The sequence below is a fragment of the Halichoerus grypus genome, chromosome 6 (assembly GCF_964656455.1).
Source record: "Halichoerus grypus chromosome 6, mHalGry1.hap1.1, whole genome shotgun sequence".
Classification (NCBI taxonomy): Eukaryota; Metazoa; Chordata; class Mammalia; order Carnivora; family Phocidae; genus Halichoerus; species Halichoerus grypus.
Genome location: NC_135717.1, coordinates 54668879 through 54953419, shown reverse-complemented (window position 1 = coordinate 54953419; position 284541 = coordinate 54668879). Strand labels below are relative to the sequence as shown.

At 39.8% G+C, this 284541-nt stretch overlaps 1 protein-coding gene across 1 annotated transcript; it reads left to right on the top strand.

Moving 5' to 3' along the window:
* The first annotated feature begins 72065 nt into the window (after positions 1-72065).
* Positions 72066-251677, top strand: ITGA8 (integrin subunit alpha 8). Its single transcript, XM_036097039.2, has 30 exons — positions 72066-72507; positions 73203-73336; positions 102117-102217; positions 105458-105581; positions 111973-112034; positions 113126-113171; positions 119940-120065; positions 121229-121273; positions 127025-127068; positions 128560-128616; positions 131364-131416; positions 142838-143043; positions 145465-145656; positions 167851-167896; positions 170055-170162; positions 176787-176842; positions 177252-177406; positions 178651-178788; positions 179284-179351; positions 180990-181137; positions 186327-186419; positions 190743-190822; positions 196068-196148; positions 212982-213087; positions 215045-215203; positions 227729-227857; positions 232188-232301; positions 238801-238902; positions 246973-247095; positions 248773-251677. The coding sequence occupies exons 1-30, from the start codon at positions 72302-72304 to the stop codon at positions 248857-248859; spliced, it is 3189 nt and encodes a 1062-aa protein (XP_035952932.1). The 5' UTR covers positions 72066-72301; the 3' UTR covers positions 248860-251677.
* Positions 251678-284541: the final 32864 nt, after the last annotated feature.

Genomic DNA, 284541 nt, shown 5'->3' with positions numbered 1-284541 from the left:
AAGAGGGAAGTGTATAGCAATATAGGCCTATGTCTAAAGAAAACAGCCCTACGTTAGTAGGAGGAAGAAAATAATAAAGATCAGAGCAGAAATAAAAGAACTAAAAAAATAATAGAAAAGATCAATGAAACTAAGAGCAGACTCTTGGAAAAGATTTTAAAAAATAGTGACAAACCTTTAGTCAGAATATTCAAGATAAAAAGAGAAATTCAAGAAAGAATGATCAGTGAAAGAAAAGTTACAACTGCCACCAAAGAAATACAAAAGATTATAAGAGACTATTATGAACAATTTTACTTTCCAACAAACTGGACAACCTAGGAGATGTGGAAAAATTCCTGAAATGTACAAATATGTAAACTTCTAAGACTGAATCAGGAAGAAATAGAAAATCTAAACAGACTGATTACTAGTAACCAAGTTGAATCAGTTAAGAAAAAAAAATCTCCCCACAAACAAAAGTACAGGACCAGATGACTTCAGTGGTGAATTCTACCAAACAGTTACAGACATGTAAGTAACCTATACTTCTCAAACTATTCCAAATAAATACAAGAGGAAGAAATGCTTCTAATCAGTCTATGAGGCCAGCATTACCCTGATACCAAAACCAGACAAAGATATTACAAAAAAGAAAATTACAGACAAATACCTCTGATGAACATAGATGCAAAAGTCCTCAACAAAATATTAGCAAACCAAATTCAAAAACACATTAAGAGGATCATTCACCACAACCAAATGAAATTTATTCCAATGATTTAGTATTTGCAAATCAATCAACAAGATAAACCACATTAAGAAAATGAAGGATAAAAATCATATGATCATCTCAATAGATGCAGAAAAAGCATTTGACAAAATTCAACATCCATTCATGATAGAAACTCTCAACAAAGTAGGAATAGAAGAAACACAATAAAGGCCATTATAACAAACCCATAGCTTACATCATACTCAATGGTGAAAAGCTAAAAGGTTTTACTCTAAGATGAGCAACAAGTAAAGGATGTCCACTCTCTCCACTTTTATTCAACATAGTACTGGAAGTTCTAGCCACAGCAATCAGACAAGAAAAAGAAATAAAAGGCATCAAATTGGTAAGGAAGAAGTAAAACTATTTGCAGATGATATACTATAAATAGAAAACCCTCAAGACTCTACCAAAAAAAAAAACTATTAGAGCTCTTAAAAAGAAAATCACAGGCCCAAAATGTGATGACTTAGGTTAAAGCCCCCAGTCAATAAACTGGAATTTTCTGGTCAGCATCAATGAGGTGACTTGCCACATGGGCTGTCTTCATCCCCAAAGGAAGATGAAATGGTATGCAAAATAAGATCCCTTGAACTTCCTTGTAAGAGAAGGTGATCTTGCCTGAAACAATCCTTCCTTTTATTTTGCTAATTACTTTCTTGGCCCACCCTCTTTCCTATAAAAACCTTCCATTTTGTACAACTCCTCAAAGCCCACCCCCCCCTCCCCATTTACTAGATGGGATGCTGCTTGATTCATGAGTCCTTTCTTAAAGCCAGTTAGATCTTTAAATTTTACTTGATTTTTTTTTTAACAGATTTAATAGCAGCAATGGGATCCTAAGTGAACTCCAATAGCATTTGGAGACAAGAAACACAGGCATGGAACCCAAGAAGCTTTTGAGTTCACTTTTTTGCCATTTCTGACGGCTGTGGGTAAGCTTCTCTCAGTTGTGAGCTCCAGTTTTTTGTTTTGTTGTGTTTTGTTTTTTACATTTGAGCTCCCAAACTAGTTGTATTTCCTTTACAGGGCAGGTCAGCTTGAGAGGGCTGATGGTTATGCCTGGAGCCCAAACGAGCTGGCAATTTTGCACAGAGCCCCACTGAGCTGGCAGAAGGGGTTGCTAGAGCTAAGCCCCTAGCCTTTCAGACCACAATTCCCTAGGTGGAAAATGTCAGTAAGGTTCCATGAAAATTGGTGGTGCACAAAGGGCCTCCTTGTGTCCCAGACACAGTAACATCTCTTGATTACTCCAGATACATTAAGGTGCAAGTTTGTTTGCCTTCTTTAGTGTAGATAAAAGCTATTGCTAACAGGGATCTTGGAGACCAAAAAGCTGCAAAAATTGGTGGGCACAGGTCAAGCATTTAAAGGCTGTTAGGGTGCTCACCACCTTAAGAAGACTCCCATGATAGAAAATTTGGCCACAGCAAGGGTTAGATTGACACTATGTCACCCACCAACCTCAAGAAAACTTCTGTGCAATGAGATACACTGTGAATCACACACAATCTCCAACCCTGAGGCACAGCCCTTCTTCTAGGTATCAGTTCTGAGAAACCCAAAGGCTTAGCTAATGGAATCCTTAAATTCTCAAGAGTCAAGCATACCACTTTCCAGCACACCTGTGTATTTTACATCTCAGAACTAGAGTCCCAAAAATTGCAGATACCTAGCAAAAACAGCAAAATCTTACTAAGCTTGTTTCATCTCCTGAGGAGCTTGGCTTGGTAACCATTAGATGGAGATGGGGGTGGACAAAATAAGGCCAGACAGAAATGTGGGTTAACTCCATTTGCAGCTAGGGTCCTACTAAACTGCTGCCAGCCCTCAGGGGAATTACAACTTAGAAATACAATGATCATTGTGAGGAATGTTCCAGTTAGTAAGATCACTTAAGAAATGCACTTGAAAGCAAGGGTTCTAGTTAAGTGGAATGGGATACCTATTTTAACTGGCATGAAGAAGTATCCTGAAGTTTTCAAATTTCCAAAGTAGTTTCACTGAAATTCATTACAAAAAAAAAGCTAAGGAAAAACAGGAAAAGATACCTAGAACTAAAGATTGTAAGACTGCTATAACTCCTGATGTTCCCCTCTATCATTTGAGTACTCATCCTAGTAATTCTCTGTCTGAACTGCTTTTCCACTCTGAAGTGACTATTATGAAATTACTTTTTAAAATAAAGGTATCCAGAGGGAAAAAAAGTCATTCTAACATAGGTGGATAGAGGTTAGTCTTTAATATCATTTAGATGGCAACCCAATTCTTTGAGGAATTAAAAACTGTCCTTGGAGGGCGGAAAAGATGGCGGATGAGTAGGAGACCCTATTCCAACCAGTCCCTGGAATTGAGCTGGATATCTACCAGACGACTCTGAACACCCACAAAATCAGCCTGAGATGTAAGAAGATAGATCTGGAGCTCTACAAACAGAATATCACAGGCGGTTCTGTGATTCTGTGGGCAGATACCGGAGGATAAACGGTAGCGGGAGGGAGCCTGGCCGTGGGCATCCTACATCTCCGGTGAGCGACAGCCTCCCGCGCTGGGGACGGGGCACAGACTCGCAGACTGCTAGCGGTGGGGAAAGGACTTTAGGGCAAGCCCCTGATGGAAACCAGGAGCGGGGGACCACATGTGCGAACTGGGGGTGATTTTAGAAGCACAAAGGGCAGAGATGTGCCCTGACCTGGTGGCGAGGACTGGGGGCGCTGTGGAGGGGCGCACAACCCAGGACTCTGCAGTTTATAGCAGCACAGACAGAAATGGAGATAGTGTGGCCTGGAGAGCTCACTGAAGAACAGACTGCGATCTCTCTGCTCTGAGGCAGAGGGCTGGAAACGGTCTCTTCTGCTCTGACTCGCGGAAGAGACGCAGAAAGCCACCAGGGAAAGCCACCAGAGAACAAAAGCCCCCAAAAAACAGTTTTCACTGAGCCCATCCCCCACCACAGGGGACAGGGCAAATCTGCCCAAACAGGGTTGCCTGAGTAACACCGTGGCAGGCCCCTCCCCCAGAAGACAGGCTGGGAAAACAAGAGGCCAGCAACCCTAAGGTCCCCAGAAAACAGGTGCATCTTGCTTGGATTGTGGTCAATAATTTGGACTCTCTACATTCCCTCAACCACCCCTCAACAGAATGACTAGGAGGAGGAGCCCCCAAAATAGGAAAGATGCAGAGACTATGACTAATGCCACAGATTTACAAATGGATTCAGATATAACCAAGATGTCGGAGATGGAATTCAGGCTCACAACTGTGAAGACAATAGCTAGAATGGAGAAATCGATTAATGGCAACATAGAGTCTCTAAGGGCAGAAATGAAAGCTGAATTGGCAAAACTTAAAAATGCTATCAGTGAGATCCAATCTAACCAAGATAATCTAACAGCTAGGGTGAGGCAGAAGAACGAATTAGTGATCCCGACGACCAATTAATAGGTAAAAAGGTAAAAGAGGAGGACAGGGAAAAACTCAGAATCCATGAAAAAAGTAAGTGACACCATGAAACGTTCCAATGTCAGAATTATTGGGATCCCTGACGGGGTGGAGAGAGAGAGGACTAGAAGATATATTTGAGCAAATCGTAGCTGAGACCTTCCCTAATCTGGGGAATGAAACAAACATTCGTGTGCTAGAGGCACAGAGAGGACCCCTCCCAAGATCAAGGAAAACAGGCCAATGCCCCGGCATGTAATAGTAAAACTCGCAAATCTTAGAACCATGGAAACCACCTTAAGGGCAGTTAGGGGGAAGAGATTCCTTACGTACAGAGGGAGGAACATCAGAATAACGCCAGACCTACCCACAGAGACCTGGCAAGCCAGAAAGGGCTGGCAAGATATATTCAGGGTACTAAACGAGAAGAACATGCAGCCAAGAATACATTATCTGGCAAGGCTGTCATTTAGGATGGATGGAGAGATGCAGAGCTTCCAAGACCGGCAGAAACTGGAAGAATATGTGCCCACTAAGCTGGCCCTGCAAGAAATATTAAGGGGGGTTCTATAAAAGGAGAAAGACCCCAAGAGTGATATAGAAAAGAAATTTACAGGGACAATCAATAAAAACAAGGTCTTCACAGGCACCATGATGACAATTAATTCATATCTTTCAATAATCACTCTCAACGTGAACGGCCTAAATGCTCCCATAGAACAGCACAGGGTTGCAGATTGGATAAAAAGACAGGACCCATCCATATGCTATCTACAAGAGACTCATTTTGAACCTAAAGATACATCCAGACTGAAAATGAAGGGATGGAGATCCATCTTCCATGCCAACGGACCTCAAAGAAAGCAAGGGTAGCAATTCTTATATCAGACAAATTAGATTTTAAACTAAAGACTGTAGTTAGAGACACAGAAGGACACTATATCATTCTTAAAGGGTCTATCCAACAAGAAGATCTAACAATTGTAAATATCTACACCCCCAACATGGGAGCAGCCATCTAAAGAGTCATATTGATGATAATACATTAATTGTAGGAGACCTCAATACTCCACTCTCAGCAATAGACAGGTCATCTAAGCAGAAAATAAACAAAGAAACAAGAGCTTTGAATGACACACTGGACCAGATGGACCTCATAGATATATACAGAACATTCACCCTAAAACAACAGAATACTCATTCTTCTCGAGCGCACATGGAACTTTCTCCAGAATAGACCACATACTGGGTCACAAATCAGGTCTCAACAGATACCAACAGGTTGAGATTATTCCCTGCTTATTCTCAGACCATAATGCTTTACAACTGGAACTCAATCACAAGAAAAAATTTGGAAGAAATTCAAACACTTGGAAGCTAAAGACCACTCTGCTCAAGAATGTTTGGGTCAACCAGGAAATCAAGGAAGAACTTAAACAATTCATGGAAACCAATGAGAACGAAAACACATCGGTCCAAAACCTATGGGATACTGCAAAGGTGGTCCTAAGGGGGAAATACATAACCATCCAAGCCTCACTCAAAAAAATAGAAAAATCCTGAATTCACCATCTAATTCTACACCTTAAAGAACTAGAGAAAAGGCAACAAACGATGCCTAAGCCACACATTAGAAGAGAAATAATTAAGATTAGAGCAGATTTTAATTAGAATTAAAAACGAGAAACACAGTAGATCAGATCAACGAAACTAGAAGCTGGTTCTTTGAAAGATTTAATAAGATCAATAAACCACTGGCCAGACTTATCCAAAAGAAAAGAGAAAGGACCCAAAGTAATAAAATTATGAATGAAAGGGGAGAGATCACAGCTAACACCAAGGAAATAGAAACAACTATTAGAAATTTTTATCAACAACTATATGCCAATAAGCTGAGCAACCTGGATGAAATGGATGCCTTCCTGGAAACCTATAAACTGCCAAGAGTGAAACAGGAAGAAACTGACAATGTGAATAGGCCAATAACCAGTAACGAGATTGAAGAATTGATCAAAAACCTCCCAAAAAACAAGAGTCCAGGGCCTGATGGATTCCCTGGGGAATTCTACCAAACATTCAAAGAAGAAATAATACCTATTCTCCTGAAACTGTTTCAAAAAACAGAAACAGAAGGAAAGCTTCCAGACTCATTCTATGAGTCCAGCATTACCTTAATACCCAAACTAGCAAAGACCCCATCAAAAAGGAGAATTTCAGACTGATATCCCTGATGAATATGGATTCCAAAATCCTCAAAAAAATCCTAGCTAATAGGATCCAACAATACATTAAAAGGATCATCCACCACGACCAAGTGGGATTTATCCCCGGGATGTAAGGGTGGTTCAACATTGGCAAATCAATCTATGTGATAGAACACATTAATAAGAGGAGGGAGAAGAACCATATGGTCCTCTCAATTGATGCAGAAAAAGCATCTGACAAAATACAACATCCTTTCCTGATTAAAACTCTTCAGAGTATAGGGATAGAGGGAACATTCCTTAAGTTCATAAAATCCATCTATGAAAAACCCACAGCGAATATTATCCTCAATGGGGAAAAGATGAGAGCCTTTCCCGTAAGATCAGGAACACGTCAAGGATGCCCATTCTCGCCACTATTGTTCAACATAGTACTAGAAGTCCTAGCAACAGCAATCAGACAACAAAAAGAAATAAAAGGTATTCAAATTGACAAAGAAGAAGTCAAACTCTCTCTTCTCGCAGATGACACGATACTTTATGTGGAAAACCCAAAAAACTCCACCCCCAAATTACTAGAACTCATACAGCAACTCAGTAATGTGGCAGGATAAAAAATCAATGCACAGAAATCAGTTGCTTTCTTATACACTAACAATGCAACTGTAGAAAGAGAAATTAGAGAAATGATTCCATTTACAATAGCACCAAAAACCGTAAGATACCTCGGAATGAACCTAACCAAAGAGGTAAAGGATCTATACTCTAGGAACTACAGAATGCTCATGAAAGAAATTGAAGAAGACACAAAAAGATGGAAAAACATTCCATGCTCATGGATCAGAAGAATAAATATTGTTAAAATGTCTATGCTACCCAGAGCAATTTATACCTTCAATGCCATCCCAATCAAAATTCTAATGACATTTTTCAAAGTGCTAGAACGAACAATCCTAAAATTTGTATGGAATCAGAAAAGTCCCCAAATTACCAAGCAAATGTTAAAAAACAAAGCTGGGGGCATCATGTTGCCTGATTTCAAGCTATATTACAAAGCTGTGATCACCAAGACAGCATGGTACTGGCACAAAAACAGACATACAGACCAATGGATCAGAATAGAGAGCCCAGATATGGACCCTCAACTCTATGGTCAAATAATTTTTGACAAAGCAGGAAAAAATATGCAATGGAAAAAAGACAGTCTCTTCAATAAATGGTGCTGGGAAAACTGGTCAGCTATATACAGAAGAATGAAACTCGACCATACTCTAACACCATACACAAAGATAAACTCAAAATGGATGAAAGACCTCAGTGTGAGACAGGAATCCATCAAAATCCTAGAGGAGAACATAGGCAGTAACCTATTTGACATCGGCCACAGCAACTTCTTTCAAGATACATCTCCAAAGGCTAGTGAAACAAAAGCAAAAATGAACTTTTGGGATTTCATTAAGATAAAAAGCTTCTGCACAGCAAAGGAAATAGTCAACAAATAAAGAGGCAACCCACAGAATGGGAGAAGATTTTTGCAAATGATGCTACAGATAAAGGGCTGGTATCCGGGATGCCTGGGTGGCTCAGTTGGATAAGTGTCTGCCTTCGGCTCAGGTCATGATCCCAGGGTCCTGGGATCAAGTCCCACATCGGCCTCCTTGCTCAGCGGGAAGCCTGCTTCTCCCTCTGTCTGCCACTCTCTCTCTCTCTCTCTGCCAAATAAATAAAATCTTAAAAAAAAAATGTTGGTTCCAAGATATATAAAGAAATTCTCAAACTCAACACCCAAAAAACAAATAAGTCAAAAAATGGGCAGAAGACATGAACAGACACTTCTCCAAAGAAGACATACAAATGGCTAACAAACACATGAAAATATGTTCATCATTGAGCCATCAGGGAAATTCAAATCAAAACCACATTGAGATACCACCTTACACTAGTTAGAAGGGCAAAAATTGACAAGGCAAGAAACAACAAATGTTGGAGAGGTTGTGGAGAAAGGGGAACCCTCTTACACTGTTGGTGGGAATGCAAGTTGGTACAGCCACTTTGGAAAACAGTGTGGAGGTTCCTCAGAAAATTAAAAATAGAGCTACCCTATGACCCAGCAATTGCACTACTGGGTATTTACCCCAAAGACACAGATGTAGTGAAAAGAAGGGCCGTATGCACCCCAACGTTCATAGCAGCAATGCCCGCAATAGCCAAACTGTGGAAAGAGCTGAGATGCCCTTTAACGGATGAATGGATAAAGAACATGGGGTCCATATATACAATGGAATATTACTCAGCCATCAGAAAGGATGAATACCCAACTTTTCATCACCATGGATGGGACTGGAGGAGATTATGCTAAGTGAAATAAGTCAAGCAGAGAAAGTCAATTATCATATGGTTTCACTTATTTGTGGAACATAAGGAATAGCATGGAGGACTTTAGGAGAAGGAAGGGAAAAATGAAGGGGGGGAAATCGGAGGGAGAGATGAACCATGAGAGACTATGGACTCTGAGAAACAAACTGAGGGTTTTAGAGGGGAGGGGGTGGGGGATGGGTATTAAGGAGGGCACGTACTGCATGGAGCACTGGGTGTTATACAAAAACAATGAATCATGGAACACTACAACAAAAACTAATGATGTATGGTGACTAACATAACATAATAAAATTAAATTAAAAAAAAAAAACTGTCCTTGTTCTATAAATCTAGTCTTTATAAAACCAGAAGTGTGGTTCCTGAAATGATTCAAAGTCCGCCAATCCTTTGTGCCAATTCCAAAAACCTCCCCTATGTATCTCAAAAGGCTTTTAAGTATTGTAAAAATTCTGACCTTAAGGGAATCGAAGTCCTTCCAAGAGGAGAGTGCATTATTCCCCCTGTCTGTTACATGTAAATTTTTTCCAAAGTCTTCCCAAGAACTCTCATCTAGCCCATCTCTTTGATAGACAAACTTCAGCGGGGTAATTCATATACATTTTAAATATGTATACATACATATATTTATAAAATATATATGCCAAAGAGATGACATATAAATCTTAATTGTGTTCTCCAAATATAAGTGGAAAAGCTTAACCTATCTAGACAGGTAACTTTAACGTATTCCATCTACCATAAAAATAAATTTAGATCCAACTTTTATAACAATGGCAATAATTTTAAAACAGAAGCCATAAGATCTCTGGTTCTGCATGTTCGTGTGTGTCTATGCATATGTGTTACAGGTGTGTGGTGTTTTCTACCTCCAGCTGGTATTGTTAAAATTAATTTGTAAGCTCTATTTAATTGACTAAAAAAATTAAGCACCTATGTAATTAAATTCTCAAATATAATGGACAGAACCCAAATGTTTTTCAAGTTCATAAGATCTGGGATAATCTTCAGTAAAATTAAAACTTAATTAAAACAGACATGTTTAGAATTATCAATATTGAATATAATGCAGATAATCATCTTTTATTCTACCTGAATTCACCTGTTAAATTCATGTTATATCTGTTGCAATTTGTCAGCAAAAATTACTTAGAATGGTAGTTGATTTTGTCTAGTTTTTAATGAAGTTTTCATAGGTAATCTAGACATAAATGTTAAGAACAAGTAGATGGAATAAAAATTTTTAATTAAGCTTTTTAAATAGGTTCCCAAATCTTAGTAACTTGAAACCTTGAAGGTTTGCTAAATGATGAGTTAAGTTAAATTCATTGAAAATCTATGGGGCGCCTGGCCTGGCTCAGTCAGAACATGCGACTCTTGATCTCAGGGTTTTAGGTTCAAGCCTCATGCTGGGTGTAGAGGTTACTTAAAAGTAACATCTTAAAAAAAAAAAATTTAAATTCATTGAAAATCTAGATCATTTCCCAGTAAGATAAAATAATGCAACATTAATTACTGTACATAAGTTTATCTACTTTGGCTTCTTACTACAGAGAAACCAGAAGATAACTGGATGTGTTAGTGAGATATTAGAAAACTGAAAAAGGCATATGTTTCTAGAAATTATGAAATATATTCATAAATTTGCAAATTTAAAGAATGCTGGTAAAGCAGTTTAGACTCGTTTACTTCTTAGTTTTCACTAGAAATTAAGGTTTCTGAGCATTAAGAATTCAAAATAATAGATGTAATTAAATATACTAAAAATAATAAGGAAAACATCTTTGTACACCAGGGAAGTAGGATTTGTTTTCAGTAAGAGAAGTTATGAGAAATGGAAATACACTTTGTTGTTGAGGGAAAAGAAAGCAATTTGGTCCTAAAGCGAGTGTGATTATTTAAAGAGGAAAAACATCAGACAAAATCAGAATGTAAAACAGAAAGTTGCAAGTTTGTGGAAAAGGAATCTCTAATGTGTAGTCAAGCTGGCTAAAATTAAAATGAATTTATTTTAAAATGAATTTTAATATCAAAAGTAAGCTGCCGCAGTTGTAGAATTTGGTTTTCTTTCTGTTAAAAGGACAGTATTCTTGGACTTCTGGTCTGCTTTTGGTAACAGACTGTGAAAGTTTATCTTTAAATTATTAAGTTTCATGATTATCTGTGATCCAATTTAGGCAAGTGCTTTAAAAACTTTAATATTTTTTCACAACCTTTCCCAAAATCAAATTCTAAGTGAAATCTTTTTTAACCTGGAATATTCCAAAGGGCTTGTTAAAGTAACTAGGTTTAGTTGATATGTAAATTATAAGGGAAACATTTTCAATAGGTAATACTAAGCCTTCTTTATATCATATTTCTAAGATTGCAGCATGTGTAAAGTCCATTCTCCTCCTGCAAGAAACGGCTCCTCATTGCCAGACTTTTGCCATCCTTTTAGTATGGCAATGGTGTGCTCCTGAGTCAGAAATTAAGATGAGTAAACGATGGCTTTCGCAGTCAGGGCTATGGGAAACCCAAGACAACCACTTCGTTCTTCCTGGCGCCCTGACAAGCCCCATTTTTCAGTTTCTGCATTCCTTCACCTACCATAGTGCATTTAAACTGACTCCAATTATGAATAGACACTGACAGAGACTCCTATAAATTTTTTTAAATATTCTACCAACAACGTCTGACCTGTTAGTTCCGTAATCATAGAAAAACTGGCTTTGTTCCCAGAGGCTTCAGGCCTCTGTCTGGACCCCTTGAACACCGGCACCTGTACTTCATTCAACTGCCACTTAGTATGAGTTATCCATCTGTTCTTGTTACTGTAGGTGTGTTTTCTGGATGGGTTGAAGCTTTTTCTGATTCAAGGCTGATGATAAGAAACTGTTAGAGAATGTTTCCCACTTGCTATACCTTCCTCAAACTACAGTGATGGAGGCACCCAGTTTACAGAGCCCCTATCATATGAGCCTTAAAAACCTTGCAACCTTCTTGGAATTACCATTGTCCCTACCATCCTCAATCCTCAGGCAAGGTCAGGAGGACTAATGGGATCGTCAGACTTAAAAGTAGTAAACTTGCCAAAGCTACCAGACTTCCCTGGCCTAAGGTATTGCTTTTAGCCTTGCTGACTGTTCTCAGTATCCCCTTTGGGAAACAAACTCTTTCCACACAGGATAGTCACTGATAGACCAGTGTCTATTGGTACACAACTTTCTGTTGATCTCTCATTATCGCTCATTATCTCATGCTAATATGACCAGCTCTGGTCAATCCTTAATGTCTTACGCTAAAGCCTATCATCAACAGGTTAAAGAAGCCTTCCTGGATTCCAATTTAAAGGATCCTGTTGGTCACAGTGTGAAGCCTGGTGATTAGGTGTTCTGGAAATGTCATCAGAGGAAAACAGCCCTCGAACCTCATTGGAAAGTACCTTACCAAGTGATCCTGACCACTGACAAGGCTGCAAAATTAGAAGGCACTGAGCCTTGGATGAATATCTCATTGTTGAACAAGTCGTCACCTCACACTGGGTCCTGGATGGACACTCGGGACCTCCAAATCAAACTGATGCAGAAGAGAGGTAGCTGACATTGGGGTAGACTGCTTCTACCCAAGACGACTGATAAAGATTTTCTACTTTAACTGAATATAAAAATATTTCTTCTTCTTTTCCATTACTCTAGCATTGCCCCGGAAAGATAATGCCCTCATTTGTACTTCCCAGGCCATTGGAACAATATTAAGAACAATATTTCAGCCATTGAGAAAATCTAACCCTGCTTCTAACTTTCCACAAGCAAAGATATCTCATTAGTTAACTCCCCTGACTTTGTATAGTCAAGTTAGAAAAGATCTACTAGCAGGCTTTCATGATTCAGGATTCACTCCTTCTGGCAGGTCCTATTTCCCTGGTTAAAGATAAATGTAAATGAGGCTATCATCAGGAACTTCTTAATTCTTGAAATTACTGAAGAATCTGCGGCTAGAGCAATAGCTGCCCAATAAGAAGCCTTAGACTTTCTGGCCAAAAGTTGTATTTGGTAACAGGATAGCTCCTGATTATTTTTTAGCTGAGCAAGGAGGACTTTGTGCTGTGGCTAACATCACCTGCTATATCTGGATTAACACTTCTAGGGAAGCTGAAACTCAGTTACAGAAGATCACTGAGCAAGCCCCTTGGCTTAAAAGGGTGACTCCTTCAATGGGGTCTTTCTTCAGGAGTTTCCTATGTGTTTTGCTTGCATCCTTCAGTTGTGTCTGAGTCACTTTTCCTTTCAGTCCAAATGACTGCACTGACTCTCTGCCTGTTGTAGGCTGTGCTTGATCTCTATGATGTTAGTGGGTCCCAGGCTGGCCACCTCTGAGGGGGCATGACTGCAGAAGGGCATGGGGGCGGGGCGGTTGTGTTAGCAAAATTGGCACTGGTCCTAGGTCAGATCCCCTGAAGTGCTGTGGTAGCCTGAGGTGTAGAGCATGGTAGTGGTGGTAGCCAGGTCTGGGTTCAGCACACATGATCTATGCATAGTGGTGGGGCATGGAGCGTAAGGGATAGGGCATACGGTATCTGTGCAGCTGGTGTCTGGGTGGGGTGCACAGAGTGTAGCAAAATTGGTGCTGAGCCCAGGACCAAGGCCAGCAGGCTCAGAGTGGGTGATTCCTCAGAACTTATGGGTGAGGCACACTGCTAGCAGGTTAGTTAGCAAGTGTCTTTGTAGCACTAACTCCCACAGGTGGCTCTGTTTTTATGCTGGGTTGAGGGAACAAAATGGCACCTGCCAGCTCCTTTGTTGCCAGAGAAATACCCCCAACATGCAGATCTCCCTCCCATTGTGCAAACTGTGCTTCTATGTTGCCTCTCCTCAGGCTGTTGTCTTTTTAAGGGAAAGGACCAGGCTATCATTCACCCTCCAGGCTCACCTAGTCCTGAGTCAACTGACTTTTAAAACTCCAGGATCCAAATCAAAAATTACATGGAAACAAATGAAAACAAACACAATCGTCCAAAACCTTGGGGATGCAGCAAAAGCAGTTTTAAGAGGGAAGTTTACAGCAATACAGGCCTACCTCAAGATGCAAGAAAAAAATCTGCAACAAGCTAACCTTAAAACCAAAGGAATTAAAAAAGAACAACAACAACAAAAAACCCATACCAGCAGAAGGAAGGAAATAATAAAGATTAGAGCAGAAATAAATTATACAGAAACTAAAAAAAAAAAAAAAAATAGAACAGATCAATGAAACCAGGAGCTGGTCCTTTGAAAAGACCAACAAAACTGATAAACTTTTAGCTAGACTCATAAAAAAGAGAGAGAGAGAGAAAGGACTAAAATAAAATCACAAATGAAAGAGGAGAAATTACAACCAACAGCACAGGAATACAAATAATTTTAAGACAGTATTATGAAAAGCTATATGCCAACTAATTAGAAAAATCTAGAAGAAATGGATAAGTTCCTATGAACATATAACCTACCAAAACTAAAGCAGAAAGAAAGAGAAAATTTGAACAGACCAATTACCAGCAAGGAAATTGAGTCAATAATAAGAAACTCCCAACAAACAAAAGTCCAGAACCAGATGGCTTCACAGGAAAATTGGACCAAACATTTAAAGATGAGGTGATACCTATTCTACTCAAACTGTTCCAAAAAATAGAAGAAAAACTTCCAAATACATTCTATGAGGCCAGTATCATCCTGATAGCAAAACCAGATAAAGACACCACAAAAAAAAAAAAAAGAGAGAGAGAGAGAGAATTACAGGCCAGTATCTCTGTTGCACATAGATGGAAAAGTCCTCAATACTAGCAAACAGTACACTAAAAAAATCATTCACCACAATCAAGTGGGATTTATTACTGGGATACAAGCAAGGTTCAATATTCACAAATCAACCAATGTATATATCACACCAATAAGAGAAAGGATAAAAACCATATGATCATTTCAATAGATGCAGAAAAAGCAGTGGACAAAGTGCAACGTCCATTCATGATAAAAGCCCTTAACAAACTAGTTTAGAGGGAATATACCTCAACATAATAAAGCCCATAAGTATGAAAAGCTCACAGTGAACATCATACTTAATGGGGAAACACTGAGCTCTTTCCCCCTAAGGCCAGAAACAAGACAACGATGACCACTCTATCCACTTTTATTCAACATAGTACTGAAAGTCTTAGGCACAGCAATTAGACAATAAGTAGATGATAGCTAGCTAGCTAGCTAGCTAGATAGATAGAAAGAATCCAAATCGGTAAGGAAGAGGTAAAACATTCACTATTTACAGATGATATGATGCTATATAGAAAACTCTAAAGGGGCATCTGCATGGCTCAAATGGTTAAGCATCTGCCTTCGGCTCAGGTCATGATCTCAGGGTCTTGGGATTGAGCCCTGCATCAGGCTGCCTGCTCAGCAGAGAGCCTGCTTCTCCCTCTCCTCTGCCCCTCTCCCTTGCTCATTCTCACACTATCTCAAATAAATAAAATCTTTAAAAAAAAAAAAAAAACCTAAAGACTCCACCAAGAAATTATTGGAACTGATAAATAAATTCAGTAAAGTTGCAAGATACAAAATCAGTGTACAAAAATCCACTGCATTTCTATACACTAATAATGAAGCAGCATAAAGAGAAATTAAGAAAACAAGCCCATTTACAATTACACCAAAAATAATAAGATAACTAAGAATAAACCTAGCCAAAGAGGTGAAAGACCTGTACTCTGAAAAATATAAAACATTGATGAAAATAATGAAGAAGACAGAAAGAAATGGGAAGACATTCCATGCTCATGGATTGCAAGAACAAATACTAAAATGTCTATACTACCCAAAGCAATTTACACATTTAACGCAATCCCTATCAAAATACCAATAGCATTTTTCACAGAACTAGAGCAAAAAAATCCTAAAATTTGTAAGGAACCACAAAAGATCCTGATTAGCCAAAGCAATCTTGAAAAAGAAAGCAAAGCTAGAAGTATCATGATTCCAGACTTCAAGTTATATTACAAAGCTGTAGTAATTAAAACAGTATGGTACTGACACAAAAACAGACACATAGATCAATGGAACAGAATAGAGAGCCCAGAAATAAACCCACGATTTTATGGCCAATTAGTCTTCAACAAAGGAGATAAGAATATCTAATGGGAAAAAGAGTCTCTTCAAAAAAATGGTGTTGACAAAATTGGACAGTAATCTGCAAAAGAATGAAACTGGGCCACTTTCTTACACCATACACAAAAATGAACTCAAAATGGATCACAGACCTAAATGTGAGACCTGAATCCATAAAAATCTTAGAAGAGAGCGCATACAAGCAGTCATTTCTCTGACATTGGCCATAGGAACATAATTTCTAGACAGGTCACCTGAGGCAAGGAAAGCAAAAGCAAAAATAAACTTTTGGGATTAAAAAGTTTCTGCACAGCAAAGGAAACAATGAACAAAACTAAAAGGCAATCTACCGAATGGGAAAAGATACTTGCAAATAACATATCCAATGCAGGGTTACTATCCAAAAAATATAAAGAACTAAACACCCCAAAAACAAATAGTCCAACTTAAAATGTACAAAAAGGGCAGGAGCAAGATGGCAGAGGAGTAGGAGACCTGGATTTCATCTGGTCTCATGAATTCAGCTAGATAGGGATCAAACCATTCTGAACACCTACAAACTCAACAGGAGATCGAAGAAAAGAATAGCAGCAACTCTCTGAACAGAAAAGTGACCACTTTCTGGAAGGTAGGACATGTGGAGAAGTGAATCCGAGGCGATATTCGGGAGGATAGACGGCGGGGGAGGGGGCCTCTGTCGGCCGCTTCTGGCAAGTGACAGAGCCGCAGAGCCCAAAATCGGGACTTTTAGAAGTCTGCTCCACTGAGGGACGTCGCTCCAGTGGCTAAGCAGGGGGTGGAACCCTCGTGGGACAGTGTGATCTCAGGACCCTCGGGGTCACAGGAAGACCGGGGGTGCCTGAGTGCGGCAGAGCTCCCAGGTATCGAAGCGGGGAAGCTGGCTGCAGAGACGGAGCCAAGGAGCGGGCTCTCAGCTCGGGGTTGCCATAGACTGTGATCGGCGGCACAGTCGGGCCACTGCTCCTCCAGCAGGGACCCAACAAGCGGCAGATCCAGGGAGACTCACCTTCCTCCCCCGGGAGGAGCAGCACGGGAGTGCACGGCAGGGATCTGCTGGGTTTGGAGACTCCACACCAAGTCGGGTGCCAGAGATAGAAACGCTCGGTCACGGGCCAGGTGAGCGCGGAGTGTGGCCGGAGACCGGGGAGACAGGAGTGATTGACTGCTTTTCTCTGGGGGCTCACTGAGGAGCAGGGCCCCGAGTTCTCGGCTCCTCCAGGGTGGAAGTTGGGAACCACCATTTTCACTTGCAGCCTCCAAAGCTGTGCAGAAAGCTTGCAGGGAACAAAAGCTCCAGAGAGCAAACCCGAGCAGATTACTTAGCCCGGACTGGCAAGGGCAGGGCAATTCCGCCTCCGGCAAAGACATTTGGGAACCAGGGCAACAGGCCCCTCCCCCAGAAGATCAGCGAGAACAGCCAGCCAAGACCAAGTTTACCCATCAATGAGAATGGCAGAACTCCAGCACTAGGGGAACACTGCACATAGAATTCATGGCTTTTTTCCCATGATTCTTTAGTCTTTCAAAGTTAATTTTTTTTTTTTAATATTTTATTTATTTATTTGACAGAGAGAGACACAGAGAGAGAGGGAACACAAGCAGGGGGAGTAGGAGAGGGAGAAGCAGGCCTCCCGCCGAGCAGGGAGCCCGATGCGGGGCTCGATCCCAGGACCCTGAGATCATGACCTGAGCCGAAGGCAGACGCTTAACGACTGAGCCACCCAGGCGCCCCAAAGTTAATTTTTTAAATTTTATTTTTCTCTTTTTCTATTTTTTAGTTGAATTTTTCTTCTTTCCTTTTTCAACCAACATCTTTTCAATTCTTTTCTAAAAATCTTTTTTAATTTTTCATTTTTATAATATTCTATCTCTTCATTGTATTTAACATTATTTTTTGTATATATGTTTTTCTTTAAAATTTTGGGATACAGTTTCTTCTAACAGACCAAAATATACCCTAAATCTAGTGTATGATGTTGTCCTAGTCTCCCGCATGATCACATTCTCTAATTTTTTTCACTTTTCAACCAACTTATCAATTCCTTTTTTAAAATCTTTTAATTTTCATCTTTACAGTCATATTCCATCCCTTCATCATATTTACTCTTACTTTTGCATATATATAAGTTTTTCTTTCTTTAAAATTATAGGAGGCAATTTCTTCTAACAGACCAAAATACACCCAAAATCTAGTGTGTAGCTCTGTTATATTCACCAGCCTCATCATATTCTTTTTTTTTCCCCCTTTTCTTTTCTCCCCTGTTTCGGGTCTCTTCTGATTTGATTAGTGTATATTTTTCTAGGGTCGTTGTTACCCTTTTAGCATTTTTTTAGCATTTTGTTCTCTCATTCATCTATTCTTCTCTGGACAAAATGACAAGATGGGAAAACTCACCTCAAAAAAAAGAACAACAGGCAGTGCCTACTGCCAGGGACCTAATCAATACAGACATTAGTAAGACATCGGAACTAGAGTTCAGAATGACAATTATAAGATACTAGCTGGGCTTGAAAGAAGCAGAGAAGATACTAGAGAATCCCTTTCTGGAGAAATAAAAGAACTAAAATCTAACCAAGTTGAAATCAAAAGGCTATTAATGAAGTGCATTCAAAAATGGAGGCTCTAACTGCTAGGATAAATAAGGCAGAAGGGAGAATTAGTTATATAGAAGACCAAATGATGGAGAATAAAGAAGCTGAGAAAAAGAGAGATAAACAACTACTGGATCACGAGGGCAGAATTCGAGAGAGAAGTGATACCATAAAGTGAAACATTAGAATAATTGGGATCCCAGAAGAAGAAGAAAGAGAGAGAGGGGCAGAAGGTATATTGGAGCAAATTATAGTGGAGAACGTCCCTAATTTGGGGAAGGAAACAGGCATCAAAATCCAGGAGGCACAGAGAACCCCTCTCAAAATCAATAAAAATAGGTCAACACCCCGACATCTAATAGTAAAACTTACGAGTCTCAGAGACAGGGAAAATCCTGAAAGCAGCTCGGGAGAAGAGATCTGTAACCTACAATTGTAGAAACATTAGATTGGCAGCAGACCTATCCACAGAGACCTGGCAGGCCAGAAAGGACTGGCATGATATATTCAGAGCACTAAATGAGAAAAATATGCAGCCAAGAATACTATATCCAGCTAGACTGTCATTGAAGATAGAAGGAGAGCTAATAAGCTTCCAGGACAAACAAAAACTAAAAGAATTTGCAAACACCAAACCAGCACTACAAGAAATATTGAAAGGGATCCTCTAAGAGAAGAGAGAGCCTAAAAGTAACATAGACCAGAAAGGAACAGAAACAATATACAGTAACAATCACTTTACAGGCAAAACAATGGCACTAAATTCATATCTTTCAATAGTTACCCTGAATGTAAATGGGCTAAATGCCCCAATCAAAAGACACAGGGTATCAGATTGGATAAAAAAACAAGACCCATCAATATGCTGTCTGCAAGAGACTCATTTTAGACCCAAAGACACCCCAGATTGAAAGTGAGGGGGTGGAAAACCATTTACCATGCTAATGGACACCAAAAGAAAGCTGGGGTGGCATTCCTTAGATCAGACAAATTAGATTTTAAACCAAAGACTATAATAAGAGATGAGGAAGGACACTATATCATACTTAAAGGGTCTATCCAACAAGAAGATCTAACAATTGTAAATATCTATGCCCCTAACATGGGAGCAGCCAATTATATAAGCCAGTTAATAACAAAATCAGAGAAACACATCAACAATAATACAATAATAGTAGGGGGCTTTAATACGCCCCTCACTCAAATGGACAGATCATCTAAGCAAAAGATCAACAAGGAAATAAAGACTTTAAATGACACACTGGACCAGATGGACCTCACAGATATATTCAGAACATTACATCCAAAAGTAACAGAATACACATTCTTCTCTACTGCACATGGAACATTCTCCAGAATAGATCACATCTTGGGTCACAAATTAGGTCTCAACTGGTACCAAAAGATTGGGATCATGCCCTGCATATTTTCGGACCACAATGCTTTGAAACTAGAACTCAGTCACAAGAGGAAAGTTGGAAAGAACTCAAATACACGGAGGCTAAAGAGCATCCTACTAAAGAATGAATGGGTCAACCAGGAAATTAAGGAAGAATTAAAAAAATTCATGGAAATAAATGAAAATGAAAACACAACTGTTCAAAATCTTTGGGATGCAGCAAAGGTGGTCCTAAAAGGAAAGTATATAGCAATACAAGCCTTTCTCAAGAAAAAAGAAAGGTCTCGGGAGCCTGGGTGGCTTAGATGGTTAAGCGTCTGCCTTCAGCTCAGGTCATGATCCCAGGGTCCTGGGATCGAGTTCCGCATCGGGCTCCCTGCTCGTTGGGAGCCTGCTTCTCCCTCTGTCTCTCTCTCTCTGTCTCTCATGAATAAATAAATAAAATCTTAAAAAAAAAAAAAAAACTCTCAAATACACAACCTAACCCTACACCTAAAGGAGCTGGAGAAAGAACAGCAAATAAAGCCTAAACCCAGCAGGAGAAGAGATATAATAAAGATCAGAGCAGAAATCAATTAAACAGAAAACAAAAGATCAGTAGAACAGATCAACAAAACTAGGAGTTTGTTCTTTGAAAGAATTAATAAGATTGATAAAGCCCTGGCCAGACTTATCAAAAAGAAAAGAGGATCCAAATAAATAAAATCATGAATGAAAGAGGAGAGATCACAACCAACACCAAAGAAATACAATTATAAGAACATATTATGAGCAACTATATGCCAGCAAATTAGATAATCTGGAAGAAATGGATGCATTCCTAGAGATGTATCAACTACTAAAACTGAACCAGGAAGAAATGGAAAACCTGAACAGACCCATAACCACTAAGGAAATTGAAGCAGTCATCAAAAATCTCCCAACAAACAAGAGCCCAGGGCCAGATGGCTTCCCAGGGGAATTCTACCAAACATTTAAAGAAGAATTAATACCTATTCTTCTGAAGCTGTTTCAAAGAACAGAAATCGAAGGAAAACTTCCAAACTTATTTTATGAGGCCAGCATTACCTTGATCCCCAAACCAGACAAAGACCCCATCAAAAAGGAGAACTACAGACCAATATCCCTGATGAACATAGATGCAAAAATTCTCACCAAAATACTAGCCAATAGGATCCCACGGTACATTAAAAGGATTATTCACCATGACCAAGTGGGATTTATTCCTGGGTTATAAGGTTGGTTCAACATCCACAAATCAATCAATGTGATACAATACATTAATCAAAGAAAGAACAAGAACCATATGATCCTCTCAATGATGCAGAAAAAGCATTTGACAAAGTACAGCATCCTTTCTTGATCAAAATTCTTCAGAGTGTAGGGATACCTACATACCTCAATATCATAAAAGCCATCTATGAAAACCCACAGCGAATATCATTCTCAGTGGGGAAAAACTGAGAGCTTTCCCCCTAAGGTCGGGAATATGGCAGGGATGTCCACTATCACCACTGCTATTCAGCATAGTACTAGAAGTCCTAGCCTCAGCAATCAGACAACAAAAAGAAATAAAAGGCATCCAAATCGGCAAAGAAGTGAAACTCTCACTTTTTGCAGATGATATGATACTGTATGTGGAAAACCCAAAATACTCCATGCCCAAACTGCTAGAATTCATACAGGATCAGTAAAGTGGCAGGATATAAAATCAATGCACAGAAATCAGTTGCATTTCTATACATCAACAAGACAGAAGAAAGAGAAATTAAGGAGTCGATCCCATTTATAATTGCACCCAAAAATTGTAAGATACCTAGGAACAAATCTAACCAAAGAGGCAAAGGATCTGTACTCAGAAAACTATAGAATACTCATGTTAAAAACTGAGGAAACAGGGCACCTGGGTGGCTCAGTTGGTTAAGCGACTGCCTTCGGCTCAGGTCATGGTCCTGGAGTCCCTGGATCGAGTCCCGCATCGGGCTCCCTGCTCAGCAGGGAGTCTGCTTCTCCCTCTGACCCTTCCCCCCTCTCATGCTCTCTGTCTCTCATTCTCTCTCAAATAAATAAATAAAATCTTTAAAAAAAAATAAATAAAAAAATAAAAAAAATTGAGGAAACAAAGAAATGGAAAAATGTTCCATGCTCATGGATTTGAAGAATAAATATTGTGAAAATATCTATGCTACCTAAAGCAATCTACACATTTAATGCAATCCCTATCAAAATACCATCAGCTTTTTTTCAAAGAAATGGAACAAATAATCCTAAAATTTGTATGGAACCAGAAAAGACTCCAAATAGCTAGAGGAATGTTGAAAAAAAAAAAAAAAAGCAAAGCAGGTGGCATCACAATTCCAGACTTCAAGCACTATTACAAAGCTGTAATCATCAAGACATTATGGTCCTGGCACAAAAACAGACACATAGATCAATGGAACAGAATAGAGAGCCCAGAAATGGACCCTCAACTCTATGGTCAACTCATCTTCGACAAAGCAGGAAAGAATGTCCAATGGAAAAAAAGTCTCTTCAACAAATGGTGTTGGGAAAATTGGACAGCCACATGCAGAAGAATGAAACTGGGCCATTTTCTCATACCACACACTAAAATAGACTCAAAATGGTTGAAAGCCCTCAGTGTGAGACAGGAATCCATCAAAATCCTTGAGGAGAATATAGGTAGCAACCTCTTCGACCTCAGCCGCAGCAACTTCTTCCTAGAAACATTGCCAAAGGCAAGGGAAGCAAGGGCAAAAATGAACTATTGGGACTTCATCAAGATAAAAAGCTTTTGCTCAGCAAAGGAAACAGTCAACAAAACCAAAAGACAACGGACAGAATGGGAGAAGATATTTACAAATGACATCTCAGATAAAGGGCTAGTATCCAAAATCTATAAAGAACTTATCAAACTCAACACCAAAGAATAATCCAATCAAGAAATAGGCAGAAGACATGAACAGACACTTTTCCAAAGAAGACATCCAAATGGCCAACAGACACATGAAAAAGTGCTCAACATCGCTCGGCATCAGGGAAATCCAAATCAAAACCATAATGAGATATCACCCCACACCAGTCAGAATGGCTAAAATTAACAAGTCAGGAAACGACAGATGTTGGCGAGGATGCGGAGAAAGGGGAACCCTCCTACACTGTTGGTGGGAATGCAAGCTGGTGCAGCCACTCTGGAAAACAGTATGGAGGTTCCTCAAAAAGTTGAAAATAGAGCTACCCTACGACCCAGCAATTGCACTACTGGGTATTTACCCCAAAGATACAAATGTAGTGATCTGAAGGGGCACATGCACCCCAAAGTTTATAGCAGCAATGTCCACAATAGCCAAACTATGGAAATAGCCTAGATGTCCATCAACAGATGAATGGATAAAGAAGTTGTATACACACACACACACACACACACACACACACACACACACACAAATGGAATATTATGCAGCCATCAAAAAATGAAATTTTGCCATTTGCAATGACGTGGATGCAACTAGAAGGTATGCTAAGTGAAATAATTCAATCAGAGAAAAACAATTATATGTTCTCACTGATACGAGGAATTTGAGAAAAAAGACAGAGGATCTCAGGGGAAGGGAGGGGAAAATGAAACAAGACAAAACCAGAGAGGGAGACCAACCATAAGAGACTCTTAATCTCAGGAAACAAACTGAGGGTTGCTGGAGTGTAGGGGGGTGGGAGGGATGGGGTGCTGGGTGATGGACATTGGGGAGGGTATGTGCTATGGTGAGTGCTGTGAATTGTGTAAGACTGATGAATCACAGACCTGTACCCCTGAAACAAATAATACATTATATGTTAATTTAAAAAAAAAAGTAAAAAATAAATAAAAATAAAAAATCAAATGTACAGAGAGGGGCACCTGGGTGGCTCAGTTGGTTGTGAGTCCAAAACTCTTGATTTCAGCTTGATTTGTGATCTTGGGGTTGTGGGATTGAGCCCCATGTTGGGCCAGCATAGAGTCTGCTTGGGTTTCTCTCTCTCCTCTGTCTGCCTGTCTCCCTGCTTGTGCTCTCTCTCATTCTCCCTGTCTGCAGCCCCCACCACTGACTAAAAAAATAAATCTTAAAAGAATGGAAAGACATGAAAGACATGAATGGACATTTCCACAAAGAAGACATCCAAATGGTCAACAGACATATGAAAAGATGCTCATCATCATTCATCATCAGGGAAATGCAAATCGAAACTACAATGAGATATCACCTCACACCTGTCAGAATGACTAAAATCAAAAACACAAGAAACAACAAATGTTGGTGAGTATATGGAGAAAAAGGAACCCTCATACACTGTTGGTGGTAAAGGAAACTGGTGCAGTCACCAGGGGAAAACTGTATGGAGGTTCCTCAAAAGTTAAAAATAGGACTACTACTTGGTACTAGCAGTAATCGCACTACTTAGTATTTACCAAAAAAAATACAAGAACACAAATTCAAAGGCATACATGTACCTCTATGTTTAATGAAGCATTATTTACAATAGCCAAATTATGGAAGCAGCCCAGGTGTCCATTCATAGATGAATGATAAAGAAGTGGTATATATACACACACACACACAGTGGAGTACTACTCAACCATGAAAGAATGAAATCTTGCCATTTGCAACAACATGGATGGAACAAGAGAGTATAATGCTAAGTGAAATAAGTCAGTCAGAGAAAGGGAAATACCATATGATCTCACTCATATGTGGAGTTTAAGAAACAAAACAAATGAACAAAGGGAAAGATTCAGACTCTTAGAGAACAAACTGATAGTTACCAGAGGGGAAGTAGAAAGGGTAATGGGTTAAATACATGATGGAGATCAAGGAAGGCACTTGTTTTGATGATGTATGGAACCTGTTGAATCACTATATTGTATACCTGAAACTAATGTAACACTGACTGTTAACTAACTGAAATTAAAACAAAAACTTAAAAAAAGAACAAATCAGAGAGTTGGGACAATCAGAAAGGTTTGAGAAACAAATAAAAGCTATAACAGGGTAGAACAATAAAGCTCATCTCCTGCAAGAGAATACTCCATCAAGACTGGGAAAGGTGGCTATTTTATCTACTACATAAAAACCAACATGGAGAATCAGGGAAAATAAAGAAACAAAGGAATATGTTCCACATGAAACAAAAAGAACACCAGAAAAAGATGTTATAAAGAGGTAGGTGATTCACCTAATTAAGGGTTCAAAATAATAGTCATAAATATGCTCATCAAGGTCGGGAGAACAATGCATGAACAAAGTAAGATTTCACCAAGATAGACAATTTAAGAAAGTACCAAACAGAAAACAGAGCTGAAGAATATAGTAACTGAACTAAAAAAATACATGGGTTCAACAACAGAATAAACGAAGCAAAAGAAAGGATTAGCACTACCCTTAAACAGGGCAGTGGAATTCATCTGATCAGAGCAGCAAATTAAAAAACTGATGACACTTTAGGAATTTAGAGGACAGTATCAGGTAAACTAATATTGCATTATAGAGTCCCAGAAGGAGAAGAGACAGACAAGGTAGAACACTTAAAGGAATAATGGCTGAAAACTTTCTTAACCTGGCAAAGGAAACAGATATCCAAATTCAGGTATTTCAGAGAGTTCCAAATAAGAACCCAAAGATACCCACACCGAGTCATATAGGATATAAAAGAGTCATATAGTAATTAAAATGACAAAGATAAGTAGAGATCTTAAAAACATCAAGAAAAAAATAAGTTGTTGCATATAAGGGAACCATGATAAGAATATCAGGTTTTTTTGTCAGCAGAAACTTTCCAGGCCAGAAGAAAGTGGCACAATATATTCAAAGTGATGAAAGGAAAAATCAACAACCAAGAATATCCTACCCAGCGAAATTTTCCTTCAGAATTGAAGCAGAGATAGTTTCCTGTCTAGAAAACTAAATGAGTTCATTCCCACTAGATTGGTCTTACAATAAATGTTAAAGGGAATTCTTTAAGCTGAAACAAAAAAGATGTTAATTAGTAATAGAAAAACATGTTCAAATATAAATTTCATAGACAAAGTTAAATATTTATTTAAATTAATACCTTAATGCAATTGTGGTGGGCTAATCATTCCTAAACCTAGTATGAATAAGACAAAAGGAGTAAAAATAATTAAAAATACAGTAATTTTTTAGTTGATACACAAGATAAAAATGCATAAATTGTGGCATGAAAATCGTAAAACATGAAGATAGAAGAATGCAGTGTTTTAAAATGTGTTCAGACTTAAGTTGTTATCAAATTACTAGACTGGTATAAATATTAGATTTTTATGTAAGCCTCATGTTAACCACAAAGGAAAAACCTATAGTACATACACAAAAGATGCAGAGAAAGGATCTAAGCCTACTCTTAAGGAAAAATCATCAAATCACAAACAGAGCAAGGGAAGAAGGAACAAAGGAATTATAAAACAGCCAGAAACAATGAGCAAAATGGCAATAGTAAGTCTATGCCTATGAATAATAATTACTTAAATGTAAATGAAATGAAGAATCCAATCAAAAGACATAGAGAGGCTAAATGGGATAAAAACAAAACAAAACCCAACTATATGCCATCTACAAGAGACTCATCTCAGCTTTGAGGACACACATAGACTGAAAGGAAAGAATGGAAAGAGATATTCCATGCAAATGAAACCAAAACAAAGCAGAGATATTATACTTTTATCAGACAAAATAGACTTTAAGACAAAGACTGTAGTAAGAGACATAAAGGTCATTATATAAAAAGAGGAATAACCCAACAAGAGTATATAACATTTGTAAATATTTATGCACCAACATATACCTAAATATATTAAGAAAAAATACTAACAAGTATGAAGGGAGAAATATACAGCAATACAATAATAGTAGGGGACTTCAGTGCCCCACCTTCAACAATGGATTATCTATACAGAAAATCAGTAAGAAAACATTGGGCAAAATCTACATGTTAGACTAGATGGACTTACACAACATTTCCACAACATTCCATCCCAAAGGAGCAGAATGCACATTCTTCTGAAGCACAATGGAATATAATTCAGCATTAATCGCATGTTCTATCATAAAACAAATCTTAATAAATTTAAGAGGACTAAAATCATATCAAGCTTCTTTTCTGATCACAATGGTATGAAACTAGAAATCAATTACAAGAAAAACTGGAAAATTTAAAAAATACATGGAGATTAAACAACACGTAGTAAATGGGCCAAAGAAGAAATCAAGGGAGAGTTCAGAAAATATCTTCAGACAAATGAAAATGGAAATACAATATACAAAAACTTATGGGGTGCAGCAAAAGCAGTTGTAGGAGGCAAGTCTATAGCAACTGACACATTAAGAAACACATTCTCAAACGACCTAACTATACCTCAAGAAACTAGAAAAAGAAGAACTAACTAAATCCAAATTTAGAAAAAGAAAAGAACAAAGGTCAGGTGGGAAATAAATGAAATAGAGACTAAAGAGAAAACAGAAAAGATCAGTGAAACTAAGAGCTGGGTTTTCGAAAAGATTTTTTTAAGTGACAATTAGCCAGTCTCACCAAGAAAAAAAGAGAGGACTCAAATGAAATCAGAAATGGAAGTGAAGAAGTTATAGTGGATACCACCAAAATACAAAGGATCACAAGAGACCATTATAAACATTATATGTCAAAACACCTAGAAGAAATGGATAAATGCCTGGAGACATTCAACCTATCAAAATTGAATCATGAATAGAAAATCTGAACAGACTAATTATTAGTAAGGATATTGAACTGATAACTAGAAACTTACCAACAAAGAAAAGTCCATGACCAGATGGCTTCACTGGTGAATTTTACCAAACGTTTAAAGAAGAATTAACACCAATCCATCTCATACTGCTCCAAAATTAGAAGAGGCAGAAACCATTCCAAACTCATTTTATAAGGCCAGTATTACCCTGATACCAAAGCCAGGTTAAGGACACTCCAAAAAAAAAAAAAAAAAAAAAAAACTATAGACCGATATCCCAGATGAACATAGATGCAAAAATGCTCAACAAAATATTAGCAAACTGAATTCAAGAATTTATTATAAGGATCACACACCATGACCAAGTGGGATTTATCCCTGGGATGCAAAGAGGGTTCAACAAATACAAATCAATGTGATACATTAATAAAATTACAGAAAAAAATTCTATCAAAATTCTAATGACATTTTTCACAGAATAGAAACAATCTCAAAATGTATATGGTACCACAGAAGACCCCAAAGAGCCAAAGCAATCATGAGAAATCAGAAAAAAGACAGACATCACATTTTCTGATGTCAAACTATACTACAAAGCTAGTATCAAAACAGTGTGGTATATAAATAGACACACAGACCAATAGAACAGAATAGAGAGCCCAGAATTAAATCCTCACATATGCAGTCAACTAATATTTGATAAGGAAGCCAGGAACATCTGGTAGGGAAAGTTAGTCTTTTCAACAAATGGTCATGGGAAAACTGGATAAACATACACAGAAAAATTAAATTGGACCCTTGTATTACCCCAGCAACAAAAATTAACTCAAGATTGATTAAAGACTTAAACATAACACCTGAAATCATAAAACTCCTAGAAGAAAACATAAGGAAGAAGCTTCTTGACATTAGTCTCAGCAATGATTTTTTGGATATGTCTCCAAAAGCACAAATTAAAAAAAAAAAAAATCGAGGAGTACCTGGGTGGTGGTTCAGTTGCTTGGGTGTCTGCCTTCAGCTCAGGTCATGATCCAGGGGTCCTGGGATCGAGCCCAGTGTCTGACTCCCTGCTCAGCAGGGAGCCTGCTTCTCCCTCTCCCTCTGCCTGCCAATGTACATTCCCTCTCTCTCTCTCTCTCTCTCTCACATTCTCTATCAAATAAATAAGATCTTAAAAAAAAAAAAATCTACACATGGGACTACATTAAACTTAAAAGCTCCTGCACTCAAAAGAAACCATCAACAAATGAAAAGACAACCTACAGAATGGGAGAGAGTATTTGCAAGCCCATCAAATAATGAGTGAATATCCAAAATTTATAAAGAACTCATACAATTCCATTTTTAAAATTTTTTATTTATTTATTATTTATTTGAGAGAGAGAGGCAGAGCACAAGCAGGGGGAGGGGCAGAGAGAGAGGGATAAGCAGGCTCCCCGGTGAGTAGGACTCCTGGATCATGACCTGAACTGAAGGCAGACGCTTAACTGACTGAGCCACCAGGCACCCCTCATACAACGCAATTTTCAAAAAACCCCTAACAATTGGATTTTAAAATGGGCACAGAAAACTGAGTAGGCATTTTTCCAAAGAAGACATCCAAATGGCCAACAGGTGTAAGAAAAGGCATTCAGTAATCACCAGTGAAATGCAAATCAAAACTACATTATCACTTCACACCTGTATGAATGATTATCATCAAGAAGACAAGAGAGAACAAAATAGGCAAGGATGAGGAGAAAATGGAATCCTTGCGTGCTGTTGGTGGGATTGTAAACCACTTCGGCCACTGTGAAGAACAGTATGGAGATTCCTCAAAAACTTAAAAACAGAACTGTCACACAATCCAGAAATCCTACTTCTGGGTGTGTATCCAAAGGAAATGAAAACATGTTATCGAAGGGATGGATGCACTCCCATGTTTGCTGAAACATTATTCACAAGAGCCAAGATATGTAAACAGCCTAAAAGTCCATCATTGGATGAATGGATAAAGAAGGTGTGGTATACGTTTACAATGGAATACTATTCACCCAGGAGAAAAAAGGAAACCTTGCCATATTTGACAACATGGATGGACCTAGAGGGTATTATGGTGAGTGAAAGAAGTCAGACACAGATAAATACTGTATTACCTCATTTACACATGGATAAAAAAAAAAATGAACTCATAGACTCAGAGAACGTATTGGTGGTTGCCAGAGACAGGGGTTGGATTGGGGGGGGGTTGGGGGGGGTGAAATGGACATAGGTGCTCAAAAGGTACAAACTTCCAGTTACAAGATAAATAAGTCCTGAGGATGTAATGTACAGCATGGTGAATATAGTTAACAATACTGTAAAATGTATTTGAACATCGCTAAGAGAGTAGATCTTCAAAGTTCTCATCATAAGAACAAAAGTCTATAACTATGTGTGGTGATGGATGTTAACTAAACTTACTGTGGTTATCATTTTGCAATACAGTATACATATATCAAATTATTAAATTATATACCTTGGACTAATACAATGTTATAGATCAGTTATATCTCAATTGAAAAAAGAAGGCTGATGATAGGAATGTATAAATAATTATCGACGAACTAAGCAAAAGAGATAAAGGCTTATGAAACCAACATATCCCTCTTCTTTCAAAATCAAACACTGCTGAATGAGTAACACAGGATACCACTGATCTTTTAGGCTCACCCCAGTCCATTCCAGGAAGACGGACAATAAAGCAGAAAGAGCACTGGACTTGAGATTATAAAATCGGATTTTAAATCCTGGCTCTATCACATACTTGACTTACTCATTTAGAAAGCATGCAGTGACTAGCTGCTAGGTACCAGGCTGTGTGCTGGCTAGGTCACTAATGTTTGAATTCTAATTCCTCTGCTGTAAAATGGGAATAATTATACCTGTCTCACACAGTTATTACCCAAGTCAAATGAGATAAGTTGTGACTGTTCTTGACTCCCATTTCTACTCAGTCATAGCCAATTGAAAACATTTTCTCTTGTTTAATTCCTCAGCATAAGATTCTTGGTAACAATCAGAAAAAAGAGGCCAACTAGTAAAAAAGGTCACACCGCGGGTCAAGTTCAGCATTAGTTCTGACAGTACGTCAAGTATTACTTTCACAAAATTTTTCGATTATAATTAGAGACACCATTTCTTATGGTGTCTCTGCGTCAGCCACTGGGCTTGTCCTAAGACTTTTCAACAACCCTACTACACTTTTACGAGTGTAGTATTTAAAGTTTAGAGATGAAGTTCCTGTGCATAATCACATGATCAGAACATGGCAGAGCTGAGATACAAGCCTGGTTTTGTCTGTCCCTTGTACCCTGTCCCTGACCACCAGTGGGCCACGGTGGTCCTGAGTCCAGAGAACAATGTCACCCATGCTTTCAAAGATAAGGTGACTTTTGCACAGCTCTGTACAATGAGACACAAAAATGCCTGGTCTCATCTCTGAATATCTGCTCCTAGCATGGATTTGGGCAACTTATTTAAATACTTTTATTTGTATTTTATGTAAGATGAAGTTGAAAATGATATTCATCTTCATTCACAAGAATTTAGTGGTCACTTCTGTACATACTAAATAACATATTAAAGATAAAGCATTCCAGCGCATACTAGATGATCGATGGATGTTTTTTTCTTTTCTGCTCACCTCTTCCTCATGAAGAAGATGGAATGTGAAAATCACAGAACTGCCATGCAGACTGGAAGACACTTGTACTGCATTCCAAATTTACACCAGCCCAGAAGTTGTAAAAAGAACTATCTAACTGGAGAAAAAAAAAAAAATACATCACATGATTTACCGGCATATAAACATAGTATGTATCATATCAGGGTATGTAATTAAAACAATTTTCTAAGTATGAAAAAAGTATTTTGCCATGAAAGTCTTCTGATTTGAGTAGAAGACTCACAGTACAAGTATTTTTTTCACCACGTTCCAAATCAGAATTAATACTAAACATCTCCACTGAAGAACACTAACTCATTCTATCAACACAGCGGTTACATTATGTAATTAACATTTTCCTCCCTGTCAATGCACTTCTTCTCTTGTCCTCACTCACTGGTGTTACATATTAAACCAATTGACTAATTCTAAACAAATATTTTGAGTGAAAGAGCAAATGCAAGCCATTTTTAGCTGTCTTGCAGAATTAAATTAAAACATTTTGTCACATAAATGCACATATAATCGTGTTAAAAATTTAAGAGGGGAAATGTGCCATGTCAAAATCAGTGCTCCAGAAAAACAAAAAAAGGTGTTTTTTTTTCATGTACTAAATTTCCTACAACGTCTTATTTAGTTACTGTCACACTTCTCATCTACTCATTTTTATAATTTCAAGAAAGTTGGTACCACTTTTTCCTATATGGCAGAGTTCCAGAATCCTAATTGAAATACACAACCTTGCAAGAAGTTGGAACCAAAGGCTAACCTAGTGGACGTTTCTGAGGGCATAGTGGACCCCTGACACTGGTCCTTCCATTCACTAGCTATGCATTCCTGAATAAGTTGTTTTGTTTCTATCTTGTTTTCCTCACCTATGAAATGGCTTATTGTGGAATTCTAAACATTTTGCATGCATTTTCTGGCTCAAAGTAAATAGTAGGTGGTGGGAATTACAATGTTTATCATTGATTTTCAGGTTACTCACTTGCCAAATAATGACTCCATACCCTGATCAACCAAAAATACTCCTTTTCTAAAGGAGATGGTGCACAAATCTTCTGGGACTAGACAGAAAAAATAGAACTATTTAAAATACTCAAGCTCTCAAACAATCCAACTTCTTATGGAACAGAGTGACAGTTTTCAGTACATTCCCCAATGTAGGTCTGTGACCTCAGTTACAATGCTAATAATCACAGCAGTAAGTTTTGGGCTTCTAAGAGGTAGCACCAAATCTCATTCCCTTCTGTGGTTCTAATAACACCTTGTTGAACAAACTCGGGATTCAACCGTGGTGTACAATACTCATTTGTAATCCTTTTTAATAATCACCCGCTTGAATTAGGGAAATTTCATGAATTTTTTTTTTAAGATTTCATTTATTTATTTGAGAGAGAGTGCTCACAAGCATGAGCATGGGAGAGGCAGAGAGAGAGAGAGAAAAGGAGAAGCAGACTCTCCACTGAACTGGGAACCCAGTGCAGGGCCTCGATCCCAGGCCCCTGGGCAGATCCTTAACCAACTGAGCCACCCAGGCGCCCCATGAATTGATTTTTCTCTTAAACTGCTGGGGTTATAAGAGTCCCCTTCCTCCAGAGGAGTCCACTGTCCTCAGTACATGTGACACCTGATACAACTACAGTAAAAGATAATTAAGAATAAAGTAGCATATTAAGATTCAACCGACTAGAGGTCTCATACTCCTACAAATGAAGATATTGGGTGGCCCCACTGAATCTTGACTGGTGAAATCTGAAGCGGGATTGGTTAGATTAGGTAAAAACCCCAGGTGATGGCATAAGGAAAAAAAAAAAGCCTGCTTTAGGTATAAAGGATTGTTTCTCTCTCCTCCTGTGGAGCAAAACTTTGAGCAAATAGCAGCTTTGGTTTGGCTGCAGAGGAGTCTTACGTTTGTGGAGCAAAAGCACGTGGGGTTTGGGAGCAGAATCTTGCACCGAGGAGTTGAGGTCTCATGCTTAAATATTTAAGAAGAGGCCGTGGAGAGTGCTGAGATTTCATAAAGACACCTGGGAGGAGGCCAAATGTAAACACCCTGGTGCACCGTTTCTAAGAGGAAATGGTGTTACAGCCAGGACAGGGGTATTTAGGAGTCGGAACCAGACATTCCCAAAGGGCTGAAATCCAAGATGGGGGAACTCTTTTCAAACAGCAGGTAGGAGGGCTATCCAGAAAGGCAGACAGAGGCTACCTGGTAGAGTTCATGTTACATCCCCACTCCACAGGTGAGAAAGCAAAAACTCAGAGGTTGAGGCTCAAGGTCCCCGGTAAGTAGCAGAGCAGGGGCTCAAACACAAATCTTTGAGTAGGTCCTACCTGTCCCTAAGCCAAAGGCAAAGCTGGACTGACAAGCAGGGAGTCTGTGGTCTCCAGGGGCAGGGAGCCAAGCCAATCAGTACCTTTCCTTCTGCAATCAATCCTCAGCCACCTCTAGTACTGGTTCTTCCTAGTTCAGCAATGCTGCACTGGTTCACTAGCTACCATCCTATCACCACTTTCCTCCTTTCTTTGTGTAAGAAAATGAGAGGAAAGGTGTCTGGGATGGTCTGTCCTTGGGGCAGTGCAATATTCAAAGGGCATTTCCTCCTCAAATCATGTTTGAGAGTGGGTACTGGGCTCCCCTCCCTAAGACCAAATGAAAGAGGCATCAGGGGAAACACTTTGTAACAGTGGGTGCCTGCAACATTGAGAGACCTTCTCAGACAGCAGCCTGGGGATATGTTCATATGCTGTTCTGAACAAGACAGAAGAGAACTGGAGAAGCCGTGACCCAGCAGTGGAACGACCTTCATTTTTACTGGGACACCAGTGGTGTGTGGGGAGGGAGGAGGGTAGGGGTAGTTGTGCTTGAACTACGTCCAGGTGGCCCAGCTGGGATAGCAGCCCCCAGGAGTCTAGTATGTCACACATCGGGCAACTGTAGAAGGGAGCCCCTCAGCACACTGTAAAGAACTCCTCCATGCCCCCCCCCCCCACACCCCGGAGAGAGCACCACTGGGAACCCATCCGTGAGAGGATCAATGGCAGGTTAGTGTCACCCAAGAAAGGAGTACAGCCAGCCAAGAGAGGGCAGCAAGACCTTCCAGTTACATCCCTTCCCTCCTTGTCCAGCACACTGGAGCATCATCCCCTGCACTTTGCTCACTCCCTAAAGTAGGCAGAGTCCCAGTAAGGGTGGGGAATGGAGGGAGATGAGCTTCATATGGAGTTTGAAATTCAAGCTTTAGACTAGATTCATTTCATAACTTTAAGTGAGCTGAAAGTTAAGGACTCTTAAAATAATTCTTAATCTCCACCCTGCCCCCTCCCCACAATCAAACCAGCAAAGGAACCTGTCAGGTTTACCTCCAGAATATGTCCATAATCCAGCCACTTCTCACCACCACACTGCTTCTTCTGGGTATAAGCCACCACTCTTTTTTTTGTAGATTATTCTAAAAAGCCTCACCCCACTGGTATCCTGGCTCCCAAAACCTTACCGCTCTACAGCTTATTTTTAACACAGCAGACAGAAGAGTCCTGTTAAAATGCAATTCAGATCATGTCACTCTCCTGTTCAAAACCCTCCAACGGTTGCCTTTCTTGTTCAGAATCAAAGCTTAAGTCCTTACACTGGTCAATATTGCCAGATATGATCTGTACCCACCCACGCCCCATTTCTTATTCCTATAACCACCCTACAAAGACACTCATATGTTCCAGCCACAACTGGCCTCTTGGCCAATTTTCAAATTACCCTGCACACTCCTGCCTCAGGACCTTTGCACTTGCTTCCCCTTTTCTTGAAATTCTCTTCCCCCAGATATCCCAAGCCTCACAGAAATAGCAGCCAACCTACAAAGGCCATATAATGTAATCTTTGTCATTGTTTTTGAAGGTCGTTACCACATAACTAACTCTAAGCTAACTGATACACTAATTTATTTATCTGTATTTTCCCACTAGAATAGAGGCTCAGTAAGGACAAGGATGTTTGCTTGTTTTGTTCACTAGTGTTTAACACACAGTGGGAACTCAGTAAGCATTTGCTCAAGGAATTACTCTAGCCAAGAATTTGTTGAAGGATGGGAAACAACATCTGATAAATTACGGTTGAAGCCAGGGACTGGGGGGTGGGGAACGTTTTGGCACTTTCACTACGCCAGAGTTATCACACAATAATGAACCAGTTATCTGTGTGCTGGGGGTACAGCAAATGCTGCATTAAGGTGTATTATGCCTATTTTTATTTGTATGTCAAGGACATGAAACTGAAATGAGGGTAGAAGGGCCAAAGGTATTTCATCAAGGGAAAATTATGTGTTGGGGCTGGGATGCGGGGATAGTGGGAAATTCCAAATGGCCTTGCTCGTGTGGCTGCGTTGGTGTGGTCTGGCCACTGGCAGTTCCCATGGGCTGGTGTCCAGGGTCCTCTGTTCTTCTCCACATGGACCTCAACACACAGCTGCTTGACCTTCTGCACAACACAGAAGCTGGACTCAAAAGGAGTGGCCCAAGAGGACCACAAGCCTCAAAGTGCTCATGCCAAGCAAGCCTCCACTCATGTTTCATTAGCTGATGTTTCAATGGCCAACAATGGACACATGGCCAAGCTCAGAGACAGTGGCCAAGGTGACTCCATCAGGACAGGAGCATCAGGGAACCTGGGTCATTGGCAGGAGCCAAAGGAATAGCTTCTCACAGCCATCTCAGGGAGTATCTGGACCAAATACAGACTAAACATCCAGCATTTCAAGCTGTTCACCTACTCCAAGGGTAAGCTCATTTGAGAGATCATTTCACACAAACCAACTTTGCAAGAGCCTGATTTATAAATGATAATGTCAATTCGTTAGTTTTTCTTAGGAAATCTGCCTATATTCAAACTCTGTGCCATTCATGTAAGGCCAACAGGTCCTTATGAGGGGTCAACAGGAGACAAAAATTTCTGGCCATGTGGTAAGCAAGCAATCAGTAAAAAGGAGAAAAAATAAAGAATAAAATAAAAATTTTGCCTTGTCAAAAGGTCATTACAGCAAGTTAATAACACCTAGTGCTATCATTTTCCAAGTCAAAGAATATTTTCATCTCAGTCACTGGAACTAGTCATTAGAGTCAAAGCAAGGAGCCCCATGGGCAATGCTAAACAGAGCAACCTTATTTCACTCTTTAAAATTTCTACTTTAAAGACTTAATATTGGCTTGTGCAATTATTATTTCAGAATTAAAATACAACCAGATTACCAAGGACACATCTACTAGTTTAAATTTAAACTGGTGGTTTCTGGATAAAATTCAAGGATACCGGTTTCCACAGCAAAATACATACATCACATCTCACAGTTGATTAGTTACTCTAATAGTTAATCACATTCACTTCTTTATGCTTCTATTTAGCAACAATTGTACGGAGTGATATTTCTGTACTTGCCTCCAAGTACAAACTAAAAGGAATATACCCTATTTGGGCATAACATTTGAAAACAAATTTTTTAGAAACATCAATTTGGCATCACTCTCCAGAATGTTAGAAAAATATAGAAAGACCAAAGATGGAAAAACAGATCAATGATATGGGCCATGACTAAGAAAGAGAAGAAGGAATCTGAAAAATCACAGAAAGATCAATGGGACCTGCTTGGAGGGTTGAATGGGATATGGGGTACAAATAAAAGGGAGGAAATAAAGAGGGCTCCAAATTTTTCCTTTAGAGGATTGAGAAAACACAACTTGAGAAAGAAAGTCACTTAGAACCAGATGGAAGAATAGGATGAGAAATTACTGGAGGGAAGTGCTAAGTTCCAAATACATTTATTCAACAGATATGTTTTGAGCTCCCATGATGTGCCAGACACTGGTCTAAGCTCCAGGTCCCAGTGAGGGATAAGACAAGGATGTTGTCCTCAGGGAACTTACCTTCTGCTCGAGAGAGGCAAGCTGCAAACATGTAGGCAAATAAGATAATTTCCCATAATAATAATTTAGAAATGCCATGAAGGAAATACAAATAGGAAATGGGATAGAGAGTGAATGGGACTGATAGGAGAAGTGGTAAACACATTACCTCAGAAGGTCAGGGAAAGGGGGCGCCTGGGTGGCTCATTCGTTGGGCGTCTGCCTTCGGCTCAGGTCATGATCCCAGGGCCCTGGGATCGAGCCCCGCATCGAGCTCCCTGCTCCGCGGGAAGCCTGCTTCTCCCTTTCCCACTCCCCCTGCTTGTGTTCCCTCTCTCACTGTGTCTCTCTCTGTCAAATAAATGAAATCTTTAAAAAAAAAAAAAAAAAAAGAAGGTCAGGGAAACCTGAGAGCTAGGGGATGAAAGTGATCTAGTGAAGGAAGCATCTGGGAAGGCATCCCGGGCAGAGGGAGAAGCAAATGCAAAGGCCCTGCAGTGGGAAATAGCTTTGCAAGTTTGAGAGTTGGCACTGAGAAAGTAGGAGATGAGTTTGGGAAAGGTAGGCAGAAATGAGATAACACAGGGACTTCAGGCCATGGTGAGAAGTCTGGACTTTACTCTGATATTAATGGGGTGCCACTGGGGAACGTGAAACAAGGTGACAGGATCTGATTTAAAAGATCACTCATTCAATTGTCAAATCAACACGCTGTACACCTTAAACTGACACAATATGTCAATTACATCTGCAGAAAGCTGGGGAACACTCTGGCTGCTCCACAGGGGTAGATCATAAAAGGTACAGAGGTTGGGGAAGAGACCAATTAGGGAGCTACTGCAGGACTCCGGGTAAGAGCGGCAGCGGTAAGAACTGTCCTACTGGTGGTGGATACACTCTGATGGAAGCCCCGCTGATGCATTCATGGGGGGATGTGAAGAAAAGAGATGAACACACAAGACAATCACCTGCAGACCCCAGAGAGAGATAATGTGAGAGACATACGCACAGAATTTGAGGGACAGCAAAAATAGGATTGCGAGATACTCAAGATGAGGGTATTCTCTAGATACCTAAAAATATAGGGCTAGAATTTAGGTGAGAAGTTAGGGTTGGAGGTGTAAATTTAACACTTATTAGCTTGAGTATGATGGCTGACATGTTCATGCACTCTAATAGACTAAGCATAGAGTGGAAATAGCCAGTCACGCCAAAGGGAATATTCTTATTTAGAAACTAACAAGATGAAGGAGAGTCACAGGGCCATTTACACACACAACTGGCCAGAGCAGGGAGAGAGCCAAGTGTACTGAAGCCGTGACTGACAGGCTCCAGGTCTAAGATGATTTTGTCTCTTAGCAATGCCCAAAATAGGGGCTTGTTTGTTGGTTTGTCTAATCTGAGACCCAAGAAAATGTTTCTATAATCTGAGAGGAAGTCTAAAAGGCTTTAGTGATCCAGGAGGATGAGGTCTTGGAAAAGGCTAGGTAATTTTAAAAAAAGAAAGAAAGAAAGAAAAACAACTTTTGGCAAACCTTGATGATGGAATCAATTAAAACAACAATGAGATACTGCTGGACACCTATTAGAAATGGGCAAAATCCAAAATACTGATAATACCAATTGCTGGCTGGGATGTGCAACAACCCAAACTCATTCACTGTTAGTAAGAACACAAAACGGTACAGTCACTTTAGAAGACCGGCGGTTTCTTACAAAACTAAACCAGCTTACCATATGATCTAGCACTCACACTTCTTGGTATTAACACAAAAATGTCAAAAAAAACTGTGCCCCCCCCCAAAACCTGTGCACAGACATTCATAGCAGCTTTATTCATAGTTACCAAAACTTGGAAGAACCAAGATAACCTTCAGTAGATGACTAAATAAGGTTATTGTGGGACATCCAAACAACAGACTATTTTAACAGCACAAAAAAGCAATGAATTGTCAAGCCATGGAAAGACAGGGAGGAAATTAAATGCATACTGCTGAGTGTATGAAGCTAACCTGAACAATGTACATAGTTTGTAATTCCAACTATAGGATATTTTGGAAAAAGCAAAACTGGAAACAGTAAATGATCAGTGGTTGCCGGGGGGTTAGTGGGCAGGGATGAATAGGCAGAGCACAGAGGATTTTTTTAGGGCGGTGAAACTATTCTGTGGGATACTGCAATGGTGGATACATGCTATACATTTGTCAACAAAATGTACAACACCAAGTGTGAACCCTAATGTAAACTATGGACTTTGGGTGATTATGATGTGTCAGTGTAGGTTAATCAACTCTAACACATGTCCCACTCTGGTGGGGGTGTTGAAAATGGGGGAGGCTGTGCATGGTAGGGGAGCACAGGGTATATAGGAAATCTCTGTGCTTTCTGTTCAATTTTTCTGTTAACCTAAAACTGCTCTTTCAGTTTTTTAATTAAAAAAAAACAAAAACAAAAACGGAATCAGAGTGGTATGGCCCAAAGTAAAAGAGAGTAGAAGCCCAGAACCACAGCCAGAGCAATCAGTGAGATAAACATGATTGTTGATTTTTGTTAGGTAAACTCCATTCTTCCCATTGCTCAGGCCAAAAACCATGGTGCTGTCTTCATTCCTTTCCTTCCAGCTCATGAGCAAATACCGTTGGCTGCACCTTCAAAATAGATCCAGAAGGTAATCATGTCTTCGTATCTCCATGACCTTCCTCCTAGATTATTGCAAAAGCCTCCTAATTAGACCTCCCTACCTTGACTCCTCAAAATCTATTTTCAATGCAGGAGCTGAGGGATCCTGTTAAGGTCAGAGCCAAAAGTCAGGTCTCCACTCAAAATCCCCCAGACTTGGGGCACCTGGGTGGCTCAGTTGGTTAAGCTTCTTGACTCATACCTTTGGCTCAGGTCATGATCTCAGGGTCGTGAGACTGAGCGCTCTGTCAGGCTCTGTGCTCGGTGGGGATTCTGCCTGAGATTCTCTCTCTCTCCCTCTTCCTCTGCTCCTCCCCCGGCTCACCTGTGCATGCTCTCTGTCAAATAAATAAATAAATAAATAAATAAATCTATCTATCTATCTATCTATCTTTAAAAAAAAAAAAAATCCCCCAGACTTCCCATCTCACTCAGAGTACACATACTTACTCAGCCTTAAAGTCCCCACATTGTGCAGCCCCCTCCTCCTCTCCCTATCAGTCTCACCTCACCTCCCTGCCCTCTCCTCCCGGAAGTCCATCCACATTGCTTTCCTGTGCTCCAGATGCACTGGGAATGGCCTATGTGCCTCCTGCTCTTTCTGCCCAGAATGTTTTTCCCCAAGACGCCCACATGGCTCACGCTCTCATTTCCTCTAGATCTTTATATAAGATCTTATTGGTGCGGCCCTCCCTGTCTACTCTAAATTATTAACAGCCCCCTACCAGCTTCTGACCAGGCATTTGCTCTCTCCTTTACCTTCTGTTACTTTCCTCCACACCACTTTTTACCATTTGGTATATCTTAACTGATTTATGATTTTTATTGTCAATCTTTCCTCTCTAGAATGTAAGCTTCATGACTTGAAGGATTTTTATTTACTTCTGCTGTGTCTATCCACCTAGTGTCTGGCACACCTCAGGCACTTGAAAAATATTTGTTGGTTGAATTAATAAATAATAGAAGAAATTCCCAACTTTTTAAAAGTGCACATGACAAAGAAATTGAGAAGTCAGGGACTGAGGTTGCTGAAATGTCTCTGTCTTAGTCCGTTTGGGCTGCTATAACTAAGGACCATAGATGAGGGGCTTCTAAACAACAAGAATTTGTCACAGCTGTGGAGGCTGGGAATTCCAAGATCAAGATGCTAGCACATTCGGTGTTTGGTTAGAGCCTGCTTCCTGGCTCACAGACAGCCTTCATTTTGTTCTGTGCTCACCTGGTGGAAGGGGCAAGGCAGCTCTCTGGGGTCTCTCTGATGAGGACACTTAATCCCATTAGGACCTAAACACCTCCCAAAGGCCCCACCTTCCAAATATCATTTCATTGGAGATTAGGTTTCAACATAGGGATCTCAAAGGGATACATTAGTCTATAGCAGTCTCCTAGCAGAGTTTTTCCATATAATTTGAGAACAAATGGCATATTGCAGATTTTTATTGATTACAGAAGATCTGTGCCTCTGATTATTCTCCACTGACCAACCAAACTGATATACATTTTATCTTTCATTTATATTTGACTTTTAAAGCTCATTTGCTCACTGTAATCTTTATGAAATACATGAAGTCCTTAGGATACATGGAGTTGATTATAAACTCCAACAAAGCCTGAATTTAGAAGGTCTTTGTCTCTCAGTTGGCTATTTTTGGATGCCTTTGCTTGAACACTGCAACAATGCAACTAAAAGGAAAAACAAAAAAAAACACTACACACTCTCAAGGGCTAGACCACAAAACAACTGTCTTGTTTATTAAAACCTGATAAACTTTTCAAACTATGTTTATCATTCTTTTACAGACAAAGCAAATTGCAAACAGGCCAAGCATGTTTTTGGTGATACGTCAATTTGTGGCCATTAAGAAATTATAGCAAAAGGAGAAATCACTTGTCTTTTTTCTCAGTGCTTTTACTACTACACTTATCGAGGCAATAGATAAAACCAGCTTAAGGTTTTTAACAGCACCACTCAGCAAGGGAAAACATTTATCACTACAATTAAGTAGTGCCACTGATATTTCCCTTTTTATCTTTAATTACTGTTAATATCATAGTTAAAGAAAAACATAGATTCCTTCATTGAGCCGCTTGAAAATGGGTTCAAAATTCCAGATATTGTGATACCCTTACAATTACAGCTGTTTCTTTTCTACAGTTTTGTTATTGCTGTTCTATCCTCACCATCCCTTCAAACTCCCTTATTTAACCAGGAAATACATGGAACTTAATTAAGAAGGGTGAAGTATCTCAGTACTCTCAACGTGAGAGAATACTAGAAGTTCAGACACTGTTTGTGCTATGTATCAATAAAACAGACATGACGCTAAAAGTTGTCTGTTACTTCTATTAAGAACTTTGCAAGGTAAAACCTCATGTGGGTCTCCATGGTCTGTCTCTATGGGAACTGTTAAACATCAACACATGGTTAGAAACATACAGTATTCCTCCTACTGAACATAACAAACCACAGTTGAGTTGGAAAAATTCCTTCATGGCTAAATTGTTATCTATAGGTCCATGTTTACCCCCTTATTTCCTAAATCAGGGTTGGGACTAATTAACACTTCTTCTGCCCATCTGTCTACATAATAGAACTATAATAATTAATATAGTGTGATACAGACCCAGGAACAGAGAGATGAATGTGGCAAAATAGGAGTTGCAGAAATGAACTCATGATGCACAAGCACACATATGTATATGTGTTTAATATGCAGTATTTCAAATCAAAGGGAGAAAAATGGATTATTAGTATGCCAACATGTATCCATTTGAGGAAAAATATTAGTTAGATCCCTACCTCACACCCAGTAATAAAATATATTCAAATGCATTTGACACTATAAGAGTACTAGTAAGTGTTCCAGTTGAAGATGGAGACACAGGAGCCTTCTGAACTTATCTCCTTCGATGAACACAATATATCTACCACTATATATGAAACAATTCTCTCTGAAAGAAATTCAGAAACTAGTTGAGTAACTCCTACACAGTAGAGAAATCCCACCATAAATCCTACCTCTGGCACAGTAACATACAATTGGGAGGGAACTCACAATTCTCAGCTTCTCTCTTAGGAGTGAAAAGGTTGGACCCAACATCTAGTGCCCCAATTTTTAAGACCTGCACCTGAGAGATGAAACCCCAAAACACCTAGCTCTAAGAGCCAATATTTCTTGGGTCCACAGGACTCACAAGGCTATAGCAAACAAACAGGATCACAAGGACTCACTGTGGCTAACCTCCCAGGGCTCAGCACAAAAGCAGCTGACTAAAATGCCCATCTCCCAGTCTTTCCATGAAAGAGGACTATTTGCTTATCTGATCTTCAGCCTGAGGTTCAGACTCCTAATTTAATACAAATCTAGGCATTGACTACAATCTTCTCCAGAGACTAGGGAGGTCGGTGGACACCATCTTTGTGCTCTCTCTGCCCTACTTCAGTTCAGTCTCCATGAAGGGAGCTTTTGCAGCTGCCATCCACAGGACATAGCACTTGATTGCCTGGCTCTGAAGGTTACTTTCAAAAATCCCAGAGGACTGTAACAAAGAGACTGGCTATTCCTCCAGAGCTCAGTGCAGAGGGAGAAATAGCTGCCTATTCCTATATATTTCCCTTTTAGGAACTGCTTTTGCTGTGTCCCAGAGATTCTGGACCATTGTGTTTCCATTTTCATCTGTCTCCATGTATTTTTTTTATTTCTTCTTTGATTGCTTTTTGACCCATTGGTTGTTCAATATCATGTTGTTTAGCCTCCACATGTTTGTATTTTTTCTAGTTTTTTTTTCTTGTGATTTATTTCTAGCTTCACACTTTTGTGGTTGGAAAAGATGCATGGGATGATTTCCATCAACAGACAAATGGATAAGGAAGAGGTGTGTACATACACACACAATGGAATATTATGCAGCCACAATAAAGGATGAGATCATGCCATTTGTAACAACATGCATGGATCTGAAGGGTATTGTGCTAAATGAAATAAGTCAGACTCAGACAAGTACCAGTGATTTCACTCATATGTGGAATCTAAAAAAACAAATGAATAAGCAAACAGAGAGCAGAATCAGACCTACAAATACAGAAAACAAACGGATGATTGCCAGAAGGGAGGTGGTGTGGGTGGAATTGGCAAAATGGGTGAAAAGGAGTGGGAGATACAGGCTTCCAGTTCTGGAATGAATAAGTCATGGGAATAAAAGGCACAACATAGAAAATATAGTCAATGGTATTGTTATAGCGTTGTATGGTGACAGATGGTACCTACACTTGTGGTGAGCATGGCATAATGTATAAACTTGCCAAATCACTATATTGTACACCTGAAATTAATATAACATTGTGTGTCAACTATACTTGAATGAAAAACAATTTTTAAAAGGATATGCTGCCTACAGCCAGGCTTCTCATCAGCCTGCATCTAGGCGCTTAGACCCTTCCCTTTCAGACACTGAAAAGTCTTTCACCCTCAACTACTGGGAGCCACTAAGAGCAAAGGCAGCTTGGACAACCACAAAGTTCGGAGAAACAACCAAGAGCTAGGGCAGGGCTAAATGATAAGTTTCATCTCCCACAGGAGAACACTCCCTTAAGGCTGGGAGTGGTGACCATTTTATCTAATACACAGAAACCACAATGAGAGTCAAGGAAAATGAAGAAACAGAGGAATATGTTGCAAACAAAAGAAAAAGATAAAACTCAAGAAATAGACCTTAATGAAATGGAGATAAGTGACTTACCTGATAGTTTTATTTTTTTTTAAGATTTTATTTATTTATTTGGCAGAGAGAGACACAGCGAGAGAGGGAACACAAGCAGGGGGAGTGGGAGGGGGAGAAGCAGGCTTTCTGCTGAGCAGGGAGCCCGATGCGGGGATCGATCCCAGGACCCTGGGATCATGACCTGAGCCGAAGGCAGACGCTTAACGACTGAGCCACCCAGGTGCCCCTTACCTGATAAAGAGTTTTAAAATAATGGTCCTAAAGATGCTCAGTGACCTCAGGAAAATAATGCATGAACAGAGTGAGAATGTCAACAAAGAGATATAAGCAAGTACCAAACAAAAATCACAGAGCTGAAGAATATAATAACTGAACTGAAAAACTCAATAATGGGGTTCAACAGCAGAACAGATGATGTGGAAGAAAGGGATCTTTGAACTCATATATGGGACAGTGAAATTCACCCAAATAGAGGAGCTAAAAGAAAAAAGAATGAAAAAAAAGTGTATATTAAGGGATATATAGAACAACATCAAGCAGACCAGTGTTTGCATTATAGGAGTCACAGAATAAGAAGGGGCAAAAAGCTTATTTGAAGAATAAAGGCTGAAAACAACCCTAACCAGGGGAAAGAAACACATCCATAACCAAGAAGCCTGAATGTTCCAGTTAAGATGAATCCAGGGAGACACACACTGAGACACATTAAAATTAAATTGCAGAAGTTAAAGACAAGGAGAGAAAAAAGGAATAAAAGATGCCCATATCAGAAAGGAAGACGTTGCCCCACATCAGGCTCCCTGATCAGTGGGGAGTCTCCTTCTCCCTCTCCCACTGCTGCTCCCCCTGCTTGTGCTCTCTTGCTCATGCTTTCTCTCAAATAAATAAAATCTTTAAAAAAAAAAAAAAAAAGGAAGAAGTAGAACTGTCTGAATTTTCAGATGACATAAATATTAAAAAAAACCTATTAGAATAAATGAATTCAGCAAAATTGCAGGTTACAAAAATCAACTTACAAAGATCTGTTGGGTTTCTATACACTAATAGAGACCCATCGGAAAGAGAAATTTTTAAAAATCCCATTTATAATTGCAAAAAGAATAAAATATCCTAGGAATAAATTTAATGTAGGAGGTAATGACCAGTTACTGTACACTGAAAATAGAAAACACTGATGAAAGACACAAATAAATGCTCACTGAGGGAAGAATAAATATTGTTAAAATGTCTATTCTACCAAAGCAATCTATAGATTCAATGAAATCTCTATCAAATTTCCAAGGACATTTTCACAGAAATAGAACAAATAATCTTAAAATTTATATGGAACCACAAGAGACCCTGAAGAGCCAAAGTGATCTTGACCAAGAAGAACAAAGCAGGAGACATCACACTGTCTGATTTTAAACTATCTTACAAAATTATAGTCATCAAAACATGCTATTGGCATAAAAACATACATAGATCAATGGAACAGAGAGCCTAGAAATAAACCATGTATGTATGATCAGTTTATGACAAAGGAGCCAGAAATATATGGGGGGGGGAGGAAAGGACAGTCTATTCAATAGTGATGGGAAAACTGGACAGCCACATGCTTAAGAATGAAACTGGACCTCCCAAACACAAAAATCAACTTAAAATGGATTAAGGTCATGAACATAAGACCTGAAATCATAAAACTCCTAGAAGAAAACAAAAGGAGTAAACTTATTGACATTGGTCTTGACAGTGTTTTTTTTTTTAATTTTATACCAAAAGCAAAGGAAATAATAAAGGCAAAAATAAACAAGTGGGATTACATCAAACTAAAAACCTTCTGTACAGCAAAAGAAACCAACAAAATGAAAAGCCTAACTATTGAATGGGAGAAAATATTTGCAAATCTTGTATCTGTTAAGGGGTTAATATGCAGAATATATAAAGATTTCATACACTTCAGTAGCCCCCCAAAACAAACAAAACAAACAAACAAAAACAATTTGATTAAACTACGGGCAGAAGATCTGGATAGACATTTTTCCAAAGAAGACATACAGATGGCCAACAGATAAATGAAAACGTGCTCAACATTCTTAATCAGGGAAAAGCAAATAAAAGCACAATGAGGTATTACCTCACAGCTGTTAGAAGGGCTATTATCAAAGAGACAAGAAATAACGAGTGTTGGCGAAGAGGAGGAGAAAAGGAAACCCTCACACATTATTGGTGAGAATGTAAACTGGTGTCGCCACTATCCCAAACAGTATGGAGGTTGCTCAAAACATGAAAAATAGAATTACCATATGATCTAGCTATTTTACTTCTGGTTATTTACCCAAAGGAAATTAAATCACTACCTTAAAAACGTATCTGTGCCCCCATGTTCATTGCAGCATTATATACAATAGCCAAGACATGGGAACAACCTATGTTGATGTTTATCCATCGACAAATGAATGGATAAAGAAAACATGGTGTATATATACACACAAGAGACTGTTATTCAGCTATTAAAAAAAAGAGTGAAAGAGTGAAATCTTGTCATTTGTAACATATGGATGGATCCTGACAGCACTGTGCCAAGTGAAATATGTCAGAGAAAGACAGATATTGTATTACCTCACTTCTATGTGGACTCTTTAAAAAAATTTAAAAATTGAACTCCTAGATACAGAGAACAGAGTGAGTTTGCCAGAGGCGGGGGTTGGCATAATTTATGAAGGTGGTCAAATGGTACAAACTTCCAGTTACAAGATAAGTAAGGCCCGGGGTTGTAATGTACAACATGGAGACTATAGTTAACAATACTGTGTTGCATATTTGAAAGCTGCTAAGAGAGTAGATCTTCAAAGTTCTCATCACAAGAAAAAAATTATAACCATATGATAGGATAGATGCTAATTAAACTTATAACCATTTTGCAGTATATACATATATCAAACCATGTTGTTTACCCTGAACTAATACAACATTTTATATCAATTATATCTTGATAAAACTGGAGAGAATTTTAAAGAGTACTAGTAAAAGTTCTAAGTGACTTTATATGGGCTTGGAATAGAAAAAGACTTTCTAAGCGTGACATAAAGTGGGAAAACGATAGCACGGACACATAAAATTTTATAATTTCTGTATATAAAAACCCATAAGTAAAATTAAAAAGGAAATGACAAACTAGAAAAAAAATACACACATGTGGCTGACAAAGAGTTTACATTGCTACCCTGTCTCAATAAGAAAATGCTCTTAGGATGTAATAGGACACTCACGAATGAAAAAACAGCTAAGCTTTAGTTTCTCTCTTGAAAATTAACAATAATGATAATGCATGTAAAGAGCTTAGTACTGGCCTTGCACTTACAGTTTCTAATACAAGTGGTGTTATTTATTGTACACAAGGGTACCCGCACAAACCAGCTCCACCAGGTTGCCCAAAACTGATCATGGGTAAAACTGAAAGTCCAATATTGCAGGGAACTCTTTAGTTGGCCAATTGGGATGGTTGGTCACCCTACCACACACATACATACATACATAGTGAAGGACCTGAAAGAACGTACACCAAGCTTTTAACAGGGCTTAATTCTGGGAAAGAAGTATTACAGATTCATTTTATTTTCTTTGTTATGCTCAGTTGTATATTCCAACTTTTCCTATAAATAAATGTGTTGGTTTTATGATTTAAAAAAATGTATTCTAATTATTTTCTTTAAAAATTGGATTTAGGGGCATGTGGGTGGCTCAGTTGGTTAAGCATCTATCTGCCTTCGGCTCAGGTCATGATCCCAGGGTCCTGGGATCAAGTCTGACATTGGGCTCCTTGCTCAGTGGGGAGTCTGCTTCTCCTTCTCCCTCTGCCATTCTGCCCCCCACCCCCCGCACCGTTGTGCTCTTTGGCTCTCTCTGTCAAATAAAATCTTTTTTTTTTTTTTAAAGATTTTATTTATTTATTTGAGAGAGAGAGAATGAGAGACAGAGAGCACAAGAGGGAAGAGGGTCAGAGGGAGAAGCAGACCCCCCGCTGAGCAGGGAGCCTGATGTGGGACTTGATCCCGGGACTCCAGGATCACGACCTGAGCCGAAGGCAGTCGCTTAACCAACTGAGCCACCCAGGCGCCCCTGTCAAATAAAATCTTTTTAAAAATAAAAAAATAATTGAATTTAGCCTCTAGAACTCTTAATAGCTGTGGAATGATGTCCTAAATACAGACTGAGTCAAATATTAACAGTTCTTACCATAGGAGAAAAATCTTTTGGCCCCAATACATGATATGGTATCAGTCTGTCAGCACTAAAGGAACGTTCCCTGTACATGGTTTCTGCATTCTAATGTCTTGACAATTAGCATGGAAAAATACAATAAAGTCGTTTAATAAATGGCAAGATATGCAGTTATATTAGTATGCAATGTTTTTAGTGCTGTCAGTAAAAATTAGGGATGCTCCATGTTTCTGTTGCATTTAATACAATGACACTTATGATGTCATCATTTCAAAGACTAGGACTTAGGTGCTGAAATTTTGTCCAATGGCTAGTGGGATTATGTGATTATGTAATGAAATAGATGGCATGCTGACAGAATCTGTGATTTATATTTAAATTGACGGATTTTATTTTAATTTCCTTAAAATTTTGAGTGTTCCTAACTTAAATACATACTTTAAAGTGTCTTTCTTTAGAGGAGAGAGGCAGGGGAAGGGGGGGGAGGTGGGTCCCAGAACTTTGATGAGGAAAAGAAAAAATCTTTTCATTATTCTTTTAGTACCCAGGGAGCTGTAAATTCACGGAAGACAGATGTGGCAGAGAAGGACAAGCCATGGGGCTGCCTCTTCCTGTGACCAGGAAAAGCTTCACAATCCACACAAAGGTTCATCAGTACCAGTGGGATTGTCTCGCATTTCCTTATTTAGTGCCAGCAAGCTGTTAATGGCTTGACTCAAGTCTTTCCAGTTACCGTATTTCTGAATACTTCCACATGAGATTTAGAACGTCTGAGTTGTTAAGAGAAAAAAAATTTTTTTGGAATACTGGAAGCACACAAGACAGCCTCTGATTCCTTAACTCTACTTCCTAGAGCTAAAATCAAAACATACATACACACACACACACACACACACACAGCTCCTGGCCAGGACCTCATGTAAACAGAGATGTAATCCTGTAACTCAGCCCTATTCACAAACCCAGGCTCTGATTTAAATGGCTCATCTACATTACTAGAGCAGATTTAGCCGTCATTCCAGATGCATTCAAAACCCTGTCTTTTGAATCTAGCACAATTTCCAGCCTTTTACACTTAACTGCCTCAGCCCCCTCTACAGAGAATTATCTGTGCTTATCACGGTTGGCCTTAATTACAGAGCGCCCATCAAGTATCTGGGATTACATTACTGATATATACACTCCTCTCTGGCTTTGCCCAAGACAAAGGGTCTCTTTTCAGCAATTACAACTAATCAAAAACAAATTGAGCTTTGGGCTTTACCGCTCTCAAAAACAAAACAAAAACAAAACCAAACCGCACCAGAAAATACTCCTATAGCGCTAAAAATGCATCTCCCAAGCTGTCCCTCTTTCTCACTCCCTCACCCAACCCCCAGTCCCCTCCACATGCAAACTGAAAAAGAAAGTAACCCAGTAGATTTTTTTGAAGAATTCATGAAAAACCTACTTTCTGGCTGCTATCATAATTTGTAGAGAAGTTATAGGAGATATACATGGAATATCCCCCTAGAGAAGACACAGCCTTTTTTTTTTTTTTTTTAAGATTTATTTAGTTTAGAGAGAGATTGAGAGAGCAAGTGAGATGGAGGTAGGCAGAGGGAGAATGAGAATCCTTAAGCAGACACTCTGCTGAGCACAGAGCCTGATGCAGGGCTTGATCCCAGGACCCTGAGATCATGACCTGAGCTGAAACCAAGAGTCAGACACTCAACCAACTGAGCCACCCAGGTGCCCCAGCCCTGTTTTCCTAGGACTGCAGCAGAAAGTCACACAAGTCCTTGAACATACACATGCTGTCAGCAATCAGAATTCTGTGAACCAGCGGTAGAATGTCTGATGAAAAATAAGCAGGCGTGGGGAACATCAGCCTGTAAAATCTGTCCCCGATGTGAAGTCCTGGGGCTCAGGCCAGCTCCAGGACCCAAGACTGAAGGACATGTGAGCCACTGAGTGGCTTGTTCAAAAGGGGCACCTCACTAACTCACACAGAGCCCGCGCCAGATTCTCCAATTTCCCAGGTGCTGGCGGCATTATCAATGTTCTTTTGGGCCTTGTGGTACCTAACCTTTCCTCCCTCACTCCTTCCATTCCATTACCCGGTCCCAAGAGTTATCCCTTTCTCCTCATGATGTAGCCATAGGCCTCCCCACCTCCTGTACTGAGCTAGCTCCTCACCAACCTGCCCCTGCCTCCTATTTTATGTCCCATCTAGAAACAAAAATCTAAGTTCCTCAGTACGTTTTTGTGATGCTTCCCTAGACCATAGAATCTATTCACTGACCCCAAGTTACACGTATTGTTATGATCAAATAAACCAATGATGGATTATAGGGGAACTTTACCGCATACTCTTTGCCCCATCATCAAACCACCTTCACCCCCAATTATGAACAGTGGCACCCACCCTCTCTCATCCCTTATTAACCACGGCTCCCACAGGCCACTGAGGCCAAAGTGAGCAGATGGAACAATGGCTCTGAGTGGTTTGATTTTGAGCTACAGGGAGCGCCATGGCAGCACAGGGGAAGTCCATGTTCAACCCAGACTCTAAGCAGAGAGGGGTTGCTCCCACCAAAGCTGCTTAAAATGACTGCACAGAGTAAGTTGGCTGGACAATGGGATCCTCCTCTCCTAAAGAGAAGAAAACCTGTAAAGAGAATCCAAACACGGCTTGGTCCAGGCAGAGAGAAAAGACAGAGATACAGCATCAACCCAAAGAGGCTGGCCAGCATTTGCAGAACACGTTGGGAGAAGCAAAATCTTCCCTAAAAATCAGTTCAGAAAACTCCATCACTCGGAGACTACTGGGAGCAGGGACAGGAGCAAAGACGAGTTATTTTCTGTGCTTAGTTACAGGGACTTTAAAGAAAAAAAAAAAAAGGAAGAAAGAAAAAAAGAGGTCACAGCTGGTGCAGAACAAAGGCCTGGAGAAAGCAGATTCCAGACATGAGTCTCTAGCCCACCCTGGTTAACACTAGGTTGATGATTGAGGAAGCACTGAAGACTGTTACCACAACACACTGAACATCTTTGTTGCTTTGGGGGAGAGCTCTGGACAAATCTATAGTTTGTTGCTTAGAGCTCTCATTTCAGAATATGTGTTCAGCCATTCTCCAAAAATTCTTTTGTTGAATTTGCACCGCCCCCCTTCTAGAAGGACTGGGTAGACCCTTCCTATCTTTCACTGACTCTTTCTAGATGTCACTGATCATTTAACTAGAAAACCCTTTGAGCTCATTCCATTTAATTCTATCTTTGTATATGGAGATAGTGCTAGTTATGTATATTTTCATATTTCTTAGTACTTATACGTGTATTGATATTTATTTGTCCTCCATTCCAAGTAAAAGATTATACCAGATACTATGAAGACACAGAGTAGATACAGCACGTTATTCTTGCCTTCAAAGGACTAATAACCTAGGAACATGAAATAAATAAGTCAAGAGTTAAATAATGACAAAGTAATTAAGAAATAGCTCAGTACTTGTGGTAACTTATAGGGCAATCGGAGGGAGAAACCCCATGGGGACTTGGTATTCTTCTACAGTTTCTTTCCTACATGCCAGGAAGTAGTATTGATTTTTCTTCCTGAGTCTTGCTGCATGTTTTGGGTCTAGCCCCTTCATCTACCCAAAGAATGGGAATTTGGTTGCTGGGCCTGAGTTACGATGATCCATCCCAGGAACCTAGAAAGGGTACTGGGGAAAAGGTCGCTTGACCACTAGAGACCCAAGAACCAGCACATTTGAGAGGAATTTATTACATCCAATTGGGAATTCAATCCCAAGAGGCTAGGGTTGGAGAAAGAAGAGATGGAAAGAAAACACAGGTGTGAGGGTGGCCATTGGGTAGAAGGCAAGAAGCCAGCTGAAGTGAAAAGATTTACACCAGGGGGAGGGCACAGAGTCTTAGAACACCCCCCCACCCCCAAAGAAATGGTTGCAGCTTTTATTAAAAGCAATTGCCCCCTTGCATTTTAGTGGGATGAATCATAAAAGGGGCTCACTGAACTTAGACACCACCCCCTACCTGCTATGACTCTTTCCTACCAGGAAGGGAGGGGTGGAACTACCCAGGGCAAACCCTAATGTTCCCTAGAACATTGCTGAGGTGGGAGAGGGGTTCCCTCAAGTACCTCTTTGAACCAGACACTTCCTAGTGGCTGATTTTAATGCCACTGGCTGCCCAGAACCTCTTCTAATACACTCTTTGTGGTCCAAGGTAAAGAAGGGAATCTTGAGTTTTGATGATCAGGATGAGCATGAATAGAAGGTATGGGGCAAGATGACCTTGAAGAGAGCTTCTCTAGTTACCTTGGAGAGTCGGAAGTCAGGGTCTTTCAGCAGCTGGCGTGGGCAGAATGTACATTGTGTTTGGAGGCAAGCCCAGACTCACAAATCTCCCTGACTCCCTCCCCCCCGAGGCACAGCATTAGCTATGGAACTCCTTATATGTGTATAAGGATAGCTTCCTTAATATTGACCAGCTGTTAGGTTAACAGCAGTGCCAAGGATGGCAGGGGACCAGCGGGAGTGGAACAATGATTGATACAAAAGGGAGTGTTCTGGCCAGTGGCTATGTGAGTCATTACAACTGAATTCTGTTAGGAATATGTAGCGCATGTGTCTTTTTTAGTAAGAGGTTCTCCTCTGGAGTTAATATAGAGTATCAATTGATATGATCCATATGCCTGATCATCTGCATACAGTGGGCAAATGGAACCAGACTTGGAATATCTAGAACAGTCAGCTGTTTGGTCTGACAACAGAATCACCTAGGATATTAAGACTATACATCACTTGGCCTCCTCCTAGATCTACTGAATCCTAATATTCAGAGGTAGAACTTTGGCACAAAGTTTAAACCCAGTACTTTTTAAAACCCCACAAGAAGCATAGCCAAGGTAGTGAATTACTGTTCTAGAACAATGCTCTACAGAATTGGGATACAAAATGAGGACAAAATTCTCAAACTGTGGAAGTATGATGTGGCCAGATAATCTATGAGGATATATGGGACCAGGTCATCTATCGATGCTTAGCTAACCTGTGAACGTGTTTAAAATTAGAAACTGATAATTTTTAAATGTTTTAAACTACATAATAAATCAGATAACCTTCTTCTGGTCAGCTTAGTCTAGCTAGATACAACTCTTATTCCTAAGCAGTCCATTTAATAAGTTGAAAAAGTTGCACCGATAGGATTTGAGTCACTGTTCTTCTGACCACACTGGAGTCAACAGATCAGTGGCTTATAAACACTCACTATCAGAACAAGAAGAGCAACCAGTAGGGACAAGGCTCTGCTCTGATAGGAATGGAAGGGAGGGACAACAGGAGGAGTGGTGGGCACTCTAAGAAAGCAGAGTCCTTGAAAGGTGGGACCACTACAGGAAACATGTCAATTAAGAGAGCCAAGTTTTTCTGGATGATTTCCACAGAGAAAGCAAGGGGGAAAACGTGGTATCTCGGTGAAATCAATCCAGGGTAGATTATTATTAACATCTCTTTTGCCAACCACATATGTCCCCATCCATTAAAAATGGGACCTTGGGTAGAACAGATGGTAGATAGTCTATTGTTGCCACCACTTCCTTCTTTGACCACAATTTCCAATAACTGGTCACATTTCATTTTAAAGTTCCCAGTGTTAAGTGCTCAATTTGATCAAGAGGAAAATGGGTTCCAGTGGTCCAAATCCTTCTAAATAAATACATTAGTTGGCAGCATACTGTGACGTCATGGCAAATATAAGGCCACTAAAACTCTTGTTGGATAACATGTAATGTTTTGAATAGGCCCAGGGCTCAGCTAGGGTGTTGCTATGGCACAGGCAAAGTACATGGGTTTAGCCTCCCTTGGTTGCTTCATAGAGCTACCCTCCCTCCATATTCTTTCTTGTGCACCCTCCAAATTCCATGACTACTACTTCTTTTCAGGGAGGGGTCATTATACATAAGCACCACTCTGTTAGAGCTACAGCATCACAAAGTTTTGGAGCCAAAGGACCAGGTATTTGTTGGTAGCCCAGGTATCTGCTGACCAAATATATTAGAGTTCTTTAGAAAGTAGGATGTGTATGTGTATACATATACATACACACACACATATACATGCATATATATGGAGGGAGGGAGGGAAAGAGAGGGCTTGAGAGAGACTGAGATACATTTCAGGGAACTGGCTCACACCGTTGTGGAGGCTGACCAGATCAAAATCTGCAGGGTGGGTTGGCAGGCTAGAGACCCAAGCAAGAGTTCAAATCCAAAGGCTGTCTGTTGGCAGAATTCCCTCTTGCTTGGGGGAAGTTGGTCTTTTGTTCTATCCAGGCCATCAACTAATTAGTTGAGGTCCACCTACATTATGGGGAGCAATCTGCTTTACTCAAAAGTCCACCAATATAAATGTTAATCTCATCCAAAAACACCCCCACAGACACACCCAGAGTAATGTTTGACCAAATATATGGGCACTACAGCCCAGACAAGTGGACATATAAAATTAACCATCACAGTGCCAAGTGGGCACCCTAATCAGCTTAAAAGACCACAGGTTCTCAAGCATCAGATACAGGGGTGTTCTCCTTCCCCCAGGTTGTAGATGGGTGGCTAAAAGAAGTAGGCATAGATGGACCCCAAACAAACAAAAAAAAAGGTACCAACCTGGCCAGGGTGGTATTCATTCCCTCTGGAAATCACAGTGTGGGAAATAATGAGAAAACCTGATAGCGCTATTTGAAGAAAGTTCTTGTTTCCAGTGCATGTTAGCATAGGGTCCCTGAATGAGGACAGACGGATATATGTCGTGTTCTCAATGCATTAGAGCAAGGAGGAGGCAGTGTTAGGATGAGGGAGGAGTGGAATCTCACCCAGTTCAAACCCCACTCTGCTGGAATATCTGCCCTTAAATGCTTTGAAGGCTGTATCCCAGGCTTTGGTTTACCATTTGTTTTCCCAGAAATCAAATTACAGTATCTCTGGAAAATCTCTTAGTCTTACTATGGATCACATCCACCTTTATGAGTTTTACAGGAGCGCACACAAACAGCAGACAGTCTATTTTGTATAAGAACTTGGCAAAAGAATACTATTGTGACTCTATTCAGAGTACTTAAGTTTACCACTGTCTCTCTACTAAAAAGTGACCCACGTAGAGCCAGTGAAGCCAACCACAGTAGCAGAAAAGCAATTGAGTGAGCCACTGTCAGGGGCCTTGTCACGTGCTGGGGGCTCTGAAGTTAGGAGTTCCAAGTCTGGCTCCACCAAGCAAACCAAACCAGCGATTTATAGCACTTATAGGACTTAAAGGAAATTAGAGCAGGCTTAAGAGAAATGGATCTCTATCTGCACTCTCTCCAATAGACTGCAAACTCCTGAGGGTGGGGGCTTTGTCTTGTTCTCTGCTGAATGCCCAGAATCTGGCACATAACAACCTGTGCTCAGCAAACATGTTAACTGGGTAAGTGACTGGCTGGTTAAATAAAGTCCAAAGCAGTCTTCCTCAAAGTACTGACACATCATCAGAGCTGTCAAAATGGAATGGGACTTTTTTGTAGAAAAATTGGAATGTTCTCAGAGTGATTAATGTTGAAATGAATTTATTTGTAAAATGGCCACCATCTTTGCACGTCTGCTTGGCCCTCTGTAAAATGAGACTGGCATGTCATGTTTACTTGGCGCCCATACAATGCTCAGGGATACATCTGATAGGTAAATACGGCAAGAAGGCAGCCCCCCAAACTATTCATTCCAACAGCTCTTTTCCTTACTAGCAGAGGACAGAAGCTTCCAGGAAGATATTACCAGGTTGCTCAATCTGCCTAGATTTTAACTCCTGGAGGGCAGAGACCATGTATCTCACCCCCAGCACCTAGCACATTGCCTGACACCCACGGAATATGCTCATGCAATGGTTATCCAATGCTTATGTTGTTTTTTTTCTTGCCAAGCAAGGAGATTGGAGCATGGCAGAATTTCAGGAAGCCTGTGGTAACAGAAAACTGGTGAAGTGAGCAAAGATTATTGCAGTGGAAGATCAGAAAGAATTAAGAGTAGAGGAGGATATTGACAGAGAGAATAATACCTGAAGAGGCTAACTAGACTATTGAGTAGATGGGGGGTAATAAGAAGACAAAAGAAAGATAATTAGACTTGCAGTGAGTATTTATTCTGCCGAGTATGGAATTAGAGTATAATATTATGATATGCATAAAAAGGTGGAGAGCAAGAGATTGGGTTTTGAGAGAGGTTCAAAGAACACAAAAGGTAGCGTTCCCAATCTTGAGTAGCTTACACAGTTCACTGTTTCATTACTGACAAACCTGAACCAAGTGTCCTACCAAGAAATAATAATTTCATGATCAGGGATTATTATCACCTTGGATAACTTACATGCATATTTATCCTTCAATAATAAGTATTATAATGTTTTATGTTTATATGTAAATATATTTACAACATTTCTCTTTTGTAAACCGCTAAGACATAGATTAAAACCCCTCAAGTACAAATTTTTTGTCATCCTAAAAAAAGGAATTCAGTCCTTTCAAATGAATAAGGCCTGAATTTTGAATGCTGTAGGAAAAATCTCCAGCCCTTCTCCAAAATCATAACTATGAATGGACCCATAATTAATACCTATACTTTCATTTTAGTGGAGCAGTGAGTCTTGGCCATTTGGGGGACATCAATGTTTTGATGAGCTGATGGAAGGTATGGACACCTTTCCTTCACACAAAAAAGTATATACAACTTATTTTATTGAAGAAGGGTTTTTGTTCACATAGACAAAATATATAAAGATGTATACTTAGGTTTTTCATAGAAAAATGAATGTGTACTTCCTAAAATAAAATTGAACTAAATCAAAACTCACAAATAATAAAGAAAAATAAAATTTTAACTCTGCTCACATTTCAAAGAGAAGTCAAATTTTGTTTGCCTTGAATAGGAAAAGAAGATTATAACGAGGCCTTTGTTACAGTGATGTTCATGTCAGGGTAATGTTTGACATCTATTTAATTTTGACTTTTCTATATGATGACTGTAGGTGATGAAAATTCTACTATACAGAACTCTGAGGTGTTTGGTAACATCAGGAGAGCCTGCACTCGTGTCAAGATTCACTGAAACCCCCCCAATTCTTTGAACTTAATTAATGCCCCATCATTTCCTATGTCTCTGAAGTGACCTTAGGCAAAAATCTACATCCTTGATGTTGTCCTCAAAGACAAGAATTTTTTAAAAAGAGAGGAGTCATAAGAGAGACCATAGGACTTACACTGTTAGGAGCCATGACTTTCTCATCTCCTGGCCCAATAATGCTCTCATCCCCTTTCCAAGAGCCCCTTAGTCCTATTTGCTGCCATACTTGAGGCCTTGCCTATTCCTACCTACCAATTACTTTCTCCACACTTCTCCGCCATGTCCCTATTGAATAGCCAAGAAGGACCCCAATCCCACTGCAGCCAGGGAGAAGGACAGCAACGGAAGTGTGGTCTGAACCACTTCACCCCAGAAGCACCATTAATGTCGTGGTTGGGTTCTGTGATATACTGTTCCATTACGAGGCCATTATGAACAAACTAGTGGGCTGACTTATTGATAACCATATTTGTTCCCATCAAAAAATACATTCCAAGTTCCATACAACTCATAAAAACTGGCTCCTGGGACACAATCTGTCCAGAGCCTAGGTGCTGCGTGCATGTGATGTTACACTTGCACTAGACATGAATTTCACCCTCATTAGTTTTAATAGAACGAGGGCAGAGATCCAGAGGTATTTTATTCCTATGGGAATAAATATATGATTTATCCCTGTCTACATCCCAATTGTCAGACACGGTAGTTCATATTAAAAGAAATAGAAACGGGAGGTAAAAGCTTCTAACCACTTCTGTTTTTACCACTGGAGCCAGACCTCTATTTTCTTAATATTTTGTTCTAAGAGCAGAGTGGAAGGCTGCCGTTTTCACTGTTATTCTACAGGCATCTTGGGCCAAAAAAGCTAATAGGGAAGCTAAGAAACTGCAGGGAGATCTCCTATCAGAGAGCTGACTTCTCTCCAGACTGTGTCTTCCCTATTTGGTAAAAGTCTGTGCCACATCTTAACTGATTCTTGATTAGCTTTGGTCTCGTGTCCTTGGAGGATAAAATCAGGATGCAACATGAAATTGGACATGGAGGGAATGTCCTTGGATGTGTACACACTCTTAGATAGAATGCAACTTCCTGTACATTTTAAAATCCTAATCACATCACTATTATCCTCACTCTTAGTTACTAGCTATTGAGAATGAAGCTGTGCTTTTAAATTTACTGAGGAAGACATGATTAATTGAAGACATACAGGCTGATGTCTTGCCTCTCACATTATTATAATCTAGTGGTGTCTCATGGTCCCACCAAAAGGACAAATTTTCACCACAGCCAGCTTTCTGTGTTTGTGGTGGCAAACCTCCAAAACAGTGTTGTTTGACAAAAACAGGAGTGTTTTTAGCAACAAAATCCAAGACAATTATATGCTACAATCTGAAACCAGCACATTGCCGGCCAATTAACTGAGCATCTGTTACATCTGGCCCCAAACTATTAACTCACAATCTTGATTATCTTCATGTGTGAAACCAAGTAAACACCCGGCTAGGTGTATTTTATTTTACTTCTCTTCACATAAGTCAAAGATTCAAATTTGTTTGCAAATGTTCTCTGGATGTCTGAAGCTTTCTAGATAATTTAGTAGGGTTTTTTTCCCCCTAGTTTCTGGTGAAATTTGTTTTTGAAAAACCTACTTATTTAGAATTTATATGCCTAATATAAAAATTATTTGTTAGATGGCATGATTTTCAATGAAACTAAAGGAAACTCCAACTCAAAGTGACTTAAACAATAAAAAGTATTTACAACTCACATCACTGAAAAGTTGAAAAGCCAGGCAGATGTAAGGCGTGGTTCAGTCAGAACTCTGGCTCCGTTTATCTCTGCTTCTCCCAGTTCTTCCTCCATGACAGCGGTCAGCAGCACTTGAGACACTGCCTCCTCTTTCCTAATCTAGAGAAGAAAGAGACTCACCTCTCGTCTCTAGTTATATAAACCTGAACCAATCATGGTGGCTATTAGAATGCCAGGCACTGATTGGTTCATTACGAACCTCACGCCTACCAATCATGTGGCCAGATTGGTAGCCAAATCACAGGCTATTTGGCTAGTGCCAATCAGAGCCTACCTGGAGGCTCCATCCCACCTGAACCACCGGCATACTCTGTAATGGGGGCCGGAATGTGGAGGGGCGGGAGGTTCCCCATAAAAATGGGAAAGAGAGGGGATAGGTGGTATGCTACCTAAGCAACTATTGAATGCCAACTTAATTCATTTCCCTTAAAAAACTTAATTCATTTCCCTTAAAAGTGAACTGATTTTTCTTTTTAGAATTGTAATAAAGAGCTATTACAGATATTTTTTGTAAAGCACCATACAGGGGCACCTGGGTGGTTCAGTCAGTTTAGCGTCTGTCTTCAGCTCAGGTCATGATCCCAGAATCCTGGGATGGAGCCCCAGAAGGGGGCTTCCTGATCAGCAGGGAGCCTGCTTCTCCCTCTGCCCTTCCCCCCATCTTGTGCTCTTGCATGCACGCTCTTTCTCTCAAATAAATAAATTCTAAACAAACAAACAAACAAAAAAAACCCAATATATATGTTTTTAGATTAGAAAGAAATAGGATAGTATTTACCCACCCTCAAATAACAATTGTACCAATATTTATAATGGTTAGGAATCCAAGTGTTATGGAATCTGAGCCCTTGGATTTAAATTGTATCTCCATCATGCACTTAGCTGCATGTCATTGGGTAAGTCCGTTAGCATCTGTGTCTCAGTAAATGAGGATAACAATAGTGCCTACATCATCAGGACTAAGTGAAATCATACATGCAAATAAATCTTGTAACGATAACAAGTGCTTCATGGTTGTCACCCACCCATTAGAATGCAGCTTCTATGTGGGCAGGGACCTCGCCTACCTTATTCACTGCTGTAATCTCAGTGGCCGGCATATACTAGGTGGTTGATAAACACTTGAGGGAAGAGTGAAGGAATCTCCTTTCCTTCATCTCGCTCAAAAAGAGAGTAAGGAAAAAGAAAGAGTTAAGAAATTAGAGGCCAATACAGCTGGAGCAAGTTTTTGGTGGAAAGCCAGCACTAAAATCCAGGAGGAATGGGGTTTGGAGTTGTAGATCTACTCTGAGTGCTGTTGGAACAGTGCAGCTGACAGGGTCTGGAAGGGAAGAGGTAGAAGTGTTTGTTAAATCCCACAGCATGGGCTTCTTTTATTTCTTTTCTTTTCTTTTTTTTTTTTTTTCTTTTTAAGCCTGAGAAGCAAAGGATGAAGTTGGATCATCTGGTTCAGTAACATAATCTTAAAATAAAATGAAAAATCTGGGAGTCTCTCTGTGGGAAAAGGGAGAACAAGAGATTCAAAGGAAAAAGACAATAGAGGATTTAATCCAAAACATCTAAAAGCAAATATTGTTTTCAGGAATTTTCAGAGATTTTCTACAAAGGGAGGAAGAAATTGATGACTAAGGCAGAGAGGGATAAAGCTGTGGAGATGTCTCAAATACAGGGACTGCACACATGCATCTTTAAAGTATGCCTACAGGAATTCCTCATTCATACAGCTAAACATGCTCGGTTTTGAGCTGGCCCTCCCCACCCCAGCCTTCCTTATCTCCTGGGCTTCTGCCAAGATGTGGCACAATTTTAACTGCAAAAAAATGGGTCCTGCTCAGTGAGAAGAAACAAAACTGAACTAAACTCTCCTCCCAAGATAAAGCAAATAAAAATTCACTTTGGATTATTCAGAGAAACAGTGTAGGAGAGAAACTATATAGAAGATATAACAAATATGCAATTTTGCATGTGCGTTTTAAATAGACTTTTTAAGTTTAGAATAGTTTTAGATTTACAGAAAACTTGCAAAACAAAATAGTACAGGTAGTTTCTGTATATGCTTTGCGTCCAGCATCTCCTGTTGTTAAGATCTTACATTAGTATGACACATGGGTCAAACTTACCAACCAAATTGATACATTACTAGCTGAAGCTCATACCTTATTCAGATGTCTTTAGTTTTCACCTTTGAAGTGTCTTTAGTTTTATATTTTGTCTTTAGTTTTATACTTTGTTCCAGGATCTCACCCAGGGTACAACATCACATTCAGTAATCATGTCTTCTTAGGCTCCTCTAAGGGGTGACAGTTTTTAGACTTCTTCTTTTGGCCATCCTTGACACTCTGGAGGAATACTGGTCAGATATTTTGTAGAGTGTCCCTCAATTTGGGTTTGTCTGTTGTTTTTCTCTTGATTCCGTCGGGATTATAGTTTTGGGGAGGAAGACCACAGACATGGTAAAGTACAATTTTCATCACATCATCAAGGGTACATTATCAACATAAATTCCTACTGAGGATGTTAATCTTCTGAATATTTACCCCCTTTCTATACCACACTCTTTGTTAGAAGGTCACTGAGTACAATCCACATTGAGGGGGTAAGAAGTTTCGCTTCACCTTCTTAAGGGAGCAGTGTCTACACACATTTTTTAAAAATTCTTCCATATGGGAACTTGTCTCTTCTCCCCGCTTCTTTATTTATTCAATCATTTATTTTTATTGCTATGGACTTGTATTAGTCTGCTAGGGTTGCCATAACAAAATACCACAAACTGGATGACGTAAACAGAAATTTATTTTCTTACAGTTTTAGAGGCTGGGAATCTAAGATCAAGGTAACAGTGGGGTTGGTTTCTGATGAGAACTCTCTCCTTGGTTTGTAGATGGCCACCTTTCACTATATCTTTATTTGGCCTTTCCCCTGTGCGCACGCACAGAGAGAGATCTCTGGTGTCTCTTCCTTTTCTTACTGGGTTAAAGTCCCATCCTTATGAACCTTAATTTACCTCCTTAGAAGCCCTATCTCCAAATATGTTCACACTGGGGGTTAGGGCTTCAACATATTGAATTTGGTGGGGGTGAGGGGGCACAATTCAGGCCATAACAGGGCTCATGATAATTTCTTTTATACTTTGGGTTATAATCCAATACTATATTATTTATTTTCTTGTTCAAGGAGCCTTTGGGAACTCTTTAAGTTGACTCTTGTATCCCCTTGATGTGTCCCCATCAGTTGGTTTTATGTTTTTTGGTTTTTGGCTTTTATTTTTGTTTTTTTAAGTAGGCTCCATACCCAGGGTAGAGCCCAATGTGGGGCTTGAACTCACAACCCTGAGAACGAGACCTGAGCTGAAACCAAGAGTTGGATGCTCAACCGACTGGGCCACCCAGATGCCCCCATCAGTTTGTTTTTTGAGCACTCCTTATTTTCTACATTACAAGATGCTGCAACTTAATCTTATATATTTCCTTCCCTAGCCTTAGAATCAGCCATTTCTCTAAGGGACCCTGTTACTTTTATTGGAGAAAGATGTTAGACACACAAGCTGGTCCCTGGATCTGCTCGTTGCTAATAGGTGTTGCCTCTGGGCTCGCTCAGTGATAGCACTTGTTTTAATGCCCCTTGTGTTGATTTTTCAAAGAGTCTGATGATAGTTTCCTTTCCCAAATCTAGCAAATAGAAATGGAGTAATAGAAAAAGTAAGTTCTTGGGAATCAGAGGGACATTCTGTGATTTATCCTCAGATTTACTGCTTACGAGACATGTGAGCTCCTGCAAGTTAAATAACCCCATAAAATTTAGGTTTCCTCTTTTTCAAAATGGAATACTTTAAAAATATTAAAAGAGATTTTATATATATATATATATATACATATATATATATATAAAGGGTAAAGGAAAGCATCAAGCTCATGACCATAAATATTAGTAACCCCTTAGCATATAGGTCACCTATTATCTCTGCAATTGGACCTTTGAGGAAGAGATAAATGTTTTGGTGAATATTCTTTTCTACATGCAAAATCTAATGCAAGAATCAGTTGACTTATTCATCAAGGTTCTGTCCTGTATTTCAAACCAACTATTGGACAACTCTACATGTATATATAAATTTTACTTCAAATTCAAAAAATTTTTTAAAAATTAAAAATAAAAAAAAATAAAAGTATTTGAAGCTGAATTCTTTTCCCTAAACTAAGTCTCACATTAGAATTTTACATTTCTAAAAGGAGCACCATTATTCACCCAAATTATCCAGACTCAAACTCTGGTAATGCCAGACTAGATATTTCAGACTAACCCTTCTGCTAAGTACAATTTTTAGAAGTTGACAAAGTATTTTTTCCATAGTTTTAAAGGTATTGGGGCATTCATAAGTCACTAAGGAATTGCTGAGCCAATGTCCATGAGACTTGGTAACCAATATCTGGAGCCATGTTTCCCTAGAAGAATCTTTTATTTTTCTAATGAAATGAAATAAGGAGAGGTTGGGGTGGGAAGGGCTTATTGGGTTAAGGAAACAAAAATTGTAACCCATGGTCTTGGAAGAAGTTTGTTCAATGGTAAATATTCCACACTTAATGTTAAGACCCCAACAGTTTACACTCTAAGGATGAATTGGAAATAGATTGGCCCTTCCAGGAACAGAAGCCCAGATTTGAGTCATCTTGATCTATGAAAATTGATTAAAGTGAGTTAGCCGTATTGTTGCTCATAGAAGCCTGCCAGAAATAAGTGTAAACTCTATCTGGATAAGACAGATTCATTCTAGGCCTTAGGTTACTTGTGTGTCTTCTAATATACGATATCTGGCATTTAATTTTTTTAAAATGTTGCTATGTAAGAGGCACACAAAGAGACAAGATGTGACCAAAACACAAGAGAAACAACAGATAATATAAACAGACCCCTCCCCCACAATTCACATAATAAAGTTAACAGACAAAAACTTAAACCCTGAAAATATTTAATAAAATAAAAATAAGATTAGTAACTTTGGCAGAGAACTAGAAACTATGACAATAAAATAACCTATAGCAATTCTGTAACTTAAGGATACGCTAACCAAAATGCAGAACTTCATAGACTGATTTAACAGCAGATTAGTCACAATTATAGAGATAATCAGTGAGATGAAAGATAAATCAGAAGACAAATATTAAGATAAAACATGTAGAAATAAACAGATGGAAAATGTCAAATAAAATAAGAGGACAGACTATACTATGAGAAGGTTATAAACATACCCTAATTGGCATCTCAAAAAGAGATGACAGTGGAAAAGAAACAATATTTGAAAACATACTAGCTGAGAATTTTTTTAAGACAGTAACCCAGAGATTCAAAAAGTTCAAATTTAAAAGTATAGAAGTATACATTTTAAAAGATCACAACTACACACAACACACTAAAAACAAAACTTCTGACTACCCATTGTCATTGCATTGTACCTCCTTAATTCTGATCTTTATTTTTCACATGTAGACCAATATAACTATGTACCAACTATTCTGTTTCTCCCTTATTTACATAACTTTTAAATTAATATGCCTGAAACATCACTTGTTACCCACCAGAAGAAAAAAAAAAAAACCCCTCAAGATTTTTTGGTAACCTCTCTACAAACTGCTATTGCCCAAAGGAGTATTAATTGAGAAGGCTCAACCAAGACAACAAGGCACAGTGGATGTGAGTATGATCATCTCCAGGATAGGGTCAGGCAAATAGTGAATATCTGATGTCCCTGGTGAAGGGTAGGCACATGTAGATAATGGAGAGGAAAAGATAATGTCATTCCATAACCAATTAGAAGTGTAAGTAATAATAATGACTAACCCTTATATTGCTTTTCATATGGGCTCTCATATAAGTTTATACATTTCAACTCGTTGAGTCCTCATAGGTCTTTGTGATATATTGTTAGTGTCTTCATTTTACAGTTGGGGAAACTGAGGCATAGAAATGGTAAGTAACTTGCCCATAGTGTTATAGGTAAGTGGCAAAACTAGGCTCTGGACCCAGATATCTGGCTCTGGAATTCATGCTCTTAATGCCTACGTTATACACAGCCTCAATACGTATGAACAGCATTGATTTCCAGAGAATCATACCATGATTGAGCTGACAGCAGAAATTTAGGGTTCAAGAGAGAAATGTCCACTATATTTAGGGCTAATCTCTCACCTTGCAAGAATGAGATGCAAATGAGTGAGATCACACAGTGACTAAGGGCTGAACAACAATCCCAACATTATTAGAAAAATAATTACAATTTAGAGCCCTTCCCTCTTTGGGAATTACCATTATTTCCCTGATTTGGTACCATACTAAGTAGTGGCAAAATTTTTCAGGGATTTTGTAGGAAGTTACTCTAAGATCTACTTTGAACAAGTCCTCCTTGCAAACAGCTGAAAACTGGGCTAAGCCTAATCCATTTGGTTTAGTTTTCTCCTTCTAGTAACTCGACTTGGCGTCTTTCTTTTTCCTTTATGAGGGTATTTTAACTTTCATCTGCTGGTTTTAATTTAACTTGTCATATTTCTGTTTTTTTGTGCATGTGCCCAGAGGCCTTTGGGAAAAGGACACATTTTTTAATAAGTCAAAACAATAAAAACCAGAAAGGTCAACTTAAGTCAGTTAGTCACGTTTTAAGCAATCTAAGTAGAAGACCAAAAATCCACTTCCAACCTTCAAGTTGTTCTCTTGAAGACTGCTAAGACTGGAAACAGATTAGGGCATTCTTGAACAGAGGAATTGAAATGATCAAGGCCATGGGCATGTGTAACTCACTGTCATGAATAAGTAGGAGGCCTTTTTACGTAAGTTACACAGATGACAAAATACATTGGTACCCTAGGAGCTCTAAATGCCCTAACTTGATTCCCTGTACACAGATAAATTCTGCTAAAACTAAACTTCTCTAAGTCAATGGCCCCAAACAAGTCATAGGATTCCTTGTTTTCCAGATCTGGGTGAACAGGATTATAACCATATATATTTTTTTAAAGTTGTGGCATGAATAGTGTGTTTTATTCTTTGGCTTTTCACATGTCTGTATTCTTTGAGGAAAAATATCTCATAAAAGCTTCTCCACCTTACCCTCACCCCCATTATTCTCAAAGCACACCTTCTTAGTTTTGCTCCTGGAGCTTATCAATTTATCCATTAATTATCATGTTATCAGGTGGCTAGCTTGTCTGCCACCTAACTCCTCACTAGATCATAGGCTCCATGTAGGAAGGAAATTCTATTTCTTTAGCTCACAATTGTGTCTCGAGGGCTGGCAGAGTGCCTAAGACATAGCCAGTGCTCAGGCTTGCTGAATGGTTAAAGAAAATGGATAAACAAACCACAAAATCAAGTAAGCAAGTGAGGTTGAATCAGACACAGTCCTTACATGGATGACATGGAAATCTGATTTGGATTTTGCAGTTAGCTGGGAAAATAAGAAATATTATTTTTATGGGCAAATTCCTTCCTTCCATCCTTCTTGTCTATCTTCTTCTTTTCCTCTCTTTCACCTGATGATTTGCAAAGCCATAACAAGGAGACAAAGACAGTGTTGAATGTAGGAGAGATCAACTCAATATTGGGAAACATTTTAATGAAAAAAAAAAAACCATCGAAGTAGTTGTGAGATTAAATTATTTTTCATGAGAAAATTCCATAGGATCACAGACACTAGAGGGCAGTCCTAGGCACCCTGACAGTGTCTTCCAGAGGCTGAATAAACACAGCAATCTAGCCTGAGGTTTAAAACACACTCATATCATAAAATCTTAAAATAAAAATAAATTAAAACACACTCATATCAACAAATCAGATGCTCCAGCCTTCCTGTCCTCCTGCAATTGGAGGACTTCCTCCATTACTTCCCACCTACTGTAGGAGAGCTTCGGTACCTCAGCTGAGTCCTTTCAGCCTCCAGGACTGTGAGAAATGCATTTTTGGTTTTTATAAGCTACCCATTCTGTGTTATTTCATTTTGGCAGCCTGAATGGACTAAGACACCTGGTATGTGCACAGGTGGGGAAGAATGCCTGGTTCCTCATTTTAAGTGACCCTCTTTCCCAAAGACTAGCATGGTACTGCCCTGAACCAGGTTAAGGTTTAACCTTACTGAAATTTAATAATAATAATAATAATAATAATAATAATAATAATAAGCCCCTTGAATATATCCCTACGGCCTTATTTGGCACTGGCAGCATAAGCTTAGGTTTGGCCTCGAACATAAGCTCTGTGGGAACTGGACTCCCCAGGTGCCATAGTCCAAGTTTACAGCTAAGATGTTGTGAGTTCCCTGAGCCCCCCCGCCCCCAGAAGTTTGCTTCAGTCACTTTGACCAGTAGTTATGTAAAAGGCCCACCTCACCAACCCAGTCGACCTGTGTAGGTTCTTCAGGATTCTGGAGCAAACTGGCCCTAACTGAAATCTGTAAATTATTCAAGATCCCGAGTATACGTTCAGGTGCCCCTGGGGATTTGCCTCTCAGGAAGATTTATCCCCAAATGTCAAGGATTTGAAAGAGCATTATTTTCCTTAGTTACCTTCCCTTTAGAGGAAGACTTGTTTTATTTATTTTTATTTTTTGTTTAAAGCAGAGCTGTTTTTAAAAGTCTCATTCTAAAAAGAGATCAAGTCAGGGTCTGTTTTTGACTAGTGGGAATTTTCCTGCAACTAAACTGTGGGCTGTGTTTGAACATCTGCCAACACGGGGGCCACGGCTGTGCCCTTGTAACTCAGAAGTGGCTAGTAAAATCATGAAGGGAAATCACAAAAGAGAATTATGAACAAAATTATCAAAAAGACAAAAAAAAAAAAAAGATTTTTCTGTAATTAGAGTCACCCTCCAGGTACCAGAATAGAAAATTTGCAGACATAAGCTTGTGTTAGCAGAGACACTTGATGGATTTAAAAGTTTGCCCCAAGTTTAACCGACCGGTTTCTAGTAATCAGTTGTTTCTAATAATGAAAAAAAACTGAGCATAGTTGAGCAAAAGAAAAACTCAAGATCATCTCCTCCATCATTACCCAAAATACAAGATGAAATTGAAAAACTGCCTTTCATTTTTGGTGCATTCATTTTTCAAGCTATTGGAAACTTCAAGAACACACTGTTTTTACATTGGCTTATTTTGTAAATGGTTTAATTAACATAGTGAAAATGTGGTTGTATGAATGAATTAATCATGTCAGGATTCTCCTACCTCTTGATCTGAAGGCAGGATTGCACTTTATCACATAAAGAAATAGATTTAAACATAGTAGGAATAACACTTGGTTATTAAGTCACAAATGTATTTGGTCTTCTGTTAAAAAGTATGCACTAATGGTTAAATGTTACAGCATCTCTATTTTTAAGTATTCAGTACATGGCTGCAACCCAGAGATCATTTTTTCCTGTAGTGCTTTTTACTTATTTATTTTTGGAGAGTTTGGGCCAAATCTGTTCCATCTTTGACCTTTGGGTTCTTTTCTTTTTAGGGAAACAACGATGTATACCTTTCCCAGTATTAAACATACACACAAACTCACATGCATGATAAACAATTCCCAGACTTGCTTTTCTGACAAATAAATCAGTGCTAGCAGACCTTTAAAATGTCAAACTTCTCATTCAGCATGAGACTTGTCACTGTCCATGTGTTCTTTGACAGCACCCCGGCCTTACTGATTGGCATGGTTCCCATGTGTCAGAAGAGTGAAATGTACAAGACACCTATTCAGACCTATCCTGTCCCTGTAATTATTGCAGGGTTTTTTTTCTTTTCTTTTTCTTTCTTTCTTTCTTTTTTTTTTTGCCTGGCTTCTTCAGAGATTTACTACTCTCTCAGGCTTCTGGCCTCCCAGGGAGGTCAAAGAGCTTCAAGTTAGTTTGCTTTCCCTCCACTCTTTCAATACCAGGGTACCACCAAACCTTGTTCCAAGACAAGGGATGCCATTAAGAATATAAGTTTATTGTGTAAGTTAAGAACTAAGTGTGTATTAGAAAAGAGGAACAGTACATGTACCCATTTGTGTGGCAGTAAGTAGAATTCTCTTTCCCTACCTACTCTATTTTGAATACAAGGATAAAGAATACACTGGAAATATTGCAAAGCAAGGGAGTACAAAAGGGGATACCCTGGTGATGTGCTGCCCTATACAAATCAAAGCATTTTATACTATATAGTGACTTCTGCCCAGTAAGTCGGTATGGGGGCCAAGCACACGTCTAAGACAATGTTACTACTTTCTACCTAGTTAGGTATTCCTTTCCTACCTAATATTTGCCTGCAATATGAGGAATTTCCAAATTTCAACATGCCAGTGTCAGCAAGGCATCGAGTTGAGGTTATCCCCTAGTCTCAATGTCAGTAACAGCTCTGAATGTGACCATGTGTATGTTGCATATGAACTATTCATTGAAACTTACTAGGGAACATCACTTTTATTAACATTGTAACCTGACCAGAGCCCAAGACTCCATGTCCAACACAAATGGACTTTTGGACTAAGAAAAAAAGTTTTCTACCATCTACTCTTAAGTCCTTGTCTGGAAAAGCACTATCCAGTTAGGAAATTATCCAGATGTGATGATTTGCCAGGTAATCCAATAGCTTATTGATTTTTTACAATTTTTACGGGGATAAGACAAGCAAAGATAAAGACATAAAATTCAAATCAAGCTACCAAGTGAGGTCTGATGTGAGAGAGAGGAGAAAGTCCAGCTTTTCAGTGGGCTCAGAGTTTTCGTGTGGATAGCCTCCCAAATCTGCCCCGCCAGACTGACCACGGCTGGAAATTTATGCTTTCAGAGCCTCTGGGGCTGCCAGACTCAACTCAGGCTCAACAAGCCCAACATCTGACTCACCACGGACCTTGCATCCTCTCCTTGCCCATGGCTACTGTTTGTATTCTTCTCTTCTAACTGGGTACCTTCACACTCACCTTGGACGCTCCTTCACTTTCATCTGCCATTAATCCTCTGACCTTTTCCCTTCTCATTGCCCAGGTGGCTTTCTCCCTCCCCTACTTTCTGTGAATCAGGTCAACGGCCTCATCACCCAGTGCATCTGGGCGATAGCTCCTTGGCTTTCCCTTGCTTCTAACAACTGCTGCCCCCCCCCCCACCTCCTTGCCAGCAAATGTTTTGAATCCCTGTGGGCGTGTCATGCTTCCGCTCTAGAACTGGCTCTCTCAGCCTCAGTAAATGTTCTTGTTACTAAGATCCTCTGTCTCTGGAGATCTGTCCCTATTTCCTGCCACTCCCTGACCCACTCTTTTATTCTATCCCTTATACAACCCTTTCCTCCCAGCCTGGTGTCAGTGATACTTTTCCCCTCAACTTTTCCGCCCATAATGCCTAAATCCAAGCCTCTTATTCCAATTCCAGGCCAAGTCTACATCTGCCACCAACTTGCCTTAAAATACTTTGGAAACTGCTTACCTTTCCTGTCTCTACACTCCCTTGCTATTTAGCTCCATCCCCTGCACCCCCTCCCCAGGTTAACCCTTACTTAATCGCTCTGTTTGCCCATTAGCCCTGTTTCCCCATAAGAGCGTGTCATGTGAGCATCTATACCATTCTTCTTCATCCTACTCATTCTTCAGTCCCTCCTCCAAGCAGAGGACACAGAAAGAGAGCAATAGTGCCCCTGAATTGGAACTGAGGTTTGGACTCCTGTAGATTCCAACCTACAGCTTCTACCCCCGCTGAGGGTAAATCATTAATTCGAACGTTTCTAACTTTGTTACTCTTCATCACAGTTACACAGGGCCACGGAAGATTTAGTATCAAGGCATTCACATGGCCCACGTGCCTTTAAGAAAGCGCTAAATAAAGGGTTTTTTTTTTACCAGTTACCCTGCAGGGGGCCCGGGTGGGGGTGGAAAAGTGTATTGTTGGATTTAAGAGCTCAGCCGCAGACGAACACACGGATGGACCCTGAGGGGTCATCAGGCTGCAGAGGTGATGCAAGGAGCCCAGCTTTATCTCGCCTCGTGGTGGGGTACGCTCTCACATTCTTCCATTGAGGAGAAATTACAGCATACTCTCGTCCCATGCGGGGGGCATAGCTCCCGAAAGCAATGGCCTGAATTGGCATGTGCGAGATTCAGATCGTCCCTGAGATGCGACTGCAGTGGCTAGGCGGGCGGCCGAAGCAGGCTCTTGGCGCCGGCCTCCAGCAGGGGCGCGGGCGGCCCGGAGTCTCCCGGGCTCCCTCCCGCAGCCCGCGGACCCGCCGCTAGGAGGCGCCGTGAGAGCGCCGGGCCCCCTCCCGCTGCCAGAGGAGGGCTGGCATCCCCTCCGCCAGCCCCTGAGCCGGCCGGGGAGCTGGCGGGTAGCAGACCTCAGAGGACGCGCGGAGGAGCGCCGGGGGCTGTCACCGCCGACGCGACGCGCGCACCGACCCAGGACGCGGGCACCTGCGGACCGCCACCCGCCGCCCCCGCGAAGGAGCCGGGCCGGTGTCTTGGGCACCCGCTCCCCGGTGAGCACCCGCCGGGGCGCAGGGCGATGTCTGCCGGAGCCCGCCGCGGTCCCCGGGGCAGCCGGGCGCAGCCGCTCGCGCCCCTCTGGTGCTTCTCGGCCGCGCTGGGCGTGCTGTGGACCCCCGGCTCGCAGGCGTTCAACTTGGACGTGGACAAGCTCACGGTGTACAGCGGCCCCGAGGGCAGCTACTTCGGCTACGCGGTGGACTTCCATATACCTGCCGCTCGCACGTAAGTCGCCCAGCGCAGGGAGTTCGCGCGCGGGGGCGAACCCGGCCACAGGCTGGGTCCCTGCCCGTCTGCCGGGGGACCCGCGCCTGTCCCCGCAGCTCGATGGAAGGAGATTCCTGAGATTCCATCCCGCTGCGCACTTGGGGTCCCGTCCGGCTCCCCCGCCTCTTGTCCCCCTTCCATGCTAGATGTGCCTTGGGAACTTTGAAGTAGAGACATGCCGCTTGCATAGAAAACGCAAGTCCTGGGGAGCTCCCAGGACGCGAGCAAAGACTCGAGCACCATACAAAGGGGAGACCGGGACCGAACAGACTCAGGCCGGTTAAAACAACGGACCACAACACGGTCTGTTTATGCATAGTCTGTAACAATTAAGTGTCTGGGCGCAAGTGCTGTCGGCTACAAGCAGCTGGGCTCTGTCCTTTGCTACTTCTTTCCCCTTTTCTCTCATCTCACTGTATACATAGCTCCACCTAGAGAAGAATTGGGACGATTTGCACCCTCTTCAAAACCAGGTTTCAGACGCCCGTAGGTTTCCAACAGGAAATCAAGTTTGACAGTCGGTCTCCATCATAAATACGTTTCTGCCCCCGACCCCCACCCTAGTCTCAGTGAGCACGCCGCTACGGGAGACTGCATCGCATGTGCACACTTTTATGATTCCCAGGGAGTGATTTTCTCCAATCCTTTTGCAGAGCGAGTGTCTTGGTGGGGGCGCCCAAAGCCAACACCAGCCAGCCAGACATCGTGGAAGGGGGAGCCGTCTATTACTGTCCTTGGCCCGCCGAGGGGTCTGCGCAGTGCAAGCAGATACCGTTTGACAACACCAGTAAGTGGTATCTGTCATTCTCAACGGTGGGTCCTGGTTTCAAGGAACCAGAGCCATCCTGGAGTTAATTCCCCATTTTGTTTGTACTCGGCCTGTCTGAAGAGTCTGTGTTGTGGGCTCTTCAGGTTCCTAGAGAAATCAGCTTAAGCCTGATTGAAGGCGAGGAAAATGTCGCGTGAACCCCAGAGAGGGAACCTTGGTATTTTGACCTTGAGTATTTGGGTGCGTCCTAGTACCTTCTGTTTCCTTACTGTCCCAAGGTGAGCATTTTCAGGGTGAGTGGATGCTTTGAAGAAATACAAATGTTCCACCCTAACCTTGATTATGGAGAGTTTGGTTGTTTCCCAAGGACAAATCCAGGAAAAGACAGATCCTTAGCATTTCCAGTGCCCAAACTCCGGAGGCAAGACTCAGCTGCTATAAGACCCAGACATCACTCCATGTTGCTGTTTAATTCTTTACAGAAAGAAAGAATTTTCTTTCAAAATATTGGACATTGGAGGCAAACTAGTACAGGCAGAGTGTGGATGGATTACATTCATTTCCAAAATCCCTAGACAGATGTTTCTTATTTAATTAAAGGGAAAATACATTTTAACCAATTCAGGCTGGTTAAGTTTCCTCTCGTGTTTTCTCTGGGTCCTGAGAAAATAATTTTACCGTAATGCTTTCGAAAACATTAACACTGAATGTTTTAATTTGTACCTTTAAAACTTTATGAATTCAAAAGGTATACATTATCAGGAACCAAATATCTCTTTTCAGAAAAATGTGAACTCAAATAATGTTTTTTGATGATCAGTCATTTAAGATACCTTTTGCACCACACAACTATTTTTATGACATCATTCTTCATCATTGTTACATTAGTGTGCATTTAGAATGTATGTAAAAAATCCATTTTCACAGCATTTTGGTGAAATTGGATGGGTTGTATCTACCTGTTACTTTATCCGATTTGCAACTTTCCATCTTAAAAAATAAGATAATTTTGATTCTATCAATATGAAAACCATTTCAAAGGGAAAAAAAAATCCTATGCAAGGCTTACCTTGAATTATGACCAAATTAGGAAAATACTTCATAAAAGCATTTTCAAATTATGTTTTTCATACGTGTCTGTATATACTCACCATAGCTCCTCTACCATTTTATTAAGTAACTCAGTTACTTCATACCAATTTTCATAAGCTTTTACTTTTAAATGTATTAGAAATTAGAAAAATTAAGCCACTTGATGTTAACTTGTAAAAGATATCTTTTAACTAGTTGTTCAATTGGGATTTTAAATGTTTCTGCTTACTGACCTACCTCCGTTTGAGAATAAATTTTCTAAATCAGGATTAAGCATAAAATTAATGGCTTTTTAAATAAACCATATCAAAACCATTTGTATTTGTATTTCTAAAAGACTCTAAAACTTAAGCCTTGATAAATAAAGACATAAATCAATAGTATTATTTGAATTTAAGTTAAGGGAAATAAGTATTTACATTTTTAAATCTTGTATTTTTACCAAGAAGCAATCTATAGTCATGGACATAAATTTTGTAACCTGCTAGAACATTCCTATAACATACCAAATCAGGATCTGGTCAGTATATTTTTCCTTTGATAAAAGAAGAACCGATGTCTGCCCAGATAAGTCACATCTGAATACCTTTCTAAGTACTAATCCCAGTAGATGTCATCGTTCAACAGATGAAAACCAGAGAATACAGACATCAATATGAATTTTTAAAAACTGAACACTCCCAACCAAAAAATTTCCAATGTTAAATTACAATAGGTAAATTTTCCAAAAGTTCCTTCTAGAGCAACTGTTTGGGGAGATCTGAATTCACTTTCCCATGGAGAACTAATGCTGCAAGATTGTGCTTTGGTTTCCAGAACAGCCCACAGGAATGCACTTAACCCTTATTGTAGCTGAGTTACATTTGTAGTGAAACAGTAGGAGACAAACCAGCACAGTTTTAGCAATTAAATAAATAGAAAAATAATAAGAATGTCGAGAAAAGATCAGTGTTACTTGGAGAAAGAGCCAGGGGTGAATGGCATCCCTTCTGTGCAAGTTCTGAGGAAGACATCTGGATCTCTCAAAGGGCTCTAGAGAATAATGCTGTTGGTTCTACACTATATCTTATTTGACTTCTAAATGAATGGAGGTTTTTTGGATTTTTTTGTGTTTTTTTTTTTTGTTGTTGTTGTTGTTGTTTTGTAGACAGATGCCCTCTTCCTACTATTATACTTAGCAACCATAACTGTAGTGATTTGAGGATTCATAAATGGAACAAAATAAGGGGAAGAAACGGGGAGGGAGATAGATGTTTCTGAAATAATTGGGCAAAAAATGAAGATAAAAAAGAAGCAAGGCAGAGGAAGTCGCACGTTTGTGAGAAATGAATGGTCCATGGTGGAATGAACAAAGCAGTGAGCTGGGAAAGCTTGGGGGAGTCCCACTGAGAAGAGTCTTTGAGAAAAGAAAGTTCCCCATGTTAGCCATCAGGGGGTACTGTGGGCCCAGGAACCTTGGTTGCTGTTGGGAATGGCCTGGGAATGGTGGGGCAAAAGGAATCTGAGGACCCCGGGGGCTCCTTGTTGGCTACTGAGTGCGTGCTAGCACGCGACACATCACTTCTACCGATTTCTTTATCCAGGCGCCCCAAACAATGGGGCTCTTTGCAGTTGGAGTCCCTGTTCTTTGGGCACAGTGTGATCTTGGAACCAAAGATGAAAGGCAGAAACACAGGTGTTGCTGACTCCGGGTCTGGCAGTCGATGTTACCACCTGCTTGACATTTATTGATCACCTACTACGTACCAGCCACTTATACAACTTACTTATAACCCATAAAACACATTCTATGAATAAGGAAACTGACATCAAAGGTATTAAAAAAGTTACATGCAAGACCACACCATGGTAAGCAGTAGAAGCAGGGTTGGAAAAAAGGTCTGCCTGGAACAGAGTCTGCCTCTTCACCCTGCCTTCCTTCCAGGACTGGGAGAAGTCGGTTCCTAATGGGGAGCAAATTCAGGGTTGGATCCTATGGAGCTGACGCCCTGCTTGCCCTGCCTTCCCCACCTCCTTCCCCTCAACCCCCAATTACCTTCACAAATTCCAATGAAAATGATCTTCCAGAGAAGATCTAGAAGGGAAAAGCAGCTGGGGTCGAGGGTTGTGGAGAGCAGAGGTCATAGAAGGAGGGCTTTGTCTTGATGGGGATGATAGGTTGTCCACGTCCCTGGTTTGCCACAGCTCCTCACAGCGTGCTATGGCCCCTCAGTGTCCCCAGTCAGCGGCCTCCTGTCTTAATCTCTGCCCCTTGGCAGCCATGTACAGTTTTCCCAAAAGAAGAAGAAAATTTCTCTGCTTGACAAAGTGGTGGCTTTGAGTGTTGAGCACCCACAAATTGATGTTCACATAATAGAGCACGATGTCTCGGGCATAAATATGTATCATACTGCAAATATTCCTCTGAAAAGATAGTCGTGACTTCCCCGTCTTTTCTCCATCTGGCTTTACTATTACGTCTGAATTCAAGTAAATTTGACCTCTTAATGACATTGTTTCAACTTGTTCAAGCTGCCTGGGGTGTGTACAATTTAGTGTTCACGGTGGTAACCTAACAAACTCTCTCAACCTAGGCATTGAAGGAGACTGGCCTATAATTTAGTCCCCGAATCTGGTTGTGATCTTGAACTTCAGTTGTAAGGTCAACTGCCTTTTTTCTTTTCTAAACTTCCATTTTGTTCGATTTTTTTTCATTAAATGATCATTTATTTTATTTTTACCTTATCGCATAACCTGGATCTTAAAAATTACTTCTCATCATGAATGAAAAACCAGGAAGCCAGAAATAGCCTAATACTTCAAATGCATGAATACTATTAAAATCTGTGGTCCTTTCAAGTATGGAGGAGGGAAACCTGAGGGAAGCATATGGTGGTGGGGGAGGTGCCAAGTGCAAAGAGTAGATAATTTTCCTACTCTGTACAAAATCAAGTGCTTGCAAAAAAGCACTTCTCTCATCTCCCGTCTGTCTTTCCCTCTTACTTCACTAGAATAAAATTCCCCCTTCACCAAATTGATTTCTTTCACTTTAGCCTCAGGAACTGTCTAGACTGTGCCCGTGTCTTAAACAATTTAAAACATCACATCTGCCAAATTCATGCCTCTCCTTTCTAAATGTACTCCAAGGTTCATTTCATCTTTTTCCTACATTTTCCAAACCCATGTGTGGAGTAAATAAAACTGCTAAATTAGAGCCCCCCTGCTAAAAGGGGGAGGGAAGAAACAGAATGAATGGAGCCTCATCTTTGGAATGATGAAGGGCAAACTCATGGCAAAGGCATAGTGTGCAAATATCTGATTATTTTAAATGCACAAATGAAACATTTTGAGGAGACAGATAATGGCATGTGCTAATTAATGATGATAATCATCATAACACGAAAAGTAATGGAGGCAAGACAGCTGGGAACACTGGCAATTAGGGACCCACATGAAGAATGAACAGGAAGAGGTGGGCGGTGGCATTGAGATTTGGAAGTCATCTGAGAAAAAGTACTAGAATTTGCCTGGCCTTAATTTAGTACCTTTGTGTTTAAAACAACAACAACAACAACAACAAAATGAAACCCTAAAATGGAAGACAGTTGGTTAAGATATTTCAAAGCTCTGTAATGGTAAGATTTTTGTTAGAATTGTGTTTTAGCTTGGGGACCGGAAGCCTTTGGGTGAGGGGGTCTGTTTTATTTTGTGTTAAGTGAGCCCACAATAAGAAGCAGCTTAAAGCGTCTGGCACTGTGACTGGTACAAGGGTTGCTTTTTGATAATATTGGATGTGCCCTTTTTCTCATGTGAGGGTTGGGAAACATATTGGTCGCATAAGTCTTGCTTTTTCCAACTTCCTCAGAAAGAAATCAGGTTTTGTTCAGGAACAAAGAGAAGAAAAATGTAGGTCAGAGCTATCAAGTAAATGACAGAGGAAATAACACAAATGTGACAGAACTCGTGGACAGCAGAAATCTGGGCTTTGGGAAGCTCGGTTGAAAGTGGAAAAGAGGGGGAGGCAACTCAAATAGAACCTGCTCCATGAAGAATTCATAATGCAATAATTAGTATAACTGCTGCTAATCAGAAACATATAGAGATACATATATATTCACTGCTGACCCCACTGAATCACTGAGGGTGGTTTAGCTGGATGGTCCACTTATTCTGGGAGCAACTCATGATGGCCACCACACCTGACACACTGCCCGGACAGATGCAGCCAACATCCCTAAGCTTCTCCCAAACGGCTCGGACTTCCATGTGACAGAATGCAACCGAGTCCTGATACGAGAAGGGAGGAGGCTGTGGTCCCTACAGCACATAGCAGCCGAGGAAGCAATTAGAAAAAGGAAGTCCTTGAAACTCTAACTAGAAATGGGAAACAGATCTGCTCTATGGCCAGTTGAGTAGTATGAGCATCAGGCGCCTGTTGCCTAATCTGCAAAATTCTTTCAAGAAACTAGAGGTCTGTGAGATGGAACAGGCTCCCAAGCTCTTGGCAGGAAGAGCCGGTGCAGTGGCTGCAGCATTCTGGGAGAAAGGTAGGAAATTGTCTTAAAATTATTCTGAAAGCAGAAAAAAGCACTTGGATGTAGAAGGTGACCAGTTGAGATGTGTGCATTCAAACTTTACCTGCTGTGTATAAAGAGCCCTGTATCTGTGCACGGTGTTGATGAAGAGTATTGCCAATCTTATCAAAAAAGTTCAGAGCAGGTGCACCCTGACTGACACCATCCAGATACACAAACAGATTTTTGAGGAAGATAGATAGACTAATTATTGATCCTATTAAAAGCACTCACCTAGAAAATAATATTTAATTTCCAAAATTCAGTTTAAGTATATCCTTACAAAAACATATTTAATGCATCAAGCAAGGTGCACCTATGTAATGAAACCCTAAAATAGATTTAAAATAGTTTTAATTCTGGGGCGCCTGGGTGGCTCAGTCGTTAAGCGTCTGCCTTCGGCTCAGGTCATGATCCCAGAGTCCTGGGATCGAGCCCCGCATCGGGCTCTCTGCTCAGCGGGGAGCCTGCTTCTCCCTCTCCCACTCTGCCTGATGTGTTCCCTCTCTCACTGTCGCTCTCTGTCAAATAAATAAATAAAATCTTTAAAAAAAAATAAAATAAAATAGTTTTAATTCTATTATGGATATTTAAGGTACATAAGCAAATCACAATTTACCAATAGGTGATTTATACTTAAAATAATCTACCTAATACACCAGTATTATTCCATTGGACTTTAGCCAGGCAGCTCCCACACCAGTTCGGAAGAAATAAAGTTAAATCTCAGTCCTGCAGAAAGATCAATTGCTGGATCTCTGATATTTTGTATATGGCCCCCAAGATCTGCAAAATTTTCTAGATCCACAAACATTGGTAAAAGTGACCATTTACCATTTTAATTGTTTTTGATAGAAATAAGGCATGGATTACAAATAAATCTTTATAAAAATGCCAGGCATTAGGGGTGGGAAGGAGGTGTTGACTCCAAAGGGGCGGAACAAGGGAGTTTGAGGAGCAGGGGGTAAGCCCACTGATGGAACTTTCTGTGTCTTGATTGTGCTGGTGGATACATGGCTGTGTGTATTTGTCAAAACCCACAGAACTATGTATTACCAAAAGTGAATCTTACTGATTGTAAGTGAAAAAAAAAATGAGAAAGAAAATTTTTATGAAGAATGCTAGAGAGTTGTCTATTCGATGTGGGGATTCAATTTGGTTTTGTGGCCATTTGCCATGAGCATGTGGTCTTTAAGCTCCCAGACTATGGAAAGGTCTGATGTAACAATAACTGGCAGCATAAGGAGACACATATTACCCTTGAAGAGCTTAGGCTGCTGCCTCTAAATAAGGGGGAACAATCAGTCAGATCATCATGTAGGACCTTCTTTATCATTCTTTAACTAAAGGATTATATGTTCAGAGTATGTTTGGCAAGAGAACTGTGAATGAAAACATGATGAATAAGAATAAACCTTTGCAATGAAGCATCATACTTGTGTAATATTATCCATACTGAAATTCAGACGTGGGACCCCTCATTGGTAGTCATTAAACTAAGGAGACCTCATTTCAAACACGTATTGTAGTTATCGCAATCAACGTAACTACCCTCAGCGTATGTACGTATTAACATTCGTTCAGTTTTATTCTTTACCTCTGATACCTGACATATGGACACAGATTTGTATATGATATTGCAAAAGCCTCTGCATGCATCTGCCCTGGTTTCCGGGAAGTATAGAGATTAAGAGGCACACACCATTACTACAGAAATAGGTTTATGCAGGGATGGTGCACAGCCCACCTTATGCACAGCATCTCCCCACAGGTGTAGGGGATGAAGCCAACTCCCCCTACTCAGGTTATGGCTCCATTTCACATGTGTCTCGGTTGTTATCCGCTTTGACTTGCCCAGATGTCTCCAGCTTCCCCCATCGCTCACGCAACTTATGTCTTTAGCACGATACGTCACAGCACTGGGTATCTCTCAAATGTATATTACACATACACACATGGCTCTGCTCTCCCTGGGCCCACGTCCTCAAACATCCAGAACATCTTCTCTCCCAGTCATGATTTTCTGGTACTTCTGGCTTCTTTGTTCCTGCCGTTCCCAAAGGGAAATACGTTTTAGACATTAATTCTGAAACTGTAGCCAATCCTTTTTTAGAAGAAAGGAGGCATAAACACTAAAAAAGTAATGTTTTCAAATATCCTCAATATGGGTAGTCAAGAAAATTATGGCCTAATCACTATGGGAAATGGTTTTGTTTAATGTTAAGTGAAAAACATAAAATTCAAAATTGTATCTAGACCCGTCGAAGAGTACAAGAAGGGATATAGGATGAGAGGCTGTCTTTGGGACATGTGATTAAAATTGGATTTTTTCTTCTTCTATTTTTTAAGATTTTATTTATTTATTTGACAGAGAGAGAGACAGCGAGAGAGGGAACACAAGCAGGGGGAGTGGAAGAGGGAGAAGAAGGCTCCCCGCAGAGCAGGGAGCCTGATGCAGGGCTCGATCCCAGGACCCTGAGATCATGACCCGAGCCGAAGGCAGACACTTAACGACTGAGCCACCCAGGCGCCCCTCTTCTTCTTTTTTTAAATGCATTTTTTAACCTCATTTTCAAAACCACAAACAGGTATTTATTTATGATCAGGAAAAATATTGGTAAAAATAAACATGCAAAAATTTCTAAATGAAGTTATCGAGTTCACTGAAGGGTTGTGAAGATTATGTATAGATGGTGGAGTAGTTTAAAAATGCACTATTTTTGTATGGGTACTTATGTTTCCAAATATTGAAGACCAAGGATGTTTTCAGTAACAATTATATGTGTAAAAATAAGAAGATACAGAAGTATTGCCTGTTTTCATTTTCGATTGTCCCTGAATCAATAGGAATATAGACTTGATGGTCTGCCATAACAGTTTCTAGAGCCTTTTACAAGAAGGGGCTGCTCGTGGGGGCAAACCACTGTACAGATCCTACCAATTCAAATGCTAATTTCATCTGGAAACACCCTCACAAACAGCTCCAGAAATAACGTTCAGTCAAATATCTTGAGCCAGTCAAGTTGACACATAAAATTAACCATCGCACACCTCTGTAAGACTCATAATGCATGTTCTCCTAGGAATGGCACTGAGAATTCATGAACTAAGGAAACCCACTGGGTTTGTAAGAGAGAACATTTATTGGTAGTCACTATTTATCTTCACATTTCTTAGGCCAAAACATACCCAGGTATTACTGTGGTAACAAAGGAGTCCAAATCTCTGGTTTCAAATAACTCGGGTGTATTGCTTGCTCACATTGTATGTTTAATATGAGTTGGTAAGGAGACTCTGTTTATTCAAGTCACCCAAGGACGCAGGCCAATGGAGGTTCCTTATTGCTGTGTGCTTTTAAGATCACCTCAACTGTAAAGGCAGGTAGAAAATTGCACATTGTCTGTGAAAGCGTCTGCCTAGAATTGACATTTACCAGTTTTCCTCACATTTGGTAGGCCAAAGCAGGCCATGCCAACTTATTTCACACTTCTTTTTTTTATCCACACTTAACAAAATTGTATCTACAACCTTTAAAAGAATACCAGAGAGGAAATGCAATAAAAGTGGTTGTCTTTGAAAAATGTGATTAAAACTCGTTTTTCTTCTATCCCTACTGGACATATTTTGTAGGACATATTTTGGGGACACTGAAATGGTTCTTTGGGACTTCAGTCCCAACCCTCATACATTATGGTAGAGAGCAGATACATGGCAAGGAAACGAAGGTGTTTCTGTCAGCAGATACAAAGATATGAACAAAACTTTATACCAAAAATCAGTCCTTAACCTGATCCACCTGGACTCCATTCTCTACCACAAATATTGTCTGGCAAGACTGAATATCCTTCATCCTTTCAATCAGGCTCCTTGGGGGACATGCTATTCAATCATCATGTCTTTTCCCCCCTCAAAGCGCCTTTCAGTAAATTTTAACCTTACTTATGAAAACATTATCTTAAGACAACAATGGAGTTGAAAGTAAAGCTTCTTGTTAGCAAACAATAAAATCAAATTTCAGTGACTAGAAGGGTGTTAATAACTTTCTACAAGCAGATACTGTTCTAAACAGTTCTGAACAGAGCCCAAGGCCTTACCTAACCCTTATGGGGTTTACAGTGCATAGCCAGTGACAGACTGAGAAAAAGGAAGGTAAGGCCAAGGGAACAATGAGTGGTGTGTGTGTGCACTCATGTATTTATTTTAGATTGGGTGGGTATTATTTTCCTGGTGCTGCTGTAACAAATTACCACACATTTAGCGACTTTAAACAACACAAACTGATTGTCTTACAGTTTTGGAGGCCAAATTGAAAATAGGTCTGACTGAACTAAAATCAAGGTTTTGGCAGTTGTATTCCTGCTGGAGGCTCTAAGGGAAGAACCTATTCCCTTGATTTTTCCAGTTTCCAGAGATTTGCCCACATTCCTTGGTTCATGGCCCTCCTGCATTTTCAAAACCAGCAATGTCAAGCTGAGTCATTCTCCCACTGCCATGTCTCTTGCCCTCCTTTCCTGCCTCCATCTTCCACTCTAAAGGATCCTTGTTATGGGTGCCTGGGTGGCTCAGTTGGTTAAGCGTCTGCCTTCAGCTCAGGTCATGATCCCAGGGTCCTGGCATCGAGTCCCACATCAGGCTCCCTGCTCAGCAGGAAGCCTGCTTCTCCCTCTGCCCCTCCCCCTGCTCGTTCTCTCTCTCTCTCTCAAAGATAAATAATAAAATCTTTAAAAAAAAAAAAAAAGAATCCTCGTTATGACAATGGTCCCACCTGGATAATCTCTTTATCTTAAGGTCAGCTGATTAGCAAACTTAATTCCCCTTTGCCATGCCACCTAAAATATTCACAGATTTGGGAGTGGTTAAGATGTAAAATTTGGGGGGACTCTTATTTTTGCTTACTACATGTGGATAGAGTTTTATTGAGGAGGTGGTCTATCTGAGCAAATATCTAAATTAAGTGAGGGAGGGAATGAAGCAGTATTGAGGGTTGGGTAGTGTTCCAGCTTGCAGTGAAGTCATTGTTGAAATCTGGAGATGAGGGTGTCCTTGGGAGATGGAGGCCACTGGACTGGACTGAAGTAAGTCAGGGAAAGAGTGACAGAAAATGAGGCCAGAGAGCCAAGTATATAGGCAAGTACCTTAAAGGCCAGGGTCAAGGCTTTGGATTTTATTCAAGGAATGATGGGCAGCCACTGGTGGTTTTGAGTAGACAGGCAAGATAATTTGAATCATATTTTTCCAAGGATCAGTTTAACAGACTGTAGACAAGCAAGGAAACTAGATGGAAGACTATCCCCATTGTTGACTGACAGAGAAGTATGGTTAGGGTTGGGCGATAGCAGTTAGGGTTGAAAAATGGTTAGATCTGGGTTCCTTTGAAATGGTAGAATTTCATTAAGGTAGAGTTTCAGGTGGTAGAATTTCATTACGGATCAGATGAAAGGTGTGGAAGAAAGAGAGAATTTTGAGCTGAGTAATGGAGGAATGGGACAGAGACAGGGAAAAATAGGAAAGGAGCAAGTCTTGGAAAAAAAATAGTAGGAGTCCAATCCAGACAGGTGAAATTTGAGCTTCTTATTAGACATCCAGGTGAGGTCACATGGGAAGGTGGATCAGTAGAGTTGGAGCTCAAGCAAGAGGCTTGGAGACTGAGATTTGGAAGTCATGAGTATGTGGATGATATTCAGAACCACACCTTGGGGATTGAGTATAGTGGGAGAAGGGGGAAGCAAAACACAGCCAAGAGAAGAGAATGAGAAGAGAGAGATCACGGTTGAGATTGTGTCCTGGGGCATCCCAACATTTGGAGAAATATTGGAGAATTGAGGAGGATGTGTAACAAGCACTGGGGAGGAGGGCCATTGAGGTGGAAGAAGTCATGAAGCCAGTGAAGCAGGTCTTGTGAGGTGGAGTGAAGTGAGGATGGAAATGGGAACATTTGCTTTGGCAACGGGAAGTTATTGCTGATAAACAAAAGTGGTTGCGGTGGAGTTTTCGAGAGAGAAAATGAGAGGACCAAAGGGGACAGCATGAAATAAGAAGTGAAGTTATCAGCTGAGCATGAGAAGGTTGGGAGATTGAGGAAGTGTGAAGAGTAGTCCCAGGGTGGAATGAACTGAGTAGTGAAGTCACAGGAGTGATTAGCAGGCAGTGCGCAGAGACCATGCAAATTTATAAATCTGAATTTATTTGTGAAAGGAATAAATTTTTGCCTCTGCCCACCTTATGGTGTGGTTCTACTCATTTGGGATAGGATTTAAGATCTCCCAGAGAACAATTCCATCCTGAGTGTTAATCTTCCATGAGGATATGCTGCAGACACAGAAGATTTGAATTCTGAAAAGCTGATTTTATGTGCCATTGGAAATGGTGATTCTTTTTTTTTTTTAACCACAAAATGAACCATTTTGTTAAATGAATGGTTGGGATCCTTTTTACTACATCTTCCGGCAACAGAGATGAGATCCCAAGGAAAATGCAAGCATATGACAGGAGTTAGTGTAAATACATTTGCAAGCATTATTGGGAGGCAAGTTTATACAGCCTTCATCCTGAAACCCAATCATATCCTGTATTTAAAAGCATTGCTTTGAGGTCATATTGAAGAGATTTATGTCATTTAATCTGCTTCCTGAGATTCCCTTGCTGAGAGGTTTTCATTACTTCTTGAAGCAAATAAATTGTTGGGCACTAAACAGAAGCATGCTGTGCGCCTGCTAATCTGACATAGAAGCTATATTGAGACTTGTCATTTCCCCAGCTGTATCTATGGCCAAGACATTGGAGACCAGGTGTGAGAAAATCTAGAGCTGAGAGAAAGTCTGAGGAATTCAAGGAGCTCAAAGAAAATCTCTGTGCTTGGGAACGAAGAGATGAACTGGCGAGGTAAGGGTGGTATGAGAACTCTGGCTTCAGGATAGAGAATGAATTCGTAAGCGGCAAACCTGGGGGAAGGGAGACCAGTCAGGAGGCTGTTGCAGAAACTGAGGCTAAAGAAATGGTGGTCACAACTAGAGGAGTGGCAACAGGTATGGAAAAAATGGACGGATTTGAGAGGGCTTCAGAAGAAAGAATCAACAGGAACTGACTAGCAAATGGAATTTGAGAGTGCAGCATTGCTGATTGCCAAGGATGCATGCCGAGCCCCTGGCTTGGTTCATGGGGCCACCATTTTACTAGCTATAGAAAGCGAACAAGACAGACGTACTCTCTGACCATGTGATATTCAAGTCCAATGGACAAGAGCATCAGTGTCAGGCAGCTGTAGTCTGAGACAAGTACTGTACAAGCAGAGAGTGAAGAAGGTTTTAGGTGTGCAGAAGAAGGGCTCCTGTCTCTGTCTGGAGGGGGGCTTAGTGTGTATCAGGGACAGCTGTTCAGAGAATCAGGCATCATTAAAGGTCAGAGCTGAAGCTTGATGTGTATGTGTATGTGTATGGGTATATGTGTGTGCATGGGTGTGCCTATGTGAGCTGTGTGTCTGTCCCAGGCGCAGGTGAATTGAAAGAGAAAACTGTTCTAGTCAGCGCAGATGAGTGGGGTTGGAGCAGATGAGGTCAAAGGTGATGTCTCTATACAATTCAGGTGTATTCAGCTCTGCTTTTCAGACTTTCATGTCATAGTAGGGAAGTTTTGTTTTGTTTTACTTCATGTTTTTAATCTGATCTGCCAGAGGTGGCTTACCATTTCCCTTTGGAGAGATGAGTCTTTCATTTATTAATATTTGCTCCCCTAGCTGCATCATATAAATTAACAGAACATCTACCCAAAAAATCACTTGCATTGTAACAACAAAAGTCCATTTGTATTTCCAGAACAAACCTTACATACGACCTGAGTTAACTGGCATATGAAAAACATTTCAAATGATTTATATGATATAGAAAACTCATTTGTATTATTACTAAACAAATGTCTGAAGAACACTGGCTAGGCACTATTGGTTGTTAAAAAATCAAGTTGGGAATATGATCTTTATTCTTGGTAAGACAATATAGATTTGGAAATAATTGTAGCAGAAAATTTATATTCTCATCTAGATCAGGAAAACTACATAGTATGTATGGAAACAAACATTTAAATAGTGATCTGAAAATAATAATTTAAAATAAAGCTTTCATGATTTCCAGAAAAGAAATGTCTTAGACTAGAGGAATGAGCTAAAAGCCTCTTAAACTCTGAAGGGTTGGATGGGCTTACCAAACTTAACAGCTACTATATCCAGGGAGTAGGATTCCAATGACTTTCCACTTAGTGCCTTATATAATTCTTCATGCAAGTTTCATTACTTTGTAGTGTTTGAATTTTTAAAAACAAAAATATGAAAGAATTTTGATTTGAAAAGAGTTTTTGGCCATACATTTTAAAACAGTTTTTTTTTTTTTTTTTTGATGACAGATATTTTATTTAATAGCTTGGTTTACTTCATTCCACTATTTAGATGCAATGTGTGGTGTTCATTTGTATTCATTCAATTATTTTATTTGTTTGCTCATTTATTTATATTTGATAAATTTAACATGTTAAAATTTATAAACTTAAAGCATGTTACTTTTATACATTTATATATTGTAATATGATTGCCACTGAAAAAATATCACATTACATCATTATAGTGCAGTAGTATTAACTAGATTCATTACACTGTGCATTAGATCTCTATGGCTTATTTAATACTCATTACAAGTTTGTACTGTTAAACCCTATCATTCTTGTCTCCCTCCCCCAACCCCCTAGTAACCACCATTCTACTCTCCGCTAAAAAGCAGGGTTTTAAGGAAGTGATTTGGATTAGTTGGCAAACAAGGAAGAATGGAATTTTGCAAGAAAAACATCATATAGGAAGTCTAGGAATGGGACTCAATAGGGAACAGAGAGGAATTTATCTGAATGGAAAGAAATGCTGTCCCTGGACATCAGGTGTGGGGCCCCAGACCTATGTTGTGGAGGGCAAGGCATTTAGATTTGATCTACTAGATGAAGACAGGAAAACTATTTTTGTGTGTCTGTGTGTGCATGAGTGCATGCGTACACACACACATATTTGCATATGTAGATAATATGTTTATAAAATTCATTTAATCAGAATAACACATTTCTGTCCATCAACAGATGAATTGATAAAGATGTGGTATATATATGCATTGAAATATTATTCAACCATTAAAAAGGAGAAAGCCCTGTCATTAGCAACAACATGGACAGAACTTGAGGGCATTACACTAAGTGAAATAAGAGAGAAAGACAAATGCTGTATAATCTCACTTATATGTGAACTCTAAGAGAAAACAATAGCAACAACAAGAACAAAAACTCAGACAAAGAGATCAGATTTGTGGTTACCAGAGGTGGGGGGAATTGGAGGAAGGTGGTCAAAAGGTACGAACTTCCAGTTATAAGATAAACAAGTCCTGGAGATGGAATGTACACCGTGATGACTATGGCTATCACTGCCGTGTAGTATATATGAAAGGTGTTAAGAGAGTAGATCCTAAATGTTCTCACCATCAGGGGAAAAAAGTTCCTTTTTTTTTTTTGTATCTGTATGTGAGAATGATGGATGTTTACTAAACTTACTACTGTAATCATTTCATGATATATGTGTGTGTGTGTGTATGTGTGTGTCAAATCATGATGCTGTACACCTTAAACTTATAGTGTTGTATGGCAAGTATATCTCAATAAAACTTGGGGGGGGGAATAACATTACAATTTACAATTACAATTCAATTTCTTAAACGTTACATGGAAAAATGAATTTGTGATATTTCCTCAAATACTTGAAAACTCACACTAAGATGATGAAGAGTATGAAGCTGACAGAGCTGTTCTTTAATGGTTTTTAATAGTGGTTTTAGGGTATCGGGAATCACACATTTGGAAGTTTGATTTTCTGGGGCATAAAAATCAACCCAGGTTCTTTTCTTGGATTTGTTTCTTTCCGACAAGGAGCTCTCCCGCCACCAGCTGTATTATTTTGAATTTTACAAAGGAGTAATCCCTGTTCTCAGATATGTAGTTTCAATTTAAATGAAACTTTTACAGCATACATTGATTATGGGAAAGATTACAAACGTTTAAAGATCTCTTTTTACCCTTTTCCTGATTAAAAATGTCTGGACAGCTCCTGCAACAACTTTAAGAAAATCCCTAAGGCCCTGCACTTTAAAGTGATGACTGAAGGTATAAGGAAGCTTACTGTGTTCCAGCACGAGGTCGAGGACTTCTCTATAAATAGCTTTCAGAAATCCCCCCATCTACCAGAATGTTTTGCTGCACCTGTGTCAGTTTCCGATCTTCCCTTCTCTCCCCCGTGGTGCTCTATCTTCACTTCTTGTAATTCCTCCCATTTGACCAAGCTAAATGATTAGAAAAATCTGCTTGGAGCCCATATGTGCACCATATTCTACACTCCCTCGTTCCTGCTCTGAAATGAATATTCTCATGAAAAAGGAACCAAAAGTTAGTAGGCTTGCCACCCACTTGGATTTGTACCCAGACTGCCCGGAGACCAAGCTTCCGATTTAAGAGAGGTGGCTTCAAAGCCCAGAAATGTGGGACAAGCCAAATCAATTTGATTGCTGCTACCCATCTAAATTTTCCAGTTTGGCCTACAAATCTTTTGATTTTATCTTTAGGGTGTTTTTCTCCCCCAGATCATATTTTATTTTATTTTTTAAGATTTTATTATTTTAAGTAGTCTCTACACTCAACAGGGGCTTGAACTCACAATCCCGAGATCAAGAGTCGCATGCTCTACCCGCTGAGCCAGCCAGGCGGCCCCCAGATCATATTTGAGATAAAAGTGAAATCATAATGGGGTGCCTGGGTGGTTCAGTCATTAAGTGTCTGCCTTCGGTTCAGGTCAGGATCCCAGGGTCCTGGGATTGAGCCCCGCATCAGGCTCCCTGCTCAGCAGGAAGCTTGCTTCTCCCTTTCCCACTTACCCTTCTTGTGCTCCCTCTCTCGCTGTCTCTCTCTGTCAAATAAATAAATAAATTCTTAAAAAAAAAAAAAAAGAAAGTGAGATCATAGTAACCAATATCCTAGACAAACTTCTGAATAAATTATATGGGAGCTTGGTCATTCATTCTACAAACTTATGGAGGGCATACATGTGCCAGACACCGTCCTAAAAGTGAGAAATACAGAGATGAAGCAGAGAATTAATGTCTCCGCCCATGGGATTTACATATATTCTGAAGGAGACAGACAGTAAGCATGCAAACCAAAAAACAAGATCATCTCAGATAGTGCTCAGCCATGTGAAAAACTGTCACAGCGGGAATAGTAAATGCAATAAGAAGACAACAAAAGCTGAGCATGTCCAAGGGACAGAAAATCAATGTGTCTGCAGCTTAACGATCCTGGGCAGTTGGAGGAGTTGATGCTGGAAAGGCAGGCAGGGGCGAGATCATGTCAGGAGTTAATCACTGCAGAGGTAGAATTACAACTCTCCAAGAATAAAGATGGATAGTTCAATAACTGGTATTGGGACAACTGGCCTTTCATATTGAAAATAAGTAAGATATCTGGGCGCATCATGTTAAAGAAAAAAAAAACAAATTCCAGTTGGACAATAACCCCATAAACAAAGTTAAAAGACAAGCAAAAATCAGGGAATGATATTTGCAACATATATGTGGGGGAAAGAATCAAGACCCAGAATATATGTCGAATTCTTACAAATCAAGAAAATGAATCACCAAACAAGAGAATGAACAAAGGATAGGAACTGGAAATTCACAGAAGAAAAAGGTGTGTGCATCATAAGTAGAAAAAGATGATCACCTTGCTAATAATCAGGGAAATGCCAATGAAGACAGAACAAAGGGAGGTACCATTTCATCTGGCTGGTCAGAAACTTACAAACATACAAGACAAGAGCTGCTGACCCTTCTCTTGGGCGCTGCTGGTGTGCATGGGAACTGTAGTTGCTGTGGCACAGCTGAGGAAGTAGATATGGTGACTCTGTGTGACCCAGCAATGTCATCTCTACCCTGGTGCCAGACAGACATTCTTCCACATGTGTAGGTGGCGATGGATATAAGGATGTAGTAGAAAAATGGGGAAAAAAAAAATGTTGACATGTAGGTGGAATGGATAATTAAAATGGAAATGGAGTAGGATACAATGCTAAGCAAGAATTAAAACGAATGAACGAGGAGCGCCTGGGTGGCTCAGTTGGTTAAGCATCTGACTCTTGATTTTGGCTTCAGGTCATGTTCACAGTGTGGGGAAATCGAGCCCCATACTGGGCTCCGCGCTCAGCGGGAGTCTGCTTGGGATTCTCTCTCTCCCTCTCCCTTTGCTCTTCCCCCTGCTTGTGTGTGTTCAATCTCTTTCTCTCTCTAAAATAAATAAATAAATAAAATCTTTAAAAAAAGAAAGCTAAATCTGTCTATCCATCTATCTATCCATCTATCTATCTAAACACAGATATCTCTCACAAAGATAAAATTGAATGTCAAACACCAGCACAGACTATTACACAGACAATATAGTACCATTTTTTTTTCCAATTAAAAGGAACGCACAAAGGCATACTCAATAAGAAATTGTTGGCAAACTACAACTAAATCTGACCCACCACCTGTTTTTGTATGGCCTGTAAGCTAAGAGTAGTTTTTACATTTTGTAATGGTTGGGGGAAAATTTGTAAAAGGATAACATTTAATGACACATGAAAATTATATAAATTTCAAATTTCTGGGTCCATGCACAAATTTAATTGGAACATAGCCAAGCCCATTCTTTTGCATGCTGTCTATGGCTGTTTCTGTGACAAGAGCAGAGAGGAGTAGTTGCTACAAAGACCATAGAGAGTGCAAAACCTAAAGTATGTCTTTTCTTTCCTTTAGAGAAAAAAAATTTCAGACTACTGTTCTGTATTATTCATGGACATTATGTTTTAAATGGCCAGGAGTATACACATCAAATTCACGATGGTGGATACCTCTGGATAAGGAAAGGAGGGGAATGGAGCTGGGGATAATTGTCAAAGGATACTGTCATGTTTGTAAATGTGAAGAAGCTTGTCAATTCTGCCTGGTAGGAATATAAGTGTTTGTTATATTAAGTCCTTGTACCTTTTTCTATTTTCTTTAAGCCTTGGAAGAGCTAACAAAGAAAAATATATTTTGTAGACATTATCCTCAATCAGTGCATACAAGTCTGTCATGTATATTTTAACAGTTGGATAGTAAACTATTTTATAGATAACAGAAATTTCTGTTTGAATCCCTTAGATATAAATATTTAAGCTCCAGTTTTGCTATCACAACCAGGATGGCAAATATCTTCATATTACATCTTAAAGCATTTGTGTAATTATTTCCATTGAACCAAATCCTGAAAGTTGAATTCTTTGGATAAAAAAAAAAATGTACATTTAGGGGGCATGTGAAAAGATGGCAGAGGAGTAGGGGACCCTATTCCAACCGGTCCCCTGAATTGAGCTGGGTATCTACCAGACCACTCTGAACACCCACAAAATCAGCCTGAGATGTAAGAAGATAGATCTGGATCTCTACAAACAGAATATTGCAGGCAGTTGGTTTTGAGGTGTGAAGTGGGGAGCCATGATTCCATGGGCAGCTATCAGAGGATAAACGGCAGGGAGAGGGAGCCGAGCCGTTGGGATACTGCACCACCGGTGAGCAATAGCCTCCCGTGCTGGGGACAGGGCACAGACTCGCAGACCGGAATCAGCAGGGAAAGGACTTTAGGGCAGTGCCCCAGGCTGAAACCGGAGTGGTAGGGTGTACCTGTGAACTGGAAGCAGCTGGCAGTTTTAGAAGCACAAAGGGCAGAGACGCGCCCCGACCTGGAGGTGAGGACTGGGAGCGCTGCTGAGGGGCGCACAACCCAGGATGCTGCAGTTTGTAGCAGAACAGACAGAAACGGAGATAGTGTGGCATGGAGAGCTCGCTGAAGAACAGACTACGATTTCTCTACTCTGAGGCAGAGGGTTGGAAACGATCTCTTCTGCTCTGACTCTCAGAAGAGATACGTAAAGCTGCCAGGGAAAGCTGCCAGAGAACAAAAGCCCCCCAAAACCTGTTTTCACTGAGCCATCCCCGCAAAGGGGACAGGGCAACTCTGCCCAAACAGGGTTGCCTGAGTAACAGTGCGGCAGGCCCCTCCCCCAGAAGACAGACTGGGAGAACAAGAAGCCAACAACCCTAAGGTCCCTAGAAAACAGATGCATCTTGCTTGGGTTGTGGTCAATAATTTGGACTCTGTACACTCGCTCAACCACCCCTCAACAGAATGACTAGGAGGAGGAACCCCCAAAACAGGAAAGATGCAGAGACTGTGACTTCTGCCACAGATATACAAATGGATACAGATATAACCAAGATGTCGGAAATGGAATTCAGGCTCACAACTATGAAGACAATAGCTAGAATGGAGAAATCGATTAATGGCAACATAGAGTCTCTAAGGGCAGAAATGAAAGTTGAATTGGCAGAATTTAAAAATGCTATCAGTGAGATCCAATCTAATCTAGATAATCTAACAGCTAGGATAAGTGAGGCAGAAGAACGAATTAGTGATCTAGAAGACCAGTTGATAGAAAAGAAGGATAAAGAGGAGGCCAGGGAGAAACAACTCAAAATCCATGAAAACAGAATCAGAGAAATAAGTGACACCATGAAACGTTCCAATGTCAGAATTATTGGGATCCTTGAGGGGGTGGAGAGAGAGAGAGGACCAGAAGATATATTTGAGCAAATTGTATCTGAGAACTTCCATAATCTGGGGAATGAAACAAACATTCATGTCCTAGAGGCAGAGAGGACCCCTCCCAAGATAAAGGAAACCAGGCCAAGGCCCCAGCATGTGATAGTAAAACTCGCAAATCTTGGAACCAAGGAAACCATCTTAAGGGCAGTTAGGGGGAACAGGTTCCTTACTTACAGAGGAAGGAACATCAGAATAACGTCAGACCTATCCACAGAGACCTGGCAAGCCAGAAAGGGCTGGCAAAACATAGTCAGGGTACTAAACGAGAAGAACATGCAGCCAAGAATACCTTATCCAGCAAGGCTGTCATTTAGAATGGATGGAGAGATGCAGAGCATCCAAGACTGGCAGAAACTGAAAGTGTGACCATATGTGACCACTAAGCTGGGCCTACAAGAAATATTAAGGGGGGTTCTATAAAAGGACAAAGACCCCATGAGTGATAAAAAACAGAAACTTACAATCTATAGAAACAAGGACTTCACAGGCAACATGATGACAATAAATTCATATCTTTCAATAATCACTCTCAACGTGAATGGCCTAAATGCTCCCATAAAACAGCACAGGGTTGCAGATTGGATAAAAAGACAGGACCCATCCATATGCTGTCTACAAGAGACTCATTTTGAACCTAAAGATACATCCAGACTGAAAGTGAAGGGATGGAGATCCATCTTCCATACCAACGGACCTCAAAAGAAAGCTGGGGTAGCAATTCTTATATCAGACAAATTAGATTTTAAACTAAAGACTGTAGTTAGAGACACAGAAGGACACTATATCATTCTTAAAGGGTCTATCCAACAATAAGATCTAACAGTTGTAAATATCTACGCCCCCAACATGGGAACAGTCATCTACATAAGCCAACTGGTAACCAAAATAAAGAGTCATATTAATAATACGTTAATTGTAGGAGACCTCAGTACTCCACTCTCAGCAATAGACAGATCATCTAAGCAGAAAATCAACAAAGAAACAAGAGCTTTGAATGACACACTGGACCAGATGGACCTCATAGATACATACAGAACGTTCCACCCTAAAACAACAGAATACTCATTCTTCTCAAGTGCACACAGAAGTTTCTCCAGAATAGACCACATACTGGGTCACAAATCAGGTCTCAACTGATACCAAAAGATTGACATTATTCCCTGCACATTCTCAGACATTAATACTTTAAAACTGGAACTCAATCACAAGAAAAAATTTGGAAGAAATTCAAACACTTGGAAGCTAAAGACCACTCTGCTCAAGAATGTTTGGGTCAACCAGGATATCAAAGAAGAACTAAAACAATTCATGGAAACCAATGAGAACGAAAACACATCGGTCCAAAACCTATGGGATACTGCAAAGGCAGTCCTAAGGGGGAAATACATACCCATCTAAGCCTCATTCAAAAAAATAGAAAAATCCTGAAATCACCATCTAAGTCTACACCTTAAAGAACTAGAGAAAAGGCAACAAATGATGCCTAAGCCACACATTAGAAGAGAAATAATTAAGATTATAGCAGAGATCAATGAATTGAAAACCAGAAACACAGTAGATCAGATCAACGAAACTAGAAGCTGGTTCTTTGAAAGAATTAATAAGATCAATAAACCACTGGCCAGACTTACCCAAAAGAAAAGAGAAAGGACCCAAATTAATAAAATTATGAATGAAAGGGGAGAGACCACAGCTAACACCAAGGAAATAGAAACAATTATTAGAAATTATTATCAACAACTATATGCCAATAAGCTGAGCAACCTGGATGAAATGGATGCCTTCCTGGAAACCTATAAACTGCCAAGACTGAAACAGGAAGAAATTGACAACATAAATAGGGCAATGACCAGTAACGAGATTGAAGCAGTGATCAAAAACCTCCCAAAAAACAAGAGTCCAGGGCCTGATGGATTCCCTGGGGAATTCTACCAAACATTCAAAGAAGAAATAATATGTATTCTCCTGAAGCTGTTTCAAAAATAGAAACAGAAGGAAAGCTTCCAGACTCATTCTATGAGGCCAGCATTACCTTAATCCCCAAACCAGGCAAAGACCCCATCAAAAAGGAGAATTTCAGACTGATATCCCTGATGAATATGGATTCCAAAATTCTCAACAAAATCCTAGCTAATAGGATCCAACAATACATTAAAACGATCATCCACCACGACCAAGTGGGATTTATCCCCGGGATGCAAGCATGGTTCAACATTTGCAAATCAATCTTTGTGATAGAACACATTAATAAGAGGAGAGAGAAGAACCATATGGTCCTCTCAATTGATGCAGAAAAAGCATTTGACAAAATACAGCATCCTTTCCCAATTAAAACTCTTCAGGGTATAGGGATAGAGGGAACATTCCTCAAGTTCATAAAATCCATCTATGAAAAACCCACAGTGAATATCATCTTCAAAGGGGAAAAGATGAGCGCCTTTCCCTTAAGATCAGGAACACGACAAGGATGCCCACTCTCACCACTCTTGTTCAACATAGCACTAGAAGTCCTAGCATCAGCATCAGACAACAAAAAGGAATAAAAGATATTCAAATTGGCAAAGAAGAAGTCAAGCTCTCTCTCTTCGCAGATGACATGATACTTTATGTGGAAAACCCAAAAAACTCCACCCCCAAATTACTAGAACTCATACAGCAATCCAGTAATGTGGCAGGATACAAAATCAATGCACAGAAATCAGTTGCTTTCTTATACACTAACAATGCAACTGTAGAAAGAGAAATTAGAGAAACGATTCCATTTACAATAGCAGCAAAAACCATAAGATACCTCAGAATGAACCTAACCCAAAGAGGTAAAGGATCTATACTCTAAGAACTATAGAACACTCATGAAAGAAATTGAAGAAGACACAAAAAGATGGAAAAACATTCTATGCTCATGGATCGGAAGAATAAACATTGTTAAAATGTCTATGCTACCCAGAGCAATCTATACCTTCAATGCCATCCTGATCAAAATGCCAATGACATTTTTCAAAGAGCTGGAACAAACAATCCTAAAATTTGTATGGAATCAGAAAAGACCCCGAATCACCAAGGAAATGTTGAAAAACAAAGCTGGGGCATCACATTGCCTGATTTCAAGCTATATTACAAAGCTGTGATCACCAAGACAGCATGGTACTGGCACAAAAACAGACATTTAGACCAATGGAACAGAATAGAGAGCCCAGATATGGACCCTCAACTCTATGGTCAAATAATCTTCAACAAAGCAGGAAAAAATATGCAATGGAAAAAAAGAGTCTCTTCAATAAATGGTGCTGGGAAAATTGGACAGCTATATACAGAAGAATGAAACTCGACCATTCTCTAACACCATACACAAAGGTAAACTCAAAATGGATGAAAGACCTCAGTGTGAGACAGGAATCCATCAAAATCCTGGAGGAGAATATGGGCAGTAACCTCTTTGACATCAGCCACAGCAACTTCTTTCAAGATACATCTCCAAAGGCTAATGAAACAAAAGCAAAAATGAACTTTTGGGACTTCATCAAGATAAAAAGCTTCTGCACAGCAAAGGAAACCGTCAACAAAACAAAGAGGCAACCCACAGAATGGGAGAAGATATTTGCAAATTACACCACAGACAAAGCGCTGATTTCCAAGATCTATAAAGAACTTCTCAAATTCAACACCCAAAAAACAAATAATCAAGTCAAAGAATGGGCAGAAGACATGAACAGACACTTCTCCAAAGAAGACATACAAATGGCTAACAGACACATGAAAAAATGTTCATCATCATTAGCCATCAGGGAGATTCAAATCAAAACCACATTGAGATACCACCTTGCACCAGTTAGAATGGCAAAATTTGACAAGGCAAGAAACAACAAATGTTGGAGAGGTTGTGGAGAAAGGGGAACGCTGTTACACTGTTGGTGGGAATGCAATTTGCTACAGCCACTTTGGAAAACAGGGTGGAGGTTCCTCAGAAAATTAAAAATAGAGCTACCCTATGACCCAGCAATTGCACTACTGGGTATTTACCCCAAAGACACAGATGTAGTGAAAAGAAGGGCCATATGCACCCCAATGTTCATGGCAGCAATGTCCACAATAGCCAAACTGTAGAAAGAGCCGAGATGCCCTTTAACAGATGAATGGATAAAGAACATGTGGTCCATATATACAGTGGAATATTACTCAGCCATCAGAAGGGATGAATACCCAACTTTTCATCACCATGGATGGGACTGGAGGAGATTATGCTAAGTGAAATAAGTCAAGCAGAGAAAGTCAATTATCATATGGTTTCACTTATTTGTGGAACATAAGGAATAGCATGGAGGACTTTAGGAGAAGGAAGGGAAAAATGAAGGGGGGGAATCGGAGAGGGAGACAAACCATGAGAGACTATGGACTCCGAGAAACAAACTGAGGGTTCTAGAGGGGAGGGGGGTGGGGGGATGGGTTAGCCTGGTGATGGGTATTAAGGAGGGCACGTACTGCATGGAGCACTGGGTGTTATACAAAAACAATGAATCATGGATCTCTACATCAAAAACTAACGATGTATTGTATGGTGACTAACATAACATAATAAAATTAAATTAAATTAAAAAATAAATAAAAAATAAATAAATAAATGTACATTAGGGGCACCTCGGTGGTGTAGTCGGCTAAGCATCCGACTCTTGGTTTCAGCTCAGGTCCTGCTCTGAAGGTCATGAGATCGAGCCCCGTGTGGAGCTCTGTGGTCAGCCTGGAGTCAGCTTGAGATTCTCTCGCTCTCTTCCTCTGCCCCTCCCACTCGTGCTCTCTCTCTCTCTCTCCCTTTCTAAAATAAATAAACCTTTAAAAAATTTACATTTAAAACTTTGATATATGTTGCCAAATGGCCCTTCCAAAATACCATGTTGAGTTATCATCTTGCAAACAGAGTGAATATTAATATTTTTTGCCAAACTGGTAGGTGACAAGTGTTAAGCCATTATTGTTTTAACTTGAGGCTCAGGACCTGTCCATGAATTTACAGGCTATTTAATTTCTTCTTCACTCTGCAATGCCTATTCAAGTCCTTAGAACTTTCTCCTGTACAATGTTAGTCTTTTCTTGATTCGGGAATTTTTTATATATTAAATATATTGATCCTTCCCTTTAAAAAAGTTTCACCTGGATTTTCATTTATTTCCTAATTTTTAATAGTCTTTTGCTGCTTAGAAAGATTTAAATCATATGCAGTCACTTTAAAACTTTTCCCTAGCTTATGGCTCTATTTTCTCCATAATTGGTGATATGCCAAGGAGAGAATTGCTTAGGTGACTAACGGTCTCCACCATCTCCCAGAACCACTGGCCCTTCCAAGAGTTCTCTGGGGTTGACAATGCACTTAGGGTAACCAGTGTCCTTCTTCTGCTATACATACACATTTCTCTATCCTGATTGCAATGCCCCATATCATCAGTGCATCAGTGGGAATTTGGTCAGGAAAACCAAAACCACTTTGAGTATTACAACTCAGAAGCAATTGCATACAGAGCCAGAGAGGCTCACCTGGCCATTGGAAAGACTGGGGCTGTGAAGGTCAGGAAGGTCACTATCTGCAGATGAAAAAATATGGAAGTTCAGAACTTGATCTCTGTTGCCTGATGCACCAAAAAGGAGTTATTATCAAGGGATGCTTGAGAGTGGCATGAAGAACATCACATCTGTCACCGCTGATGTGCACGCATGCCCACAACTGCCTCCAGAACGTAATGGCTTCTCCGTCTTCTCTTTTCAGACCTCTCATGAGCCTCTCATTCAACCAGAGTCTTACTTGTAAGAATATCTAGGAAATGTACATTCCAGGTTTTCAGCCCTCTGCCATAGAGAGGTGGGCTCAGTAGGACAGAAACTGTGCTGAGTATTTACAGATATTACCTGGGGGTTGTTGTCAGTAAAGATCAGATCAAATCAAATCAAACACATTGTCCTTGCATGGGAGGTTTCTTGAGCACCAGTGTGCGACAGATAGCACGGAGCCTTGTGCTAGGGTATTTGGCATGAAAGAATCTTGTTCAGAAAAGGAAGGTGGGAAATTGGGAAAGTTCATTTCCATAGTCAAGCCCAAGCATATTTCGCTCATTTGAAATTTTATGCAATTATGATATTAGATTTAAAGTCAGAGAACTTATTGAAATAATAAAGCAGAATTTTGAAAAGGTGGTTTGTCCACTTCAAAGATCATGGAATGGATGACACATTGAGATCGAAGCTCATCTCTGTAAATAGAAACCAAGGACAGTGGAAGTCTCTCTTGTAATCCTTGGAATGTGTGTGGAATTAGTGAAGTCCATTCATTTGTATTCTTGGTCCAGAAGAAATTCGTTGCTGGGAAATAACCCATAGTTGACACTTTTTTTTTTTAAGATTTTATTTATTCATTTGAGACACAGAGATAAAGAGAGAGAGAGAGAGAAAGCATGAGCAGGGAGAAAGGCAGAGGGAGAAGCAGGCTCCTCGCTGAGCCAGGAGCCCGATGTGGGGCTCGATCCCAGGACCCTGGGATCATGACCTGAGCCGAAAGCAGACACTTAACCATCTGAGCCACCCAGGCGCCCCTCATAGTTGACACTTTTAATCCAGTTACTACACAGTTCAACCTCAGAACAGCAGAAAAGATGTCTCAGGAGTCACAAAGGCCAAGTCACATCATTTTCTCTAGCAAAACAAGGTCAATTTGTAAGTGGCTTCTGTTTTTTCCCAGAATCCATCTCCTTCCTCCCAGGAACCTGGGAGGGATCTCCTTTAAGGATATTTGAAATTTTGGAGGTGCTGGTCTTTTCATGGCTTTTTAGCAGATTGGAAATTTCAAAGCCACTGTGTTGTACTTTCTTCCTGTAATCAAGCAAAGCCACATCGACAATCTTGAGAGGTGTTACTAATTTCATTGCTGAGTACCAAAAATCACCAATAATAAATAACGTGTGTGTGTGTGTGTGTGTGTGTGGTCCTTCCCAATTCTTGGACTTAGGTTGAGTTTCCAGGTTTCTAAGTAAGAGATATTTGTAAAGGGTTTGGACTTTCAACTATATGGCTACATGATTTCTGTAGTGTACAGCTTCTCAGCTTATAAAGAAAGCACTTTCAGTTTCGTTTATCTCATGTGATCGTTATGACTTTGATCACCTGTGAAAGAGGAAAGGGGGAAGGTATTCTTAGCCTCATTTGATAGAAGAAATCAAAACTCCAAAGATTAAAAGAATTGTCCCCAGTCACTCAATTAATGGTGATAAGATTCTTTGTCTCTGAGTTCTACAATCTTCCAAAGTGCCTATATATAAATAGAAATGTTTATATTTTCAAGTGTATGCTATAAGCTGTAAGATGCTCTAGTTCTTTGCTAGTTGTGTGCATTTCTGGTAAGGATTTACAGAACTTGTTTTAAAAAAAAAAAGCTCAGAAACAACAAAAGCATAAGGTTTTTAAGAAGGAAATTCATGATTTTCTACTAACATGTAAAATGTAAATTTTAGATTAAGATTGAGTATATATAGTTTGTAAAAGTCTGTAATCATATGTAAACCCAATTTAATGTTAATTACATGTATATTTTGGCCTCACTTAATAGGAGTTAGAAGTTCATTTTGTAATGCATTTATTATAGAGTCAAGGAAGAAAAATGAAATGCATACCAAAGGAAACACATACAAATAAAATGCCTTGGTACAAATGTCTTTTGAAATTCATTAGCTATTACTGACGAAGCTCCAGTTAGAACCATGCAGTTAGAACCATGTGGTTAGAACCATGTGGGAAATACGTTGACTGGGAATCAAGAGTGAAAGAAAAGATATCTGCTTTTTATTAAGACCTGAAGTGTGCTATAATTGGGTTGAGTTTCTACCCAGATGGCCCCCCTCATTCTGACATCTGCAAAGTGTATATAAAACTGCGTTGAGGTGTTATTTTCTGTGGCTGTGTAGAAACATGTTACTCAGTTAAAAGCCAAGACCTTGGAGTCCTTCACAATCATTCCTGCTAACTCATGCCAAGAAACTCGTGCTTCTCTGATCAGGGAGATTCCTGTGTGTTTCCCTATTGGAAAAGATTTGGAATTCCTTAGGGCAGTTATAAGTATCTGGTCTTCGATCTTTTATAAATCAATGACAAACGTGTAGATTCAAGACTAGCAGAGTCCACATCAAGTTTATAATACAGTTATCTCTGAAAACAAGTTGTAAAAAAAATTGCTTCTTGTAAGTTATGAAATGTCATGTTCAAATATGCATTTCTGTTTGGTATTTTTCTAAATGAAAAATCTTGATTAGAACCTCCCCCTCCATGTATGAAAATTGTTTTTCAAGTATTTTTAATGGACACGTTCATTTTTCGCGTTATATCTGGCTGCCACATTTTACAAATTATTAACAATTCCATGTCCTCCTTGTCAGACAACAGAAAGATCAGAGTTAATGGAACCAAGGAACCTATAGAATTTAAATCCAATCAGTGGTTTGGAGCAACAGTGAAAGCTCACAAAGGGGAAGTTGTGGTGAGTATGAATCATGGGGATGCTTTGGAATAATATGTATTCTGAAATGTTTTAAAGCTCATATTTATAAAAATACTTTCATGTAAGGACATGCCAGATTTTTAATGATAAATTTATCAGCGTTCTAAAAATAAACTTGGTGTTTAAAATTAAAGAATCTATTCTAGTGTTTAAAGTTAAAGGAGATAAAGCTTGTTTTCCACATCAGTGAGATATTTTTGAATATTTCAAAACAACTAAGGAAGATAGAAAAATAAAAGCTAAATATTAAGGAGGTAAATATTTTATTGCTTAAGATTGATTTAAAGGGCTGATTACAAATTGACCAGAGAAATAGGACTGCCATTTGGATTCTTTAAAAGTTTATCTACTGTGGCATCATTGATCATTTTTAAAGCTAAAGGAAATTTTCCTTTAAAAATATAACTACTAACTATGTGGTTCTCTGAATACATTAATGCTTTTTAAAGCAAAAAATCTCACTCCCAAGTAGATATCATTCAGCTTTAAAATACTATGACTTTATAATTCTATTCTCTTATTGTTTCAAGTAATGATATATGTCTAAGTTATTGAGAAATAAATGACTGTATTAGGCTGATCTGGAAATATTTTTTTTGTTGGGAGAATTTTTTAAACCATTGGCTTTGATTTCCTTACAACAACAAAGCAATAACTTTGCTTTTAGGATTTGTTTAAAGCTGCCTGAATTATAATTTAATAAGAATAAGTATCTAAAGGAAATGCCTTGCTTTATTTGGTCTGTGGTTAACCCCCCAAGGAGATTTTGACATAAGCAGGTAATGTATAAAATACAGATAGCCCTCTCCAGTTACAAATCCAGAATTTACAGTATGGTCTCTATAGGATTGTACTTGCACTAATATATCCTTTAGTGGTGTATGATATGTGAATTTCTTTGGAAAGCTAGCTACTTCCATCTAATAACTATTTGGGGTTAAAAAAATCTTTTGGGTACTATATTGATATTTTTAAGTCTTGAAAATTTATCTGTGATTTACAGATAAATTATACAAGTTATTCAACACTTGTAGAAGCCTTCAGGATCACTGAAAATGAAATCATATGCCATATTCATAATAAAAATGGTTGATTTGGGGGCATGCTTGCATTTTCAAAATTATGTGAAAGGAAATAAGATAATATTAAGTATATTTCAAGTTAATTTTTTCCTTTGAGCACTGAAACTTAGCAGGGTAAGGAAATAAATTCTACCCTATGTGATAATTATCAGAACTTCAAAATGCTGAAGTATTCTTTTGAATAGCCAGGTGTCATGTATATATGTTTTAAGTTTGGGTCACAGGCCAAATTCATCTCATCAGTATGTTTCACATCAGTGTGAAACTGAGCGGATATAAAAAGGGTAACTTTCTAGAGCTGACAGCAGGCAAGTACTGGGAAAAAATTTCCTGGCATTTAAGTGTGCCGTGGGGATCCAGCAGGTGAGGTCATTTGGCAGACTACCGGTGGCACGGGTGAATGTCTGCACTGCCCAGACTCCTGCTTTTCACCGTGGGAACTTTATGTTAAACATATTAACTATATAACTTGTCAGTTTACCAAGAGGGCCCTAAGATAGGGAACGTGGATGAGATTCGCAGTTTTTAGGTATTGCCAAGACCTCACAGTACCAAAAAACTCAAGTAGTGGAAACACTCTTCTTACTTGAGACTATAAGTTATTTTTACTAAAAGTAGTTACACAGGGCACTGATTATGAAGGACACACTTGGAATCATGAAAGGACTTTAAAAAACAGTGTCTGCCTTCATTTTCTTGGCATTGTTTTAAGAGTGATACCATCAAACTAGGAGGTAGGCTAGTGGTTCTGTATTCTAGGAATCTGCAATTATGTGTCCTGAGAATAATGAGCACTTGAATAATCAGGTAAAACACACTTATGGAGGATTCAAGCTAGCAAAACAAGTCAAAAAGATGCCTATGTTTTCTAGACATTTATTTCATTGCCTCTCTCCTTTGTAACAAAATTAATATTGTTTAATTTACTTAAGAGGATTTCATATATTCTCTTTCATATTTGATACCCTTGCAAATACCGTGCTTTTGTTTGAATCCAAGCTTCTGGAGAAGTGACCAGAGTATTTTACGCAAGCATCATGTTTTCTTAGTGTTGTTTAAATTAATTTTTGTTTGTTGTGAATAAAAACCATTAAATGAAAAACAAAGTCAAGAACATTGTGGGAAGGGTGTCCAAATGAAAGTCATTGTTTAAAAAGTTGTAAGACATACCGTCAGTGACAAACCAGGGATATCCGCAAAACAGAGGTTTACAAATTTGTCTGCATCCTTTGATTTGAAAATAACTTCTTAATGTAACAACTAGACAAAGAAAGTAACTAGTCCTCATTTTAAGACATCACACTGATTTATTCACTGCTTCAATGATCATTTGATTCTAGGTAAGTCCAATATTTTTAAAAAAGAAAAGAAGATGTGAGTTCTTTGCCGTTAGGAAACAATCACTTTTTTTTTTCATGTTATGTTAACCACCACACATTACATCATTAGTTTTTGATGCAGTGTTCCATGATTCATTGTTTGCGTATAACACCCAGTGCTCCATGCAGAACGTGCCCTCTTTAATACCCACCCCCGGGCTAACCCATCCCCCCACCCCCCTCCCCTCTAAAACCCCCAGTTTGTTTCTCAGAGTCCATAGTCTCTCATGGTTCGTCTCCCCCTCCGATTTCCCCCCCTTCATTTTTCCCTTCCTGCTATCTTCTTTTTTTTTTTTTTAACATATAATGTATTATTTGTTTCAGAGGTACAGGTCTGTGATTCAACAGTCTTACACAATTCACAGCACTCACCATAGCACATACCCTCCCCAATGTCCATCACCCAGCCCCCCATCCCTCCCACCCCCCACCACTCCAGCAACCCTCAATTAGGAAACAATCACTTTTGACACTTATTTAACTTAAAATCCTGTAGGGGAAAATCTCATTCCTTTCTATATGTTTAATTTGTTCTGATTCTGTGGTGCATTAATGTTAAAAAAAAAAAAAACTGGCTTTGGAAATTTCATTAACTCTGACTACTGAGGTACTTACCAGCATGCTGGAAGCCAATTAATTCACTCCCGAATTTAACATAGTTTAACATGAATGTAGGTACCTTAGTCAACAAGCTATATCCTATCATGGTATGAGGAAACTACGTCAAGAAAATGTTGATTGTCCTTCTTGTGTCACAGGCCTGTGCCTCTCTGTATCACTGGAGAACTCTTAAACCAACACCAGAAAAGGACCCAGTTGGCACTTGCTACGTAGCGATCCAGAATTTCAGTGCGTACGCAGAGTACTCTCCCTGTCGGAACAGTAAGTGATTTTATTCCTTGAAACTGTAATTTAGCTCGAGAGCCTTTCTGTGGTAGATGGTGCAGGCAATGTCAGAACACCGTTAATAAGGAAAAAGAGACGGGGGTGAAGGTTACGGACAGCCTTTCGGGACGCCTTGCTGTGACATGGCGGCCAAGGCACAGAATTCTGTTGATCCTCTTCCATGTTGTAGAAAATTTCTTTTAGATATTTTGCAGGAGAATTGCCTGGTTCCTTATGTTAGGCCTTAAACTCTCAGTTGCTCTTCAAAACTCACACCGTGATCTGAAGAATGCTGACCACCCATTTCACTTTTTAATGGCAGGAGTGGTCTTAGCTAGCTACTGTGCTTGGAACTGGGGACACTCTGACGTAAGCTTTCTGTCCAGCCTGCGTTTGGTGTTTTGTTTTGTTTTTTAGAGAGAGAGCATGAGTGGGAGGGAGGGGCGGAGGGAGAGGGAGAGAGAGAATCTTAAGCAGGCTCCACACCCAGCACAGAGCCCGACATGGGGCTTGATCTCACAGCCTTGAGATCACGACCTGAGCCGAAATCAAGAGTTGGATGCTTAACCGACTGAGTCCCCCAGGCGCCCCACAGCCTGTGTTCTTGACAACTGTTGCTTTCTTTGGCAGTCGTGTGCTCCAGTTATCTGCATGGCACACTTCTCTCCTTTAGGTGTTTAATCTCCATTTTTTAAAAAAGACTCTGTACACTTAGAGTGTAAGTCTCATCTGGCCATTCTAGGGAGCTTCCAGCAAAGCATCCTCGAAAGCAAGCCTGCGAGTGCCATTTTTGGGGCACAGCTGTTTAATCACTTCTTGGTGGAACACTCCCGGACTTGGGACAGTATTTCCTTTTTTTTTTTTTTTTTTAAGATTTTATTTATTTGACAGAGAGAGACACAGCAAGAGAGGGAACACAAGCAGGGGGAGTGGGAGAGGGAGAAGCAGGATTCCTGTGGAGCAGGGAGCCCGATGCGGGGCTCGATCCCAGGACCCTGGGATCATGACCTGAGCCGAAGGCAGCTGCTTAACGACTGAGCCACCCAGGCACCCCGGGACAGCTTTCATTTCCAACTGGTTGATCTACTCAGTCTTTTTGTGAATTCTTCCAGTTTTCTACTTGTCGTGTCAGTCATTGGGATTTGTCAGAAAGCAACCAATGGATTTTCATTCATATTCCTGATAGTTTGCAAAACCACACTGAGGAAAGAAATGTCATTAGAAAGAACATTCTGGTAACTGGTTTCAGGAAATTGACTTTTTAACAACCCAATCCCAAATTAGATTTCCAAAACTGTAAGTAAAATTTCACCATTTTGTGTGAATATTTCTTTAGATTCAAGATTAATTTTGGCAGGGCGCCTGGGTGGCTCCATTATTAAGCATCTGCCTTTGTCTCAGGTCATGATTCCCAGGGTCCTGGGATCGAGCCCCACATCGGGCTCCCTGCTCGGCGGGAAGCCTGCTTCTCCCTCTCCCACTCCCCCTGCTTGTGTTCCCTCTCTCACTGTGTCTCTCTCTGTCAAATAAATAAATAAAATCTTTAAAAAAAAAAAGGATTAATTATGGCAAGGTAATAAACACATATCAGAAATGAAACAATGAAGATAAAGAATGGATCAGTGATATCAGAGGGTTAATAAAGAAGCCACTGAGATTTAATCTGAAGATCAAAGTGAAACAGCTAACTCAGATGGTTTTGGGGGAGGATTCTGGCAAAGAGAAGATTATGACTTTGTTTAAAAATATTGAAATTAATTAGCCACTTCCTCACATCATGACAAATGTCAGCTGAATGAATAATCTGTGAAATTAAGGTTTTATTTTAAATGGCTTTAAAACAGAGGTTCCTTGTTGATAATGAGACTCGATTATGTATCTATTCAACACATTGAACACTAATTATTCTATGTTTGGGGAATAAAGCACAGAACAAGAGAAAATAAAACCCAATCTTTAAGAAACTTACATTCTAGTGGGGGAGACAGACAACAAACATGTAAGTGTTCAGATCCAGTCATTCTACATCTGGGTATATATCCAAAGGAAATGAAATCAGTATCTCAAAAAGATATCTGCACCCCCCTGTTCATAGCAACATTGCACACAGTAGTCAAGACATGGAAACAATCTAAGCATCCGTCGATGGATGAATGGATAATGAAGATGTTATATATATGTACAATGGCATGTTAATTAGCCATAAAAAGAAGGAAATCCTGCCATTTGTGACAACATGGATGGAACTTGAAGGCATTATACTAAGTGAAATAAGTCAAACAGAGAAAGACAAATACCAAAGAAAAATACCACTTATATGCAGAACCTAACAAAAGCAAAACCACCCCCCCCTCCCGCCAAACTCATAGATACAGAGAACAGATTAGTGGTTGCCAGAAGTGGGGGGTGGGGAGATGGGTGAAAGTGGTGAAGGTGGCCAAAGGGTACAAATGTCCAGTTATAAGATAAAAACGTCCAGGGGCTGTAAAGTCCAGGAGGGTGACTATGGTTAGGAATACTGTATTGTATATTTGAAAGTTGCTAAGAGAGTAGATCTTAAAAGTGCTCATCATAAGAAAAAAATATATGGGGCACCTGGGTGGCTCAGTTAAGTGTCTGCCTTTGGCTCAGGTCATGATCCCAGGGTCCTGGGATCGAGCCCCGCATCAGGCTCCCTGCTCAGCGGGAAGCCTGCTTCTCCCTCTCCCACTCCCCCTGTTTATGTTCCCTCTCTTGCTGTGTCTCTCTCTGTCAAATAAATAAATAAAATCTTCAAAAAAAAAGAAAAGAAAAATTTATAATGATCTGTAGTGATGGGTGTTAACTAGACTTACTGTAGGGATCATTTTGTAATATATACATATAGCAAATCATGATGTTATATACCTTGGACTAATAATATGTTATATGTCAATTATATATCAATGAAAAGAATTTTTTTAAAAGAATAAATTGATAATATAACGTCAGATAGTGAAAAGTGCTACAAAGAAAAAATATAATAAGGCAAGCGAGTAGGGAGTGACATGGCCTGCCTGGGTGGGGAGAGGAGCTTTGAGACAGGACCAAAGAGCTCTCTTGGCAAATGGCTGTTGGAGAGGGCAAGCGGGAGTTTCCCAGGTGTAGCCGACAGCCAACAGCCAACAGTCAACAGCCAACAGCCAACAGAGGCATATTTTGAGTCATGTCCCACTCGGAGTGTTGTGTTCCTTGGTTCAGTGTGAGGCCATTACTATTATGCTAAAGATAAAAGTCAAGTAGAGAGATAAATAAAATCCTGAATTTACTCAGAAAACTAATGGTAGGGCTGAGATTTAACATGGAATGTGTTTCACTAATCCTGTTCATATCATATTGCTCATGATTTGCTCAAAAGGCTTCCCCAGTACAGGAAACTAGTATAGCTGAAACAATGAGCCCATCCTTCACACTCCTCTTGCCTTGGTAATCTCTCATACTCTTCCAACCAACATGGAGGGTGATCGTTTATAAAACTTGTCACTGCCTCTTATTCTGCCTTTTTGACTGAGTGTCTCTGTGATGAGAGAACTCAAGTTAAAATACAGCACATGGCACTTAGACATGAGTCTGAGGCTTTACCTGAAAATAAGAATTATAGCAGCCTTGTGTCTTGAGTGACATGGGCGCATTATGGTGCCAATTTACTTACTGTTTATTTTCCTAAATAAAAGAACAGCTTGACCAAGGTAAAAATGGAGTTTATGTTGAATTGCAGAATAGCTAAATAAATTGCCAAGAATTCTTCCAACTCTAGTACACAGCAACAGTTTTCATATTCCTGTGGTCACTCTCTTACTATAAATACTTCCTCCTTAAATTCACCCAAGGAGCGGACTTCCTGTCCTTCCCTTGGGAGTTTACAGTTCATTAACACAAAGCCAGCTTGTTCAGGAGCATATGGTCAATATCACAGAAGGAACACCAGCAATATTATTTTCAAAAGAGAATTTAAAGAACTCTCTCGTGCTCATTCCCTATCACAAACATACCCCACTGATACGTTTAGCAATATGGGAACTAATCTGCTCATTCATATTCATGACATGCCTACAGCTCTTATGATCATTCATAATTCAGGTGAGGATTATTTACATATGGTCTTCCAATCAGCATGATTCCCTGGATTCTTGAGTTCATTCTGGGACATAATTTTAAAATTTACAGACGCTCTGAAGTTCCAGGAAGATAGATTCCTTTAGCTCTCATGAACTATAACTCTAAGAGAAAAAATTACCTCATATTTTCTTATAACCACCGCTTAAAATAAACATTTGAAGTTGGTTATTTTCTCAATGAGTTTCGTAAAAAATTGGTATTTTCTCTTAATTTTTTCAGTTTCCTGTTTTGAAACAAAATAATTTCAAAGAACGGTCATATTTCTTCCTTTTTGAATAATTTACAATATTAAAAATGAAAGAAAGACTTGGCTTTAAAAAAGGATTTCTAAAGAGGTTTGTACATTAGAAAAATATATTTCTAAATATACGCAAGATTACACATATATGTTTACATGATCATATATCAGGTATTCATATAGAAATATTTACACACATGAACTTCCAGAAAACTGGTACCCAGACATTGGAGGTTATACAGATGAACCTTTAGGGAATTTTAAAGCATTCGGAACTACAAACCACAAAATATAACTTAAGGAAGAAATTTCATAAAAATATAGTGTAAGATGTTGTGCACTTAAAAATTGCAGAGGTTAAATCTCATGTTAAGTGTTTTTACCACAAGAAAACAAACAAACAAGGAGACACAAGAATTTTTTTTGTAGGTGATAGAAATCCTTATTACTTTGATTTTGGTGATGGTTTCATGGGTGTATGCCTATGTCCAAACTCATCAAAATGCATATATTAAAATATACATTTTTTGTATATTAAGTATACATGAATAAAGCCGGGAAAAAAACTCTTAGCTTTAAAAAAGAACCCCACAAGGCATTAATGGACATTTGAATTAAAAACAGGTATTATCATAAAAAAATACAGTGTATGCGATAGAACAGTATATTAAAATATACAGGGAGCATCTGGAGAAAAATGGATGATGACAATGCTAAAATTAGCTAAGGACTAACCAAAGGAAAGAAAAAACAGAAGACATTCTAGAAAAAGCTAGAAAGGCCAGATCTATCAAAAAGCTTCTGGAACAGGCACTGTTCCAGAAAACAGTCTATATATTTTTCCTATGATGATGTCCATTTCCTTTCCTGCTCTCTTATCTTAGTTTCCATTCAGGAATATCCCTCATAAAAAAAAAGGAGTAATTATTTGCATGTTCATATCAAACTACATAATGATTGAGATGCCCCCCCACTGAACTACATTTTGATTTTACGCTAAGCATTTTAGAAGCTGTAGACAGGGGGTGCCTGGGTGGCTCAGTGGGTTAAGCATCTGCCTTCAGCTCAGGTCATGGTCCCAGGGTCCTGGGATCAAGCGCGGCATCGGGCTCCCTGCTCAGTGGGGAGTCTGCTTCTCCCTCTACCCTTACCCCCTGCTCATGATCAATCAGTCTCTCTCTCTCTCCCTCTGTGCCAAATAATAAATAAAATCTAAAAAAAAAAAAAAGAAGAAGAAAAAGCTGTAGACAGTAGTAAATTCCTGATCCTAATGTCCTAGAGACTTTTTATAACAATCCCCTGGGAACTCACAGGTTGACCTACCCATAATTTTAAAAACGGTATGGTAAGGACCTACTGGACATTCAGTTAGTGAATTATATTGGATAGAATACAAAATAAGCCATTATTAGAGAGCTTTCTCTTTTGCAAACACTGTTATTCCAATGTGCCCGTGTGGTTCGTTGTGACCATAAATGCAATTTCCAAATATACCTAACTAATGATTATAGAACAATTTTAAATTAACTTCCTCTTGGCGATCATTAAAATTGGAATCCTTGTTGGTGCCCTCAGCAGAAAGCATCTGCCCAGGTGACATTGTTTACCTCTCTCTTGTTCAAGGGATTTCTTTAGGAATGACACATGTGGCTTCTCATAGAACACTCAGGCAGCTCAGAAACACATTACTGCCACATGGAGAATGCAGAACATAGCTGAAAGGAGAGTTTATTTCTTCAAACAAACATGAGTTGTAAAACCCAGTATGATGGCCCCAAGGGACGTTATTCCTAATGATCTTACTAGAGAATCACGACGATATTTAGGACAAGAAAATAAATTGAAATATATTTTATAACTTACTCAGAATGAATTTAAAAAAATATAAAACACATATTGGTTATTTTAAATTTAGAAGTACATAAAGAAAATAACAGAATATCCTGAAATGGTTATTAAAATATATCTTGGGAATGATGATATTATAACATTTCTATATTTTGATCACTCTAGGTAATGCTGATCCAGAAGGCCAGGGTTACTGCCAAGCAGGATTTAGTCTGGATTTTTATAAGGTGAATTCCTTTGGTCTTGTAGCTTCTAATATTTGTATTATCTGTTTGATTTTTTTTTTTTTTTTTTGCCCTCTTGCCCTCTGTCTCACTCCCATCCCCACCCCTATAAACCACAACCACCCAAAGAACCTTTAGGTATATATCTAGCCTGTTTTGGCAACTTCTTCAAATGTTTTTGTTTGCTCTTTATTTTTATTAATCTAAGCAGATGACAAACTCTTAAAATAGCACAGAAATACATGTGATGAAAAGCAACAGTCTTTCTTCCCATCTCTTGTGATAGTCATTTTAAATGAAAAATCTCAAAAACTCAGTGGGAAAAATGTGCTTCCAAAAAAAATCACAAGAATCAGTGAATTGCTTTATCTCTTAGCTGTAATTCACTGATAAGATTTAACATTAGTGTTAAAATTCACACATCCTTTCACAAAATTAAAAACAGAGATGCCTAGTAAGAGGGTACAAAGATTTCATGGTTTTGAAAATAGTATAGAAAAAATCCTTCAGCCTACAAAATTCATTGTCTTTTTTTTTTTAATCATTGTCCTTTCTTTTTCCACTGAAAGTTAAGGATGCAGAGGTTGGAAGGTGGGGTTGTAAGGAGAAGGAAAAATTTATATTTGCTAGTCTGGAGTTTTTGCTTTCTCTCCTGAGAAGGGGAGAGGGAGGTGGTTGCAGATGTATGGAAAAAATAGGCATTACTGTGGCCTTGAGATAAATAGAAACTGAATTTTCTTTTTGTTGCCAAGGCTCAAAAGATGTCTGCTAAATTACACAGCATTACACTTGTGTATATTTTGCTTACCTGAGGCGGTGCCAGAGAACTGAATTTATATATCCTCAAGGGAGAGAATTCAACTTAGCTAATTGAGTCAAATGAAAATTACTTACTATGCTAACACACTAAATAGTGGAAAGCAAGAAAAAGAAAGAAAATGAGCTGCATGCCTCTGATAGAAGGGCCTCATTTAAAAATTGCTTTTTTATGTATAACAAATTGTTAGAGCAATGCTTATTAACAATGATTTATCACCTTTAAAAAAAATCTGTTTTGTTTTGTTTTTCCGATTGTTGCTGTTTTTGTTTTGTAGAATGGAGACCTCATAGTAGGAGGACCGGGAAGTTTTTATTGGCAAGGTACGTTCCATGAGCAGAGAAGAAATGCCCATTTGTTGTTACTAACAAGAAGGTGAAGCACAAGTTAACAATCAAACGTTGACCTTTTATTACATTCGTTTTATATCCATGTTCATGGTTTCCCAAATGATTGAGCTATCATTTCCCATTGTACATTGTTATATAAATGATATTTTAAAATACTGTTGCAACTTAATTCATTTATTCACCACATATTTATTGAGGCTACGCCAGGCTTTGTGCTGCTAGATGCTGGGGATACAGTGATGAGTAAAGACAGACATTGTTCCTACCCTCACAAGGTTAATACCTGGGGGAAGATGCAGGCATCAATCCAACACTCACGCAAGTACCTGAGACAGTCTGCACATGGTACTCGCTGTGAAGGAAAGGCATGTCATGATGGAGCCATGAGAGTGTAGGAGGCTTCTCCGAGGGTGTTTCTTGCAGATGTTTTGTCCTCTGAACACTGGCAGACGGGGGACTGAAATACAACCTGTGCTCTGCTTCGGGAGCCCTGAACTAGATGTGGGACAGCATCTGCCCAAACGGGATGATGCCTTCTAATTCTTATAAAGGTGTTACATAGGCCAGCAGCTTCCCTAAGGTCAACTGACTTGGAAGCAAGCAACCCTGAGCTGAGATCTGAACTTTGCTAGGAGGTAACTAGCAAAGAGAGAAGGGACCTTATGGAAAGGTTCTATGACCTGAAGCTGAGCAGTCAGGTGAGAGAGAGGGAAACCAGGGTGACCAGAGTCAGGAGATCAGGAGGAGCTGCTGAGTGATGTGGAGCATCCCCCCTGGCCATGAAGGGCTTGCAGGCCAAGGTAAGCAGATTTTTCTTTTCCTGAAAACAATAAGAAGTCCCTGGTGGATTGCAGGAGTTTAAATAGATGGCCTTAGCTACAGTGCTTGTCTTGAGAATAATGGGAAACCACTGGAGAGTTTTAAGCATGGGATGCTATGATCAGATCTGTGTTTTGAAAAGATCACTCTGGTTGTTGTATGGAAACTGGATTGGAGGTTGGCCAAAGTGAAGTATCAGCAAACCAGTCATAAAGTGATAAGTTAGTTATAAGTTTATAAGGTAAACTAGCTATAAGGTTCAGATGAAGATGCTTGCTTCTTAGAGTGGTAATAGTACAGATTGAAAAGGGGGAGAAATTTGAGAAATACTTGGGTGGAAAATAAACAGCTTATCTAATGGGTTGGATATGTGTGGGTGAGGGAAGGGAGGATGCCTTTGGGGGGAAAATAAGCAGCTTATCTAATGGGTTGGATATGTGTGGGTGAGGGAAGGGAGGATGCCAAGCATATGTTTCTGACTTTTGCAACTGCATGGTTGTAGGTGGGTCTCACCCACTGAGATGGGGAACCCTGGAAGAGAACAGGTTTGGAGTGCATTGGAGAGGGAATATTATGAGTTTGCTTTTGGTTATGTTGAATATGAAAATGTTTGAGATATTCAAGGTTCTTCACATAAGTGTTTAGATGTATGGGCTTTAGCTCAGAGAAGATATCTAGGCTAAAATACAAACTTCCATCACTTGCATCTTGGTGACAATTAAAGCCATGCATGTGGATGGGATGCCTACATAGAGATGACAGAGAATATTCCCTGAATTTTGGCTGTAAAGTTTAGGATAAAGATGAGTAGACTATGAAAGAAATGAATAGTTGAGTGAAGTTTTTCTTTTAAAATGGAAGACACCTGATCATATTTAAAAGCCAATGGAAGAGTACAAATATTGGGAGTCTGGGAAAGATGGTGGAGTAGGAGGACCCTAAGCTCACCTTGTCCCACAGATACAACTAGATAACACTCACATCGTGTAAATAGCCCAGAAAACAACCCCAAGACTGGCAGAACAAACTCCACAACTGAATGTAGAGAAGACGCCATACTGAAGAGGGTAGGAAAGGTGAAGATGTGGTAGGGAGCTAACCAGACCCCTGGGGCTGTCCTTGGGAGGGAGGGACACTGCAGGCACAGAGAAGGGAAAGAAATAGACTATCATGTCAGGGATCCCTCACGGGGATGATGAATCCCTATTACATTGGCTTTGAAAACCAGAGGGGCCGACATTCACAAGTTCTTATAACCAGTGGGACTTTAAACCCCAGCATAAACATGCCATCTGCAGGAACCAGCATGGCACTGCCAATACTTACTACCTAACTTGCTAACTCCGTCTGCACTTCAGTCGATCTGCCCCCCTCCAGTCAGACAGCTTTAGTCCCAGTTGCTGCAGGTCCCTTCCCATAGACCAGCAAAAAACTTGCTGACACCTTGCCTCCTGCCCCCATGCACTTTGAGGATCCACCCCTTTAACACTCTTGGCCAGAAGACATCCGAAGTGGTGTTATATGCAAACAATGAATCATGGAACACTACATCAAAAACTAATGATGTACTGTGTGGTGACTAATATAACATAATAAAAACAAAACAAAAAAATAAAAAACAAAAAACAAAGTGGTGCCACAAGCCTGGCAGTGTGCAAACAGCCCTGACATGGGCCAGCACTACTCCACAGTGACTCCTGGCCTGGGGAGAGGGAAAGATAACCACACACACCCGTCAGACTGTGGCCCCAGCAGTGGGCTGGGGACAGTCAGCTGTTCTGAATGCAGGACCTGCCCACCAATGAAAGTCTCTCAGGGAACAACATGGGGAAAGTTCAGTGATACTGCATCTCTGGCAAATGCCTGGTCTGACTCAACTCAAGCCCAAGACAGCCCCAGACTGGACCACTAACAGCAACGGGACCAAACCCTACCCACGACAGGCAAAGAGAGCCACTGCAGATGCCTGGACTGAAGAAAAAGTAGCTCAGCCACAGCAGCAGGGCACATACAACACACATAGGAGACGCTTCTGAAGCGCCAGGTTCTCGTGAACAGGTGACACCACACTGTAGAGGACCTCTTCTTCATAAGGCCACTACTTTCAAGAGCAAGAGATGTAGCTGACTTTCCTAATACACAGAAACAGACACAGAGAGTTGGACAAAATGAGGAGACGGAGGATTGTGTCCCAAATGAAAGAATGGGACAAAAATCACAGCAAGTGATCTAAGCAAAATGGAGATAAATAATACGCCCAATAGAGAATTTTAAGTAGTAATCATAAAGATACTCATGGAACTTGAGAAAAGAGTAGAGGGCATCAATGACCCTTATCAAAAAGATAGAAAACATAAAAAAGAACCAATCAAAGATGAAGAACTCAATAAATGACATTAAAAATACATGAGATGAAATAAATAATAGACTAGAGGAAGCAGAAGAACAGGTCACTGGACCTGGAAGATAAAGTAATGGAAAGCAACCAAGCTGAACAAGTGAGGGGAAAAAATAATGCAAAATGAAAAGGCTTAAGGAATTCAGTGATACCATCAAGCATAGTCATTTTCACATTATAGGGATCCCAGAAGAAGAGAGAAAAGGGGGCAGAAAATTTATTTGAATAAATAATAGCTGAAAACTTTCCAAATCTGGGGAAGGAAACATAAATCCAGATCCAGGAGGTACAGGGAGTCCCCAATAAAATCAATCGAAGGAGGTGCACACGAAGACACATAAGTAATTAAAATGGCAAAAAATAGCATATCAACAGGATTTATTCACAGAACTAGGACAAACAATTCTAAATTTTGTACAGAACCACAAAAGACCCTGATTAGCCAAAGCAATCTTGAAAGAAAAGCAAAGTGGAGGTATCACAATTCCAGATTTCAAGTTATACTACACAGCTATAGAAATCAAAACAGAGTGGTACTGGCACAAAAATAGACACATAGGCCAATGGAACAGAATAGAGAGCCCAGAAATAAACCCATGGTTATATACTCAATTAATGTTCAACAAAAAAGGCAAGAATATCCAATGAGAAAAAGACAGTCTCTTCAACAAACGATATTGAGAAAACTGGACAATTACATGCCAAAGAATGAAATCAGAGCACTTTCTGACACCATACACAAAAATAAACTCAAAATGGATCACGGACCTAAATGTGAGACCAGAAACCATAAAAATCCTAGAAGAGAGCATAGGCAGTCATTTCTCTGACATCAGCCATAGCAACATTTTCTAGGTATGTCTCCTGAGGCAAGGGAAACAAAAGCAAAAATAAGCTATTGGGACGATTTCAAAATAAAAATCTTCCGCACAGCAAATTAAGCAATCAACAAAACTGAAAAACAACCTACTGAATGGGAGAAGATATTTGCAAATGATGTACCCAATAAAGAATTAGTATCCAAAATATATAAAGAACTTCTACAACTCAATACCAAAAAATAAATAATCTAATTAAAAAGGGTCAGAAAACTTGAACAGACATTTCTCCAAAGAAGACACACAGGTGGCCAACAGACACATGAAAAGATGCTCAGTGTCACTAATCATCAGGGAAATGCAAATCAAAACCACAATGAGATATCACCTCATACCTATCAGAATGGCTAAAATCAAAACACAAGAAACGACAAATGTTGGCAAGGATGTGGAGAAAAAGGAACCCTTGTGCACTGCTGGTGGGAATGCAAACTGGTGCAGCCACTGTGGAGGCTTCCTCTGAAAATTAAAAAATAGAATTACCATATGATCCCATAATTTCACTACTGGATATTAACCCAAAGAATACAAAAACACTAAATCAAAAAGATATATGCACCCCTATGTTTATTTCAGCATTCTTTACAATAGCCTAATTATGGAAGCAGTCCAGCTGTCCATCAATAGATGAATGGATAAAGAAGTGGTATATAAACAATGGTGGAATATTACTCAGCCATAAAAAAAGAATGAAATCTCGCCATTTGCAACTACATGCATGGATCCAGAGGGTTTATTACTAAATGAAATAAGTCGGTCAGAGAAAGACAAATTCCATGATTTCACTCATATGTGGAATTTAAGAAACAAAACAAATGAACAAATTTTAAAAAGAGAAAAACCAAAACACAGACTCCTAACTATAGAAAACAAACTGATGGTTACCAGAGGGTAGAAGGGGGGACAGGGGATGAGTGAAATATATGAAGGGGATTAAGAGTACACTTATTTTGACAAGTACTGAGTAATGAATAGAATTACTGAATCACTATATTGTACACCTGAAACTAATATAACACTGTATGTCAACTATACTGGAATTAAAATAAAAAATAAAATAATAAACTACAAATGTTTTTTTTAAAAGCCAATGGAAGAGATCTGGGAGATGGGTTTATGATAAAATTGTATGTGAAATTACTATTAAGCTTAATTCATACATGTACAATTATGAACATCAAATAATTAACATTTCAGTCTTAAAAATTATTTTGCAAATTGAAAAACTATATTTTATGCAGCAGATGGTTATAAAGTAAAAATTATGTGTGTTTAAAAAGATTTCTTCTAGTTCACTTGACTAGATAATCTAATTCACTTGATTAGATAATTCTTTCCTTTCCTTAAGTTAAAATGTCAGATACTGATGATTTGCTGAAAAGTAGCCATACCAAGGAGATTTAGAAGCATTGTCTGTGATAGGTAATGTAAAATTTTATTTAGGCTTAAGATTATAATGTTTATTGAAGCAACTAAAGAAAACAAAGGCAGTGTGTATGTGGGAGGTGGGAAGGGGATATTTAGCTTTAAACCAGAGGAAATTGGCAAATTCTGTAGACATTGTTCACAATCATTTCAGGCACAGTCACTGGGAAATATTTATGACCAGATTTGATAGTTTTATTCCTTTTGGACTTCAAACAGAAAGATTGTGTGAATTATCAGTAAATTCCCAAAGAATAATTTGGCTTTAAAACTAAAATTAATATTAAATGTTAGTTTCTTGAAGTCATTTCTCCAGTTTTCTCCTAAGAAGCATGAGATCACACTTGTCCCTTAAATGTCCATTATAAATATAGGAATGCATGGAAATTGTGGTGGAAAATTGTTGGCCATCTTTTGGATATTTGACCACCCCAATATGATCATATTTCAAGACTTTTAATAGTGATTTTATTTGGGAGATATTAGCCAAAGTTCTTACCATATCATTGTTGGCAGCCATGGATTCCTTTTTTTTTTTGCTAAAATTCTGGATCTCACTGGACCTCACAGCCTCCCATTGTCATAATTTTATGCTCTATGTATACATTTTAACATAAAAATTAAGAGCTCAAAGGTTATGTAATTCCCTCCCTTAACATAACTGATAGATTTCACAATCTATTAATTAAGTGATTTAGATTTAATCTGTATTTTGTGAGAACACAAAATGTCTTCTTAGAATGCCAAAGGAGACCTTGGTTGTAATGCCAAATATCCTAAAAGTGAAACCACATGACCTGAGAGAAAGCACTCATGCTCTCTGGGCCTCAGTTTCCCCACTTATAAGAAGTTATGCTTTGGCTAGATGATCTCAAAATTAGATGATGTTTCTTCTAGCCACGATGTTCCAGATTAAAAATTTAATTCATAAATTTTGCCAACAGGTGTCTTTACTCTGGTATTTTTCTCATTTGGAGATGGAGGGAGTATGTATTATGAAGGCATTGGGAAGACAGATAAAATTATGTAGTTCATCTTTGGTTCTTCTGTCAGAATGGAAAGTTCTATCCAGCTATAACCAGTTTTACCTTGCAATTTGGCATGTGGGAAAATTCATCATCAAAAATGCAAGCAATTCCATGATTATTTTCAAGGGAGTATATGTTATTCACAGGGCCTGTCTCTTGCATTCAGCTAATGTATTAATTTGTTTGAACACAGGTCAGGTGATCACTGCCAGTATTGCAGATATCATTGCAAATTACTCATTCAAGGATATTCTAAGGAAATTGGCTCGAGAAAAACAGACAGACGTGGCTCCAGCTTCCTATGATGATAGTTACCTTGGTGAGAATTGTTGCTCAACACATTTGTTGTTTCTCAAAAGGCAAACATATTAAATGTAGATGCAAATTTTATTCCTCACTTATCTGATATTATTCTGCAACTTATGCAAATTTTCTTTCCTTATTAGCTTAGAATGGACTTTCTTTTGTTGAGCCATATTATATGTCTTTTCTTTAGGTTCAGCCTATTTTCTAGGCTCCATAACAGAATCTTTCTTCAAATTCAACAACCATTTTTTTAATTTTAAAAATTTCAATAAATTAGACTAGATGGATACTTCCTTCGCACAATAAAACATTGACCTCAGCCCCAAAGTCAATATCTTATTTAGTGGGGGATTTTGATGGTTACTTCTGTGTTTCAATTTAGGCGGTAGTATGCAGTTATGCAATCAAACACTAACGATCATAGTGTCTTGCACATAAAATATTTTGCCAATTGTAGATAGTATGAATTAGTGGGGCTGCCCAACACTGTAGGGGCAACATGCTAGTGGTCCTTTCCAGTTTTTAGAGCAACAACAAAAGACCTTCAAATAGTTGCTAGAATATTGTCAAAATGTATTATGCAAACAATGTCATTGCACCTCTGTTGCTTCCCACTTTTGGTATCCTATTGGCATTTTGATGGCTTAATAAATTAAGCAAAATGTAGTTATATTTTTCACCTCTCCTCACTTTTTTTGTTTTGTTTTTTGTTTTTTGTTTTTTGTTTTTCACCTCACCTCACTTTAGAGGTAAGTGAAATTTGTGGAAAACCATCCTTAAAGAAATTAGGAAGTAGACCTTCTTGATGATCAGAAATAGCAAAACCTGAGCACAAAAGATACCTTTCAGAGTATCATGTCTGATCCTGATGAATTAACAACCTTAAAATGCAGTGGCCACCATTTACACTTTAAGGTGGATTATGAAGCATCCCTCAGAATCTGATTGTGCTGCCATTCTCAGAAGAAGCAGATCTATTATGCATCCAGGATTTAGTACAGAACTGTTCATATTGGCTTCACTAATTTTTCCCTCTACAGAACCCTAAACTTTTATGTTGCAATATTTGTCGAGATTTCTGAACAAAGCAGTACTATGGTAATTCTTTCATTTTTCTAGACATAGCTCATTTGTAAAGTCTTCAAGCATGATTGGTTTTTCTTTTCTTTAACACAGGATATTCAGTTGCTGCTGGGGAATTTACTGGAGACTCTGAGCAAGGTGAGAGACATTATTGAATGTAAGTCATTTATAAAGCCCGGGAAAGATAAGGTGACCTAAAAAGCCCCTTTATAAATATAATTTTCGTCACTACACAAAATGTATAAAAATGGAATCCCAGAATGTATATGATAATAATCTATAGAAAAACAAACAAAATACACTCCAGCACAGCTTTATATGTCTCAAAAAATTCCATAAGACTGAATATCAATCTTTATAAAATCTAGTTAAGCAATAAAAAACAAGTCCAGTAATCCCATGTTATGCATTAAAAAAAATAAGGTGATTAAATGGCCTACACAAAAACCATGCTGTTAATGACCGATCAAATTTGAAAAATCAACATCCCCCATCTTTACTTTAATTTCTGGGATCTCATATTGAACATGTCCATACTAAACTCTCCACCAGACTCCAACCCAACATCTCCACATTATTTCCTTTTCCCCTTTGGACATGCTCAAGCCCAAAATAATGGAATGAATTAACCCCTATTCTCATATATGCCCCTCACCTCTGTCCTCTATATCCTGTGAAGGCTGTCATCCCTGGTTTTAATCCATTGATTCTGTAGCCACTCTAATTTCCAGTGGTCAAATGCTACTTTTTTTTAAAGTATAATTTCAAATGTCATCTCCTCCAGAAATCCTTCTTTTACTTCCTTCTGTAAACTCCTATCTCATCTCATTTTTCTTTCTCCTAAGGCATTTATCATTCATTTATTTGTCCAAAATTTTCTGAGCACCTACTCTGTGCCAGACTCTGTATTAAGCGTTGAACACATGGAGGTGAACAGATGATCCTTAACTTTCAGAGTTTATGGTCCTAGTGGGGCTGACAGGCATTAAATAATGAACACAAAATACCTGATTAAAAATTGTAGTAAGTGCTAGGATAAAGCTCTAAACATAAAACTAATCCAATCCTCATGACCTAATCACCTCCCAGAGGCCCTGCCTCCTAAGACCATCTCACATTAGGGGTTAGGTTTCAATACTATGAATTTGGGGGGGACACAAACATTCAGCCCCTAAGAATACCTATCATATACAAGACTGGTATTGTTTATTGAATGACTCAATCATCAATCAATCAATCAATATTTTCTTCTTGTTTCATATGAACCTTAACTACTTTTTACTAATGTGTTTTAATGAATTCACAAAGAATTAAGAGTAAATGAAATGTGGCCTTCCCTAGAAATCATCAGAGCTCTTTTAACTGTTTCATGTCAACAAGACCTACAAAGCAGAAATTCACAGAGCATAAAACACTCTTTATGCAGTGAAGTAGGGGTTGAAAGCAGGGTTTTTTGTGGGTTTTTTTCATTAAAAGAACATTTTTCTTTTAAACATAATTTTTAAAGGCCCTGTCTTTCCATTTTTTCTTCAAGATATTAAAAGACAATCTATTTTGGTAGTTAAAAGCATGGACTTTGGAGCTAGACCACTTGAGTTTCAACCCTGACTTTGCCACTTACCAGCTCTGTGACCTAGTTACCTGAATCTCAGTGCCTCCATTTCTTAATTTCTAAAAGAGAGATGGTGGTGATGATGAAGGTGATGATGATGATGATGATGATAATGGTAATGATGATGATGGTGATGACGATAACAATGAAGATGATAGTATTATCTATATCATAGGATTCTTATGAGGATTAAATAAGCTATTCCTATATGTTCATTAAACAGTAGAATAATTCCTGATACATAACAAATGCTATTTAAATATTAGCTATAAGAAGAAAGAACTCTTGGGTTAGGGACCATCAGAGATAAAATTGAATTCCTAGTACCCTAGAAGAGTCAAATCTTATAATCACTCAGTGATTTAGCAAAGGAAACTGTAAAATATGCCAAACATGACATTAAACTCTTGGAAAGTTCCCCCACCCAGTACAGCATTTAGTCCTGACCCAAGGAAATTAAGAGGGATGCATGACAGCATATCACAGAGCAAGATGGTAGAAGATCATAGTGATTTTCCGTCAGATCACAGAAATAACTAGATGGATCCAAGTTTTAAATGATTTGTGGATATGTAAAGGCACTATCAGAGATCATGATCCATTTATCAGACCACACCAAGCCATGACTACCCATGTTCACTACTTACTTAATTAGACTGGAAAGAATTGGAATTCTATGAAAAACAGTGAGTGACTTGATGTCCTCTAGATGAGAGGTCCTTAATATGGGATCCTTGGACTCTGGATGGTACATGGATGGACTTCACAGGATTTGCACCCCTAGAAATTATATGCAAGGTTTTGCATGTATGTGAACTTTTCCAATGAGAGGATCCATAACTTCCATCTACTTCCCAAGTGTGCTCATGATTCAAAAAGATTAAAATATTTTGTTCTTGTTTTAGAGTCTGATGTGGTGAGCCAAAAACCAAGAAAGTGATCTGGCCAATCCTAGGGAATATGAATGCCTGCTTTTTAGAGGTTAAACAGTGGAAATATTATAAAGCATGTGGCACACTCTCTAGTGGGTAGAAGACATTCGATAGACACTAGCCTCCCTTCTGCTTCTCACTAATGGGTTTGATGGCCAGGTCATGTATTTCGAGGCCAGGTATCTAACTTTTTCCTCCATGTATTATTGATATTAAGAGAAGGTTTACCATGAGTTACTGAAATGGATCTAAGAAAAGTCACTTATTTTCCCTCCCAACTGAATATTTTTATAGTTGAGTGACCGTTCTAACTTACCTTAAACTCCAAACAATTTCCCCATCTTGATCATTTGTAAATAATTATGAACATTTTTAACCAGCATTTACTTTTAATAACTCCTAGTGTTGTGGCCATGTGAGATTGCAGACTCCAAAGTTACTGAGTGTGATGGTTGTTGTCTTTTAAATGAAATTCTGAATGTTTGTGGAATGCTTAGTAGTGGTTGTCATGTATTTCAAATGGGATAGTCAGTCTTTTCTGGTTGATAAGCCTGATTCTGGAATCAGTCAACTCCATTATATCGGATGGTGGTTTGTTGTTACATGCCAATTTAATTCATACCAAGTAAAGATTACTGAAAACTGAGCAGTGTGCTACCAGTTCTGCCACCTTTCCTAGAAATCTGTCCAGATAGCTTAGTTTTTCTAAGCCTGGTTGTATTCTTCAAGGACATGCTTCACCTTCTCTCCCATTGCTGAGGTTGAGCAGTCCATGCTCCTTTGTAAAGTTAACTCTCCACTTTGCACTAGGCTTCATTCCCTCTCATGACTCAAAGAAGGGACTCCAGCCATTCCTAATTCTCTATCTCATATCATCAGTTTTTTTAATCATCCCCATGAATATACAAGCATACTGTTATTTCTCACATCTTAAAAAGAAAATTTCTTATTCCACTTCCCCCTCCAGCAAGCACCTGTATTCTCTGCTTCAAGAGCTGTCACTCTTCTCTGCCTGTATCTCTGTCTTCCAGTTCCACCGTCCCCCTCCTCTTAAACTCACTGCTCAGCTGAAACAGCTTGTGTCAAGCAAACCAGAGGCCTCATGCAACTCATCTTCCTTAACTATCAGGAGCATCTGACAGAGTTCATCATTCCCTCCTCATTTCTTCACTCGACTACCCAGACACTTGCGGCTCCTTCTCCATCTCTTTTATTGATTCCCCTTTAATTTCTCTCATCTCACTGAAGTGTCCCAGGGTTAAATATTTGGGCTTTTTATTTCCTCTTTGAGTTTTGGTACTCTCATCCAGTCTCACTTATTTTTCCAGCTTATACTGAATTCCAGGCTTGTGGTACTTCTCCAGATGACACTGAATTCTAGGTTCAGGGATACATGTTCTAAGATCTAGAACCTCAAACTCAATACTCAACATCTCTATTTGAATAGCTGTCTCAGGCTTAATGTGCTCATGAGCAAACTCCTAACCTTCCCCCCGAAACGTGATCTACCCTCCATCAGCTTCATCTCAGTAAGTGACAATGCCATCCTCCCAGTTGCTCAAGCCAAATACCTTGGAAGTCAGCCTTGGGCTATACTCTTTCTCTCACACCCCATCCATATCCAATTCATGAGTAAATCCTGCTAACTAAACTCTCAAAGTATGACCAGAATCTGACCACTTCTCACTTCCAGCACAGCTTCTACTTTATTGCAGTAGACTCTTACCCGGTCTCTCTGAATTTACCCTTGTCCCCCTGTAGTCTGCTCTAAATCCAGCAGCTAAAGTGGTCCTTTAGAAACAGAAGTCAGATTGTGTAACTTCTTTGATCCAGTGATTTTTCAACTCATTCAGTCTGAAATTCAAGTCTTCACAATGACCTGAGAGACTCCATTCATGAGGCTACTAGTTACTTTGACCTCATCTCCTACCCCTTTCCTCCTCACTCCCTCTTCTCCAGCTACCATGGTCTCTTTGCTATTCTTTGAATACTCCAGACACACTTCTACCTCAGGACCTTTGCACTTGCCATTCTTTCTGACTAAAACATACTTTTCCCACTTCTCCATAATATTTACAGCCTCACTTTCTTCAGTCTTTGCTCCAATGTTACTTTCTTGCCATGTCCTTTCCTGCTAATTGTGCCCTAATAAGTCATACGTCCTTCCCCATCCCACCTCCAGCACTCTCTGTACCATTTTACTGTTTGTTTTTTCTCACTCACTACACTTATCCCCTTCAAATATGCCATTTCATTGACTATGCTTTTTAAATTGACTGTCTCTTCCAACCAGAGTATAAGTTCCATGAAAGCAGGGAATTTTGTCCATTTTGCTCCCTACTGTATACTCCATTTGCCTATAAATATTTGTTGATTGAATGAATGGATTTACTATTGAAAAGTCCAACATCTAGCCCCAAATGAATCTTTTTTGATTATTAATGCTAATAGCATGACCACCCACCTCTGCTAGAACACAGCACACCAGATATAGTTGATGCTAGAACTTGTGCTATACCTTTCAGGGCAGGATGAGGGGAAGGGAAATTTAAGTGGAAGGGGATTCTCTTCCAGGCCCTTCCTATTTAAATTAAACTAAATTTTTAACCCCAATGAATCAAAGGTTGGTTTAGATTTATAGAAACAAGAACTGAAAGATTTTTGATAATTAGCAATTCCAACTCCCTCCAATTGCAGGTAACTGGAAAAATGAGGTTAAATGACACATCCCAGGTATACGACAGGCCCAGGAATAACACCATTACCTTCTGAATCTAGAGCCAGATCATAGTGCAATGAGTTATATGGACCCTTTCCCCCACATTTGCCTCTTCTGTTTCTATTAGTGAAGCTTCCCTTCTGGGGGACCCTTAGCTACCAGGTCACCTGCTAATTCTGCTACCAGTAAACATTTCCAAGGGGGCCAGACTCGTGTCATTTATGATGGCTTTTCTTTAGGTAACCAGAATTGTTTTAACATGTTCATGTGACAGAAGCTATACTTTTTACACTAATACAAAAGATGTCACCACAGTGAAAGCTAGAGAAACCCAGAGTAAGAGGTTTAATCTACAAATCACACACAGAGCTGAGAAGCCAGGCTTATGCTATACAGGCAAAAACACATGGAGACCAGTGATGAAGACTGGTAAATCTCACAGTACAACTTTTGTTCTGTATTCCATAGTCTGTAGCAGAAGCAAAAGGAAACACAAAACCACAACTTCACACTTCCAGCTCTTCACATGGTGGTTACTCATGTAAAAAGCACTATCTTTAACTGATGTGTTGCATAACTTTAAAATATATGTAATCCCCCTTCTCAATGACTATTTTTATCCCCAGAACTGGTTGCTGGCATTCCAAGAGGAGCACAGAATTTTGGATATGTGAGTACAAAGAATGCATTGCTGGATATTTTCTTATATATGCAAAGAAATGTTTCATTGCATTCAACTTTTAAATGGTTTTAAATGCCTTTTAATAGTGAGCTCCTATAGATCCATGCTTCTATGCTTGTTTGATTACTAAAAAAGGAAGGAAAACAAGTGAAGCTAGATTTTTTTTTTTTTTCTGATCTATGTACAGAATCAGCTACAGAGTTTGTGGGACCTGGTGCAAAATGAAGATGCAGGGCCTTTTGTCCAAAATTAAGAATTTCAGGATCGCAACAGCTGGGCATTAAACCAAGGGTGGGGTCTGATTGAACGTGGGGACCAGTGTGACGGCGCAGGTCACACCCATGAAGCCCACACGATTCTTGTGCTTCATCCAGGAATAATTGCAGAGAATACTGTTGCTAATGTGCTCAGCATTTTAATATGCCTCATATGGTAGAAATGAGAAAATCAATTGTTATTACACTAGCGTATTTGTTTCCTGAGACTGCCACAACATTACCATAAACTGAGTGGCTTAAAACAATATAAAATTATTTTCTCATAGTTCAAGAAACCAGAGTCTGAAATCCCAGTGTCAGGCAGCATGTCGCTTCCTGCAGCGTGTCTAGCAGAGGATCTTTCTTATCTATTCCGGCTTCAGGTGGCCCCTGCCTTTTTTTGGTGTGTGTCAGCATGACTCCAATCTCTGCCTCTGTCCTCAGATGGCCTTCTTCCATCTGTGTCTATGTGTGTCCTCTCCTTTCTGATGAGAACATCAGTCATTGGATATAGGGCCCACCCTAAATCCAGGATGATTTCATTTCAAGTTCCTTAATGTATTTCACCTACAAAGACCTTATTTCCAAATAAGGTCACCTCCTGAAGTTCTGGGCAACATGAACTTTGGAGGGATACCATTCAGACCCGTTATACCTACTTACCACAAAATTAGGAAAAGAAAATCAAGAGACCTTCTGAAAAGAAAAAGTTATATTTTAAATAATGTTTATTTTTTAAAAAGTCTAGTGAAATAGTATCTGCAGATTTTAGATTGGCTGAATAGAATTAAAGGTAATATTTTTGCTATGTAGATAACATTTAAAATTTTCAGTTTTGTTTTTTTTGTGAAGAGCCGTAATCATCAGTTTCTCATAATAACGTAAACACAGAAATGAATTTAGACAAAAACCCTGATTAGATCAATTAACTGGCCATCAGGTTAATGGGTCTCAGAGTTCATTTGAATTCAATTTCTATTTTCCCTTTTCAGATTTCAGTAAGCATGCATTTTATCTGAAAGTATCACAGTCTTAACCATAAATAAAAGTTAAATTGGATTTTTTTAAAGATCATTCTTATGGGATTACATTTTTGTTTTACATATAGTTAATAATTAACTACTCTTTCCCAAAATTTAAAAATGACTTAAGTTGTAATTTAAAATGTTTTTTTCTCCAATTCTGTCAAATGATGTAACCTATCTAATCTCTATGATTTCAGGTTTCAATCATTAACTCTACAGATATGACTTTTATTCAGAACTTCACTGGCGAACAGGTGAAGACCTTTTAATACCAAACAATGTCACTCAGGACTAATAGTAAATCGCAATATTCATATCATTTATTCATTCATAAAATAAATGTTCACCGAGTACCTACTATATGTTGGAAACTGTTCTAGGCACTGGGAATATAACCATGCATCAGACAGACAAGATCCCAGCTTTCATGCAGCAGTGTCACTAACTACTAGGGTCTGAGAACAATCCTGTTATGTTGTAGGCCCATATATAGTGTGCCTGGTGGTGAGTTCTAGGTATCTGCCTTCCCTCTGAGAAAACACAGGCTTCTCGTAGGCCCCATTGTATCTGTCAGAGTCAATGGGCCTGTGCTCTGCCTCCCTTCCTCACTGCGACTGGAGCCCTCCACCCATCCCAACATGATGTGGAGGTTGACAGGCTATCTTGTTCTGGTCCCTTCCTCCCAGGGACTAGATATTGTTCCTCACCCACCATCACTGGCTGAGGTCTCATTATGAATGAGGGACGTGTCTGTCATTCTCCTAACCTAATATGGCCTGAGGTCATACTTTATCCACCACCCTGAGTTGTCCGGGGTATTGTGACCTGTTGAAATTTGCCACATTCCTTTAAACAATGAATGTGGTATGGCCATCTAAGGGAGCCAGTCGTTAATTGAATCAGTTTCTCGGGGCAACCCATATTCTCTCCTAACCAGAAGCCCACACTACCGAACTTCTAGGAAGCCTCACATTTGAATGTGGCCAAGTTACATCTTGACCTTCTGGATCATAGTTTAGGGTCCTTAGATGCTCCATTCTTAGATAGATATGTAGATTTGGAATAATATATTTGTCTAGCAATTTTGATTAATAAAGTTTTCTATTGAACACAGAGCATTTTTTACATCCCCCCCCCCCAAATTAGGGCTTTGGTCTATCCGTTACTCTGCAATTTTCAACAAAGCATTTAACAATGTCCCTCATGACACTCTTGTGGTACATATGGAGAAGTAAGGCCGGGACAATACTGAAGTTGGATGAACTTACAAATTTTGAACTATTCTCAAGTGATGGTAATTAATGGTTTATTGAAAATCTGGCAAGACTTCTCTTTTATCCAGATTTGTTTCACATTTTTATCATTAGAAGCTCTTTAAACATTATTAAATTTGGCCTTTCTATAACTTCTTGTCCTCAATACCACCTAGTTCTTCAGTCTTGAACCTCAGCATTTAATGCATAAATGATGAAACTCCTCTGAGTGAAGTCCACACGATGCCACACCAGAAATAAGAATTTCACTGTATATGTTTGGAATAGAGAAGAGAGGTGGGAAAACTGAATTATTATTACACAGTTAACTCATGCATTCATTCCCTCTGCAAAAAGCATTTGGTACCTGGCAACTATATCTTAGTCTTCAGAATACTATAATAAAAATGCCATAGATTGGGTGGCTAAAAAGCCCAAATGTTTATTTCTCACAGTTCTGGAAGGCTGGGAAGCCCAGGATCAAGAGGTAGGCAGATTCAGTATCTGGGGAGATTCATATAGATAGACATATTCTTAGGTCCTCACATGGTGGAAGGAGGGCTAGAGAGCTCTCTGGGGTCTCTTTTATGAGGGCACTAACCCCATTCATGAGGACCCACCCTCATGACCTAATCACCTCCCAAAGGCACCACCTCCTAATACCATCATATTGGGGGTTAGGATCAATATTTGAATTCAGGGGAAGGAAGGGACACGAATATTCATCTATAGCAACTGTATATGTTTGGAATAGAGAAAAGAGGTGGGAGAATTTAATTATTTCATGACACTTGTTAACTCATGTATTCATTCCCTCTGCAAAGAGTATCTGGCACCTGGCACCCACTCTGAGCTAGACCCTAGTCAGGCAGTGTAGACAGAAGACTGAACAACACAGACCAAAATCTCTGCCTTCTGTGGAGGACACTTTCTAGTGGATTGTAGACTGATTACATTAGAAGATGATGGGAGGCTAAGTCAGCTAAAGCACTGGATGCCAAAACATGGAAAAAAAACATCTCGACAAGTTCAAAACTATGCGCTGAATCTGAAAAGATGATAAATGTTGAAAACATAGCTTGAAAAACAAAAAACTTAAGAGCTAGAATGTGGCTCGCTAGTTATACTCAGAAGAGACTTAGAAACCTTAGTTGACAATGAACTCAATATGAATTGATACTGAGCATGGTTTCCCGTGAAATTAAAACCCTTTTTATGCTTCATTGATATAAAGAGCCCAAAGCAAAGAGTGTAAATCCTACTTAACTCTTCTCTGGGCAATGCATTCATGGGGTATTATCTTTTCTTTGGTATCACATGCAGTATCTCTAAGAAAGAGAGGCCATGATGGTGAGCCAGCTACAAATATTTCCATATGAAATATCATACAGAGTGGAATTAGATTCATTCTGTGAGGTTCAACATGGCAGAACTAAATAGGATTAAGGACTAGAAGTTACAGAAGTGCCAATTTTAGCAAAGAAAATTCTAATAATTGTGTCCACAAATTGAATGGGCCGATTGTTGAATAGCTGCAGAGGATGACCAAGCAGATGTCAGGGGTACTGAGGGGAAATTATGCATGGGGTCAGCCTGAATGACTTTAAGACTCTGTCCACGTCCAGGAGTCCATGAATTTAATGCAGAAGTCTGCTGCAATGAGATTCATCCTTCAGGAAAAAGTGAGAGAGGACTATAAAAATTATTTTTGAACATAAACTATGTCATCTTACGGTTTTTCTTTGCAGATGGCATCTTATTTTGGATATACGGTCACAGTGTCAGATGTTAACAATGATGGGTAAGTTTATAAGAACTTCCTCACTCACCATATGTTATATTCATCCACAAAGATGTTGCATTTTTTTCCTTCATGAAATAGATCCTTCCATACTTCTTCAACAAGATAGAGGCTCTCTTGTTTTAATTGTTTTGTTTGGTTTTTTTTTGGGTTCAGAGCAAGAGGATACATCTACTAAAGAATTCTATAGTCCTATTTTATGTCTCTATGGAGATTTTCCACATCTCCCACTTCCAGAAAAGGACTGTTTTACTTAGTTTTATCTTTCATTTAATGAACTGAATAGTCCTTGGCCATTTGAAATCCAAAGCCATAAAAGCATTTGCTCACCTGTCTCTCTTTACCCTTACTTAGCATGTGATACATTCATAAACCATTTGCACATAAATAAACATTTTTTTTCTCCTGACATGGCTTTAACCAACATACTAGTAATGCCCATGGAGAAGATGAAATAATAACGTGAACTTTTCAGAGTATGGCAGCAAATTACAATTGAGCTTGGATCAAGCACCATGATAAACTATGGTTGTGTTTAAGTCATTCCTTAAAAACAGACTATTATTAAACATCTCTTTGGCTCACTAAAACCATCTAACTGATAGATAAAACAGATGATTAAATAAGAAACCCAATACATTGAGATAAACTGATTAGCCATCCAATAAATATCATTGGAGCACCTACTGTGTGTCAGCCATTGTTCTTAGTGTCCAGAATATGGTGGTGAATAAGGCAAAATAGGTCTCTGCACTCAGAGAGTTCACATTTTTATAAAAATCAAATACCTGCAGAATCCTAACTATGTTCCAGGATCTGGGCTAAGCGAGCACTTTAGATACATCATTGATGGACATTAGCTATGATCTTCATGTAGATAGAAATGTACTTTATATATTATGGTGGCATATGACTGGAGAAAAATTTAGTTACTTTTGCACCTTTTGAAAAATATATTTTTTTAAGATTTTATTTACTTACTTGAGAGAGAGAGCACAAGTGGGGGAAGGAGCAGAGGAAAAGGACAAGTAGACTCTGCACTGAGAGCAGAGCCTGATGCAGGGCTCAGTCCCACGACCCTGAGATCATGACCTGAGTTGAAATCAAGAGTCAGACACTTAACCAACTGAGCAACACAGGGGCCCCTGGAAAAGATCTTTTTTATTATTCTTCCATTCAACATATATTTCTCGAGCATCTACTATACACCAGCACTGTTCTAGGTGCTGGGACATAGCAGAGAACAAAATAGACACTGCTACCCTCATAGAAGTTGTACTAGAGGTGGGGAGTTGGGGACTACAGACAAAAAGTAAGTAAGTCAAGTAAAGCATATTTAGATGGTGAGGAACACCAAATAGGAATAAAAAAATGGAAGGGCTAAAACCAAGATGTCCTTCAGTAGGTAAATGCACGTTCAGACAACAGAATATTGTTCAGTGCTAAAAAGAAATGAGCTGTCAAGCATGAAAATACATGGAGGAAGCTTAATTGCATATTATGAAGTGAAAGAAGCCAATCTGAGAAGATTACATACGGTATGATCTCAGCTATATGACATCCTGGAAAAGGCAACACCATGGACACAATAAATGGATCACGGGTTGCCAGAGGCCAGGGGGGAGAGGAGGGATGAACAGGCACAGAGGATTTTTAGGGCAGTGAAGCTACTCTGTAAGACACTACAATGGTGGATCCGTGTCGCTATACATTTGTCCAGACCCACGGGATGTCCAACACCGGGAGTGACCCTCATGTAAACCATGGACTCTGGGTGATGATGATGGGTCACTGAAGCTTCATCGATTGTAACACATGCACCGCGCTGGTGGGAGATGTTGAGAGTTGGGGGAGGCTGTGCCTGTGGTGGCCGGGGGTATATGGGAACTCTCTGTACTTTCTGCTGGAGTTTGCTTCGAACTTAAAACTTCTCTAAAAGATAGTCTATTAATTAAACTTATAAAAGCAAAACAGAAGGGGGGTTAGAAAATATTGGGAGGGTTGTGACTTTAAATGGGGTAGATAGGGAAGGCCTCGGTGTTAAGGTTGAGGAAAGTTCAGGAATGATCTGCCGGAAGTGGGGTCCATGGGGAAGAGATTCCCGGAGGTGGGAGCTGCTGGAAGTCCTAGGACGTCAAAGAGGCTTGGAGAGGAGGCAGAGGGGCGCAGGATCACAAAGGTTTGTGAGCCACTGCATTTATAAACAGTCTTGCATAGTGCCACACAGGCTCTGCTAGGGATAGAATGAGTGTTTCCAAGAAGGACACATCTCAGGAGCCACTGGAGGATACTAAGCAAAGGAATGGCCTACTCCAACTTTGGTTCCAGCAGACACACTGTGTCTGTTGGGTCTCCTCGGCCGTGAGGCCCCCGGGAGCCCACTGCCGTAAGCCAGGTGAGGCAGGACAATGCCCAGGGCCAGAGCAACGACAGGACAGTGACAGGAAACTGTAGTGGTTGCACTTTGGAGATATTCTGAAAGTATATTTGAATGGCAATCTTAGCCTGGAAGCAAGCCATTGAAAATTAAATTGCTTTCATCTCCAACTGAGCTGTGAAAAGAAAGTAACAATTAGGGCTGCCCTTCACAATTTCCAAATTAGATGGACTGGATTTGTTATCAGCACCTTTTAGTGATCTAGAAAAAAAAAAAAGGTGCAGGGTGGGGGCAGGGTGGCTGAAGAAGAACTTGAGTCCAAAACATGGCATGTTGTCCCAATTGAGGAAGCCCACACTTTAGTAAAAACAACAACAAAAATCCCATGATGGCCTTTGGGATATGCGCAAACACATTTCTTTCAACAGATGGTGACACAACAAACACAACCTCCCCCCCCACACCCAGGGGAGCCACGCAATGCCTTATTGGGACCAGATGAACTCAGTGTGTGCCCTTCCTTTCCTCCGCTCTGCCCTGAATCCTTTCAGCTTTCCCCCAGTTCAACACTACGCCCTGCAGGGCACCGCCTCCTTCCTGGAAACACGTTCATTCCAGTCCATAGCAAAGCTCTGTGACAACATTTATAGGACCTTTTTTTTTTTTTTTCCACCATGTTAAGAAAAGAACAAGAACACTTGTGAGGAAAGGATCTCTTTTGTCTCCTGCTGATCAAAACAACATGGTAGTAACAAACACAGGAATTTTCCAGGGATAATTTGTTCTTTCCTGATGTTCTTAAAAAATTGCTACGCCCATTATTTCTTTTTTATTAGGCAGTATATTCTTAATTCTTTAGACTGCATCAAAAAAATACAGCCATTATCTTAATATTGCCATTCTTTTTTTTTAAGATTTATTTATTTATTTGAGAGAGAGAGAGAGCAGGGGCAGGGGAAGAGGGAGAGGAAGGGGGAAAGAATCTCAAGCAGACTCCCTGCTGAGCATGGAGCCTGCCATGGGGCTCAATCCCATGACCCTGAGATCGTGACTTGAGCCAAAATCAAGTCGGACACTTAACCGACTAGGCCAGCCAGGCGCCCCTTAATATTACCATTCTTAACGTGCCCATAGATTCTCAGTCTGTATGTAATTTGCCGTTCTTAGTTACTGTAATGCTATGTAAATTCAGGGCCCTATTATAAATAAGTAAGCTATAGAGGCCACTGAGCACCTTTCATCCCAAATACCGATAGACAACTCACATGAAGTCTGAGACTGCAATAATGAAGGTATAAATTTGCCATCATCTTTGCAGCACCTGTGTTTTGAGAAAAACTGCTTGATATTATTGGCCTTCAAATAGACACCTTGTGTGGCTAGGTTTATACTTGATCCCAAGATGGGGGCCTGAAAACCACCCCCAGTAGTGACAGCAATGTCCTCACCTCCCTGGGTGGGTATTCATCCCTGGGGAAGGTGCAGAACAACCCATCGGGGCAGAGACATAAACTATGAATTTGACTGTTTCAGATTATATATGTGTGTGTTTCAGTGTTTTACTCTATTTTTTGGTAAGAATCTACATTCCTGTTTATTAAGTGTGCATTTAATTAATTTCCATTATTTTTACAAGCAAGGTCATATTTCCACTTTATAAAAATATAAAATCATAATTTCAGAGTTATTTTCACCCAAAGAACTTTAATAAGATTGTCTAAAAACAACTGATTCATGAGGCAAAATTCAGTTATAGTTTTTAGTGTCATGGTCTGTAAGAAAAATCAGTCTGTATGATTATATTAAAAATAGCTATACTAGTCTGCTGCATTTTACTGAGTCAGTAGTAATGATTTATATATAATTTTACAGTCTATAATTCCTATATATTTTTTTACATTCACAAAACCCTTTTAGCTTTCCCAGCATTTATCAGTGATCAAGGAATCATCAGTGAGCATTAATCACCAGTAGAGTTCAGTATTAAAACTGAGATTTAATTCCCATATTTTACCCAAATTTCTAATTTTTCAATAGCCTTTTTTTTTAAGGCCTGCATCTTCTAAACCTTGGATCTGAGTGGATGCTATGCAGTGACTCAGAATAGGATTAAGAATATCACTTGACAGGGGCGCCTGGGTGGCTCAGTTGGTTAAGCGTCTGCCTTCGGTTCAGGTCATGATCCCAGGACCCTGGGATCGAGCCCCACGTAGGGCTTTCTACTGAGCGAGAAGCCTGCTTCTCCATCCCCACGCCCCCTGCTTGTGTTCCTGCTCTAGCTATCTCTCTCTCTCTCTGTCAAATAAATAAATAAAATCTTTAAAAAAAAAAGAATATCACTTGCATAGTTGATTGGTCATTGTTCAGAAGTTAGGACTCCATATATTCTGCGGGATTAAACCAGACTTTCCCTTCTCTGGCCAAGAGATAATTAAGAACTTTTGTGCATGAGGTTACCTAGTGAACATTCTTGGACAGTATTTGACATTTTCTCTCCCCACTATGCAACAAAAGCAAGGTCCCTGCAAATGCTCAAAAATCTTGACATCGGGGATGGGGGGGGGGGGAGAAAAGACAATGTCATTAAGTAATGTTGACCAAATTAGTAAATGGGTGGATTTTCCCAATATTTTTTTAATTTTAAAAAAATCTCCAGGTATTGTGAGTGACCCCACAAGTTAAGACCAAACGGTGGTGTCCGTGCTGGTTGCTGGTTGATACTGTCAAGCTGAGGACTGTTTTGAAAATATAAACAAGCTGGTGAAATTAACTTTAGTTTAGTTATCTTAAGATAGCCAGAGCCATAAACTCTGCCAATGTAAACTGTTAGGAATTTCTGGACAAACTTAACAAAGGGAGATGGAATTTTTCATCTTGAGCCTAAGCAAGCAAATTAAGGTTTTTTCGTTTGGCTTTTGAAACTTACAGTATTTATACTATTTCAGAAACTCATAGAATTACAATTTAATCGATTGGATTGTTTTTTTGCCTCTGCAGGGCCCAAAGGAGATAAATTTCAAGAGAATTTTAGCAGTTTGTTAACTTGAGAACATTTTAGAGAAAATTTATTTGAAAGGAATCAGCTTTGGGTAATTATGTTTTTGCCCCAGATTTAGCCTAAGTATGTGTTCTCTCATACAGGTTTTACTATTATGATTGAAATAAGTAGAAAATCCAGAAAACTAAAACAGAAAGAAGTTGTAAATTGAAATCGATTTCTGTAATGTAAATGATCAGCTATGTTAGTTCTTGTCCACCATAAAAAAATTCAGCTGATAAGATATCAACTCTAGTATAAAGTCTGCTAATCTGCATTCTGTTAATAAATAACCATGTTCCAAAAATTAATTATGAGCATTAGCATGCAGTATCTACTACTGGGAAAAAAGAAATATAGAAAAGTTTATATGTGAAACCAACACATTAACACCATTTGACTCAGAAAACTTGAATCTAGATTCTCCATATTGAATATTCTTATTGCTGGGTCCTCTCTTTCTCTCTCATTCTTTATCACTATTTATGCTTTGCTTTTCAGGAAAATAGTGTTTCTGTCTCAAACAATATGTGAAGGAAGAGAGATTGAGCCTTGCATTATATTATATTATCAGGGCAGATTTACACATAAAAAGAGACACAAAACCTGTGTGTATGTTACCCAAAGATGTTAAAGAAAATTGTGATTAAATATTACACATTTTGGATAAAATGAAACTTAGTGTATATATCCTTTGTTGAAGTGCCTTTACATAATAACTCAGATCTCATCCAAACCCCCAACATGACCTAAATAGAAAGGATGGATTTTACTGAAAACCTCGTCATTAATAATAATAATATTTCTTCATCATTAATTTTTTGAGATTACAAAACCATACAGGCTGGGTATATATATATATATATATATATATATATATATATATGAGAATATATATAATATTCCCTTAGAATGGTACCCAACCTATTACACAACTATGTATCAGAAAGTCAATGAAAAATACCTTTACTAATAAAATATTTTAAAACTTTAAACTTGGATTGGACACATTCAAAACCAGGATTTGGCAAACTAATTTTGAAACAGTCCAATAGCACACATAGCCTACTGCAATGGTTTTTCAGGGATTTTTTTTGTTTTTTTTGTTTTTTTTTTTTTTGCTTGTGGTCCATAATAAGAAATACATTTGACATTGCAACCCGGCACACACACATAGAACTGAAACAAAAGTTTCAGGGAACAATATTTACCCTCACATAATGTATTCATTCTATTTTCTGTTCTTTTCTATTTCATTTTTTAAAATTGCTTTTCAAGACCCACTGAATTGATTTCACAATCCACTAATGTGTTGCAAACCAAGGTTTAAAAACAGCAGCCTAAACAATAATATATATTGTGGCTCTTAAGTAGTATTGCTATAATAAAATAATATTGACACTAAGTGCAAAGTATTCTATAAGGCACATTGTACCAATTAAATCCAAGAGTTATTGTCTTTCAACCTTATGGGAAACACAATTATAAATGAAAAACAAATGTCTTTCTCTGTTTTTATGGCATTTAGAACATTTTAGAAGACTTACACTTAAATATCTGGGGAAATATATTTCTAACAAAATAAATCAATGCTGTCATAATCCTCCAAGAATCCAAAATTTCCGTGGACGTGCTAGGCTCTCACAATAATGGGTCGAGTAATTTTCCATTCCTAGAACTCCGTGTTGGCAGTGAGAAATGTAGAGAGCAAACCATGTCAGTCCTGAATCATGTTTGCACCCTCGGGGACCAATTATATGGCTTGTTCCTTCTTTATAGAAGGAGAAAATGCCCCATTCCATCTCTACAATAGAGACCAGCAATTTCAGACATCTTTGAAGTACAAGGCAGCAACACACACAATTAGGTGTTTAACAAATGCCTCTTGACACTGGCAATAATTATAACAGAAGGAGAAGCAACCGGGTTCCTGTGAGAGGAAGGCCAGGGGCGTAAATAACTCCAATCCTTGCTCTCCTCTGGTCCTGGAGCACAGCAGGATGGCAAGCAATGGGACTTTTTTTTTTTTAATCAAGTTACTTGTAAGATTTTTAAGAAAATGTTTTACCTAAGCATAGCAATCCAACTTAGGTTCTGGAAGTTGAGATCAAAATAATGGCCATTCCTATTTTCCCAGCCCTCTACGCACCTCCGGGAATGCACTTGTCATGATGAGCCCTAGGTGGTGGATAGAAGTGTTGAATCACTATATTGTACACCTGAAACTAATATAGCACTGTATGTTACCAATATTGGAATTAAGATAAAATTTTTAAAAAAGAACAGAAAAAAAATAACCATTCCTCAGGTCTATCTATAACCGCCCTTTCCTTATTACAAGTTGGCCAAGTAACACTTAAAGTGTTTCTAGCTAGAAACCATGTGTTAGGTCTCCTGCTGTGGGAGACAAGTAAGAGGCTATTAGAAGTAGCTAGCAGCCCCAGATGATCCCAAAGTCACATTTCACCGTGTTTCTGGCTCCTACAAGGTAGGAGAGGGAGAAGGGGGATACATTTTGCTTTTTTAACGGGAGCTCTTTCTGCTTACATTGCTACGATGTAAAAATATTGTGTGTTCCCTTCAACACCTGGGCCAGTGCCTTCATAATACCTGTCATGTATTAAATACTGTAGTATGACCTGTCTGTATGTGTGTGCGTGCACATTTGCAAAGAGAGACACACAAAGAGAGACAGAGATGGAGACAGAGACCAAGGGAGATCTTCAGTGATGTATCCAATAAAGTAGCCTATTTCTACGTTCACATTTTTTCGGTAATGTAACTTGTTCAATAGGACACAACTGGTTACTAAAAGAGCCAGGTTTTAAATCTAAATCAGTATAACGTCAAAACTCATGCTTTTCTCATACGTCTGGACTCAATTTACTTTTCCAGTTATCTTTATTTTTTTTTTGTAGGCTGTATTTTTTAGAGCAGTAGGGTTTATGGAAAACTTGAGCAGGAATTACAGAGAGTTCACATATATTCCCTCCTCCTCCCCTCCACCATTGGTTTCTACTATTACTACCATCTTGAGTTGGTGTGGTACGTTTGTTACAATCGATCCACCCATATTGATATATTATTAACAAAAGTGCACAGCTTACATTATGGTCCACTCTTCCTTTTATACATTCTGTGGGTTTTTCCAAATGCATAATATCAGGTATCCATGTACAGTATCATGCAGAATATCTTCATTGCCCTAAAAACACCCTGTGCTCCATCTATTCATCTCTCTCCCCTCCCCTCATTCCCTCCAACTACTGATCTGTTTAGTTTTGTCTTTTCCAGAACGTTATAAACTTGGAATCCTTCAGTATGTAGACTTTTAAGACTAGCTTCTGTCACTTAGCAAAAAGGGGTTTAAAGTTCCTCCCTGTCATTTTGTGGATTATTTGTTCATTTCTTTTTATTGCTGAGTAATATTCTGTTATATAATGTCGCACAGTTTATTTATCCATTCATCTACTGAAGGATATCTCGGTTGCTTCCAGTTTTTGGCAATTGCAAGTTTTTGTGTGGACGTAAGTTTTCAACTCATTTGTGTAACTACCTAGGAGTGTGATTATGGTCTTATACGGTAAACCTGTGTTTAGTTTTGTAAGAAACTGCCATACAGTCTTCCCAAGCGACTGGACCATTTTGCCTCTTCACCAGCAGTGAATGAGAGTTCCTGTGGCTCCACATCCTTGCCAGCATTTGGTGCTGTCAGCATTTTGGATACTAGCCATTCCAATAGATTTTTAGCGATATCTCGTTTTAATTTCCAATTCTCTAATGACATATGATATTGAGAATCTTTTTTTTTTTTTTTAAAGATTTTATTTATTTGACAGAGAGAGACACAGCGAGAGAGGGAACACAAGCAGGGGGAGTGGGAGAGGGAGAAGCAGGCTTCCCGCCAAGCAGGGAGCCCGATGCGGGGCTCGATCCCAGAACCCTGGGATCATGACCTGAGCCGAAGGCAGACGCTTAACGACTGAGCCACCCAGGCGCCCCGAGAATCTTTTTATATGCTTATTTGCTATCCGTAAATCTTCTTTGATGAGGTGTCTGTTCAAATCTTTGCCCAGTTTTTAATTGGGTTGTTTTCTTATTGCTCCTAACATATATTATATATATTTAACATTGATTATGTATAACAATGATAATATATGTTATGTAATATATAATAGTATCATATTTTATATGTTACTGTTATGTATTATTATTATTGCTATTTCATATTATTAAGTTTTAAGAATTCTTTGCATGCTTTGCTTTTCCAATTAAAATCATTGGCATCCCTCTAGCACGGAGCCCACCTGGACCACTCACTGGCCCTGACTCCACTCGGAGATGCTTGCTTTGGGCTCAGAACCCTGCCACCTGGCAAGCCTGCCTCCAGAACAACCTGTCAGAATCCCACCCAGGTGCAATGCCATCTCCTCCAAGAGGCTTCCCTAACTCTCTCGAAGTTCCAGTTCTCTCTCTAGGATTCATTTTGGATTATTCATATGCTTTTTTTCACCCTGCCTTGTCTGTAGGTAAATGAGTGGCAATTTGACCTCTCTTGTACATTTCTTAGGAACAGGGTTGACCTAATAGTCATTATATTCCTTGACTCACTTATCACAGTATCTTAAATACAATTGTTACACAGAATGTCTCTTGAATCATACAGGGAAATGGAGACTAGATGACCACTACAGGGAAGGCAAGAAGTTGGAGAGAAAGGCAGGTCAGAGTGTTGTTGGAGTGTCTGGCAGATGTCTCAGACCTTAAAGGAGGTTTTGTGTTCTCAGTAACTGTCCCACCTCGTCCCTGCCTTTTAGATGAATGGTAATATTTTTAGTTTAGTTGGCAAGTTTCTGCATGTTACCTAATCTATATAGGCATAAAAGTCAAGTGCAGATTTCTATTTATGCATGAGATCACTCTTCAGATTGTTGCATCTCCCAAGATAGGGGTGTCTGCAGAGGTCATTAGTGTCGATCAATTAAATTATGAATTTTGGTTGATGTGACTTTTTCCAAAATTTCTAAAATAAAAATGATACATGCATACGTTTTTAAGAACTCAAATAGCTTAGAAGGCTCTGTTCTATTCCTCTTCGTGCCCATTGGCTCTGGGAAGAAAACACCTTTACCCACTTGGATTTTGTTCTCCTGGTGGTTATAATTTATCTCTAAATAACTTGCATAGGCATTTGTTTCTTGAATTTTTTTCAACCTTAAAAATTATCTACTGGTTTCCCGCTATAATATCTACATTTATAAAGAATAACTATCAAGTCTTATTTGGGAGGAAAATTTACTTTCTATATTTCTAGGCAGTCCCACAACCCTCTCTGGCCTCTGTTTTATTTAAATGAAGGTAACAAGAGGACAGAAGGAGGCAAAATTTATTTTAAACCTTATTCCTGAAAGAAAACTTCATAATTTAAGGGTATAGTTCTATTGTTGTAGACAAACTCCAATCCACTTTGAGAAAAATCTTTTTTGATATGTTTTACTTGTATAGCTACATTTTCCAGAAATGCACTAAGAAGCTTTTGAAAATGGTGAAGTATCTGTGGTTTTCTTAAAGTAGTCATTGTAACATAGTTTAAAAGTTCAGTGTATGGGCGCCCAGGTGGCTCAGCCAGTTAGGCATCCAGCTCTTGGTTTTGGCTCAGGTCATGATCTCAGGGTGGTGAGATCGAGCCCCACGTCAGGCTCCCCCACTCAGTGTGGAGTCTGCTTCCCCTCTCCCTCTGCCCCTCCTCCCACTTGTACACACACTCTCTCTCTCAAATAAATAAATCTTTTTTTATAAAAAAAGTTCAGTGTAACAATGAACCTACAATGTTCTTACAACATTCTATCCCAGAGACAGCAATGAAAGAAATACAGTGATTGTAAAATACTCATTTTCCTGGGAAAGGAAAAATACCAAGGAAATATACTGATCTAGTTGATTAAAAGTGTACCCCAAAGAATCTCAGGTCTGTCAGTGCTCTGACCTCTCTCTTTGTTCCGTACAGAATGGATGACGTACTGATCGGGGCACCTCTCTTTATGGAACGTGAATTTGAGAGCAGCCCTAGAGAAGTAGGGCAAGTTTACCTGTATTTGCAAGTGAGCGCGCTTGTCTTCAGGGACCCGCAGATCCTTGCAGGAACCGAGGTTTTCGGGAGATTTGGTAGTGCTGTGGCACACTTAGGAGACCTGAACCAAGATGGATACAATGGTAATTGACACCAATACATGGAAATTGTTTATTTGCCATAATTCATGTTACCGGTACATGAAGGAAACAATGACATCTTAAAGTATTTACAGTGGTGTGTGTGGTACGGTTACTATTACTGGTTTTTAATGAAGTATCAAAACCCTCAAGGCAGTTTAAAATTTATATATGCAGCTCTAAATAAAGGCAGCAATTATTTTTTAAAGTGATATTTGGATTTAGTGACTCAAAGAAAACTAGAGAACCTTCTGTTATGTACAGAGTCAAGACAAATAAATACATGTCGATATATGGACAAGTATATTGCCTTGTGATTAACCCACATGGACTATGTATAGGTTATGCTGAATTTTAATTGGTCTGTAAACTTTAGCTTAAGGGCAACTTCAATGTTTGCAATAAAGTAGTGTTAAATTTTTAGTTTAGGATTATGATTCTTTAAGCTAAGAATTTGTGAATGCCTTGCAAGTACCTTCTCAGAAAAACATGCAAGCTCACACAAAGTTTTGCATACGTGTTCGGGACTTTTAAATTAAGAAGCAAGGTATAATGGGTTTCTTAAAGTTCAAGGGAGTAACAGGAATTTGCTCCAGCAAAATAGCCTAGGGAGTGTTTGCATCAGATCAGTATTCATTAGTGCTTTTGGCATTTTATGTTTTCTTTGAAAAAAGACATCCCAGAAATGTATGGTTAGTAATTTTTAAAGTGCCATAAAACATAAATGTATATTAAAAGTTCATGGTTCCAGGAAAATAATAAAAAAGAGACAAGTTCATCTTTAACTGATATGCTGCTTTCAGAAACTGCCCTATCCCTGAGCACCAAGCGAAATAAATAATGCTAAATTATCTATCAAGTCATCTTTTCCACCATATTTTCCTCTATTTGTCTTTTTTCTCAAACCCTTCATGATATTTTTGAAAGCTAAGAGAAACATTTTTAATGACATTAAGGGGGTTCTGCCTTTCTGAGCCTCACTGCTTTTGAGTATAAAGTGGGCAAAATAATTCCAAACTGGGAGGAAACACAGGACAGATGTGAACTGACTTAGAGGAGGTGAAGGAAGGGCCCCTTTGCACCTGTCACATGATGATATCTTTAATTTCCACCATGATCTGAGATTTGAGATATTTATCTTTACCTGTTAAATGAAACTGGAATTATGATCCTCATTATGTAGTAAAATCAATTCATGATTTACTTAGTCTTACCAGACTTACTTTGGAGCAAAGAGAAATAAACGACAAAGTGAGGACACATAACTGTCGTCCACTGGGGTGAGCTATTATGTTATTGTGTTCTTAGTGCTCTTTTTTATGTAAAACTCAGTCTTTGTGTGTATTGTTTAAAACAATCCTGAAGAGCACAATGTGTGGAAGTTACTTTTCATTAAGTGCTCTATTTAAGTGGGAGTCAGGGGATAGGGTTCTTTCTAGGTTCCCCAATGTCCTCTACTGTAAAATGCATCCTGCCTCCCTCATGGGACAATGTAATCATTACATTATATAATCTTTGTACAAGAGATTGTTTATTTCTTTTGACAAGAAACTCATAAGTACCTTGCAAAGGTGCCTCCCCTGTTTTATCCAGTCTACTGATGTGACCCAGCCCTCCCTGTTTCTCGCTAAGTTCCCGTGTAGACCACGCTCTCCCTGCTCCTCCAATGGGCCCAGCTTTTTCGACCTTTCGACCTTGGCACACCAGTTCTTTCTGCCTGGAGTGCTCTTCCCTCTGATTTCACACAGTTGGTTCCATTTTGTCCCCAGCTTTCACTTTCAACACGAGCCTTAGCAACACCCTGTCCAATCACCGAATCTAGAAATAACCACCACTCTCCATTACATTAATATTTTTGATTCTTCTGCATAGAATGTGTCACTTTCCATCTTTTTCATTTTATTTTATTATGTTATGTTAATCAGCAAACATTACATCATTAGTTTTCGATGTAGCGTTCCATGATTCATTGTTTGTGCATAACACCCAGTGCTCCATGCAGAACGTGCCCTCTTTAATACCCATCACCAGGCTAACCCATCCCCCACCCCCCTCCCCTCTAGAACCCTCAGTTTGTTTCTCAAAGTCCATCGTCTCTCATGGTTCCTCTCCATCTTTTCTTGATTGTCTCTCTATTCAAATTGTCTACTACCTGCACTAGAACATACACTCTAAAAGCAGCATCTGGTTTGCTGTCATACGCACTGCATCCAACATACAGCGGTCACTCGATAAATACTTGCTGGATGGATAAAAGACTTCAAATAATTTATGGTTGCTGCAGCATTACAAAATTTTCCTGGAAAACTTAATGAGCCCTTTGGATTCTAGGTTACTAGAAGGATTCTAGGTTAAGACTGCACTTAATTCTATCTCTAAAACCTTCTTTCCTTAAAAAACATGTTCCTGTGTCCCCATTTGCAGACATTGCCATCGGAGCCCCCTTTGCAGGCAAGGATCAAAGAGGCAAAGTGCTCATTTACAACGGGAACAAGGATGGCTTAAACACCAAGCCTTCCCAAACTCTGCAGGGAGTGTGGGCCTCACAGACCATCCCTTCGGGCTTCGGCTTTACTCTAAGAGGAGACTCAGACATAGACAAGAATGATTACCCAGGTAAGGGTTTCTTTCCTCTCCCGCCAGAGAGCCCACTTCCTAGAAAGAAGCCCATTCTCAGGACGGTGCATCACATGCAAGCTTTTCCCTTGTAAAGGCAAAGGCCCAGCTTAACCATGGACAGCCCAGGGCTTTTGTGCATGATTCCTGAGTGACTTTCACGAGCATTTAAAGGCAGATAAAGGGATGCCTGAGTGGCTCAGTCAGTTAAGCGTCTGCCTTCAGCTCAGGTCATGATCCCAGGGTCCTGGGATCGAGCCCCACCTCAGGCTCCCTGCTCCGCGGGGAGCCTGCTTCTCCCTCTCCCTCTGCGCCACCCCTGCTTGTGCTCTCTGGCTCTATCTCTCTGTCAAATAAATAAATAAAATTTTTAAAAAATAAAGGCAGATAAAATAACCCCTCCTTTTCCCACCAGGAAACAAAATATTTTTCTTCTCAATTATTTTCCTCACTTCTTACTACTATTCTTATTTCATAGGGCCATTTTGTTTTGTTTTGTTTTGCCGGGGCATGATAGTGGATATTTATTGGGATCCTTGCACAGTCCACGAATCACCCCCTACTTTCTTTGGAAAATGTCACCCTTTACCTCAGGGCCTATAAGATTCCTTTCCTTAGGATTTGGGACTGAGAAAAATTGTAGGTAGTCTCTTTGAGTGGATAAAACTGCAATATGCTAACTCTGGAGCTGAAACACTACTGGTCCTCACTGCCTGCCACCTATCCACTTCTGGGCACACTGCTATGAAACCTACCTATGTTAATGGCGCGGTGCATATGTTGCCCCATTGGTTAGATAGCAGCAAGTATTCTTTACATGTTTTTGATACAAGCCAGCTGCCTTTTGCAGGAAGAAAGAAAAAGGTTGATTGTGATGTTTGATGTATATTTATTGTGAATTACAGCTGTTTCATCTGCCAGACTGACTAGAAATCAGGTCACCTAGTACCTGAAATAACCAAAAGCACAGACATGTAAAAGGTGGTTTGATTTACATTTACTCTTTGTCACATGATCTCTTCTGCAAGTTACAGATGTTCTGTATTTGAGCAGGACCAGACACTTAGTTTCCTTGTCTTAGGGAAAAAGAATTCTACCAAAAAGCAGACATGGGACCAATTATATTGCTAACATTATTGCAATTATAGCAATTATTACTACTATGCCATCTACTGCATAGAAGATAGATACAGCTCATATCCACTAGAATATTATTTTTTAATATTTCTCATGCACACATACATACACTCACACTTATATGTACATACATGTGTATGTATGCGTGTGTATTTTTTGTGTATGTATGTGTGCCCCAAGAGAGTTTATAGGGTAAGGTTAGATGACACTCCACTTCCTTCTTTTTGGGAAATATCAAACCAGTGTAAAAATAACCTATTAAAGTTAGCAGTGTGGCTGGGAACAGGGGAAGGGAAATAAGACTGCCCAGGTTAAGATTCCCATCCATCACAGATGGGCTGTGTGGCAATGGACAAATTACTTGATTTCTCTGAGCTTCCATTTCCTTACCTGATATTATGGAGCTAACAATACTTCCTTCACTGCGTTATGTGTGTTTGCACTTTCTAAGTTGGGAAAAGATTTTTTACAAAATGTTATGAAATGGCTTAGAACAAAAAAGGAAATCCATTTGATTGACATGAACAGACTCAAAGCTACTTTACTTCACAGACATATTGGGCCATATAAAGTGTTGAAAAGCCGCATTCTTGGATTCTGGAGATGGACAAAATGGGTTTCAAAATGGACTCCACAGTTTCCTAGCTGTATAAGCATAAGACAATTTCCCAATCTCTCTTCAGTCTCCTTATCTGTGAAATTAGGTATAGGAAGTTGGTATAAAGACAAAATGGCATTGTTGCTATAATATGAAATGAGATGATGTGTTTAAGTTAAAATGGGATTACATAGAACATAATTTAAAAAATGGCAGCCTTCCAATCAAGTTTTAAAACAAGACTGTATTTTGGAGGTATTCTTTTCTTACACACACTAGTTGACATTATTTTCTTTTGCTTATTTAATTTCCATGGCCCCCATTCTTAATTTACAACACCGTATTTGCTTCTCCCAGACCAGATGAACACTGATATTGGAGACTCTGTTGGGTTGAGATGCACTCATGAAATTCCTGTTGCTGGACCCTCCCTAGAGGCTTCTGATATCAGGAGGTTATTGCCCTGCTATGATGTAGTTCCACCACTCACCCCATCCAACCTCCCACCCCTAAGTGGGAGATGAGGCATAAGGGACTTCTCCCATTTCTCACTACTGTGATTTACTGGGTGCCAAGAATGGAAAATGTTCTTCCTTCTTAAGCCCTTAGGCAGTTGAGGGCATTTACTGGACCTGAGCTAGGTGATAACGATGGCAACTGAAAGGAAAGAACTAAGGTAATAATGTAAATGAACAATAGTCAAGACTTGGTAATGACTTGCCGTGATGGAAGGTAGAGAAGGTGGAGTGAGTAAGGAAGAGATGCTAAGGATGACTCTGGAATTTTGATCCAGAGTACGTGAGAAAAGTATGGTAGAATGGAGAGACATGGGGAGATTTTGTTATAGAAATATAGAGATTCTATTATAGAAATAATATTTGGAATAATTTTCCTAAATCTAGTTTAAACACTCAGTATTTGTTTCCATTTTTTACCGTGCATATTGTCATTGGTACACATACAAAAATAGGAGTCATGAGTATATTCATTTCTGGCACCAAAATTCTTTTTCCTATTTAAAATATGGACGTATTCAGGTCTCTGTGTTGGTGCTGATTGGAAAATGAGGGTTGGCCAAAGGAGTATCTTGTATACATTAATTGAGTGAAAGCATTTCAGAGAAGAAACAGCTGTGATAGTCAGAAATCCCTACAATTCAATGTTCTAGCCTAATCCTGTGAAACATGATTGTATAACAAGACCATTTGCTAAATGCATAGCCCAGATATTGGAGGGTGGAGGAGGGGAAGTGCAGGTTTTGTTGACACACAGAAATCTTGCAGGCAATAAAAACTGGGGAAATACATGGGCTGAATGCCAAGATTATCATTGTTTTCTTCAGGCCCGTAATGTCTGATGATTATAACATGAAGCCATCTCAGACAATTATACCAAATGAAAAATAAATGACTCATTATCTGTTTTAATGAGTGCTGTGTGTGTGTGTGTGTGTGTGCGCGCATGTGCATGTGTGTATGTGTGTGTGTGTGTGTGTGTGTAAGCAAACAACTGAGCAAGAAAGAACCTACACATAAGAAGAAATAAAAGGGTGGCTTTAACCAAGGGAACAATGCATAATCAAACATTGAGCTCCTTGAAATTGATTTGAAGTTTAGATGAACTAAATTCAAATCTTATAGTCAAAGTTTCTTTCTACTTCTCAAACTGATACTCAAGTTTTCCTGAAAAGTAAAACATGATACTTAAGTTTTCCTGAAAAGCAAAACATGATCCTTACTGAGCAAGATTTTCATAATTTCATTATAAACACATTAGAAATTAGTATATAACCTTTCTTATAAAATATCTTATGAATTAGATTAAATGGAATTAATTAAGTCAACTGACAGAGTTCCTGGACTTGAATCCAGGTCATAAAGTGGAAGTAAAAGTGAATGGAGAGATAAAACCCATGAGTTCTAGAACCATCTCTCCCAAGATAATGTTCCTTTAGTAACTCAGCTTCTCTGGGCCTGACATTATTCCCCTGAATGTGACATGATGCATGGAAAGCTTCTCCAAGGGTCTTTTTGAACTCCATGCTCCTCTGATCCTAAAATCCAAAATCTAGACTTACTGCTTTCCAGATAAAGATACTACCAAAAAAAGAGAACTATAAGCCAATATCTCTGAAGAAGATAGATGCAAAAATCCCCCCAAAAATATTAGCAAACTGAATCCAATAATACATTAAAAAAATCATTCACCATGATCAAGTGGGATTTATTTATGCAAGGGTGGTTTAATATTCCTAAGTCAATTAAAATGATGTATCAGTCAATAAGAGAAAGGATAAAAACCATCTGATCATTCCAATAAATGCAGAAAAAGCATTTGACAAAGTACAACATCCAGTCATGATGAAAACCCTAAACCAAGTAGTTTTAGAGAGATCATACCTCAACATAATAAAGGCCATACATGAAAAACCCACAGCTAACATTATACTCAATGGTGAAAAACAGAGCCTTTCCCCTAAGCTCAGGAACAAGACAAGGATGTCCATTCTCACAACTTTTATTCAACACAGGACTGGAAGTCCTAACCACAGCAATCAGAAAACAGAAAGAAATAAAAGGCATCCAAACTGGTAAGAAATAAGTAACACTGTCACTATTTACAGATGACGTGATATTATATACAGAAAACTCTAAAGACTCCACCAAAACACTACTAGAATGACAAATGAATTCAGTAAGGTTTCAGGATACAAAATCAATGTGCAGAAATCTGTTGCATTTCTATACACTAAGAATGAGCAGCAGAAAGAGAAATTAAGGAAACAATCCTTTTTACAGCTGCATTAAAAACAGTAAAATACCTAGGAATGAACTTAAACAAGAAGGCGAAAAGCCTGTACTCTGAAAACTATAAAACATTGATGAAAGAAATTGAAGATGACACAAAGAATTGGGAAGACATTCCATGCTCATGGATTGGAAGAACAAATATTGTTAAAATGTTCCTACTACCCACAGCAATCTATAGATTCAATGCAATCTCTTTCAAAATACCACCAGCATTTTTCACAGAACTAGAACAAATAATCTTAAAATTTTGTGATTCCATACAAATAATCTTAAAATTTGTATGGAACCATGAAAGACCCCAAATAACCAAAACAATCTTGAAAAAGAAGAATAAGACTGGAAGAATCACAATCCCAGATATCAAGTTATATTACAAAGCTATAGAAATCTAAACAGTATTGGTACTGGGACAAAAATAGACACATAGGCCAATGGAACAGAATAGAGAGACCAGAAATAAACCCACGATTATATGGTCAATTAATCTTCAAAAAAGGAGTCAAGAATATCCAATGGGAAAAAGATAGTCTCTTCAACAAATGGTGTTGAGAAAACTGAACACTTACGTGCAAAAGAATGAAACTGGAGCACTTTCTTTTTTTTTTTTTTAAGATTTTTATTTATTTATTTGAGAGAGAGAGAACAAGCAGGGAAGAGGGGCAGAGGGAGAGGGAGAAGTGGACTCCCCGCTGAGCAGGGAGCCCGACATGGGACTCAATCCCACGACCCTGGGATCATGACCTGAGCCAAAGGCAGATGCTTAACCGACTGAGCCCATCTGGAGCGCTTTCCTATACCACACACAAAAACAAACTCAAAATGGCTCAAGGATCTAAATGTGAGACCTGAAACAATAAAAATTCTAGAAGAGAGCACAGGCAGTCATTTCTCTAACATAAGCCATAGCAACATTTTTCTAGATATGTCTCCTGAGGCAAGGGAAACAAAAGCAAAAATAAATTATTGGGACTACATCAAAATAAAAGGCTTCTGCACAGCAAAGGAAACCATCAACAAAACTGAAAGACAATATACTGAGTGGGAGAAGATATTTGCAAATTATATATCTGATAAAGGGTTAATATCCAAAATATAGAAAGAACTTCTATAACTCAACACCAAAAAACAAATAATCCAATTAAAAATGGTCAGAAGACATGAGCAGAGATTTCTCCAAAGAGACCATACATATGGCCAACAGACACATGAAAAGATGCTCAGCATCACTCATCATCAGGGAAATGCAAAGCAAAACAATGAGGAGATATCACCTCACACCTATCAGAATGTCTAAAATCAAAACACAAGAAACAACAAGTGTTGGTGAGAATGTAGACAAAGAGGAACTCTCGTGCATTGTTGGTGGGAATGCAAACTGGTACAGCCACTGGGGAAGCTTCCTATAAAAATTAAAATTAGAATTACCATATGATCCCATCATTTCACTACTGGATATTTACCCAAAGAATATAAAAACACTAATTCAAAAAGATATATGCACGCTTATGTTTACTGCAGCATTATTTCAATAGCCAAACTATAGAAGCAGCCCAGTGTCCATCAATAGATGAATGGATAAATAAGAAGTGCTATGTATATACAATAGATTATTAGCCATAAAAAGGAATGAAATCTTGTCATTTGCAAATACATGGATGGATCTAGAGAGTATAATGCTAAGTGAAATGTCAGTCAGAGAAAGACAAATACCATATGATTTCACTCACATGTGGAATTTAAGAAACAAAACAAATGAGCAATGAGAAAAAGAAACAAAACAAACAGACTCTTAACTATAAAGAACAAACTAATGGTTACCAGAAGGGAGTTGGATGGGGGGATGGGTGAAATAGGTGAAGGAGATTAAGAGTACTCTTATCATGATGAGCACTGAGTAATGAATAGAATTGTGGAATCACTATATTGTACACCTGGAACTAATATAACACTGTAAATTAAATATACTGGAATTAAAATAAAAAATAAAAAAATTAAAGAAAAAGGATGTTTTTTCTACCCATTCATTTATTCAGTTTTTTTATATGTGTACGAACTCATGGATATTTATTTTATTTTAAGGGCTATAATCCATTATAATATTTGTTTATATTTGTTGCCTAATGTGTTCTGTATCTGCCATTGGGAACACTTTCCAGTTCATTCCTATGTTCTCTTAATATTTCCCATCCTTTTATGAGCATTTCCTTGCTTTATAACATCACAATATGCTCTTAGCTCATTTTGTATTTTCCGTGCGCCAGCCTGAAATCAACCATTCTTTAAAGACCTACAGTTTCTTTATTGAATAACAATATTTAGAAATCAAGATCTAGACACTAGGTTTTATCATGGCAGCCGTGGCATCAAGACTTGTAATGCACTTCTATAGATTGCTGGGGTGCCATATATTAACAGCTACGTTGCAAACCATCATTACTTGAAATCAACAAATTACATTTTCATTATTCAGCCTATATTTTGTAAGTCAACATTTTTCATTTTAGTTGTCAACAACAGGTATTTGGGTAACGTTAAGGTAGATAATATATATAAGCAGTTAACACTCTGAACAACATGCAGGAGCAATTATTAAATATTAGTTATAAATGACTACATTGATACTATTTTGACAGAATCCATGCCTTTAAGAAACAATGCAATCATGGAGATAATAAGGCATCCAACAATTAACTGTAGTACAAGACAGCATATGAGAAGAATTTTAAGAGGTAAAAAAGAATAATAATGAATGAGTTAAAAAGAGAAGTTTCTGCTCGCTGAGGTGTTCAAAGGAAGCTTCACAGGGGAAATAAGGGCTAAGCAAGGTCTTAAGATACAGGTATGATTTTAAGTGGTGATAAGGAGACAGCATTCCAGAAGAGGAACACAGCACGACAAAGACTCAGCACAAGAAAAGGCAGTTTTGGAAGTGATTTGGTTCAAATTGAGGAGAGCATAAATGGAGAGATTCAATGAAAGGTAGATTTGGGGCCGGTAATGAAGGACCTTGAATAACATGTCAAATAATTGGTACTTTATTAGGAAAATAGTGGAAAAAGAGATTTTGTTTAATAATTCAAAATGACACTTTTGCTTCAGTCATTAGCAATGAGCAGAATGAGCTGTCATGAAAAAGGAACTTGAGGGCAAAAGCCATTAAAGCATCCCAGGTGAAAGCAGGGCACTGAACCAGGTGAGTACACTGGTAACATCAGAGCAGCCTGGAGGTGTGTGAGGATAAACAGGCTCAGCCACCTTCACCCCTTTTGCATTCCCACAAGCAGTGAATGAAAGCTCCTATGGTTTCACAATCTCACCAGCATTTGATGTTATCAGTGATCTGGATTTGGGTCTTCCTAATAGGTGTGTAATGATATCTTGTTTTAATTTGCATTTCCCTGATGAGCATCTTTACATATGCTCATTGGCCAACTGTATGTCTTCTTGGGTGAGGTGTCTGTTAAGGTCTTTGGCTCATTTTTTTTAATGGGATTCTTTTCTTATTATTAAGTTTTAAGGGTTCTTTGTATATTTTGCATAACATCTTTTATCAGATGTATCTTTTGCAAATATTTTTTCCAGTTTGTGGCTTATCTTCTTATTCTCTTGACATTGTTTTTCACAGAGCAGAAGTTTTTAATTTTAATGTATCCTAGCTTATCAAGTCTTCCTTTCACGGACCATGCCTTTCGTGTTGTATCTAAAAAGTCATAATCGTACCCCAGGTCATCTATAGGCTTTCTTCTATGTTGTCTTACAGAAGTTCTATAGTTTTGGGTTTTACATGTAAGTCTGTGATCTGAGTTAATTTTTGTGACGTGTGTAAGGTCTGTATCTAGGTTTTTGGTGGGTTTTTGTTTGTTTGTTTTTTGCATGTGGATGTTTAGTTTTTCCAGCACTATCTGTTGAAGAGACTATCTTTGCTCCATTGTATTACCTTTGCACCTATGTCAAAGATCAGTTGGCCATATTTATGTGGGTGTATTTCTGGGTTCTCAATTCTGTTCCACTGATTTATTTGTTTATTCTTTCACCAACACCATACTGTCTTGATTATAGTAGATTTATAGTAAGTCTTCAAGTAGGGTAGTGTCAGTTCTCCAACTTTGTTCTTCTTCAATATTGTGTTGGCTATTTTGCATCTTTTGCCTCTCAATATACACTTTAGATCAGTTTGCTGATAGCCACAAAATAACTTGCTAAGATCTGGACTGGGATTACACTGAATCTGTAGAGCAATGACATCTTAACAGTATTGAGTTTTCCTATCCATGAACATGGAACATTGCTCCACTTACTGAGTTCATTGATATCTTTCATCAGAGTTTTTTAAATTTTCCTCATATAGACTTGTACGTATTTTGCTAGATTTATTCCTAAGTATTTCATTTTGGAGGGTGAATGGTAATGTAAATGGTATTGTGCTTTTAATTTCAAATTCTACTTATTCATTCCTGGTATGAGACAGTGATTGACTTTTGTATATTGACCTTGTGTCCTGCAACCTTGCTATAATCACTTATTAGTTTCAGGAGCTCATTTGCTGAATCTTTTGTATTTTATACTTAGATGATCATGCCATCTGTGAACAGAGATAGTTTAATTCTTCTCTTCCCAATCTATATACCTTTTATTTCCTTACCTTGTCTTATTGCATTAGCTAGGACTTCTGTTACGATTTTTAAAAGCAGTGGTAAGAGGGGACATCATTGTCTTGTTCCTAATCTTAATGGGAAAGCTTCAAATTTCTTACCATTAAGTATAATGTTAGCTGTAGGTTTTTGTGTGGATATTCTTTATAAAGTTGAAGAAGTTCTCTATTCCTAGTTTACTGAGAGTTTTTGTCATGAATAAGTGAGGATATTGTTGAATTCTTTTTCTACATCTATTGGTATGATCATGTGATTTTTTTCTTCTGTATTTTTTTGATGTAATGGATTACATTAATTGATTTTCAGTTATTGAATTAGCCTTGCATACCTAAATGACATTTGGTTGTGGTATACAATTCTTTTTATACATTGTTGGATTCAATTTGCAAATATTTTGAAGATTTTTGCATCTATGCTCATGAGAGGTATTGACTCATAGGATTTTTTTTCTTTGTATTTTCTTTGTCTCATTTTGATAGTAGAGTAATACTGGCATCATAGAATGAATTAGGGCATATTCCCTCTGCTTGTATCTTCTAGAGGAGAATGTAGATAATTTATATAATTTCTTTTTTAAATCTTTGGTAGAATTCACAGGTGAACCCATTGGGGCCTTGTGCTTTCTGTTTTGGAAGGTTATTAATTGTCAATTCAATTTATTTAATAGATGTGGGCCTATTCCACTTACCTCTTTCTTCTTGTGTTAGTTTTGGCAGATTGTGTCTTTCAAGAAATTGGTCCATTTCACCTACATTATCAAATACATGGGCATAGAGTTTTCCTTCATTATCTCTTTAATGTCTATGGGATCTGTCATAACATCCCTTTGTTCGTTTATATTATTAGTAATTTGTGTCCTATTTTCATCTTATTTAGCCTGGCTAGAGGCTCAATTATATTGATCTTTTCAAAGAACTAGCTCATGGCTTTGTTGATTTTCTCCATTGATTTTCTGTTTTTAATTACATTGATTTCTGATCTAATTATTATTTCTTCTGCTTACTTTGGATTTAATTTTCTCCTCTTTTTCTACTTTCCTAAGGTGAAGGCTTAGTTTATTTTATATCTTTCTTCCTTTCTAATTTATATATTTGATGGAATAAATTTCCCTCTAGGCACTGCTTTCACTACATCCCACAAATTTTGGTAAGTTGTGTTTTCATTTTCATTTAATTTAAAATATTGTTTAATTTGTCTTGGGTTTTCTTCTTTGAGAAGACAAAACCAGAGAGGAAGACAAACCATAAGAGACTCTTCATCTCAGGAAATAATCTGAGGGTTGCTGGAGTGTTGTTTAGAAGTATGTCATTTAATCTAATACTTTGGGATTTTCCAGCTATCTCTCTGTTATTGATTCCTAGTTTCATTCCATTGTAGTATGAGAACAAACATTGTATGACTTCTAGTCTTTTAAATTTGTTAGAGTGTGTTTCATGACCCAGATTATGGCCTATCTTGGTCAATATTCCCTATGAGCTTGAGAAGAATGTGCATTCTGCTATTCTTAGATGAAGCAGTCTAGGGATGTCAGTTATACCCAACTGATTGATGATGTTAAGTTCAATTATGTCCTCATTGATTTTCTGCCTGCTGGATCTGTTCATTTCTGATAGAGAGTTGTTGAAATCTCCAACTACAATAGTGGATTAATCTATTTCTCCTTGCATTTCTATTAGCTTTTGCTTCATATATCTTGACAATCTATTGTTAGACACAAACACGTTAAGGATCATTATGTCCTTTCTGCAAAGAAGACATCCAAATGGCCAACAGACACATGAAAAAGTCCTCAACATCACTCGGCATCAGGGAAATCCAAATCAAAACTTCAATGAGATACCACCTCACACCAGTCAGAAAGGCTAAAATTAACAAGTCAGGAAACAACAGATGTTGGCGAGGATGCAGAGAAAGGGGAACCCTCTTACACTGTTGGTAGGAATGCAAGCTGGTGCAGCCACTCTGGAAAACAGTATGGAGGTTCCTCAAAAAGTTGAAAATAGAGCTACCGTACGACCCAGCAATTGCACTACTGGGTATTTATCCCAAAGATACAAATGTAGTGATCCAAAGGGGCACGTGCACCCCAATGTTTATAGCAGCAATGTCCACAATAGCCAAACTATGGAAAGAGCCTAGATGTCCATCAACAGATGAATGGATAAAGAAGATGTGGTACACACACACACACACACACACACACACTAGAATACACACAATAGAATATTATGCAGCCATCAAAAAAACGAAATCTTGCCATTTGCAATGATGTGGATGGAACTAGAAGGTATTATGCTAAACGAAATAAGTCAATCAGAGAAAAACAATTATCATATGATCTCACTGATATGAGGAATTTGAGAAACAAGACAGAGGATCATAGGGGAAGGGAGGGAAAAATGAAAGAAGACAAAACCAGAGAGGGAGACAAACCATAAGAGACTCACTCTCAGGAAATAATCTGAGGGTTGCTGGAGTGGAGGGGAGTGGGAGGAATGGGGTGGCTGGGTGATGGACATTGGGGAGGGTATGTGCTATGGTGAGCGCCATGAATTGTGTAAGACTGATGAATCACAGACCTGTACCCCTGAAACAAATAATACATTATATGTTAATAATTTTAAAAAAAAGGATCATTATGTCTTCTTGGAGAATTGGCTCCCTTATTATTATGTAATGCCCCTCTTTATTTCTAATAACTTTGCTTAGTTTGAAGTCTACTATGTCTGAAATTAATATAGCTACTCCTGCTTCCTTTTGATTACTGTTACCATGGTATCTTTCTCCATCCACTTACTTTTATTCTACATGCATCTTTATATTTGAAGTGTGTGTCTTATAAACCACATATAGTTAGGTCTTGTTTTTTGATCCCCTCTGACAATATCTGTGTTTTAATTGGTGTATTTAGACCATTGAAGTTCAAAGTCATTATTGATATAATTAGATTAACTTACACTATATTTGTTAGTACTTTCCACTGTTGCCTTTGTTCTTTATTATTTTTGTCTTTCACTCTTTTTCTGCATTTTGTAGTTTTAATTGAGCATTTTATATGATTCCATTTTTTTCTCCTTACTTAGAATATACTTCTTTTTAACTTTTATTAAGTGGTTGCTCCAGGGTTTGCAAAATACTTTTATAACCAATCCAAACCCACTGTCAAATAACACTGTAGTACTTCACATGTAGTGTGGGTACCTTATAAATAATAAAATACTCCCAATTCTTCCTCTCTATTCCTTCTATCAATGCTGCCATATATTTATATGATAGACACACACTATGTTTAAATAAAATATACATACATACTAAGTGTAAGTTATATATATACAAATACAGTGTTGCTATTATTTTGCTGTTACATGTTAGATCAATTCAGGATAAGAAAAGTAAGATTTTTTATTTTACTTTCACTTATTCCTTCTTCGTTCCTCTTCATTCCACTTCATTTCTTTATGTAGATCCAAGTTTCTGACTTACATCATTTCCTCCTCTCTAAAGAACTTCTTTTTAACATATTTTGAAGTCGTACTGTTGTCAATAAATTCCCTCAATTTCTGTTTGCCTGAGAAGGCCTTTGTTTTTCCTTCAGTTTTGAAGGGTAATTTTGCAGGGGAAAAAAAAAATCCAGGGTTTTTTCTCTTAACATTTCAAATATTTTACCTCATTCTCTTCTTGTTTGCCTGGTTTTAGAGAAAAGTTGGATGTAATGCTATCTTTTCTCCTCCTTAAGTAAGGTATTTTTCCCCTCTGGCTTCTTTCAGAATTTCTTTATTTTCCTTCTTTTTCTTTTGTTTTTTCTCTCTGTACCTTCTGTAGTTGTACCACAGTCCTTGGATTTTCTGGTCTGTTTTTTCTAGTCTTCTTTCTCTTCGCTTTTCAGTTTGGGAGGTTTTTACCGATATGCACTCTAGCTCGGATATCTTTCCGCTGCTGTGTGCTGGTTACTAATAAGTCCATCAGAGATACTCTTCATTTCTGTTACAGTGTTTCTGATCTGTCTCATTTCTTTTTGGTTCTTAGAATGTCCCTCTTTCTGCTTGCCTTGAGCATCTGTCCTTGTATGCTATCTATTTTATCCATTAGAGCCCTTAGCATATTCATCATAGCTGTTTTAAATTCCAAGTCTGGTCATTCCAACATCCCTGCCATGTCTGAGTCTGGTCCTAATGCTTGCTCTCTCTCTTCCCACTGTATATTTTTGGCCTTTTAGTTACACCCTGTAACATTATGATAACTGGGCATGATATACTGAATAAAAGGAACTGCTATAAATAGGCCTTCGCAATGTGGTGGTAGGTGTTGGGGGAGGGGAAGTGTTTTGTAATCTTATGAGTAGGTCTCAGTCTTTTAGTGAGCCTATGCCTCTGGACCGTGAACTTTATACATGCTTCTTAGTCCCCCTCTTTATGTTGGACTGGATGTCAAGAGTGGGCTGGAGTCGATATTTCTCTTCCCCCAGGTCAGTTAGAACCTGGTAGACACCCAGGAGGTAAAACTCACAAAAGCATGCCTTCCCCCAATCCCCCCCCCCACTGCCCCCTACCCCGCCCCCATGACTGGATCCCCGTGGAATTTTTAATCCCCAGAGTCGTCCACACTGAGCCTCCAGCAATTCATCAACTACTGTTCAGGTTTCTGCATCCCAGCACTGGCTCCCATGGAGGTTGCTGCCCCAGTAAAATGGCTCAATGTATTTGCCTGTCAGTTCTTCCAATTTGGAGCCGCAGCTTGCCCTGTGACCTCACTTCTCTTAGGGATCTAAGAAGGGTTGTTGGTTTTCTCAGTTTGTTCAGCTTTTTACTTGTTGTTAAGATGGAGTGGTGACTTCCAAGCTTCTCCTGCACTGGACCAGAAACGGAAGTCTGTCAGTTTAACTTTGAACTAACTCCCTTTTAAACACTCAATCATAGAACCTTGCTTCTTTATGAAACCCCAGGCAACAATAAATATGACAGGATATCATTTATACTTGATCTTACTTATAAAGATATAGTTAATAAAAACTTGATGCCTTGCCATGGTCCCTTTTATGGGTGGAGGGGACAGGATGTGGAGGAGTGGGAGGATGTTCTCCTGGACTTAGAACCTCTTGCATTATTTCTTGACCTCCCACTGCATGTGCTTTCTATAAGTCATTTTTAATGCATTAATATGTGATTTAAAAGCCATATTTTAGAGCAGTTCACTTGAAGCATCCCTTCTGTCTTTGTACACCCTGGACATTTTCCCGGGAGTTCACTTCCCACTTATGAACTCGGTCCAAATGTCGCTTCCTTAGGAAGTCTTCCCTGACTGTTGTCCTTTCTCTAAAAACACTTATCTGAGATTGAAATTACACATTTGTGTGATTATTTGATAAATATCTATTTGACCCCACTAGGCTGGACACTATATTAGGTGAGGGCAAGCACTGAATTTGCTTTTGCTCACTATGGAATCGCTTGTGCCCAAAGCAGTGGGTGGGACTGAAGGCACCTAGTAAATATGTGTTGACTAAATAAATGCAAATGAATGAATGAATGAATGAACGAACGAACTGATTTCCTCACAGCCACACACCTTGGCAGGTAAACTGTTGTTCTCCTCTCTTTTTACCTGGCCACTCTCTTCCAGCTCTACTTAAATCCAGTAAACTATTTTACTCCTGTGTATAATGAGAATGGAAATGTAAGCAGAGATGATGATGCCCTTTAAAATAACCTGATATCTTCTCCTGGGATAATGGGAAGCTCGATTCAAGTGGTACACCCAATAGGCAGCCACTTCTAAATGGGACTGTTCCTAAACAAACATACTTTTCTCCAAGACTTTGAGCAACTGACTAGACAGCACACTTATTGGAAGTGTGGCCACGCCAAGGATAAAGTGAAATGCCTTTAATTCGGTGACACAGAATGCAACGAGTAAAGCATTAAGCAATAGCCGAGGGAAAAAGCTGATTCTTGCAGCCGCAGGACGCCAATAATGTTTGGAAAACTGTTTTCCTAAGGCGGCAGACTCATCATTTGATATTTCACTCTTATTTTGTGTGGGATTTTTTTTAAAAAGGAAAATAAACTCTCAGTAAATTAGAATGTTGCAACCTAATACTGCATTCCAACTCATAAATGTTTTTCTTCAGAGTTTATTTGGAAGCATTTCAGACAGATTGTTAGGATTATTACTTTCTGGGATAAAACCATGCATTTTTTTTTCAAGCATTTCTTCCTCAACTCATAACCTTCCTCTCAGTAATATTTTGCATGTTGCAATAAAAAAAGCAAGGAAGAAAGGCAGCCTCTGTCTATTTTTAGATTAACGCATTTGCCAAACTCAAGGAGACTTATCTAAATGCCTGCTTCCCACAGACATGAGCTGTTTCTCCGTTGCCAAACACTTAAGCCAATTTCATAACCTACTTACAAGTCAACATTGCCATATTTACTCACCACCTTTAACCCCATCATTTTATACATCATCTTTAATCCCACCATTTCTCTGAAGAGCATCCCTGTAGGAAAATGAGCAGAGCCTGGGTGGGTCCAGGTGAACAATTCTGCTGGATGATCACCATTTGTCTTAAAAACACTTCTACGCTGTGGGGAGCAGAGATGGTGCCTGGACGGTGAGGAGAAGGGCCTGGAGGGGATACTGTGAACTGTGAGCATCAGTAACATTAGGACAGGAGCCAGAAGTCTTTGGATCATGAGTTCAGGCAGCTGAGTCATGGAGGTAAGCAGGCCTGAGGCCCGAGTCTGGGTAAGCCAGGGAGAAAGCCAGAAACTGGCCGTCCCATCATGGGGGCAAGAGGAGAGGTGAACTCTGCAGGAGCAAGGCTGACTAACAGGCACGGGGGAGTCCTGGGCCGGAACAGGGCAGACAGGGCACAATTGTGCAGCCCCAACCAGTCCTGCAGAGCTCATGGCTTTCTTGAACGACGAGAACCTTGAAGATTTCGCCAGACATTTGGCAGAGAATAGCGACTTGTCCAGAGTCATTAGGAAACCAGCGGCAAAGTGAACTAGAATTTAGAATTCCCGATTTTTTTACCCTCCATTCCGTAATTTTCCACTTGAAATCAAACACTGCTTTAAAAGAGCGTTTCAAAGATGTTAGAGAGATTCAACAAGAGAATTTACAAATCAAACTCGGCCTGTAGATACACAAAATAACTGTACACGCGTGGTTCTAGTGACTTTCCCCAAATCGGACACAACTCAAGTGACCGCTAGCCAGGGATGGACAGACTGTGGGCCATACACACAGTGGAACCCTGCTCGGCAAGAAAAGGAGTGAACTCATGACACACCCAACGTGGTGGATGATTCTCAGATGCGCTGGGCTGATTGTGAAGGAAGCCAGTCCCAAAAGGCTACATACCGTGCACTTCCATTTCTCTGCCATTCTGGAAAACAGATTCGTGGATGCCAGGGCTAGGGGTGGGGCAGGTTCAATGACAGGCAGCATAGATGACATTTTAGGGTGATGGAACTGTTCTTGATCGTGGTGGTGGTTATATGACTGGATGCATTGATCAAAGCTCTTAGAAGAGGACACTAAAAAGGATGCAATTTACTGTATGTATAATATACTTAATTTTAAAAATTTTTAAAGAGAGAAAAAATGGCCTGGAGATGTGCTTCTGGGAAGCAGCATGGTAAAATAGGAAAGCGTGTTGGCTCTGCAGCCAGACTGCCTGGGCTTAAACTTGGCCTTGTCCCTTACTCTAGTTCGCTTCTCTGTATCTCATTTTCCTCATTTTTAAATGGGAATAATTAAAGTGTGCACCTCCTGGGATTATTATAACTAAGGAATTCGTATATTCAAAGTGCTTAGAAAGTTAGCTTTTGTCTGACACATGTCTGCACAATTATCCAATAGAGCCTCAGGACAAATTCCTAGAAGTGCAAATGCCAGGGCAAAAAGTTTGCTTTGTCAGACCAATTGGCAAACTGCCTTCCGAGAAAATCATGCCCATTTACCGCCCCTCTCACAGACAGCCTGAGTTCTCAGTCCTCTGCTCTCCACCCAACACTGCCTGCCACGAATCCTTCATCTCTTCCAATGGAAAGGTCAAAAATGCTATCTCATTGTTCCTTTCATTTGGATTTCTTTGCTGACTAATGAGGCTGAACATCTTTTTATATATTTATTGGTCATGGCTATTTATTTTTATGTAAATTGCCTCTTTACAACCTTTTTATTAGAATGTTTATAGTTTTATTATTAATTTGTGTGGGTTCAGTATGAATTAGGGTTAATAATAATTAATATTTATTTTTTTTACTATGTACCAGACATTCTTGTAAGCATTGAAAAATACTCACATTTGATCAGGCATATACATTATAAACATCTTCCCTCATTCCTTTCATTTCTCTTTGGACCCTGCTTTGACTTTTTGCAAAAGAATTTACACTTTAAAATTCCTTTGTGATTTCCACATTGTTTTGGTCACGTTTAAGGAGGCCTTCTGTCTGGAGTCATTGTAATCTTTTTATACAAGTATTAGCTGTACGTTACCATATTTCTCAATTGTTTGGAAGTTCCTTATGGCAATTCTCATTGTCTAGGATTATTCTAAAATAGTAAATGTTTCTTAATTCCAAAATATAAAAGGAGGGCTCTGAAGGCATCTTTGGCCCCAGACATAAGCATTAGTACATTTCTCAACAAGACGAGAGAGTAGGAAGAAAAAGTAAGAAGGCTCACATCTTGTGAAATGTAGACGCTTGGATGGCCAAAGGGACTTCTACTAAAGGATTCTGAGTGATCCTTTAACGCATTACTGTAGCCGCTCTTCCTGCTGTCTCCCCTCCCATCGGCCCCTGTCCCCCCACCCCTAGAAAGTTTCCACTCCCTCCTGCCCACCTACACCCACACTCAAAACAAAGCTGTTTTCACATAGAACTTCTTCCAACTCTAAAATTTCCTTCCTAGGTTAATAAAATCAGCCTCTATAGTCCAAGTACCACTTTAAAAGTTTGGCTCTTTTCTTCTTCCTCATTTAATAATAATAATTTTGGAGAAATAGAATACAGAACAGAGGTGTAATACATATCCTATGACCTCACATTTTTAGGGTTATTTTTTCTTGCCAACTGAGCCTGCATTCATGCTAATGTTCCCCTTTTTGAATCCTTAAAAGTATGCAGTTGTTTCATCAAAGGCCAAAAGGAAAATAAACTGTTTCCCAGGCAAAGTGAGGTGATAACAAAGGGCTCCAGCATTTTGGGAATAATTTTAGATTAAGGGGAAAGAACGGATTTTAGTCACCAGTTATTTCTTCAAGAAAAAAAAATAGCTGTGTCTTATATAAAGGCAAAATTTTTTGTTTGTTTTCAGAATCTGCCCTTAAGAAGTTTCTAGAAGAAAGGAAAATAAACATTAGATAATGGTATAAGACCTGTTATCTCAAAGCAAGAAAGAAAGTTTGCAGAGTTACGAATCCCAAGTATCAGTACCAAAATTACTTTCTCTTCAGATTATCCTTTAAATTCCTAAGCATGATGGAATTATGTAAGATTCAAAAAGTAGTGTGTATGTACATATATACATGAATATATATACATGTCTATCTGTACAGACATGTATATGTGGATAGACACTCATATCTGTGTATACATACATACACAAACATCAATATATATGTATGTATATATAAGGATCATATAACTATGTGTGTGTGTGTATATATATATATATATATATATATATATATATATATGGAAACCACATAGTACTTATTAAAACAAATCATCTATTTTGAAAGGGCAAATCGGTTAGGAACACAAATTGGCAGATCAATTCTCCCCCTTAGAGAGATCCCAGAAGTTTAAGGTCCTGAGCATAAATGTTTCTGGCCTTCTCCAGCAGGCACAATACCAAGGTGGTGTCTCCAAATGCAAACATACTTTCCTGGTAGATAACTGTTTTGTTGGCCTCTGAATAACTGTGGCCGCATTCTCATGAAGAAAATTGTGGCCTTTTTTGCCAGTTACTTTATTTTTCCAGAGAAGTAAAATTCCAACCCTGAGGCATAGGAATCAAAGTTTCTAAAGGAAAAGGCCTCTTGCTCATTACTGTCAGGGTGTGTCTCTCATCTTCTTGTCTACAATGATGATTGAGTTGTGATGCAGCTTCTATACTTCTTTCTGGAATTTTCTAGAATCTGGAGCTTCTGTGTGTGTGTGTGTGTGTGTGTGCATGCATCCGTGCACACTCACATATGCAGAAATCCAGCAGAATTTAACTGTGGTTTCCATGAGCCTGTCTTTTTTTTTTTTTTTTTTTTTAGATTTTCTTTATTTGAGAGAGAGAATGAGATAGAGAGAGAGAGCATGAGACGGGGGAGGGTCAGAGGGAGAAGCAGACTCCCTGCCGAGCAGGGAGCCTGATGCGGGACTCGATCCCGGGACTCCGGGATCATGACCTGAGCCAAAGGCAGTCGCTTAACCAACTGAGCCACCCAGGCGCCCCTCCATGAGCCTGTCTTAACAACTGTCCCATTTTCTTCACCTTACTCATCTTTAGTACATTATCTCATTATTACTTATTCTCTTATTTCAAGTATTTATAAAGCCTCTGTTCCCAATCTGGCCCGGTGCCTGGTACTGCAGATGCAAAGATTTTTTTCTTTCTTCCTTCATTTATTTCACCCTGTACCATTCCATGAAGTAGTTGTGATATGTGAGCCCAAAGAAAGATTCCTGCCCTGGAAGAGCTCACAGTCTTGTTTTCTTGGCCATTTCCAGAGGAGTCCATTCTTAAAACTCATCTTTTATAAAGTATCTAATCTTGGTATATTAATATTTCACCATATTTGGAGCCAAAAACAAAGCACATAATTCCTCTGGAATCAGTTTTCATAATAGAACTCTCTTGTCTGGTGTCAGGTCAATAGATAGGGATCAGGCTGAGAGCCACCGGTGTTCTGTGTAACTCCTGGAGAGCATGGTACACAGGGAGAACAGAGTTCACATTTCCTCAAATCAGTAGCTCTTCTTCCCCTGACATAGCAAAAATGCACGGATATGCTGGAAGAGACAAATGTAACAGGAAAAAATAAATGTGAAAATATTCGAAAAAGTTCAAACTCTGATACAATTTTAAAAATTGGTAGACTCCTAAACTTTGGCTTCTGGCTTCAAAGACTTGACTCTTTGGAAAAGACTATTTTATGCCATAAGTCATAGCTGGTCACATTGTCTTTTTTCTTACTGTGTCTTTTAATCTTACGAATAAAGAATTCTTCAAAATGAACCGCATTTGACTTCTTTGAACATTCACATATGCACTTTTTTAGATACAGAGTTTGGGAGTCCAGTCTCGAACCTATGATCTGAATCTGACTCTGTATCTATAAAACACGAGACATCTCAACTGTGGTTTTAACCTGGAACATGTTGAAGTCCCTTTCTTTTGAAAAACAAACATTTTTAGTAAGAACTATTGTTGTTTTAAGTTGGGTTCTTCCAGCACAGACATTAAGACAAGGATTAGAAAACAAGCGGGTCATGTGAGAAATGGTCCAAAGAAACATTGCTAAGGGAGGAGGACGAAGGCCATGGGAAGGAAGATGGGTGCGAAGCAGGTTGACACAGTGGGTAGCGGGAGCTGGGGACATGTGGGAGACAGGGAAGAACATGCCTCCAGAGTTATCCCACTGGAGGGGTAAGGAAGCGGCTGTTCCTGGTTATCGCCTGTTTCCATCCATCATTAGCTGAGGGCTCAGGCCAGGGGCACTTCCGGCCTCCAGGGGGAATCATGCTTGCAGTCCGATGCTGCTCCTACGTCCAGGAAAGGTGAGTGCCGAGGGAACGTGGCTACAAATCATTTTCCTGTGCAGACTCCATTAAACCAATTTAATTCCTTGATTGGTTTTCCATATGGACTGGCCAGAGAAGTGCCCCTCTTTTTTTTTTTTTTTTCATTTTCATTTCTGCTCTCCTAGGATTAACCACTTATGGTCTCAACTGTGTAAGTTTTCTTCTGTGGCCTTTATTTCTACCAGGTCCAGTTTTCTCACATCAACACCTAAATTTTATTCTACAGATTCAGCCATTGTCATTTGTATGTTGGTTTGGTTGCATCTACCAAGAGGAATCATTATACATTAGATTTAGGAAAACAGACCGCTTTACTTGTGTTTTAGCCAAGCACTGCAATCAGTGTGAGCGTTACCCTTCAGACAGCCTAGGATTGTTCTGTTACCCAGCACTGCCATAGACCAGCCCCACCTCTCGCCTAGTGTGGACTTCAGTGAATTTATAGGTTCACCTTCTTAAGCCTCCATTTACCCACCTGCAAAACTGTGCAAATAATAGAGACTTCCTAGCTTCTTATTAGGAATAATTAAGGTCAACCCTTCAAAAGAATTCCCGGCCTAGAGTAAGTGTTCAACATGTGCTATTTATTATTATTGTTGTTGTTGTTGTTGTTATTTAAGATCATTAAAATGACACATTAATTAGTTCATAAACTACCAATCCCTTTGCCAAAAGGATACTCACCATCCACACTATTCATAAAGAGCAAATGGTTGTGTCAAAAGGATGGACAGTCAAAATGTCCCATTTTGTAATAAATAATAAGACCAGCTTCGCAGGGTCATTGCTGGAGGGAAAGGGAAAACAAGGTGTGTAACATGCCCAGTACATACAGGCACTAAAGCACATGGTTTTTCCCTTTCACTTTCCTTAAGATGTAGGCCTTCCGTCTGGAGGATAGGAGAAATGGCGTTATGATGCATTTTTAAAGCATTTCTAGAAAGCTGGCATTCATGAGTCCAGAAGGGATTGAGATCTACTGGTCTGTGTGTCCTACTGAGTTACAATGAAGTTCCAACATCCTTTCCAGAATGTCTTAAGGAAGGTGCAATTTACTGCTCTTACTGGATGAGCCTCACTCTACAATCAGCATTTCAGGATGCGCTATATGCTATTTATGAATATGAGCTTAGATTGTTTCTATAAAATGTGTGCATGTGTTTTGAGTTTTTGTCTTTTTTTAGATTTAATTGTAGGTGCATTCGGAACAGGAAAAGTAGCTGTTTACAGGTATGTGGTTTGTGGTATGCAAATGTCCTCTAATTGTTTCAAGTGCATTTCCTTTTTGCTGCTAGTTTCGCCTTCAAGAGTATGTCCCAACTATTTATTTTGGAGAACATTTATTAGATGCTCTTTTTAAAGTTTGGAGGAAGTTTTGCTCTCAACTGTTCTCCTTTCTTTCATCTCTCTGTCTTTTTAATCTCATATCTCATGACCAAACTTCCAGCCCCTACCAACGTAATGTTAAATGAAGATATGAATCTTAGCGGAACTTATAAAATGATGCATTCTTTAGATGTTACTATGTCTGAATTCTTCTCTTTGCCTTGGAAATGCATTAAAACGTGTTTATAGAGAAGGGGTACCAGTGGGAGGAGGTTTATATAAATCAGGTGTGGAGACTAAGTTAGGGAATGAAATGTACCAAAATAATACTCCAAAAGCAAGTATTGAACAAAAGTTCAAATCTGACAGGTCTAGATTCAAAAGCCTAGCCATTCCACACACTCACTCATGTGTAGTCTTGGGCAAGTTCCTACAACTTTCTGAGCCTTTGATTTTTTTGTCTGTTAAAGAGGGATAACAATAGTTGCTTTAGAAGTTTATTTTTGTGAAGAGGATTAAGTGGGAATCTGTAGGTAAAGTACACAGAATAGTAAGGTACTGGTAGACAATGGTGCCCAAAAATTTTAGATTCTTTTTTCTTCTTAAAAAAAAGAGTTTTATAGGAATTCAAGACATTAGATCAGGATATCAAAACAAAAGGCAGAGAGCAGCCCCACGTGTTCTGGGCACATAATACTAACCTAGCCCAACCCCCAGTGCGATTCTAAAGTTAGGTCTCCCCAAGTACGTGAGATTTTCTCCATCAGTTCCAAGACATACTCATAGACTGATGTATACCTACCACTCACCACTTTGGGTTATAGAGAATCAGATGATTGGAAAGCTCAGGTACCTAAAGGATGGGGCTGTGCTTATGGGGGCCATGACAATGCCCCACTCAGGGCTGATGAACTCATGGGCTAGTTGCTAAGGTCTAAATCCACCACCCAGTCCTCATTCCTTCCCTCACTCCTTCACAGGGACCAGACCTCCATCACAGTCTGACGGCTGGCTGCCAGCCTCCTCCCTCCTGCCTTTTTTTTCCCTCATAGGTATTTGCCCCAGTGATTGTCTTGCATGTCTAACTCGGTCTTACCGTCTGCTTTTTCAAGGACTGGAGCTAACACAATATTAAAAACAAAATTATGTAACAAAGCACAGATAAATAGTGTAAAGGAGTTCGGGAATATTCCCAGGGGGGCTGTTGTGGTAATCATGAAACTGTTTAAAGTCGTGCCTTAAACACACACCATCCCAAAGCACGGCCCTCCCTCCCCTCAGAGGAAAACTTACCCAACTCAATATCATTTCACGTTGTCATCTGGAGACTTGGCTCTTAGCTCTCCTATCTTGGAACAGAGCTTTAAAAATTGCCCAGTCCCCTTCCCCCATGAGTACTTGCTTGGCTCATTATCCTCACCTTGGTGAAAATTGAGTTTGCTGTATATTTAGTCCCTCTCCTCACACCTGGCTGCACATTAGAACCACCTGGAGGGTTTGGTTAACATTCTGACACCTGGCCCTGACCCCCTGAGGTGTTTTGACCGCTCTGGGAACTCCTTGGGTGCTTCTATCATGCAGTCAGGGTTGAAAACCACGGCTCTGTGTGAAGTACACAATGATCTTGTCAGCCCACCCTTATGTGCTTAGCTCAATCTGCAAAGCTTGGATAGAAAATTATCCAACAAAATAAAAAACCATCAGCCCATCAGGAAAGGAAATTTGCAGAAGTCAAGGACTTACAGGCATGAGTGAGTATAGAAGGATGTGTTTCCTTAGATACGAAGATAGCAGATCCCAGAGCACACTTCACAGCAATATCTCCAAAATACCTGGAGACCACTCCACACACAAAGCAGCTCCGTGAATGCGGTTTTGCTTGACGGACCCATAGCATCCTTTATTTGTATTCATGAGCGACCACATATGTTTTAAGGTAATGAGTTAAGTCTCACGCAATGAGGCAAATTCTTGGCACAAAGGCTGGGAATGTTGGCAGTGGCCTCTGGAAGTGGGGTGTCGCTCATGTGGCTCATTATAACCCTGTGTCTTCTCCCTGCAGAGCAAGACCAGTTGTGACCGTGGATGCCCAGCTTTTGCTGCACCCAATGATTATCAATCTGGAAAATAAAACATGCCAGATTCCAGAGTCTCTGTCATCTGTGGCCTGGTGAGTTAGCCCAGTGCTTCTCCAACTCAATGTGGATGCAGATCACCTGGGCCTCTTGTGGTAATGCGGCTTCCGGGGTGGGGCCTGAGACTTTGTAGCTCTGAGAAGCTCCAGTCGAGTGTTATGCTGTGGGTCTGTGCACCCAATTTAAGTAACAAAGACTTAGTCTTTCTGAATGGATAAGGAAAATGTGATATAGATATATATATAGAGAGAGAGAGATAATTACTACATATATAAAATACTACCATATATACAAATTACAATATATACAATACGTTGCGCTCTCTCTCTCCACACACACACACACACACACACACACACACACACACACACACACACACAAGAATTTTATGCAGCCATAAAAAAAAAGATGAGATCTTCCCATTTGAGACAGCATGAATGGACCTAGAGGGTATCACTTTAAGTGAAATAAGTCAGAGAAAGACCAATACCATATGATTCCACTCATAAATGGAATCTAAAAAACATGAATAAACAAACAAAAAGCAGAACAGAACTATACATACAGAGAACAAACTGATGGTTGCCAGAGGGGGTGGGGGTTGGACAAAATGGGTAAAAGGGGGAAAGGGATACAGGCTTCCAATTATGGAATGAGTAAGTAACAAGAATAAAAGCAGAGCATGAGGAATGTAGTCAATGACATTATAATAGCGATGTAATGGGACAGATGGTAGCTATACTTTGCGGTGACCATAGCATGATGTATAAACTTGTCAAATCACTATTGTACACCTGAAGCTAATGTAACATTTTTTTCAGCTACGCTCAAAAAAATTTTTTAAGATAACAATACTCAGAGACATTGAAGATGCAAGCAAATATGATGAGGATAATGGCAGCAATATTTCTCAATGTCAGAGAAGAAAGGTACAAATACAGAAAGGAGGAAAGCTAGAATATTTCTTGTGGTGCTAATCTGGAATGGGAGGCATGAATGTACACTAATGTTTTTCTATATATAGAGATAGAAACAAATACAGATATAGAAAAAATAGTCTTTTGAAACAAAAACAAGAAGGATCTATCACATGATGCCGATCTTTTGTTGTTAACTTATTACTTGAAGGCTACTTCTCCAGTCTACAGGCTCCAAGTGAGAGGAGAAGCATAAAAACATTTGCGGAAATTCCTGCTCAAAAGAGAGCGGGATTCTTGGCATGCTAACAAATACTAACCAAACTGAAAATAGAATAAAATACCTTGACTCTTACATTTGCATAGCTTATGGATACCCCTTTCCAGACTTTTTTTTTTTTTTTAAATAGTCAGGCTTCGGTGAAATCGCTCGGTTTCCTGTACTAAAAACACACGTCCGTTTTGTGATTTAGTGCGCACAATTAGACAAAAGGCAAACATTATAAAAATAGCAATTTTTGTACTCCCAACTCTATTGTTGTGGCCCTGATCTCATTATCATGAATATTAGTAGCATTGTGGTTCCTTTGGTAGGCCGTGGGAGAACATGATTTCTATCCCTTTTGAAAGTGTCCCTTCTCAACCTTGCTGGTCATCTGAAGGAACTACAAATGGAATTCAGTTGTAACAAAGCTTGAGAATATGCCACTTTGTTTCTCAGTACATGGGTCCTCAAGGGTCAGAAGTCTGTCATATTGGGTAATGCCAACAGGGTGTATCCTCTGAAAAATCAGCAAATACTTGGAGTGTTTGAGATTTGCCCTCATTTTCCAGAAGGTGTGGTCTAACTCAGACAGGATGTTCAGTCAGAATGCAGAACAAACCAGTGTTGACCCAGAGAACTTATTTCCACCCAATCTCAGCATGTTGTTGATGGCCTTTTGACAGGAGTTCATGCCAGAGTCAAAACCTTCGACGGTGGAGGTCGGGGGTGGGGGTGGGGGTGTGAGGAGGACCCTGAAGAAATCTTTGAAAAAATGTCCTTTGCTGGGCGCTCCCCAATTCTGGGAGGCGTGTCCTCTCCTTTACCAGTTTTTGAAAGTAGCTGGGAAATGCCCTAAGCACATTTTTAGATGGTTTAAAACCATAACGTATTATAATGAAAACCTGATCTGAGAAAATATGTGAAAGAGCCAGCGTCTGTTGTTACCCTGGCATGATTCATTGAAATGAACTGTGGGAGCTCCTTGGGCAAGAGTGCTAAGACTTCAGTATTTCCCCAAAGAGTCTGGTGTTCCCACGTTCACAACTGAATGGACCCTACACTGGATGCTTTCAAGTATCTGGTGTGGCACGCTCTGATATAAAGTGCAATTTAAATTTTTTTTAAAGATTTTATTTATTTATTTGACAGAGAGAGACACAGCGAGAGAGGGAACACAAGCAGAGGGGGTGGGAGAGGGAGAAGTAGGCTTCCTGCGGAGCAGGGAGCCCGATGAAGGACTCGATCCCAGGACCCAGGGATCATGACCTAAGCCAAAGGCAGACGCTTAACCGATTGAGCCCCCCAGGCACCCCTATAAAGTGCAATTTAAACTAGTTCATTTTTTCTAAGAATCTTTAGGGTTTTTTTTTTAATGAAATTTAAGTATTTTTAACAGATACGGGGTCTGTTTGGTTTTATGGAAAGAGTATTACTTTGTTACAAGAAAATGTTTCTTTTCATGAGCTGTTTTCCTTATTGCATTTAAACCATATTATTAAGGTAAGATGAAATTTGTTCTGTGGGCAAATGAATAAATATATGTCTTTATAATTATTTATTTCATTCTATCATATGTATTCTCTGAAAAACATTTCGTCTTCACATGCAAAAATTTGGAATTAATGGTGGCTCAGGGTACTTGAAGATGGAAGTTAACAGCTGGTTCAGTCTACAATGTGTCTCTTCGATAGTTTTTAAATTTATTTTAGGAATTTAGATCAGTATTTCCAAAATGATTGACAGGCATTTGTCAATTTGCTTTCCTAGAGTTTTTGTCTGTATTTGATATAACCTTGTATTCTATGTTTGAAAACCATTTAAGTGAAGCTTAACTGGGAAATAGTTCTTCGTGTCCATCAGTGTAAATTTCTGCATCTTTCAAACGGCTGTGTAGTTTTATAAAGTATCTGCTACTGGCATTGCCAAATTATAAAAATAAAAATAAAACTGGCGCAATAAATATTAATATCGTTATTAATCAATTAAAAAAGTATTTAGTAAAACATTTCTTTCGACAAATGTGAAAGACCATCACTATCAACTTTTCAAATGTAAGAAAACCTTTTCCAATATGCCTAACTTTATGCAAAATATTTGCTGTCACTGAAATCGAATTAAAGTGCTTAGACTGAAAAATGAGGGGCGCCTGGCTGGCTCAGTCAGAGGAGCATGCGACTCTTAATCTTGGGCTCGTGAGTTTGAGCCCCACATTGGGTGTAGAGATTACTTAAAGTAAATAAATAAACTTAAAAAAAAAAGAAAAGTGAATTGCTTTGTACTTTTAAATCCTGTTTCATATCCACCTCATTCTTTTTCCATCATGCATGGCTATGCACACCGTTAAATCACAGTATCATTATTCTAACTGTGCATTGAGTCAGGGCTGGTGTCTGAGGATTTGTCATGTATCGCCCTGACTTCTGATGTATTTCCAATCAGACCTATTCAGACTAATGTACCATATTGAATGTGATCATAAATTCAAGTTTGCAATTTAACTCTAATTAATTTTAGATCACAGCTTTCCCTGACAACTCAAGGGTACTTCATAATTAGATATAGACCTGTGAGTGGACCCAATTCTCTGGTATATAAAACACATAGTGAATATATGTGTAGGTTTATGTACAATGTATATTTTGCTAAATTCAGAATGAATATTTCAACAAAAACACTAAAATTCAGAAAGATACACTCACCTCTATGTTTATTGCAGCATTATTTACAATAGCCAAGATATGGAAGCAACCCAAGTGTCCCTCCATAGATGAGTGGATAAGGAAAATGTGGTGTATATATTTACAGTGGAAGAATACTCAGCCATAAAAAAAAAGAATGGGATTTTGCCATTTGCAACAACATGGATGGACCTAGAGGATATTATGCTAAGTTATTATAAGTCAGACAGAGAAAACAAGTATCATGATTTCACTTATATGTGGAATCTAAAAAACAAAACAAAACAAAAAAAACAGACTCATACAGAGAACAAACAGGTAGTTGGCAGAGAGGAGGGGTAAGAGAGATAGGCAAAATAGATGAAGGAGATTAAGAGGTACAGACTTCCAGTTATAAAATAAATAAATAAATAAAAGTGATGAAAAAGACAGTATAGGAAATAGAGTCAAAAATTTGTTTTAAATTTGTATGGTGATAGATGGTAGCTACACTTACCATGGTGAGCACTGAGTAAGATATAGAGTTGTCGAATCATTGTGTTATTTGCCTGAAACAAATATAACATTATATATCAACTATATTTCAATAATAAAAATTTTATTAATAATGTTTTATTTATCGTAACTTCATAACATTTTTTGATATCTGATAGGACTATGTCTTTTTTGTTAAGTAGGCTCCCACCCAATGTGGGGCTTGAACTCAGGACCCTGAGATCAAGAGTCATATGCTCTACAGAATGAACCAGCCAGGCACCCCAATAATAAAACTTTTCTTAAAAAGAATGAATATTTTGGTTCAGTACTATGAGATTTTGAGGTTTTCCTTTTAGATCAGAACAAGGTGCTTGGAATGTTTTGACTCGGTGACTCTTTTCTATGAAAGACATCTAGAAACTGGCAGGTTTAGGCTGAGGTGTTGTTATCAACAATTCAGTAAGTTATAGCAGTTATTTTAAAGTTGTATGAAAAAAGTCACAGTCATCCAGCTAATGATAGGGAGGTAACAGAGAGGGAGAACTAAGAAATATAGAACAACACTGACATGTAATTGGTATCATTCATAAATCAGCTGCTAATCCGTTTGTCCATCAAACACCTTCTCACAAAGAAAAAATAAGGTTCACCTCCAGATCTTTAATTTATTTCTCTTCCAAAAACTTTATTACTATTGAATTGTTCATGTTCAACAAAATACCATATATAAAATTATTTTAATTTACATAGGCTGATGATTTCATTACAAATAGGAATTTCTCTTGTAAAAGTTAATGAACTTTGTCTCTGATTTTGACAAGCAACCAGGTACTCCCAAAAAAAAAAAAGAGGGACACAGAAAAAAAATTCGATTTTGAAAGCCAGATATGCTGCAGAATCTAAAGATAGGGTCAACTATTCCATCTTTCTTAAATAATTCTAATTGAAGTAGAAGTGGGCTGAAATTTGTGATTTCTCAGGGGAAGTGGTACAAGCACTTGTAATAGCAGAAACATCTCAGGAAACTATTGGCTTTTAATGGCATGTGGCAAATTATTTACCCTGAGGGGAGACACTGACTGAGGTCACGGCAGATAGATGAGTCCCAGATGTGACACATTTTCATTATATTCCACGCAGGAAGCTGACACATAATTAAAGTATGATTAGGGATTATTTACAGCTTTGGGATGCTGTCGAAATATTCCAATCCTACCATAGTTATCTTATTAGTAAAATCATTAAGACTGTCTTTAAATCATATTTAAGTATTTTCTTATATTTTCACTTTCTTGGAAATGTGAAAAAGCCCCCTCTTGAATGCTGGCTTTTTAGGGCTTGACATGTTTCAGGAGGGACGTGAGCACGTGCTGCAAAGTCAGACAGAGACGACTGGTCATTTCTCGTTCCGTCTTTGGCCACAGAGCAGGTCCCAGGGCAGGTCATCCTACAAGCCATGGCAGATGTCTCTCTGGATTGAGTTTAGATCATGTTCTAGGCAAAACTATAACATGTCTCTTGTGCATGTCTGCCCTCTCTTTATTGTGTCTACACACCACATCATTGTGCCTACCTAGCTTGAGACAGCCATGCTCAGCAACTCACGTTCTTTCTCTACCCGCCCCCCCACCGCCCTCCTGTAGGATCTCTGCCTCAAATTTCACCCACACCTAGCAAGTTACCACCAGGTTCCCTCCTCCTCCTAAGCCGAGTGGGGATGTGGGTTAATCATCCCATGGTGCTCCGTGCCTCTTAGGATGAAGTCCAAACTCTTTAACATGACTTTCAAAGCCCTGTTCCCTGTAGACCAACCCAACCAGCCTGGCCTCCTCGAGCTTCCCTGCCTTGCTCCAACGGTCCAACCAAACTGAATTTCTGTGGGTTCCTCAAATGGACTCATGTTCTTGCTCATCCCCGGGCTCTACCACTAGCTGTTCCCCTCCTATATGCCTAATTCTTCCCTCCCTAACACAGGGACAATGTTCTTATGTATTTATGGAATAAAAGCAGCAAGTAATTGATTACTTAATCCATTGATTAAATCAGTTACCTTCTAGGAATACTTTAAAGTATTACCTTCCGATGTATTAATGTTACCCATCTTGATTGTATTAGTGTTGTGGCCAATAGATAGATAGATAGATAGATAGATAGATAATAGATGATAGATTTTACGTATATATGTATCTTTAGTTACCTGTGCGTGTGTATAATGAGAAGTACAGAGGAAAAATGATGTATTCATTTTATCTTGGGTGAGATAAAGTAAGATTTCTACTTCAGATTCAAAACTTTACTAACTTGACTCTTTATTTTCCTTAGCTTCTCTTTAAGAGTATGTGCATCTGTAACAGGCCAGAGCATTTCAAATCCAATAGGTGAGCATGTTTTCATTTTTACGCTCCTGTACTATACCAAGAAAAGTTAACAATAAGCATTTCTCGGCACAGACCATAGAAAACTTTGAAAGAGCCCTTTCTTAATATCAAGATTTCTATTGTATGTATGGAAACTTCTACAAAACTACTACTTGAATGATTGGCATTAATGTTATCTTTAAAAACAAATATAATAATGGGGGGGAATGACTGTAAAACCATTACAAAACAAGGTTCTCAGTTTGGAGAGTATTTTCTAAAACTTTTTTTCAGCTCGTGTATTGTTTTTGATCCAACTATGAAAACAATGTTTTCTTAGTAAGCAAGTTGAAATAGAAATTCATTCAAGCACTGCATTCACTGAATACATTTCCTTTCCTGATTATATTTGCTTTATTTCGGTCCCTAGGCTTGACTGCTGAGGTGCACGTAGACTCCCTAAAACAAAAAGGAGCCATTAAGCGCACGCTCTTCCTCGACAACCATCAGTCCCATCGCATCTTCCCCCTTCCCATAAAGGGGCAGAAATCCCTCCACTGCCAGGATTTTGTCGTTTACCTCCGAGTAAGTGTTCCAGAATCACCTTTCTGGCCTCTAACGTTCAGATTCAAATTCCAACCATTTTTCTCTATTGAATCATCATACTTGTCCACAGAGATCCACATCTATTTTCCTTTTATAGGAGCAAACTTTATTACAAGGCCCCTCGCTCCATTCTTGAGCTCCAAGGCAGCTGACCTGATGGTGTGTGGCTGTTCATTCCCAAGGCTTCTTTCTGTCTTGCACACTATCCTGATACTGGTACTAACTCGGGTGGTTTTCATTTTTCACCGCCTCCCTCCCAAAAAAACCATAAACGTGAGTTATGTTTGGCCAGATGTTATCAATGCGCATTTCAGAGCCAACTCAGGAAAACGTTTAGGCAATTCAACACTTTTATTGAAAGTAATTAATAATTATATTTTTAAAGAATTGTATATTTACAATAACTCCAAAGCCTACCATGAAATAGAAGAGCCAAAATATTTATAACACTATTATTCCAGCTTCTGAGCAGTTGTGGGGTTTATCACTCTCTCTCTCGTTTTGTCTCCTCCCTTAACGGGACTTAGTGAGGGGGTGAGAGAACCCAGTGAGGGCAGAGTTCACAAACGCGCTCTAGAATGCTCTAGAATGAAAAGCTAGGCGCATGACTCTTGAGTCTCATTATGACCGTGACTGGCACACATCTGAAGGTGGCATTTCCTCTGCGTGGTCTGAGGTGTTCCTGTGTGCTCAGGACCTCTGTTTCTGTTACCCCCTCCACTCTGAAGCGGGTTCTGTTTCATTTTCTGAGGGAGCTTCAAGGGCACTGAAGGTGTTTTGAAGTTCATGCAAGCTTAAAGAGATGACAAGACAGGAGGAGAATCAAGATGTTTTCTCCACCTGAGCCCACGAGGACTCGTAAATGCTGCCAACCTCACGAAAACAAAAATCCCAATTCACGAAACTTTCCATGACACCTATTACGTATATAAGTAGGGTTTTTTTTTTTTTTCCTTTGCAATTTGACCCATCTGGGTGGGAACCTGAAGACTGACTCCCAAAGCATATATTTCAATGAAGCCCCAGCCCTAAACGATTTCAGCCCCGAACGTGTATTAATTAAGCTGCCTACCACATCCCACATGAACCTAAGCCTGCTGCCGTGATAATCACCTGACCATTCACTTCCACTGGCTGAAGTCAAATGTCGCCTGCCTTTCAAGGGCTAACATCTTGTAGCTATTTCCTGGAGACTTCCTTGAGCGTGTGATTATTTTCCCTAGGATGAAACTGAATTCCGAGATAAATTATCTCCAATCAACATTAGCTTGAATTACAGTTTGGATGAATCCACCTTTAAAGAAGGCCCAGAAGTGCAACCGATATTGAATTACTACATGGAAAACACCGTGACCCAACAGGTAGGTCCCTGACAATCTGGGATGGTTGATTCCCAGTCAGGCCCCCGGGCATCGCTCCTGTGGCTTTAACACCAAACCCAGCCTCTTGCGTTTGCATTCCTGCACACCAGCTCGTCCCACTGGGGAGATTTTCCTAACGTGTTTCCTGAAACACTGCATCGTCGTGTTTTCAGAAGTCCTTCCCCTTGAGCAGCCGAGATTTAATTTGTTCAAACTGTGGCTGTTAAGGGAGGAAATACAGCTTGTGATCCTCAAAACACCGCCAGAGTGGCCTTCTTTAGGGACACGGCAGAAGGAAGGGGAATCGGGCTATGATGTCAACGAGGCCGTGTTGGGGGATCACTGCCTAGCCTAGGGTGTCTAGCGGGGCCAAATCAGGCCGCCAAGTGGAATGAAGGCTTTGCTTTAATTTGTGGAATCGTTCATACTTTTCAAGAAAAAGGATGTGATTCAGCTTTTCCCAGATTAATCCTGATGCCCGTTTGCACAACACAGGCTCACATCCTGGTGGATTGTGGCAAAGACAACGTGTGCATTCCTGACTTGAAGCTGTCAGCTAGACCGTAAGTTTAAATAAATAAACGTGCGCTTTATCTAATGGAATACAGGTGTTTATTTAAAGCTTCTCTGGAGAAAGTATACACTCCCAACTACTACTACCAAAAAAAAAAAAAAATACTCTGCATGAAATTCTTGAGCTTGGCTACACTTTGGGTTAGCCTGTGTTTGGGTCAGTTCTTTGTCACTGGTATCAAGTGACATACCCTAAGATTTTGCCTGGGCTGTTTCATCTTTCAGCAAAAGTGGGGGAAAAAGTGCTTGTTCAAAGTGAGCCCCTCTGGGCGGGGGGTGGGGGGTGATTCAGGTTGTGTGTACTTGCCTCAGTCCTGGGAGCCGAGACTCAGGCTGGTTGTATCTACACCTTACCCAAACTAGCTTTTGCAGCACCTCATGACTCAAAAGCATCCTTAAAATTGTCAAAATGAAATCAACTTTTTAATTTTCTGAAAAAAGAAAAATTAATGGCACTCTGTGGAGTAAAGCACAAGGTGTCCCAAAATCAAATTAAGAATCAGAGTGCTTCGGGACCCCTGGGTGGCTCAGTCGGTTAAGTGTCTGCCTTCGGCTCAGGTCATGATCCCGGGGTCCTGGGATGGAGCCCTGTTGTCAGGCTCCCTGGTCAGTGGGGCTCCCTCTGCCCCTCCTCCCTGCTCATGCTCTCTCTCTCTCTCTCTCCCCCTCTCTGAATAAATAAAAAGTCTTTAAAAAAAAAAAAAAAGGAAAGAATCAAAGGGCCTCCCAGTTGCCTGTAATGGAGAGTCACCAATCCAGCACTGGTAACTGCACTACATTTTGTTATGGAAAGAAATGAGACCAAAATAAAACATCCTCTGTTTGAGAAAGCAGACTCATGCTCCTCACACCCCAACACACACACACCCAAGGCCCATCCACCACCAGTGTTTGGAATCTGCTTGGCAACCTTTCAGGGGACTTTTTCCCCAAACTTCCCAGTTTAGCCAGTATCCAAAGCAATAGCTTTGATTAAGGGTCAAAAGTGTCAAAAGGCATTTCCAAATATTGGCTCAGTTTGAGGTTTGGAGAGAATTAAATTTCCTCGAAATCCTCAGTCAGCCATTTGAGATCTTATTTTACCTGCCTCTTTCTTCCCTCTTACGGTTCACTTGGCATTCACAACCCCCTCCCTTATTCATTTCTAAACCATCTCTCCCTTTTCTCCCACTGCTCTTCTTCTGTTGGGCGAGTTCAGTGTTGTGTGTGTTCAGTGATGTGCTGCAGCGGCCTCATCCTGGCTTGTGAGCCAACTGTCAAATTTCCTGGAATTTTTGCTGGCAGATTAAGTAGGTCAGTAGCCTGAAATTGACGCCCCTGGAATCAGCAAATGAAAATTTCAAAAATTGAAATCAGCTACAAATTGGTATTCCCCTTTTTTTTCTTTTCTTTTCTTTTTTTTTTTTTTTTTGAGAACTCATTGTTAAACACTACCAGAATGTTTTCCTGCCCTGCCCATACAGATGTGGTTCTCTCAGTTCTTCTCACCAGACCCTCATGATGAACCATCTTCTTGTCCAAGTCGTATATTCCCACATCTTTCTTCTTTTCTTCCAAGTCCTTAAATAAGGTATCTACGAATCCAGAGAAGTATGGTACCTAATATTCCTTTTAAACTGCGTTTTTAGAGATAAGCATCAGGTCATCATTGGAGATGAAAATCATCTTACGCTCATAATCAATGCAAGAAACGAAGGAGAAGGTGCCTACGAAGCTGAACTCTTTGTGATAATACCAGAAGCGGCAGATTATGTTGGGATTGAACGCAGCAACAAGGTAATGCCTTGCACATTATTCGAAGTAGGAAAAGAGCTAGTTATATATTGGGAGTCAAATCGATGTTAAGTAGAGCCATCTTAGCTGAGACTTTCTTCCCAAATAAAGGAGGACAAAAAGGCACTTTACTTTGGTCATCATAATAACAATGAGCCAGGAAGGGGGGTGATCTTAATCAGTATTCATATCTTTCTTGGCCATAGTGCAGAGATAAATTGGCCAAAGATTGAGAGCTGAAGCAAGGAAGAGAATACAACTGGCTGAAAGGAGAAGCTCCCTAATGCGATCTATCAGCTTGATTCCCCTGCTCACTCCCACCCTCGCTGGCTGTTTTCAGACCTTTGTTTTTAGTTCCTTTACATTTCAAGCAGGGTCCCAGGAGGTCTGGTTTTCATTACTGCTTACGGAGGAAGGTCCGACCAGTCCCAGCTGAGCACTGATAACAGCCAAGACAGGCACTGGAAAGGAAACACGTTCATTTTTCTTCCTTCGTGGCCCACCTTTTTGGGACCGGGACCAAGAAAAGCCAGGTCTTCGTCATTTGTGGGTCAGCCAATGCCACCATTTATTAAACTGACAACAATGTTTTTTATAATCTTTCCTTATCAGACCATGAATCTTCTCACTCAGGGCATCCTCAGGTTCTGCTGTGCTTTTAACCACTTGGTCTAAAAAACCATTATAAATACAGTGCAGGATAACGGAGAGAGTGCTTCGTCTTCAGAAATGTACAGAAATGTACAATCAAGAGTAGAGACCCAGCCTAACACTCTTTCACGGGAACCAGGCACAACGGGAGCTCCTTCAGGACATGCTGATGGGTTTAGTCCTTTAACTACGGTTTGTTAACTGTCTGCTGGTTTCCAAATACCACAGACTCCGAGGAGTTTGAGCATTCTAATGACTACATACTTCAATGAAGAATAATTCCTCTAAAGAGATGTTAGCAAGTTGTTGTGGTGTTGATACTTTATAGGCATTTAAAAACGTAAGGAATGCAAAATCCTCTACTCACACCTCTAGTCTTGTGGTTTATGTGTTGGTTAAATTATCTTCTTGGTAAAAAAAATAAACCCAGGTGAGTAATAATCGTGTATCTTTGGCAGTCATAAAATCATCACGAGTTTCTGTTGCAGAAATTTGTAGAAAAAGATCACCTATACACACTCACGCACAAATACTGTATAAACAAACAAAAAAGTTCAAGTATGTTATTTTTAAAAATATTCCAGGGCTCCGCTCCTATTTTCATTTGATTCCTTCATGTCCCTCCACCCCTGACTTCATTAAACAAAGCATCTATTCTAAAATGTTCTTTTAGCAAAACATCCAGTTTACTGTTCACTTTGTTGCGTGGAAAATATGGGAGAACGTTTATCGCTTCTATCTTTGGCTGTAAACATTACAACAGACATTATCCATAATCTCAAAGAAGTCCTTAACTATTTTTCTTCCATCAATTTCCCTTGGGCAGAGATTTAGCTCAGTCTTTGAATTTCACATGACTAAGCCACATTCTAATTTATTCTTTGTTTTTAAGCAGTTTGAGGTTTTGTGTACCTTTTTATTTAAACTCAGTTCAAGTTTTTTTTTTTTTTTTTTAGACATTTTTCTCCAGGGGGAAACATATTAGGATTATCTGATTGTAAGTTTTGTTATTCTTTTGTTAAAAACATTCATCTTTTCGAAAATGTAGATGTTGACCATCTCTTTCTCTGGAAACCTTCACTGAGCCAGACTTCATACTTCTCTTTGCTGACTTTTTCTAATAAGGGCCTATGCGCTTTATATTATGATTCTTATTGATATTAGTATTGCTGTAAAATAGATATAATATAAAATTTACCATTTTAGCCACTTTTTTTAAATGTGCAGTTCAGTGGCATTAAGTACCTTCTTGTGCCTTCTTGTGCAACACCTAGCACGGAACGTTTTCATCTTCCCAAATGGAGACCCTGTACTCACCCAACACTAAGTCCCTCTTCCCCCAGCCCCTGGTAAGCCCCGTTCGATTTTCCGTCTGTGAATTTGGCTACATGGGGGACCTCCCATGCTGCCTTTCTTGGCCTCACACCCACCTCACATTCAGCGTGTCCAGAACTAGGCTTGTCATCTTCCCAAACTCACGCTTCTCCCCCACTCCCATTTCTTGTCTCAGAGAATGGCACCGGTAACCACCTCGTTTTTACAGCCCACTCAGCCCCGGGCTCTCCAGTTCGTCTCTTCTCTCCACCCAACTGCCACTGTCACTGCCTTCATCTGGGCTGGCGTGATCTTTTACTGAGATGACCACAGTCTTCTAACTCATCTCGCTGCCTGCCTGCCTCCACACAGGGTACTCCTCTCCCTACCATGTAAATCTGACCCTGCTGCTTCTTGCTGAAGACCCTCACTAGGTCCCCATCCCTTTTAGGATAAAATCCAAATCACTCCAATAACTAACAAGGCCCTTAATTCTATCGCCCCTGTTTACTCCTTTAGCCTCATGACGGGGCTTTGATTCTTTCCTTTACCCCACACCCTAAATTCCAGCAGGACTGATTTTGTCTCCGGTTCCTGTAATACCCATGTGCTCTCTTGCCACAGAAATTGCAGCTGCTGTTCCTTCTCTTGGACGCACCAACTGCACTCCCTCCTCCCCCATATCCAGCTTACTCCTTTCTGTTTATCCTTCAGGCTTCAGCTCGGTCATGATTGAGGCTGCAAACATTTATTGAGCAATTGAGATGGGCTGGGCACTGCTCTGAGATCTTATATGGGTTTAATTTACTTAATCCCCATAACAGCCTTATAGAGAAACAGCAAGTCTGTCCATATCCCCCACTTGATAGACGAGGAGAAATTCAGTAACATGCCCAAAGTTACACAGCTAGTATAGAGCAGAACCGAGACTCACACCTCCACTGTTAGGTCTGATCCCGGGCTCTGAGCCACTGATCTGCACTGTCCCCCAGCAGCTTTGATGTCACTTCTTGGCGGGGGGCGGGGGCGCTGCTCTGGTCCTTAAATCTAGGTGCATAACTTCCCTATCACTATGACTCTCTCCTATTCTAAAACTCCAACTGCACTGATTATGTTTCCATTGCTTGTTACAATTGCTTGTGATTACTTATTAGAATTGTTAGGATCGGGCGCCTGGGTGGCTCAGTCGTTAAGCGTCTGCCTTTGGCTCAGGTCATGATCCCAGGGTCCTGTGATCGAGTCCCACATCGGGCTCCCTGTTCGGCGGGAAGCCTGCTTCTCCCTCTCCCACTCGCCCTGCTTGTGTTCCTGCTCTTGCTATCTCTCTGTCTGTCAAATAAATAAATAAAATCTTTAAAAAAAAAAAAAAAAGAATTGTTAGGATCATTGGAAATTGAGTGAGGACATGGATCTTTTTTTCAATGCCTGGTAAACAGCAGGTACACAGTAAATATTTTTAGTGAATGAATAATATCTTAAGAGCTATAAATGGATTAGAGCAGGCGTGTCCCTGGAACAGCTAAGGAAAAGAACCTAGAAATATGTAGAAAAACAATCATTGTTTCACTCAGAGAAAGGAAATAAAGGTTAAAAAAAGAAAAAGAGTGGGAGGGTCTGGGGTAAGAAAAGATCTTTGATTGATGTGAAAAAAAGCTATTTCCAGAAAACTGGAAAAAATGTACATATAACTTTTAACCTTTAGATAAGATAAAATATTTACTATAGAAACTAAGTCCTTGAATTATATTCAAAGGACTCATGGAAATTTTAAAAAGCTTTTGCTGAGTTCTTTTTTTCTGTTTTCAGGACTGAGTTAATAATTCAAACACAAAAGGTCTCTCTGTACAATTAGGGTTAGATACAGATCCTTAAGAATTTAAATACATGCTAATTCTACCTTTCAGAGGAGAGAATGTTACCAGCTTTTTGAAACTGTGTTTCTTAGCTGCTTAGAATACTAACATGTCATTCAGATTATTTGGACAGAGCATGTATTAAATTGCCTCCAGATATCAGTCATTCACTCCTTTCTCGTGAGTCTAAACAGACTTTTCAGTGGTCGTGCCTCCCTGGTTGATTACAGGAGGGAGGATTTTATAGTTACTTGGGTTTCTGTCTATCTCATTTCAGACTCCTCTTAGGAAGTAGTGTGAGCTACTTCGGCTCTGCATCTCCCCTTTACTACTTTGTGCCCAACACTGTTCTAGGCCCTGGGAATAGAACAGATACAAAACCCCCTGCTTCCCTGAAGTTAATTTTCTCAAAGCATATGATTTACTTACAAAATTCTTTACCTGGATGTGTTTGTTTAGCACTTCTTTGTTTTGGTGTTGGATCTTGGTCTTTCTGAATTAAGTGGGAAGAATGGAATGGAGGACAGTTTCTGAAACTTTTACATGAAAAGTCACATTACTTCCTTAGATGGGGAAATTTCAGTAGAGCTGACAGATGGACCAATGGTCCTCATATTCAGAACCCTCTTCCTTGGACCCCTCTGGGGACAAAAATTCCCAAAAGGTTGCTCCTTTGTGAAAGGAGCTTCCTACTGCAAGCTTATCTCTGGGAATGAGGGTGACAGGGCATATATTAGTGGCACTGAGTAAATTAGAGGGAAATAATGCCTCTTCAAACTTGAGTTTTTATACTTTCTAACAAGAATAGGATATGGGGGAGGAAGGGAGCAGGAAGCACTAGGTAAACATAAAAGTATTCTCTTCCCATCTTAGGTATTTAGAGGATGGAACTAAGATTGATTGTATAATCTCAAACTAGGACTATGGTGTGTAGGAGTTTGTGTTCAGAGCAAATCTCTTGCAAATGCTCCTCGAGTCATATGATATCCTCTACTAATACCTGTCATTTCATTTTTTGCAAGAATAACTTTGTTCAGTGATGTTTACTTATCTGTGATCTTCATGGCCCGAATTTAACATTAGCAATAGTGAAAATAATTTCTAAAATGTTCATTATTTTATGTAGTAAGCATTTTCCTCCTCAGGGAAACACACTAAGTATGTTTACCAATCCAATTTCTTCCTATAATTAAACTTTGATTTTTTTTTTTTCTCTCAAGTTTCTCTTCTGAGTTAATGGTCACACATGAATTCTTGGGCACAGTTGCCCGCACAGGTGTTTGAAATCAAGAGAAGCTTCCCGAGTTGCCTTTGGGACAGGATGTAACTTATTTGTCCCCTGAGCTCCAATGGTGGTGTTCTTTCCCATTGCAGGACCTGCGACCACTGAGCTGTGAGTACAAGATGGAAAATATAACCAGGATGGTGGTATGTGACCTTGGGAACCCTATGGTGGCAGGAACAAATGTAAGAGAAAACCAGAAGCCCTTACTAAGTTCTAATTGAATTTTAAAGAGAGCTAGTACAAAGCTCCCCAATTAGCACTCAGCAGGTTAGCACCTGGCAACTAAAACAAATTAGGCAGGAAATTACCAGGGTGGTGGATTAAACATTCTATCCTATACAGGGTAGGGAATCTGAGGTTAAAAACTCAAAAAGATGAATACTTTTATATGCTTTCTCTTTTGACTTTACTCTTACATGTCTTTTAGATGCTTTATGAAGATGTTTTTGCTGAAGATTTTCTCTTGGGATATTTTTTCTTTGAATGTCACTGCAATTTTTTCTTTGTATTCAGTAAATGACTTAAGAAATAACATAAAGGTTTTAGCAAGGAAGATTAAGCTTTTATTTTTGACATACCTCCCATATAATATCATTCGCAGTGTTTTTATATTAAAATGTTACCATAACCCAGCTTTTGAGTTAGCTTTACCAGGTCTATATTTTCCATGTATTTTAATTGAAGAATAATACAGAAAATTGTAGCAAGAAAAACAAAAGACAATAATGATCTGTAATGTGCTTTTGAAAGAATAAGGGCATGTTTTTCTTCTTCTTCTTTTTCTTTGTTTCCAGATTTAGGAACTTTTCATTCAGGATGACTTGTAGACAATAAGCTTATTTTATTCAATAGCCATTTAAGTACACATAGTAACTTCTTGTAATAAATATCTCAGTGGCAATACTTATGAAGTCATAAATCAGAAAAAATTCTGAAATCTGCAAATACTGCATACTTAAATGTTGCATAAACTAAACATACATATTCCTGTTTTAAATTAGGTATTTATGATTATCAATAAAGTGGCCTATTTGAAAAAATTTTCATAAAAATTTATAATTGCATAGGTTTGTATTAGAATAGCTTCCCAAAATATATTCCAAAGAGTACTGATCCCTTGAGATACGGCTTTAAAGGGGAGTTCTGTGGTCAATGCTGAGTATCATATCCTCCTCTGGGGCATTCACATGCACATTTGCATTTTAAAGGTGCTGAGAAGTCCTGCAGTAAATAAACCTTTTAGCCCAGGATCGCTCACACTTATTTGAGCATTTGAAACTATCAAGAAATACCTATTCCCAATTTATACTTTAGGGTATTGTGCTAGAATAGTATTTTTGCTTTTCTACACCCTAATAAACTCTATTCCATCGATCCCAGGTATTTATAAAGTGTGCCAAGCTATAGCCTAGTAAACTCACTTGTTGGGTCAAAAAAAGTAAATATTTAAATGAAAGATAAAATTCTATAACAGATTTTTATTAGCTAACATGTACTGATTGCCCTCTGTGTTATAAGCCCATCACTGGGTGCTCTGTCTTTTATGTTATCTCATTAAATTTTCAAAACCAACAATCCCATGAGTTGAGTATTTCTCCTATGTTATAGGTGAAGAAACTGAGAAATGTTAAATATTATGTTAAATAAATTTCCCAAAGTCACACAGGTATTGAATGACAAAACCAAGGTTTAAACCAGGACTGAACACAAAGTCCATGTTCTATCCGGTTGTCAAAATTGTGAAAAGTACTTGGATAAAAACTAATGAATAACAGATGAGAGGAGATTTTTAAAAGAAGCCATGAAAGATAGAATGGGATTTCTAAGCTGAGAAGTTAGAACATTTTTCATTAGAATCCTTTTATCTAGAAACTAGTAAGTCCTTTTGCTAGTGTCCAAGAAAAACCCAACCACCTAGTTTGGTGTAGAGAAGAGGTCTACCCAAAGCCAAAGAGGAAGAAATTGACATGGTAGCGGCAGGATTTGCAACTAGAGGTGACCAGGCGCTCATTCCTTTGTCAGTATTAAAAGTGTTAAATCTAAACTAGAGATCATCTAAGATCATTAATAACTAAGAATAATCTTGGAACAAAAATTGGCCACTGGGGACATTCCAAGTGGAGGGTAAAAATGGCAGTGTGGTCTTAACCACATATGTGTTTATGTGACAGGATGTCAGTCCATTTTACCCGCAAATAATTTTTGGAAGTCAAGGAAGTAAATTGTTTGTATTCATTTATCTGTGAGGTCTGTAGTGGAAGAAACCTAATAGCTTTCTTATCTCGCCCTTTAATGCCCTTAAATACATCAAATTTTATTGCATTCTGTTTTGTTATAAAACATTTTGATTTATTTACTTCTTCATTTTGTACTTTAAAAAAAATAGTCTCAGTGGATTGTAGTAAAATTCCAAATGTAAAAGCAGTCCTAAATATTAAAAAGCATCATAAATCACCAGGACCATTTATTTTAGTCCCAATATTTAAAAAAAATAATTTTCAAGAGACTTTTTATTTTAATTTAATAAAACATTCAAGTTAGTATTCAGAAGTATTACTTCTGATTTATAAGTAGTAATGTCATTTTCATATAACATCTATATGTGCCAAAAAGGATTCATAAAAACTTGCAAAATCTCTCAGTCAGGAAAACAAAAAAGTAGTGGTCCCACAGAGGTTCTTTAGAATCAATGCCCAGAGATCTGGTGTTCGGTTCTAGTTGAAAACACACGGGTCTCTTACCGATACAAAATTGTCACATCATTGTTGTGTCTTTGTCCCAGGATCAATTGTTCTATAATGAAGACCAACATTAGCCAGGCTTCTTCCCAATACAGTAAGATCCCCATCACTGGAACTGTGCAAACAACAGCACACTCCTTCACATCATTCTTTCAACCATTTTTATTGTACCCCTTCTATATGCCTGATACTAAGCTAGAGTCTCACAACATCAAGATGAAAATATACAATCCCCATTCAATAAGAAACTTGAAATTAGCAATATCAGAGGTTGAGTGATAGGAGAGTAGCAAAGAAGGAGATAGGGAATAAAGAGAAAATTTCTGCCTGACCTGGCCTGTGGGACCATACAGTATATTGCAGGAGGATCTTTTTCCTGAGCTTTGAAGCGTGAGTAGAACCTCTTCAAGTAGAAAAAGCAGGAAAAGTTTTAAGAGGTTTCCAAAGAAGAGAAGAGTTTATGTGCAAAGTCCCAGAGGTCTGACCGAAAATCGCACATTTGTTATTATAAAGGAATTCATCATGGCTGCAGCGTAAGGATGCATTGGCTTAATAATTAGACACACCTGGGTTTGAATCCCAGCTTTGCCATTTATCAGTTGTGATACCTCGGACGAATCACATTGAAATTCGAAAAGCCCCATGTTTAGGAATATTTGGAGCAGTGCAATTATATGATGTATATAAAGCCACTAGGGCAGTTCCTGGCTGGTAGCACAATCAGTAAGGGCTAGTTAAATAATGATGATGACTTATGATAAAAATAAAGATTTACTAGTTCATATTATTACTGGTTCATATTAACACAAGTTTTTAATCACTGATTTGATTCTCATAGCGTAGTAGCCAGGAAGAGTACAGGTCCCGGAGTCAGTTTGCAGGAATTTCAATTCCAACTCTACAATTCACTTCCTGTGCACCTGGAGGAGGGAACTTCATTTCCCTAACCCTCAGATTACTGGTCGATTGTAAAATGTCAGCAATCACAGTACCTACCTGTGGGGTGGTTGTCATGATTATGTGAGACAAGGCATGTAAGGTTTACCAAAATACATGGGAGAGTAAATCATATAATTACTTAGCTCTTATTTTTACTTCCTTATTTATATTATCGTTGGATTTATTTTCCCCAACATTTTAAAAATCTGTTCTCAAATTAAAAAAATAATAAGAACGGCTTCAAAACTTGAGAAAATAAAGAAAGGTGGAAAAAACAATCCGTACACTCATAACCTTAATATAACCATAGCATGTTATTCTGATATATTTTCTTACCATACACCCTCACTCCTGTACAGTAATTTTTCCATCGATAAACTTTTAAAACAATAGGTGAAACATGTTGCACTGTTTCTTTATGGGTCATCATTACATTAGAAGTATTTTCCACATCTTTGCATAGACTTCACAGCCATAATTTCAATGACTACCTAAATGTGCATCAAACACAAGCATTACTGTTATCCAAATCAATCATCTCTCATATATTTAGGTTGCTTTTAATTTAGCACATAGGAAGGTGGCCGGAGAAGAGTTCATACGGGGCTAAATGAAGGGAAGGAACCACAATGTACAGGGACTTGAATTGTCTGGGCCCTGTCATCTTAGTTACATGACTTCCTCTCAGCAACCCAGGGTGGAAGCAAAGAAAAGGACAGCAATCTAGGATGGGGATTTGCAGGGATGACTTAAAAAAGATTTTTACGCTGTGTAGAAAGTCCCTCCCTGTCATAAACTTAGTGTCTTGTGATTTTTTTCTTCTAGTATTCTCTGGGCCTCCGATTTGCAGTTCCACGTCTTGAGAAAACAAACATGAGCATTAACTTCGATCTCCAAATCAGAAGGTTAGATTTTTAAGTGCCTAAAATTATGGTCAGCATTCAATATAGAGAGTGAAATGAATGGCCACTCTTCAAGCTCCTTAACCTTAAAAGTTCTCCTGAAATTAGAACCCAGACTTTCACAGATCATTTTTCCTTTGTTTCTGTTATTTCAGTTTTGTAATTTTTAAATTAATTAATTAATTTATTTATTTATTTATTATTATTATTATTATTTTAGAAAAGAGATCTATTCTATAGGCCAAGTTATTTTACTAAAAATTTTGTCCTGGGTACCCTCCCACTCGCATTTACCTCCATTTTTCCTCATTCTGATTCACTTCCCTTCTCCCACCCTCACCAACACCCCTACTACGTACCCACCATGCTCTCAGCCAGGGGTTGGCTAACCCCTGAGAATAAAATTTTTGCAAAAAAGCATAGATTATGCATTTGCAATCTTGAAATCTAACTCTTCAAGAACCAATGAGTCTCTGATAGTTTCATTGTGAGCACCACGGCAGGAAGCAGGTGTGATCATATATTCATTCAGAGCCTTCATTCAGGGCCTTCTCTGGTAACTACAAGCCAAAGCAGGTAAGTAGCTGCCCTTTTTTCCTAAGACTGACCCTTTACAGATGTTCAAGTGTAACTATTTTTTCACTGTCTATTCCATTTGCTCCTTATGGCTGAAAATAATGAGTGGGAAGTCTTGTAGGGAGCAGTGTGCATGAAAGCCCAACTGTGCACTTCAACCCATTAGCCAGTAATGGGATCAATTTAATGGCTCCAGGCCAGTATTAAAAGAAAAGGAGATTGAATAGAATGTAATATACCAGAGTCCTGTTCATGAAACAATCCATTAGATAAATATAAATGTGTAGAGTAAGATACCCTGTGAAATGTATATATTTCTTTTGTGGTCTGCAATTTTAAATGTCTGAACAACATTGATATAAACAGCATTTGTTCAGTGTGGTGGACCCTTATTCTAACTATAACACAACTCTGAAGTCCGTCTCTACAGTTTGGTTCTCAAATACTAGTGTGTAGTGTGACTCAATCTCTAAACTTACCTTCTGTCCTGTAAGAAGTGATTGGAGAGTGTTGACTTTGTGCAATGGATTACTTTTTAATAGCTGCTTTGATTAAAGGTTTAGAGTTTTTTAAAAGTATATAAACTCTATAAGAATATAGCAGATTTTTAAAATCTACAACCTAGGGGAACCTGGATGGCGCAGTTGGTCAGGCAACTGACTCTTGGTTTTGGCTCAGGTCATGATTTCAGGGTCCTGAGATCAAGCCCCACGTTGGGCTCCACGCTCAGCATGGAATCTGCTTGGATTCTCTCCCTCTTCCTCAGCCCCTCCCATTCATGTTCTCTCTCTTCTCTCTCTCTCAAAGAAATAAATCTTTTTAAAATTTTTTTAAAAATCTACAACCAATATCACAAACCACATCCCCTAAATTTTATGATAGATTTCTAAGAAGGAAGGTTTTCTAACTTACCTTAGGTCCTTTTCTGACCTTAATTAGGTCTTTTTTAAAATTTAACTTACTATTTTCTGCTAGAGATTTTTAAAAAATTTTACCCATCTTAGTGATGAGATGCAGACAGAATGAATTCTGTAATATCATTTTACCAAAAGCTTATTAAATCACTTCTTTGTATCGATATAAATGTATATCTTCCAAAAGTTTCAGGTAGTCCTAAATATTTTCATTTGGGAAATATCTGTTAGTTTTCAGAAAAAAAGAAAAAAAGTAAAGGCACTCCATAGTGAGGACCACCATCACTCCAGACGGTAGCCTGAAGTTTCTTTTTCTCACCATTACTGTCTGTGACATTGGTCCTGCAATGACATGAAGATACATCTCTCATGAAATATAAACCCTTTATTTAGAAAGAAAATCTGGTACAAAGATGTAAAGCAAATTCCTTGACACATCCTTCTTACTTTTGATTACAGTTACAGGTAACAGAATGAATGCAACTAGTAATTCACTCAAGGAGCAAAGGACACCAAATGATGTTCTAAATGCCTTCCCCAAATCCATCCTGGAGATCATCATTCAAATAGTGAATTCAGCAATGAAGTGCTAAATTTGATGGAAAATAGAAATGGCCACATTTTAACATCCCCCTTCATCTAAAAGAATGGACAGTGATTATATTCTATGCTTACATGCTATAGAAACTCATGACTATTTTAACATTATCTTGAAAAATATATATAAAAATGCAGAAATGAAGAACCAGAGAGGCTACAGGGACATACATAAACCATCAAATTCCCAAAACAGACATTTCAGAGATGAAAATGTTTGAGAATACTTAACACTGAGGTGAGCATTTATCTACATGCTTTCCAAGGACATAAATAAGTATTTAATGGACAGTTTGCATTCAATTTAAATGTGTTAAAACCAAAAATAAATTAAACCAAATGCTCTGAAGTCTAAATTCTTAAGCTTTTGACCACATTGATCACTGTTACCCACATTTAATGTCCTTTTCCACAAACAGAACCCAAAAGAGAAACGGGGCTTTATTTATTAATAAACTTAAAATAGTTCATGTTACCAAATGTTTGCATTAAATGGTCTCTTCACGCCGTGGCTCTGTGTGACATGTAAACGTTCTCCTCCCTGAGTACAGTGGGTCTCAGATCGCAATTCCCACATATAAATAGGTCTTCATGATGTCATTGACAATGCTTCCTCGGCCGTGGTGAAATGAACATCGTATTGTATTTGCTGACGTTCCAAAGACCACAGAAAGCACAGAGGGAATGTTAGAAAACAGAAAATAGAAAACAGTAAGGAAAAAGAAAATAGCATCAGAGCAATAAATAAAAAACATGTTTATCCTTGGTGCATGACATAGGGTGTAGTCATGGAGAGGAAATCCATCATTCCTGCATAGAACTAGCACCAACAGTATAAATAGCTCAGTGTCCAGGTGGTGGGTGATGGATTGCTTGTTTGAACATAGCAGTGGTATTAGCGAGGGAGGTTTCCTTCCAGGAAAGAGGTCAAGGAAGCATCTAAGTTATATATCAAGCCCAGTGCCTTTCTTACCAGGACATATTGTTGATACCACTGGTTGATTACAGCACCAAGTGTCATGACAAGGCTGTGTGACAGAGGACAATTTTGAGTAGCCGGCCAGATCTAGTCTCCACATCTGCCGTTGCTCTCATTACTTTGCAAAATAGCCTCTGTCAGCTTCCAATGAGACTTCTGTCCGAAGATGATTTCAGTGCCTGACACCTATTTACATTTTCAGGGTGTTGTGAGTAAAGACAATTGTGTCATTTCAACCACGTGGAAACAAAATGCAATGACATTATGGGACAGCTTAAGTGAAACTTTTTTTTCTTAATTTGTATATCCACTGCTGCAAAGCAGTGAGAACTAGAAAATTGAACCAAGTCTGGGTAATGTGTGGAACAATGAGACTTAAATTTCTAAACTAAAGAGTTTCCCGTCATGCATTTGGAACTACACAATGTGTGACAAGTAGAATTACTTAATGACTTCTTGCTGGTTAGCAATTCAGTAATTAAAATATAAAACAAAACAAAACAAAAAAAACTCTTCAGTTGACTGATTTTCCGCAGATGTGATAATAATAAAGTGGCCTGGAAACTGGGGTTCAAACTTTGATGAACAAGTCCCCCTAGACTCATCACAAGGTTAGCCGTGATGCCCCATGACAGGAAATGAGCCTGACATTGGCCTGTTTATATCTTTTATGTGTGTTTGTGGTTGAAGTGGCCTTATCAGTATAAACAATCAGACAAGGCTTTTCAAAAAGCATTGTGGGAACGATTCTGTCTCCTCCTCCTTTGAAAGCCGGCTCTTATCATCTCTCCAGCTCCCACATTTGGAAAGCTTCAAAAGCCAGTCAGAACATACCCCATTACCACCACTGCAGTGTGAAAGCTTATCATTGAATCTGCATGAAAGTCGATGATGAAAAGAGGAGGCTTTCTCTTCTTAATGAGACCTGGATATAAACATGACCTGTCCGTGGTGGTGTGGCCACATCTGTTTGCTGAAAGCTGCATTATCTTTGGGATATGAGGGTGACTCTAGGGAAAGCACAATGGGGTTATAAAAGCAAATGGCGTCTGCATTCAAAGCTCAGCTACTGGTCCGGCCTCTTGTGAGAACATGTTTCATTTTCCTGACAGGACTGAATGCTTAACATGCATTTTTTAAAAATTAAATTTCATATGTAGGCACAGCTGGGTGGCACATTCAGTTAAGCGTCCGACTCTTGGTTTCGGCTCAGGCTCGTGAGATTGAGCCCCGCCTCGGGCTCTGCACTCAGCATGGAATCTGCTTTGAGTTTCTCTCTCCCTCTCCCTCTGCTCCTCAATCCCCCCACGCTCTCTCTCTCTAAAATAAATAAATAAATCTTTTTAAAAAAAAATTAAGTTTCATAGTAATTATATTTGCTTGAGAGAAAAAAAACAGCAGACTTAAAAATAATTTTGCCACTGTTCAAAGAAACATTATTAAACACGCACTTTCTATCCTGAGATTCTTGATGCACTTGACAACATCTATGTCATCTCCTAATTGCCTTAACATGAGCTGCCCAAATTCCTAGGGTCTTGCTTCTTCCCGCCATTGGCTATGATTTCAATTCACTCTCGCCCCCACCCTAGTCAGCCAGTGAGCATGCAGTGAATGTACACTTATTTTAATATTACTGCAGAAATAAACCGTAAGGAAGATAAATTTGCTGCCAAAACAATGTATGGTGTGATGCATTCCAGAGCCAAACACAAACGCTTTTTCCATTATGTGCTGCTCTTAGATTATCCATGCTAGTTCTCTTCTTTATTAACATGGAGAATCAGAAGTTGACTGTGCCTTCCTTTCCCATTTAATGGGCAATGAACTTGATGCACGGAGAAGTAAGGAATGCGTCCAAGGTAGAAGCTGGAAAATGAACTCAGCTTGCTGCCTTCTTGGTTTAGCCATTGAAACAAAAAAGGGTTAGCTTTTCTAGATGTCTGTTGTGTTTTCAGATAAGGTGTCTTTTCATGGAAAGTTATTACATTCCTTTTACTCATAAAGAATCTTAGCATTTCCATTTTCAAATGGTTATGATTTTGTAGAATGGATATGCCATTGTTTCCTGAATGATTGTATTAGTAATGTTTGTTGTTCTTTTGATCTACAGAATGTTATGATTGTATATTGTAACATGTCTGAAAAAATATATTTAAATCATATTGTCCTTGTGTTTTAGTTCCAACAAGGACAACCCAGACAGCAATTTTGTGAGCCTGCAAATCAACATCACTGCTGTAGCTCAAGTAGAAATAAGAGGGTAAGTAATAATCAAGTCATTGTAGTAGTTATACTGTAATAATAGCTTTAATTATGAAAAAACACTAGTAAAAATTATACGGAATTTTCCTAATGCATTAGCAATCACAATTCATTTTGGTTATAAATTTTCATTCTTTTCTACCCATCATTAGACTTCCATTGAAAACTAGAGTAAACACTATATGGTAATTAACTCAAAGGTTATCAAAACAAGAGATCACTTTATTCCCCAAACTGACAGGTCAGTAATCAGACTATAAAAACTAGTGATAAGAAGTCAGATAAAATCAACAAACCTGTGATTGCCCAAAACTCTCACTTCTCCAGTAATTATTTTGGCATAATGAAAACTCAGCCTTATCATACTACATCTTGAGTTGAACAAATGGCTAACTCTTAGATGTGAGGGTTTCTGGGATTTACATTTTTTAAATTTTTTATTGTTATGTTAATCACCATACATTACATCACTAGTTTTTGATGTAGTGTTCCATGATTCATTGTTTGTGCATAACACCCAGTGCTCTTGGGCGCCTGGGTGGCTCAGTTGGTTAAGCGACTGCCTTCAGCTCAGGTCATGATCCTGGAGTCCCGGGATCGAGTCCCGCATCGGGCTCCCTGCTCAGCAGGGAGTCTGCTTCTCCCTCTGACCCTCCCCCCTCTCATGCTCTCTCTATCTCATTCTCTCTCTCAAATAAATAAATAAAATCTTTTTAAAAAAAAAATCCAGTGCTCCATGCAGAACGTGCCCTCTTTAATACCCATCACCAGGCTAACCCATCCTCCCACCTCCCTTCCCTCTAGAACCCTCAGTTTGTTTTTCAGAGTCCACCTTCTCTCATGGTTCATCTCCCCCTCCGATTCCCCCCCTTCATTCTTCCCCTCCTGCTATCTTCTTCTTTTTTTTTATTCTTAACATATATTGCATTATTTGTTTCAGAGGTACAGCTCTGTGATTCAACAGTCTTGCACAATTCACAGCACTCACCATAGCACATACCCTCCCCAATGTCTATCACCCAGCCACCCCATCCCTCCCACCCCCCACCACTCCAGCAACCCTCAGTTTGTTTCCTGAGATTAAGAATTCCTCATATCAGTGAGGTCATGTGATACATGTCTTTCTCTGATTGACTTATTTTGCTCAGCATAATACCCTCTAGTTCTATCCACGTCATTGCAAATGGAAAGATTTCATTCCTTTAGATGGCTGCATAATATTCCATTGTATATATATACCACCTCTTCTTTATCCATTCATCTGTCGATGGACATCTTGGCTCTTTCCACAGTTTGGCTATTGTGGACATTGCTGCTATAAACATCGGGGTGCACATACCCCTTCAGATCCCTACGTTTGTATCTTTGGGGTAAATACCCAGTAGTGCAATTGCTAGATCGTATGGTAGCTCTATTTTCAACTTTTTGAGGAACCTCCATACTGTTTTCCAGAGTGGCTGCACAAGCTTGCATTCCCACCAACAGTGTAGGAGGATTCCCCTTTCTCCCCATCCCCACGAACATCTGTCATTTCCTGACTTGTTAATTCTAGCCATTCTGACTGGTGTGAGGTGGTATCTCATTGAGGTTTTGATTTGGATTTCCCTGATGCCGAGTGATGTTGAGCACTTTTTCATGTGTCTGTTGGCCATTTGGATGTCTTCTTTGGAAAAATGTCTGTTCATGTCTTCTGCCCATTTCTTGATTGGATTATTTGTTCTTTGGGTGTTGAGTTTGATAAGTTCTTTATAGATTTTGGATACTAGCCCTTTATCTGATATGTCATTTGCAAATATCTTCTCCCATTCTGTCTGTTGTCTTTTGGCTTTGTTGACTGTTTCTTTTGCTGTGCAAAAGCTTTCTATCTTGATGAAGTCCCAATAGTTCATTTTTGCCCTTGCTTCCCTTGCCTTTGGCGATGTTTCTAGGAAGAAGTTGCTGCAGCTGAGGTTGAAGAGGTTGCTTCCTGTGTTCTCCTTTAGGATTTGGATGGACTCCTGTCTCACATTGAGGTCTTTCAACCATTTGGAGTCTATTTTTGTGTGTGGTGTAAGGAAATGGTCCAGTTTCATTCTTCTGCATGTGGCTGTCCAATTTTCCCAACACCATTTGTTGAAGAGACTCTCTTTTTTCCATTGGACATTCTTTCCTGCTTTGTCAAAGATTAGTTGACCGTAGAGTTGAGGGTCCATTTCTGGGCTCTCTATTCTGTTCCATTGATCTATGTGTCTGTTTTTGTGCCAGTACCATACTGTCTTGATGATGACAGCTTTGTAATAGAGCTGGAAGTCCAGAATTGTGATGCCACCAGATTTGCTTTGCTTTTTCAACATTCCTCTGGCTACTCAGGGTCTTTTCTGGTTCCATACAAGTTTTAGGATTATTTGTTCCATTTCTTTGAAAAAAGTTGGTGGTATTTTGATGGGGATTGCATTGAATGTGTAGATTGCTCTAGGTAGCATTGACACCTTCACAATATTTGTTCTTCCAATCCATGAGCATGGCACGTTTTTCCATTTCTTTGTGTCTTCCTCAATTTCTTTCATGAGCATTTTATAGTTTTCTGCTTTGCCTCTTTGGTTAGATTTATTCCTAGGTATCTTATGGTTTTGGGTGCAATTGTAAATGGGATCGACTCCTTACTTTCTCCTTCTTCTGTCTTGTTGTTGGTGTATAGGAATGCCACTGATTTCTGTGCATTGGTTTTATATCCTGCCACTTTGCTGAATTCCTGTATGAGTTCTAGCAGTTTTGGGGTGGAGTCTTTTGGGTTTTCCACATAAAGTAGCATATCATCTGCAAACAGTGAGAGTTTGACTTCTTCTTTGCCGAATTGGATGCCTTTTATTTCTTTTTGTTGTCTGATTGCTGTAGCTAGGACTTCTAATAGTATGTTGAATAGCACTGATGAGAGTGGACATCCCTGCTGCATTCCTGACCTTAGGAGGAAAGCTCTCAGGTTTTCCCCATTGAGAATGATATTTGCTGTGGTTTTTCATAGATGGCTTTTATGATATTGAGGTATGGACCCTCTATCCCTATACTCTGAAGAGTTTTGATCAAGAAAGGATGCTGTACTTTGTCAAATGCTTTTTCTGCATCTATTGAGAGGGTCATATGGTTCTTGTTCTTTCTTTTGTAAATGTATTGTATCACATTGATTGATTTGCGGATGCTGAACCAAACTTGTAGCCCAGGGATAAATCCCACTTGGTCATGGTGAATAATCCTCTTAATGTACTGTTGGATCCTATTGGCTAGTATTTTGGTGAGAATTTTTGCGTCCATGTTCATCAAGGATATTGGTCTATAATTCTCCTTTTTGATGGGGTCTTTGTCTGGTTTTGGGATCAAGGTGATGGTGGCCTCATAAAACGAGTTTGGAAGTTTTCCTTCCATTTCTATTTTTTGGAACAGTTTCAGAAGAATAGGTATTAATTCTTCTTGAAATGTTTGGTAGAATTCCCCTGGGAAGCCATCTGGCCCTGGGTTTTTGTTTGTTGGGAGATTTTTGATGACTGCTTCAATTTCCTTAGTGGTTATAGGTCTGTTCAGGTTTTCTATTTCTTCCTGGTTCAGTTTTGGTAGTTGATACATCTCTAGGAATGCATCCATTTCTTCCAGGTTATCTAATTTGCTGGCATAGAGTTGCTCATAATATGTTCTTATAATTGTTTGTATTTCTTTGGTGTTGGTTGTGATCTCTCCTCTTTCATTCATGATTTTGTTGATTTGGGTCCTTTCTCTTTTCTTTTTGATAAGTATGGCCAGGGGTTTATCAATCTTGTTAATTCTTTCAAAGAACAAGCTCCTAGTTTTGTTGATCTGTTCTACTGTTCTTTTGGTTTCTATTTCATTGATTTCTGCTCTGATCTTTATTATTTCTCTTCTCCTGCTGGGTTTAGCCTTTATTTGCTGTTCTTTCTCCAGCTCCTTTAGGTGTAGGGTTACGTTGTGTATTTGAGACCTTTCTTGTTTCTTGAGAAAGGCTTGTATTGCTATATACTTTCCACTTAGGACTGCCTTTGCTGCATCCCAAAGATTTTGAACAGTTGTGTTTTCATTTTAATTTGTTTCCATGAATTTTTTAAATTCTTCTTTAATTTCCTGGTTGACCCATTCATTCTTTAGTAGGATGCTCTTTAGCCTCCATGTATTTGACTTCTTTCCGACTTTCCTCTTGTGACTGAGTTCTAGTTTCAAAGCACTGTGGTCTGAAAATAGGCAGGGAATGATCCCAATCTTTTGGTACCGGTTGAGACCTGATTTGTGACCTAGGATGTGATCAATTCTGGAGAATGTTCCATGGGCACTACAGAAGAATGTGTATTCCGTTGCTTTGGGATGTAATGCTCTGAATATATCTGTGAAGTCCATTTGGTCCAGTGTGTCATTTAAAGACTTTATTTCCTTGTTGATCTTTTGCTTAGATGATCTGTCCATTTCAGTGAGGGGGGTGTTAAAGTCCCCCACTATTATTGTATTGTTGTCAATGTGTTTCTTTGCTTTTGTTATTAATTGGCTTATATAATTGGCTGCTCCCATGTTAGCGGCATCAGTATTTACAATTGTTAGATCTTCTTGTTGGATAGACCCTTTAAGTAGGATATAGTGTCCTTCCTCATCTCTTATTACAGTCTTTGGTTTAAAATCTAATTTGTCTGATCTAGGGATTGCCACCCCAGCTTTCTTTTGGTGTCCATTAGCATGGAAATGGTTTTCCACCCCCTCACTTTCAATCTGGGGGTGTCTTTGGGTCTAAAATGAGTCTCTTGCAGACAACATATTGATGGGTCTTGTTTTTTAATCCATTCTGATGCCCTGTGTCTTTTGATTGGGGCATTTAGCCCATTTACATTCAGGGTAACTATTGAAAGATATGAATGTAGTGCCATTGTATTGCCTGTAAGGTGACTGTTACTGTATATTGTCTGTGTTCCTTTCTGGTCTATGTTGCTTTTACACTCTCTCTTTGCTTAGAGGACCCCTTTCAATATTTCTCGTAGGACTGGTTTCGTTTTTGCAGATTCCTTTAGTTTTTGTTTGTCCTGGAAGCTTTTTATCTCTCCTTCTATTTTCAGTGACAGCCTAACTGGATATAGTATTCTTGGCTGCATATTTTTCTTATTTAGTGCTCTGAATATATCATGCCAGTCCTTTCTGGCCTGCCAGGTCTCTGTGGATAGGTCTGTTGCCAATCTAATGTTTCTACCATTGTAGGTTACATATCTCTTCTCCCGAGCTGCTTTCAGGATTTTCTCTTTGTCTCTGAGACTTGTAAGTTTTACTATTAGATGTCGGGGTGTTGACCTATTTTTATTGATTTTGAGAGGGGTTCTCTGTGCCTCCTGGATTTTGATGCCTGTTTCCTTCCCCAAATTAGGGACGTTCTCTGCTATATTTTGCTCCAAATACCTTCTGCCCCTCTCTCTCTTTCTTCTTCTTCTGGGATCCCAATTATCCTAATGTTGTTTCGTCTTATGGTATTGCTTATCTCTCGAATTCTGCCCTCGTGATCCAGTAGTTGTTTATTTCTCTTTTTCTCAGCTTCTTTATTTTCCATCATTTGGTCTTCTATATCACTGATTCTCTCTTCTGCCTCATTTATCCTAGCAGTTAGCGCTCCCATTTTTGATTGCATCTCGTTAATAGCCTTTTTTACTTCGACTTGGTTAGATTTTAGTTCTTTTATTTCTCCAGAAAGGGTTTCTCTAATAACTTCCATGCTTTTTTCAAGCCCAGCTAGTATCTTTAAGATCATGATTCTGAACTCTAGATCTGACATCGTACTAATGTCCGTATTAAGTAGGTCCCTGGCAGTTGGTACTACCTCTTGTTCTTTTTGTTGAGGTGATTTTTTCCATCTTGTCATTTTGTCCAGAGGAGAATAGATGAATGAGAGAACAAAATGCTAACAGGGTAACAACGTCCCCAGAAAATATACTCTATGGGGCACCTGGGTGGCTCAGTCGTTAAGCGGCTGCCTTCAGCTCAGGTCATGATCCCAGGATCCTGGGATCAAGCCCCGCATCAGGCTACCTGCTCGGCAGGAAGTCTGCTTCTCCCTCTCCCACTCCCCCTGCTTGTGTTCCTGCTCTCACTATCTCTCTCTCCGTCAAATAAATAAATAAAATCTTAAAAAAAAAAAAGAAAAGAAAATATACTCTAAGCAAATCAGAAAAGACCTGAAGCCAGGGGAAAAGAAAGGGAAAGAAAGAAAAAAGAAAGAGAAAGAAAAAAAGAAAAAGAAAAAGATAAAAACAAACAAAAACATAACAAAACAAAACAAAAAAAGAATATGATCAAATATGATCAAGCTGGTGCATAGAGCAGTGCCACACATTAGATATTAGGTGTATTTTGGTCTGTTAGAAGAAAGTGCCTCCCAAAATTTTAAAGAAAAAAAACTTATATATGTACAAAAATAAGGGTTGATACGATGAAGGGATGGAATATGACTGTAAAGATGAAAATTATAAAAAAAATTATAAAAGGAATTGATAGGAAGTTGTTTGAAAAAAGAAAGAAGAGGATTTAAAGAAACAAGAGGAAAAAAAAGGGAGAGAATGTGATCAGGCAGGAGACTAGAACAAAGCCATACACTAGAGATTTAGGGTATATTTTGATCTGTTAGAAGAAACTGTATCTCAAAATTTTAAAGAGAGAACAACTTATATATATATGCCAAAAATAAGGGTAACTACTATGAAGGGATAGAATGTGACTCTAAAAATGAAAAATAAAAATGTTTTTTTAAAAAAGGGATTGATAAGATGTTTGTTGAAAAAGGGAAACAGAAAAATTCAAAAAAAAAAAAGGACAGTTAAAAAAATTAACTTTTGGGGCGCCTGGGTGGCTCAGTCATTAAGCGTCTGCCTTTGGCTCAGGTCATGATCCCAGGGTCCTGGGATCGAGCCCCGCATCGGGCTCCTTGCTCCGCGGGAAGCCTGCTTCTCCCTCTCTCACTCCTCCTGCTTGTGCTCCCTCTCTTGCTATATCTCTGTCTGTCAAATAAATAAGTAAAATCTTTAAAAAAAAAAATTAACTTTCAAAGACTAAAGAATCATGGGAAAATAGCCATGGATTCTATGTGCATTATTCCCCTAGCGCTGTAGTTCTGCCGTTCTCATTCATCGGTAAACTTGGTCTTGGCTGGCTGTTCTGCTGATCTTCTGGGGGAGGGGCCTGTTGCCGTGGTTCCCAAATGTCTTTGCCGGAGGCAGAACTGCCCCGCCCTTGCTGGTCCTGGCTAAGTAATCTGCTCGGGTTTGCTCTCCGGAGCTTTTGTTCCCTGCAAGCTCCATGCAGCTTTGGAGGCCGAGAGTGAAAATGGCGGCCTCCCAATCTCCGCCCCGGAGGAGTCGAGAACTCGGGGCCCCACTCCTCAGTGCGCCCCCAGAGAAAAGCAGTCAGTCACTCCCGTCTCCCCAGTCTCCGGCTGCACTCCTTGCTCACCCGGCCTGTGACCGAGCGTTTCTATCTCTGGCACCTGACCCCGTGTGGAGTCTCCAAACCCAGCAGATCCCTGCGGTGCGCTCCCGCACCGCTCCTCCCAGGGGAGGAAGGAGAGTCTCCCCGGATCTGCCGCTTGTTCGGTCCCTGCTGGAGGAGCAGTGACCCGACTGTGCCGCAGATCACGGTCTGTGGCAACCCCGAGTTGAGAGCCCGCGCCTGGGCTCCGTCTCTGCAGCCAGCTTCCCTGCTCCGATACCTGGGAGCTCTGCCGCACTCAGGCACCCCCGGTCTTTCTGTGACCCCGAGGGTCCTGAGACCACACTGTCCCCCGAGGGTTCCACCCCCCGCTTAGCCACTGGAGCGACCTCCCTCAGCAGAGCCAACTTCTAAAAGTTCCGATTTTGTGCTCCGCGGCTCTATCACTTGCCAGAAGCTGCCGACGGAGGCCCCTCCCCCGCCGTCTATCCTCCCGAATATCGCCTCAGATTCACTTCTCCGCACGCCCTACCTTCCAGAAAGTGGTTGCTTTTCTGTTCAGAGAGTTGTTGCTATTCTTTTCTTCGATCTCCTGTTGAGTTCGTTGGTGTTCAGAATCGTTTGATCCCTATCCAGCTGAATTCCTGAGACCAGACGACATCCAGGTCTCCTACTCCTCCGCCATCTTGCTCCACCCCCGTCTGTAGTTCTCTTATGCAAGTGTGGACTCCATTGATTTTATTGTAATTCTTATTTCTTCAGGACAATCAAAGACTTGGCTAAAAATGTCAACTGGTATTTTGGGCTGAATTGTCATTGGGCTCCAGCAATCCCAGTTCCCTTTCCTTTTCCACAGTCCTGAGTGGTTCCCACTCCTCCATGATGGCAACTGTAGCCCCTGCAGTCAGAGCCATGGTCTTCCATGCATTCTCTCACTGCTGCCCCCTGCTGCTCTCAATGGGAGGAGCCCTGCCTGCCCTCCTGGGACCAGTGAGGCCCACCTAGTGGATTAGAGAAGAATAATAATACCTAGCGTGGTTTTGATCCTTCCATGTGCTACCCCAGCCCATTAGCACATCTTAATATGTACCAGTATCCTCGCTGCACAGGTGAGGAAATTTTGGCACAAGGGGCTGAAGGCTACACAGCTAGGACATGGAGAGCTAGAATGCAAGTCCAGGCAGCCTGTCTCCAGGTCCATTGTTATAAATGATCATGCTATGTAGCCTATGAGAGAGAGTTCTTTGAGCATGAGCTACATAAAATCTTGTTCTGTTTATGCCCCTGTGATATTTTTCAGTCAAATGAATGTTTTTGACATTCACCCACTTTAGGGCATGTGCCTATAGTTCATTCATTTTAGTTGCAGAAGAGTTTAATATTGTAAAGCTACACCACACTTACTTATCCATTCTACTCCTGATGAACACTTGGGGGTTTTCTTTTTCCTTTTTTACAAACTTCCTTGTACCTATCTTCTGGTACACATGTGGAAGACTGTCAGAAGGGTACCTGCTTAGAGGTAGAATTTCAGGATCAGACAGTGTACACTATTTAACTTTATTAAATAGTAGCAAACTGTTTTTCAAAATACTTATACCTACCTATTGTTCCACAAGACATGGAGGAAAGTTTTCACTGCTACATGTTATTAACTAACTCATAAAACAGTCACATTTTTCATTTTGAGCCAATCTGTTGGATGAGAAATACTATCTAACTCAAGGTCCAATTTGCCATTCCCTGATTCCTAAATGAGACTGAGTAGCTTTTTCATGTGTTTGTTGTCTCCATTCTTCCCAAATTGGGTAATTCCTGCTCATTTTTTAGGACATATTTCTACAAAGAGACTTAATTGTTTCATATTAATTCATAGGAAGGAACTCTTTCCTATTCTAGAGTTGAGACACTAATCCTTTATCAGCTACACATGTTGCAAGTACCTTTTCACGGTCTATGGGGTTTGATGTGTGTGTGTGTGGTTTTTTTAAGTCAGGTTTATTGAAGTATAAATTAATAAAGTAAAACTTACCCTTTCTTTAGATGTTCAGTTTGAGGCATTAAGATACCACAAGGATGTTCGATGCAAAACAGTTCTGTCACCCCACATAGCTTCTCATGCACCTTTGTAGTTAACCCAGCCCCCACCCCCAGGCTCTGTCAACCTTGATCTATCTTCTGTCACTATATTCCCAGAAAAATCATATAAATACACTCATACAGAATGTAGCCTTTTGAGTCTGGCTTCTTTCACTTAGCATAATGCATTTGAAAAAACACCCATGTTCTTACATGTATCAGTGGTCTGTTTCTTTTTATTGCTGAGAAGTATTCCACTGTACGGAAGTCCCACAGATTGTTCATCCATTCACAGGTTGGTGAACCCTTGTGTTTTTTCCAGTTTGGGGCTCTTAATAATAAGCCTGCTATTGGCTTTCACATACAGGTCTTTGTTGGGATATTTGTTTTCACAAATGGAGTTGAGTTATATGGCAAGGGTATGTTTAACTTTATAAGAAATCGCCAAGCTGTGTTTCAAATTGGCTGTACCATTTCCAATTCTCATTCCCACTAGCAGAGTGTGAGTTCAGTTGTGCTGCGTGCTTGCAGGCATGGGCTTGAGGTTTGTTTTTGTTTGTTCGTTTTTAGCCATTTTAGTAAGTATGTGAAAGTATCTCTTTGAGTTTAATTAGCATTTTCTTTTTTTTTCAGATTTATTTATTTGTTTGTCTTTTTGTTTGTTTGTTTGAGAGAGTGAGAGCTCAAGTGAGCACACAGAGGGAGGGGGAGAGGGAGAAGCCGACTCCCTGCTAAGCAAGGGGCCTACCGACGAGGCTCGATCCCAGGACCCTGGGATCAGCACACGAGCCGAAGGCAGACGCTTAACCGACTGAGCCACCCGGGCACCCCTAATTAGCGTTTTCTAATGACTAGTGATACTGAGCATCTTTTCACTACTTATTTGCCCTTAGTAGGCTTTTTTGAAGTGTCTTTTAAAATTTTGCCCATTTATATTGAGTTGTCTTTCTTATTATCAAGTTGTAAAAGTTCCCTACATACTCTGGCTACAAAATTATTTATCAGATATATGTCCTACAAACATTTTCTCTCAGTTTATGGTTTGGCTTATTATTTTCTTAACAGTGATGTTCAAAAAGCAAAAGTTTTTAATTTGTATGAAATCCAACTTTTAAATATTTTATAGTTTGCCCTCTCCCTCTCTTCCTAAAATAAATAAATCCTTAAAAATAAATAAGTACATAAATATATAAATAAATATTTTATAGTTTGTGCTCTTTTTGTCCCTTGTAGAAAAATTCTGCACTTTGCCCAGAGTCACAAGACTTTTTCCTATGTTTTCTCCTGCAAGTTTTACAGTTTTACATTTGGTCTATGATACCACATTTGTATCTGGTGTGAGGTAAGGTCCAAGATTCACTGTTGCCCAAGAATATCCAGTTGCTGCTATGCTATTGGCTGGAAGACCATCCTCCCCCCACTGATTTACTTGACACCTCTATCCATCTGTGAGGTTCCTTCCATTCTGTTCCACTGATCTACATAATAAGTCTTGAAATGCAAGCAGTATCCTGAGATTTTGGTAGATTTGCTTACAAATTCTAGTAGCTTTATTATTTGTTGATTTCCTAAAATTTTCTATAGCATTGTCATTTCATCTGTGAATAGAAAGTTTGATTTTTTCCTTAATAATCTAATCTGTATGTGCAAGAGTTTAGCCAACTACAGAGTTAAAGGGAATAGTACCCACCAGAGATCACCCTTACTTCTGATACAAATTGCAGAGTTGTGTGCTTCCCAAAACCACCCTCAGGGTTGATAAATCACTTAGAAAGACCCACAGAACTCCCTGAAAGCTATTATACCCATCAGTACAATTCATTACAGGGAAAAGGTAAAAATTAAAATTAGCCAAGGGAAGAAGTGTGTAAGTCAGAGCCTGGGGCAGTACCAAACACAAGGCTTCTGTTCTTATCCGCCATGGAGCCAGGACATATTACTTTCCTTGTATGGATATATAGCAGCATGCCTGGAGTATCCCCAGCTGAGGAAACTCCCCAAGTCTCAGTGTTCACAGTTTTTATTGGGGGTCCACTACATAGGATTGACTGACTGGCCACTTAATTGATCTCAGTCTCCAGGTTGTCTGATATGATGCGATCAAGCTTCCCATCCTGACTCACACTGTTGGTCTTTCTGATGTGGGCAACCCCTGCCCCAACTCGTGTTGTTAGAATATCCAGTGTGACCCAAACCCCCCAGGAAAACAAAGATACATCTTTCAGGCATAAAATTTCTAGAGCTTAGACTACCTCCCAGAAGCTGAGGGAGGGCAAAGGCCACACCACTTTTGGGAAAAAGTTAAGTTGTTTACTACATGGTTATGCCTTTTATTTCTTTTTTTTTTTTTTTTCGTTATTTCTTTTTCTTCTCTTACTGCACAGACTAGGAGTGTCAGGGCAAGATTGAGTGGACTTGGTGCAAGAAGACATCTTTGCCTTATTTTTAAGATCCTACCTTGATCTTAAGGGGGAAACATTCAGTTTGTCTTTCAAGGAATTTGTCTGTTTCATCTAAAGTGTTACATGTATGGCATAAAGTTGCTCATGATATTCTCTCATTTTCTTTTTAATGTATGTAGGATCTCATCATTCCCTGTATTGGAGATTTGTATCTTTTACTCCCCTCAATTTTTTTCCCTGATCACTCTGGCTAGAGTTTAGTGAACTTTTCAAAGAACCAGTTTTTTTATTTCATTGACTTGTCTCTCTCTCTCTCTCTCTCTACCTATCTCTCTCTCTCTCTAAGATTTATTTATTTATTTATTTGTTTATTTATTTATTTATTTGGAAAGAGAGAAAGAGAGCGCAGAGTGGATGGAGGGGCAGAGGGAGAGACGGAATTTCCAGCAGATTTCTGGCTGAGCGGGGTGCCCATCCTGAGGCTTGATCTCATGACCTGAGTTGAAATTAAGAGTCAGACACTCAACTGACTGAGCCACTCAGGCACCCCTTTTTTCTCTCTTTATTTGTTTGTTTTGTTTTCTTTTGCATTACCTCCTGCTTTTGTTATTATTATTTCCTTCCTTCTGTTCACTTTGGGTTGGATTTTCCCTTTTTCTCGTTCCTCTAGGTAGAAATTAGATCATTGGCTGGAGACCTCTCTTCTTTTCTTACACAAGCATTTAATTCTGTAAATTTCCTTCTAATTGCTTGAGCCCATACCAAAATGTTGATATGTTGGGTTTCAGTCACAGTGTTTTCTAATTTCCTTTGTGATTTCTTCTTTAACTCATGAGTTGACTCATGAGAAGTGACCTGTTTGGTTGGTAGATATTTGGAGCTAATCAAAATGTTTCATTTGCGTGCATTTCTTATTTAATTCCCCCATCTTTCTCATTGAGAAAAACACTAAAAAAAAATCAGAGAAGAAATAAGCATTTCTTTATTATCTTATTTTTATATCTTTTAACATTTACAACTAGTGTATATGAAGTTTTGTCTCTTTCATTAAGCTTAATTTATCTTTGTTTTGCCAAAAATAAACTAAAACTGTTTTTTAATCCCAAAGCAAATTTTAAATTGGGAACTGTTTTTATTCCATAAGACATAACTCAGTCCAAGGCAGCAGAGGGTGTAATGTAGCTGTATTTATTCTTATATATCTATTTTATAAGATAAATATTTATAAATATATTTCTGCCATCACTTATGACACCAATATTTCTCAGTTAAAAAAGAAGGAAATTTTCTATTCATTTTACCAATAATCAAAACAGGTAATTAAAGTTGGGTTTCTCATATGGGTGCAATTTTTTAACTGCTAGATTAATGTCCAACAATTGACCACAGTTTATTCTCTAACACGGGGTTAGAGTTCTTTTTAGCCATTTTGCAAAGTAAAACTCTTTACTCCAGATACTCAACAAAAATATTGTTTTCAATGTTCAATTCTTCAAGGAACAAACAGCTACTGTGTTGAAAATCTTCCATGCTCGGTCTTCAGAAAAATCTCTTTTTATTTGCCAGTTCTGTTTATTCCAATGTATTTTATCACGCACTGTCTCTAGCAGTTCTTATTCAGTTTAATGTTGTTTTTGTCATTTTAAAAATAAACTCAAATGGATTTATTCCTTCAATGGGAAAAAAATACTGAGAATTATTCTACTTATTTCAAAGCCAGATGGTGTCAACACTGTCTTTCAGCAGACTCCCATGTCATTTGTTGGTACAAAGGATTAATTTAGCATTAAGTCTGTAGGAAGTAAATTTGGCCACGAGAGACAGCACCACATGCATCGAGCTCACGAAGAGTAATAAACGTATGTCCTCTTTCATATAATCAGGATTGAGTGGGTTTGATCGCGGGACACTGCAATCATAAACAACCATGGTCTGTAGAGACACTGGCTATAGTGGGTAGAACTAACATTGTTCCAGACAATAAATAGTAGTCTGCTATTTGGGGCTTATAGTGTTTGATAAAGGGATTATGAAAATAGGGTTCATACCGTACTACCACAGCATTGGATTTGTACTTCTGATAGCATATAGACTTTAACTTACCAAAAACCTAATTCCTTGCTTCCCTAATCCTTTCCTAATGTCTAGTGTTATCATTGGTACCCCAATCTTCTTATCCCTGGGGGGGTCTCCGTGGAATAATGTTCTATCCTCCATCTTAGAATGTGAGCACTATTCAGTAAGAGCTGTTAGGGCTGTTTATCCTTGGCTAATAGTTGATTATATTCTTCCTTCCTTCCTTCTAAAAAAATGATAATTTTGAAAACGGTGAACAATGTTTCACTTACTCATTTGGAATCTTCAGAGAGCCATTTTTTTCTCATGGTTTCCCCAGATTTGAAAAAGTCTTAGACAGTAGATAACTGAATTTTGTGAGCCCTAGCTTTTGAATGATTTTGCCATGATTTTGCCATGACCTATAATAGATTATCTTTTCCCTTACAGATTTCTATTTGATTTTGTTAAAGAAATGGGGCAGGAAGTTTCTTTAAGTTGTCTTTACTAAAATCACTGCTGCTTAGTGGCCCCTGTGGTGAATTATATAGTCGACTTTTGAACAATGCAGGTATTGGGGTGCCAACCCCCTGTGCATGTAACTTTGACTCCCCCACAACTTAACTACCAGTAGCCTGCTGTTGAGAGTAAGCCTTCTCGATAACATAAGCAGTTCATTAACACATGTTTTGTGTATGTGTTATATACTGTATTCTTACAATAGAGAAAAGAAATAACTAGAGAAAAGAAAATGTTATTAAGAAAATCATAGGAAGAGAAAAAAACATTTACCGTACTGTATCTTATATGAAAAATCATATATAAATGAAAAAAATCCTCATATAAATGAACCTGCACTGTCCAAACCTGTGTTTTTCAAGAGTCAACCGTATATTGGAAATAGAACAGTCCTGAGTAAACCTGAGCTGAAGTCTTCACCTGCAACTAACCCCTACTTTTCTGAACATCAATTTTCCTTTCATGTATTAAATGAGGGGTTTTGAACACACTGTCTCCATAGGACCTGTAAAGTTCTAACTATTTATGATTCTGTGGTACTGGGGCATTTATGACCAGTCCTCCAGGATTGATGACCATAAGAACAAAACTCTTCAGAGAAATTATGCTCAGCTTCTGCTCTGTATTTGTTCTCTATGCAAATAAATAAATGAATGAATGAATAAATATAAATAAATAAATAAATGTTTTCCCTAGAACCTCACATTGGGTGTGGAGCATGGAGTCAACTCTCTGTTGCCAAGCTAAGAGCAAAGTAAAGCTTTGGGTGCTTAGGTCGTGAAGGCTCCACAGGGACAGAAGTCCAAACTCTTGGGCTTCACTCGAATAAAAGTAACCTTCTGTGTTCTGTACTCTTCTCCTCACCAAGTCCCCAGTGTTTGATCTGAACATGATTTAATCAAATCAAGTCGGAAAGGGGAGCATGACATAACAACAAGCCAATATAAGCGTAGGGGATGTTGAGGTATCAGCCCAGCAAGGCTGTGCTCTGCAATTGTAATTTAATAGTTGCCCATTAAGGATGAAAGCAAAGGGTTTCATAATTTAGTAGCATTTCTGTGGGTTGTCAGTTTAAAATATGTACTTCTTCCACACACCCCTAGAAGACAATGCAGCCAAAGTGACTTTGACCAAGAGCATTTGAGATGTTTTCCAATCATTTGTGGTATACAACCCAAAGAGTTTATCATAATTTTCCAGATGAGGAAATAGGGACACACAGAAATTAAATTACTTGCCCTTGGGTCAGTATTTAGCCCAATAAATTTTGCTTTCTGCTTTAGAAAGAGATTACTCAGAGGGGAAAATAAAGATAGCATTTGAAGTTGCTAGAGGCTGTGTTAATTACTGATGCCCTTAAAAGGGCATTTAAGACTTCTGATTGCCAAAAGAGGGATTTTCTGTTGAAGTTACTTTCAGCTGGAGGTCTAGGAATTCTTTTAAAGTTACCTTCACCTAAAAATTGCTAGAAAAGCATTGTTCTTTTGAGAAGTATCCTTTTTAAGATTATATAAAAATAACAATTTGGTTTGGAACCAGCTTTTAATGTAGAATAATGCCATGTACTGCATTGCATTCAGCCAGTGCTCACTTTCTAGGTGTAAATTGTAGGCAAAAAATATGTATGTGTCATGTTACTATCCTACTTACATGATTACATCATTTAACTGTCTCTCTCTCTCTCACCCTTGAGTTATCTAGAGGACAACTCTAGAACTTGATCAGGCTTTATTTTGGCTCTGGGCCTGGCCTTGGGGGAGGTAGGGCTGCATTAATGGAAAGCAAAAGAAATCTAAGAAGTAGGAATATACAAGTGGCCACCTTTCTACTCTGAAGTATTTAATTCAAAACTGCATTTTTTCCAACTCAACAGAATTCTAGATCTTTATCCGCAAAAAAAGTCCCATTTCTTGATATGGCTTGAAGCACCGATTATATAACCTGTATACACACACACCCACACCCCCCCACACACACACTCTCTTACACTTACACAGGACCTAGAGATAGATGTATACATTTATGTGTCTATATGTTAAATTATCTCAACTCAGGGATGCTCTCTGCTCTGCCCCCTAGGGCCCAAGAGAGGAGATACTATAAAACAGTCAATCTCTGAGCTAGAAACCAGGACTTAAAAGCCTCGGGGTAGGATGTTTCGGATCCCTTACTATTCCTTGAGTACTTTGCTGAACATCACTTTCAATACCTTTTTCCATATAGACAATATCTGTTCGAGTAAATTGCGGGCCACTTTTTCCCATTGCTGTTAGCGTACCCTACACTAGTGAAGCATTCTTCACCTGTGTCATCACCAGCAATTAACAAAACATTCTGCGTTTCAGAGTATCCCACCCTCCGCAGATTGTTCTGCCCATTCGTAACTGGGAACCAGAAGAGGAGCCCCGCAAAGAGGAAGGAGTTGGACCATTGGTGGAACATATTTATGAGGTAGCTTTTATCTTAAAGTTGTGTTAGGAGTTTATTCTTACGCTCTTTACCAATAAACTCTTCATAGCATTTTAAAAGACACCGATCCAAGATCTGAGCTTTATGTACTGCTTGGATTTGTGCTGTTATGCTATCATATTGCAGTGGGGGGAGGGGGTAGAGTATGAGTCACTTGCTTTTTAGTGGTGAGAGCCATTATGCAGTGAGAATATTTTATCTTGTTACTGTTCTCTTTTAAATGTTCCTTACGTCTCTTTTTTTTTAATATTTGGACAGCCTAACCATAAAAAGGACTAGCTCCCTGGACTTTATTTTGCCTCTTCCTACGTTTTCAAATATCCTTAAAATCTACCCACCTCTTAAACTGAAAGTCACCAACCAGAAGGTACCAGACAGAGAAAATGTTATGGATTATTCGCTATGTACAAAAAAAAAAAAAAAAAAACCCACACATATAACACACACACACATGAATAACTTATTCTGAGATTTGAAATAGTCCATTGATTAGTAAAATATTTTCCAGAAGCAAACCAGAAGCTCATGAAAAAGCCACCTTCTGTTTGAGGTCCCTTCTTATTTACTGCTCTCTATCCCTTTCCTGTGTAACTCATTCCACTGACCTAGGAATCCTGACTGTGACTTTCATCTTAAGCTACAAGGGACATGAATAGCATTCTCTAAGGTTAACAACGAAGTCATTTCAAAACTGATGAGCTGTGTACATATGTGGGAAAGAAGTGTCAACTCCTGCATAACATCAACATGAAAACCTCTGTCATCTGCCCAACCTGTGGTTCAGAATCAGAAGCCCCATCCGCAGCTGGATCAAAGCTTTGTCCTAAGCTCTCTTGATAGCAAAAGGATAACATAGTCCCCAAGGCCACTCGGATTAAGAACCTTGCTAGTAAAAAATGCTGTCAAATAATTTATTAAACCTTGTGTGCACCGGTTTCTGTTTAAGAATGGTGAAACTTTAAAGTTTGCAAACATATTCAAACTCAATCATTCTCAGGGCAGCCCTGCTTCTAATCTTAGCATAAACGGATCATAAAATTTTAGGGTAATAATCAGTGGTGACAAAAGCAATCATCATGTGTTTCCTACATGCTATTCTCATGTCTCAAAATATACTGTTATCAGTGGCTGCCATGTTGTTTTGATAATGTGAATTAAATGAGCCACCTAATAAGCAAAACCAAATTATAAATTGTTTTATTGATCATTAGAATTATCAGAACTGTGAAAAAAAAAAAAAAAAGACAAAAGTTCCCTGCTAACTTTGAAGTGAATTTTCAAAACCACAATAAATTTAAATACATTTCGTGATTTTCCCAAGCTGTTTTTGTGTCCTGTGAATACAGGATTCATGTGTTTAAAATGCTCATCTCTTTAGGAGATGTGGCCTCTCTTTCTTTGATATTCACTGATTAAAACAGAAGGAGCTCAGCTTTGAAATGCGCACTTGAAGTGAACTGTGGTGAGCCTGGACTATCTTTGGCATTTGATGGATAACCATTTTTCCAGAGGGTGAAAGAGAGTGCGTCGCATATGGTTGCAACTGGCAAGTCAGTAGTCTGGGAAAAGGCAGATTTCAATGTAAAGAAAGAATAACCAGGTTTTGAAAGCATATCATTAAAATTGCATTTCTAGCCCTGCGATTAAATGAATATAAATTTTAGGTAAACATTGCAATGATCAGACATGGTTAATGTGGTCTTTGCTAAGGAGATCTGCCCTCAGAGATTCACAGAAGGAAGAATCTTCTCTGAGCAAAAGCGCCTCTTGTTTTCGGAGCTCCTCTTGCTTATGTAGATTGTATTTTTCTATAGCCACCATCATAGTCTGGATGCATTAAAACCCAAAATACGCGCTTTTTAGAATGGGTACAAAGTATATGGAGCTTGATTTCATCTTCCTGCCTTGTCCTGTACCATTACTTGTTCCTTTCTTGTAGCTGCACAATATTGGACCGAGTACCATCAGCGACACTCTTCTGGAGGTGGGCTGGCCATTCTCTGCCCGGGACGAATTTCTCCTCTACATTTTTCATATCCAAACTCTGGGACCTCTGCAGTGTCAAACAAATCCTAATATCAACCCACAGGATATAAAGGTAGGAGCCTGGTCTAACTAGCTGTTTTGCCTGTTTTTTATGGTAAGGAAAAAAAATTAAAACTGTGGTTTATATATTTTAAAGCGAAGTAATTATAAGAATAAGTTATTTCGGTGATAATCTATATGGCCTTTTCTTTTAGTGTTATGGTTAAAATGCCAGGTCTTGGGGCACCTGGGTGGCTCAGTCAGCGAAGCATCTGCCTTTGGCTCAGGTTGTGATTGGGATCGAGCCCCATCGTTGGGCTCCCTGCTCAGCGGGGAGTCTTCTTCTCCCTCTGCCCCTCCCCCTGCTCGTGCTCTCTCGATCTCTCAAATAAATAAATAAAATCTTTTTTAAAAAAAATGCCAGACCTAACTTAAAATGTCACTCCTAGAAAACTTAAATTTCTCTTGATTTTATTGTTCATGGTAACCTGTCATTTATCTAGCCTATTTTACTAGATACCTTTTGCATATGGTTTGACTAGCAGCACAACAAAACCAAAATCATAAATAGACATGTCATGTTTTGGAGAATTTGTACAAAATTCTATTTTTAGAGTCCTTTTGGTGCATTGCCAAAAGATATAAGGATCTTTGCAAAGTGGGCTTTTCCAGATGTTGCCAATAGCAAGTGGTGAAATGCGAGAATTTTCCAAAGGCCATCTCTGTGCCCCAAGAACCCCCAGACTGGAAATTTCTGGACCCCATTCTTTAGTGCAGCTTATAGAGAAGCCGAGAGCAGTGCTTTTCAGATTCTCAAGCTTATCCAATCACCTGGGGGTCTGGTAAGAGGCAGGGTCTGGGGGCCCTAAAACTCTGCCCCTCTACAATCCCCACCTGACATCCACGCTGCTTTGCTGCTCACAGACTAGCCAGGAGCTCAAGTGTCCAAGGAGCTGATCTCACTCAGATTAAGATCCAAATCTGGCTTTAAGTTTCTTCTGGGAGGAAAAGAACATAATTAGCATAAACCCTTGAAAATGTCACATTTGAATGGAAAAAAAAAAAACTTTTTAACCAGATGTTATCCTCAAAAGAGAACTTTATTTAAGAATCAACATTGTCTAGTAGCTCAGGGAGACAGTGTCTCTATTCGAGGTGGAGCAAAGAGCAGGCTTCATGAAATACTAACTCAACCATTTGGGACGCAGGTCTGATTCTACTCTAACTGGGGGCACGGGGACATTGCCGGTTATGAAAGACTTCCTTCTTCAACCCAACATGGCTTCTAGTCCAAGGGAGGAAGACTGAGAGGGGTTCAGTATGAAAGGATTTATAGGACAAGTCTCCTTCTTTATGGGGAAATAATAAATAAGGTCACTTGTATCCCACAAAATTATTTAAAATACTTCCTCCCTGGAAATTTTTTTTTCATTTCCTCTCTCTTGGCTCTTCATTGAGATGATTTTAATATCTTCAAGGACAGTAGCTTATTATAAAATAATAAATAGCTTATTATAAAATAAATAAAATAAATTTTTAATCAGGGGGCGTCTGGGTTGCTCAGGCGGGTAAGCATCTGACTTTGGCTCAGGTGCCCCTAAGCCTAGTAATTTTAAAAATGCAACTTAATTATGCTCCTTTTATAAAACTCTCAATTTGTGGAAATTGAATATAAGAAGATTTGATTACAGTATGAAGGAATAGCTCCCCAAAATGAAAATGGTAACAATTCATGAATTCTTGAAATTCAGAATGATGAAACAGTTGAAATGTTTTTACTTTCAGGTCCTCTGGGTACTTTTACTTATATTTAGTATGTATAACCCAGAGAGTCTAACAGAGCTTTTTATCAATAAGTAGATTTTTTAAATTAGTTATCAGTATATTTTACATAAGCAGCTACCAACAAATTGAGAATACTTGAAAATTATTTTCTTCTTAAGATAATAATTTATTGGGGAAGTCTCTGTAAATTTACTTGGCAATTTATTTCTTCCTAGATAATACAAAGCTAAATAATCAATTCTCTGTCTTAAATATGAGTTGGAAATTAGTAAAGAATAAATTATTTATTATATCTAGTTATCTTCAATGGAATAAGTCTGGGAAATTTTTTAACTTAGGTATCAATTTCAGATTCTTGCATCAAATCTAATTACTGTTTTTTATATAGATATTTAAAGATAAATATAGTTTTTTAAAATATAGCTACTTAAAGATAAATATCTGTAGTTTTTTTTTAACTTAGTTCTTTAAGAAGCAGAGAAAGGGTAGGTTTAATAAAAGGAACAAGGAGGCAAAATACATTCATATGGGCAAAAAGCAAATCCTAGTAGGACAAGTGGGTGGCTCAGTTGTTAAGTGTCTGCCTTCGGCTCAGGTCATGATCCCAGGGTCCTGGGATCGGGTCCCGAATGGGGCTCCCTGATCAGCAGGGAGTCTGCTTCTCCCTCTCCCTCTGCCCCTCCCCCCTGCTTGTTCTCTCTCTCTTTCTCTCTCTTTCTAATAAATAAATAAAATCTTAAAAAAAAAGTAAATCCTAGCATTCGATCTTACCCACTAAGATAAAATTCCTTATGATTTGGTTCTACAATTTCTTTATAAGCAGAGCAGTAATTAGTGAGTGCCTCTTGAAACATCTGCATCTATGAGCAGGTCTACAAGTCTTTTCTGAGGATGCTCTAGTGCCCACTGGACGAGCCGCTGACATATCCCAGACCAGCTGCGGGCCTGTCAGAGGGAAAACTCCCACCTCAGCTTTCCCGAGGATCCTCTGGAGGATTTTCAAGTTCTCCGCCATGTTTGCCTCTCCAGCCATTCAGCTGATTTCCCCTCAGCAAAATGCTTTCTCTTCAGGTCACATATACCTTTTTGTCCACTTCCCCCTCCCGTATATATTCTCATTTTTCCCCCCCAATTAACCACTGAAAATAGCTCCCTCCTTCACTGCTTCTTTGCAGCTCCCACCAATGTCTAAGGAAATGTGCTGATGAAAAAACAACTGTCCAGAGTTCCTTAGAAGCATTTTCTAGGCCACCTGCTCCAAGGAACCAACGCCACCAACTCTAAAACCTTTGAAATTCCCTGGACCCCCCCTGCAGAATCTCCACAACATCTCAAAATAATTTCTCACATCTGCCTAATTAAACCTATCAGCATTTAATAGAATTAATGTATTTACCACAATGTGGGGGGGGGGTTCCTAATTTTTAAAAAAATTACTCAGAGAGCAACCTCTTGGCTTTGCTTTTTTATTACAAATACATAGTTTTATTCATCAAAACCATACTGTAGATAAAGTAGGGTTTTTTTGTGGGCTGGTCTGAAAACTGAGCCACCATTTAAAAGATTGTCTCTGAAGAGAAATGCATTCTGAGTGCCAAACATCTAGCCTCAAACCTTCTGAAATATGACCCATCTGTATATTGAACAGGCATTCCAAATGTGACACTCCTCACATAAGTCTCCAAGTCCTATAAGGCCTGAACGGGATTCACTTTTCACAACACTGACTGGTACAGCTGAGTTATCCCACCAAGTGACCCTAATGTCCCCAAGATCTGAATAGCAGACTACTTTTGAAAGCCACCACCGTGATCATAGGAAACAATGGGCCAAAGTTCTCACCCACACGTACCTCACTTGCTGCCCAAATACAGAGCATCAGTGACTAAACTGGGGACACACTCAGATGCCACTAGAAGTTTGTGAGGTTTTTTTATAAGGGTTTTAAATTAGTTTTCTTCTATTGCCACTTACCATAAAATGGATACAAATAGATTAATCTGCCAATGGAAAACTGATAAATAGCTACAATTTTTCCCCCATGACTTTATCACTGAAATACAGGTCACCTGCCTTGAAATAAGGGAAGAGTTTAAAGAAATGAGGACTTTCTTACCCATGACGTTTAAAAATATGATCTGGGAAACAGTGTCATTGAGATTGAGAAGTAATCATGTCTGTCCATGGCCTACCCATGCTGCTCTGTGTTATGTACTATAATCGTTTGCTCTCAGCCTCATATCAGGCTTCGTGGGGATTCACTTAGCCTGCTTTGTTGCCACCGTTCAAACACCCCAGTGAAGGTAAATGGGAGCACGTGTGGGTGACAGGGTTCAGGAAAGGTGGGTGAGCCACCTGGCCCCTGGTGGTGCCCGGCGCAGGCAAGCCAGAGGGTGGGACACTGCCTTGAGGACATTCCCTTCTGCTTTCCTTTTTGCCTCCCTGTGAAATGACTGCTGTCTTTGCTTTTAACTTAGTTAACCTCCCATGATGGTTTCACGTCATCAAGTTCATTTCTCTGCCTTCTGTGAACACAGGGGCATAAGCAGATGGCCATGAAGGTTCTGCCTCCAGGCTTCAGAGATAGAGGATTTTAATGTGGCAATTTCGGCACATTCTGCCATCCAAAACATTGTGAAACAGTCAACTGTCTGCAGCATTCTGGCCAATCCATTAAATCTAATTCGTTCCAGATCCTTCTTGAAATAAAATTTTAGAGTTGAATACAGCATTTCTCAACCATTCTAAAGGCAATAAAATAATGATTTCCAACTACCCATTATCTTACTTGGGTGGACTTTATCCTGAGGTTTGGAGAGTCCTCCAGACAGGCTGTGATCTCTAGATAAGATGTAGTTGAAAAAGCCAACGCTATTAAGGAACCAAAGCTGCATAAAGAGTAAAGGACTTTTTTTTAAGTTGGCAAGGTTTCGTCACAAACAGCCAAGTGGGAGAAGTGGGAGAAAGGGCTGTGGGATGTCACACTGTACCCAAGAGGGGAGGACAGGCGAGGTGTTGGCTTCAACCTGTGCTAGGATCACAGGACCATGTTCTGGGCCCCCCCACTCAAGAAAGGAGCCCGAGGTCCACATGATGTGACAGAGGCTAGAGTAGGGCGACCGTAACAAGAGAGAAAGCCAATGTTGCATAAAGAACGGGCTTTGGAGCCCCGGAAGGCAGGAGGTTCCAACTGTCTCGAATGACACCATTCTCACAGGAATCCCAAATTACAACCAGATATTACAAACATGGAAGCAGAAACACAGGTACCATCCACCAAGCCCTGCAATTAGTTTTTGGGTTTTTTTTTTGTTTTTTTTTTTGTGTTTAATCGGTGAGCACGCAGACTGTGGCTTGGCTTGGCAAATTTGCATCATTTTGTCTTACCCTCGAGAGAATTTTTTTCTTCATAACTGCCTCCATTTACTTATTGCTCCTTATTAATTCAGAATGCAGGGACTTGTTACAGCTCGCAACCCACTTGCGTTCTCTCTCTCTGTCTCTCTTTCATGCGCCCCCCCAATAGAGGACTTTCATTCCCCTTTTATTTTTAACAGTGCCTATACATCCAATTTTCAGCCACCAAAGGGAATACACTCTCCAGGATCCATTTCTCTTTGCTTTATCTTCTCTTTAAGATGGTCTTCAGATTCTCCTGCAAATTTTATTTTTATTTTTTTTTTAAGATTTTATTTATTTATTTGACAGAGAGAGACAGTGAGAGAGGGAACACAAGCAGGGGGAGTGGGAGAGGGAGAAGCAGGCTTCCCGCCGAACAGGGAGCCCGATGCGGGGCTCGATCCCAGGACCCCGGGATCATGACCTGAGCCGAAGGCAGACGCTTAACGACTGAGCCACCCAGGCACCCCTCTCCTGTAAATTTTAGAATATAAAAACACATGTCTAACAACTAAGAAAAGCTTCAAAATCACCAATGGAGTGAATCTATCCTTAGCCCCTGGAAAGAAAACTCATCTTGGTTCAGGTCATTCCAGTGGTAGCTCGGATGATCTATGAGATGTTTTCTGGTGATTTTACGTGGTCCTTTGACAGTGGCAGGGTCCGCCTGCAGATCTCAACTCCAGACATCAAAGATAACATCGTTGCTCAACTGAAACAGCTGTACTGCATCCTCCAAACCCACGAAAGCTGGCAGCCCATGCAGCCCACCCCCAGCATGCAGCTACCCCCGCCTGCCAGCCCAGTAATCATGAATGCCATCTTTTTTACAGTATTGTCCATATTGGTATTTTTTATTACTCAGATTTAACCAGCTTTCTTTCTAACAATGTCAGTGGCCTCTAATTCTCCACATATGCCTGGCTTTTAAAGTTGGTTTAATTTATGGAAAAATCACCCTTCATATTCCCCCTTTCTTTCTTAAACCTCCCAATGTTAGTATAATGTAGGAGAGGGAGATTTGGCCTGGGACTTTGGACACCAACGTTCTAGCTGCAGTTCTGCTTCAGTGGTGTGACCTTGAACCACCAAGTCATTTAAGCTCTAGGCTTCAGATTCATTACTGTAAAATGAAGGGGTTGGAACAATGCCTGAAATAATGCCAGTTAAAAGTCTGACCTGATGACTTCATTCTACTTGTACAAGGCAAAACTGCCTGGAACAGAACCCTTCGGCATTGTTCTTGCACCACATTTTTTTCTTGCTTTCATTAAAGTTCCCTCAAGCAAAAAAAAAAAAAAAAAAAGTGTTTGTTTTTTTTTTTTCTCTCCTGCCAAATCCTTAACATTTATGTCTTAAAGAAAATTACATGGTAGACTGACCTCCTGGGTTTGTCTCTACTTCGATTTAATTATAGACGAAGAATTACATGAGGGAAAGCCCACCATCTTTTGTGTATTAGGAATACCTGAAAGCCAAAGACAAATCACAAACAAGAAGAGCATAGTACGTGTTGTGTTTGTTCAGGTTCAAAGAGCCCTTAATCTTATTGTACCCAACTATTTTCTTCAAAAGTTGTATTTCCAACAGTATTGCACATTCCAGCTAGACAGTATTCCTTTAGCTCATAAATTTAAACCTATCCCAGAGTGAAGAGTTTGGTGAAGAGTGATGCAAATAGAAAACTCCTGTTGGAGTCAAAAATCTGAGTAGCAGCTGGGGAAAGAACCGTGTTTACTAACAATTGTTTCCTTATTGCAGAAAAAGAGCAATTTTCGTATTTGTTCTGAAAAAGATACTTGAGTGTTCACCACCAGCTCCTCAGAGCACTTAGCAAATTGTTTTCTGAACTGAATGCCTGCCTAACATGGGTGCTAAGAGGCCCTCACCTCTAAGGGTTTCAGATTAAGGAAAAACATGACCTGCGGGTTCATGATCAATTGTGAAACAGGCTCTGAGAGTTCATCTAGAAAACAGGCTGTAACTGTGGTTTACATTTCTTGGATAACTTCTTCCTTGTTTTTTGTTTTTTGTTCATTTTGCTTTTTGGGTTTTGTTTTGTTTTGTTTTATATTTTGAAATAATTTCTGGAATGCCACTTTCGAAAACTGGTTGGTAAGCCTTTCGAAGACTTTCTCAGTGTGGCGTTTGGGAGAGACATTCCTCTATCTGCAAAACAATATTACTAAAAGAAAGAAGCATGTTTTCTCAACCCCTGCTGTTTAATACGTTCATTCTCTGGCTCAGAGTAAGTCCTGCGTGTTACTGAGAGACTGCTCGTAAGTTTTGTAAATGATGATGTACCAGCGGCCCCCACAAACGTGGTCTTCATCCGTACACAAGCTGCATCTGACGCCACCACACAGGAGGCTGAAGAGCTGTCTTCTCTTTGGGCTATTATTTTACTATTACTGCTACTACTACAGGAGTAAAGGAACATTCCGTAGGTCCTTCCAGCACCTTTTCCCTGTAGTTTGGTTATGTGCAGAATTAATTCTGTAACATATCTCCCAGTGACCTATAAAAAAAAAGAAATTACACATGAAAATGTCAAAGCAAAAACCACACACACACACACACACACACACAAGTATATGATAGAAAATATATAAGGGAATCTTAGAGATGTTCACAATTTTCTATCTAAACTCAAATTTTAATCTTAGGCTATAAGGCATTTCTATCAGATTCTCCACCATTGAGGATCCTTGAGCAACTCTTCGGCTGGCACTCCTTCTTGACCATGGTCCTGGACTATTTTAGCATCCTTGGGGCTGGCCCGCACCTCAGTGTCTACGTACTTCATCAGCCCAGTGCTGTGAACATCACTCCTAATTACCCCGTCCCTGAAATATTTAAGTGCACATCCAAGCCTCCAATTCAATCTGTTTTTATAACTTTCTCACTTCCTCTGTCCACGAGACCTTCTCTTCCTTGATAGAAAACTTTCTCCGAGTCAGTTAACCACCCGATTCTCAAGACTGCCAAGCCAGGAATCCATGATGAGTTGGCTGAAACATTCTTTTATAGGTTCCCTTATGTAACCTCCCTTCTCCCATGTCCTTCCAAGTCCCTGCCCTGAAAATCTCCATCAGGCACACTCCCATAATTTGGCTTCTCTGCCCCTTCGCCTGAGGGCACCAGGACACACTGATGGTGGGAAGTGCTCACTGGACAGCCAGTGGAGTGTGGAGAAGCCCCCTCTGCCATTTTGATTCATCTCTTCATTTGTTTCTCCAAACCTTCACTACTGTTCTCATACTTCCCATCCAGCCTCCTTAGCATCACTGTTAGTAGGTGACCTTACAGCAAGAGAATCTTCAAAGGATCCCTTTCGCCATCCCAAATCCCAGCTCCCACCACACACACACACACACACACACACACACACACACACACTTCTAATTGTCTCTTTCTCATCCCCAAGTCCTGTCCAACACTTTCAGAAGAAGGAGAGCTCTTCCTCCAGTTCCAAATTTAACTTGCTACATCAAGTATGCCCTGTTTTCTATATTTTCAGCCTCTTCTCCTCTACTGGTTCCCTCCTTGGATCCCAAAAACTTACTTAAATTTCCTCCATCTTCAAAACAAACAATAAGCAAATAATTTCAGTCCGCATCTTCTTCCAAGAATAGCCCCTTTTCCCTTCCATTTTTAGCTGATCTGTACTTGTTATCCCTGCTTATTTCTCTTTTACTCTTATTACAATTATTAATTTTTTTATTTTCATATTAAAGAGTATTAAATGCCCATCAAAGGAATATATCAGGCAATATATAAAAACAGCAGAAAATTTTTAATTTCTAATAATGTCTCCACCCATTTATGTTATATTTCCTATTTATTTGTGCATTAATTTTTAATTTTTAATAATGTCTCCACCCATTTACTGTTATATTTCCTATTTATTTGTGCATTAATTTTTTTCTACTTCACTGTATATTGCCAGTAATTAAGGATCTCTTTGAAAATCCATAATACCATTATCATACTTGAAAAGAAGTTAGCAAAACTTCTTTTTTTTAATTTTTTTATTATGTTAATCACCATACATTACATCATTAGTTTTTGATGTAGTGTTCCATGATTCGTTGTTTGTGTATAACACCCAGTGCTCCATGCAGAACGTGCCCTCTTTAATACCCATCACCAGGCTAACCCATCCTCCCACCCCCCTCCCCTCAGAACCCTCAGTTTGTTTCTCAGAGTCCATCGTCTCTCATGGTTCGTCTCCCGCTCCGATTTCCGCCCCTTCATTCTTCCCCTCCTGCTATCTTCTTTTTTTTTGTTTCTTAACATATATTGCATTATTTGTTTCAGAGGTACAGATCTGTGATTCAACAGTCTTGCACAATTCACAGCACTCACCATAGCACATACCCTCCCCAGTGTCTATCACCCAGCCGCCCCATCCCTCCCACCCCACCCCCACTCCAGCAACCCTCAGTTAGAAGTTAGCAAAACTTTTACCACTAGTAATATTTACATGACTATTCTCCCAGATTTTGTTTCTATTGCTAGATGTGCAAGGTAAATATACATCCATTTTTATTTTTTTAAAAATGCAATCTTATTATATATGCTATTTTATAACCTGCCTGTTCCTCTTACTAAGATCTCGTATTTTTCTAAATTACTATGTAGCTTTACATCATTTTTAAAAAGTGTCCGGTAGTCTTTTGCATAAATGTCATAATTTATTTAACAAATTATGAATGCCCACAAAGTTTTATGTTACTATCCTATTTCCATTATAAATAGCAACTAAGAACATCCATGTTTTATTTTGTTTTCTTTTGGTGCTTTCTTATTTGGAGGACATGGCTGCATCTCATCTCTGAGCCATGGAGAATTGTTTCAATATGAGAATAAGATAAAGATTTAATTTTATACTTTTTCAAATAATTATCCAATTGTCTGAGTGCATTTACCCTTTGTCTTCTGCAGATCAATTTCCACCCATACCCATCCCCTGCTCATCAAAAGGCATCTACAAATTCTTTTTTCTTTTTTTACATTGAGATATAATTGACATATCACATATTAGTTTCAGGTATACAACATGATTTGGTATTTGTATACATTGTGAAATGATCACCATAGTAAGTCTAGTTCACATCCATCACCACACAGAGTTACAAATTTTTTTCCTTGTGATGAGAACTTTTAAGATCTACTCTCTTAGCAACATCTAAATATACAATACAGTATTATTAGTTAGAGTCACTATGCTATACTTTACATCCCTAGGACTTATTTATTTTATAACTGGAAGTTTATACTTTTTGACCACTTTCACCCATTTCAGCCACTCCCCAGGATCCCCCCTCCTCCAAACTGTGGCAATCACCAATCTGTTCTCTATGAGTTAAGGCTTTGGTTTGGCTCTGGGTTTCTGGTGGTCTTTTTTTCTTAGATCCCACATGGAATTTGTCTTTCTCTGTCTTAGTTCATTTAACATAATGCCTACAAGGTCATCCATCCAGGAAATCCCATCCAGGATTTCCTCCTTTTTTATGTGTGAATAATATTTTGGTGTGTGTGCCCGTGCACACGTGTGTGTGTTCACCACATCTATTCATCGATCAGTGGACACTTAGACTGCTTCCATATCTTGGCTACTATAAATAAAGCTGCTGTGAACATGGAGATGCATATATCTTTTCAAGCTAGTGTTTTTGTTTTCTTCCAATGAATACCCAGAGTGGAACTGCTGGATCATATGTCCATAATTCCTTACATGACAAATTCAGTGACTGCTTTTAGTCCTAATTCTTTACTCCTCTGCAGGATTTGACATTCTTAGTCACTCCTTTATTTCTGCAACTTTCTTTCCCTTAGGCTTCCCTAGATTCCCACTTTCCTGCTTTCCTGGATTGTCTTTTACATCCGATTTCTCCTATCTCACGTTTCCTCACTGGATCTTCTTCCTCTCCCTGTTTCCTGAGATTGCCTTGTATGTTATATGTGACTCTATGCTTATCATTTTACATGTTCTCACTGGGCAACTCAGGCTGTTCAGCAGGCATTTACAGCACAGCTTGGTGGGTGCTGATGGGGGAATAGAGCTACCACGTGGAAGGTCACACAGGGGCTCGGGAATCATCCTGCTGCACGTCAGGAGTGGATAGCAGTTCTCCACATTGCTGAGCAGGGTGTGGAGGGCTCTTGGTAAGAAATGAGGCTGGAGCAGTAGGCTGAGGCCAGTACACAGGGGCTGTGCACAGATGCTGAGGAATCTGGACTCTATCTTTCTGTTTATCCAGTAGATTTTTCTAGGGTTTTAGGACATGCTGGGCATGATCATTCCATTTTCTGTGGTGCATCCTACATCCACAATATAGGAATATCTGTCTTCACCCCACAGAAATAGGCATACTATCACTGCCCCTGTGACTACAAAGAGAACATGTGTGGGGGCGCCTGGGGGGCTCAATCAGTTAAGTGTCTGCCTTCGGCTCAAGTCATGATCCCAGGGTTCTGGGATCGAGCCCCATGTTGGGCTCTCTGCTCAGTGAAAGCCTGCTTCTCCCTCTCTCTCTACTGTTCCCCCTGCTTGCGCTCGCTCTCTCTCTGTCAAATAAATAAATAAAATCTTAAAAAAAAAAATTTTTTTAAATAAAAAGAATAAAAGAACGTGTTTGGGGGACTTGGGGTAGGGGCAGAAAATTAAGGTTCTATATTCAGTCAGTCAAAAATGAAAAATTCTAATGGGGTATTTTGTGTGATTTATTGGCATTTCAAAATATTTATTCAGCTATCAGATGTACCCAGCATGGAGCCTGAGATAAAATCATAAGTTCTAGAACAATCGCAAAACAAACTGAGGGCTGAAAACAAGCTCCCTTACAGCACAATGTTCATGTGGCATGCTTTGGAAAAGTCATTTTTATTAGAACACAATTCACTCCTGAGGGAGCATTTCTTACAACTTCAGGAGCGTGGGGCTCAGGCATGCTGATGTCGGGTCCTCGACTACATCTGTTTCCCCACGGCCAGTGCCTTACTTTCCTGCCTCCTGAGGATCCGTCCCACCACACAGAATGTTCCTGGAGCTTCACCAGCACCGATGTATGAAGAGAGAAAACTAACAGGAAAATAATGACTCATGCTTGAAAAGTCACTTCCTTCTGGGGAGATCACTTTTGCTTAAAATCTGACCCTTACAAGATAAACTTTCCAGGAAGGCATTCCCCATCCTTCAGGAGCTCCTATGGTTGGAGAACGGGAAGCCTTATCCCTTGTCCATGCATTTCATTGTGTGATTGAACACACTGCTGGCAAATCAGGACGGGTCTGGCTTCTCCTGTGACTCCTAGCCCGCTGAGGGGGAAAATGCCTGGCGTTCAAGGCTAATGAAAAGGTGACGAGCATTTATGAGATTGATGTGCTATCTCTTGCTTTCTCTTTGCAGCCCGCCGCCCCCCCAGAGGACACCCCCGAGCTGAGCGCCTTTTTGCGAAACTCGACCATCCCTCATCTTGTCAGGAAGAGAGACGTGCGGATGCCGGAGCCCCACAGACAGAGCCCCGCAAAAATCCTGGTGAGTTATCCCAGTGTGCGCACATCCGAGAGGAAAGACCAGATTGGACCGAACTCCCAAACACAGAAGGTTTGAACTTGGGCTATTTGTTTCTCCGTCCCATTCAATGCTCAGATATGCCTGCCATGTTTTGCCAGTACACGTTGTGAGCCACCAAAGTGACTCTTCCCTGCCTTCAAAGCCATATTTGCATTATAGGGCTTTCACTCTTCTACACCTGCCATGCAGGCCACGTTAGAAAAATAATGATAAAAACCTAAAACATGGCATGCAATGCATTTGCAGAACACAAAGCTCCCGCTGTGAGCCCATTCCTAGACACTGAGCGCTGAGGGGCGGGGGGGGGGGGGGGGGGCGTCACAAGTGTCCCTGCATCTCAGACTCCTCTGATGGTCCAGAAAAGACGAGAATGGGGTCTTCTGATTTCCTGGGCCCAAACCCTGCAGAGTCTTAGCACGGGGAGCTGTGGTAGATCTATCCTGAGCTTAGTCAACCCTTTGCAAAACTGTGGAGAGCACTGAAGAGTCTGTATTTTCAATTCAATTCAATTCTCTTCACTCGTTCCAAGGTGAATGTTAATACCACCAAACTCTACCAAACCAAACTCAAATTAAGAGGCTAAAATTTAAAAAAAAAAAAAAAGAGTCTAAAGTGTTTTGTTTTAATGTGTCTTGAATATGTTCTAAAATTCATAAAAAGTTTCAAACATGGAAATGGACAGAAACGTACATCGAGCAAGTCTAACTTATTCAGTTAAACTTAAATCAATAGAGGAATGTTTATTATAATAGAAGTACCTAAAGTTACCTGGCAAAAAGCTATGGCAGGGGACAGATTTTGGTTCAAGTCCCTGTAAATTTTTATGGCATGGTAATGTTTTTCAAAACCTAAGAGTAGGAAATTGTTATGCTGTTCAGTTTAGGATAAATTAATAAAATCCCACATATTATTGTTTAAAGAAAGCTTCCCAGAGGAACAGCAGAACGGAAAACAATGATTTAAGTCCTGGGGATGTGGCATACAGAATGGTACTACACTTAATAATCCTGTATTCCACATTTGATAGGGGTTAAGAGAGCAGATCTTAAAAGCTCTCCAAGATCATAAAAAAACTGTTAACTGTGTGGTGATGGATAGTAACTAGACTTACTGTGGCTATCATTTCACAAAATATACAAATCGCGAATCATTATATCATACAACCAAAACTAATATAATGTTCTGTGTTAATTATACCTCAATAAAAAATTTAATAATTTTTAAAAAGAAAACAATGATTGGCATCTATAGAATTCTAATATGCATTACCAGTGTGAAAGCCCTCTGGAGAACCAGTGTCCAAACCTATGGGAACCAACAATTTAGAATATCAGTGTTCACTTTTATTTTTCAATTTCCAATTTAGTTTAAGTCTCATGAATACACTGAGGCAGGAGAAATCAATAACTAAAATTCTTGGAAAAATTATATGCACTTCTGTTCTAGGGTCAGGTTTTTCCCCTCCAGTTCTTTCTCATTAAATATTTTTAATGCAAGATGATTTTTAGCTCCTGAATATCATAGAAACTTACTACTTGCAGATGAGAGCAAGGCAATTCTTGATTTCCATTTCTGACTTTGTTAACTCATGCTTTATTCTCTTTGTCTCTTATTGGTTCAAAAATTGCAAATCATACGCCTCCGCATGTCCTTAAGTCAAAACAGTTTTGGATAGAAAGTGATTATACAAAGTTTATTCTAAAATCAAAAGTTCAATAAGACCTCCTACAGTTTTTGTTTAGTTAAAAACAACTTACTGAATCCCATTTCTGATTAGGAATTTGAAAGTGCAAAATGCCAACATCCTGTGTTGGGATCATAATTTCCAATTTGCATAGGAAAAATTTGTATCTGTCACACTGAAATATACTTCTCCTCTGCCCAAGAACATCCTTGCCTCTCTCATCTCGGACCCCTGCTGCTCTTATAATGACCATACCATCTCCTCCTCACCAGGCTTTCTTCTTGTCCCTTTCCCTTCTCGGCTTACAGAAACCTTATCTTTCAAACCTTCTTCAGCCTCTGATACTATTAATCGCTTCCTGAAACTGTATGTCCCTTGGCCTCCCGCAAAACACTCTCTCTTGGTTCTCTTCCAGTCTGTTGGCCTGAGCCTTCTTAGAATTGTTTGTGGGCTTCTCCTCTTCCCATTCTCAGATGCCCCTGTACCTCAGGTCTCCATCCTCAGATCCCTTCCTTCTCCCACCAACTTCGCTCCTTCAGGGAAACGTTCTGCACGATCATGGACTCCAGCCATGCCTATGGGCCTCCTGCCATCTTAGCAGTCCCTACTACACTCTAGACTCGAGGAGCTCAGTGTATACATTCCTCTGGATGCCTGATAACCACTCCAGCCCCAACACATCCAGAATTGTGTCTCCATGACCCCCAGAATGTGCTTCTCCTCTAGAATTCCCAAACGCAGGAACACCAGTGCCCATCCACTCGGTTCCCCAAGCCGAAAGGGCTCCCTCCAGTTCTCCCTACAATCCTCCTTACAGTCCTCCCTCTCCTTCATCCCAACTTCCAATTTGTCACCAATGTCTCATCCTACTTCCTGAACTTCCTTAAACTCCGTTTTCCTCTCTGCATCCCTGTACCTCAGTTCAGGGCCTTCTCCCCTCTCCCTTGGACTCTTGCAACAAGCCCTTGTCACCCTCCTTGCTTCCCACTCTCCTCCCCCCCCATTCTTGCCTCCCATACCACCTGCCCCTAAAACCCAAACCCCATCATAGCCCTTGCTTAAACGGGACCTTCTGAATAGAATCTAAACTCCTTGGCTCCAATAGGAATATTCTTTACCACCTAGACTTCCTCTCATTCCTCTCTCACTTCTATCTGTCCACCCTGCCCCCGAATACCCTTTTCTCCTCTTTTCTGAACATGCACTGGTCTTGTCCCTGTCTGCCTAGATGGCTAGGTCACTCTTTCTCACCCTTCAAGACTCATTCTGAGCACAGTCTTTCTCCAGAATCCTCCAACAGAGCTAGCTCACCAGGACCAACAGGTCCAGGGAGCTTACAAGAATCACCCCCTTCTCACTCGCCTTCTTTGCCTCCAGAGGGTGGGATTGGAGATACACAGCATGTCAGTAATGAAGTGTAGGTAAACATGAGGGTCCTCACAGGGGACACAAACTGCAGCGCTTCCAGAATTCCTGCTCCTGCTGTAGGCACAAAACCCCAAACACCTCAGCGCCCAACCCTAGTAGAATAAGAACAGCCCCGCCACCTGAACCTGGAAACAGCATGTCGAAATCTGACCTCCCTGGAATTTATCAGATGCCCCTTACTGATTGCTTTGTTTTTGGAGAATTTAGAGGTTCTCAAAAAAGATTTTCATGGCAATATGTCCCTCAAGCTACTCTGTGGTTTAGCAATTTCATTAAAGTAAAATGCCTCAGTTAAATCCTGCTCATACTAGTCAATAAACTAATGCTTATTGAGCATCGATAGTCCAGAGCCCAGTGCTTGAGACATGAGAAATAAATAAAGCATAGCCCACACGGTAAGTTCAAATCAGTGAGGGAGTACAATTCAAGAAGTATCATCCTGTACATGGATACACAGAAAACAGATGTGAGCTGTCTATTTATTTCCATACTGGACCCAATCAAAAAATATGATTTGACAGGTAGGATGTCATCACAATGAATACTTCCCTGGAACGTGCATTTTATATAATAAAAGTTGCCTATTGTAAGTTGGCAAAATTAGGAACTAGCTTGAAAACAGCCTAATGGATGGAACTCAAAGGTTCTGCTTTATAACCAAGAAGTAATTTAGAAGGAAGAATGTTTTGGAAAAAATGGGTTGATAACACTGGGTCTTTGAGATAATATAGATACAGGGAGCTTCCTCCGAAGCCTTTTCAGGGCTCCTTTAGTCCAGGGTCACGTGTTGTAAGGGTCTATAAGAAATATCTTCCTGCCTTCTGAGAAATGAAATCAACAAAGAACAATCCAATCACTGCTGCAGAGAATTGTTTTAAGTCCTTAGGAAAAAACAAAGCTTAAATCTTATGTTGTATTTTACATTCCATTATCTCTACACTACCAGTAAAATTGATGCATCATTACTACCAAACTGTGTTTTCTCTTGGTTGTTTCAATGTAATTGTTTGTTGTTTAAATGAATAATTTATGAATTAGGTGGTGACTTCTGAGAAAATACAGTGCAGATAAGCTGACTTCAATGTTGATTTTCCACCACAATTTAAAAACACCGATTGGCCACCACTGATGTTGGGGGGTTTTTTTGGTTTTTTTGTTTTGTTTTGTTTTGTTTTGCAGAATTGTACAAATATCGAGTGCTTACAAATCTCCTGTGCAGTGGGGCGGCTAGAAGGAGGAGAAAGCGCCGTCCTAAAAGTCAGGTCACGGTTATGGGCCAAGACCTTCCTCCAGGTAACAACGCTGACGCTCATGCACCTGCTTGTAGGGAACCTCTCCTCAAAAGCTCAGCTGGAAGTTTTCCTAAAAAGGACTTTTAAATGTTTTAATTTTTAAATTTAGAAAAATTTGATTTTTTTCATTTAAAAAATTTAGATTTAATTTTAATTTTAATTTAACATTTTTTATTAATTTTTTAAATTTTTTAATTTTTAAAATTGTTTAAAAGAAGCGTCCGTGGAGACGTTGAGCCAAGATCAGCTGGTCATCTTTCCCATCAGGTGCAGACCTTTTTTTTTCCCCAGCTGTATTGAGATATTGCTGACATATATGGAAGTTTAAGGTATACAGCATGATGATTGGAGACCTGTATGTTTTTGAATGGTTACTACTCTGAAGTTAGTTCATATCTCCATCCCCTCATGTAATTAGCTTTGTGTGTGTGTGGAGGGCAGGTGATAACTTTTAAGACCTACTCTTTTAACAGCTCTCAAGAATCCAATACAGTATTGTTAATTATACATTAGATACTCAGAACTTATTCATCTTATAGCAGGAAGTTTGTACCCTTTGACCATCATCTCCCCAATCCCCCCACCCCGAGGCCCAACCTGATCTACTCTATTTCTGAGTGCTCCTTCTTTAGATTCCACATGTAAGTGATGTCATACAGTATTTGTCTTTCTCCGACTCATTTCACGTAGCATAATGTCCTCCTCCTCGTCCATCTGTGCTGTCACAAAAGGCAGGATTTCCTTCTTTTTTATGCTGAGTAATATTCCTTCATCTTTTAGGTGAAGACAATGAAAATATCCTGAGTCCCTCAGGCCTTTAGACAGTAACTTAGCTTCGAATAAATCTATTTAGCTCACCGCTTTCTACCCAGTGCCCAGCACATAGTAGTTTTCAGTAAATATTAGTCAGTGGAATGATGGCGCATATAAGAGCACAGTGTAAGCCATATGCCCCAAAGGGTCAAAATAGAAATCAATGAAGAAGGGAAAGGGGATTCCCACAGCCTGGGCCCCAGCCAGGACGCATCTCAGTGACGTTCCACATATGTGTGATTAAGAAGTTCTTGGTTGCTTCCGTGTATCTAATCTGTGGCATCCCACCCTGCCACAGATAATTCCATGGACTGTGTGCATTTTAAAGTTCTAAGATCTCTTTTATACTGAACAAATTAATTTTTTCCATTTGGAAAGAGCTATTTATTCAAATGATACTACTATATTGTGACCTTGTTGTTTAGAAAGGATTTAGAGAGGGGAAAATAAGATAAATTAAAAACCCTACCAAATCTATGCATTCTTGCTCACATTTTAACTATTAAAAAATTCATCTGGCTCATTGCACCATAGAAAATCAAATGGTAAAGTCCTTTTGAGTCTAATAAATACAGAATTTCATAGCTCTGGATTTTCATGTTTTCCGGGATTCAAAATACTTCTGTAGTCTTGCAAATCCTATTTAATTTTGTTTCTAAAATAAATAGAAGGAAAGTTAAAGGTATTTATGAAATAGTGGTGAAGCTCTTTTATTTTTTAACTAAGGCAGGGTTTCTTAATCTCAGCATACTCTTTCAGATCAGATCATTCTTTGTTGTGGGGAACAATCATTATAGGATTATAGAATGCTTTATAGGAAGTGCATTATAGGATGCTTAGCAGCATCCCTGCCCCCCCCCACTAGATGCAACCCATTCCCCAGTTGTGACCATCAAAACTGTCTCCAGACATTGCCAATGTCCCCTGGGGGCAAAATCACCACCAGTTTTGAATGCCTGAACCAGGGAGAAGTGCAGTACACAATTTATTTGATTTTTCTTTTTTTTTTTTTAGTTAAACCATTATTTATTCATTCACTAAACAAATACCCATGGAGTGCCAACTATGTACCAGGCTCCTCTTCAGGTATCGCTTCCTTTCCATCGATTTGTTCATGGTCACTCTGTTTTGGGGTTGTTACTTCTTATCTCAGAGTTGAGGAGTTGAGGAGAGGAGTCTCACTGAATTCCCAAGCCCATACAGTCTTCAATGATAACCATACATTCCTTCTATTACTTTGGGTATCACATCCTACTGAAATAAGGGAGAATAACTTTTTGGTGAAACAGGACTAAAATCATTACGACACCACAGTCAAGGGAAACATGATTATTTAATGTTTTTAAAGATTGTTAACTTATTAACTTGTTAATTTGACAGAGAGAGAGAGAGCAGGGAGAGGGGCAGAGGGAGAGAAAGAATCTCGAGCAGACTCCCCACTGAGCGCAGAGCCCGATGTGGGGCTCGATGATCCCAGGACCCTGAGAGCATGACCTGAGCCAAAACCAAGACCAGAGAGAGTGGCTCAAGTCACCAGCATTTACCCACAGCCATAGCCCACATTTCCGCACACCCAGTTTCTGCTTATTCCCTGTCTTGTAATCTGAGTGCTGAAGAGGAGTGCCTTCCTTATTGCAGTCTCTCTCCCTCGCTCCCTCCCTGCCTCTCCCACTCTCTCTAAGAATATACTACATACTGGAGGTCTTTAACGGTTTTGTCATGCAATCCAGAAGGAGGTAAACATTCTCTGCCTTCCTAATCTGAACTAGAAAGTTTACAATTCTTGCATGACATGATTTGCTGCATTATGTTTGTTTCTGTCCACTTGGTGAACATGCAAACCGGTCAGAAAAAGATTTTATTTAGAATAGTCCTAAATGATACCCTGTCCTGTGATTGTTGCTTGAAACAATCCTTCCCAGGGTAAGATTTCACCAGTAATCGCTTAGGTTTTGTCAGCTCACAAGGCTTTGTTTCTGGCAAATGTTGAGTACTTAAACGTGGGCTACGTGGTCAAAAAGAATTCTTGAGAAGGAAGTGAGCCGTGGGAAGGTAGGAGTGGAAGGGCTCATGACATTACCAGCCACACCATGTATTTAACCAATTCAAAAGCCTCACTCTCCATTTGTTACCAACTAGAGGACTTGTATTAGTACCAAGACCGTAAGCAAATCATTGTGCAAAAGTGCATGACAGCTAGTGAGCTGCAAACCACAGTCGAAATGACGCAGAAATGAGAGAGGAACAGGGCATTTTCTGAGGATTAATAGCTAGCTGGGGCAGGTCGAAGGTCCCAGGTGTTGTCAAGGGATATTAACTCCAGCTGCTTTTTCAGTCTTAAATTGCCTGCAATGTAGCAGTGATTGCTATTAGATGAGTATATTGCTATATGGAAGAGGAGATTTCTTTTAAACCTAAGAATAATGTAGTTGCTATGTGAAGACCACAGCTGAAAGCATCCGACTTTGAACGTAGAATCAATAATATGACTCTGCTCATAATTGTTGTTCATGAATTAAATACTTACTATGCCATGCCTTTGACCTGCAGTCACAAGACTAGCGCATTTTTGGTGCTACCCCAGCTGATCATAGTCTAATTGCTTACATATCCCCATTCCTTGGAGCTCCAGAGCATCTTAGAAAAATGAAAAAATAAATGCATTTTCCTACTGAAGAGGATGGAAGAATCTTGGGTTTGGAGAAGAATTTAAAATAAGGAGTAGATCTGCCTATGAGTTGTATGGTCTGCAGGCTCTTTGCCTACCACCTTAATTTGTTCAGGCCCCAGACTGTGTCAGTTTACGTCACTGAGTCAAAGAGTGGAGGGACAGGTCAACAGCCCGTTTTCATGACCCACAGCCCCCATTTTATGTCACTACCTTTCTTAGAACTTCTTGAACTTTCTAATCTAGTTGATAGTGGACGGGGTCCAATTCAACCATTGAAAGAACTAAACCTTCTATAAGGTGCTATAAAATGGGTGTTATGTGAGGTCGGAGGGTTCATTCACTGTCCATTTACGTGGTCAGTCAGCCAGGGTTGAAGCTGTTCGAGGTGCTGTGGAAGATATAAACATTATATCCCATGGTTTACACCCTCCATTTCTATATAATCTTGTTGAGGAGAAAAGTAATAGAGACAAATAATAAGTTAAACAACAATGTCAAAATTGCAAACAATGTAGGACAAATATAGTTTCATCCTCATCTTTCTGAATCAGAATCCCTGAGCCTGATCCCAGGTGTTTCTGAAGCTCAGCAAAGCCCACGGGGCTGTGAACCACTGGAAAGGATACTAAGGACTGGGGATAAAGTAAAACATGAGGAAAAATCAAACTGTGGCCAAGAGCAGAGGGGGTAAAGGAAGGAGGTGAATGGAAATCCCCTCAGACAAACATGTTTCTCCCTGTTCTACATTCTAGAGTTCAAATCCCACCTTTTATTCATTAAGAAACTTCCATATTCATAAATGCAGAATCAGGCAGGACAAAACTTCCCATCTAGAGTTGAGACAGAGATGGAGGTCTCTATTGATTTGTTCCCCAAAGATACGACTTCGAGAGCAAGAGAATTATTTTCTATCAATTTTTTTAATTGAACTTGGAGACTAGAGAAAACTTGTTCACTGGAGTTTGGGGAGCATGGACACACATGTGAGTATGTAATTGTGATTCTTATGCAGAATCTCATGACCAGAATATAGTCATGTTCCTTCTGTGCCTACCAGCCAGGGTGCTAAAGAAAGTAGATTTAAATCACCAAGTACATGACAGATTTTATGAGCAAAGTTTTTCCACGTTTTAAAAAACACTTCTCATACAAACAAACAAATAAATCCAACTTTCAGTTAAAATGGAAAAGCCAGGAGACAAGAGAACATCAGAAGAATAACAACCAAAAAATAATTTTTCCAAATGAATAAAGTTACTTATCCTGGAATGTTGGCATAGAAAGAAAGAAAAAGTCAAAGATATAGTGACTTTAAGTATTTAAAAATGTTGCATACTCTTGCCTGTCCTTATCATCTAGAGGAAATGGGATTTATTGAAAAGAGAAAAACATTCAGTCACAGGAAGAAAAAAAAAAAGAACTTCGTAAAAAAATGTAAACAAAATTATTACAATCCAACCTGATGGATTGGCTTCAAGAAACCCAACATTGAATTATAAATGGTGAAGTGCTGGTGAATGTTTAATAAACTGCTCTGTGGGAGTAGCAGGGGAAGCTCCAATGTGCAGCATTTGCTGATTTCCATGGTGTAAAATATTCCCACCATGGCCAATTTCAAGCTGCCAGCCTAACGTCACCAAATCTGGAGTTGGGAAGAGAGGCACATCCCCTTCCAGATACAACAGACTTAAATAATATCCAGAGCATAGGTACTAGCAAAATACAATAAAATAGTTAATAAATACTGAGTTTGGAGTGTGTATGACCTTTTAAAAAATATAATTTTCTGAAAGTTACATAGATAGAAGTTTTAATAATGGCTCTGTTTAACAACTGATACTCAAAATTCCTGAAATTTTAACAGTCTGCTCTCAAGAGCCATTATGAACCAGCTCCAGCCTAAGACTGGATAGCTCTAATCACTGTCTCAAGTTAAATGGTGGGGAACCACAGAAATTTATGTTCTCAAAATTTATGTTCCTTGACTTAGTCTTAAATATTTTCCTTTGACTTTAATCAACAGTTAATATGAGAACCAATTAAACAAAAAAAAATTTTTTTGCTGAAAAGTTTTATCAAAAATTCTATGGCTTTAAGTCAGTGATTTGTTTTGTTTTTTTTTTAAGATTTTATTTATTTATTTGACAGAGAGAGAGAGAGATCACAAGTAGGCAGACAGGCAGGCAGAGGGAGAGGGAGAAGCAGGCTCCCCACCGAGCAGGGAGCCCAATGTGGGGCCCTATCCCAGGACGCTGGGATCATGACCTGAGCCAAAGGCAGGCGCCCAACCGACTGAGCCACCCAGGCACCCCTAAGTCAGTGGTTCTTAACCAAGGGGATTTTGTTCCTCGAGGGACATTGACAATAATTAAAGACATTTTTGGTTGTCACAATTGGGATAGAGGTGTTACTGGCCTGACATCTAGTGGGTAGAGGTCAGAGAGAGCTACATATCCTACAATGCTCAGGACAGTACCCCATCCAACCCCAAAATCCTAACAGTGCTGAGACTAAGAGAGCCTTCTCTGGATCTTCTGTATCAGATGAAATGTGATAAATTTCTTTATAACTTAGTATCAGTCTCTCTCCTAAAATATTTCCCTCTATCAGATAATAAGAATTTTATAACCCACTATATCTCCCCTTTGTTCTTCACTAGCAGCAACTATATTAATCTTTGTGCTTGATCCTTTTTAGGACTCTGATTTTCTGTTTTTATTCTAACGTCGTTGTACCAAGTCTTTTGTTAATACGACAAATTCTTTTTAGAACTGGGAAAAGGATGAATGACTGGATGGGCAGTTGGATGGACAGTGGAATGGATGTCTCAAAGGATGTCTGGATGTATGATGGATGATTGGATGGGGAAAATTTTTTTGAAGAGAAAAATGAAAAAAGAAGGAAAAATGAAATTTTGCTTTGGAAATGAAAAACACTGAAAACAATTGGATGGCTGCCTGTATAACTTTTTAAATATTTGCATGGAATATATTTAAATAAATATTTTTAATTTCAGAGAAAAAATGATCCCTATTCTCTTGCATCCCTGGTGTCCTTCAAAGTTAAGAAGATGCCTTATAAAGATCAGCCAGCAAAACTCCCAGAAGGAAGCATAGCAGTGAGTATCTGAAAAATATAGAGCCACAATAATTTTGTTGAAATAATTATTTTTTAAATCACTGTTCAGCTTGTGTTACATTTAAGTGCTTATTACATTAACTTGAGGAAAGTTTCTTCTCTGGATCATTCTTTTCTTATCTCAGTCTGGAAATTTCTTTGTGCTGCTTGATCAAATTTTTAAACTTTCAGTGTCAATTTCTACTCAAAAAAAAATCAGTGCAGGACTAATACCACTTTTTCATCAAGCCATTTTGTTTGGAAGAAGTCCAGACAGCAATGATCATTATAATGCAATCCTCCTAATTGTTTAATTTTAAAGACAGCATGGTAAGTGAGGTGGGGAGGTTGGGGGGAAACTCTTCCTTAAGGACAGCTGGATGACCTTAGTCATATCCTTTCTATGCAAAGAACTGTAATTTTCACCCGGAAAAAAAGCACACTATGATCTTCATTTGAATGAAATGTTATTTTAAAATTGAGGCTACTAAACATTACTGACGGGGGTCTATCAGTCACAACACAACTGCTGGAGTCCTCCACAGCTTGGCAAGGCCATGGAGAGCGGACCGGGACACAGGGGGACCCGGGGACGCGGTCACCCAGACCCTGAGTTTACCATGAAGGTGATCACAGCCAGAACTCTGGGAAAACATATTAAGATTTAAATCTTTGTCTCTGGGTCATTCCATAGATACAAGCCCCACTTGAACCCTGGTCCCCAGGTCTTTGTTACTCGTGGTGCAGCTTGCAGACAGCACCATCTGCATCACCTAGGAAATTGTCAGAAATTCAGAAAGAAGCCTCACTCCAGACCTGCTGAGTCAGGATCTGCATTTTGTCACAATCATCAGGGCCTCGTGTACACAGTACAACTTGAGAGGCACTGCGTTGGATGGTATGTAAGTTGATACTATCATGACGTCTTATCGGTGGAGGTCTTAAAATGTAATTATAAAATTTAATCTTTCCAGCCTGATCTACTTTTAGTAATTTAAATTGGATGAATCCATTGTTTAGTGATTTTCAACCCTGAGTATGCAAAGCATCATCACTCGTGCAACTTTAAAGATACATACGTGCTAAGACCTCACCCCAAATATCGGGATTGAGGAGGGCTGGGCTGGGGCCCTGGCACTGTGCTTTAAAAGCACCGAGGGGGGCGCCTGGGTGGCTCAGTTGGTTAAGCGTCGGATGCTTCATCTTAGCTCAGGTCTTAATCTCAGGGTTGCGAGTTTAAGCACAGTGTTGGGCTCCACGCTGGGTGTGGAACATACTTAAAAAAAAATAAAAGCACTAGGAGTCTCTAGCACGGGGTCAGGCAACACAGGGCAAGACTCACATTTCAAATGTGTTTCAGAAACAAACTGAGGGTTGCTGGAAGGGAAGGGGGTGGGGGATAGGGTAACTGGGTGATGGGCATGAAGGAGAGCACTTGATGCAATGAGCACTGGGTGTTATATGCATCTGACGGATCACTAAACTCTACCTCTGAAACTTATAATACAGTATATGGGTTAATTAATTAATTAAAATTTTTTAAAATTAAATTTAAAAAATAAAAAAATGGGATTATATTATTAAACACACACACATTCTCCTGGGCCTCACCCTGGCTCCACCCACTCTAATTAGGAAACATTCAGGAAATCACGGTACCTCCCTGAGGCTGTTATATTCACCTGAGAGCATTGTTGAGAAGGTTAATAAAGTGATGTCTATGAAGTCCTGCATTACACCTGGAACAAGGTACACTTCAAGCCTCAGTAATAGTAAACCTCCCCAAATGTCTCACCCTCCCTGGCTAAGTCAAGGAAGCCCAACTTGGAAATGTCAAAATATTTTTGTAAGCTTTGGTGGCATTTTAAAGTAAGGACGGCCACATCTTATTTCATTTAGCTTGCCTTTCTTTCCCTCACAAGATGTCTGCTGTAGTTGGATTTACGTTCAACCTAGAAGACAGAGGCTTTGGGTTTTAACACAGAATGTTCATCCAAAGAGGTTCAAAGGCTTGTCTCTCTAAGGGAGATAAATCTGGGTCCCTTTGTTTTCTCTGAGCATGTGTTCCATACCAGAAACATATGTTACAGTCAATCCTGTCAACAGCGTTGGGTCTTTCTGTACTGGCCCCAGGTGATAGCCTGCTGTTCTCAACTCATCTCGATAGACCCACAAAATTATCTGTTACATGTGCTTCCCCATCCCCACCACCCTTGTCACTGCACTTTTTAAAAGCCTTATTATCTGAGGTGGATGATTTACCACATCATTTATGGAAAGGTTATTGGAAAAACATTTAGGAATGAAGGTGCCCTTGGGTCTCCTAATACCTGACCGAGTGGAGATCGGGTTGGTAGAAAGTTTGCCCTGCACTACAGGGAAACGATTTTCCTGTGGCTTGATTTGAGAGGACTGTGCTTTGAGCTAGCTGATGTTTTGGGTTTTTTTTTACAGTGAGTTCTTCTCAAAGGCCATTCTCATCTGGAAAAGAATGCAGCAGAAGGGAATTGCTTTAAGGGGCTCAATCACTTGGAATAGGTTGAGAATCATAAGAGCTCCAATCCATACTCTGCCAATGGGGAAACCCTCTCAGATACTTCTTTTGTAATGAGACTTGTTTTCCTAGGCCCTTGTGTGGGATGATTAGTGAGTTTGTATTCCCTTGTCAATGTGGTCATGGTTTCAACCATTTCTAGAACCCCATGTGAGCTTCACACACGGAAGAAAAGAGGGCCTCCTATCTGCTACCTGTAGCATGTCTGTGTTTGTAACAAATGAACTCATGAAACGTGACCCTTGCCGTGTTCACAGGTGAGGGAAAGGTGGCCTGGGATGCAAAGGGCTATGATTGAAAGTTCAATCATTACAGTGCAGCAGAAAAAACAGGATTCGGTTACTTGACCATTTTCTTTGCCTAGCAAGAAACGTTGGCATTTGTATGTCATGCCACTAAAGCTGAATTCCATAATTGACACCCAGGAGGGAATATTATTGTCTAGTATAACTCCAACAGTAGTTATTATAAAAGAGTTCATGAGAATCCTTATTGAAAACCTCCATACAAAAACTGTGACTCCATTTCACTTGTTAGCACAACTTCAAAGCCTTAAAATGGAATTATTATATCAAACAATTGTTTGGAGTTCAAACTGCTTATCTCATAGGGGTTATTTAAATGTTGTTAAAATGTGTGTCCAGCTGGTCCACTTTATGATATCATTTTGTTCTAAATGGCACTGTAGGTAGGGTATCTTGGTACATTCATTTAAAACATTCCTGTGACCCCTATGAAGTATGTTTACACAAGATTTTGTGATACATAAATACAGATGTCAACATTAATTACAGTTGCAAATACAAGGGAGCTTTTTCCTTCTACCTTGGTATTTTGTCAAAATATACAAAAACATATCATAAATGTCAATGATAAAATGTAGGCATATTAAAATTTTATTCATGATCTTTCAACCATAATAAAGAACAACAAGATTTATGACTTGATGAAGGTAAGATTAAATGTTCCCTACTTAGCATCACTTTAAGAAAGTCTAAACCACTTGTAATTTATGGATCTCACGTCCTAAAATTGCAGATAATTATAATAAAGGAATTGTTAAAATGTTATGTAGTTCTTTAAATAGCTGTAGGTTCTTGATACATGAAGATAAACTGAAACAGTTTGTTGATTAGTTGGCACACACTTGAGTTTTTCTCTGTAAATTTTCAGTACTTACTTCAGTTAGTCACCATTACCCTTCTTTCTTAAAGCAGGTGAAATATGTAATCGCTTGTCCATATTCTTAAAGGAAACCTTTAGTTCCCAATATACCCCGCCTTCTGCCTTGGGACCACCTTGTTGATGAATGAATCTTATAAGGAGGGACTTAAGTAAATGGGTAAATCACACCATTGTGTGAGATCATACAAAATGTTCTAGAGCTGTGCAGTCCAGTATGGTGGCCATCAGCCACCTGAGAGGTGGCCACTGTGAGAATGAACTAGTAGTTTTACTTTAACTCATTTAAATGTAAACCTAAAAACTGTTGCTGTATAAGGTGTTTGTCCATTAAATGCAGCTGTGTTTTTTCTCTGAGACTACATTTCACTTTAACCTTTGAAAATCTAGTTTGTTGTTATGTGCTGCAAATATAAAATACACACTGAATTTTAGAGACTTCTTTTAAAAAAAAGAGTTTAAAATGTCATATGTATATTTTTATATCAACTGCATGTTGAAATGATAATAGTTTTGATACTTAGGCTTAAATAAATTATTAAAATTAATCTCATCTTTTTCCTCTTTTTTTAATGTGGATACTGAAAATTCTTTAATTACACATATGGCTTACATTTTATTTCTATTGGACAGCACAGATCTAGAGCAGGGTTACAGAATGTTCCAGCTTGGAGCTGATGATAATACCTGCAGATCTTCAGAGAACATGGGGTATTTAATAAATCTTATTTGAAATGAATGAAAAATTATTACAAAAAAATAGTGCTTAGTCATGAGAAACTGAAAATTAAGACCAATTTTTCTTACTACTAGTTATCCAATGGATAACTAAGTTTCTTGGGGGCTTATCAAAATGAGCTGCAAGACAAACATAAATACTAACAAAGTTCTAGTATTTTCCAACTTTTTATTTCTTGGCAAGTTTTCCCAAAACCATTCTGTAATTTCCATAGCACTAATACAAATTTAAATAAGCTTTGGTCTTACAAAAGTGATCAATTTAGTCTTTCCCTAGCAAGCTTGCCTCTGTAGTTCAAGTTTCTAATTTATACAGAGCATTGACTTTTAGGAAAAGCTGGGCTTTACCTGTTTCCACCCATGAATGAAATGCCGCATTGCCATTTATACACATGAATATGTCACATGACTCCCTGATCAATGTGTCCTCAGAAAGACCTCCCTTTCCAAGACACGTACGACTCTTCCAATGATGTGTCACCCTTGACTCTTCATCCACCCCTTTCCAGCAACAACCAATTAGCTCCCCCGCACTGGCAATCTGGAGAAATGCTCCGGGGCACTGTTGTTGATTTTCTGTATTTCCACTGTCCTCGGTGTAGTGACTTCTTGACTATGCGGTGCAAAGCCTAGGTAAGTTTAGGAAAATACCAGGGGCCAAGGAAGGTCTTTGCAACTGCTCACATTTTAGATTGAGAAGATTGGGCAGCCTCAGTGCCACATGGATGTCCTAAAGGCAACAGACAAGAAAAGCAGAATACAGGCGCAGGGGGAAAGTTTTCCAGTTTGCTTTCTTTTAAAATTCTTTGTCCTTTCCTCCTGGTTAATTACATATGATGACTTACAGGAAATGTACAAGACATGTATAATCTTAACTTTTAAAATACTCAGAGAAAGGGAATAGCATGGTATTTTTTAAGTGAGCATAATGTTACTGGGAGCAGACTGATGACCATTTGGGTGATGAGAATTTCAGAATTTTGGAACTGAAAAGGACAGTGGGGATCATCTACTCTCAGACATTTTTAAGACACTGCTGACAAGATCTTTGGAAGTGATTGCAAATGAAAAGCCAGTAGATTTTGTAATTATACCTAGAAAGCTGTTTTCTGCTTCAGGAGACCCTAATAAGCATATCCTGTTCAATTTAATATTTTAATCATATTTTCCATCATTGCTGCAAAAAAAAAGCCTTCACATATCATTATTAACTCTTTGTAAGTGACCTCCCTACCTGTTTCTACAGAATGACCAGTTTTTTAGATAATAACATCAAAACCTATAGTAGCCAAAGAGGCAAAGGAACCCAGCAGTGTCACTGGTAGGTTTTCTCCCATCCCATTGCTTTTTACTAACCTAATAATTTGAACAGAACAGTCTGTGGCCCTCTGGCCCTTCTTTCAACTCCTTTAGCTAAATTGGGAGGCAATTTAAGATATTAATTAGGTAAATCAAGACAGGGAAGATGAAGAAGCATGGTTGCTTGTGTTACTGTAAATTACCTATTAGTAAATTTTGGCGATCTCTAACACATGAACTAAACATAGCCTGAAACTATGTTGTTTCCTCAGTGCACTCAGAGCTCAGGGGGAGGAAACAGTTATCAGAAACCTCAGAATTGGGGCACCTGGGCGGCTCAGTCGGGTAAGCATCTGCCTTTGGCTCAGGTCATGATCCCAGGGTCCTCAGCAGGGTGTTGGCTTCTCCCTCTGCCTGCCGCTCCCCCTGCTTGTGCACGCGTTCTCTCTCTCTGTCAAATAAATAAATAAAATCAAAAAAAAAGAAAGAAAGAAAAGAAACCTCAGAATTTTCCATGGCTCCAGATTTTCTCTCTCCTGGGTCATTGTAACTGGCCGGTGAGTACATGATCACTACTATCCCTTGTGGTTCCAAAATTCTGAAATTCTCATTATCGAAACTGTAGGCGTCTGCTTCCAATAATATTAGGATCATTTTGAAAGACCACTTCATGTCCTCCCTCGGAGCACCTTACGGTGAGGATTGAGCACTGACTTCATAGGTGTTACTAGATGTAATTCACCAAGGGAAAGGTATATAAAGAGAGGTGATTCAGAAGTCATCAGTCCCTAGCTTGCTCACACAGCCATATACATGCAGAGGATCAGTGTAGAATAAGTTATGCAGGCTGCAGAATCCAGTGGCATCGTGACTGCTTTGAGTCCTTGTGGTGTATTGCTTCATGCACCACGTGCCCTGTCCTTAGATGGCAGCAAGCAGGGTGAGGCTAATCCCAGCATGGTCATGGAATGCTGCACTTCCTGCTGATGTGTTGGATGAAATAGGGACTGCTGGGCAAAGGGAGTTAGCAGGAGAAGGAGGAAGGTATAACCATGAGCAGGTGAAGGCCAGCCTCTTTCTCACTGAAGGCAGGGATCAAGTCACTACTGGTGATGCCTTTGTTTAGTCTGGATGTAAATGATATCTGGGGCTGGAGAATTGAGTGAATTAAGCCATCAGGATGTCCGCCGGATAGAGGAAATGGACCAAGATGAAGGAGCAGTGAAAAGCCAGACAGGCTGAGAAGCACAGAGGCAGGATGCTCCAATGTAGTTAAGAAGGCAGAGGAAAGAGCTGAGCATGGTCAGGGCGCCATACTTGGGTGCAGGCTATGAAAACACCCATATGTATCCAGTCAGGAAACATTCCAGAGCCACCAACCTTCGCCAGAGTTAGACTTTCTTAGCTGAGACCTGTGATCTTCTTTCCAATATGCTTAGAATGAAAAATCTTTTTATGAAGTCTTCTTTTTCTTGTGTAATTAGTCAAGATCTCAAGCTTTTTACTGACATGATCCTATCAGCAATCCTCTGAGATGTTTGACTACAAGCACTACACAGGTGTGATTAATATAGGTGATTAGGTGATTTTCTAATCTTTTGCACATTCAAGAGTCTGATGGATCCAGTTCAACTCACCTCTCAATGAGGTTAGCTCAGTTCTGTGGAGAAATGTGTGTGGACAGACTTGGCCTTCCAGAGGGTCTACTTTTAGTCATTACTGCCATAAAAGGTCCAGCCCGATTTAAGGTCACTCGTTTCCACCTTGTTGGTTCTCAGTCTTGGTCCACCTCAATTCTATGCCAGGGTTTCTGGGCTGTTTGAAGCCAAACACACACCAGGTGTCTGTAATTAGATCTTCCATCCAACCTGGGGGACCTAAGAATGTGCTGGCTTTTAAGATTCGTTGTCTGAGGGGCGCCTGGTGGCTCAGTTGGTTAAGCGTCTGCCTTCAGCTCAGGTCATGATCCCAGGGTCTTGGGATCGAGCCCCACATCGGGCTTCCTGCTCAGCGGGGGGCCTGCTTCTCCCCCTCCCTCTGCTTCTCCCCCTGCTCATATTCTCTCTCTCTCTGTATCTCTGTGTCTCAAATGAATAAATTAAAAAACCTTTAAAAAAAAAAAAAAAAGATTCGTTGTCTGAGTGCTGTAGACATTCAAATCTCTCCTGGGATGATTTCAATTATTGTATGGATCTTTTCAGAACTAACCCTCAGCCCCCGTGTTGTATTGGTAATTACTGCTTTATTTCACCCAATAGTTTTCATATTTGAGCTCATTTGCTTTATTTTCCATTTCAGATTAAGACATCAGTTATTTGGACAACCCCAAATGTTTCCTTCTCAATCCCATTATGGGTAATAATACTAGCAATCCTTCTTGGATTATTGGTTCTGGCCATCTTAACGTTAGCTTTATGGAAGGTAAGTTTATTTCTTTTATTTTTCTTGTTGAGTAGAGAGGCCACTGAGGGGATTTACAAGGATACACCTAGAGATTTAAAAAAGACAATGCCAGAGGCATGATTTGGGGATTTTTAACAGTCCAAAAAGCATAACGGGAAAATTGTATCATGTTTGTTTTGGCAACCGTACTATGCCTACATAGCTGACATTTAAGAAGACCAAGAGTGTTTAATGCCGCTTTTATCTTGAGATTTCTTGTAAATAAATACAGAGAGAGTTAGACTTTCTTAGCTGAGACCTGTGATCTTCTTTCTAATATGCTTGGAGTGAAAAATCTTTTTATGAAGTCTTCTTTTTCTTGTGAAATTAGTCAAGATCTCAAGCTTTTTACTGACATGATCCTATCAGCAATCCTCTGAGATGTTTCGTTGCAAGCACTACGCAGGTGCAATTAATATAGTAATTAACTGATATTTGGACTATCAGGCCAAATAGATCGTGCATGTTATATTCTTGAACTTGTTTTTTATCTTGCCAATTAGTCCATCTCCATTAGGAAGATTTAATGTGTTTTACTGAAGTTTATTGTAAAAATCTACAATAGGCATTAATTTCTAGCCCCAAAACCAACACGACTGCCAAGTTTCACAGAGCTTTCCACTCCAAAATAGGAACAGTGTCACAATTACATGACTATAAGAGTAATCAATCCAGTCACATCTTAGTTAACCAGTATTGTTGTGGTTCCCCAAAATCATAGTGTATTTTTATTTTAAAACAATATGTGGCTTGCTTAACAAACTGAGAAAACCTTGCCATGTGAGTTAAATATATCTTTCCTTATGATAATGATCATAAGCTGTTTTGTGCCTTCCTGAGTCTACAGAGGCTACTGCATAGTTTACCTTTAGAAATAGACTCTTATATTATTCTGTTATTTATAGTATCTGTGTTTCCATAAATGGTACAGCGACATATGGCAATTGACAGAATATGGTACTAGTCCTGCAAAAAAAAAAAAAAAAAGACAACTCAATAGTTATCAACGAAACCCAGTGAATTTGGCTTCCAGTGTAAGAAACAATCAATAAGAATTAAGGTTCCAGGTTTCCAGACCAAATACTAATGGAAATTCAGGAGGATGAAGATTCTAGAATCACTTCTTCCTCAAGTTGCTGGTTGGTCTTTGGAAAATCACTAAAATGTCCTGGGATTGAAAGAAATGGCCAATCTACTTTTCCTCTATATGCTATGTGCTCCACAAGTAAGAGCGATATGCAAGCATCTCCTCTCTTTTTCCTAAATTCCATCGCGAGGTAGCCTACAGTACACTTCAGCAGCTGGTACTTCTGCTGCTCCAGAAAGCATGCAGAAAAACAGAGAGGAAGTCTTTGGGCCTTGTGGCTATAATCTCAGGGGAAAAAACGCCAGGTCCGTAAGTGGATTATACAAAACAGGGACATTCCCCCACTACCACGACATGGCAGGAGGAAGGACCCAAACCCTCTGCCCTACGCAACGAATTCCTCTCTGAAGGTAAAGAAGATTCCGCTTTCCCCTCCTAATTTGGAGAATCCGACAGATAATATCCACAGAGCTCCGATTTCCTTAGAAAACACAGAAAGTGAAAATCCTTAGTTTCACCCAGTTCCCAGAACAACTTGATTTTATAGCCCTCTTTTCTCTTGTTCATAGTGTGGATTCTTTGACAGAGCGAGACCCCCCCAAGACGATATGAATGACAGGGAGCAATTGACAGATGAGAAAGCCGCGGAGGCATGAGAAGTAAAAAACCCAAGCTCAAAACACACAAACACTGGTCCTGTTCAAGGAAAAGAAGGAACACAAAGGTTCAGTAAAGGTTTCCCTGTACTTGCCAGTGACCTAGGAAATGGAAGGGCCCCAGAAATATCACTTCATCTATGCTGCACTTTGGAGAAGCTGCCACAGAGCCCAGAGATCCTTCTGGGTGACGTAACGTCCATCCTCAACACTGTGGAAACCATTAGCAATCATGGAAGACGTCTTTTGCTTTAGTCATTCTGTCTTTGGCAGACGCTCTGAAATGGGCACGGGAACTCAAGTTGCTTTCCAGGTAAATCCAACTCAAGTTGCAGAGATGAACTGTCTGAATCACAATCGACTTCGGAAGGTGAACTAGGACCGAACCTTCCAACACTACTGCATCCAACGGAATATTCGACACCTCCCTATGGAAAAGAAATGTTTCTAATGAAGTTATGTCTCAGGGAGACAAGCGTTATGTTGTTGGTACTGTGAAAGTACTTTTGAAACGACAAAGATGATCTTGTAACTGAGGATAAAAATTTATTTATTTATTCTCCATGTCTCTAGGCAGATGTTCTGGTCATCTAGAATATTTGGACATTACAATTTGGTTAGCTGGTTTTTGAAATCACTCACTAACTTTCCTTCTAAGATAACCATCTTGTGCAGATAAATTAACAGAGCTTCTTCAGGATTTAGACAGTGTTAAGGAAAAGCAGACAGTTTCACTTAATACCATGCCACCTGCCACCTGAAATCACTTTTATTCACATTTTCTGGGGACTCACATCTGCTTAATTTAGCTTTGCAAAAAGATGTATTTATACTTCCTTTTAGAGAAACAAAAATCTTCCCATTGACTTAATTAGCTAGCAATACACAAATTTCAAGGTACTCCGGAACCTGTCTGGTGGTTAAAAGTAATGGTAAAATTTCTAGAGTCCATTAACAAAAAAGGAATTTTACAATATGGGCGAGCATTATTTTTAATATCTATAAGAAGCAACACCAATATTTAGCTTGGGATTAAATACCTATTTTCTCTACTGTACCTCAAGTTTATATATACAGGGAAGATGTGTTAAGCATACATGGGAAAGAAATATAAAGTTATGCAGATGTGAGATGAACCCAGAAAAGGGATTCCTAAGAATTTTATTTACCATTGTCTATTCTAACTTTACTACTCATTTTTACTGCTAATCTTTATAGTACATACCTTTGGAAAATAATCTTTATTCAAGCTATTCTCCTGTCATTTAAAATTTAACCATCACAAAAAGTTGATGTTTAAGACTCTTGTAAATAATCCATAACCGTGTGTAATGTCATCATTTTTGAAGTAAACCTGACCAGCCAAATTCATATAATCTGCACAATTTTGTATCCTTTTTATGATAATGAAAAATTACTATGAAGAAATCCTGAACAAATTTTATATTTATGTGCAATATTTTACAGACCTATGTATCTAAAGCATGTTTACACTGGCATTAGTTATGTTTTTAATTAATATGCTGAACATTACATTTAATTAATATGCTGAAATAGAGCAAGCGGACAAAATCCTTCAGTTTACAAAGCAGTTGGAAAATTTGTATTCCCGATGTCAACAATCACACTTTATTTGAAAGATGAGCCAAACTCACAGACACTAAATTTTCTGTCATGCCTTGATCTGGAGGCGAGCCATTTGGCTACAGCTGCAGAGCTTCATTGGAAACCAAATGCACGGCACATGGAAGAATACTCTGATGCAGTTCATATTTTTCCCACTTGTGAATTAAATCCTGTCATGGTAGCAGTTTCAGGCGTGTAAGGACTGAAGTCTGGCTCCAGTATGTATGGCTGACTGTGGGTGAGAACTGCAGGTGCCTCAGAGAGTTTGAGGGTCCCACACCAGCCTCTGCGGGTCTTCCATGTTAGTCGTCTAGGTAGAATTGGTTTTACAGGGAGGTGGTTGTCTGTATATGATTGGAAGAGTGCCTGACAGGTTTCTCTGCCCCCAAGTAATGCCCTAACTCTTGTCATCGTGCCTGACTTGGGCCAATAGGGATTAGCTCCTCAGGATTTGGGGTCATAAAAGGTCCCTGAGAAAACATACCCATTGCCTTTTAAGCTAACATTTGTGAAGAAACTCAGAACTCCTAGGGCTACATAAAAGTAGAACCCCATGAACCGGGTCACACAGACAGCTGGAGGAAAGTAGAGATGACAGGAACAAGACTGGGACCCAGAAGGATCAAGGTCTGGGGGCTTCCTCACAGTCGCAGCCAAGAGTGGTCCTCTCTAGAGGGATGGGCGCTGCTACCTACAGGCACTTGACAGGGGATCACCATGCACACCGTGGCCCCTCTGCCATCTCAGATGTGGAAGCAAATGGAGGAAGGGGGACACCTGAGGTCAGGTGAACCCACCAGTCATCAGTTCCTGAGCATCCCTTCTGCTTGAGGAACACTCTCTATCAATGCACTGAGAGTATCTGCTTCCCATATAGCATCATCAAATGCTTTCTAATTCATGTTGTACCATGCCTCTGTTGGAGTCTATGTATATTTTAGATACCCCTGTTAAAATTCGTGCAGCTGGTTTTGAAGACGTGGGGAAAATGGGCAAATCAAATGGGCAAATCATACACTTGGAGGTTTTTATTCAGTAAACAAACAGCATGGACTAGTCGCCACTGAAACCCCACACTTTCAACTCAACTCCTTTCTTTTTCTTCTTTTATTTAAATACATGTGTAGATATCTGTAAAGATTGTCACATACCTATTTACCTTGTCACTAATAAAATGAAAAAATAAAGACACGATGATGTACTTGTGGTTTGTTTTGCACGCAACATAAAACTTTCCCACAATGGCAGAGATCAAAAGTTTCTGTCTTTATGCTTAGATTTTCTATTATTATAAAAACATTTAATGTTGGAAGAAATTTGAAAGAGTGAAAATACATTTCTTGGGCGCCTGGGTGGCTCAGTCGTTAAACGTCTGCCTTCGGCTCAGGTCGTGATCCCGGCGTCCCGGGATCGAGCCCTACATCGGGCTCCCTGCTCGGCGGGAAGCCTGCTTCTCCCTCTCCCACTCCCCCTGCTTGTGTTCCTGCTCTCGCTATCTCTCTCTCTGTCAAATAAATAAAATCTTAAAAAAAAAAAAAAGAAAGAAAATACATTTCTTTGGGATGAGGAGAATGTTCTAAACTTAGATTGTGGTGATGTTTGCAGAACTCCATGAACACACCAAGAAAATATTGAATTGTACACTTTAAATGGGTGAGTTTTATAATATGTGGATTAAATCTCAATAAAGATACTTTTTAAAAATTTTAAGTTACTTCAAATACCTCCACCCTTATACAACTGATTATTTTTCTCTACATTGCATTTCAAATTTTGTCCATATAAAAATCTGAGCTCCTTTATGAAGCTTTTCCCTGTGTCTTCAGCCAACTTGGAGGCTCCCCCTGCACTCCAGTGGCATTTTGTGAATAACTACACTTTTCCATTTGTTTGCATGACTATCTTCAGCTGGACTGACCCTTAATGAGAGCAGGAAACACACATTTTCACCTTGTGTCTCCAGCACCTAGCACCAGTATCTGCTATATAATCAGTAGACATTTCTAGAACACTTCTAGAATAAATGAATAAATATACCTATGTGCATAGTATTCACAGGGAACGTGTACTTTTGTAATCTGCTTTCATTACAAAGTCCCAGGGTCACACATTTTTACATCCTCCTATTGCTAGTGTCCATACAATGTTATTATAATAGTTACCCAAAGTTCTATTCAATTAGCGGACCATCTTTTGTTTAACCATCCCCCCCTCCCATCAGGAATAGTTGTTCACAGATTCCTATATTAACAATAACGTTAAATTGAACACTTTCATACATGAGGCTTCTTTTGGTTACTTCAATGAATGAACTTCACATGTCGTTGCTTGGTCAAAGCATATGAAGATTTTTGTAGTTCTTAAAAACATATTGCTTCTTACGAGCACTAGATCAATTTGCATTAACCTAAATATATTATTTCCTTCCTAATTCTGTTGGTATTTTAAAATATTTTGGTAATTTCTTTCAAGCAATACTTTAATTCATATTTCACTAGAATTCAGTTATTTGTTGTACACATTTAATTTTGAGTTCTAATATTTATCATTCAATAGAGAGCAATTTACTGGTCATACCCTATAAGGTATTTAAATACCTGTCACTTCTGGGGCACCTGGGTGGCTCAGTTGGTGAAGCATCTGCCTTCAGCTCAGGTCATGATCTTAGGGTCTTGGGATGGAGCCCCTCATTGGGTTCCCTACTCAGCAGGGAGACTTCCTTTCTCCCTCCCCCCACCCCACCGCCACTTATGTTCACACACGCTCGCACTCTCTCTCTCTCTCAAATAAGTAAATAAAATCTTTTAAATGAATAAATAAAAATAAATAAATAAATATTAAATAAATAAATACCTGCCACTTCTCAGGCCAGTAATCATGAATCCCAATGAGAAGAACCCCATATTTCCATGCTTTCTTTATAGCCTAAAGCAAGCATTAGAATCCTTCACTTCATGTTGTATGTCACTCACACTTCAAAGCCTAAATATATCTAAAGGCTTATGATGGTTCAAGGGTGCCTGTGTTTCCCAGATGAAAAAATGGAAAACCCAATCTGAGATTCGGTCGTATCAGAGCTGACCATCAAAGCACCATCCCAGGACAAACTCGTCTGAGTGAGGCAAGACCACCAGAGCACACAAAGAAGGATCTGTTCCAGGCCAGCCCCACTGGAAAAGCCTGCACATGTTCACAGTGAGGGAAAAAACATCGTACCATGCCTTTTATAGTAGTAAAAGGCTTTGTAGTTGTGTGTAGATGTGTGCAGTGAAATCTCAATCTTCCCAACAAATTCCATTAATATCTTTGTCACTCACAGCCATTTTATATGTAGACAGTCATTTGCATCAATACTTTCTCTTTTTTTAACATATAACGTATTATTTGTTTCAGGGGTATAGGTCTGTGATTCGTCAGTCTTACACACTTCACAGCGTTCACCATAGCACATACCCTCCCCAATGCCCATCACCCAGCCACCCCATCCCTCCCACGCCCCTCCACTCCAGCAACCCTCAGTTTGTTTCCTGAGATGAAGAGTCTCTTATGGTTTGTCTCCCTCTCTGGTTTCATCTTGTTTCATTCTTCCTCCCTTCCCCTATGATCCTCTGTCTTGTTTCTCAAATTCCTCATATCAGTGAGATCATATGATACTTGTCTTTCTCTGATTGACTTATTTCACTTAGCATAATACCATCTAGTTCCATCCATGTTATTGCAAATGGCAAGATTTCTTTTTTTTTTTTTGATGGCTGCATAATATTCCATTGTGTGTGTGTGTGTGTGTGTGTGTGTGTATATATATATACACACACACATACATCTATACATACATATATATACATCTTCTTTATCCATTCATCTGTTGATGGACATCTAGGCTCTTTCCATAGTTTGGCTATTGTGGACATTGCTTCTATAAACATTGGGGTACACATGCCCCTTTGGATCACTACATTTGTATCTTTGGGGTAAATATCCAGTAGTGCAATTGCTGGGTCATAGGGTAGCTCTATTTTCAACTTTTTGAGGAACCTCCAAACTGTTTTCCAGAGTGGCTGCACTAGCTTGCATTCCCACCAAGAGTGTAGGAGGGTTCCCCTTTCTCTGCATCCTTGCCAACATCTGTCGTTTCCTGACTTGTTAATTTTAGCCTTTCTGACTGGTGTGAGGTGGTATCTCATTGAAGTTTTGATTTGGATTTCCCTGATGCTGAGAGATGTTGAGCACTTTTTCATGTGTCTGTTGGCCATTTGGATGTCTTCTTTCCTGAAATGTCTGTTCATGTCTTCTGCCCATTTCTTGATCAGATCGCATAAATCTTTATAGATTTTGGATACTAGCCCTTTATCTGATATGTCATTTGCAAATATCTTCTCCCATTCTGTCCGTTGTCTTTTGGTTTTGTTGACTGTTTCCTTTGCTGAGCAAAAGCTTTTTATCTTGATGAAGTCCCAGTAGTTCATTTTTGTCCTTGCTTCCCTTGCCTTTGGCAATGTTTCTAGGAAGAAGTTGCTGCAGCTGAGGTTGAAGAGGTTCCTGCCTGTGATCTCCTCAAGGATTTTGATGGATTCCTGTCTGACACTGAGGTCTTTCATCCATTTTGAGTCTATTTTTGTGTGTGGTGTAAGGAAATGGTCCAGTTTCATTCTTCTGCATGTGGCTGTCCAATTGTCCCATTTGTTGAGGAGACTGTCATTTTTCCATTGGACATTCTTTCCTGCTTTGTCGAAGATGAGTTGACCATAGAGTTGAGGGTCCATTTCTGGGCTCTCTATTCTGTTCCATTGATCTATGTGTCTGTTTTTGTGCCAGTACCATACTGTCTTGATGATGACAGCTTTGTAATAGAGCTGGAAGTCCGGAATTGTGATGCCACCAGATTTGCTTTGCTTTTTCAACATTCCTCTGGCTACTCAGGGTCTTTTCTGGTTCCATACAAGTTTTAGGATTATTTGTTCCATTTCTTTGAAAAAAGTTGATGGTATTTTGATAGGGATTGCACTGAATGTGTAGATTGCTCTAGGTAGCATTGACATCTTCACAATATTTGTTCTTCCAAACCATGAGCATGGAACGTTTTTCCATTTCTTTGTATCTTCCTCAATTGCTTTCATGAGTATTCTATAGTTTTCTGAGTACAGATTCTTTGCCTCTTTGGTTAGATTTATTCCTAGGTATCTTATGGTTTTGGGTGCAATTGTAAATGGGATCGACTCCTTAATTTCTCTTTCTTCTGTCTTGTTGTTGGTGTATAGGAATGCCACTGATTTCTATGCACTGATTTTATATCTTGCCATGTTACTGAATTCCTGTATGAGTTCTAGCAGTTTTGGGGTGGAGTTTTTTGGGTTTTCCACATAAAGTATCATATCATCTGCAGAAAGTGAGAGTTTCACTTCTTTGCTGATTCGGATGCCTTTTATTTATTTTTGTTGTCTGATTGTTGAGGCTAGGCCTCCCAATCTCCGCCCCAGAGGAGCCAAGAACTCGGGGCCCCATTCCTCAGTGCGCCCCCAGAGAAAAACAGTCAATCACTCCCGTCTCCCCAGTCTCCAGCCACACTCCGTGCTCACCCGGCCTGTGACCGAGCGTTTCTATCTCTGGCACCCCACTCGGTGTGGAGTCTCCAAACCCAGCAGATCCCTGCGGTGCGCTCCCGTGCCGCTCCTCCCGGGGGAGGAAGGGGAGTCTCCCCGGATCTGCCACTTGTTGGGTCCCTGCTGGAGGAGCAGTGGCCCGACTGTGCCGCGGATCAGGGTTTATGGCAACCGCGAGCTGAGAGCCCGCGCCTGGGCTCTGTCTCTGCAGCCGGCTTCCCCGCTCCGATACCTGGGAGCTCTGCCGCACTCAGGCACCCCCGGTGTTCCTGTGACCCCGAGGGTCCTGAGACCACACTGTCCCGTGAGGGTTCCACCCCCCACTTAGCCACTGGAGCGACGTCCCTCAGCGGAGCCGACTTCTAAAAGTTCCGATTTTGTGCTCCGCGGCTCTATCACTTGCCAGAAGCGGCCGACGGAGGCCCCTCCCCCGCCGTCTATCCTCCCGAATATCGCCTCGGATTCACTTCTCCGCACGTCCTACCTTCCAGAAAGTGGTCGCTTTTCTGTTCAGACAGTTGCTGCTATTCTTTTCTTCGATCTCCTGTTGAGTTCGTAGGTGTTCAGAATGGTTTGATCCCTATCCAGCTGAATTCCTGGGACCAGATGACATCCAGGTCTCCTACTCCTCCGCCATCTTGCTTCTCCCCCAACATCAATACTTTCTAAAATCAGTGCAGAATTCTGTGACAAGGCGGAATTCCCTTAGGAGTCGCACACCTCCTCTGTGAAGTTTGTACCATACTCACAGGGTCCCCCTAGAGGACGCAGCACCCTGGCACCCTCCGGGAGAGCTAAAACATGAAAACCTTGACCTTGTATCCATGAGGTCTGATGTTCTGTGCCCCAAATATAGCAGATTTTCTCCTTCAGAACTCTAATGACGTGAAAAGGTTGATTTCTTTAGCATGAGAAGTTTAAAGCATTGCAACTTTAGACTCCGTTGGGAGCTGAGTAAAACCATAACCCCTCAGGGGTGCTGAAGTCAATGACAAGTTCAGAACGGCCAGCATGCGTAAAGCACAATTCTGCTTTGCCATGTTAAACTCTCCCCAACCCCACCCCCAAAATACCATCTGCCTGACACACTGCCTTTTGGAATTGTTTATGAGCAAGTTCTCTGTTATTTATGATTGTTGGCCAAAATCCACATGGAAATGTAGCTTGATACCAATGCCCCTTGACAATAAAAAGTCTTGCATTTAGCTTCTATCGGCACCATGATATGACACAGTACGAATGTTCTTACTATCTCTGTGCTGTTGCTTATTTTGATTGTGCACTGTGTTGTAGAAACAACCAAGTTATCAGCAAATTGCTGTGCTATCCAACCTGTAGATGGGAATTTTTTTAAGCAGTAACAGTGGACCTCCCTGGTTTTAAATTTTTGATTTAACTTTTATTCACTTAATTCATTGTAGGATCAGAGCATATTTAATAATTTTTAATTCTATAAGAATTTTTAACTATTAAAAACTCCACGTTTCTTTTCTATATTAGCTTCCTAGGGTTGCCATAACAAAGTACCACAAATTGGATAGCTTAAAACAGCAGAAATTGGGGCACCTGGGTGGCTCAGTCATTAAGCATCTGCCTTCGGCTCAGGTCATGATCCCAGGGTCCTGGGATCGAGCCCCGCGTCAGGCTCCCTGCTCTGCGGGAAGCCTGCTTCTCCCTCTCCCACTCCCCCTGCTTGTGTTCCCTCTCTCACTGTCTCTCTCTGTCAAATAAATAAATAAAATCTTTAAAAAAAAAAACAGCAGAAATTTACTGTCATGTATTTCTTTAGGCCAGAAGTCTTTAAAGACCCTATCTCCAAATCCAGGCACATCTCAGATAAGGGGAGTTTAGGACTCCAACACAGATTTTTGGGAGGACACAATTCAGATCATAATATCCTCTTTCAAAAATATCTATCATGTAGGACAGTTTGACAAGGTGTCAAAGCACATATGAATTAAAGATAGGCTGAAGATTTTAAAGAGGGTGTCTTTGTATCAGTCTTTTGATTCCTACCCACACAGGTAATATACTAGTGTTGCCAAGTACCGAATAAATGCATACATATTTATGTTTCTCCCCACTGCCTGCCTTCATGCACTATTAGAAGTTAAAACAGTTGCACTTGTCATATAATTTACTCATCTGCTCCGCTTTACAATTTTCTCCCACCACCACCAATACCCACATTCTCATCCCCCACTTTTCTCCTCTCTTGAAATAATCATCTTAGTCTCAGGATTAAGTGGATAGCTGTGAGCTTTGTGATATGAGGCACTAGGTTCCCTGCTGTTTAGAAACAAAGAGTCCGGCTACTGAGTTAGGGAAGCGCAAGGGAAGCTTCTATTGGGGGATGTAGGGCTTGATCCCTAGCTGCCCTGGTCAACACGGTTCTTAAATCTGCAATGACCCAGAGCTGAGAAAAACAGCTACCATCATGGACAACAGAACCAAGAAAATAAAGCAAAGATAACCAGCATTCACTGGACACGTGTTGCATGTGTCACTGAGCCACACACTTGGTGGTAGGAGGGAGTTTACCCCCCCAGAAAAAAGAGAAGAAAGAAAGAAAGAAGGTGGGTCCCTCAGTGCCTGACAATGGACATAAGTCTGGTTTCACAGTTTGGCAAATAGGTCCACTGAGTGGACCGTCTCTTGCTTCTGCTGCACCTATCTGCTCTTCCCACCATCTTCCTTCCCAGTTCTTATCAGGGAATCTCCATCAGCGTGCATGTGGGGTGCTGGATATTTTCCTTTGGCCACTGACCTCTCACCTCACACTCAGCTTCGGGAGTCTGTCCAAGCTGCCAAGCTCCAGGCATCAGCTGCACTGGTGGGATTTCATCGCTGAGAAAAGCTGCAGGGATAGGACAAGCCTCAAGCATGCAACATGAAGAGGATGGCTAATCTGGAGAAAAGAACATCTGGGGGATCATCTGACTGGAAGTCCCTGAAGGACTATTATGAGGAGGAGGAAGTAGAAGTAGGAAGGAGTTGGGATGGAATAGTAAAGGTAATAACATTGGAGGGGCACCTGGGTGGCTCAGTCAGTCAAGCATCTGCCTTTGGCTCAGGTCATGATCTCGGGGTCCTGGGATCGAGCCCCACATCTGACTCCCTGCTCAGCGGGGAATCTGCTTCTCCCTCCCCTTCCCCTTCTGCTCTGCCTCTCTCTCAAATAGATAAATAAAATCTTGGGGAAAAAAGGTAATAACAGTGGAAATGCATTAAGCTTGCACTCTGTGTCAAGCCCTCTGCTAAGTGCCTTCCACACATTTTTCATTCAATTCTCACAACCAACATATGAGGCAGATACTAGGATTATCCCTGTTTTCTGGATGAATTGAGATCTAGAAGCAGTAAGTAGCTTGATCTACACCATAGTTGGTGGCAGAACTGAGATTCAAACCCAGGTCAGCCTAACTCCAGAAACCAAAACCAAATTAAGAGCACCTACTATATTCCATGTGGAGAGCAGAGAAGGAGCTATTTAAGTAACAGAGTTAAATGGTTTTTCGTGACCTCAATGATCCCTTTTAAATTCTCCCAGAACAGGGCACCCAGGTGGCTCAGTTGGGTGAGCATCTGACTTTGGATCGGGTCATGATCTCAGGGTCCTGGGATGGAGCCCTGCAATGGGATCCCTGCTCAGCAGGGAGTCTGCTTGTCCCTCTTCTTCTGCCCCTCCCTCTGTCACTCATGCTCTCTCTCTCTCTCTCTCTCTCAAATAATCTTTAAAAAAATAAAACAAAAAAGAATAAATTCTCCCAGAACTTATTTTAAATTCTAAATTTTATTTTAATTTTAAATTCTCCCAGAATTTCTTATTATTAAAAATAATAAGGGCTTCTGGGTACGAAAGGGCAGAGCTGAGTCTTCCATCTAGTTATAGAGTCCAGATGAGAACCACAGAACTCCTGTCCTCTTCTACTTTCCAAACTCCCTTTAGGTTCATGCACATGCGGAGACATTCTCAACATCCTTCAACACCTAAAAAGTTAGATGGAAGTTATTTTATTTGCGGAATATATGGATAGAGAAACTCATTCTTTAGGTCATTCGTGAAGATTGAAGCTGACTCCCAAAGCCACAGGGATTTCAGAGTTTGAGAACAGTGTGCTTTAAATAGTTTTCCTCACACTAAAAAGCTACTGGTTAGAAGCCTACATAAGCGGAATAAACTTAGTTTATCAGATCAAAATACTAGACTTTTCCAGTTTCATTTTAGGAAACTGCAATCTCATATAATGTCCTGCCGAGGCCACAAACAATCGCTGTCTAGTGATCTCATTGCTTAGAAGACTAATCTGATGTTTTGTTTCCATCTTTTGGAAACCAGAGGTAATGAAGGATTAACCCCTGGCAAAGAGAACTCCAGTTTAATCCTCAACCTAGGAGGTCTGCTAACGTCTGTTCCTATATAATTCAGGTTCTGTGATGTTGAAATGTTATACTTTATTTTTACATCAAGATGCTATGTGTATACTTGGAAGGACAAATCTCTCGTAACTCACTCCCCTGTTGGACAGACAGCGAGGAAGACCATGGTCCTTTTGATTTGAACCATGAGACAAGGAAGGGTAATGATGTGGCTTGGTCCCATGCTGTGATGTGTAGCCATCACGGGGCCGGCGGGCAGCATTTCATTTGGGCTGGGTAGAAGACAGAGCAATACAGAAGACATTGTACTTTCTCTTTAAGTGCTTGGATCACACTATGTTCAAGAATTGGTTTTTATCCATAGGTGTTGGAAGGGATGTATGTGAGGTGTGGGGTGTGTGTGTGTGTGTGTGTGTGTACAAGAGAGAGAAAATGTGTGTGTAAAGAGGAGAATCTGCAACGCACGCTGGTGGGAAATCCTCTAAGGGAGCTGCACTGGGAGAGCAGAATGTGCTGTAAAGCCTCCTAAGGAACATTCTGCGAGCCTGGATGCTCAGACATGCAGACATGTCATGCTGTGGACAGGGACGGGCACCATGCAGAGCTCTGGTGAGTGAGAAGTGGCGTTTCCTTCAAGACAGACTGAGATGGGCAGCATGAGGATTACAAAAGGGAAGCTTTGTAGAGTGACTGAACTGAGGACAGGGGAGCAAGGAAGGAAATAGGAATCCTCTATAAGGAATGTCACTTCCTGGGCGCTCTGCCCAAGGACAATGGGAAAGTAAAGTTTAGTGTGAAGTTTATAACTTCTTTCCCTCCTACGTTGCAGTGTCTTTTGTGGATCCCATTTCAGTGGAATTCGACCCGCCCTTCAATAGCAGACTGCATGAATGGCCCTAATTCTTCACTCTTCCCCACATCTATGCCCTTTGCCATGTTGGCTTTGCTGTCCCTCCCATCAAAAGGCCACCTATCCTTCTCTACCATGATTCTGAGTTCAGCCACATGACGTGCTTTGGCCAGGGGGATGTTAGCAGATGGGAAGCTCACAGGGGTGTGAAAAGATGCAGGCATAATAAAGCTTTCTGTCCAGTAGCTACCCTATCATCAGGAGAGGGACACACCGGGGTTAACCTCCTTGTCCCAGGAGGAGGACGACAGACACCTGGAGCAGAACCACCCTCGCCCAAGCCCAGTGTAGATTACCCGACCCCTGCCAACCTGTAGACTCGAGAGAGATAATATATATAATAATATAAGTAGCTTGTCTGAGAGAAAGACAAGCTTGCAGGGGCCCGAAACCAGAGCCGACTCTTAAGCACTATGCCGTGCAGTTCCCGTGGAGGATAAAGGTGCAAGGCAAATAAAAGGAAATGTGACACGCCCTGACATCTTACCTCCACTATAGCTTGTTTGCAGGGAGTAGCATCTGCTGAGGGGGCCATGTCCAGGAGTTCCCAGTAGTAAGCGGGGCCCATGGTGGTCTCAGAGCAGGGAAGATCTTCCTCCTTAACCCTCTGCTCCGCCACCCTATCCCCTGGCCAGTCACACGCCGGTCTTAAGATAACCATAGGATAATGCTTCCTCACATACACCAGAGGAGGGAAAAATACCCCTTGGGCTACAGGTCATGATTTAAGTATAATGAAGTATTATATATGTGATCATATATACATATTATATGCAAGTATATATATATATTATATGTGCACTGAGCGTTTTAAAAATGTGTACGGGCAAGTGTCATAGGTGTATATGGATGGGACTGTAACATGCTAACTAGGAGGCTAGCAACCTGCAATTCTTTGAAGTGTTGTCATCTGCAGACTTCATACATATATGCTTTTATAATGACACTGTTACTATAAAGCTGAAATTGTTCATGAATTGTTAAAAATTCCCGCTTTGAACTTCAGACCCTCTTCTAATCAAGTAAACATATATACTTATAAATACCACAAGCAGACGCGTGACATTTTGCATTTTGTTTTTACCTCTACAAGCTAAGAACATGTCAATTAATTAAAATAGTGTTCTCTCGATCACACACCGATATGCTATTGGACTCCTCACCCTAGGCTTAGACTATGGGCATCCAGCTTTTTAGATTGTGCCTACAAATAGCTTTCCATATAAAATTCGGGCCCATTTTGTGCTTGGTAATTTGTAAGTCCTAAGTTTTTTGGGGGGGGAGCTGTTGGGTTTTTTTTTTTTTCAAAGATTTTATTTATTTATTTGAGAGGGATGTTTCTTGAAGTCATCCTGTTATAACCACCTGCAGAGTCAGGGAAGATGGCAGAGTAGAAGGATCCTGAGCTCACCTTGTCCCACAGACACACCAAGATAACAGTTGTATTCATTCAACTAACTCTGAAAACAATGTGAAGACTATTAACACCGCCGGAATAAGCCATTACACAGAGTACTGCCTAGCTGTCTAACCAGGGTCTCTCTCTCTCTCTCTCTCTCCCCCTCCTCTCTCTCTCTCTTTCTCATACACACACCTCTTCACCCTTAATACTATTGTCTGTGAAAGAGTCATTACTGATAAATTGTCCTTTTTAGTTTAGAACCAAGATTTTCCCTTGATACACATTACTACATATTTTTTTAAAAATCTAGTCCTTTTGATCCCACTCTAAGTATCCTTTTTAACTCATAATACCATCACCCTTATATGTATATCCAAGGGGCAGGAGAAAAACCATACCCTACCAAGTATTTATCACTGAAGCTGCAATTTCTTGTCTCCTGCTTTTGAGTTCACATGAGAAAAAAAAAAATCTCACTTAGTTGTGTTTTACTCAAGACAAAAATTATGAGGAGGGAGAAGGAGTGAAGGGTTACATCTGGAGAGAGTTAAGTTCTGTGGCTTGCGAAGCAGCTGGGACGATGTAAGGTGGCCCCTCCCTCCCGCAGCCGTTCTCCTTTAGCTGGAAAATGCGTGGGTTTTTAAATGGTGTGGGTTTTGTTTGGATAGAAGGAATAGAGTGTTTTTTCAGAGAGGACATTTAACAGTTTATTCATGCTCTTAAACTACTTTTTGCCCTAAATTTATTGACGGGGATGATACTATTAACTAAAATTGGGAGGTCTTGGGGAAACTCTAAATCTTGCACAGCCGTTAATTCCTGGGCACTGTGAGAGCTCTTGACAAGATGTTGTGGAGTGCCTTTTTTAAATGGTTCAAAAGGTAAGGTCTTTTTTTTTTAATTTCCTCTTTGATGCCCACGCTGCTCTCGCTTTACTTACTTCAGGACTAAGCAGCCTGATAATCCGAGCTGGTCGTCAAGGGATGGTGACCTATGGCCTTGAGTACCTCCTGCAGTGGTGTTCCTTGAATATCTGCGCCTTTTTAAAAAAGATTTTATTTATTTGAGAGAGAGAGGGACAGAGAGAGGGAGAGAGAGACCGCATGCGAGCATGAGCAGGGGGGAGGGGCAGAGAGAGAAGCAGGCTCCCCACTGAGCAGGAAGCCCAGACGTGGGGCTCAACCCCAGGACCTCAGGACCATGACCTGAGCCGAAGGCAGATACTTAACTGACTGAGCCACCCAAGTGCCCCTCAAATATCTGTGCCTTTGTTGGAATCACCTGAGAAGCCATCCCCCCTTCTCTTCCTCTGTCCGTCCACCTGCACCGTTTGATTAATGATAAAGAATAATTCTGCCACATAAAATCATTTTGAAATGGAGAAGTTCCCGCCTGAGCATGAAACAGTGTTTTATCTACACTAAAACATGACCTACCTCACAAATTGCTGCCGCAAGTTGCTCAAAGGAAAAATAATTGCCAAAATGTTTTAAACTTCTTCAGGTTTAAGAAGAGAGAAGTGCTTGGAAATGCTCTTTTATTTACAAATATGTTAGGTTTCAAGGGGTGGTTCACAAGTGGAATTGTTAATAAGTTCGAAGGTGGCAATTCCTGAGGTGTCACCTCAAAGCAGAGAGTGAACAGGCTCTAGGAGTCTTGAAAGCGGGGCCAGAACTTCTCCCACTTACTGAGAAATTCCCTCTCAGGAAGCTTCTGTCATTCCATGACTTCCCTTCACGGCATGACCTCCCACAGGACTTGTGTAGGGCTCACATCTCCACTTCCCTCGCTCCCCTGGGGTCGCCTGGTCCCCGGTGTTCTCCGTGAGGCCAAATCCAACGGCCGCCTCCTGCTCATCTCCAGTTCTCAGCCGTCTGTGCTCAGCTGACCACCCCGCCTTTTTGGAAAGAGTCTCTTCTCCTGGCTTTTGAATCACCACACCCAGCTATCTTCCTTCCCACTGACCACTCCTCCTTTGTCTTTTTTGAGCTCTCCTTTTCCCATTCATTGCTCAACTTCTAAATCTTGGAGCTTTGTAGTGTTCCATGCTGGGCTCCCCGTTTGATATATTTACACTCTCTCTGGATGATCTCTGCCAGTCCATGGATTTAGAGGCCATCTGTATCTACGACAATGACTCTGATTCTTACCTTCAGTTATGTCATGCAGGATCACCCACCATCCAACTCCTATTCAACACCTCTGCTTGGACATCTAATGGGAATCTCAAATTTAGTATATTCCTTTCTTTTTTTTTTTTTTTCAAGTAGGCTCCATACCCAGTGTGGAGGCCAATGTGGAGCTCAAACTCATGACCCCGTGCTCAAGATCTGAGCTGAGATTAAGAGTCAGATGCTCAACCAATTGAGCCACCCAGGCGCCCCTCAAATTTAGTACAAAGTCTATGATGAAATTATCCTGTTTGTTTTATGTTTATTCCTTTACTGTCTGTCTCCTGCCACCCACTTACATAGCAAGGACCAGGTCTGTTGTTACCACTATCATATCCTCACACATAAATCAAAGTTTAGCACATACTAGGGGTTCAACAAATATTTAACTAAATGAATAAATCTTTTTGTAAAAAAGAACAGCTTCAAAAGGACAAACACTGGGGCGCCTGGGTGGCTTAGTCGTTAAGCGTCTGCCTTCGGCTCAGGTCATGATCCCGGGGTCCTGGGATCGAGCCCCACATCAGGATCCCTGCTCGGCGGGAAACCTGCTTCTCCCTCTCCCACTCCCCCTGCTTGTGTTCCCTCTCTCCCTGTGTCTCCCTCTGTCAAATAAATAAATAAAATCTTAAAAAAAAAAAAAAAAAAGGACAAATACTGTGTGATTCCACTTATATGAGGTACCAAGAACAGTCAAATTCATACAGACAGAAAGCAGAATGGTGGTGGCCAGGGGCTGTGGGAGGGGAACGGGGAGTTAGTGTTTAATGGGTGCAGAGTTTCCGTTGGATATGATGAAAATTTTCTGGAGATGGATGGTAGTAATGGTCGCACAACAATGTGAATGTACTGAACAGTACACTTAAAAATGGTTAAAGTGGTAAATTGTACATCACACATATTTTATCACAATGGAAAAAAAAAAAGAACCGCTCCATCAATAATGAAAATCAGTTGAGGCAAATAAATCTCTCCACCGAGGACATCCACAAATGTCACAGCAAACTCCTTAATGGCTAAAACAGTCATACTTTTGCCACCTCCTTACCCAAACAGGACTCCTTACCCAAACAGGACTTGCGCCACCTCCTTACCCAATCCATGGACATATCCACGGCTTGCCAAAAAAGTATCCATAGGACTTCCACCATGTATAATCCTTAAGTTTAACACATCGCTAGCCTTCTCCGAGAAAGCATTAGGTTAATAAGCATCTATTTTATTGTTGATTCCGGCAACCAGCACTCACCATGCTTCCTATTTTGTCAATCACTTTTCTTCTCTTCTTGCTAGTTTTGAAGATCGCATGGGCATGGACTTTTCACGTGTCATAAGATTCTCTCGTTCTTTTTCAGAATCATGCCTACCCCCAAAGAATTCATCCACTAGGTGTGTGTAACTTCTGTCCTTTTCTGACCATTTGCTCGTGTTGTGTTTTCTCTAATATCTTCCCATCATGACCGTGGGCTTCCCTCACTAGTGTTTTCAACGGTGTCACAGCTTTTGCACGTATTGGCCGTGTCAAGGTTAATAACGTCCCAAAACATGTGACGATGAAGCACCAGCACAGTGAACACAACTAGACTAATGATCAAAGTGAGGCCTATGCCATCTGTTGAAGCAGGGGATGAATCAGTGTATTCTAGAAGGACAAACACAACGCAGCCTGAGGACATGACTTTTATTGTTTGTTTGGATTTATTTGGCCCATAAAGTACTTTGTAAAAAAAATTATTTCCTATATGTAAAACTTTGGAGCTGCACATAAATATCCAGATTTATGGCCGTGTTTGAAAAACTAGAAGATCAGCAACTGGGTCTCCATTCTGGAGCAGGAAGCAGCTAGCCCTGAGCAGCAGGACCCCTTCTGACCAATGTGGGCTTTCTAGTTAACCACGGTCCCCACCCAGCCCTCTGAGTCCGTGACCCACCTGGCTCCGACAAGCACTTGAATTGGCGAGTCCCCCCAGGTGAACGGAAGGCAGGCTCGCATCCAAGATGAAGCCTCCTAAGACGCATCCACACAGAGAAAATTTTGCTATTTGATGTGGAATAACCCAGTGACAAATAAGCCTCAACTAATAAAACTGCCAATGTGTATAAAGTCAAGTTGGTGAGTTTTTAAGAAATAGATTAATCAAATATGGATAAGCCATAAGAAAACCAAACACATTTTTTTTAGTGACGAGAAATCATTAAAAAAAATTTATTGTGCTTTTAAAATGACCTCCTGGTAATATTTAGAACTCTTACTAGCTTATGTTTTCAAATGATGAAGAGAGGAATTTCATCAGGCTCAGCAATATTATAATGTGGAGCACACAAAGACAGAAGTGAGACTTGCTACAGCAAAATTCCATCATAGGGTACTGTCTTGCTGATATAATCTTGACACTAACGGTCAGATAGATTCAAACTGACCACATGTCTATACAGAGTTATACCCGGTGGTGTTGGGAATGAGCCTGCTTTAACACAGATCTTTTCAAAGATGAAAAAGTATTAGGCCTGCTGAATGCACACTCTATGATGAAAATATATGAAAGGAGTTTATTGGCTCATGTAGCAGAGAAATTCAAGAGCAGCTTGATCCTGGGACCCAATCTGCCTCCCTCTCTTGGCTCTCAGCTCCCCACACTGCCTTCAGTTTTTGGCTCTCCGTGGTGGTAAGATGGCTCCCCATATCTCCAGGGTTCAAGCCCATAAGCCTCTCTTCCAAAGGTCCCAGAAAAAGTCTTTTACTTTTAATTGACTCACATATGTTCTCCTCTTAATAACTATGACCAGGCAAATGCAATGTTCCAGTTGGCCAGGTCTGAAATCATACACTCACCTCTGATAGGAAGGAGGAAAACTCCCAGTTCTGCAGGTCAGAAGTCTGAAATGGGTCTCACTGGGCTAAAATCAGTGTTAGGAGGAGGATATCTTCGTCTGGAAGCTCCGCAGGAGAACCTGTTACCTTGCTTTTTCCAGCTTTCAGAGGTTGTCCACCGTCCTTGGCTTGTGGCCCCTTCTTTCATCTTCAAAGCCAGCAGCCCAGCATCTGCCAATCTCTCTCTGATTCTGACCTCCTCTTCCATTTCTTCTGTCACTTTAAAGGACCCTTGTGACTACACTGGGCCTGTTTGGATATTCCAGAACAATCTTACTTTAAGATAACCTGATTAGCATCCTTAGTTTCCCCTCAACATGTAACACAGCATATTTCTGTGTTCCATGGATTCGAACATGGGCATGGGTGGGGTGGGGTGGACTGGGGTGGGGGCTATCAGTTATCTGCCATGAAGTCCAAACTGAATTATCTTCTGTAATCTCAAGGTGATTGAACTCTACAATGTCTGCTCAGGATTTCTTCATTCTTCATGGCCCCTTCTGCTAAGTCCTTGCTTGTGAATTCATTTACTTACACATTTAATAGATAAGCATTAGTAGCTACCGTTGTTAATTAAACAGGGAGGCCATTAGGCTAAGGTGGTTCTGATGTTGTGGTGGCCTATGTAAGCAGACCACAGTGTAAGTGTGTAAATGCTTCAAGCTCACAAAACTCAAATCTGAAGGGGCACCTGGGTGGCTCAGTTGGCTGAGCATCGGACTCTTGGTTTCAGCTCAGGTCATGATCTCAGGGTCATGAGATCAAGCCCCACATCAGGCTCCATGCTCAGAGGGGAGTCTGCTCGAGATTCTCTCTCTCTCACCCTTACCCTCTCCCCTGTGTGCTCTCTCTCTCTCTCAAAATAAATAAATAAATCTTTAAAAAAAAAACCTCAAATCTGAGAACAACCAATCACAAACAGCCAATTAAGAATTAACCTATAGCCTTTCCTTAAGCTGTAGACTAATTTCCTTTCCTTGTGTATAAGTCTTTTTCCTAACTCCTGTCAGCTGAGTACACCTAAACACTTCCGGTTTATCACTACCCAACTGGAATCAATTTTTGCTCAAATAAACTCTTAGAATTATTTTTTTATTTTTTTATTGTTATGTTAATCACCATACATTACATCATTAGTTTTTGATGTAGTGTTCCATGATTCATTGTTTGTGCACGTTCATCGGTTTATCTATAAACTATATAGACAAAGCACTGAATATACAATGGTAAACAAAACGTTCCCCTCCCTCTTGGTGTTTATGGTCTCATGGATGAACTGACCATAAATAACCTGATCGACAAGCAATATTTAAATACTTAATTGTTAGCAACCTGTTTCAACAGAGGCTTTGTTTCCAAATTGGTTTGCAAATAATGGCCATCTTCAAAATTCTCCCGCTCTCTGTTTTTCTAACTGGACTCGGTCGGCACTCCCTCTAGGGGCCTTCAGGACACTGAAAAGAGGATATGGCCTGTTTGAGATGCAGTGGACAGGAAGTGGCACTTCCTGCCGAGAGTCGCAATTGAGACAGATGCCCATGGCGCAGAAACAGGGTGGCCGTGACTCTCTGTATAACATCTTTAAATGATGACACCTCCCCGACCCATGCTCCCCATACTTGCCAGAGCAGTGGTTGAAGGGTATTTACATTTTAACAACTTCACATCTGACATCATGTTGGTTATATTAAGTAGTAAATGCAAAGCTACTCAGGACAAACTGGGAGAAAAGCGACAGTTTCCATGGTTCCAATGAATGAGAGACAAGAAGGAGATAATCACAGTTATGTAGGATGGCTTCCCACTCTTTAAATATTATCTGCTTACAATTATTATTATTCCATCACGTAGGAGCTTTAAGTTTTTAATTCAGTCTTTCTGTTGTATCATCTTGGCCAAGTCTATGCCATAGTGTTCTTATTTATAGGAAGTGGGTAAAAATGTGGCAATCCTTCACACAGCAGTAATGAGGTTATTTTTAAAGGAGTTTTAAGGCCCGGGGCAAGTCTTAGTACACAGGTCAAAGGGTTTTGTATACAATCACTAAAAATTCTTTCAATGCTTCTGTAGCTCAAGACGCATTTTATCCTTGTTATCTCCCCAGAATCATAGGTCCCTTAAAAACATGACCTTGAAAAAATCCTTTTAATTATGTGTTGACAGCAGCACTGCCTACTCCCTCCTTTTCCCATTCACTTTCCTCCCCCAACAGAAATAACACAAATTCTCACCCCGGAAGATAGTTTCGTGCTACAACACACGGCCACAAACTTTAAATCTCAACTGAGCACTGAGCCCCTCATATTGCGGAAACAATTCGTTAGCTTGTGCCCCAAATGAGCAACATCGTAAGAGTGGTCATCAACTGGAGACTTTGTTCACTGTATTTCCTTAAAACCTGCAGATTTGGGGCCAGATTACTAACGAGCTATCACATGCGTCAGCCTTGGCTGTCTTCCTCTAATCTACAACTTTGTCTTACAGTTTCATATTTGCATTCATTTCCTTTCCATGGCCATATTAATCAACATCCCAGCAGGACCCTTACTGAACATTCAAGGGATTAAACCGAAGAGCGTTAAAAGAATTATTTACAGAGGGCGAATCTCTAGCCAGACAGGGAAAGAATAAGAGGGATGAATTCTCTGACCTCTCCTTCATCCCTGTCCCATCTCCTATCAATACAGCCAGCCCCAGACAGACGCCAGAGGGCAGGCGACCCTGGACAATGCAGGCACTGGCTATCTGCGTCCTGGGGCACGGAGTGTGTGTGACGGACTGGGGGCTGCAGTGTGGAGCCCATGCATGGGCCCTATGACACTGACTTTCCTTCCCCCGCCACAGCAGGGTGGCCAGACACTGCCATTCTATTGTGCCCTCATTCACTGAATCTTACCACAGTGTGAGGTAGGTACTATTATTATTCTTCCCATCTCTCAGACAAGGGAACTGAGATACAGAGAGGTTGAGTAACTTGGTCAAGGTCACACAGCTAGTTGGTGGCAGACTGAAGATCTGAATCCAGGCAGCCTGGCTCAGGGACTGTGTTCTTTACCCATACCTAGGTCGTCTCTCATTCTTTTTATTGCGACCCGAAGTAGACACTGGATTTCTATCCAGAATATAAGAAGGAATCCCAAAACCAGCAAGAAAAAATCAAGAACCCACTAGAAAAATGGGCCAAGGCTCTTGATAGGCAACTCACAGAAGAGAAATTAAAATGACCAATAAACATATAAACTGTCACTAGTAATAAAGGAAATGCAATTTTTTAAAAATGAGATGTGATTTTTCTTCACCCATTACATTAGCAGAAATGATCATTGCCATGTATTGGCAAGGAAACAGTTATTCTCATAAGCTGGGTTGGAATACAAATTCGTAGAACTTTTGTGGCACTATGTAATAAAACGTTAAATACCCATTAACTGATGACTCAGCCATGCCCATTGCTTACCATCTATTGTAGAGAGAGATGTCCATTATGTGTACCATGATATCACTGTCATATTGGCAATAGTAAGATTTTGGGAAGTACCTAACCGTCGATTTCACATTGATAGTTTCAAAAAATGGCGGTAGCGTCTACGAATCACTGGCCGATAGTTCAGAAGCAAGAGAGGCAGTTACAGCGTGGTGGGTGAAGCTTGCGGACCCGAGTCAGACCCACGGGTATCCCCATCCAGTGGTACCACTGTGTGAACAGCAAGCTCTGATCCTCTCTGTACCCTGAGGGCTTCATCCAAAAGTGAGTCTAACAATAGCACCCACTTTGGTGCGAGAAGTCAGGCAGGCAGGACCTGTGAAGATCTGAGAAACACGTCTGACACCTGCCAAGTGCTCTGTAACTGTTAGCGGTTGTTATAAGTCACCCGGAAAGATCTCCTAGATACATGGTTTAAAAAAAAATGCAGACACATGCACCCATGCACCACACAGGATGACTGCAGTTATGTATATAAATATATGCATAAATAATATATGCATATATATGGATGAACATAAGCAATCACTTAAAAGTGATTTGTATAATTGTCTCACCCTTTTTGGAAGGATAAATGCTATATCCTTTTAAAGAGACATTTAAAAAAAATATTTTTCAGGGCGCCTGGTTGGCTCTGTCAGTTGAGTGCCCAACTCTTGATTTCGGCTCAGGTCATGGTCCCCAGGGTCATGAGATCGAGCCCCATGCTGGGTGGTGTGGAGCCTGCTTAGGATTTTCTCTCTCTCTCTCTAAAAAAAAATAATAATTATTTCTCAAACTTCACATAGAAAAAAGACTGGAAGAAAATATATCCGAATGTTCACAGTGATTGCTTTCTCTCTCTCTCTCTAAAAAAAAATAATAATTATTTCTCAAACTTCACATAGAAAAAAGACTGGAAGAAAATATATCCGAATGTTCACAGTGATTGCTTTTGGATGTAGAAACGATGAATTCATTTTGCTTACTTTTTCTCTTCCAAATTTGCCTTCGGGCTTACATATTACCTTAATTCCAATATTTAAACAACTATGGTTTTAGGGAAACACATTGCTAACATATATTAATAGAAATGATGAAGCTTGAGACAAAAGGCCTTTCCTCGGCACTGATGATTTTCGTGTAGCTCAGATGAACTTCAGAAGTTTCCTTCTCTACATTTTTTTTTCTTTCGAAAAGGCAGGAGGGTCTGAAAAGGAGCAGAAATGACTCCCAGCAAAGAGGTCATGTGCATAAAGATGAAAGGCTTTGGGACAGTTTGATTTGGAAGGAAGAAGTTCCCAAACTCACAGCCTCTCTTGTCGAGTGCAGCCTCCCGACGTGCATTGGTTAGACTAGGGTGGTTCACTCAGTTGTGATTCTGGAAGCCTTGACACGACACACATGCTCCATTTTCTCAGGATCCCATCATTTCTAATTGCCTTAAACCCTTCGGCAGCTTTTATTTATGATCCTCGCCTGGTCCCTAAAAGCATGTGAGCCTGCAACGCCCAAGGAAGCCCTCAGTTCAGAACCGAAAGGGAACTGAGAACACGTCAAGAGATTGTGATTAAACACGAAGAAATAGTACTCAGGTTTAAATCAAAGAGAGCTTGCGCAGGCCCGTTCCTGACGAACTCCGATGGCAGGCTATTTGACTGAGTGTCTCAGATGATTTTGTATACACTTTCACGGAGATCAGGCATTAAAATCCCACTGGGAATCTTGTAAAGCAGCAGGTCTCTGACGGGCATGGGCGCCCACATCACCTGCAGTATCCAAAGCACAGATTTCTGAAGCCATCCCACCCCCCACTTCACCACTGAGGTGCTGGATCAGTAGGTGACACTAAATCAGGGAAGCTTTGACCTCATTTCAAGAAACTGCATTGTGGTAGACACCTTGAGAGCTGCCCGTGAAGCCCACAGCCCCCTTGTCCACGGGATGCACCCACACAGCCCACAGCTCTGGCCACAGCAGACTGCACGGGGAAAGACATCTGCTCCCAAGGTGGGCCTGTCGGACTCTCTATCCTGACCACTCGAACTTGGAATTCAGCGAGGCTAATAACCTCCACTCATTCTCCAACTGGAAGGAGGTGGGACGTGCAAAGTTGGAGGGGGGGGAAGGCTATCTTCTGCCTCCTGGATATAGAAGCAAAGAAAGCTAATCTTCTAAGGAAATGAAGCAGCAGTGCAGAGAAAAACAAAACTGAAAGATTATGCAGTCCCATATGAAGGTACAGTAACTGCTATGACAAATAGCCCCAAATTCCAGTGACTTAACACAATAAAATTTTATTTCTTGCTCATGTAACTGTCTACGGTGGCATCTTTTGGTCAGTATTTCTATCCTGTGGCTCTGCCCTCCCTCAGGTCCCCGGAGGCTTGCGTTCAGCCAGTAGATAGGATCAGCATATAGGAAGTTTTTAATGCGCCAGGTCTGGGAGCAGCACATAGACTCAACTGGCCAGAAGTCAGCTACGTGGCCCTGCTTAAAGACAAGGCATGCTTGGAAATGTGGTTTAGCCATGTACCCCAAAGATAAAGGGAAATGGAGTTTGGTGAACACATAGCAGTCTCTGCTACAAGCTCCAAAGAGAGAAAAGTTAAAAGAACAGTTGCCAAACTATTATCAAAATGTAAACGAACAGAGTTACCTGGGGGGCTCAGTGGGTTAAGTGTCCGACTCTTGATTTTGGCTCAGGTCATGATCTCAGGCCCTGAGATCAAGCCCCGTGTCGGGCTCCGCGCGGAGTGTGGAGTCTGTTGGAGATTCTCTCCCTCTGTCCCTGCCGTTCATGCGCTCTCTCTCTCTCTCTCTCTCTCAAGTAAGTAAATTAAAAAATCTTTTAGAAAAAATGAACAAACAAAAAACAGAAAATAAGTAACTGTGAGGATGTGGAGAAATTGGAACCCTCGTGCATTGTTGGTGGGAATGCAAACTGGTGCAGCCGCTGTGGAAAACAGTATGGAGGTTCCTCAAAAAATTAAACATGGAACTCCCTAGGGTCTGGAATTCCACGTACTCAGCGGAATTAAGAAAAGGAATCAAACAGGTACTTGCACACCCCTGTTCATAGCAGCATTATTCACAAGAGTCAAAAGGTGGGAACAACCTGAATGTCATTAAAAGATAAATGGATATACAAAATGTGGTTTATTCATACAGTGGAATACTATTCAGCCTCAAAAAGGAAGGAAATTCAGGGGTTCCCGGGGTGGCTCAGTGGGTTAAGCATCTGCCTTCAGCTCAGGTCGTGATCTCAGGGTCCTGGGATCGAGCCCCGCATCGGGCTCCCTGCTCAGCAAGGAGCCTGCTTCTCCCTTTCCCTCTGCCCCCGCTTGTGCGCTCTCTCTCTCTCTGTCAAATAAATCAATAAAATCTTTTTTTTTAAATTTTTATTTATTTGACAGAGAGAGAGACAGCGAGAACAGGAACACAAGCAGGGGGAGTGGGAGACGGAAAAGCAGGCTTCCCGCGGAGCAGGGAGCCCGATGTGGGGCTCGATCCCAGGACCCTGGGATCATGACCTGAGCCAAAGGTAGATGCTTAATGACTGAGCACCCAGGCACCCCTAAAATATTTTTAATAAAGGAAGGAAATTCTGACATATACTATAACATCACAAAAGTACAAATATTGTATGATTCCACTAATACAAACTTTCTAGAGCAGTGACATTCATAGAGATAGGGAGTGGAATCGTGGGTACCAGGGGCTGGAGGGATGGAGGAATGTCTCTAGGCCAGGTTTATTCCTGAGCTACAGACATGAATGTAAAAACAAACAAACAAACAAATAAAAAACATGTACACTCAGGTTCCACACATCCTATCTCAACACATCATCACCCTCTGCTCTCCGGAATCCGTTCCTCTGCTCCTCCTTCTCCATTCTCTATTTCAGCCAATAGCTCTGCTTTCAGTTGCCCAAACATCCAAAGAATTATTCTAGATGCTCTCTCTCTCCAACCCCACCATCAAAACCATCTGTTCAGCCAGAAGCGTCTTTCCCATCCTGTGTGTCACTGCTCTAGCCCAGGCCTGCTTTAGTCTCCACATTCATCACTAACAACTTGCTGATTGCTTTCAATACCTTCAATCTCTTTCCATCCTTTGCCCACGATTCCCCAAACAGATCATCGCAAAGTACGGGTCTGATTGTGTGTCATCTGCCCGCCACCCGGACTCATCTGCCCACCTCTCACCCTCCATACAATGGCACGTGAGACTCTTCATAGAACCAGCATTGCCCATTTCCTCCCGGACACCCCATCTCCCACAGCGCCCAGCTCACTCCCCACACAGGCTTCCATGACGTCACAGTGCTATTCCCCCCTGCCTGGAGTACCTCTCTCATCCCCTCCTTCACTTCTCTGTCAAGAGTCAGGTCAGACATCACCACCTCCTGAAAGCCTTTTGTGACTTCCCATCCCTATCCCTCATCTGGGTTAGTTGCCCCTCTGAAATGTCCTCCCAACCTCACAGATGCTCCTTGTACATTCATTTCTCCATCCACCCAGCTGCCAGCGCTTAGGTCAGGGACTCTGCTTTTGCCTCAAGGCCACCAGAACCCATCTCTGTGTCTGGCATGTGTAGATACTCAACAGATGTCTGTGGTTCCCACTAAGGGGGATTCATTCCTTCCTGGGAAAAGTTATAAAGACAAGGTGCCAATGGAAAAAAAAAAAAAAAAGAACACCAGACATGTATTGATGTGCTCATTACACATTCAATCAAATCTTGATTGGGGAAGACTGTTTTTTTTTGGACTACTGACCCTCACGCAAGGTATCGCCCTATGCTAGGGGAGCGAAACTGAAAGCAGCCCTTTTCCCATCCCTGAGTCCGTCCCTGAACTGACTGTATTCAGGAATGCAGACACCAAAAACAATAAAACACAATTGGAAGCTAATGAAATACTCATTTGTACTCGTCCTGGCCATGCTTCTACATGGGAGTAATTCCATTTACATCTCTAGAAAGAAAATCTGGGTTTCATTTTGTAAACTCAGAGCAGACATAAGGTGCCCAAAGACATCTTGACACTCCAGCAGCATTGTAGAGAATTCCACATATAGCACTTTTTGCTGATGACACCACCACTCAGAAATGTGACATTTTCTTCTTACAAAGGAGAAACTATACTTTGCCCATAATCTGGCAAATCACTTCTGAAAGCTGTGTTTAGGACTGATTTGCTCCAAATTCCCAGATGAACACATTCATGCAATTTCTATTTATAGGTTAAATCTAGTCACTACAAAAATGCACAATAACAAAAGATCGTTACACCCCTAGGGGATAACCTACTTAAAGGAAAACCACTGGTCTCTAGGAAAGCGCAGACCACAGAAGGCTTAACCCCAGCCTTGCTTCAGTGGAATTTGACCTGTGTAACCATGTCCCTTCCTCACATAACGGTTCTCCAGCAGCGCTTCTCCGCGGGCTTAATCCAAACCTTGCTTGCTGCCTATCCCAATCCGTTTCTGGCACTTGGTATTTTGTGGGACTGGATTGAGTTAAGAGAGCCAGACAGTTTCAGTGGTGAGCAGCATGAATATATGAATGAAGGTATGACGAATTCAAGTGCTCTGACTTCAAGAAAGGATAGGCACGGGGCCCAGGTAAGATACGAGGGTAAAAATCCGTCTCCCCTTGGCCTTAAAAATAATGAAAAGAATTTCATGGTATGCATAAACAACATCTCACTCCTTCTGTAGATGAGCATTTCACACAGTGTTCTAGTCCCCAACATTCATGCTTGCAATCCTTCTTTTCTCACATTCTTATTTTAAGAATAATAGATCAGCTTAGCTATTGGGATAGGAATGTGGAATCACATTCTTATTAGGATTATGGAAATCTTCCTCTTGCAGAGATCACTTTGGTACTAAGCATGAATGAGAATGACAACAGGGTTCAAAATCATGTCATTCTTTTTCTGGCCCTCGCTCACCATAATCCTTGCCCTCCAGTATCGTCAGTCTCCAGAAGATACATACCTAATTTCTAGAATCCACTCCCACTGTTACAGAAACTGTCCACAGTACACAGGCACTGCTAGAGGTCTGAGCCAGCACGGAGACCCAGAGGCTCTGAAAGCACCCTCGAACCTGATACCATGCCCCAATCTTGAGGATTTCTAAAAGAACACACCACTCCAGGGCACTCAGATCTGCTCGGGTCTCAAGCATCCCAAGCATCCTCCGGAACTACGGGTGGTTATGATTCCTTTCCTCCTTCCAGGGTCACAAGGTCAGGGCCAAGGGAAAATTACCGAAAACAAGACCATTGAGGGTTGACTTGCTAATATCAAAACATGCTATCATGACACATTAACTATAAATAGCACAGAACTCACACAGGAAAGACAGATCAATGGAATGAAGCGTCCAGAGACTAGATGTAAGCACAAACACACACACACACACACACACACACACATGCTCACAAATTTATTACATGATACAAATATTTCAAATTGGTGATTCACAGAGAAAAGACTCTTAGCAAATAAATAAAATAAATGGCCTACCAGTTTGGGGGAAAAATGAAGATTGATCCTTATCTTCCATTCCATATCCAAATAAGTTCTGAATAGATTCAGATTCAAATGTTAAAAAAAAAAAAAATCCCATAAAATAGCCAAGGAAAAGATTAATAGGTTTAAACTTTTCTATGCTTAAAAAAAACAGACATATGACATATGTTTATAGGTAAATAAATGCATCTTTGCAATGCCTCTTTTTAAAGGTGAATATAGAAAGGCATCTTACAAATCAGTAAGGGAAAGAGGGATTCTCCACCAAAAAATGGGCACAACACAAGGAGGCGATTCACAAAGGTAGAAATACAGATACTACAAAATGCTGGTAGAGATCAAAGCAAGTTGCATTAAACAACAATGATCTATCATATTTCACCTATCAGACTGGCAAACACTGAAAAGAGTGATCCTACCCAGGGTTGACTAGGCAATAGCCAAGGGAAATAAGGCCCTGCTTGTGGGAGTGGAAATCGATACCCTTTCAAGAACACCGTCTGGCGCAGGGCATCTAACTTCAAAATACATGTGTCATTTGACCAGCAATTCCACTCTGGGAATCTATCCTGAGAAACAGTCAGCCAGGTATGGGAAGAGGAAGGTGCACACGGTGAGGTCAGTATGGGGGGATGGGAATGCAGCAAAGGGATGTACGACAGGTCCCAGGGACTAGGGAGGACAGAGGGGAGGACATTGGGCAGATTTCCTAGAGGAGGGGATGCTGGAGGTGAGTCTGGGAAGACAGGCGGAAGGAGGAACAGAAGGGACAGGAGGACAGAGGTAAGGCACAGAGAGAGCACCGTGCACCTAGGAACATAAGTAGGGCCTTGGAGCTGGGGGCAGGGAAAGAGGAGGAAGGGAGTCAGTAACAAGAATACCAACAAGGGCTGCTTGTGATGTCCACTGTATAGATGACGAAACTGAGGTTTGGTTACACAGTTCAGGTGGACAAAGCTGCTCACATTACTTGTAATGATAGAGCGGGAATTTGAGCCAAGGTTCCTCTGACTGTGGAGCCCAGGGCATGGTGGGGAATTTGGGCTTTCCCCAGCTGGCCACAGGCCACTGTGGAAGGCACGTGGGAGGCACGTGGAAGGCACATGGGGGGGGCGTGGATTCACCTTCCTCAAGTTTGCTCTGGCGGCAGTGTGGAGAGCAGATCAGAGGCCTCCCAGGAAGAAAGAGGACAACCAGGTAGGCATTGGTTGCAAGACCGATGAGTGAGGAGAGACCAAGTAGGCATGGAGCGGTGGGGGATTTGAGAGAGAAAACCCACAGGACTTGAGGACTTTGGGCGAGAGGGGTGGGAGGCAGAGGAGGAGTCCAGACTGACTCCTGCTGTCCCCCTGACATTTCACGATGAGCAAGTGCTAATATCCAAACAATTGCTCTTGCTTCTTGGACACACCTCTATCCACATCTTTGCTCTCAGCCTTCCCTCCCATGAAACATCATCCCCAATTGCCTTCAAGGTGAAATGCCATCTTTCAAAGGCTGTCTCCAATGCTACCTCCCAAAGTCACAGAAAACTCTTCCTCCACCCCACTTAGAGAGTGTCTTGGGGCATTTTGTGTTGGCCTTTATCTGCCTGACAGTTAATCAGTTGTGCAAATACCTTGTTTTCCTCTCTTGTCCACATGGCCACATCGTGCCCCTTCCCACATGTTTTGCAGGACAAAGCAGAGGCTCTTGGGCATGGTGGACATTTAAATAGTTGAAATAAAGAAAAACAAATAGCTCTCCCCCTCTTTCCGCTCTTAGATTTTGCCTTCTCAGCTTTTAGCAAAGAGCTTGCTTAAATGTTTCTTGCTCCAGAAACCAAAAGAGTTGGAAGGAAGTTTTGGAATGCCTGCGGGAGATTTTCTTAATCCTTAACTGGCTGATAACACTGCAGGAAACTAGCTTAAGGAAAACAGTGATGAAACAGTAAGGTCCTATTACCCCTATTACTGCTTCCCTGCTATACTGAACAGGACATTTTGAGAGTAATTTCCAGTGGAATGTCTTCCAAATGTATATAAATAGTCATGGTCAGCCTGGTGAAAGTGTGTGTTTCCAAGATGAACTGATAAACTAAGCAAGATAAAAGAGGTCAAGTGGACAAGATGGATTGCATAGGACATTTATAGATGAAGTTGGCGCATTTTGCTGGAAAGCAAGTGCATACGAGTTCAGACACTCTGGATCTGCCTCATTTTAGAAAGCACGGGGCAAAACTTTAATCTCAAAAACAAGGATAAATAAATAAGGGGAGACTGTTTACAGAACCAAAATAGTCCAAACTCTACAGTAAGTCAGGCACAAATAGATAGGTATTCATGCAAGAAATCAGGGTGATCCTTGGTAAAAATGAGTCAACTCAAAACCCTCCACCATGTAATGCTTTGGCCATTGTAGTGATGGGGTCCCAGTGGGGCCCCTCCTAGAGTTGTCTTTCCTCTCAACCACTCCATACACCAAACCAGAATTTCCCAAAGTGTGTTGCCTGGAACACTAACCCCAGAAAATTTTCCATCAAGGGGGTTCCATGGTCAAAGACAGTTAGGAAATGTTTATTAATATCATAACATCTCTTGGAGACTCACCATGCATCTTGGCATCATGGAGGCTCTGAAAACTCTTCTATAAATAAACTTTCACTCTTCTTAAACATGTGTTTCCCAATTATTTGGTCATGGAACCTTGTAAGAGGAGCAAAAGTAAGACCATAGCACGAGGTTGATACAGTGTTCCCCAAAACCCAGTTGAGAACCTCAAGATCTTACCATCTCTGGTTTTCCTTCCTTCTTCTGAACCTCATCTCTTCACTTCAAAAGTCAATGGCCACATTGCTCTTTTCCTCAGAGCCCAGAGAGGTGACTAGAAAACATGAAGAAATCATTTAATTCATTTATGGATAATGACCTTTTTATTACCTCTCCCTGGGAACATTTACATTTTTCCTGAGGCCTTCTGAAATATAATGGCTAAATCCAAAGGAAGAGTGCAAATGCCAAGACTCTCATGCCTCTGTGTCACATCAGAAAAGTCAGCTCTTCTTTCCAGGCATAGACTCCCCACGAGGGAGACGTAGGGAAGTTACACTCCCTCTCCTTGGCCATCAAAGCAACCCCCACAACAACAAAACACCACGTGTGCTAACATTCATCCTCATCTTTACCTTGTCATGCTTTAGGGATCAAAATAAGTATTGCTTCCTTCTCCCCGACCCCTGGATAGAATAACAAATGGGGCTATCCACATTCATAAAACCCAGGACGTCCCCCTGCCCTGCCCCCATAGCATGTATCACTTTGTATGCCACAGTGGCTCACTTCTCTGTCTCTCTGTCTCCTCTTCTTCTGTGTGCCCAGAGCCTGGTCCAAGACAGAGTACATCGCAGGAAATCAATAACCTGACGAATGGAGAAATGTGTTTGTTGGTTGGCTTTTAATCCAACGGCACTAACAATCCCATTTCCAAGAAGAAATCTAAAAGGAGAAGATGAATATATGAGTCTGCAGCGGTGAGAGTCTAATGATCCCATTCATACTATTTGAGCATTGCCATATAAGGCATTATAGAAGAAACAACAGGAAAATAAAAGGTTTGTAAGATCCAATACCTGCCTTCAAGGAACTTAAAATGATGAAGGAACAATCGTAACCCTTCTACTGGCCTGCAACATGGCTGATGCAAGAGAGCAATGCTGAGCACTAAGAGTGTCCTGAACACCCTCTCTATCTCCATATTAAGAACACAAACATTTATTAGATTGAAAGTTTCACCCTGGCCCCCAGTGCCAACAGCCTAAAATAGGGTAGCTTCCCGGGGCAAGGAGGCTTGCCCACAGGATACCTAACAGACGTAGTGCGTTTCTGCTACGCAATGCTGTGTAGGCACCAGCAGAGCAGACAAAAGATGCAAGGGCCCAGGCTCCCGGGGGGCTGAGGAAGTCGGGGTGGAGCTGTGCAGCTTTGCTGGTGTGTGTGATAGCAGCCGAATGGGGAACATCTGTGTCCTGTCAGAGTTTCCTAGAGGTCTTCTCTAACTGCAGTGTGAGCAAATTAAGATTGATAAATTGTAGGGCTCCTTCTGGCTTTAAAGATCCCAGATGCTCTGCGAAATTAATGAATGCTCTATCTCCACTCAATCTGACACCAAAACAGAACTTTGAAAACATACCAGACCCCTGCTCCCCCAATACCCAGGGCAGCGCTCCTTCTTTCAGCTCGGATTCCAGGGGCGCACACCCATATATTTAGTTGGCGACGGGGTGTGTGTGTGTGTGTGTGTGTGTATACATATGCGCACATGTGCATTTTCAGACCAGAACTTATCTTCACTCTAGGGCATGTGTACACAGTCTTGACCAACAAATGTACCTCTGTTAACACAAACTCCCCAACTAAGTTCCTTAAACACCAAACTGTCCATTACAGAGTAATTCCAAGAAAGATGAGATCATTTGTGTCATTTGGAAACTATTGTTTTACTCAAACACAACAGATTGCTAATAATAATACCTAAGATTGTTCTGTTCTTATTCTCCAGCACTGAGTTCACTAACCTAGTTCTCTACATGGCCAACAGCATGTTTTATTTCTATCAGTAGAAAATAATCACATGTAGCTCGAGGAAAAGTATTTGAGCACTTAACTAAAGCAATTCTATTTCTGTGAGATTCTGAAGATCAGATACAATTGGAGAACAGCCTTTTGGTGGCCACCCAAGTAAGCACGCAAGTCCAAATGAAGTATCTCTAACAATGGTAGTTCCCTTAGAAAAGGAACTGACTAGAAGGCAATATCCCTAACAAAGGAAAAGCATCCTAGGAGGATACCAAAGCCAAAAAAAAGAAGAAATGCCCTACAAAATTCAGACCACTGGATCATCTACTTCCGTGTTCTCTTTCCAATTAGGGCATTAAAGGGAATTAAATAGTTTATCCTCTATAACATCATCCTCAGAAGTTGAAAATGTTCCTGGGGCGCCTGGGTGGCTCAGTCGTTAAGCGTCTGCCTTCGGCTCAGGTCACGATCCCAGAGTCCTGGGATCGAGTCCCACATCGGGCTCCCTGCTCCGCGGGAAGCTTGCTTCTCCCTCTGCCGCTCCCTGCCACTCTGCCTGCTTGTGATTCCTCTCTCTCTCTCTGTGTCAAATAAATAAATAAAATCTTTAAAAAAAAAAAAAAAAATGTTCCTAAACATCCCTAAATTCCCTATCAAGCTTGGTGAGAAAACTTAAAGCAATGATTTGGGGTCTTGAAGCTCTTTTAAGCAAAGCATGCCTGGACAGGGGCCCCAAGTCAGCGGCCTCCAGCATGGGAACCACACTTGTTTCCTCTGCTGCTTGTTATCTGGTTTTCAAAGTTCTCCGTTTCCAGAGCCCAGGGATCATATCAGCAAGCCAGCTTCATTCATCCCCCCATTCATCCATTCAGCAAGTCTTTATGGTGCATTTACGATTCCACCACCTGGGATACATTGGCGCATAATAAAACTGTGGTCCTCAAAATCTGGTGCGGGGACCAGGGGTATCAGCATCAGCTGGGAACTTATTAGAAATACAAATTCTTGGGTTCCACCTCAGACCTACCACAAACTTGGGGCTGGCTAGCAATCTGGTTTTTTAGCAAGTCCCCCAGGAGATATGGAGGCGCATTTAAGTGGGGAACACTCTCACGGAGCGCACCCTCTCGTGGAGGAGATGGGCGATAATTAATAAATAACAAATGTGTGATATAACGTGAGGCAACAATTTTTAACTGTTTGTTTTTTTTTTTTTTAAGTAACTCAAGGAAACAGGAAGAGAGTAATAGAGTGCTATGTCAGATAGGAGGGTCGGGGAAGGAAAGCCTCCCTTTGGAGCAGAGCATGAAGCCAGGGCACAGGACACACGCACAGCCAGCCCAGCATCATCGCGGCATCCTGTCTCCCTTCAGAGCTTCCGATAAACATCAGACCACACTGGAGAGACGCTTGTCTTCCCAGCCATTCTAGAATGCCTATGGGAATTTGAATCTTGAGGAAAAGTAAAAAAAAATCTAGTATCTGCTCCAAACCTCCAAATAAGTTTTGAAATCAGAAGACTACAAAATAGCCAAAAGCCTCAATGATTTCACTTACCATTGGAATAGACGTAAGAGAGACCTTCTTGACAGGGAAGATTATGAAAATATAGAATGGGCTGCCAAAGAAGACACAGGACTGCTATCCTGAAGGAAAGATTATTCCCCAACACTCATGATTCATGTAAATTCTGGTGGGATGCAAGCCTGAAACAGATGACCCTTTGGGGTCACATTTATGCCTGAGATCATAAACATCTGCTATACTGTTTTTCCAATGCTTTTAATAAAAATCCTCAAATATATGGAAGAACAGAGTGAGGATCCCACATAGACGTGCCATCTAGAATCCAAAATGTTACTTTTTTCCATATTTGTTTTACCTAGATAGATAGGTAGATAGATAGATAGATAGATGATAGATAGATAGATAGATAGATAGATAATAAATAGATATTGCAAGTCATTGGAAAATAAATGATATCGTGTCACTTTACCCTTAAATATACAATCGTGCATCTCCTAAAATTCTATTTTTTCCAAAAGAATCACCGTGTTATTATCACTCCTAAGAGAATTACTAATAATTATCTAATAATTTCTAATCCATATACAAGTTTCAAAGATTTCCCTTAATTACTTATTTAGGTGATAACTGCA

Bases quoted from the DNA above. Each gene is read 5' to 3' on its own strand.
- ITGA8 (XM_036097039.2), top strand. From the start codon at position 72,302: ATGTCTGCCGGAGCCCGCCGCGGTCCCCGGGGCAGCCGGGCGCAGCCG. The intron at 112,035-113,125 runs GTGAATTCCTTT...TTTGTTTTGTAG, and splicing joins TTAGTCTGGATTTTTATAAG to AATGGAGACCTCATAGTAGG. The intron at 121,274-127,024 runs GTGAGAGACATT...TTTTATCCCCAG, and splicing joins TACTGGAGACTCTGAGCAAG to AACTGGTTGCTGGCATTCCA.